This window comes from Phodopus roborovskii, unplaced genomic scaffold (assembly GCF_943737965.1).
Source record: "Phodopus roborovskii unplaced genomic scaffold, PHOROB, whole genome shotgun sequence".
Taxonomy (NCBI): Eukaryota; Metazoa; Chordata; class Mammalia; order Rodentia; family Cricetidae; genus Phodopus; species Phodopus roborovskii.
This window is the reverse complement of record NW_026125562.1, coordinates 3,313,834-3,574,950: the sequence shown is the minus strand read 5'-3', so window position 1 is coordinate 3,574,950 and position 261,117 is coordinate 3,313,834. Positions and strand designations below refer to the sequence as shown.

General features: G+C 46.4%; 9 protein-coding genes across 14 annotated transcripts; 5 read left to right on the top strand and 4 right to left on the bottom strand.

Annotated features, from left to right (window-relative positions):
* The first annotated feature begins 32,707 nt into the window (after positions 1-32,707).
* On the top strand, positions 32,708-37,982 carry Amigo1 (adhesion molecule with Ig like domain 1). Its single transcript, XM_051177733.1, has 2 exons — positions 32,708-32,851; positions 33,281-37,982. Exon 2 carries the CDS (start codon positions 33,380-33,382, stop codon positions 34,859-34,861), a length of 1,482 nt encoding a protein of 493 aa, XP_051033690.1. The 5' UTR covers positions 32,708-32,851; positions 33,281-33,379; the 3' UTR covers positions 34,862-37,982.
* Positions 37,983-41,823: 3,841 nt separating this feature from the next.
* LOC127216860 (probable transmembrane reductase CYB561D1) lies at positions 41,824-47,217 on the bottom strand. The gene is made up of 3 exons (XM_051177731.1): positions 46,836-47,217; positions 46,314-46,351; positions 41,824-45,925 (listed from the first exon to the last, which is right to left on the bottom strand). The coding sequence occupies exons 1-3, from the start codon at positions 47,179-47,181 to the stop codon at positions 45,422-45,424; spliced, it is 888 nt and encodes a 295-aa protein (XP_051033688.1). The 5' UTR covers positions 47,182-47,217; the 3' UTR covers positions 41,824-45,421.
* Positions 47,218-48,435: 1,218 nt separating this feature from the next.
* Positions 48,436-56,975, bottom strand: Atxn7l2 (ataxin 7 like 2). Of its 2 annotated transcripts, XM_051177730.1 has the most exons (12): positions 56,803-56,960; positions 55,373-55,551; positions 54,871-54,936; positions 54,388-54,492; positions 53,813-54,023; positions 53,228-53,514; positions 52,630-52,712; positions 51,864-52,114; positions 50,919-51,117; positions 50,690-50,811; positions 49,434-50,229; positions 48,436-48,592 (listed from the first exon to the last, which is right to left on the bottom strand). In XM_051177730.1, exons 3-12 carry the CDS (start codon positions 54,887-54,889, stop codon positions 48,578-48,580), a joined length of 2,088 nt encoding a protein of 695 aa, XP_051033687.1. In that variant the 5' UTR covers positions 54,890-54,936; positions 55,373-55,551; positions 56,803-56,960; the 3' UTR covers positions 48,436-48,577. The 2 variants fall into 2 exon arrangements, with proteins under 2 accessions (XP_051033687.1, XP_051033686.1); XM_051177729.1 differs by lacking the exon at positions 55,373-55,551 and having other exon boundaries at positions 56,803-56,975.
* A 3,734-nt stretch (positions 56,976-60,709) lies between these two features.
* On the bottom strand, positions 60,710-72,835 carry Sypl2 (synaptophysin like 2). Its single transcript, XM_051177728.1, has 6 exons — positions 72,748-72,835; positions 72,501-72,575; positions 65,376-65,500; positions 64,069-64,270; positions 63,112-63,303; positions 60,710-61,039 (listed from the first exon to the last, which is right to left on the bottom strand). The coding sequence occupies exons 1-6, from the start codon at positions 72,799-72,801 to the stop codon at positions 60,887-60,889; spliced, it is 801 nt and encodes a 266-aa protein (XP_051033685.1). The 5' UTR covers positions 72,802-72,835; the 3' UTR covers positions 60,710-60,886.
* Positions 72,836-99,324: 26,489 nt separating this feature from the next.
* Psma5 (proteasome 20S subunit alpha 5) lies at positions 99,325-128,064 on the top strand. The gene is made up of 9 exons (XM_051177727.1): positions 99,325-99,465; positions 102,582-102,648; positions 110,215-110,341; positions 114,450-114,517; positions 115,563-115,670; positions 115,808-115,866; positions 117,074-117,176; positions 122,176-122,262; positions 127,828-128,064. The coding sequence occupies exons 1-9, from the start codon at positions 99,437-99,439 to the stop codon at positions 127,903-127,905; spliced, it is 726 nt and encodes a 241-aa protein (XP_051033684.1). The 5' UTR covers positions 99,325-99,436; the 3' UTR covers positions 127,906-128,064.
* Positions 128,065-132,180: 4,116 nt separating this feature from the next.
* Positions 132,181-206,306, top strand: Sort1 (sortilin 1). 4 transcript variants are annotated; one of them, XM_051177724.1, is made up of 21 exons: positions 132,181-132,780; positions 156,824-156,883; positions 158,971-159,044; positions 172,124-172,226; positions 173,406-173,570; positions 174,250-174,323; positions 177,372-177,421; positions 180,801-180,928; positions 183,506-183,650; positions 184,482-184,637; positions 187,739-187,845; positions 192,411-192,513; positions 193,253-193,421; positions 194,113-194,303; positions 196,137-196,326; positions 199,808-199,924; positions 202,109-202,217; positions 203,714-203,812; positions 204,517-204,623; positions 204,827-204,938; positions 205,599-206,306. In XM_051177724.1, the coding sequence occupies exons 1-21, from the start codon at positions 132,310-132,312 to the stop codon at positions 205,611-205,613; spliced, it is 2,745 nt and encodes a 914-aa protein (XP_051033681.1). In that variant the 5' UTR covers positions 132,181-132,309; the 3' UTR covers positions 205,614-206,306. The 4 variants fall into 4 exon arrangements, with proteins under 4 accessions (XP_051033681.1, XP_051033680.1, XP_051033683.1 ...); XM_051177723.1 differs by having other exon boundaries at positions 132,182-132,780; positions 180,798-180,928; XM_051177726.1 differs by lacking the exon at positions 203,714-203,812 and having other exon boundaries at positions 132,184-132,780.
* Positions 206,307-212,526: 6,220 nt separating this feature from the next.
* Positions 212,527-225,473, top strand: Mybphl (myosin binding protein H like). The gene is made up of 8 exons (XM_051177781.1): positions 212,527-212,736; positions 221,369-221,457; positions 221,983-222,178; positions 222,368-222,507; positions 222,657-222,816; positions 222,921-223,057; positions 224,413-224,599; positions 225,429-225,473. The coding sequence occupies exons 1-8, from the start codon at positions 212,604-212,606 to the stop codon at positions 225,437-225,439; spliced, it is 1,053 nt and encodes a 350-aa protein (XP_051033738.1). The 5' UTR covers positions 212,527-212,603; the 3' UTR covers positions 225,440-225,473.
* Positions 225,474-229,891: 4,418 nt separating this feature from the next.
* Psrc1 (proline and serine rich coiled-coil 1) lies at positions 229,892-233,150 on the top strand. Its single transcript, XM_051177722.1, is given in 5 exon segments — positions 229,892-230,010; positions 230,090-230,147; positions 230,699-231,137; positions 231,857-232,304; positions 233,053-233,150. Coding segments are annotated over 5 exon segments (1,113 nt in total). The 5' UTR covers positions 229,892-229,940.
* Positions 233,151-238,067: 4,917 nt separating this feature from the next.
* Celsr2 (cadherin EGF LAG seven-pass G-type receptor 2) lies at positions 238,068-260,594 on the bottom strand. Of its 2 annotated transcripts, XM_051177720.1 has the most exons (33): positions 257,285-260,594; positions 251,728-252,375; positions 249,545-249,767; positions 249,088-249,203; positions 248,827-248,915; positions 248,367-248,524; positions 247,898-248,061; positions 247,613-247,738; positions 247,114-247,280; positions 246,562-246,846; positions 246,303-246,477; positions 245,947-246,088; positions 245,491-245,611; positions 244,887-245,070; positions 244,625-244,726; positions 243,880-243,974; positions 243,470-243,679; positions 242,792-242,975; positions 242,535-242,663; positions 242,254-242,434; positions 241,969-242,136; positions 241,743-241,869; positions 241,434-241,634; positions 240,944-241,118; positions 240,559-240,671; positions 240,346-240,425; positions 240,133-240,259; positions 239,922-240,044; positions 239,414-239,541; positions 239,120-239,208; positions 238,831-239,016; positions 238,522-238,692; positions 238,069-238,432 (listed from the first exon to the last, which is right to left on the bottom strand). In XM_051177720.1, the coding sequence occupies exons 1-33, from the start codon at positions 260,592-260,594 to the stop codon at positions 238,194-238,196; spliced, it is 8,736 nt and encodes a 2,911-aa protein (XP_051033677.1). In that variant the 3' UTR covers positions 238,069-238,193. The 2 variants fall into 2 exon arrangements, with proteins under 2 accessions (XP_051033678.1, XP_051033677.1); XM_051177721.1 differs by lacking the exon at positions 238,831-239,016 and having other exon boundaries at positions 238,068-238,432.
* Between the last annotated feature and the right edge of the window lie 523 nt (positions 260,595-261,117).

Below are 261,117 nucleotides of genomic sequence, written 5' to 3'. Positions count from 1 at the left end.
TTTCATCAGAATAGGGAGCAGGAGAATAAAATTCAGCTACTAGTTCCAGGTCTGGACATTGCTCACCCTGCAACTCTTCTGGACTCCAATTTCCTTAGAAGGCATCTGTGAAAGGAAGGAATGATACCTAGTTCATAACTGTTCACAGGGTCTGGTTTGGTTGCTTAATAGCAGTACTGACCACAGAGAATAGGTTTTATGTGGTGCTCTGCACATGCCAGGCCCTGTCCATGCACTCCATGCCCATCAACTCATTACCATCCTCACATGACCCTGTGAGACAGATGATATGGTCTCCATTTCTTCACAGATAGACCTGCAGCCCAGAGAAGTTAAAGAGAGTCCCCAAACTACATGACAAGAGAGACAAGGTAGTCTGACTCTAGGGACAGTTCGTTTGCCTACTGTGTCATTCTTTGCAGGGAAGTGGCCTCCATATTGACTAGAATCTAGGTGTTCTGCAAATCATTGTTGAATCTGAACAGACCCTAGCGTCTCTCACCACTATAATGCTATCACCTAAGAAAGGTCAAGTGTGCTTTAGTTCCCCCTGACATCATCGCTCCCCAAACAAAGAGTTGCCAGTTTGGGAATAATGAGAGAGCTGCATTGAAGACAGAATGCCCAGCTGCAAGGAACGCCAGATCATCTGCTCCTGGACTCCCAAGGCCAGAGGATGCATTCCGTTTGAAAGCTGTCCTTCCCTACTTAGTCTTTCCTTTCCTTTGTTTTGTTTTGTTTTTGAGACAGGGTTTCTCTGTGTAGCCCTGGCTGTCCTGGAACTCGCTCTGTATACCAGGCTGGCCTTGTACTCAGAGATCCCCCTTCATCTGTCCTCTTGAGTACTGGGATGAAAGGTGAGTGCCACCACCACCTAGCTCGGCTGCCTGCTCTTCAGCTTCTCAGGATGGTTACTGCGATGTCCTGGCTGGTGGAAGAAAAGCAGTTCACCCCAAAGCCCTCTGGGTTCTGGTCTCCTCCCACGGTCACAAGGGTGAAAGTGAATGATGATGTGAAAAGGGTGAAGGTGCTTCGGGGCAAGGTAGAGGACTTTGATTATAGAATTAGGTACACATAAAGCAGAGAAACCAGATGAAGCCAGCACCTCCCATAGCTGTGGCAGGTAGCATCTGTTTTATGTGTCATTATTCACATTGCACATAATAGAAATAGGATGGCCCCAGTGTAAAGTGTGTGTGTGTGTGTGTGTGTTTATGTTTACACCTATAATACAGTTTGCTGAGTTACACAGCTTAGAGACAAGCCACAGACTTGTTAAGTCTGGGCCATTCTATAAACAAGCTAAAAGTTTTCTGGGCCACACTTTCTGCAACTGTGACTTGGGAGAATTGGACTAGAAAATCATCAAGCATCAGTTTCCTGGGCTGGGGCACCTGGTGGTTGCTCCACTTAAAACAAACAATGACAACAAAAAAACAAATGAACAAACAAAACGTCATTTCTCAACTGCAGTGAAGAGAACCACATAGCCTGCCAGAGCATCAGTTCTCTCAAAGTTACTTTACAATCACCATAGGTTTGGGGTGTTGCCATAAACCTTTCACTAATCCAATTTCTTACATGACATGCAGGCATTAGGTGTTCAGTGCAATTCTTGCGAATTGAATCAGACTCAAATTGACTAATTGAATCCTGGCCCCAGAGTACAAACTCCCAAAATATTCAGTCATCCGTGTGCCAGCCAGGGGATTCGCTTATGAAGAGGATAGCCCAGGCTCCTGGATTTGCGGCTTCCCTAACTTTGGACAACTGCCTAGAGACTTGCCTCTCTCCAGGGAGATGTCAGATTCTCATAAGACAGTCTACCAGGGAAAAAATGCCTGAAAGAAATCCTTTACCCTTTACTCTCCATATCCATTCTACCTGGGAGTAAAGCCTAAAAGGAGAAAGAGTTCACTATGTGCAGATGAATAGCAGGAGACCAATCCAGCAAGACCTAGCTACAATCCCTGAGTGAGAACAGCGGCCATGGTTCTCATGTGGACACATGGACACATAGGGTCCTATGCAGCCATGATGGAGCCTTGGGCAAGAAAGCACTGGGCATTTTTCTTTCTTATACCCCCACCACTCCAGTCTTGTCAAAATTTATACAGTGACTTCAAATTCCAGGATTCTAATTTGCCTCATAGCAGACAGACCAATATACTGAGCTACTTGGTACTCTTGCATTGATGGAAGGTTATGGAGGGGAGGGCCGTGGTGTAATGGCTTCATAGGGGAAATCCAAGGAGTCTGACTCCACTCCTAGCTCATGTCATCATGCCTTCTACCTCAGTAGACACTCGCATCCTCCCACTGCTTTGTTCAATACCACCTCCAGGACCTTTCAGTACCTGGAAGGCTTTGCCACCATAGGGTCTGAGGTCTGCACTCTGGCAGGGCCGTGATCAAGTGACAGATATCCTCGTTTCGGGATGTAGGATGTGCACATGTGCCTAGTCCGAGGCCACATAGGTGTTGTTGGGATTCACATGTACCTGTTTCTCACATCCAGAGCTTCTATACCAAGGATCAGACCTGGGCCTGCCTTCAGGCAAGAATATGGCCCTCTTAGGCCAGGGCAGATTTCCAGGGACCTTCAACACCTCTCCTTAGCAGAGCTGCCCACGCCCAGGACTCAGATGCCCATCATCCCGGAATGCCGAAGGGCCTATTCCTAGGCTGTGGGGACCTATCTCTATGACACAGAGCAAGGCAGACAGAGAATGCTTGCAGGATGTAGTTACTCTTGTCAGCAGGAGATGATCAACCTCCCATTTCTAGGCTTTAGAGATGCCCACATCCCAATACTACCTTTGGGACACCTGGGAGCCCATCCTCTGACAGAACTGCCCACCATCCCATCCCACAGGGTGGGCTGCCCCTTGGAATGCCACCCTTCTGTAAGGTGAGGCAGCACTCACCACCAGACCCTGGTCTGGCCCCCATTCCTGGCCTAGTCGGCAACTCCTACCTTTGCTGAGCAGCTCCCAGGTCCTATGTGATAGCTGCTCTCAGCTGATGCTTCTCCGAGGCTGCTGAAGCCTGAACCACTGCAGTGAGCGGAGAGAGGCAGCCAGCAGAGCAGGATGCTCAGAGAGCTTCTGGGTCCTAGTGGCCTCCTGCTTACCTCGAGCCCCTTGGAGCCACTTCTGGAGCAAACAGCTGGGCCTCGAGGCTCCCAGGCAGAGTGCTCTGGAAGCTTCGTCCCTCATATTTCTCTCAGGCTTCTAAACTGCATCTCAAAAGCTTCCAGGAGCCAGCTCATGGCAAGCAGGCAGGGGAAACCCTCCCAATCAGTCTGATAAACAAAAAGCCCTAGGCACTTAATAGCTAAGTTACCTTGGGCAAGTAATTTCCATTTAGCCTTTGTTTCTTATCTGTTCAATAGGATTATGGGATAGATGATCCCCGAGGTTTCTGACAGCCTTGTTGTTTATTGCATGGTTCTGTATGATACCAGAACCAAAGTGCTTTTGTAGCAGGCAGATCAGTGCACAGCCAGAACCCCAAGACTATACCTTCAGAAAAGCTGAGGCTCCTGAGGAGGGTTCATGGTTTGACTCCTTCAGAAAGTGACAAATTCATATAGCAGACAGATTAAGGGGTAGCAGTGGGATTTGAAGAGGAACCAAAGGCCCTGCACTTGTCCCCATCCAAAGCACATCACTATTATTTTCTTGAACTGTATGAAGCTGTGAGGGCTTGTGGAGTCAGGGGAATCTGATGTCTCCTGAACTACCACACCTTTGCCCCATGAAGGTGGTGTAGAAGCCAGATTCTCAAGAAGACTCAGCTTGGTCCATATTTGCAGGGCTGGACAGAGCTGGGAGCATCACTCACAATGTCACCACTGTGTGATAAACCCGAAGGAGGGAGAGAAGGAGTCTGGCATCCTGCTAGCTAAGAAGGACATTGTCAGTGACAGATACCAACCAAGAGTAGGTGCCTAACACAGCATTTTACGATTCCCACAGAATATGCACTCAGTAGTTCCTCTCTTCTAGGTTTGTTTTATGTGCACGGGTATTTTGCCTGTGTCCATGTATGTGCACCACCTGTGTGCTGCCCGTGGAGGTCATAAGAGGATGTTGAATCCTCTGAAGCTGGAGTTATGGATGGTTGTGAGCTATCATGTAGATGATGAGAACCAAGCCTGGGTCCTCTGTAAGAGCATCAAGTGCTCTTAACTACTGCACCAACTCTCCTGCCCCAGGCACCCATACTCTGGAGGTGAAGATATTGTCCCAAGTCTACACCCCACATAGCAGAGTCACAAGCTTCAACAGGGAATCAGATCAGATCTGGAGCTGCCCCCAGAGCCTCATGGAGGGAACACCTGTATATTGAACACTTTCTTCTGGCTAAGGAATTCTAGAGTTGTTTACTGTATCTTACCCAGGGGGGCTCAAAAGGAAAGGCTGGATTATTATTGTTGTTACTATTATTATTATGTTTTTTTAAAGACAGGATTTCTCTGTGTAACATACTGGAACTTGCTTTGTAGTCCAGGCTGACCTCGAACCCAGGGATCTGCCTGCCTCTTTCTCCCAGGTGCTGGAATTAAAGGTGTGTGCCACCACCCAGCCAGGTTGGCCAAGAGAACTGACTCCCTAAAGCTGGTAAGTGAACTGGGCTACCACCAGTCACTATCTCTGGATTCTTAAAGAGTGGCAGACTCATGACCTGTGACATCTTTCAGTCCTCATGCCAATGTTTAAGGTAGCAATTACCTCCGAGGAAAAGAGGGCACAAGGTGAAGTGATTTTCTCCAGATCAAATACAGCCAGAACCAATATTTGAATCCCAGCCTGTCTGAAGATAAAGTGTTTTCTCAGTCTTTCCTGTTCGAATGGTCTCCCTGATGTGACACTAAGACAAAAGCACAGATTGATACAGGACCTAGAAGCCCTTCCAGGGATTCAGAGAGAGAGGGAGGGAGAGAGAGCAAGCTAGAACAGACAGCATCTTTGTAATAGGGATACAGACAAAAATACCAGACAGGCCAGGAAACCATGGTGCATCTTTGGGTGTACTCTGGTTAGAAGTAAGGCTTCTGAATTGGCTGTGCATTAGTTTTTCCATACGTGAAAAGGGCAAACTCCTCACTCCCAGTGCCTCTAGTGGGGTACAGAGGCAATAATACAGATGGTGTATGCTTCCCAGGAAGTTAGTACAGTTATTATGGCTGGCTAATAAGCTGGTGAGGGGCCAAGAGCCGGGTCATGAGCCCTCTGTTAAAAAACTACTGGGGAGAGAGGTAGGAAGGAGATGGTGGGAGCTACTGCTTCTTCCCAGATGCTGGAAGCCATCTTGGATCAGGGGGCAGAGAAAAGGAACCCTAAGCAGGGGAGGAAATGGCCTAAGGCTGGAGCAACAGATAATAGCAATGCTACTGAGAGTAAGGGGGCTGCTGTTACCCCTTAAGGTCTATTCAGTGAGGGTTCAGAGTACCTTCACTCTAACTTACTTCCTATTCCCCTTCTCTCCCTCCCTCCTCCCCTCCCTCCCTTTCTCCCTTCTTCCTTTCTTGCGCTTTCTTTCTTTCTGAGAAAATGTCTGGCACTGTAGCTTAAGCTAACCTTGTGTGATCCTCCTGCCTCAGCCTTCTGGATGTTGATGAGGAGGCAAGAAGACCAAAGAAGAGAAACTAGATGTGGTCTCCCAAATCCCACCAGTGCCTCTGCGTCCACTGTGGACTCCTAGGCCCCTTGTCCCAGGATGGGGGGAAGACCCCCTCTGTACAGTCTCTTTTGAGGGACAGGTGGAGCCTTGGGAACAGAGCCCTATGCCATCTTTGCCCACTGACACCGCTTGGTTGGCTTTGTCCATCCCATTCTTGCGTTTCTGCCCAGGATGTAACCTTCAAGCTGAGGGTGTTTACCGGCTGCCTGTGCATCCTTCCCTCTGTAAATGTGAGTGGCTTTCTGGATGCACCTCCCCACCTCCCGGAAGTGCCTCCCCTGCTTAGTGGTACCCTCCCTTCCTTCCCCGCCCCTCTGCTTTCTGCCAAAATCTTCTCTTAGGAAAGAGCTTCATCAATCCGCTCACACAGAGATCAGCTTCACGTGCTCTCTCTCCCAGGAATATTAACAATTTAACGGGAAGCAAAGGGAAGGAGGGAACGTTAGGATGACAGCAAGGACCAGGGGTGTCCCTGAGATCTCTTTATTATATACAGAGTGCCTATTGAGTCACCTATTCTCTGCCAGGCCTCACCCCAGCATGCCAGCACTGTTCCTCTCTGTATCCATCTCCATCCACCGGACACCCAATCATTCCACCCCAATACAGAGCCCAAAGAGCAGGCTGTCTCTCTGCTGGGCCTCTCCACTGTGGCTCAGGCCCTAGCCGTCCAGGATACCTGCTCCCTAGGCATCCATCTCCCCTGCCCCCATTTGAGAGCTGAGGTGAGAGCCTTTCCATTCCTTTTGTTCCCCCACAGTCTGGCCCACACCCCCTGCCAGGAGCTGAGATTCAACAGTATATTCAGCCTGCAGCTGCCACTGGTCATGTGAGCCCATTGCTAGGTTACAGGGACCCAAAAATAAATCCTTCCCAACCAGATTAGAAACTGGGGGCCTCGGATGAACCAGACTCAAAAGAGTGGCAGGGACATCCACAGTGAATGAACAGCCCTGGCTGTGCTGTCTGCTTCCTAGCCGGCAGCCAGCCTCAGCCCCGGACCCCCAAAGAAAAGCTGCTGACAGCTTCTGCGTCCATAACAACACAATAACAGGTTTATGGGCAGAAAGGTCATCTCAGCGGCAATCAAGATCAGCTCGAGCCTCCCTTCTCTATCAGGAGCTCCCATCCAACACCCTCGGCAGCCTGTCCCTCCAATAGGCCTCATCCCACACTAGAGCCCCGTGCAAAGTGCTATGACCATTCGCCTGGAACCTGGGGGACAATGAGTACCAGCTGTTCTTTTTCAGCCAGAAAGCAGGCACGATGCTGGACCTTTCACACAAGCAGATTCATCACCCAGTCTTCTGGTGGAAATGGAGGCTCAGAGAGGTTACTTGACGTTCTAAGCAACATAGCTGAGTTACTAGGGTTCAGTACCACTTGACGGGGAATGGAAGAGGACAAGAATCCCAAAAGAGGAAAGGGGAGAGGGTCCCTCGAAAACTCTCCCCCGGGGCCTGTCTAATTGCCCCTACTGGCTCTGAAGCAGGGTGCTGTCCCCACCTGCATTACTTCTGCCTCCTCCAAGTGAGATCACAGCTTAGGGTGGGCACACAACACACACAGAGCCTCACCTCTGCCCCTGTGGCTTCAAGCTCTGATTCTTTAGGGGAGACCAGCTCTGTGTTGAGGCCTGGGGAGCAAGCTGACAGAGTGAGAGTACCAGAGCTGAAAGAGTTTAGGAATCTAGTGCCAATCTTACAGATGAATAGACCAGGAGGGGACATATTTGCCTCAAGATGCACAGCTAGAGAGTGGAGGAGAACCAGACTCGGAGCTTCTAGACTCTATCCCCCCACCCACCCCCTGCTTTGGTCTATCACTAGGAATGTGCGGATCTGTCTCAGGGCAACCTAGAGCCCTTCCCAATACCCTTACACCCTACCTCAACCTAGCTCATTTCCAAGACCCTCCTGATGGCTGTCCTCTTCAACAAAGGGCTCCCTTACCCTCACTGCAGGGGCCCAGGCTCCCCATCCCGCACATTCCTACCGCTTCCTGGCATTGCATAGGACCCCTTCCTCACCCCTCTTCTGCTTCCAACAGTCCAGCTGACTCCGTGAAAGTGTGCTGTGTGTGCCCCTGCTCTATGGGGAGTGGGATTCAAAGGTGAAGCTGCAAAAGGGGCAGGCTATAACCGGAAGGAAGAGTCAAAGTGCTATGCAGCTCCAAAGGAGGGGGTGAGGGAGAACTACCCCATGAGGAGACAGGAGGCTTTCGTGAATGCCACGAGCTCTAAAGGAGGAAAAGGATAGGATCGGATGTGATTCTTTTCTAAAAATTGAAAAGCTGTCGTTATTGGACTAGAGATGTTTTCAACAGGAAGAGTGCTCGCCTAGCATGCACAAAGGCCTGGGTTTGATCCCTTGAACAGAGTAACAAACGCCTGGGATCCCAGTGCTGGGGAGTTAGAGGCAAGAGAATCAGAAGTTCAAGGTCATCCTTGACTGCATAGCAAGTTCTAGGCCCCTGTATCCCAAATTTTAAATTATTAATTTATATATCTATTGTATATATATGTGTAGGCATGTGTGCATGTTCGGATGTGTGCACATACGTGTGAGGTCAGAAGTCAGCCTTGGGTGTCTTCCTCCACTTTGTTTGTTTGTTTTAAATTGTGTGTGTGTGTGTGTATGTGTGTGTGTGTGTGTGTGTGTGTGTGTAAGAGACAGAAACAGAGAGAGACAGAGAGAGACAGAGAGAGAGGTATGTGGGCACTTGTATGCTACACTGCACATGTGGAGATTAGAAGACCGTTTGTGGAGTCGGTTCTCTCCATCTTCTTCACATGGGTTCCAGGGATCAAACTGAAGTCGTCGGGTTTGTGTGGCAAGTGCTTTACCCACCGAGCCGTCTGACTGGCGCCATTTTGTTTTTAATTTTTTTCAACACTTACTTATTCTCTTTGTGTTTGTATATTGAGAAATGAAGGGGGGAGGGAAGGAGAGAGAGATAAATCACTTTGGAGTGGCTCTCTCTCCACTATGTGGGTCCCAGGGATCAGTCTGAGTTCAGTCCCACTTTGTCCATTGGGGGTTTTGTTGTTGTCTTCAGACTTAGCCTTTCACTGGGAGCTGGGGCTGTGCTAGACCATAAACCCCAGGAATCTACCTGTCTCTACTTTCCAAGTGCTGAAATTACAAGCACACAGGATCAGCCTGAATATTTCTGTCTGTTTTTGGGTTTTGAGCTTGATCTGTAGCCCACACTGGCCTTGGACCCACAGAGGACCACCTACCTCTGCCTACCAAGTGTTGTGATTAAAGGTGTGCTCTAATATGCCCAGTTTAGCCTGGCTTTTTTCTTTTTTTAAAAAAACAAAAATTCTAGGAACCAACTCAGCCCCTTGTACACAGCTTTTTACCACCTGAGCTATCTCCCCAGGCTCAATTCACACAGCAGCACATAGAAATTGTATGGTTTACAAGGCACTCCCTGACATTTTGACAATTGTACACAATGTGTTAATAGTTAGATCAAGGTAATTAACATCACTACGGACATTTATGTTTTCTTTCTTTTAATGATTTACTTTTTTTTTTCTTTTTTTTTTGCTCATGAGTGTTTTTGTTTGTTTGTTTGTTTGTTCAAGCCCTGGCTGTCCTGCCTTTGAACTCAGAGATCTGCCTGCCTCTGCCTCGGTAGTGCTGGGGTGAAAGGCAGGCTGCTACCACCACCCACATGCATATGAGTGTTTTGCCTATGTTTACATATGTGTCTACATGTACTATGCCTGGTGCCTATGGAAGCCTGAAGAGAGCATCTGATCACCTAGAAATGGAGTAAAGGACAGTTGTGAGCCACCATGGGGGTACCCGGAGCTCTCTGCAAGAATGGTCAGTGCTCTTAACCGCTGAGCCTTTGCTATAGTCCCCCTCCCCCCCTTTTTTTTCTTTCTTTCTTTCTTTTTTTTTTAAAGACTTATTTATTTATTATGTACACAGTTTTCTGACTGCATGTACCTGCACGTATGCCTGCCAGCCAGAAGAGGGCACCAGATCTCATTATAGATGGTTGTGAGTCACCACGTGGTTGCTGGGAATTGAACTCAGGTCCTCTGGAAGAGCAAGCAGTGCTCTTAAGTTCTGAGTCATCTCTCCAGCCCTCCAAGCCCTTTTTAAAATTTTATGTGTGTGGGTGTTTGCCTGAATGTGCATGCAGTCCCATCAGAGAGCAGAACAAGGCATCAGATCCACTGGGACTGGAGTTACAGACAGTTAGTTGTTAGCTGCCCAGTGGGGGTTAGCAATTGAACTCAGTCCTCTGATAGAACAGCCCTTGCTCTTACCCTCTGAACTACCCTTTCAGCCCCCTCCCATTTATCATTTATGTATGCTGAAACATTCAACCTACTTTCTGGGAGCTATTGTGTGTGTGTGTGTGTGTGTGTGTGTGTGTGTGTGTGTGTGTGTGTGTTTGTTTGTTTGGTTTGTATTTGAGACAGGTTCTTACACAGCTCAGGCTGACTTTGAACTCCCAATCCTCAGACCTCAGCTTCCCATGTGCTGGGAATACAGACATGCACCTCTCTGATCGACTCTAGGAGTTATTTTGAAAGAGTCTGTTACCTGCTGACCACAGTTAGCTTGCTGTGCTACAGGATATTAGAAGCTACTTGTGGGTGGGATATTAACTGTGAGTGATGGAAGGAAGCTGAGAAGCAGTGGTTCATGAGGAGGGCACAGGCTTAGCAAATCATGGAGAATAGAGAGTGAAAAATAATTGGGACCTGTGTATGCTGCCTCATTCTGCATGAGTTCCTGTATGCTTCCATCCTGTTGTGTCTAGAGGAGCTTGATGTCTCCCATCCCCTCTGGCTCATACATTCTTTCTTCCTCCTCTTTCTGAAGGTTCCCAGAGCCCTGAGAGGAGGGATTTGATGGAGACATCCTGTTTAGGGCTGAGTATCTTTAGGTCCCTTCCTCTCTGCATATATTGTCTAGTTGTGGCCTTTGTATTTGTTCCCATCAGCTTCTCTGATGGTGGCTGAGCAAGGCACCAGTCTATGAGTACAGAAGAATGCCATTAGGAGCCATAAATTCCTTTAATAAAACAGTAGTATTTGGTTTTACCCTAAGTCACTGGGCTTTCTAGTCTAGGGTTCATGGTTACCCAAGCAGTGTCAGGTTTGGGTTAGCTCTCTCCAATTGATAATCAATTGCAAATACACATTTAGTTTTTTCACTAAAGGGAGTCTCACTGGGGAAACAAACTACAGTGAAGGGTAGAGTCCATGCCCAGCAATAGATGCCAACAGAAGGTGGACTTGGCAGTGTCTTTGGAGGCTCCTTGTCTCGTAATGTTGTGTCAGAGCTTTTTTCTTTTTTAATCTTTTCCTTTTTTGCTCTCCCACACTCACAGGTCCTTTGTGTTATGGGATTTCTGTGAGAACAAGTGGGTTCTGCCTCTATATCTGTTTATATGTCTATATCTACTTTTGTTTGTTTGTTTTGTCCTATTCCGATGTTTGTTTTCATTTTATCTTATATTATTTTTATTTATTTGTTTTATAATGAGAGACAGAAAGGGGGTGGATCCAGATGAGGGGAGGATGAACTGGGAGGAAGTATTATATGAAAAAAACTATTTTCAATAAAAAAAAATCAAGATCCCTGCATGGAGGTGCACCCTTGTAATACTAGCACTGGGAAGGCTGAGGCAGGAGGATCATGAATTCAAGGTTAGCTTAAGCTTTATAGTGAGAGTGTCTGAAAAGAAAGAAACTATCAGAGAAGGTAGCTTGGATGTTAAAGTGCTAGTGGTGAAACATGAGGGTCTGAGCGTGGTCCCCAGAACTCACATAAAAACCACAGGAGTGTATTACGAGTATGTTTCCCACCAGCCTGGTCCCAGAGCTGTGCCAGAGCTAGATATAGAGCTGTTGGCCTGTTACTGGCATTACTTATCGGCTAGCTCTGTCTTAAATATTAACCCATTTCTATCAATCTAAGTATTTTCACATGGTCTTATCTTACCAGAGAGAGGGTCCCGTGTTCTGCTCTCTCAGTCCTATATGTTGAATCCTCACCTACATTTCCCAGAATCCTCCTTGTCTCCCAGATCTGCCTATCCTGCCTTCCCATAGGCCAACAGTGTTTTATTCATTAACCAATATGAGAAACATATTTATAGAATGCCATCTCCCATCTGGAGTGGTAGCAGGTGTATGTAACTCAAGTGCTGGGTTCTGGGGAGGCAGAGGCAGAAGCGCCCTGAGGACTTTTGGAACAGTCTCAAGGGTGAACTCCTAGCGAATGAGAGACCCTGTCTCAAAAGAGATGAAAGACATTTCTGAGAACAACACCATTCTTATATTGCTCCCTATTGCCCCCCCCCATGCATGTACATGCACTCATCATACAAAACCACTCACACATACAGGGACATGTGTACACACATATGCATACACACATACACAAAGAAAGAGAGAGGAAAGGGAGAGAAGAAGGAAGGCAGATGAAAAAGAAGAAAGGAACTATCAGGACATCTTCAGTTGCTCACTTGATGGGAAAGTAATTTGCACATAGGAAACAAATGAAAATAGAGAGGTAGCTCTACAGGGTTGCAGGTGACCTTGTAAGTCAGTCTGAGAGGGCAGACTTGGAAATCAACACAGCAAAGTGTTGTGAGCAAGGAAATGTGAAGTTATCACCACTGATTTTTGTGACTCGATGCTTAAGCATTGATGAACACACAAGTTCCAGAGAAAAGGGGACTAAACTAGACTCTTGGAATTTTCCTTGTGTTTTGGGACCAGAGAGAGGAGCATAAAGTGCCTATGTCATGAAGGAGCCTGGGAACCAAAGGCAAAGGAAGGGCAGAGTGAACACAGAGAAAAGGACAGGTCAGAGGGGAGGAGAGTGGAGATGGTGATCCTCAGGTTTCCAGTGGGGCCTTTAGCTTTGGCTGAGGTAAGTGTGAGCAAGGTGCATATCCATTCTTGGGGGAGGAGATGAAAAGGAACAGAACAGCAATCTGAGTCCTTGGAAATCACCCCTCTAGATTCCTGATGCTGTAAGGAGCTGCCCAGCCAGATCTGCACACAATGTGGTACCCTAGGCCACTCAGATGCACATCTCAGCTTGGGATGCCCAACTCAAGACTAACTTCTTCAGCTTTGGCCTAAGAACAAGGAGCTGGGCTAGGTTTCCCACTGGAGGGAACCAAAGCATTCCCAAGTGTCTGGCCTTGTACTCTTGGGGTCATACCTGCTCTATGCCTCTGGGGCAACTGCCCCAAGTGTTAGCAGAACTAAACCAGGCCTTACTAGGAGGCCCCTGGGGAAACCTAACTCTTCCTCTCCAGACTGGCCAACCACCTTGTGGTCTTTTTCCCAGCAACTCTCCTTCCCTCATCGTTCTCTCCCTGTACTTCTGAACTACTGAAAAACAGAAGCACACCTTACTGGGCTCTCATTCCTGTTTGGTCGCAAGTCCTAGAACTCTCAAATGCTCCTTATAGAGAGATAGCTTGTGACTGCCCCCTCAGAGATGGGTGATGACGAGTGGAAAGTGGCATGTAGAATCTGTCCCTCTTACAATCTAACCCTCAGGAATAATCTTAAAAGAGTCTAAATCTGCCTCACACTGAGGTAGGGGTCCCTGGATGGGAAGGATCTAGATGAGAAAAAGAATACAGGTGCGATATTTCAGGGCCTCAGCCAGCACTGGTAGATTTTAGACACAAGAGGGCAGTGTTGGCCACCGAGCTCTGAAGAGTTACCGCAGTGTCTCCGCACACAGCGCTCCTCGACCAAACCCACAACTGCTTTCATTATCCTGGGGCCCTGTGGTCCTGCCTGCACCCTTTCACAGTTCTGCAGTCTCAGAAATGAAGGCTGGACAGAAGGGACAAAGATCCCAAGAAGTCCCAAAAGGCTGTACGGTGGATTGGTTAACTGAGGTGCCTGCAGCAGCTCTGTGTGACAGAGCAGAGGACCCACTACACTTGGGGACCCTCTCCCTGCTCCTCTAAGCTCCAGCTTCTAATGAATAGTTGAACTAGAATGCTAGTCCAACTCTAGTTCAACCTACGAGGGTCATTTATTGTATGTCTTTTGAGTCCGAGCCAGCAGCTACGGTTCTTGGGTGGCTCCTCTTAGTGGCTCACAGCTTCGGTGGCTTACTGCTTGGGCAGGTGGGGTGGAAAAGTGGATGGCAGTAATCACTTTTGACCTCTCCAAATGGGTCGTCCTTTTCAGAATCACAGCCGGGTAGAAAGTGCCCAAGAACTACGAATGAGTCAAGAAAGGGATAGCCATATTCAACTGGGTCTGACTGGTTTATATGTGAAGGTGCAAAAATGGTTCAAGGGCTGGGGCCTGGCTAAAGAATGCACCCTTTCAACCCTGGCCACCTCTAAACTCTATGGGGCCATAATGAGCTGCCCGGAATCAGAAGCCATAAAAGCCTAGAGCCCCGCCCCCAGCCTCCTTCTAGAACCCTGCATCAACTCCTCCTCTATTCTAACTTTTGCTCCCTGCTCCCCTGTGAACCCTCATCCTACAGGGCACGCGGCTCACTGGCTTGCCTGTCCCTCAAGCCAGCCCCTCCCACACACCCATGGTTCTCGCCTTGTGCCCTTCTGACCCCAACCATTCTCTCCCCGGTCCTGAAATTACACACCAGGCCCCTGGATAGTCTCTGCGGCACCTCAGCTTCCCTGGTGGGGCATCTGATCCGGCACTTGGGGCTTGACTCTGCAAGCACAAGGTGTGCCCTCGTTCTATACTCTGAGCTCCCATTTCTTCCTCAATGCCCCCTTGTCTCACTTTCTGCCTCTCTGTTTGGTTTTTGGTTTCCCTCCTTTGACAGTCCCTGTCTGTCTGTCTGTCTGTCTCTATCCTGTTTGCCATCTCCCAAGCTCTGGGTCAAGGTCCTGGGCTCCCCACTCTACTCGTGTCTTTGCCTGAATGTACACCTTTCACTTGCCGTCTCTCTCACTTCCTCTTCTGCAGTGAGTATGCGGGAGAAGCTGATCTGTGCCTCCCTCCCAGCATGAGGGTATAAATAGCAGAGGGAGGCTGGGCCAGCAGCCAGACTTGCCTTTAGCCCCTGGCTTGGGCATCTGGGCCCTGTGTAAGGCAGAGTCCTGGACAGGGCTTCAGGCTTACGGAGCTGGAGGAGCTCAGGGTTGAAGACTCACTGCACAGACCTCATTCTGTAGCCCCAACTTCTGCCTCTGGAGAAGGAACTCAGCCAGAAACCCTCCCATCGGCCACTGGAGGGCCCTGCCTATTCCTCCAGGGCGCAGATGCAGGGGCCCAGGTGGCTGCCAGCAGACTGCAGCTGGGAACTGGAGTAGAAGCTGCGCCCTCAGGAAACAGGCCACACTTTCACCCCAGCCAGTTCCCGGCCTAATTAGAGACCAGAACGGCATTGATCGTCCCTGAGCTCATTATGTCACAGCTGGGGAACAGCTGGCCAGTCTTTTCCAGGCCATTAGCTGCGCCATGAAGTGGAGAAGAGGCTGGGGGGGGGGGGGTTGTGTGTGAGGGAGCGGGGATCAATACCCTGTCTGTGTGTGTGGGAAGCAGCTTGGTGGCTGCCTCCCCTGGCACACTCCCGACTGCGTTTCTCTCAAAGGCTGCCTCCTGCCCACAAGCTTTGACTTCACATGTGGGAACTGAGCCCTAAACATCCGGGAGCCTGGAGAAATAGACTTACTTGGGGGCCAATGCTGGCCTGGTTCTGGGGACCTTTCCAACCTCCTCCCAGGGCATTGGGAGGGGAAAGGCTCATATTACCTACCCAGTCTCAAAGGGGACCTTAAAAGTCCAGGTCCTCACCACTGTGCAGGAAGATGACACCCAAGGCAGCTGTTTCTCTTGGCCCCGCTGCTTCAGTGTGCCTCTGGGCCCAGTCGGGTTTGGTTTCCTGTGGGATGGGAAAATGACAGGAGTGATTCCGATCCCTGGGGAGTAGGGAGGGAAGAGGCGATAGCTCTCTGTAGGTCCCTACCCTGGCATGAGGTTTAGCTGGGTGGCACCTGAGGCAGGTTTGTATGTTGCCTGACCCCAGGAGCCTCAGGGAGCCAGCATTGCTTAGTAAACTGGCTCTTTACTGTCAGAGTTTAAAAGTATCCTCCAAGGTCAAAGGACACTCCGGGATCTCACAGGCTTCCTTCTCATTTGATTGAGGGAGATGGCTAGCCTGAGCTTTGAGTTCCACTGTGCTTCTCTGATTCTTCTACCAAGTGGTCCTTTCCAGTCTTTCCCACCTCTTGCAAGCACCCCATACTGAGTTTTTTTGTAGCCCGGAGGCCTCCAGGACACATGCCCTTGAGTTTCTGGCACAGGGCAGGAGAAGAGTGGATCTGCTGGCCTCTGTCCATCCTGCTCAGCACCACCATGAGAAAAAGCAGCAGTTCCTGGGCCTCTCACAGCCCTAGCTGCATTGCAAGACTGTGATCCCATCCCACCGCACAGAGGCCAGGCTACACATAACACCCTCTGCACCCTGTATTCCTATGATGATCCCCACAGACTCAGCAGTGAATGAAGCTTGGGCAGTGGTCTGAATTCTACACCAGGCCCAGCTCTAGCCCTTAGAAACCAGCACTTGGCTCCAAGCAGAAGCATATGAAAGGAAAAGGTGCTCGGAATGAGAAGGCACAGATGAGGAGGCTGTGCCTCAGTGAACAGGCTTTGCTCGAGGACATCCATAGGGTGACTCGAGACTCGTTTTCCCAGTTCCAACTGAGTCAGTGTTGGTAGGTTTCTTTACATGGCCTGTCTCTGAGATCTTCTCCAGCAAACCAGCCGATCAACCCTCAAGCCCCCAATCCCAGCCCCTTGCTCATGTACCCACCCTCACACTTACCCCCCATCCTTGCTCGGGGCTCTTAGAACAGTGAGGAGCTCCCGCCATTGCCAGAGCCATCTATCAGATGAGCATCAGTAAAAAGAAGCTTCCACCCAAGAGGTGTAGCAGAGACCTCTGGACTCCGCTCCGTCTGGTGTGGAGCTAGGCAGTGCTCAGGGCAGACAGAACTGGTGATGAGTTAGCCTCAGCTGAACTCCCTCCAGCCAGGTTGAGGGACTAGAAGCCAGGGTTGCTCTTCCTTCTGATATTGGAAGGGAAGGGGACATCTTCAGGAGCTGGAAGATGACATAGCAACAGGACGAGGAAGCAGGGAGAGCATGCAAGTGAGCTCTGGGCCAGCTTCCTGGAGCCATTGGCAGGCATCCTCATCTTCATTGTCTTCTCTTGGCTCTAGAACAGGGCGTGAGTGACAGCCTCAGCAGCAGAGACTAAGATGCTAACCCCTGTGGGCCCAGCTGGAATGTGGGCACTGGGGGAAGGGATGGCTGGACCAGCTGGAGCAGGGGCAGGAGTAAGGTATTTCAGGGTGTATGTCTTGTGATTGGAAAGGAGCGTACTGAGACAACAAAGGCATCAGAAAGAGAACCCCCTCTCCAGGTAAGGGGAAGGGGCCCAGGAAAGGGAACAGAGGGTGATAAAATGTCTGTGGGGAGAAGCACTGCTAAAGTCCCAACTTCATTCCCTTGGGTGCCATTTATTAGCACTGTGGTCTATGGCAAATCCCAGACCTGATCGGGACAAGTTCTGATATGTAAGAAATACACCCAGCAGTTCTTGCCACCCAGGTTGCTGTGGCTTTGAGGCTTACATGAAGGAATGTGGGTGAAAGGCCTTGGGAAGTGTTCAGGCCTCAGCAATGATTTCGTTAGCCCATTCTGCCATCTACCAGCGGGTGGGCAGCATGAGGACCCTGATTCCTACGCTGTCAGAGTAGCTGGCATCATAACATTGTGTGCACAATTATTTCTGTCACTCGTGACCAAAGCAGAGGGCTTTCCTTCTAGAAACCACTGCCCAGGCCGTTTGAGCAGATGTTTATGAATCTGTAACAACATGTAACACCCCCCACAGCATCTCTGCATACACAGAGGAGGCTGGAAACCAAGGCTTCCAAGACATGTGCACTCACACACCTGCACATATGAACACAAACACACACACCACTGCCAAGCCCTGGTGTCTGTGTCAGCCTGTTTCTGGAAGCGGATGTCCTTAGTTCTCAGTCCACTGAGAGTCATCTCTTGGAAAGTCACCACACTGAGAGCCATGGGGGCTCAGGGGCAGCTCAGCATTCATTGGCTATAGTTTCCCCAAAGAATATACATATTACAGTGACATACCTGCTGCCACATTTTATAACTTACAAAGTCTATCACATATATTATTTTATTAATATTTAAAGTGACATGATACTCTTGCAGGGGCTCAGTCCTATCAGATGAAGCTCTACAGGGTGAAATGGCTTCTTGCAGAGCCTCTCTGACAGGAGACGAGATCATAACCTAATCCAGTACACTGATCCCAAATCCAGTCAGTCTCTCTGACACTAACTACTACCTCTTTCTCACACTCTACCTCTTACATGTCTCTCCTGCCAGACTCCAAAAGCATTCTGTTCACTCTACGTGCTTTTTTATTATTTACTTTACCATTTTATTTATTTTTATGTGTATGAGTGTTTTGCCTGCATGTATGTCTGTATACTACATGCATGCAATTCTCAGGTGGCCAGAAGATGGCATCGAATCCTCTGGAACTGGAGTTGCAGAAGGTCATTAGCCTCCATGTGGGCACTAGAAATGGAACCTGGGTCCTCTAGAAGAGTAGCAGCATTCTTAACCACTGAGCCACCTCTCCAGCTCCAACCTTTTATTTTGAAATAGTTTTGAATTTATAGAAAAGTTTCAAAGAACCCTTACATATCTTTCATTCCATTTCCTCAGTTTGTTTTACATTTCAATTTTCCCATTCTCCCTCTGCTTCTGCCTCCCTCCCTCTCCCTCTCTCTTTTTTCTCTCTCTCTCATGCTCAAGAGAGAGCACATGTGTGTGTTGTGTGTACATGAGTGTGTTGTGTTTGTGCATGCTTGTGCATGCATTACACACTCACACATCTGATACATTGGACATAATGTCCTTTTACCACTTAATAGTTCAGTATATACTTCATTGAAAAAAAAAAAGACATTCTCCTACATGATCACAGTACAACATTGCAGTTGTTGTAACTGTGTAAAGTGGGCAACATTGCACACAATAATATTCAATTCAGATGTCACCCACTGTCCTAATGACACTGCTTACAGATCTAGGTTTCAATCCAGATCCACAATCAGGTGTGTTGCATTTAGAGTTGTCTTTTAGTCTCTTTCAATCTGGAACAATATAATCCCATGTATTTCCCCCCACACCCATTTCCTTAGGAATATCTCTCCTGGTTACCTTGTAGAATGTCTCTCGTATGGGTTGGACTGATGTTGCCCTAGTGCGTGGATTCAGGTTCTATAGTTCTGATGGGAATGACAGAAGCAATGGTGTTCATTGTTGTTTTTAGTTCATTTCACCCAGAGATGCTCCCAGTTGATGTCCTGCTCCCTGGAACATTAGCTTTTGTCACTTGGTTAGGTTGAGGTCAGCCAAGTTGTCCCACAATAAGTCAATAAGTTTTGTGTATTTATCAATTAGTAAGTATTTGTGGGGAAACATTTTGAGGTTGTGTAAACATCTTATTTCTCATCAAAATTTCACCCAGTGGTTTTAACATCCACAGATGAATCTTGCTTAAATTATTTATTACTATGATGATTGTTGCCAAGTGGTGATTTTTCTAACTTTATTTTTTTATATTTATCAATTGGCATTCTATTGTATGATGAACACTTCCCTTTCCCCTTTATTTATTAATGTATGTACGAATCCATTCATAGTTTACTCAATGGGTTATAGCCTAATATCAAAATGGCTTGTCCTACTGTGTAACTGGTCTCAGGTTTGACCTGTGAGCACACATTTAAGCTGAATTTTCTATCCTTTTGACAAGTTTACATTATTCTTTGATAGTCCTTCCTTTCTACTGAAGATATTCCAGGTTTACTAGTAATGTCTAGGCTGATCTGCTATGAGTACGTGTGTGTGTGTGTGTGTGTGTGTGTGTAAAACAATAGTTAGAAACCAAGATGTGGGTGGTTGGGGTGCTTGCTGCTTTTGCTTTTCATATCTTTCAGGACACACGAATGAGCTCTTAGATTACAATAGAGAAATAATTATACAAGTGCTGAGGAAGTGGCTTAGCCAGTAAACTTTGCCACACAAGCCCGAGAACCTCAGTTTGGATGCCCAGAACCCATGTAAAAGTCAGGCTTGGTAGTGTGTACCTGTGATCCCTAAACTGAGAAGTCAGAGATTGGACTTCACTGCTGGGCCAGCACAGCTGAATTAGTGAGCTTCAGGCTCAGTGAAGACCCTGTCTCAAAAAGTAAGGTGATGAGCAATTAAAGAAGACACATGGTGTTTTCCTCTGGCCTCCACAAGCACATGAACAGATACACATATACCAAACCTACACCATACACAAAAAGAGATTACTTGTATACCCCCACACACACACACCTACACCTATTTATATTGCAAACACGAAGGTGGAATTAATTACCTACTTCTTACCAATGCGCATATATATATATATATATATATATATGCCCTTTTGCACAGATAACTCCAAGATTACTAACCAGGAAAGAACACTGCTCTCATCCTCAATACATCATTTGTTTATTCTATCTCTTTGATCAGAATCAACCTACTGACCACACAGGCTACCATCTTGGTCATGGGTGGCTCCAGTATGCAGGCTGGGGCAGTCAAATAATGATTCCAGCCATACTGGCCACACCAGCTGGGCCTCCAGGAGTCCTCCAACCAAAACAAAGGTGAGAGGAGAGGAAGGACAAGTTCTACCATTTTATGGGTTGAACGTATTAAAGAGTTCGTTTTTAGCATGCCATCAAACCAGCTCCTCCATCATTCCAACACTTGTCATGTTTTTCAAATGAATTTATTCCAACTACCGAGAGCTTTAGTGGTTCTAATAAAGCCAGCAATTTTAAAGTTATTGCTAGATTAATTTAGAGAAAAAAATCTTTGGGACAGGGTCTCACCATGTAGCCCTAACTGGCCTGGCACTTATTATGTACACTAGGGTTTAGACTCGTTAATTATATGTTAATCTGAGAAGCACATGCTTGTTTATGCACTTTGCATTTGTGAAGCACTTTGTCCTACTTCATATCATGCCCACTCAGATGACAAAATAGAGGCTCTTTGCCACACAGGAACAGAAGTTCAAGCAATGTATATTAGAGATCGACTAGTTGTTTACCAAACTTTCCTTTTTTACCTCCTGTGTACATAGCTTGACTACATTTCCCAAGGTTCCCTGCCGTCAGATGTGTTCATATGACCAAGTCTTGGTCAGGGGAATAAGGGAGAAATGATGAATGCCAGTTGCAGACTTGACCTGTAAAACCTTCCATATAATTAGGCATGTTCCCTGTTTCCTCCTGCATCTGCCAACTGGATGGAGAGAGTCAGCAGAGAATTCTAAAGCTCATGCAGTGACTGAACCTTTAATGGATAGTGCTGCTTCCCAGAATCACTACGCTGCACTTTCAACTGAGATAAGGCAGAGATGTCAGGGATTGTGACTAGCTCACCCTACTCAATACAGAAAGTAAATAATTTATCCAAATACAATATAAAAGTGCTAACGTTTAATATTCCCATCAGACCAAACCAGGTAATACAGACTTGGTACCTGGGGAGGCCCCAAGCCTATCTTTGACTATCCACAAACAACATTTTTCTTCTTGGTCCAAGTATAACATTAGTCCTACCCCTTTCTCTGGGTTTGTGACCCAGATGTTATTCTTCACCCTTTTCCCAGGTTTGCTTTTCTACATTTTTCTTTTAGCAGATGAAAACATCTGGTTTGTCTAACATCTGCACTCCAGTAGAGGTGGGCTTAACTCCTGCAATAGAGTCTGTTGAGGAGAAAGGGATGGCCCTTCAATTTCCTACAAGTGGCTCTTGCAATTGGTGTGAAGGTACTAATAGGCCCTATGCCAGGGATGGGATGGTCCAAAATGCCTGGCAGGCAAACTTACTTCTTCCTTTGTCCACAGTTGGCTGGGAGTAGTTCTGCTCAGGTGGAAGGCATCTCCACATCCTGTGTTTTTGCAAGTTCTAACTACTTGCTCTGCAAAGTTAGCACAGCCCAGGCTGCTGGAATTGTTCTGGGGCTGGAGAGATGGTTTAGCAGTTAAGAGCATGAACTGAACTGCTTTTGTAGAGCAGCTGAGCTCCATTCTCAGCATCCACCTTCTCAGCATCCACATCTGGAGGTTCACAACTACCTGTAACTGCAGCTGCAGAGTATCCGATACTTTCCTCTGGACTCATGTGCAATACCCTCGGCACGCACATATTTACATGCAATTAAAAAATAATAAAAACAAACAAAAAAAGCAGAGAACAGAAACTCTTCCTAAGGCAGGTGTTGTTCGCCCTTTGTTTGCAAGACCCAGTGAGAGGAGGGGCAGTGTGGTAGCTGCAGAAGGAGAAATGCATTCTGGAGATGTGGACAATAAGAGACACAAGCAGCTTCTTTAGCATGGGATTCTAAGACAACACCAATCAGATTTCAGACTTCCGGTCACAAAAAATTTCAAAGTCATTATACCTCATTTGAGAAGAGAAAAGAGGGACCAGAGTGATTAAGGAGCATGTCCAAGGTCACAGAGGTAGTCAGGTCTGACCACAGTCCAGGAGAACATTCTTCTTTGCCCCTTTCTTCTTTTATCCACTAGCCCAATGGGAACCATTCAGCTTTAGCAGTCAGAGTAGCAGATGTAATTAGGATACTAAGTACTGGAGTATGCGGTCCCTGAGGACCCATCCTTCCATGCCCTTGGCCAACCTCTAGCCTCCCTCTGAAAGCCTCTGCCTGCTTCTTTGAGAAGCAGGCTCCAGCGCCCACTGGGGAATGACATAAACAGTCTGTCTGGGGTGAGTCTCTCAATTCCAAGGTGAAGCAGAAGAGTGAACATTTCCACTTAGAGCTCCAGGGAGAGCATCTGGGAAGGGAGAGCACCAACAGACTGGAAAGGCATGGAAATTTCCCTGAGCCCAGAAGCATGCTTGGAATAGTATCAACTGCCGCATCACCACTCCAGCCCAGCCTTGTTAGTGAGGCAAGCCGCAATCAGGGAGATAATTAGCTTGCTGTTATTTATTCCCTGCGCTAATCAGCAGCCCACTGCTTGCACAGTGGAAAGGGCTCCCGCCCCCAGAACTATGGGGGTTCTTGGGGACCTCTAGCTACCAGCCAGAAAACAAGCAGCAGAAGACAAAGAGCCAAGGAAGGGGACAGAGGGAGGAGGAAACCTGGACCCCAGACCCAGGCTCCTCTGCAAGGCTTTCTGCTCAGTACACAGGTCCCCCGGGAGAGCCAGTCCTAACATCACCGGGAGCTCAGGGCCGCTCCGCACTTTTCATTTTGTACTTGGGCTGGGCTCTGGTCGATAAAGGGCGGCTGGTGTTCAGCTCCCTGTTCTGCCTCACTGCAGTCAAATTGCCTTTTTCCAAGGCGACTTTCAAAAAAAGATGACATTTATCAAAGCCTGCTGAGTGGTGACCTTGGTGGGAGGGAGAAAGGGCGGGTGTACTGTCTGTGGAAGCAGGCACAGACAAATGAAGAAAACCTACAGGGAAGGAAACGCTTTCAAACCTGAGTTGTTGGGACAACTATGGGGAGATGGGCCGTGTTTGGGCATAGCCAATCTGTGCTCAGTACACTACCCTCTGTCCACCTCAGCATCCTCACCAGCTGGCTCTCACAGGTAGTCTCTGGCTTCCACCTCAACAGCACAACGAAGATGCTCCATCCCAATACTACACCAGGATGGGGTCAGACGTAGGACCAGTGGCAGTTCCAGAGCATCCACATAGAACAGGCTAAGAGGTTGCCAACTGGTTGAAAACAGGAGCTGGGGGGGTGGAGGGTTAGATGATTTGTCCCGAAGTTTGTTTGTACAGAAAGCTCACTGTTGTTTTACTTTAACAATACATCTGTCTGGAAGGACATAGTGGAAGCCCTTTCTTCCTACCCCAATTACCCTTTGACCCTGCTTCTGCACTAGGCATCAGTGTTAGGAGATTAGAGGTCATCGGTCACTTTCTGGTGCTATGTGGGACCCATCTGTAGATTAATTTCTTTCTCTTCTCTGGCTTTCTGAGCCTTTTATACATGAGATTTCACTGTCACCATGACCAATGACCACCCATGTCTTGGTTTCCTTTATTTAATTGTAACATTGAGACAAGAGATAGTTTCTCTTGTGTGTATCTTTATATTCCACTAGTGTACTCCTAAACACTCAAAAGAGTCCTTGCCATGTGTGTATGAAAGAATGAATGAAAAAAATAATGAATGGACATCTGTGCAAAGTGGAAGTGCACATGATCACTTCCTATGATGGGAAGCCCACTCCCTCAAGATGGAGACAATTCATCACTGAAATGTCAGAGGGTATTTCTGAACATGGAGTAGAAATCTGTTTGTCTGACTCTTTTACTATCCAGTTTTAGAGTAACATCACTTAAAAGCCAAGAAGAATAGATGTTCTCAATCTAGCAATTTATGAAGTCTATGCTTCTAAAAACGTGAATGTAAAATTGCATGTATGTCTGCCCATGTGCTTAGTAGGAGGCAATCTGCTAGTATTACCAAATTTCTGAAACACACTTCACTTCTTTCTCATAAGCATCTACACTAGATGAACAAAGGGCTTGCTCTTTTGTTTGTTTTTCAGATTTTATTGTTTAATTTTAATTATGTGTATGGGGTGGGAAGTTGTGCACTTGAGTGTCGTGTCCATAGAGGCAGAAGAGGGCGTCAAACCCCCTGGAGCTGGAGTTACAGGTGGTTGTGAGCCACCTGATATGGGTGCTGGGAACTGAAGGAAGAACTTTGGAAAGAGCAGAATTTGCTCTTAACTGCTGAACCATCTTATCAGTCCTATGCTTACTTTCAAAGATTTTTCCTTGCTAACTTTTATGAAAAGAAAGCAGACCCCAGGAATTAGACACCCTGAACAAGACTGCTCTACTAATTACAGTAATTAGACAGAGATTGGTCAACACACTAAAATTAACCATGAATGGACGGGGCACACAGAAGTCAAAGGAAAGTAAAAGTTCTACCCAAAGCATTCCCCACATTGGATGACAGCAATTTGATTCATTCAAGACCTTTTATTGGAGGTGAAGTGTGTCCTTGTGGAAACCAAAAAAGTAAGTGACCTTTGGATTGCCAAGTCTCTCTCTCCCTCTCTTTCTTTTAACATTTTTTAGATTTTTAAAAATCTTATTCATATGAATGCTTTGCCTGCACATATGTATGTGCACCACATGCATGCCCGGTACCTGAGGAAAGTGGTGCTGGGAATCAAACCTGGGTCCTTTAGAAGAATAAGGGCCCTTTAGGATCCTACAGCAAATCTCTCTTCCCAAAGACTGCTATGTAAGATCGTTGTGGTGATGATGGTGATGGTGATGGTGATGATGAACATGATGATGATAAGACAGGGTCTCACTATGTATCTCTGGCTGGCCTGGAGCTCACTGTGTAGACCCTATTGGCCCAGGATTCACATTGATCAGCCTGCCTCTGCACCCCACGAGCTGGGATTAAAGGTGTGTGTCACCACATCCGGGCTGTCTAGGACTCTTCTTTGCAGCTCTGAAGATTCCAAAAGATGCACCAATCTACATCATTCAGAAGTGCTTACCATGCTCCATCATCCCTTGTGCATGAGCTATCAAAGTTCCCCCAATGTCTTCATCTAACCCTGCCCAAATTATATGATAATGACTCTTAAATCTAAGGGTGCAAAGAACCACTTAGAATCACATTAAGTTACAATTTACAGGCCTCACACTCCAAAATTCTAAGTAAATCTGGTACCTCCTCTCCAGGTTCCTCTGACGTTCTGTATGAAGCCCACATCTAGAAAACATTACCCTAAAGGGTGGCATTCCCCATCTTCCCTGGTCCAAGTGCCTCCCATGATCTTAATAAGAAGATCCTCATTCAGTACTTTTTCAAGATATATTTTTTTATTTATCTGGGCATTTTGCCTGAATGTAAGGATATGCACCACATGTATACAGTGCCCACAGAGGCCAGAAGATGACACTGGAACTGGAGTTACAGATAGTTATGAACCTCTCTATATTAATGCAAGGGCAGCCCATTTTCTTAACCACTGAGCCATCCCTCCAGCCCCAGTTTAAGCTGTTAATAAAGAAGGTCTTATAACTTCTACTTTCTGTGTGAGAAAACTGAGACTCCCGAGTCTTAATAGTCTCACAGCTCGCTGACAGTCCAGCTGCCTTGGAGTAAATCCAGTGATCTTCTGACTAGACCTAAAAGACCATAGCACCTACGGGGAATTTGAACTTAGCATGCAGTTGACTGGTACTTGCCAAATTGAATACAACCTGTGTATCATACTTTCTTGGTCCCAGACAGAGGAAGGACTATTGCTGAAGCATATTTAAACCCCCCTTTTCCCAGCCTCACCCTGAGGCCTGTAACACAGTGCTCTGCCCCAGGGACTCAGCAGATGTTTGTGAGCAAATGCATATGATATGATTACTGGACTGTGCACAGCTCCATCAGCGACCTCTGGCTGTGCTCCAGGCTGTAAACGAGCTTCCCAGAACTCATCCGGATGCTGCAGCTATAGTCTGACCCAAACTGAGTATAGCAGAGATCCCTTAGTCTTAAAGGTACTGCTCTCTGTGCTGGGGGCTGGACCTGTCGGAACACCAAGAGCCCTCTTAGGAGCCGGCAGGGTGGCTGACTGCAGACTCCAGGTCCTGCTTGCTTGTTCTGCCTCTATTGTGGCTTCCTCATTACTTCCTAATCCTTCTTAAGTTTTCTTCATTTTGTGTGTGTGGGTGTTTTCCTTGCATGTATGTCTGTGCACCACATGTGTACATTGTCTGTGGAAGGCAGAAGGTGTCAGATCTCCTGGGACTGGAGGTACAGAGGGTTTTGAGACTCTATGTTTGTTCTGAGAATCAAATCTGGGTCCTCTGGAAGAGCATCCAGTGCTCTTGATCCCCTGAGCCATCTCTCCAGTCCCTAGCTTCCCATTCTTTAATACCTAGAACTCTGTCCATAAGCTCCACTGCACTCTGGGACACAGGACTCTGTAGAGCACAGACCACAGTCCACAGCTTTCCCCTCTTCTGTGTGTTGTTCCTAACAGGGTTGTAGTACATTGACACTCAGTGAAGCTGTGATTACCTGCATATCAGACCCACCAACATTCCATCATGACAGGGAAAGATCTCATGAGGCCCCACCCTTCTCTGAGGGACTATTGACAGCTAATTGTGGCTGAGGTAATAGGTATGGCTTTCTTCAGTGCTGTGGCCATTTATAAACTGCCCATACTCCAATAATCTCTCTCTCTCTCTCTCTCTCTCTCTCTCTCTCTCTCTCTCTCTCTCTCACACACACACACACACACACACACACACGATGGAGGTAACCTGCTGTGAAGAAGTATTTCAGTGGGAGGAGTGGTGATAAAGAGAGTAATGGGGTGTGTGAAAATGACTACAGTTCATTATGTACATGTATGCACATAACGCATAAGAATAAAAATACATTTAAAAGGATCCCAACCAAAGACACAAGGACAGCCCACTCCTCCTTCCTGATGTGTGTAGTGCTTACTGCCTGCTAAGAGTCTCTATTGGGATGTAGGAGCTTGTTAAAGTCTCAGGACCCTATTAGGCAGGTCTTCTTACTGTCTCAATAGTATAGCCTAAGTAACACAGTGAGGGGCAGAGCAAGCACAGGAAGCCTGGCTGCTGAGACTGCACTCTAAACCACAAAATGACACTTCTCCCTCCTGGCTCTTAGTGCTTGGCCAGCTAGCTTGTGAACTTGACTGTTAACATCTCTTATAACCTGGGCAGCTGAAGTTCTCTTTACCATAGGTAAGGGCCAGACCAGACAAAATTACAGTGAACGTGATAATCAGTTAAGAATAGTAAAATGGCTGAAATTCCTTAAGCATGATTGAATTGAACTCAGAAAGTATATTAGACCTGGGCATGGTGATACACAACTTTAATTCTAGCACTTGGGAGGGAGAAGTGGGTAGATTTCTGTGAGTTTGAAGACAGCCTGATCTATATAGTGAGTTCCAGGATAGCCAGGGCCATGTAGAAAGACACTGTCTCAAAATACAAAACAAATAAACCAAAAAGAAAAGAAATTAAGGAAGATAGAAGGAAATGTTAGTGGAGAAAGATCTATTTGCATAAAGAGTTAATTAAATAAATGGCCACAGGTGAGGGAGAGAAATCCTTAGCTGTTTATATAACAATTATCTCACCCCAAGTTGAAAAGCCCCAACTTCCTAAACTGGAATATCAAACTCTCCAGACATAATACAAACTAGTCAAGAATTTGTATAATATGAAAATTAGCTGAGAAGTCTCAACAATAGCTAGGATTTAATTTTAGACTTAGAAGCCTTTTAAAAAAATCAAAAGAAGGGGTTGCATGAACAAGAGAAGAAAATATTTTCAGGTTCATGACAAAACTCCTTAATTAAGAAAAAGAAAAGCCAAATCCCCTTTAAAATACAATAGTACCTCAAGAGATCTAGGGGCTTCTTGTTTGTAACCATGCCTTGGAACCCATCGTCCACTTTGGGATGCCTGGTCAGGAGCAGGGAGACTGGTTGTAGAAACCTGTCCTTCACGGATGACATAACATTTCAAACCATGAAACTGTCAGATATATTTCCAAGAAACGTCTGTCTGATGACTCAGTTCAGGACTATTTTGAGATGTTCATATGTGAGTATCAGAAGTCAAGAAAACGTTCATAATCGAGCTACCTGGAACAATCACTTCCATGAAGGCAGGACAGCCCTGACCGAGAGCTATAAATTAAAACAAGTCCCATCATATAGGTTTGATAAATCTGAAGAGCCCAGAGCACTCAAAACTGTGGTACCCTCAGCCCACACCACTGATCCATCTTCAGCCTCCAGTCAACATGCTTGTCCTTGTGGTTTCTGCAGACTACCCAGAGCTTTCAGGAAGTTGCATGGTTGAAGAGACAAAGGCAAGGGGTGGCAAAGGGGGAGTGTGACATCAACTGTCTAAAAAGAGGGAACCCTTTGCCTATAGGATGGAAAAGACATCAGTGTATGAGCATGTTCAAGAACGGAATAAGTAAAAGAACAAAGAAAACGTGATAATTTATAAGGTGGGAAGTGGCCATAGAAATTCCCTCAGAAGAAGTGCCATCAGGGACAAAACAAAAAGGGAAACACAGGTGAGCCTCTTGATATAGGAAGAATGCAACCCAATGGTGATCTCTAAACCATTATCCCTTTAAGCAAATCTCAGGACAAAGTCTCTTTTGCTAACTTCTCCAAGGTAACCTCATTTCATAGGCTCCACTTCTGGAGATGCCACAAAGTTACTGTTACTACTAACACCCTGATGGTCTCCACAAAATGCTAGAACACTTAAAGAATTACAGTTTGGGGGCTGGACAGATACTCAGCAGTTAAGAACAATTGCTGCTGTTGCAGAGGAGCTAAGTTCCCAGCACCCACATCAGCGGCTCACAAACATCTGCAACTCTAGTTCCACATGATCTGACACTAGCTTCTAGCTTCTGCAAGTACCTACACATGGTACACACACATGCATACACACATGTGTACACTGTCATAACCCCCCCACATATGCACACATGAACAAATCATTTCAGATAGAGCTACCTTATGGATTCTTGTTTATTATTTAATTTTAATTTTAAAAATTATATATATATGTATATATATTATATACAAATCATGCTAGTCTTTATCAAACTCAGGGTTTCTTCAATGCTAGGCAAGCACTCTACCAACTAAGTACATCCTCAACCTCAATTTTTTGTGTTCTCCAGCCCCAAAAGTTAGCTTCTTAACAGGGTGTCTTCCCCCACCATCCTCTGCTTTGGTGTTATTCTGTCTTATTCTATTTATATCTATCTATCTATCTATCTACCTAACTACCTATGATCTACTTATTTATTTATTTATTTATTGGGACAGGGTTTCTCTGTGTAACAGGATTCGCTGTCCCAGAACTCACTTTGTATTGCCTACGCCTCCCAGGTGCTGGGAATAAACGTGTACACTACCACCCCTTCTGCTTTGAAGTCAGTATCAGTCAGCCCAACAGAAAAAACAAACAAACAAAAACAAAACAAAAAACACCTCTAGTGTAGAGGAAAGCAATCCATCCAGTCTCATAAGCTAATAGATATATGCAATCTCTTTTGTTCAAGTTCTGAACTAGCCAAATAACCTTTGAAATTGTATTGAGGAACACTGAATTGATCTATTCCAGTGAGAGGAAATAAACACACACTGTAAATAACCTGTTGCTATTTATCCTGCATGGGTTGTCTTTGTTGTGAATTAATGGATAGCTATTTGACCTAAAAAGCAGCTGTGACAGAGTTATATGAGTCAGTTCTCTATAGAGTGCCTCCCAAAGGACTTTCTGGGACAATGGCCTGCTCAGTGTGGCTAGGACAACTGAAAATGTGGTTTGTAAGGCTATTTGTTTGTAATTAATCCAGCTACATGTGCTGACTCATGGCTCCCTACTTGAGTGGCACACTTCTGGCCCCTTTCTACTCAACACGCCGTCTGTGGATCTGCAGCATTCATACCATGCTAGAAACACAGATGCTGGGCCCCTCTCCGGGCTAATGATTCAGAATCTCACTGTTGACAAGATTCCTCACTTGCTAGTACACACATATTTTAAAAATTTAAGTCCAGGGGGCTGGAGAGATGGCTCAGTGGTTCAGAGCACTCACTGCTCTTCCAGAGGACCAGGGTTCAATTCCAGGCACCCACATGGCAGCTCATAACTGCCTGTAACTCCAGTTCCAGAGGATCTGACACCTTCACACATAAAATAAAGTTAAATAAATTATTTAAAAAATCAAGTACACTCCAGATCAAAAGAGACTGAGGACATCTATCCAAATTATAGATATATAGGTTACACCTATTGTAAAACTGGCATCTTTTTTGCTACCCATGACTTCTCTCTTTCAAAGACAGTAAAAAGACGGGGTTAGGAAGAGAGAGCTTGGAATGGTAGAGTCTAAGGGAGAATAGGGAGGTCAGATTGAGATAGGATGATGCATCCCCCCCCCCCCGGGGGATATTTGCATAAAGTGAAATGACAGTATTTCCTTGCTAAAAAAAACAGACATGATTTCAGAGACCATGTGTGAGATAACACATGGCCCCCTACAATCCTCTTCTACTGGAATTCACGACTTTATGTGGTCTTTTTCCACGAGGATCTATCTATGTGATCAAAATGGAGATGATAGCAACCCCTTAAAGACCTGGGTCATTGTGACTCCTGTCTGTGTGTTTTTGAACCTCTTGCCCTGAAGGAAGCTGTCCTGTCCTGGCACTTAAGCAGTCTTGAGACCTGACCCTTCCTGGAGAGTCACTGAGTTCTTGCAAACAGCCAGCCATCTGAGGGATCCATGTGACTCTCTGAAAGTTGACCTTCTCACGCAGTCAACTTTTCTGATGACCAGCTTGCATGTGACATGTACCTGCAATGGAGAAACCTGCCAGCCAAGGCAGACTAGTGTAGTCAGGAATCTCTGGTTAACAGAATCTGTTCCACAGCAATTGCTTTCATGATTCCTCCTACCCTCTCCTCCACAAAGGATCACCCACCTTCCCTGACTTTTCACCCATGCCTGGATTAAATAGGGAAGGAGAAAAAAACCAAAAAAGATCTTTTCAAATCGTGCATAAGGTTAACATGCTAATATCCCTTGACGAGATAATACAGTCACTTAAATTCACAGTAAAACATATGGGACAGATATATGTTCTTTCTTTTTAAAACTCTTAGCAAGCTAATCTGTTGAGACATTAATCTCAGGCTTGGTCTTGCTACTGTAAGATACTAAGAAGAAAATTTGGTAATTTCTCCCTCAGTTTTCACTATCTCAAGAATGGTTCATTCTACACCCCGCCCCCAATCATCAATATCTTACATTAGCAGCTTTGTGTTTGGGCGGTTACCCTACAGAAATCACCTCAAACGCCCCCCCCCCCCCACTGGCCTTCAGTTTTGAGAATTAGGTTACTAGAGAAACTACAGGGCCCACCCCCACAGCCAGAAAGTGAGGGTCCTACGTTGGGAAGAAGACAAGTTGAGAGAGCATAGGATGGGAAGTGGGGCGAGCACAATCGGTTGTCAGTGGAAGGCCACACCTCCCATCCACACTGGTGCCCGGGCTGGCTTGCAGGCTGTGGAGCTGTGCTCTTCAGTGGTAATCCAAGGTGTGTAGACTAGTGGCATCAAGAATGGAGGGAAACAAAAATAAAGCTCTTCCCCCAGATTTTTGGGACTTCACAGCTCCACGGAGAAAGCAGGAGGAACATTAAAAAAAAAAAAAAAAAAAAAAAAAAAATGACTGATGAATTTCCCGCCAACACTGAAGGGCGGGAGTCGAGCCAGATGGCTTTAATTTGGAAAATTAAAAGACCCGTGTGACGCTTCTTGCCCCGGAGTCAATCCACTGGCTCCAGAGAACTCACTCCCGTTAGACTTACTTTTCCTGACAGTGGGTTTGAGCAGGAAGAGGTAGGTGCTGCGGCATGAGGAGGATGGAGAAAGGGGATCAAGGGAGGAGAGGCGCTTAAGGAGCTTCAGTCGCTAGCTTTGGGCCCGGCACAGGTTCGCAGAGGAAGTGACCCCTGACTCGAGCCAGCCACCCGCGTGTCCGCCGGGAGCCGGAGACAAACACACGCACGTGCGCCCCGCCCCCGCCGCGCGCACGCGCCCCAAGGCTCCGGCGGCGGCGGCGGGCGCGCGCGCGGTGCTCGCTGCCCCCACGCTGCTCCCTCGGCTGGGATCGCGGCGTCTCCCGCTCGCCGCACTGCTCCACGCCTGGCCCGTGGGTCCGGAGGCGGTAGTCGTGCGTGGGCTCGGGCGGACGGGCGCGGTGGTCGAGGCGAGGCGGCGGCGGCGCGGGAGGACAGCGCGGAACCCAGCAAGTTCCCCGCAGGCGATGTCGCCGGGCGCGGGCCCCTGCGTACGCCGGGCGCCGTGACAGGCCGGCCGGGGAGGCGCGGACGGGGGAGGCCGCGACGGAGCTCCCGGACTGGCCATGGGCTGAGACGCATCCTCGCAGAGCAGGTGCAGTGACCGGAGGTTCTGGGGAGGGAGCCCGCGTCACAGGCCCCGGAAACCTTCGGCCCTTCCTAGCCGGGTACCCTGTTGACCTTCCCTCGCCTCCTCGGGAAAGGCCCTGATGACCCCGCCTCCAGACCTCGAGTGTGCAATCCCTGTGACACCCCTCCACTACCGCCGCAGGTGACGCGCAGTGCATACCCTCACTGTACCCGGCGACCCCAGCCCACGGGGCCTTTGCGCCAATGCCTCGAATGCCCTAGTATTTTGAGCCCACAGTCTGCCTGCACTGTGCCTGGGAACTACCCGGGATCGCTTCCTCTTTCCACTCGACCAAGGAAGGGGGTGGGGGCAGCGGTGGGAGGGGAAAGTGGGAGTGGTGGTCCATCCCTCCTGAGTCCTTGGTGACTACAAACCCATCCTCTTTCTCTCAAGCCTATAGTGAAAGTGACCCTTCCATATTCCACCAGAACATGCCGGGGTGACTCCCTCCCAGATCTTCCAGTGGCCTTCCTCGCTCTCCTCAGTGACACTATGCAACCCCTGCGTGACCTGCGAGGCCTCTGGCTCCTGCTGCTCTCCTTCTTCCTGCTCCTCTTTGAGGTAGCCAGGGCTGGCCGATCTGTGGTTAGCTGTCCCGCCAACTGCCTGTGCGCCAGCAACATCCTCAGCTGCTCCAAGCAGCAGCTGCCCAGTGTGCCCCAATCTTTGCCCAGCTACACAGCACTTCTGGACCTCAGCCATAACAACTTGAGCCGGCTGCGGGCTGAGTGGACCCCCACCCGTCTCATTAACCTGCACTCCCTGCTGCTGAGCCACAACCACCTGAACTTCATCTCCTCCGAGGCCTTTGTCCCAGTACCCAACCTGCGGTACCTGGACCTCTCCTCCAACCATCTCCACACACTGGATGAGTTCCTGTTCAGCGATCTGCATGCGCTGGAAGTGCTGTTGCTCTACAATAACCGCATTGTGGTGGTGGACCGGTATGCCTTCGAGGACATGGCCCAGCTGCAGAAACTCTACTTGAGCCAGAATCAGATCTCTCGATTCCCTCTGGAACTGATCAAGGATGGAAACAAATTACCCAAACTAATGCTCTTGGATCTGTCTTCCAACAAGCTGAAGAAGTTGCCGCTCACTGACCTGCAGAAATTGCCAGCATGGGTCAAGAATGGGCTGTACCTGCACAACAACCCCCTGGAATGTGACTGCAAGCTCTACCAGCTCTTTTCACACTGGCAGTACCGGCAGCTGAGTTCCGTGATGGACTTCCAGGAGGATCTATACTGCATGCATTCCAAGAAGCTGCACAATGTCTTCAATCTGGATTTCTTTAATTGCAGCGAGTATAAGGAAAGCGCCTGGGAGGCTCACCTGGGAGATACCTTGACCATCACGTGTGATACCAAACAGCAAGGGATGACCAAAGTGTGGGTGACACCAAGCAATGAGCAGGTGCTAAATCAGGGGACTAATGGCACAGTGACTGTGTCTGAGGATGGCAGTCTTCGTTTTGAAAAGGTGCAGGTCGAGGATGGGGGTGTGTACACTTGCTATGCCATGGGGGAGACTTTCAACGAGACACTGTCTGTGGAGTTGAAAGTGTACAACTTTACCTTGCACGGACACCATGACACCCTCAACACAGCCTATACCACCCTGGTGGGCTGTATCCTCAGTGTGGTTCTGGTCCTCATATACTTGTACCTCACCCCTTGCCGCTGTTGGTGCCGGGGTGTGGAGAAGCCTTCCAGCCATCAAGGGGATAGCCTCAGTTCTTCTATGCTCAGTACCACACCCAATCATGATCCTATGGCTGGTGGGGACAAAGATGATGGTTTTGACCGGCGGGTGGCCTTCCTGGAACCTACTGGACCCGGGCAGGGTCAAAATGGCAAACTCAAGCCAGGCAACACTCTGCCGGTGCCCGAGGCAACAGGCAAGGGCCAACGGAGGATGTCAGATCCTGAGTCGGTCAGCTCGGTCTTCTCTGATACGCCCATTGTGGTGTGAGCAGGATAGGTTGGTGGGGAGGTTCTGCCCCAGGAGAGGTAGTGTACCCTGAGGGATAGGAGGGGATGGAAGAGAGGGCTGGCTGCCCAAGGGAGTGGGTTCTTCCTGACCACCAGGGAATTGGTCATGGGCACAAGAGCAGGCAAGACCCCAGCGACAGAGTGGATGCTGCAAGTTTCACATAAGGATATATTAATCCTCAGGCAGACACCACACCCCTACCCAAAGCCTTGGCTATTCTCAGTGTGGTAGAGGAGGAGGGACGCGACTGAGTTGGATGGGAATGAGGAAAGGGGTGAGGGGAAGAGCAGATTCCCAAAACTTTTTTGAGGTCATCCCTAGCTCCTTTAGAGAAAACCATTTGAAAAACAATTTTTTTCTGTCTCTGCCCACCCACACCTGTGAAGTTGTGTGTGTTGGGGGAGCCTCCACAGGAGCCATGCTGGGACGCTGCAGTGTCTTCTCTGGTCAGGAAGTCCCATCCAGAGCTAGGGGATTGAAAACCTTTGGAAAATGAGTCAGGGAAAGATGGAGGCTTAGATCTATAGTGCTGCCTAAAGCTGCTATGAGGCTTCTCCCCGGGAGTCCAGAGTAGTTGGATTTTTGCAGGAGTTTGGCCTCTTGCCTGTTAGTTATGGCAGCAATATAGGATGTGGTATCTGTGCCTCGTCCTGGGGCAAGTGGCACAGATAGGTACAGAATGAATTAAGGGGTTCCTGTCTTCACGTAAAATTTGTAGATAGGACATAAATTCCAGGTAGGCTAATTCCCTGGCTGAGGAAAAGCTTTGGTTAGTTTTTGACTCCCGGTGTATGTCTGTTGGGACCACAATAGGGGATGCTTAAGGCGGAACATTATGGATGACTGCCACTAATTGGCACAAGGGCCACTCTCCCTGAAAGCATGAGGAAAACCAGCCTCTTTGATGTAGCAGCCAGCTAGACCTACCTGATTTTCTGTGTGTGCCCTCTCTTCAGTCAACCCTCTAATCAACTCAGGTGGGGTTCTGAGCCTTCCATATTATGCTGCTCTGCAAAGGGAGGAGTCCAGTAAAGTCCGGTCCTGCTCAGCTAGACTAGGTCTGGAGATAGACAGGACTCAACATTTATCTTCTCTCTGCTAACAAGGCTGCCTCACTCCTGCTGCGAAGCCAAAGTGTGGGATTTTGTTGTCCAGGAGGATTGGAACCTAGTGGTCTCTGTCCCACAATAGTGCTACACAGTGTGGCTTAGAGTTCTGCTCTCCCCACCAGGCTCTAAGTCAGCCTTGCAACAGAGGCATAAGGGGCAGTAAACTTGAAAAGGAAGTTCCATCATACCATTCCTCTCAGTTGGAGGTCAGTGCAGTTGTACTTGTCAGAGCAGAGAGCCTTGAAAACAAACCCAGCCTTAGCTTCCATCCAGGCTTGTGAAATGCTTTGGGTACAGCGATGACTGTGCCCAGCACCCTTTGACCATGTGCAGGTCCAGGAGCTTTGGAAGGGGGTGAGCAGGGCAAAGGTGAAAGCGCTCCCCAGTGTTGGTCTTTTTCAGTGTCTTTTCTTTCCTTTGTTTCCTGTAGTTGGAAGTTGTCCAGGTCCTCCAGTTTCCTGACCTGCTTTTTAAGTTCTAAGAGGTGTTGTTTACCTATGGTGAGGGCTGCTTAGTGCTAGGAGGGCCTGTCAGGCTGCCTCTACGGACTGGGGAAGAGAAACTCAAGTAAACATTGTCCTCTGTTCCTGGGATCTCAAGGCTGCTGCTGTCCATCCTTTATTAATAACCTAGCTTTGTCAAGAGAGAGGTGCAGCGATTCCCCTTACCTAGTTGCATGCTCATAGGTATGCATGCCCGTAGGTATGCATGCACACCACACCAGCACCTTGACCTCTCCACTGGGACAGCGAATCTGTGGCCCCGTCTAGAATGGCCTCCACCCACGTGTACAACTTCTCACACACAATTTTCTCGTGCTGTAGGAGAGACAGTGACTATGCCAGGCTTCTCAAATGCACAATCTCTTGTACTTTAATTTCTGAACACCTTGAACTTTACCCATATCTCCATGGCTCTGAATAACTTCCCTGCAGAGGCCAAAGTCAGGGGGAGCACATGGTGGAGTCTTTGGGAGAAGGGGTGGTGAGGCACCAGCTGGTTCTACAGACTCCTCAGAAACCCTCCTTAAAGACAACACGTGCATAAGGTAGGAAGCTAGAACCAGAGCAGTCAAGGACCCCAAAGGATGCTAGTCGTGGCAAAGCAGCTCTGAGTTATTCTCCCTGTGTTATCTGTCCTGAGAGACAAGGGTTAGAGAAGAATGTTGTCTGGTTGTATTCCAAAGACTTCTGGGGACTTTGTCACCAGGTCTGAGAGCCATCAGACTCATCAGGAAATGGGGAAATCTCTTATGTGGCAGATTCCATCTAGGGCTGTGAAACTCTTTAAAATGGAGGCTGAATGAAGTTTGCCTTTAGGGGCATTCTAGCTGAGCTCCTAGGGACCAGGAGGGCCATTTTCTTTGTAAGTCCTACTCTGTAGCCCCAACTCTCCCCACTACATCCACTAACATGGGCCCTAGTTTGAGACACCTGGAGGATATGTCTGGACACCACTAGGGCATTTAACTGACTGGTCTCTTGTGGTTTCAGTTCTTATAACCCAATAGTAGCTCTCTCCGTGTGTATGTGTGTGTGTGTGTGTGTGTGTGTGTGTGTGTGTGTGTGTGTATGTGGGTGGTGCATGTGTATCTGTATCCCACATGTATGACCCATTAGACCTTGGAAAGAAAGCTGCCAGGTTGACCTTCATCTCATCTGCACCCATAAACTGTTTCCCAGGAAGGAGAAGCAGGTGTCTCTGGAGACAGGATGTGACAGGGCTCTATAGTCTGTGTAATTACCTGTGATCCTTTACTTTGCTGTATCTGTGGGGCTCCTCAAAGAGACCAGGAAAGGGTAGACCCATGTGGGAAGAAGAAAGCCAACTTTCCGGTTTTGTGTGTGTTCTTGCCTCTGTAACTCCCTTTTCCTGTGTCTAGGACTCTTCCACCCACTATGTATACCAGGCTGGAGAACCTTAGAGCCAATGGGCTCTATCAATACTAGACAATGACCATTAAACCTGGCTTGAGTTTCTGCTCTGGCACAGTTTGTGACGGTTTATTTATCTTAGCCTGTGGGTGGGTTCAGCATACTTCAAAAAGGTGTGGCATATCTAAAGAGAGACTCTCTTTTAAGTGTCATTACCTGTATTGTCTAGGAATTAAGTATGAAATATGTATCATCCAGGCATTGAGATTAGACAAGAGAATGGCAAACTTTTCCTTATAAGTCAGACAGTAAATATTTTAGGCTTCACCGTTTATTAACCCTCAACTGCACTGCTATAGTGATCAAATGTCCAGACAATATACAGATGAATGGCGGTGGTTCTGTCTCAATGCAGTACTCTGTTCACTACAGTAAAATGCCCAAGACAGGGTATTTTAGGAGGAAAAAAGGCTTACTTAGCTTACAGGAGGATGAAAGTCCAAGATCTGGTGGTCATATTTGTTGTGCATGTCATGAGGGCCTCGTGGTGTATGTCATCAGAATAATGGGAGGGCATGCAGAAGGGATCAAGTGATGAGACAGGAGGTAAGGGAGATCCACTGGTTTGGTTTGCTCTTTTTATGACAGCTACTTTTGTAAAAAGTAGCCAGGGTCCTATGAGAACTACATTAATGTCTTCTAAGGATGGTGCCCTTGATGACCTAATCATCTCTCACCAGACCCAGTGTCTCAAAAGATTTCACCTTTCAGCTAGTAGGGTCCGAGAGTCTAGGACATAAATCCTTTAGGTACTTAATTCAAATCATTGCCAAATATAGCATCCAATGAAACTTTACTTATGGGCATTAAAATGTTAATGTCTTTTGAATTTGTTTCAACCAGTTAAAATTGTAAAAGTTACCAAACTTACAGACCACACAAAATCAGGCAGGGGTTGGTCTGCTGAACAGACCATAGTTTACAGAGACTCAAAAGCAGCATCACAGTGCCTGAGCAAGCAAGAGTCTAGATACCCTGGGCTGAGGCTTGTACATAATGATGATTTTCTAGGTCCCTAAGGGGGAGGTTGCCTCCCTACAGGCTTCTCTTAAAGGCTAGATCAAGCTTTCTAATTGGTACAATGGGAAAATGCTTGGGTTGAGAGGTTGCTTTTTTTTTTTTTTTTTTTTTTTCTTAATGGTGGGAAACAGCTCACTTTCATAAAATTTTGATTATTACCAGGATATTTTCATCTTGGGCTAAAAGCATATTCATCTAATGGGTATGTTAACACTCAGTGACTGTTTCGTGTGCAGTCAGTATTTTGCAGAATAGGAAAAAATGGAATTTTCACTTTTTCTTACAGACATATCCTAACAGACATATCCTAACAGAAACTGGACTGGACTATACTCTGACTAGGCTCCTGGGGCTTCGGAAGGGACTGTCAATGGTAGATCCAAAGCGGATGAAGTCTAGGCCCACCCAACATGTGCCAGGTCTCAGCTGCTCTTAGAAGCTAAGTAGGATCAGTCCTGGTTTGTACTTGGATGGGAGACTAAAGAGAAAAAACGTACATAATTACCCTAACCTCTCATGTATATGAAATTGAGCTACTGCAGCCCACTTCTGTCTGGGAACGGTGGAGTCACCCCACCATCACTCATATCAAGTCAGTGAGGGAGATACAGATGTTGAGGTCAGAGCTCTCCATAGTCCACATCTGGGTATGTTCTCGTCTTTACAAAGTTGCTTCTGCTAGGGCTAATCCCCTGTTTGAGAGGATGGTGCTGGTAGAGAACAGGCTGGGAAGACTGCTTGGAGTTCTCCTTTTATGTTTTCGAGCTCAATTAACCTTCCAAACCTATATCTCTTCTGCTTTTTCTGCTCACTCCACTCCCAAGCCACAAGCTCCCTGGAACGTGGTCAGGACATGCAGTTTGTCTGTCAGGTCTTGCAGGACTTTCCCTCATTCCTCAGGCAGCACTTCAGGGGGGAACAGAGAAGTCCAGTGCATGGGCTAGCCTAGTCCTTCCACCTGGTCTCTCCTCCCCTTTCTGCATTTGTACCACTTATCTTGTCTCCTAGGCAACCAATGGTGATGCTGTACTTTCCCCACCCACATGGCCAAAAAAAAAAGCTCAGGCCCTGCAGTAAGGACAGTTGGCTTTCTTGGTCAGGCCACAGGGAGTCTGCTGGCTGCTTCCTCTCCCAGGGCTTTGAAAGAGAAGGCTAAAGCTGCTAGTCAGGCACTTTCATCCAGCTCAGACACTGCAGGGTAGAAGATATCAAATGACCAAAATCCTTAGAACTGCCCTGAGGCCTTCCCTTCCGGTGTGTGCCAGCCTGATTCCTGTCCCTGGAGCACAGAGGGCATAGAAGTATGGCCTGAGAGGCGTCTTGCAGTGGACCAGAACACGCAGTCCTACTAGGCGACTTCTGCACTGGCATAGACAAGGCGATGTGCACACAGGGTGGAGAGGGCTGGACTGAGGTGGTGCTTTGCACTTCTTCCCTCCCTTCCCAAAAGCTCCCTCCCTCACATGGTTTGGTTTACTGTAGGGGTGGGTCTAAGTATCACTGCTAGAACACACAGAGATAACTGAGAATAGGGTGCTAGCCACTCATGTCACCAGTGACACAAAATCCACCAGACACCATAGACTGACCTGAAATGGTTCCTTCGTTGACAGATTAAAATCCTCCTTGGGAAATTCTGACAATAGCTGGCTGGTTAATAATGGACTGCTGTTCTCTGACCACATCTGTGACTAGCCAAGCTTTCTGGGATAAGGTAGTCCCACCAGAGGTAATTTGTTTGCATTAACATTAAGCCCCACCCACTGCTGACCATCTATTCCCAACCCCCCTCCAGGACAGCTCTGGGGCACTGCCCTCCCACATTCAGCTTCTGACTTCTTTGTGCCATTCTGGTAAGAATGGCTGAGGCTAGACTAGTTTTATCATTCCTGGATCCCAGGGCAGAAAAAACAAGATAAAAAGACAAATGTTCAAGCCTGCCTGCTACTGTTGGTTCTGCTTGCCTTCATCTACTCTGGGCCAAATGCTGCCTGCCCTCAGACAGATGGAATGGAAAGTATCCCTCCTCTTAACTGAAAGTTTACTTTAAAACTGCTTTCATGTATGTGTGTGTGTGTGTGTATATACCAATGCTTGTGTGGTAATTCCAGCAAAGCATTTTCAGGAGGAGAGGAGACTATGGTCTTACTCCTAAAACAGAAAAGGGAACCTGGAGTTGAGGATCCCTGGAAGCTAAAAGATATGTACCTCACAGTATCACATCCCTAGAATTTAGAATATAGGCCCAAGGTTCCAGAGAGGAAGCAGAGTCAGAGTGGTGGTGCAGTCATCAGCACTGTTTTGTTTGTTTTTCTAGACAGGGTTTCTCTATGTAGCCCTGGCTGTCCTGGAACTAGCTTTGTAGATCAGGCTAGCCTTCAACTCATAGAGATCCACCTGCTTCTGCCTCCTGAGTGCTGGGATTAAAGGCTGGGATTTGCCACCACATCTGGCTGCAGTGATCACTACTATTGACCCTCCCTTCCTCCTATCCCACTCTTCCTTTAAAAGGGTAGAGTTGGGAAGGAGATATTTAGATAAGTTAGGAGCAAAGCTCCAGGCTGAGACCTTACCTTCTGATTAGACCTGGGGGGAAGCTGAGCCAATGGCAGATCTGTGATCAGCCCTGTGGCTTGACCACATTGGGTAAGCCACGGGCAAGACAACTCTCAGTAACCATGACCATGGTGGCCTCTCTTGCAGGGAGAGACAGGAGATGACCATGTCCCCAAAAGTAAGAAATGTGACTATTTGTACCCCCCAAAGCCCCTCTGAGACTTGGGTGCCTCCCGAGCATCATCTCCCACAGTTTATTGCCTCTTCAGGAAACATAAAGCCCAGGGCCAGGCTCAGGGAGAGAAAAGGACTGAACATCCCATGCTTTCCATTTGTTTAATGCTTTGAACCTTGTTCTCTTGTCTGACCCTCACAACATCCCTGTGAGGTAGGATGAGAAGCAAATAGTCTGCCTATGCCACCCAGACACTCATATAGCAGCTTTCTCAGTGTCCAAGCTGAAGAACATCTCAGTTCATGACACACAGTTGTTTTCTTGTTTTGATTTGTTTTGTGATAGTCGAAGACAAGGGTATGGGGGGTACTAACCCAGAAAATTTCTTGCTCTCAAAGCCTGCCTAAGGGCATTAAAGTGGAGTGCCTTGCCGAGACCCAGGCAAGTACATAGGAGTACTAGAAGTCTGGGGTTATCAGCTATCACAGCCATGGTGGTCTCTGCTGAGTATACTGTATTCCCTGTGTGTCTTGTCCTCACTGCTTACTCTCAGAGAAAATCCTCAGGCATGGTCAGGCAGCAAGGATCCTGATTCCCTCTCCCACAGTGCCTTCCCATGCTGTTATACTCCAAAGCCCAGGAAGAGGGGGAAGGCGAAGGCTGGCTGAGTCAGCCTGCAAGTGCTTAGAGATCTGGAGCTGAAAGGCTCCAGCACCATTCAACTAATGATTATTATTAACTCTGAACAGGCCTTGGCACAGCAGCCAGCTGGCTCAGGGGGGATGCCTGGATCTCCCACAGTGAGGTTTGAAAAACAAGACCCACAGCAGCCATGCATGGGGGTGGAAAGGTGGGGACAATGAGAGACAGGGTAGGCCAGTGTCATGGAGGAAGGGTGGCCTGCCTTAGGAGGGGGAGAGCAAGCACCGGCTGGCAAGTGATAGCAGCCTATCTCAGATGGGGATGACAGCCAGAGAAGGAAGCAAGAGTTCTCAGATGCCGAGCTCCTGTCAGTCATTCACTGCCACCCCCAACCCCAATGGGACTCACAGAAAAGGGAGGACACAGGAACAAAGGGGCTCCTGAGAGGACTCCAGACCTGAACAGTATGCCCATTACCATTTGGATTTGATACAAAACTCTTTCTAATTCCCTCAAGGTTGAGTCTGAGTATAATCAAGATTGGAACACAATCAAATATGGAATCAGGACTTAGCACGATATGGAAATTTGTGCAAATGATGGGCGACTTTTAAATCTTGAGCATCCTGAGTGTCATCCCCCGCCCCACTTTAAAAAGCAAAACAGGCTGACTGCTAGCAGCTTCCCCTAGCAAAGGATAGCCGTGTGTCCCCTCACCCCCACCCCACAGTCCCTGCCTCGATGCTGAGAAGCCCAGGTGGTATCCAGACACTGGAAGATACAAAGAGGAGGCAGACAGTGTGGGGAAGAGGGAGCACACAGCCAGGAGGCTTATGCAGCCACAGATCCCAGCTGGAGGAAGAATACCCTGGCACTAAGGTCTAATGGTTGTCCAGCTGCTGCCCCAGGATGTGAGGGCAGGTGGTGATGGAGAAGTGGAAAGGCAGGAGGGGAGGGAAGTCCCCCCCAAATCTGGCCTACCAGCAAGAAGGGCTCTTCCTGGTGACCTGCTCCCTATACTGCAGTCACATCCCTAAGTAGGAGACCACTGCTATCTGTGCCCTCCTCTCTGCTCTGCACCAATGCCCTCCAGGCCCACTGGTCAGAGGAAGCGACAGCTGGGTCCCTTCTTCCTGCAGAATATAAATGACTCCCCTTCCTCCCAGGGCTGGGAATAGACATCAGATGGCACAGCCCACGCAAACTGCCGGCTGTCAGCACGCCTGCCCGCCCGCCCAGCAGCCCCCGCACCACCTGGGAGGAGGCAACACCTCAGGCAGGCTCAGGCTTTCTGGCATTGCCTCTGTGCTCTGAGAACAAGCTGCTGAACCTTACCTGGCCCACCCTGGGGAGCACCCAACATTGGCCTTGATGAGGGAAGGAGCCAGAGCCCTGCATCAAAGTGACCCTAGTGAGAATCTCTTTCATGTGGCCCAGTAACCATTCCTTCCAAGCACACAGCACACTGGATAGCTTGACAGGGAGAGAGGGCATTGAGGGGGAAAAAAAAATGGTTCCCCTTTGCACTGTAGGAGCTTCTTTCTGTAAGCTGTAAAGCTGTATTTAGACAGCTGCTGATAAGAGTTGCTATCTCCCTAGAGAAAAGCATGGTGAGGTCCACGGAGAGAACACTTCTGCCCTACGGTCCCCATTCCTGTACTATTGAATCACACCCACCTTGTTTCTGAGCCACCCCGAGAAAAGGCCTTAAGTCTTCAGAGGATCTGAGATGAGCAACAGACACTTTTCCTTCGTCTCTGGACCTGGAGCTCCAGCCCCTGTACTGCAGGCCTCCCAGGGTTTCTGATGGGCTCTGTCTCCCAGGTAGAAAGCTGCATGGGTACTTTCCTAGATCAGCAATCCCCAGACCTTACTAGGATCTATAGAGGGCCCATCTCCTGGACTGACCCACACCACAGTTAACTAGTGTGACATCCAGTCCTCATCACCAGGGATGCTCTGGGGAACTCAGTTGGACCAAGGAGGTATCTTGGCAGGGAAGAGAGCCCAGTTGGTACCGAAATCATCCCACTCTTGAGCCATGGGGCTGGCAGGAGACAATAACTAAGGAAAACTTGAATGTCAAGAGAGAAGAGGAACCAGGGAGACACTGTTTTCCTTGGATCAAGAGGGTCCCACTGCCTGGTTTTTATTTTGTTCTGAAAGTTTCAGAATAGTTCCCTGGAGCAATGTGCTAAGTAAATACTCTAAGCCCTAAGGGCAAAGTGTAAGATGCCCAGAACTACTCTACCCTGAGAATGGATGTCAGGAGCATACCCAGACTCTGCAGTCTAGACCCAGAGGTAGCTGGAAGAAGTTCTTACTGAGCTAAGGAGTCCAAGAGTCCAGGGCTTGGTTAAGGCCAATTTCCTCCTGTTCCTCCAAAGAACTTTAAAGTGGCTTTAGTGCCTTTACTATCTTATTGTTCAGGGACCTCACCTCGGTCCCTGTCCATGATACATGGCCCATGTTCCTTGGTTCAGGAGTTAAGTCAGCACAGATTTCTGAAGGGCACAGGAATAGAGATGTCCCTCCAAGGGGGTAAAGGAAGAATAGATGAAAGAATTACATCCTGAGCTGTCTGCATGGTCCAGAGCTAAGAGAGTATTCAGTGATGTCAATCTGCCAGACACTGAATGTTAAAGGTAAGGGCCTTTCAGATGAGGAAACGGAGATCCTGAGATGGAACCTGTCTAAGTTTGGCCTACAATACAGACTGAGACCATGGGCTCTCCACAGTACTGCTTTTCCATAAGGGATCCCAATGTCTGTGGCTGTCATTCATAACCAACAGGAACACAACTCTTCATATCAGGCACATAAGCAAGTTATCACCATCACCACCACCACCACCTAATCCTTCTGTAGCCCACCAAGAGTGAGGCTCAGTTTCTCCAGAACCTTCCACTTGTACTCAGTAGTACATTTCCCCCATTAGAGCCCACCAGATCACCCCTCAGCAGTAGCAGCTGGGGTTTTTGCACCCTTTGGCTCAGCCATGAAGTGCAAAAATTTGTGTGCTTCTGAAGTGGGTCCTGTGAGGATCAAGGAACTGCTGAAGTCCAAGGCAAGAATCCCACCTCGGTTCAGAGTTCAGAGGCATTCACATTTCTACTTTCTTCCTTGGCAAGTAGGAGCTGGAGATCTGGTGCATGATCACCAGGGCCGGGTACATCGGTAAAGCCAGGCACAGATACCAGGCTGCACCTTTGATCTGGGCCTGGAACCACACTGAGTACATGCCCAAGAGCACCGTTACAGTAGCCATCAAGTAGACAACCAGGCCGCATGTCAGATGATAGAGCTTGAGGCGAGCCACCTTTGAGAGCCGGGCTGCCCTGGGACAGAGGAGGCGGAGCCCACACAGTGCTTGTCCCCCAGTGGCCAACAGTGTCAGAGCTCCTATCCAGCTGTGCCAGGACACCAGATGGGACAGCTCACTGCGGATCTTGCTGGAGATGATGAAGCCCAAGCCCGAGATAGCACAGAGGATGGCAATGGTCTGCCCTGCCCAGTGGAGTCGAATCCGGGTCTTTCGAGAGCAGAAGAAGAACAGGGAGTGCTCAGGTGAGAAGAGTAGAATAGCTTCAGCCATGCAGAGACAGAACTGTAAACACAGGAGAAGGCCAGTGAGCCTCTATTCTGCATGAAGCCTGAGAAAAAGGGGTTGTTCTCACACATCCAGAAAAACATGGAGAAGTTAAGGGACTTCCAGCTTCACACACGTCCTTTCTGGATCATAGAAAACATTGAACTTTTTCCTGATTTCCAGAAGGCAAGGCCTTAATAATATCCCTCTCACATCTTCCTTTCAGGTCCTAGAGGGGAAATATCCCCCTCCCCAACCTCAAGCCCTTGACAATTTACTCCATCTTCCCCAATCCTATAGGTTTCAGGGAAAGATGAAGTCCTCTATCCCCCATCTCTTTGATCCTTAGAAAGGCTGAAAACCTGAATGTTTCCCCAAGGATTAAGCTAAGTATATCCAAACTCACCGCCAAGGCCATGAACACAGGGTGCCAGGAGAAAAGACCTAAGTAAGAATCAAAGAGAACAGGCTGACGGCTGGGCATCACGGATATTGCAAAAAAAAAAAAAAACAAAACAAACAAACAAACCTGGCCACAAGGGAAAGGTCAGCATACTGTCTCAAGCCTAAGCAAGAATCAAGAACTCACCACAAAAGGGTGGCGGCCAAGGGGCCCTTACACCACCTTGTCCTGGATTCTGCATATGCTGCCAGCCCAGTCCTAGACTAGACCTTCCTTAGTTAGCCCTGACCCTCCTCACGCTTTTGTATAAGAGACCTCATTCTAAAGAAGTGTCAGTTCTGTCTTTTCAAGTCCCAGGCTCCCAGGACTTCCGGGGACCCGCCCACTAGGCCTTTATAACCACTCCTTGACCCGCCCCTCCTCGATTGAGGGTCTAGGTTTCTAGTTTCCCAGCGCGCTCAAAGCGGCCCCTCCAGCACCTAGGCCCCGCCCCTTCCATAGCCCCGCCCCTCCTCGCACACTCACTGGTTCCTGGCCGGGACAGCACAATCAGAAAGATGGTGAAGCCCAAAGCTATCAGGTGCGCCAAGATCCCACTGCCTCTTCGCAGCCAGCGGGTCAGTCTCGGCTCCCTCGCTGGAGCGGGAACCAGACCTACCTCCTCGGGCTGCATGGCAATGCCAAGCCGGCTGGTACAGTTCAGCAACCAGAGGCTTCTTCCGGGTTTGCGATCGCGGAGGCGGCTGCGGCTACAGGAGAGGCTCCTCCCCGGGGAGGCTGCGGGGCCGTGTGGCGGAAGCGCCCACAGCGCCCTCTGCAGACTGGGGGGGAAGCGCCTCGGCCTCAAAGGGCGGCTCCCGGAAACCTCCATTGACCTAAGCCGGCTCCCAACCCACCTTCATTTCTACGTTTGGGGTATCTCAAGCAGCCTGTGAAAATCACACCCATAGCAGCTGATATCAGCGAAACCCGAAAGCATACACTTGGTTCCCTGACCCTAGAGTGTGACCCAGTATTTTGAGTTTTCCAGAAGTACTGGATTCCCCAAGCTGCTCACTCTCTAGACTTGTCTGGCTTGTTCAGGAGACAAGATTCCTCCCTGCCTAAGCATAAACGAAAAGACAAAGCCAAAACATAATGACCCAAACCTGGTGGTTTCAAGAATGAGAACCAAAAGGTAATCCCATCCCTATTTACAGCTGTCCCCTATAAGATACTCCAAAGGCTTAGGGCACTTCAGTCTTTGTGAACTCCACAGCTCACAGCCCTGAGGAGCAAGGTGATCCAGAGGAACCAGGGTCTCCCACAAACCCAAGTTCTGCAACACTATTACTTCCAAAATGTTATGGCCCAGCCTATCTGCGATAAGCTTACCCCATTCTTCAGGGCAAACTCACAGAAGAGGCCACGACAAGCTAGCCAGGGAATGGGGAGATGGCCCAATGGTTAAGAACGTGTACTCTGACCACGCACACGGGGTGGGGGTGGGGTCACAGCTTACTGTAACTAGCTGGGGGGGGCTGATTTTAGGGCCTCTGAAGGCATCACATGATCACACACGTACATACCCACCATCAGACATACATACACAAATTTTAAAATGGAAAAAAAAAAAAAAAAAAAAAAAAGAGCTGTCCTGTCTAGGACCGCTAGAGCATCAATCACCAAGCTCAGTCTCTACATGGTTGAGAAACTAAGGCTGCTTTTAGAAGTGGGAAGGGCATGAACAGCCAAAGAGACTGAGGAAATAACTTGTAGAGGAATGGAAGCCCAGAGTTACTAGAAAAACAGAAAAGGGCCATAAGCTAACTCCCACAGACTCTTGGGTAGAGTCAAAAGTGTGACTCCCCTCCCCTGCTCATTTCCTTCCCCAATGGAACCAGAGTTGTCTCTCTTAAGACTTGGGGTCCTTGCTCACTCAGAGTCACATGCCTTCTCATCCTGCCCGGAAGGAGATGCCCAGTGACACCAGCTCCAGGTTTTGTGCACTGTGTATATGTACACAGCTTATCGTCTCAGCCATACACTGGGGCTGGGGAGAGTAAGGACACCATTGGGCTACATCATTTTTCATCCTTTTCTATGTTTCTGTTTTTATATTTTCTTAGCAGCAACAGAACAGGGAGACAGTCTTGAGGTATTTTAAAGTTTTTTTTTTTTCTTAAAAAAAATAATATAAAGTTATAAAAAGCGGCAGCAGCCTGGGGCCCGGATCTGGAGGGGAGGAGGTGCTCGCGGCTCCGTTGCAGTGGGCAGGCACTTTCTCATTAATGGGCTTTTGACTGCAGGAAGACAAGAGGTAAGAGACAGGATCAGGGAAGGGGCCTAGCTGCTATCCTTCCCAGTGAACATCTGGGCTAACCCTTGAATTCCTTCAGCTGGCCCTGACAAATACAAATGAGCAAGGGGAAAATAAATGCCAGCCTAACAGAGCTGGAGAACACACATGCACACAACTGTATACACAGGTAGCCCCTTCACCAACTATCTGATTTCCCTTATAGGAGCCAGGCCAGTGGGCATGCACCTAAGACATGCCTAAATCAGGAGACTATTACCCTGTCTCACCACCCCCCCAGAAGTCCCTCCTTACAGAGATCACAGACATAGATCACAGTAGGGTTAAACAGAAAAAGGTAAATAAACCCAGCTGCAAGCTTTACTAGAAACCTGGAGAAGCTGCTGTAATCTGAAATGACTTTGTGGACCTAAAGCTGAGCACTTGCTTTCTGATGTCCTAATACCAGAGGAAGACCCAAAGAACTAGAACAGCACACCCATCCACAAACTCAGCATGCTGGCACCCAAACTCCCTTTCCTTTAAGGAAAAGTAGTTCCCTAGAGGGAGGGTCACAGTCAGTTCAAAAAGAAGTATCCTCAGATTAAAGCAGGAGAAGACTGGGCATAGGAAACGTCCCTCAGGAAAAAGCTGGGGTCCATCCTGGAAAGAGCTGACCAACTTCTCCCTAAAGTAGATGGCCCAGGGGCTCTCTCAACTTCCCCTTTATCCCCTTTTTTGGAGTCATCTCCTTAGCTCGCTCTCCATGTCACATACCTACTATGTTCCCCAACCTCAGCCCTCTGACCCCTCTGCTCATGTTTTTCAGGAAGCTGGACTGGTACCTTCAGTGTAGAGCACTTCTCCTCAAAGGGCAGGGCTGGACCTGGCTTCTTTCGACGCACAGTGCAAGTCCCATCAGGAGGGACACTAGCCTGACAGTGCTTGGCCTTGACTGGCCGGCAGTAAGTGGCCAGGTTTTTCCGCTTCTTGGCTACCTCCTCCTCTGAGAGGCAGTTGGTTGGCAGGACCTTAGCTGGGTGGCCAGCCGTTCCCCGGTTCTCTAGCTGAGAAGCCTTGACTGGTATGGGGGATGAATGAGGGGAGCCCCGACAGTCCAGGGGACCTGCTCTTTTCATTCTTGGCCCCACTGTTCCATTAAGCCCCATGCTCAGGGTTGTCTTAGTCTTGGCTGAGAGACCCCGACAGCCAGAGGGTTTGCCTTTTCCAGCAGGCTCCAGGATACAGGTCCGTTTGAAAGTGGTAGGGCCAGGGGATAACTTCCGCTTTCGAGAAGGGGCCTCCATCTCCACCCCTTCCTTGCCTTTGGATGACTTGCTGGCCTTGGTAGGTGGCAGCTTGCTGAAGGATGGAGATGGAGTGTTGGCAGGCAGTGGTGAGGTAATAGCCTGGCTACCGCCCATGCACTCTGCCTGGCTGCAGGCAGCGGCTACACTGGGGGAGCCTGCAGGGTAGCTAGGGGCAAAGCTGTCCTTCATGGGGGGTATGGAAGCTGGGCAGGCAGGTCTTGGGGGTGGGCCTGGAAGTCGGGGGCAGCTGCCCATAGAGGATGGACTCAGGGGATCAGATAGGGAGGGGCTGACAAGATGGGATGGAGGTTCAGCGGCTGGTGGGATCTTCCTGTAGCAAAGAGAGAGTTTCACTGTGATATTGAGCAAACTCCAGGGCCTTGATAATATACACCAGTCTCTGCACCTTCGGAGCCAAAGCCCCAAAGCTGCTGCCCCCTCCTGGGAAACACTGGAACTAAGAGCCGAGGAAGGCACAAGAGAAGGAATGACCTATCAGTACAAGACATATGAACTGGCATGTAGACCCATCAACTACCTAATATTTGGTCTCAGTCTGGGCATTCCACCATCCTACAGTACCTAAAAGGTACTAGAAGTGATGGGTAAGAGTCTAGATTCATCCCCACCACTCATCCATGCCCTCCTCCAGGCTACCAAGTCTTACCCCTTCATGCCACACCCAATTTGGGTTCTTAACAATCAGCCAAATGCAGCATGCCAGACTGGGGCTTCTGAAGCCCAAGTAAACTAAAGCCTGAGAAAGGAAGTTCTGAGTCCACAAAACTCACTTCCACATGTGTGAGCTGAGGTGCCTTTCCAGCATGGAGCTGAGTGCTGAGCAAAACCGGTCCAGCCGGCGGCTAAACACATAGCATCCTGGGCTTACCAGCCGGCTTCCAAATGTGCAAAACTGGAGGCAGAGGAAAGAACATGGTTGGTAGGGCTTGAGATACAGGAAGGCATCTGCCTACAAGACTTAGCCACCCTCCATCCCAGCTCCCTGTCCTGTGTCCTTACCGCCTGTGGCCTAGGGGGCCGGGTTGTATAATGGCAGTCAGGGGGAAGGTGGAGGTCATCAGATGTTCCCTCCTCCTCACTCTCCTCGCTGGAAGCCTGGGCCCCACCCCGGGGCAGAGGGAAGGGGAATAGGCCTGGATCCCCATCGCCACCACAGGGACCTTCATCATCCACCTCACTCTCAGAGGAGGCCTGGGACCTGGAAGTGTTAGGGATATGGAGATGATGTGAATGACGGAGAGAGAGAGAGAGTGTGTGTGTGTGGGGGGGGGGGGGTGTCCAAGCTCAAATAGCTTGGGTACTCAGAGGACAAGCAAGGGGTCGGAAAAAAGAAAGTATAATATAGCTCACTAAGGTCCACAGCTTCCAAGGGATTCTCCCCCCCCCCCAGCCTCTTCCTAGCTAGGCTTTGCCTCTTGATGGAGAATAACTGCTTCGGACTCTCTTTCTGCATAAAATCTTCTCAGCTGAACTACACCTAGTCAACTCCCTCAGCTTCTTCTTCATCACACATGCCTGTGAGCCTGTCTGCGAGCTGAGCCTGTGTTTCACGTCTACCCCTCGTACTACAGGCAGAGATCACATGAGTTTCTTTCAGTAAGGCAGCCTCTGTACACAAGGGGGCCACTGGATGATTACACGGTGGCACCTGCTTCACTCAGAACCCCGACCCATTCAGCTCCCTGATGACAAGTGTTAACCCATGGGAGTAGCTGAATAAAAGTTCATATCCCAGTATGTGGCACACCTCACAGAGGCTGGAGTGCTTGGGCAGGAATAGGGCAGTCACCTGCCTCACACCACCGGTAGGGTTCAAGTTATCTTCCCATGCTCAGAAGAAGTGGGTACATCTTCAGGACATTCCCTGGGCCTGTCTCTAGGGCTTCCTGGTACCTTTGGGGCTGAGTATCCCTAAGCTAGGTAGGGTTAAGATTCTGTACATACCTGGGAAGTGCACAGTATGGGTAGGCCTGCTTAGAACGAGCAGTGGTGGTGTTGGGGGCAGTTGCTGCCACCACACCCTGGACAGCAGAGGGAGGCTCCTGGGAGGGGCGCTCAAGAGCTGGCTCTTTCCGTCCTGGGCTCTTCTCCTTGGGAGACTCTCCTTTGCGAGAGCTGGCTTTCAGTTCAGCCACTAGCACATCAAAGTCCTTGGTCCTGCCTGGGACCTCCCTGCGTTGGTGCACTGAGTGGATCTACAATACAGCAGGGTAGAGGAGTAGGGTAATCTGAGCAGGACTGAGGGGTATCGGTCCTCTCTGACTCAGAGAGGGTGTGGGTGTTTGTGTGTCCATTTTACTCTCTCATGGGGAAAAAACTCTCTGTTGGGTAAGGAGATCTGAAGGTACGTAGACATCTTGTGTCCACTATGGTAGCCTCTTCTCCCCTTCCCTGGTATATGCCAAGCCCCATCCTTGAACTGAGTTTCTTTCCTTTTGTTTTTAAATAATTTATTTATTTTTATGTGCACTGCTGTTGGTGTTTTGCCTACATGTATGTCTGTGTAAGGGTATCAGATCTTGGAGTTACACTTGTGAGTTCCTGGGAATTGAACCCAGGTCCTCTAAAGAGCAATCAGTGTACTCTTAACTGCTGAGCCATCTATCCAGCCACTTGAACTGAGTTTCTAATAACTTCTTAATTCTCCTTTCTAAGGGTCCATGTCTACGCTGACCCCCCCCCCCAATCACCATGCAGAGGGATGGGTTACCTTGCAGGTCAACAGGCGTGTGCAGATCTTCTTGGTCTCTGGATTTATGACCCCACACTGCCTGTTAAGGTCAAACTCTTTACCTGTGGGGAAAGAGTTTCCAATGAATCTCAAGTCCATTTTTTTTTTTTTTTTTCCTTTCAATCCAAGGAAGAATCTGGCCTTTTCCTGCCAGGGCCAAGAAACAGCAGGACTAAGGCAGAAGAGCTGCATCTTCAGGTCTTGCTACCTGCTGGGCATAAACTACCCCAGACCCATCCCTGGCCCAGGCACTCTTGGAAGACTAGAAGCCCAAAGAAGGGCAGCCCATACCAAGAAGCAAAAGCAGCCACAGGCATCTGAAATGCCAGGAAAACCAGCTGTGGGATGAGGAAGGAGATAATGGTCAATAGCCCAAGGTGAGAATGAGTGACTTTGTTGGCTTGGACACAGGGTCTCTCAGACTGGCTCAGAGACCTGGACCAGCAAAGCTTCCTGGGAACAGGTAGGACAGGAGGTAATGGGGCTTCTGTACCCTGTAAGCTGTAATGGCCAGACCTGGCCAGGTCCACTCCTTCCTGACCTCACACCTTTCTTAGCCATGTCTATAACTACTCACGAGCCATCTTTCGGTGGGTTTTAGGAGGCAGCCTGGCTCCACTGGGCTCCTTCTCCGGGGGGCTGCCTTCGGCCCTGTGACTGGAGCCCTCACCAGGAATTAACTCCATGTTCTCTCTGCCAGGAGGTTCTTTAGGAGAGGGGGCCGTGGGGACTTTTCCGGGGCAGTCCTTGGGGAGGCCTCCTGGCTGACTGAGGGAAGCAGAGGGTGGAACCACCCTGACTCCATGTCCATCAGGCTTCGGGAGACTGGACATCTTCTCCAGATTCACCACAGGCACGAAAAGGCTACACGTGAAGAGAGGGTATGGGCTGGGAGGTGGGGAGGCTGGGACTGGGGTCTGGACTCTAGCCCAGAGCCATCTCCTCCCTAGCTCTGGAACTTGGGTGGGCTCCAAGAGAGGCGTGGAAAAAGGGGGAGCCTATGTTCCCTGGAATATATGGAAAGGAGCTGGAGATGGGGTTAGCTATTTCTTCCTATGAGCAGTATCTTGCAATCCAGGGCTAAGTGTCAACCTTTTCCTGGGTCAGGGTTAGGGTAAGGGTCAGGGTCAGAGCTAGTCTTTGGGGTTTTCCAGACTCTTACCAGAGGTTGTCCTTCTGGGTCTTCTCAGGAGGCTGATGGCCACGGCTCCGGGACCCCTGGCCCTTCTCCCTGGAGGAGGTTTTGGTGGAACCTGGGGCTCTACAAGCTGGGCCCTGCCCATTCACTACATGGCATTTCTGAGAGCTGGCAGGGGCTGGAGGAGGGGGTGGGGCCCGGGCATAAAGCTTGCTGAGGGGCCCATGTCTTCTTTCTGTCACCAGGAGGTGGAGAGAGCAACTGAGGTGAGTGGTATTGACTGCCTCCTTCCCCAACCTCCTAACAAGCCCACCGATTCTTTTACAGAAGCTGAATTGCTAAAGCTTGGGTTGTGAGCTGGTCTCCTTCCCATCCAAAATTGAGCCTTCAAGATTCAAAATTGTAAACCACACCTCTTAAACCTCTTAACTCTGATGGATGCTAGAAGTTAGTTCCAACAATAATCCTGACACCTACAACACTCACGCTGTCCCCGGCACCACCTTCCTTTACCCCCGTGACCTCCCAACTGACAATGTCCTAAGAGTTCCATGTTCTACCTTCCTGTCCCCTTATCACATCCCTGGGGTGCCCCTCACCGCAATGCTTCTGGAAGGCTTGAGGCTTCACCACCTGGCTGCAGTGGTTACATACAACCAAATAGAAGTCATCATGGGCAGGGCAGTGCCCGAAGATGGACATGTCTGCAATGATAGAAGCCGTTATCACTGGGGTTAAGGACTCAGGACTTCTCTAGATCAAAGAGTACACTCACCCCACTACTTAGAAGGCACTCTGCCTTCCAACTGACATTCAGGCTTTTGTGGGGGATGCTCCCAGCTTCCAGTCCAGTCTAACCAGACCCAAAGTGTATGTATGGGCTTTCATGTGAATGGGCACCAACCACATGTGATGAGGATCTCCAACAATGGGCCATAGGAGCCAGGGCAACTGGCTGACTCAGACCTATCAAGATGAGGCTCCCCCAGCAGTCTTGCTGCTTCAAGCTATCTCCCCAAAGTGGAAGAGGGAAGTTGGACCACTCTTCCCTGAGTCTCAGTCCTGTGTGTGCTGACTCCCACCTTCTTTAATGAGGGTCATGGCGTCCAGCTTCTTCGTGTTTTTGTTACTCTCCTCCAGTTCAGCCCCTGGAGGAGAAGCACAGCTCAGGAGGCCCATCCCCTACCAAGAACCCAGCAGGGCCTGCAGCCCAGTGGTATGAAGCCCATACTCCCAGACAAGCACTCAGAGTTCCTGGAGATACTTTCAATGGGTCATTCACAAGTGCCCATTTTCCCTTCATGTGCCCCTCTGAGATGAGAAAACCCATTAGGAAGGATCATAAAGACCCTTCCCTCTCAGGTACACTGCAGGGCTCCACTGTTAACTAGGTGGGTAACTGTGGATAAATGTCTCTTTTCTGGGTCTTGCTTCCCCATTTGAAAGGGAAATGATTCTAAAATTTTTCTACAGGTCCCTTTTGAGACTGCTTACATGGGTCCTTTCTGCTACTCTGTGGCATCCCAGACAAGTACCCTCCCAGATTCCCACCCCCATAAGCTCATTTTGCTCCACCCAAGTTACCATAGTATCATCAAAGTTACACTCAGCTTCTCAGGTCCTGCACTGAGAGGATGGCCATAGAGTAGAGAAACTGCTGTCTTTGGACCCTTTGGCATCTTCAAAGTCTCCTTGATCAGCTACGCAAGCCCCTCCCCTTCTTAGGGGGGCTTTGTCCAGGGGCTGCCCTTGTACCTCAGTTTCTGGGTTAATGACAAAAACATCTTAGCTGTGCAAAGCAGCTCTTTCCCCATCCCCCTACCTCATTCCTCACCCCCCTCCTCTAAGCCCCCTCCCTGTCCCTTGGGGGGAAAAATCAATTCGGAGTCACCAAATTCATCTGACTCCATTTCCGGTTCTCAGTGCACCTAGACCCTGACTAGGGCCCCATGTCAGCCCACTCAGCATGTGGCAGTCCAAGGGTGGCCTGTACTCCCACTAGGTGGGCTCTCTAAAGCTCACTAAGGGGCTCTCCAAAGCCCCTTTCCAGGGTGAGAAGACTATTGGCAATCATAATACCCAGACGTAAGTGGTAGTGGGTTAGGCATGCAAAAGACAAGAGGCAGCTCCCACGCGTCTAAGTCCCTCAAATGCAAGTGTGGAGAATGATAGCACAGAGCTGGAAGTCAGTCGTCTCGAAAAGAGAACAAGTGTCATTAGAGACTGCTCCATGAGATCTCCTCCTCCACCTCTTCTCACTTGCAAACTTCTTCAGGGGTGTGATGCTTGCTGTCACCCCGAAAGGCCACCAGGCCAGGTGCTCCCTGGGGCCCAGAAGACAAAGATCAGAAGGGGCTGCAGGCCTGTTCACCAAAGGCACTCAAGGGCCTACAGAAAATAGGGGTCAAGGGAGAGAGCCAAGGGGCAGGGCAAGAGGCCCAGGAAAGGATGGAAGCTTGGAGGCATGGATGGATGGACTGAAGGAGGGCGGTAGGGAGGATAGATGGATGTATGGAGGATGGATGAACTGAAGCAGAGGGGGGCGGGGGTTCACGAATACTGCAGCAGGCAGAGAAATGTGGAAAAAAGCTAAGGTGTAGGGCAAAAGGCAAAGGATCAAGGGGACGGGGAGGGGGGCACAGAAGTGGGGTGCGTGGGAAACACGTGGAGAGGACTGTTGCAGATGGGTAGAGCCGGAGCAGGTGCAGGACGGATGGAAGCTGAAGGCCAGCGCACAAGAAGGAAGATAATGGCAAGTAAAGTGGGGGGCAGGTACTGTGCACCCGCAGAGGCAGAGGTGGGCAGGGTGGGCTGCAAGCGATGCGCCGGCGCTAGGACCCGGAGGCGCGAAGGAGGCTGAGCAGGCGGGCACTAGGACCCGGCGGGTCCTTTGTTTGGGGGGCCGGGGAGCCGGACGGCGGCTCTAGACGGCGGCTCCCCTTAGCTGGAGGGGGCCCTAAGGGGGGAGGGGAGGTAGTGATGGGGTCCCCGGACTCTAGTGTGGCTGTACTCACCATCTGCCGCAGGCAGGTCGGCCCGTTCCACCCACGAGCTCCAGCTCTGTCCCGCGAAGTCATCGAGACTCGGCACTCGCCGCTCCAGAGCGGCCATTGCTGCCACCGCGCGTTCACGCACCGCCATCACCGCCGCGGACGCGCGCCCGCCCCGGCGCCGCCGCCGCGCGGCCCCCTCCCCCACCCTCCCCCGACCGGGGGCACGCCTCCCTCCCCCTACCTTGCCAGTTCACTCTTTGCGCAAGCGCAGTTTGGGTGTCCTGCCACCACCTCCTCACTCCCGCACAGCTTTCTGGGAAGTGTAGTTGCGGAGTGGTGGCGATGCCTACGGAGCTAGCCGAGGGATCCCTTCCAAAACGCACAATCACACGCGGGCAAGGAGAGATCAAAACCTCGGGATACCCTCTTCCAACCCCTCTGCTCACATCCTTTGCGTCACCAGTCCACTCTTCCAAGCTTACTACGCACACCCGAGCCCCAAATCTCTCTCTGCCCAAGATACCCACTAAAGCCGTGCATCCGCCAGCTGGCTGGCGCCCCTTCCTGGGCTGGCGGCCACGAAGCGACTCTGCTCCCCTGTAGATCGAATAGGGTAGGTGCAGGGAGGTGGGCGCAGTGAATCAGAAGGGCAAGGGGAGGGAGTCTGCAGGACGTGCTGAAGGACACAGGGCTTGGAGTGGGGGAGGGCCCCAGCTCCTGTGCTGTTCCTCTGTGGAAAACCCACGCTGCCTTGATGCAGAACGGAGGGTTGGAGTGCTGTTGTCTAGGTTTAGGAGGACCTGGCTGAGCTTGCCAAGATCACCTGTCAGTATGACAGAAGACTATCTCCGAGCCAGAACCAGCCCCGGAACTAGGGTGGCCCCTAGGCTTCTGGTGTTTGCAGTGTCTCTGTTGTTGATCCATCTCTCTCCTCCTGAGAACTACGATCGATAACCTGCACCGCCTCTTCCCAAATCCTGGCTGAACCCTGACTCCATCCATCATTTTGGCTTCTTTTTCTAATGAATATTTTCACCGCTGGAAAAGCTACCACTGAAGCCTTGGCATAGGGAGGTTTCTCCTCATTTTTTTTTTTTTTTTTTTCTCTTTCCTGCTAAGACCCAGGAAGTACCTTAATCACCCACCTTCTCAGCTGATAATATTTTTTCCCTCACACCAGAGACAAAAGTCTGCCCCCACCTCCTATCCCATTCTCGTTGGAAATGAAATATTAATCCTCTTCCCTCCTCCCCCCCCCCCCCGCAATACCTCACATCTCACGCCATATTGCATCCCTTTGCCCAAAAGAAACCAAGTTTGGGAGCAAATAAGTCAAGGTCTGTGACTTTAAGACCGCAGATTTTCTTCTTTCCATATAAAGAGTAATATCTCAGCAGAAGTTGTAAGCCAAGACTCACCCATAGGTGATCCCTAAGAGACCCAGGAACCTGATGAGATTAAATGTAAAACTGTGTCCAAGTACATTTCTGTAGGGAATGTAAATGTAACACGTGACTCTCTATGGAGGTGCAAGTTCGTGCAGCGTGAACCCTATAGTAGAGAAGGAAGCATATGCTCCTCGATTCTTCCCTTGGGTCACAGATGGTAGAGAACAAATGGAGACAGCACTGTGGAAGCCACTATCTTTTGCCTTTTGAGTTTGATCCAGATTTGCTAATGAGTCTCAGTTTCTTTGGACTAATTGGGTGCCACCAAAAGAGTCGATGTCACCAGCCTGGGGCTTGCCAAGAACAATTGCTCAGCCAGCAGACTCTATTGCCTAGGGTGCCGAGTAGAGAGGAGTCGAGTGATGTCTTGGTAGAAATGCTGATATTTGTCCAAGAACATAGAACAAGGGGAACAGAGAGGAAAAAAAATTCCCGGCAGCCCTCCGGTCTTGGCTTTTTTGTGGCAAATGTTCGCAGCACTATTTATTCAAATGTGTAATGACAAGCACCAGAAAACAACATGCAACATTCTCCTCACCCTTGATCTGTAGTCCTAGAATTAGGAGACCCATGGTGAGGATGTTGAAGGGAACTCATGTCTAAGAAAGGTCCTGGATGGGCATCTCCACATGGTCAGAGTGGAGCAGGACAAAGGGCAAGTCCCGTGCTCCTTGGCCTCCTGCAACAGCTAGAGAAGCCAGAAACCTTCTCCTACTGCAGGCCTGACTAGGCAAAGTGGTGGTGCCAGCCCTGGTTGGAGAGGACATGAGTCCTATGAAGACAACCCTGCCCTTGGCATTTATCCTGCTCAGCCCCATGGAGGTAATGAGGTGAACTGGTCTTTCCTCTTAGGGTCACCATGGAGAGAGAGGTCATAGCCTGAATCAAGGCTCTTCTGGCCAAGAACCAGCCAGACTCTTGGTGAAGAAAGGCCTTCTCAGCCCTAGAGAGAGCTCTGGGCTGAGTGCCCAGTGGACGTGGACAGTTAGTTCCCTTTCTAAAGAAGTCTATGGGCCAGTTGCTAACTTAGGCCCCCAAATGAGAACACCTTATCCATCACATTTCAAATAATTATAAATATAGACGCAGAATCCAGAGTTCGAGTAGAAGCTGCTCACAGATCCCCACAGGGGCTTGCTTGAAGAAAAAAATGAAGGTCACCCCTTTGTTCTTTGTATCTCTAGATCTGTAGGCAAAACTGTCCCCCTTGTCCTTAACCACGGGGACAACTTAGGATAGACAGTTTCAGATTTAGGAATATCCTTGCCCTCATCAATTTCTTTTTTCATCCTTAAATTATTTCCCCAAAATTTAAAACAGAAAACAAAAATTCCAAGTTATTTTACTGAAGGGCTTGGGAGCATCTATAAGTGTGTAAAAATCATACTCCCCCTGTCAAGTGGGGAATTATAACCCAAAGAAGAAATGGATGGCCCAAAGTTATGGGTTCTAAGGCCTGGGGACCCAAGTAATACACATCTTGGTGTGGGTAGCATTGAGGAAGGTGAGGAGGTTGGAGAGGGTTGGCCCGGTCTTGAGGACAAGTTAGTACAGGACACATCCATCTTTGGGATACTAAGTGAGCCAATTGGTACTACATTGGGAAATGTCTGGATTCTTCCTTCTTCATCTTTCCCTGCGCATCCCTAGTGCCAGGGTAGACCAAGGGGTTTTGATCTGGGCAGGATGCAGATGGCATTTTCCCAGTTGGTACCCTCAGACCTTGGGGCCCAAGGAGAGATGGAAGGAGGTGTCAAGAAGAGGAGACACACTAGAGACAAATATGGAACTGGGTCCCAGAGTGAAGAAGCACCATTAGCATCGGGCTGCCCAGGACTGGAGGAGGGGTAGAGCCTGGCTACCATAAGGAGCAAGGGAGGACTTTGAGAGAACACCTCTTTGTAAAGATGAGGAAGGAAAGGTATAAAGACTAGAAAAGGTGCTGATTTGAGAAAATGGAGAAAAATGAGCAGACAGTAAGGGACTCCTGGGCACCTCTGCTTCGTGATGGTCCTTTAGGCCCTCCTAACACCCACAGGAATAAAAGGAAAGCCTGGACAGACATCAAAAAACAGATCTTAAATGCCTCATGCCCAAAAAGTTAGGGGAGGGAGATGGGCTGACAGGTGGGGGTGGAAGAATGAAGTAGAAATATTCCTAGCCTTCTCATCTTGTTTCCTAAGTGTGAGACAAAACCAAGTCCATGAAGGAGAGGGAAGTTAAGAGTTTCATGAGTAAGTAGAGTTTAGGGAGCTACTGAAAATATTCTAGCTAAGGGACAGAGAGAACTGAGGGGACAGAAAATGTATTCTGCCAGAAACTTTCCTGACATTCTTCCTAGAAGATGCAGCACAGTGGCTGCTCCCACTGAGTCCAGGCCTCATGTGGACCCTTAGAGGGCCCTCAGATAGGGTAATGGGTCTCCCTGAGTCCAGGCAGTAGACAAGAACTGCGCTGCCACCATTTGCAGTTCCAGCAGGATGAGGGATTAGGAAGCCAGTAGAGGGCTGCCCAGGTTACCAATAGCTGATGCCTACCCATCCATCATCTCAAATCTCAAAGCCCAGAATAGTGGGGGAAGGGAGTTGGAGGAGGAGGGTCCTGTGGAAGGCAGAGGAGATGAAGAGGTGCTGTCCAGTTCTGGAGTAGCCAGATGTTTACTGCTTCTCCACCGCCCCTTGTTCTGCAGCACTCTCCTGGCTGGGGCCCTGGCCCTGGCCCTGGTCCTGGCCCTGTCCATGCCATGGTGTCTCTTTGAACACAAACCAACAGTTTCCAGCCCACAGGAAGAAGTTGATAAAGCCGAAGAGCTAAAAGAGAAATCAGGAGAGTTTGTGAGAATAGTCGTGGAGGAGCCGCAGGAGAACTGGGAAGAGGAAGTGCACAGAGAATTAGGTAGGGGGCAGGGTTCACGGCCATTGTCTATTAAGGGATTCTCCAGTGAAAGTGTCTAAACTCTAGTCAGAGTACTCATTGGCAGTGTAGCTTGGTCACTAGCTGAATCTGACCCTAGTAATGCTAAATAAGTCAAGGAACACGTGCCAGCCTGCTTGAGGTGCACGAGGCTGGAGCTGTCCAAGGTACTCCCTTCGGGCTAGAGACTCAGTGAGAGAAGGCATTGTTCAAATGTCTGTTGTTTTTGCTGTTGTTGTTTGTTTTCTCTGTGTACCTTGACTGTTCTAGGACCTGTAATCCTCCTGCCTCTGCCTGACAGGCTGTTGGTATTACAGGTGTGTGCCACCACACTAGCCCTATTTAAATATTTATTTTAAGTGTTTTGAAAAACTAACAACATAGAGAGGGTTAGAGGCACACACCTTTAACTCTAGTACTCCAGAGAAAGAGGCATGAGGATCTCTGTGATTCTGAGGTCAGTCTGGTCTACATAAGATAGTTCCAAGTCGGCCATGACTATATTATAAGACACTGTCTCAACACCACACACACACCACACAACAACAATAACAACAACAAAATACCAAACCCAACAAAATCTAACAAATGGATAATTAGGGAGAAATGAACCTATGTTTACAATTCACTTTGAAAGGCATTTTAAAAATTGGATTGAGTTAGCCATGGTGGCTCTGTACAACAGAGACAGCAGTCCTCATGAGTTGGAGACCAGTCTGTTCTATATAGTGAGTTCCAGGCCAGCCAGGGCTATATAGTAAAACTTTGTCTCAAAATAATAATGATACTAATAAGATTGTGGTGGTTTACACCTGTGTAATCCTAGCACTTAGAAGATAAAGGAAGGAAGATTGTGAATTTGAGACTAGTCTCAAATTTCTGAGATAGTATCTCAAAACACAAACAAAAAGCCAAGTATAAAAGCACAAATAATAAATCCCAGTATTTAGAAGACAGAGGCAAGAGATTCATCAATTGAAAGGCAGCTTGGGCAGGGAAGTAGTGGCCCATGCCTTTAATCCCAGCACTCGGGAGGCAGAAACTGGCAGATCTCTGTGAGTTCAAGGCCAGGCTTGTCTACAGAGTGAGTTCCAGGACAGGAGCCAAAGCTCCAGAGAAACCCTAACTCAAAAAAAAAAAAAAACCCAAACAAACAAACAAACAAACAAAAAACAAAACATACACACACACACAAAACTAGCTCGAGCTATATACATTCAAGGACAACTTGGGATATGTAGCATGACCTTGTCTCAGAAATGGTAAATACATATAAAGCAGATACATTGAAATGCTACAGTTTAGGTGGTGACTATGTAGGCCTCTCCTGTAAATCTTTTTCAATTTTGCTGGATATGTGAAAATTTTTATATTTAAAAATTGGAAGAGAAACCTATGTGCATAGTTTCAGAGGGCTCCCTGGTGCAATGGCCATTAAATATTTCAATTGTGGCCTTGGGGAGGTCTGGGGCATTCTCTGAGTGGGTATGGGGTGGCTGAGATGATAAGGGGGCACTTGAGAAGGGCATTTGCTACGCGGGTGGGTATTTACCAGCTTATATAGATACAGATTTGTAACAACCAGGACGACCAAAACTTGGGTTGCCTGCCAGCTGAACCCACCACTGCCCCCTAAACCCTTTCCATTAGAAGGCTATGTGACAAGGGGCAGTTTCTCTCTCACAATGGTCCATTAACAACCCTGAGCTCCCTCTGTACATGCTCTCATGTGACATGTAGCCAAACAGTCAAGAAAGGGTAACCTCCAGAGCAGCTAAAGTGGGGGGGGGGGTGTTGGTAAAGAAGTGACTCAGATTCTCGTCCAAAAATATCTCCTCAGGTCAATGTCAGAGACAGGGTTACTAGTCTAGAGGCACAGCATATGGGCCCTGGGGACACCCCTATTCTTCTCAGAACCAGCCAGCTGGGACAGCTGGGCTGCTATGCCTTTCCCAGACCCAGGTCTCACCACAGAGATGTTAGCTAGCCCCATGGAGGGTGTGGCCCCGGCACTGCATACTGCATCCTCTCCATGACACACGGACATGGCTGCAGTCAGGCTGGATGGCCGTGTGGCCCCTTTGACATCAGTCAAGCCCTTGCCCCAGGCAGCTGCAGCAACCAGCCAGAAGAAGGTGAAGGAGACAGTCACACAGAAATCCTAGGATGAGCAGAGGGAAGAAGACATATTCAGGATAGCCCAGGGGTCACCAGAATCCCAAGGTCCCAAGACAGGTTCTTTTTCCATCCTACCTGAGGACTCTGTTCAGTGCCATCAAAGGAATGGTGCCACTCAGACCACCATACTCCTGCCCTTAGAATTATAGTCAGGCAATGAGCTGCCAAGGTATCTGCTGGTAATCCTCCCTCCTTGCAACCCAAGTAATTTAAACTCCCTACTCTCTCCTCCCAGCTTCCCTTGGATCCCCACTGTTCAAACTATAAGTAATGAAGAAAGCAGATTCAGAAGACAATTGAGGTCTCTAAAGCCCACTTTTCATCTTGAAAGTCTGAAAGACAGAGGAAGTAGCAGAAATAATGCTCATTGAGAATAGCTACGTGCTAGATGTTCTACAGTTATATTCGTTTTATCCTCATCAAATACTTGGCACAAGTATTCATTATTTCATCTTTATTTTCTAGCCAAGGAAATGAATGTGTAGAGAGGCTGAGTAACTCATCTAATGTCACACAGCTACTACGAGCAAGTGCTAGGATTTGAACCCAGTTAGGTTAGCTCTAGACCCTGCCTCCTCTGACTGCAAACAAAGCAAGAGAGGTTTGTAGGGCAGAGGTTCCATTCCACACATAGGTATCAAGGGCTCAGAGCCATCACTTTTGACCTCTCCTCCATCTCTGACTTCAGCCTTCTAACAAATGGCTCTTCCATTTTTTGACCTCATCCATCTGGGCTGTGCTCACTCACCACCAGTGGGAAGCGTTTGTTCTCTGTGTAGAGGTTGTGGAAGCGCAGGTAGAGGACGAGGGCAGCCATTGTGTAGAAGAAGGAAAAGATGCCCAGGGTCACAAAGAACTCCGCGGAGGCAGAGAAGTCTCCCATGAGGTGCATGGTTTTGGAGGTGGAGTCTTCATCACAGAGAGGCATCTCATACTGGACCCGGTGCAACCTGCAGGTGGCAATGGAAGCCAATGCTGAGTGAGGGCCAGCCTCTCTAGCCCTGCCCAGGAAGGGCCCCTGTGTTGGTTCTCACCCTGGGAAAAGAGTCATGTAAGTAGGAACTTCTGAGCAAATCTTGCAGTTAAGCCAGAAGCTACCGAAAGATTCTACTCATCCTTTTTTTTTTTTTTTTTTTTTTTTTTCTGGTAATATTGGAGGTTGAACATAGGGTCTCACACATGCTAGCCAAGCACTTTAACCACCAAGATACAGCTCTAGTCCAAGATTCCATCCAAGCCTTATATTCAGCAGCCATTCCATACCCATCCATCTGGCCAGAAATGGTCACCATGGATTTCTAAGTATCACTAGGAACCTTTAAGTCATAACATATATACAGTCCAACTATTTTTGTTAGCCCAACCACTAGACAAATCAGAATCATTCTGTTCTTAGAAACATGTAGGCCTGTATTAAGCAGTGGCCAAGTTAAGGTTTGATTTAGCCCTCCCTAATTAGGTCACATTGAATTTAAAAAAAAAAAAATAAGTGGAAAATACAGCTTGTGTGTAGAAGAGGTGTTTAATCTAACTTGGAGGCTGAAATGGTTTCAGACACTCTGAAAAGATGAACTCTGCCTCCGTGTCCCTCTGAACAGTCATCTCCCCTCCTCAGGCTCCCAAATACTCAGGGGTGAGTATCCTCTTCTATTTTCTGGCCAAGATGTACCTCCTTGTATTTGGGTGACATCAGGTGAGCATTTCACATTTACTGTTTAATATTTAAACTCTAACAAGCTTCCTTCGAGGCACAGAGGAATCTGCAGAGGAGCAGAGAGAGCTGTGATGAGCTGCCGTTGCTTGAGTTTGGACTGGGCCATCATAACAACGGTATATCCATGTTTCACTCTGGTCAGAGTGTCTGAAATGGCTAAAAGACAGAATGAGCCAGGTGTCGTTCTGTTTTGCTCTAGAGGAGTGCATAGTAAATGGTCTTTAGGTTGTGTGTCCTATGAGTAGACATAAATAATGTGAGGTTGGTAGGAACAGAGGAGGGAAAAAGCCCTGCTAACCTAGTAAAAGGAGGTCACTGGGTCAGAACCAATCCCTACTTACCTGAAGGGATAGCCGAACAAAACAATGATGGAGCTCACATCCTTGGCTTCGTTGTTGCACCGAACCATGGCTCCCGTCTCCCCGCTGTAAGAGCCGCAGGACCCGAAGGCGAAAATAGCAAAGAGCTGAGAGAGAGTGAAGTCGCTTTGAGAGTCAGAAGGCCTCACCTGTCCAAGGTTAAGAGCCACCCTGTGACTCCAGAGGGTGCAGATGCTTAGTGAGCAGGGAGGAAGGATTCCTTTTATCCAGTTGCTCCGTAGGGACCCTCAGCTGCCATTCTTCTTTCCTCTCCAAATATTGTATTTTCTGAACAAAGCATTGGACCAAGTAACCAAATGAAGAAGACTGACTTTGAGTGTGGTCTCAAGGAAGAGGAAGTGAGAGGAAACTGTTTCCAGACCTCTCTATTGCGCGTGGCACTCAGGACCACACATAGCTTCTTTAAGATAACAACTAACACAAAACCTCTGTAATTCTGGCTTTGGAAATAAATGTCTGTTTCAAAGCTAGACCCCCCCACCCCCAAACAAGAGAATAGAAATAAATCAAACCAGATCAGGCATGTCTGGAATGCTTTCCATTTATTTTAATCTCCATTCCTCCTTGACTAGTCATGGACTCTTGCCCTTACTTTATTTCTAACTTCCAGTAGTTTCTTGCCTCATTGGAGGTATGATGGAGGGGAGGCTTCTACCAAGCCTCTTAGTGGTACTGCCAGCCTGACTTTTCTTCCCTGAAAGCACATGCCCTTCCAGCAACAGCATCTGCTCTGTGAATGTCATCAGGCCTGGCTCAAGCCCAGGGAAAGCACCCTCCACTTTCCTTATCAGCCTCTATTATTTCCCACTGCGGTTCCTCTTTGTAATCTGCTGATGCTGCCATTTCCCAGTGGTAGAAAGCAGGGGTGTTTCAGACCACTGGAATTGTTTTCTGTTCCACCTTTCATCACAGCTGACCACACCTTCTGTCTTGATTGATATGAAATGTCCCCATCCTATGATACATTTCTTTCTGGGGAAACACATATTGATTAGAACGGAAAGTAAGAAACTTCAATCTCTTGCTCTCTCCAATTGTCTGTCTGTTCAGCTCATTTCCTGTGCATCTTCCTTTGACATGATAGGAACATTCTTAGTAAATGTTGAATGTATTGTTCATTGTTTGTCTTTATCTGCTTCTCTTAGTGTTTTTGGACATTAAGCAAGAAGACAGTAATCTGTACTTGGGACCTGCATCCAGTCAAGAATAGAGTTGTGCGTTTTTTCTAATGCTGATCAAAGTGAAAAGAGATCTAGATTAGGGATTAGGAAACCCAGGCCCTGTAACTCATTTGTTAGGAGGCTTGGCTTTCTGAGTCCCAGTCTCTTCGTTTTTTTTTTTTTAAAAAAAAGGACTTGGGGTTTATTTAAAGGCTGTTTCCAACTCTGGAATTTTTCCACCCTCTGAAGTTAATACTATCAACAGAGCATGCTCTTGGCTGGGTTTACCAACAGCTGTGCTCTGCCCCTGGGTGGTACCCAGTGCTACCACCACGCCTTGCATGGCCTGGCCCGGCAGAGCTCAGTGCTGGAGCCATTGACTGCTCTGCAAAGGTCATGTGTGCCCCTATTTTCAGCAGACTTGCTCCAAAGGAGTAAGAATTATCTGTATAGGTGACAATACCAGGGAAAGAGGACAGAGTACCTGCCTGCAGTGCCTACATAACACACACTAAGTCTGAACTAAGCTCTGAAAGCTGCAGTAGAGCATGTTGGCTCACCCTGACAGAGCCAGGGACAGAGAAAAGTCCCTAGATGCCTTCATACCATACCTTTAACATACTCAAAGCTGACCTCACAAGCAGCACAATGGACCCTCACTAGCTCATCCTCAGAGGGATGTTCTTAACTTCATCCACTCTGTGACTCTCTGACTCCTCATGGAAGTCCTAATTCCTCTCAGTTTCCAGTGCCTAGGACAGGACACATCATGGTGTCACATCTGAGCAAGGGCAGCAATGTTGGGTATATTTTTATTCACTGGCTGTTTGTCAGTGAGCATAAGGAAACATGTACAAACCCCTAACTTGGGGGAGTGAATACCAAGTATGGAACCTTTTCTTCCCTGGGCACTGTTGAACACCTGCCAAAAGATGGCATTTCTTGGTTGAACAAAACAAGGCTGATTTGCAAGACTGCCAATGTCATGATATCTCAGACTGTCATATTTGTCTCATCGGGAAATGACTGAGTACCTGATACCTTCTTCAACTTTTGTTTCAGAAAATAAAATAAGAACCTACGTTTTTAAACTGAAAAAAAAAAAAAGACTGTATTTCTCAAGTATGTACCTGTACCAGTCACTTTAGCAGAGAGAGACGCAGAGAGGCAGAGAGACAGAGGGGTTTCTGTCCTCATGGAGCTCATGCCTTAGAGTCATACTATTCAACGAGTAGTGTTCAGCCATGTATGGCTATTTAAATTGCTTCAAATAAAATGAAACAAAATCTAAGATTCAGTTACTCCGTCACACCAGCCACATAGCAAGTGCTTAATAGTCATTGCAACAAACCCCTACTCTACTATCAGCATGGATTACAGAACTTTCTCATCATTAATAAAAATTGTAAGTCTAAGCTATGAACCTACTCTGATTCTTTGAAAAGTGAACTATACTCATAACAACTTTGCTGTTAATTGTTTATTCTTTTCTATTTTGATTGAGAGGAATATCTAAACACTGTTTATAGTAGGGTTTTTTTTTTTAACTTGTCAGAGTGAATGTTATTTATTCATTTTGTGGTGTCTGGTGAACACAGGGCCTTAAGTATGCTAGACAAGTGCTCTACCATAAAATCTTATCTCCAAACACAGAACACCACAATCAGTGGTGCCAGATAGCAGAGTTAGTGGATAACAGGAAAATCTGAGCACCTCATAGGGACCAAAAAGACCTCAGACATTATCAGACCACTTCTGGACACAAGCTCTCCTTTCTCTGATTAAGTGATGTCTCAAAGTCATATTTAGCTAATGTGAGAGCTGGGTTTCAAATTCACAGCTCCTGGTTCCCTGTTCTGAGCACCTTCTATTTCATTCATTCATTTGAAACTCAGCATCTACCTTGTGCCCTGACACTTGAGATATTCAGATGAGTGAGACCCAAAGGCTGAAGAAGAGATCTCTTCTGTGTAGTGAATGCTACAAGGAGGGAGGCAGGCACTCTGCCCCGGGCTGCAGGAGCAGAGTCACCATCCCTGCCCATTCTCAGCTTCAAACCCTTTACTTTTCTGTACCAGATTGCTTGCTGCCATGACCACATAGGGAACTAAGCCCCTGGAACAAGAGGAGAAGACCTTGAAATCACGCCTCTCTTATACAAGGCTGTGAGATAACACACTGATCATAAAGAACAAAGATGGATTGCCTGAGAGCAGGATACTTTCAGGAGCTCTGGTGCTGGAAATGGTGATGGTTGCACTTTGCTCTCTACCTCCCCTTCTTCTTCCCCCTTCCTTTGCATCTCTTGCATCTCTTGGAAAAGATAGAATAACCCTCCAGGCTTAAGATCAGGGCTCCACTCTGATGTGGACTAATTCACTGGTTCTTTCCCAAGTCTTGCTCACAATCATCTATTGCTGTTGTAGACTCTGACAGTGTCCATTCAAAATCTCCAATAGAAAAAAGAAAGTACCAAACAAATAAAAATAAATTCCACCAATGAAATAACTTCTTTGCATTATAAATCCCAAAGCCTGCCTCCCCACTCCCAAATTATCAGTCCTCATCAGGAGAGCATACTAGGATAAAATTAATATGACCTATTATTATTGGTAAGGAAATGGAATCCCATATGATTGAGTCACCTGGACTATTTTGTACCTTACATTCTGACTGAAGGGTTGGCAATGGTATTTGAGCAACCTCACCAAAGGGTGACTTTGGTGGGACAGTATGCATAAAGAAGAAAGTTAGGGAAAGTATGGGAAAGGGAACACACATGTATGGAATCTGCTCACCGTGATCTTCAAGAATGTTCAATGCATTGCAGACATTACCTCACATAGTCCTCCCAGTAAACGTGAATGACATGGTTTAGCCTCAGTTGAGGCCATAAAGATTTCATTACTTAACCAAGCTTTAAGAGATGGAAAACAGAGAAGACTGACTTTAAGTCAAAATCCATCCAATCCTAGGTATTTTTTTCCTTTCTTTTCTTTTAAAGCTAATTTTGGGTGCCAGGGAGATGGCTTAAAGGCACTTGTCATGTAACCATGGTGACCTGGAGTTCCATCCCCAAGAATCTATGTAAAAATTAGAAGAGAAAACAAACTCCGTTGATCTCCATATGAAAGCTGGGCACTTGCACTTGTGAGCTGCACCCTCCCCCTCACACACACACACATGAATGCTAGTATAAAATAATATAAAAGTTAAAAAGAAAACAACAAAAACCTGTCTCAAAAAAAAAAAAAGGATGGATGGATGAATGGATGGATGGACAGACAAATGGATGGATAGAGTTGTCTGGCTGGCTTGATATAGACCTGATAATATTCTTGGATTGTAACTGAATTGAGATTAATTTCTGAGTCTTTTTGCTTATTTGGTTGGATAGGCTAGGCTGAGATCCGCCTATCTCTGCTCCTAATTGCTGGGTCTAAAGGTGTGTGTCACTAAGGCCAGCTTAATTTCCAAATCTTAAAGACACTCAAAGTCCCAACTCATAAAAGAATTAACTCACTTTCTTCTCACAAGGATTCCAGTAAAACCTTTGGGTAATAATAATAAAAAATTTTAATAGTCACTGTAATAATTATCTGTGTTCTTTTTCTCCTCCACTTCTCCTCCAGAAGTGTTTCTAACACTGGTTCCTATGTACTTTTCTGTCCATCTGCAAATATTTAAGCAAGCCAAACTCACACCCTGAATTTAAGTCTACCTGAAGTAGCACTAAAAGCAAATCATGGCTCTTTATGATGCCACTCTGTGAATAAAGGTCAGTTCCAAGTCTTTCCCGAGCCTAATTTAGCAGTATAAGAGAAAGGAGGTCCCTGTTTTGTACAATTCCTTCCCTATAATGTTCATAAAAATCAGAGAAGTCTTAATTCTTAGGAGAGTGGTTTTAACCTGTGAGTCATGACCCCCTTGGGTCGTGGTTCATAACTGTAGCAGAATTACAGTAATGAAGTAGCAACAAAATAATTTTTTGGTGGTGGTGAGGTTAACACAACAAAAGGAATTGTATCAAGGGGTTGCAGCATCAGGAAGGTTGGGAACCTAAGACTTAAGGTTAGAAGAACATTGGGTCATTGTGCTCGGGATTGCTGAGCACAGGAGTGTTGTAGGAGGTAGTGGCGAGAAAGATGGGCAAGGTCAAAGAAGGAAGCTTTTTTTGAATCTTTCTGGGGAAAACAAATCCCTGGTCTTTCCTCGTGGTTACCTCTGGCCCTTGGCAGTCTGTCTCAACTTTCTATTAGATCCACTTGTCTGGTTTAGACAGCAGTTCTGTCCCTTTCGTCTGGGTTGCTCACAATGCCTCCTTACTTATGAACTTACTTTTCCTACTCCCATCCCGTCTGGTTCTCAAGTCAGAACAAGAAAGGGCAAGAGGTGAAAGAGTTCAGTCAACACTGGCCCCACTCTTGAGGCATCAGAGAGAGTGGAAAGTCCCATAGTTTCTTTACACTTGGGACTCCCAGACTGGTCTGCAGCCAGTCAGGGTCTCAGATACCCAGAGACAATCCCAAATGCACTGTTGACCCTGAACTCCAAATTTGACTAGTCCCATCCAAACCACTAGTATTTAGGATTTGGTGACAGCGTGATAAATCCTGTCACTGGTGAATGCAAAGCTCTCACTCCTCCCAGGTATCAATGGCAAGTTGTTCCCCAGCTGAATCCACCGCTGAGGGCACATTAAAAACTTCACATAAGCCAGGCAGTGGTGGCACGGTCCTTTCAACCCAGCACTAGAGAGGCAGAGCCAGGTGAATCTGGTGTGTGTGTGTGTGTGTGTGTGTGTGTGTCTACAAAGGGAGTTCCAGGACAGCCAAGGCTACACAAAGAAACTGTCTAGAAAAACCACGGTGGTGAAAAAAGAAAAAAACCTTCATATATAGCAGTTGGCACATGGATTATCTAATAAAATCCTTTTTGCAAGAATGCATAAAATGCCCCCCCAAGTCTTTACGTTTTGAAAAACTGATCATATCTGTCCACGTTTCTAATATATGACGATCTTGGGCATTGGGTCTAAGAACAGAGAGCTTGCCAATGTCTCAAAGTACCAGTGAAACAAAGCAATATTCCTACTAGACCAAAGCAGGGGAAACGGAGGACCTAGCAGATGAACATTTCAAGGACACAGGGTAAAATTAATGTCGAGCTATAGTCTAGCATGCTGACAGGTTTGACTAATGCTGGAAACCGATGTCCAGAGAAGTGGCTTGCCCAAGGTCACAGAGCTGAGAAAGGTAAATCTAGGCCTGCAACCTACCACCTTACCTTCCCAGCTCAGTGCTCTGTTATCCTAGTTGCCATATTTTACTCATGCTGTGATTTTTTTCTTCTGTATCAATTGTTTTATTTAATCACAGGACTGGGAAACTATTCATTCATTCATCTACTTCTTTACTCGGTAACAGATGCCCAAATTACTCCAGTGACCTCAGCTGGGAGTCTGTCATCCAGGTCCTAGAGCGTTCTGGGTAGAATGGCTTCTGTAACCCTCTTCCTTCCCTCCTGTGCCCTCCGTGGCTTTGCTCTCACTGCAAAGCGGACCTTACCCCCCTGTCCTCCTCACCCCTCCCACCACTGCACAGTGGTATGTGCAGGATCAGAGTTCTGGAAAGGTTACACCCGGGTCCTCTCGCCCGAGTGAAATGTGAGCGCTCTGGGCAAAGGCGTCTTGCACATAGAAGGTCCGAATCCAGGACTCCGCAGGCCTGGCTCCTCTCCCTCCTTCCACCAAGTGCTGGAGAAGCAGCCCTGGCCATCCCCTCCCCCCGCCCACCTGTCGCTACCCGCCACCCTTCCGCTGTAGCCTGGGCCCGACGCATCTCCCCAGCCTCCTCGGGGCCACATTGCTTCGGGTCAGCGTCACAATCCAGGCTCCCGAAATAGCCCCGGACTAGGGCCGACTCACCCACTGGAGGACTTTGATGAAGCCCAGCGGCTCCTCCAGGCGCCGCCAGCGCAGCCCCACAAGCAGGCGGTCCACCTGCCGAGACAGAACCAGTAGACGGTCAAGGCGGCGGGCAGGGATGGGGGCTTGGGTCCCCAGCTACTCATACAGGGGGTGGGGAGGCGGGGAACGTGGAATCAGAGTCAGGCAGGACATCCAGGTGGACAGGGGCTGGTGAGAGTTCACGGGCCAGGCGCTTGGGGCGTACCTGCGGACGCTGGGACTTGTCCGACGTGCGGCCGGGGTTCTCCGTCGAGGACATGCTGGAGCTGCGGGGCGCAGTGCGGGGTTTCGGCTCCCTGGCCGGGGGGCTGCGGGGCGCTCGGGGGCGCTGGGGAAGGCGGGCTCGCGGCCGTGGGCAGGCCGGGCTCCAGGCTGGCTGGCGGGCTGGGTCGTGGGGGCGCTGCTGCTCGCGCTCTCGGAGGCTGTGTCCACCGCTGCCCCGCCGGCTGCAGAAAGCCCCCGAGTCCGATTCAAACTTCTGTCAAACTCTCTGGTCGAGTCTGCAGCGGAGTCACGTGGCGTGCGATCGCGAACCCTGCTCCCGCCCCCTGCGCTCCCCTTTTTCCGCGCGTAGGGTGCCTTAAAGGGACCTGTGGAGCCTGATAGCCGTCAGGCTGCCAGAAGGCTCCGGGTTTTTGCTAGAAGCTTTCAATGCGGGTCCAATACCTGAGCCAAGGTTAAAAAAAAAAAAAAAAAAAAAAAAAAACCCACCCGGGATGCGTGGGCTCCTAGTGCAACTTTCCCGGTTTTCCTGAGTTCTGTCAGAGGGTTCTTCTCCTTTTTCCATACTGTAATAACTACAGCACACAAGATTTTCCTAAGGCAAGTTCAATGCTCCTATAACAGAGTTCTCCCAGCCAGAACAACGGAGAAAGCTAATTGGACTGTAGACTTTTGCTTCACAGTAGACATGGTTTTACTTTTTAACAACAAACGGCATTTAGATGTTAATGAGCTTCAAAGTTATCACATTTTAAAATGTAAGAACTCGATCTCCTTTTAATATCCAACACTATTTAAATGAGAATGAAGTCTGCAGAACTGTGGGTGCAAAGATTGGGGCTTGTATTGAAAACTAAGGCAAAGTTGCATTTTGATTGACTTTGAATGAAACTCAGCTGTGGGAGCTGAGAGTGAGCAGTTGTGACTATTACACATTAGGTTTACAAGGAGTGGAGATCTAAGTAGTAAAAGATGACAGACGCCTTTAACCAATCTGAGTGAATCAGTGGACCGAGCTAGGAGGGAACCAGCCTCCCTCCTTTGTTCTTAATAGTTATTCATCAAAGTCATTCTTTGATGATGTATCTCTAATCCCTACTTCCATCATTTAAGGATCTCAAAGCCAACACTTTTCGATCAACCATTCTGTTGTTATTTACATAATTCAGCCACTGAATAAGAACCTTCCCAAACCTAGGCATGAGTGGGCGGGGCAAGCAGCTAAGGCAAGATTTAGAGGAAACGGCTGCATGCATTTACATGCAAATTTGGAATAAATAAGGTTTTGTTGAGTACACAGATATACCCTTAATAAATCATGGGGTCGGTGTAGTGAGAAGATGGTTCAGCAGTTAAAAACATTTCTTTCTCAGAGACCAGGGTTTGGTTCCTGGAACTCACATGGAGGCTTGGAAACATCTTCAATTCAGTTCTAAGCTATCTATTCCCTTAACTAGCTATCCATTGCCTTAACTGGCCTCTGGAACCAGGTATGCAATACACTCATTCATACACATAAAGTAAGAATAAATACAACTTTTTAAAAAGCATTCTGTTGTCCTAGGTTCCTGTTCTATGGTCATTTCTGTTCCATTTACTTCTATGAAGCCACCATGAAGAATGAGGTATAAATGTGCAAACCACACAGATATGAAATAAAACATATTATAGTGCCTGCTGGCCAGCCTTGACTCAAGTCCATTGTTTTATCCTGTGTTTACCACCACCCCCCCATTCTACTATATCCAAGAACAGTACATTGACATTACATCATAATATTTCAAATTGTTTGAAACTTTATTAATATCATAGTTCCTTGACTTGCTATTGTTTTGTGACAATCGTCTGACCTGATGCTTTAGTTTTGTTTTGTTTTTATTTTTGTTTTCATTTTAGCTGTAGAGAATTCCACCAAAAACATAGTGCAGAATATTTATTTTCCTACTCTCATATTTATGAGTTTTGGGGTTATTTCCAAAAGTCCACTTTTCAAACACACTGCTATTATATACATATCTATTTTACTTGTATAGGTTTCTTACACAGCACTGAGTTTTCAGTGTGTGTGTGTATGCTCAAGTGCATGAGCATGTGTGTGTGTACTCTTATGTACATGTGTGTGTGTCCAAACACATACCTTGCTTGTAAAATATTACAGCCTGACCCATTGTATAAACTGAGACAGGACTGACAAGATGATTCAAGAGGGTTCAAGATGATGACCTAAGTTCAATCCCTGAAACCCACAGACAAAGGAGACAACAGAGTGCCACAGTAGACCCACATACAATTTTATTTTATTTTAACATTTTACTCTACCTTATTTTAGAAACAGGATTTCTCTGTGTAACTGCCCTGGTTGTCCTGAAACTCATTTTCTAGACCAGGCTGATCTTGAATTAGAGAGATCTGCTTGTCTCTGCCTCATAAGTGCTGGAATTAAAAGCCCATCTTATAAATATAATTTTTAAAAGTAAACTGAAACAAAGATTTTGTGAAACTCATATTTTCTATTCCATTTCATTAAGAAATTCTGGCTACCTAGCAGCAGATTCAGGTTTAATGGAGCCTAAAGTTATTGCAATTTTTTCAAAATTGTATTATTGTAAAGGTATTTTTAAAAGGTGTTTACAGTCATTCATATGTGTTTTGCCATATCAAGTGATGGTAATCAGAAGACAACCTGCAGGGAGTTAGTTCTCTTCTTCTACTGTGTGGGTCCTAGGTATAAAACTTGGTCATCAGGCTCAGTAGCAAGTGCCTTTACCCACTAAACCATCTATCCAGCCCACAAAATTTTATACAAAACTAACTGAGCCATTGAGTAAGAACCCTGGGCCTCATTACCTTCCAGATAATGATTTAATGGCTTATTCATAGTGAGTCTATAGTAGCAGTTTGAGATACATTGCAATATACTTAAAAGTAATCTCACTAGATAATAAGACATGAACATTTTGAACTTCAATCTTCAACAAATGTATGCACCCATGACCATCATGATGGGTACTACTCATTTCAAAGAGTTTGCAGTCCATCTCCAGGCAGTCTTTATCCTGGTTTCTGTCATCAAAAAATGAAACCGGTGCCTTCTAACTTTTTCGGTGCACTTCCCTGGTTCTCTGTAGGAGCTTCAATAACTGTGCCAACAAAACAGAAGCCACAATGTGCCTCTGCGAAGCCACAATGTGCCTCTGCGAAGCCACAATGTGCCTCTGCGAAGAAAATCAAGGGATGGCTGGACAGACTTCTGCTGCTGGTGAGTGACATGGTGATAGACACCGTGAAGAGAGACAACCCAGCTGGAGATTGTGGCCACAGGCCTTTAATTCCAGCACTCAGAGGGTAGAGTGAATCTGAGGACAGCCTGGATTATGGAGTAAGTTCTAGAAAATTCAGGGTTACACAAAGAAACCCTGTCTCCAAAAAGTAAAGAAGGAAGGAAGAAAAGAATGACAAATCAGAGTTAAGAAAGAGGTTCATCCAACAGTGGTAACTCGACAAGGAAAGTCATATAGAAAAGATGGGGTGCTGCGGCTGGAGAGATGAGATGGTTCATTGGTTAAGAGCACTGGCTGCTCTTCCAAAGGTCCTGAGTTCAATTCCCAGCACCCACATGGTGGCTCACAATATAATGAGATCTTATGCCCTCTTCTAGCCTGCAGGCAAACATGCAGACAGAACACTCTATACATAATAAATAAATCAATCTTTGAAAAAATAAAGAAAGATGGGTGTTCATTTTGACGACACTGCCGGGGTCACTGTAGGCAATAAAGGCAAATAAAGACCTGCTACACAGGTTCAGTTGCAAAGAGTGTGGCCCAGACTTGCATCTAATGTAGACAGCATTGCATGATTCTTCAGTGTATTTGTGAAATATATTCACTAAAAATACATTTTAAATGATACAGTATTAGTCTTATCCTAATAAATTTCAAATAGAACTATAGAGTATGGCCCTTTTGTGTCTGGTTTCTTTCATTCAGCATGGTGTTTTTGTTGTTCATTCACACTGTCAAATGTACCAGCAGCGTGATCATTTTTGTTGCTGAACAGTATTCCATGATGTTTAATATGGTGCATATGGTTTTTTTATCCATTCACCAGCAGAGTGCATTTGGGTTGCTTCCATTTTCTGTGTTCTTTTTTGTAGAGCCTCTATAGACACTCATGTATTCTTGTGTGAGTGCAAATCTCTGTCTCTAAGGCATGGATTTCTAGGTCATATGTAGATGTAAGTTTAACTTTATGTTAAACAAGCAAACCCTTTCCATGGTGACTGCATTAATTCACACTGCTAGGTATGTATTCCCATTGCTTCCTTTGCTCCAGTACTTGGTAGGATTCATTACTTTAGGCTTTAACTATTTTTTAACCATAAAATACATGTGACTATTTAGTTGTTTCATTTGCATTTCCTAGAGCTAATACTGTTAAGCATCTTTTAATTAATTTATTTTGCATTTGACTATCTTCTTTTGATGAATTCTTTTGCTCAAGGCTTTTGCCTTTCTAAAAACTCAGGCTGTTGTTCTTTACTATAGAGCTATGAAAATTCTTTATATATTCTGGATGTAAGTTCTTTGAGACATGTTTAGATAGACATGTATAGCTGTATCTTATATGTATATGTACATATATACATGTATATGTATACATGTATATACATGTATATGTATATGTATATGTATATACATGTATATATATATATATATATATATATATATATATATATGAGATTTGTGCATATTTTCTCCCAGTCTTTAGTTTGCCTTTTGCGTTCTCTTAATGCTATGTAGGAAGAACAAAGGTTTTTAATTTTGTTCCAGCAACATGTAAAGTAACTATTACAACATGCAAAGTAACTAAGACACACTGTGGCCAAACCTACTACATATTAAAGGAAACATCATCCTGTCAGTGGTTTTGTTTGCTTGTTGAGACAGTCTGTCTATGCTGCCCAGGTTGGCCTTAAACTTCTAGGATGAAGTGATCTTCCTACCTCAGCCTTCTCAGTAGCTGGTAATTCAAGTACATGCCACCAAGCTGGTTTTCTTTCCATCAAACCTATGAAATTACTCCATAATAGATATTCCAGCATATAGTTCATGCCTGCCTGTTAGGAGTAGAGGCACAGATAACTACACACACACACACACACACACACACACACACACACACACAGAGAGAGAGAGAGAGAGAGAGAGAGAGAGAGAGAGAGAGAGCCCCTTGTCAAATTTCTGCCTATTAGTTTTTCTCTTTCTCTTTTTTAACTTAGGTAACCTGGAGACCATAAAGGCTTCTTGGGATGATCATAGTAACAAATACCTATAATTTTAGTGCTTGGGAAGTTAAGGCAAGAAAATAATGAATTTGAGGTCAGCCTATAACCCAGCATGTAACAGTTATGAGTGAGTCTGCAATGTTAATGTGGCTAGCTAAGCAAATGGCTTTCCTTCCTAGTTCAGAGCCAGAGCCTGCCAAGGTTGAGGCCAAGGATATTTCAGAAAGCAGAATCTGTTGGTGGACAGATGTGTCTCTGAAGTGAAATTAGGGAGATTCAGAGGCCACTCTGCCTGCGAGTCAGGGATGCAATCATGTTTGTGTGTCAGCATTTCTACATGTCTGCGTTCTGACACACTATGCTATTTTTAAGCACGGAGGTTTGGTTTTTTTGCGGTGTGATACCATTATTTTACACATCAGCCAGCAGCTTCCTTTACTCACGCTCTCTTCCCTCTCTCCCCTCCTTCTTACAAAACACCCTTACTATGAGCCCCATCACTCTCTCATAACTACCAGGCCCTACTAATAATTCTCCATCTCTTCCAAATTCACCACCCTCCACTACACACTCTCCTGGCAAAAAGGCCAGCAAGTTCCGGACACAAGGAGGCTCCAAAGGAAGAAATCTACCCACAGGGAATGGGAAAGAATCAGACAGTAGTTGTGACCCTCTGTCTTGGACTCAGGAGAGATCATTTCAGCCAGAGACAGTACTCCTGAAATCCCACAGAGAACTGGACTTGGAAGCAAGGTCTGGAAATTTTTCCAAACTGCTGTCAGAGATGAACATGGTGGGGAGTTTGAGGGAGAGAGCTGGCCTGGAAACGGTGACCATTCAGAAGGCAGCAGAGCTAGCAGTGGCCAGGGGACATCTTGTATTGTTTTTAAAGTTTGTTTTTGTTAATGTTTTGGATTTGGGTGGGGAACAGGATCTCATGTAACTGAGTGTCAATCCTCGTTCCTGTCTTTACTCTCAAGTGCAGGAATTATAGGCATATACCACCATGCCAGGCTCACAATGCTTGCTTTCAAATGTGTTAAGTAATATTTAGTTTTCAATTTTAAAACATAAATGCTGGACATGTAAAATATATCAGAATAAAGCCTGGTGCGTTTGTTTTTCAGGGAATTAAAACAGAGGCATCACTAATGGCATTCCAGCTACTCAGTGAGGGAGGAAACCGAAGATGGCATAGGAGAATGTTGAGGTCAGTTATAAAAATAGGAAATGTTATTAGGGTTAGAAACATTATCCTGGGGGCCAGAAAAACACTTGCTGAGCAAGCCTGCTGACCTGAGTTCAATCCCTGGAACCCACATAAATGTGGAAGGAGATGATTGACTCCCTAAGCTTGTCCTCTGAACTCCACATGTGTTCTGTGGTGTGTGCACACCCCACATCATATACATACAGAACAATAATAAATAGAAATTAAATTAAAAGAAACACTGTCCTACCCTGTAAGATATTGGCTTATAAGGTGTCATGGTTAAGAAAGCAAACTTCTCTTTTTCTTTTCTTTCTTGATTTGAAAGTGAGATTTTTGCCTTTAATTCCAGCACTTGGGAGGCAGAGCAGGCTGATCTCTGAGTTTGAGGCAAACCTGGTCTACAGATTGAGTTCCAGGACAACCAGAAGTGTTATACAGGAAAAACCCTGTCTCAAAAGCCAAAAAAAGAGAGAGAGATTTTGGGGTTTTCTCTTGCCTACTTTTGGCATTAGCTCTAAACAGCAAATTACTGCATTTTATTGAGTTAAATTTGTAACATTTCAAAAATCAGTGAACTTACTGCTGATTCACATTCCTCCATGCAAAAACTTTCTTTTACTGTCACTTCAAATCTGCTTGAACCAGAAAATCAGAATTCACCAAAATTCTATCAATACAGACTCTTCACTTAAATGAACTTCAGCAAAGAAAGCCATTGGTTGCCTTCTGTAACTAAAGAATCCAAGAGTTTTCATGATGGCTGTCTCTAAGGGCTCAGATCACACCATCAGTCCCAATTCTCTGTCTTTCTGAGCAACTCCATGCCTGTTTCTCTTCCTCTGTCTCTCTATTTTTATCTTTCTGCTTGGCTTTTCTGTGTGCTGGCCTCATTTCCCAGGATATCCTCCCCACAGTGGCACATATTATTCCCAGAATAATCTTACATCTCTACATGCTGCTCTCTGCCCTAATGTTGAGGGATAAACCCAGGACTAGTAATCTATCACTGAGCTACTGAGCTATATCCACAGCTCTGTTGTCCCCTTTGAATACACTCCACCTACCTGATATGCTAGGGATCAAACCTAGGGCCTTGTATATGCCAGCCAAACCATCTACCCCTGCTTACCTCTGACCCTAGCATGTCCATAAAAGCCTTAAACAAAGTTCTGGGTAGGGCTTTTTCCTAATTGCCCACTTTGAGCCATTGGCTCACTTCATAATCAATTACAGAGAGCAAGGGCTTGTCTCCATCCCTGGACCTTGTGGGTGACACTAGTCTCTTAATTCCCAGAAAACCGAATGTGAAAGAGAGCTAGTTTACAGAACACTGAGGTTCCTGTGAGGGAATTGGGCTCGGTAAACTGCAAGAGTGATGCACAGAACTAAGAAAAGCACTGCACTTGTGATTACAGATTATAAAGGATATAAATCAGGGCCAGTAAGAGATACACACAGTGAGCTCTGGATGGCCTTGAATGCAGTGTCCATGCTCCCTCCCTGTGGTGCGGGGATGTACTACTTTCCCAGTGGACTTCCTGCCAGGAAGGTAGCCTCAATGAAGCCTCAGTGCTCAGGGTTTTTACTTGGATGCTCACATAGGAATGATCAATTAACTCATTAGCCAGGTATTCTCTAGCTACGTTTCCTCCCTCTACTTCTGTATTGGTCTAAAGTCACTTGGACAAAAGCACTCAAATATTCTCTGTAGACCAGGCTGGCCCTGAACTCAGAGATCCTGTTGCCTTGTCCTCCTGAATGCTTGGATTAAAGGTGTATGCCACACACCCAGTTCAAACACTTTGACTCCTTATTTTTCTCTTACTCATGTCACATGTTCACCATTTTGGCCTCACTTGCCGGATTTCCTGCCTTGTTTAAACCTACATGAGATTGACTTTATTTGAAAGAGCAGGAGTTTTTTATTTGATCTGCAAAACCCAAAGATACTCTTGAAAGCCTCATTTTCTGAAACCAAGAATATGGTTAGGGGAGAAATGTAGGCTCTCCCTCCTTACTGCTCCCTCTATCTCTGTAGGAATCTCTGCTTTTTTGAGGTTTTTGTTGTTTATCCACTCAGCTCATCTCTCTTCCCAGTGCTGGCCTCTTCCAAACTATTGGCTTCTTTCCCCCATTCCCTGATAATCTTCAAGCACCCAGTGTCTAGCCTTTCCCTCATTCATCTGTCATTATTCTAGGGCATTTCAAAGTCCAATGGCCTTTCAGATTCTTGTTCACATTATCTCCAACCCAACGGTTCACTGGACATACTCTTCTCTTTAAAAACCCTGGGCTCTCCTGTCAACTCTTAGAGTTTTACAATTATTTTCTCTTCACAGACATCTCCTCTGAAACCTGCATTCCTATGGCCAATGTCTTTTTGTTATACTTCTTTACATTGAAGGTCTCACGTTGGAGCATCTGAAGTCTCAACTCTTAGTTGTTACTCTGAGTCTCACTCTGACAAATCCATTTCAGTAAGTGAATCCACTGGTCACTCAGTTGTGCAAATGCATCTCCCTCATCCTCTTTTATCTGTCTTATCCTTTCACCTTCAAGATGATACTGAATCCATTTGTTTCTTACCATCTTCAACTAAACCTCGCCCACCTTTACCTCTTACTGGACCTACTGCTGTAATGCCCTTCTGGGCTCTCCATTCATGCTTATACCCTTTGAATCCATTTTTACACGGTAGCCATTGTGATTTGGTGTGCGTTTAATTTTACATCTATTATTACTTACTTCTTTTTTTATTTGTGGGGATGTATATTGTGATGTGCATGTGTAAAGGTCAGAGAACAACTTTGTGGAGTTGGCTTTCTTCTTCCATCTTTAAGAGTTGAGCCACCTTGCTGGCCCTGTGTACAGGATGTTTTGAGACAGGGCCTTGCCTGGCTAGCCTAGAACTTGCTATGTGAAACATACCTCAGGCTCACAGCAATTCTCTCATCTCAGCCTCCCACCTGCTAGGATTTCCAGACATGAGTCACCAAACCCAGACCATCATGACCATCTGTTTTCTTTGTTTGAGACTGTCTCCTATGGCTCAGTTGGATAGGTAGCTGAAGATAACCTGAAAACATGATCTTCCTGCTTTTATTTACTGAGTGTGGGGATTACAGATGTATGCTGCTGCACCGAAACCATAGCATTAAAGAAAATGTGTGTGGGTATGTGGGTGTTTTGCCTGTATGCATGTCTGTGCATGTGTGCATCCTGCATGCCTGGTGACCATGCAGGCCAGAAGAGAGCATCACATTCCCTGGAGCTGAGATTACAGATGGTTGTGAGTCATCATATGTGCTGGGAACCCAACCAAGGTTATCTGGAAGAAAAGCCAGTGTTCTTAACTTCTGAGCCATCTCACTATCCCTGCTCATGAGTTGTTGTATCAGCTATTGACATTTCAAAGGAATTTTTAGCTTAATATTATCTTACCTAAAATATTCCAACCAGACTCCTGTGATTTCACCCAAGTCTGTCCAGCCATCTCCTGTTATTTTCCGTGAATTGCAGATGCACTGGATCTCTCTGTTTCCCCAACATGCCAACCTTTTATGCATCTGTGCCTCATAGTATCCGTATGTATAACTTCTTATTCTTTGAACACTTTCCACCGTACTTCTATTTCTACTTACTATGTGACAAGAGCCTTCTCCTCTTCAGGAATTCATGCATTTGTAACCTCTCACCTGAAAAAAAAACAAACAATTAAGTACAGTATTAAAAAATTAAATAGAAATGTCACCAGAGGGGGAACCATTTATCCCCCTGTGAGACAGGAAAGGACACCCCAGTGTGTCCCAGGATAGAGGCAAGAAACACAAATGATACAAGCCTTGAACACTCCTGGGAGAACAGAAGAAGGAAGAGGAGGGAGATGTGGTTGGAAATGATTTGCATGCTGTGGAAAAAAGCTTGTTTTTTTAATATGTAAAGATATGGTCCCTCACAAAATGGCTCTATGTAGAGAACAGATATCAACTGGAATGCTATCAGATTGTAGTGTGTGGGGGGGGGGGGAGTAGAAGACCAAAGTAGTCCAAGCAAGTGAATACAACTGAAATGGAGTGGAGATTGTGGATGGAGAGAAGATTAAAAAAAAAATTAAGAAAACTAAGAAGTTGATTACTGTGCAGCTCAATTCTAGTAGTCAAATTTTGCATCCATAAGTAAGTGCATATATGATATAATGCCTATTGTATTGTTATAAACTCAGAAAAATAGAGCAGAACATGCATGGATGTAAGGCAGGAGAATTGTGAGTTCAAAGCCAGACTGGGCTACTTGGCAAGTTCTAGGCCAGTCTGGGCTACATAATGTCTTGTCTCAAGAACAAAACAAAATATATAGAGCAAAGTATAGGCATAGCAAATGGAATAGTTATTTTAGATAGACTGGTTTCCCAAGAGAAGGTGACATCTCAGCAGAGGCCTGAATGAGGTGAGGAAATGAGCTGTGTAGGTATTAGGAGAAAAGACCCTTCCATCAGAGTGCAGAGTCTGTACAGAGATCCAGAGGCAGCAATGAGCCTGTCATATGGCTCAGAAACAATGAAACGATGGTAACTGAAGCCCAGAGAAAAGAAAGGGGAGAATAGGAGGAGGGAAAGTCATAACAAAGCAAGAGGCTGGGTCGTGGGGGCCCTGGGGTCATGGAAAGAACTTTGAAGTGTGTGCTGACTAGTTTTGTCTGTTTGCTTTTATATTTATAGTCTTGGACCATTTAAGAAGAGTGAACTTCAACTGAGAAAATAATGATTGATGTAGGAGAGCCCAGCCCACCAAGTATGGTGATATGCCTGTGCAGGTAGTCCTGGGTGGTATAAGAAAGCAGGTTCAGCAAACTTTGGAGAGAGCAAGCCAGGAAGCAACATTCCTGCATAGTTTCTGCTTTAGTTCTTGCCTTGACATCCCTGTGTGATAGACTATAACTATTGTTACAATAAGCCTCCCCATGTTGCTTTTGATCATGATATTTTATCACAGCAATAGGTACCCAAGGCAAAGTGTGATGCAAATCATTAGAACGTTTGGAACAGAGGAATAACACCTTGTGTACTGCAGACTCTACTGGATGAAGAATAGAAACAAGTTGTCAGTTAGAAAGAAGGGATATAGGAGCTGGGAGATGGCTCAGTGGGTAAAGGGCCTGCTGTAAAAGCACAAAGACTTTAGAATCTTAGAACCCATGTACAAGGCAGGTGCAGCGGTTCATGACTGTAACCCCAGACCTGAGGCCTGGCAGGAGACAGGAGAATCCCGAGGGCCCTCTGGCCAGCTAGTCCAAAAGAAATGGCAAGCTTCAGAGTCAGTGAGAGATGCTGTCTCAAAGAAAATGTGGAGAGAAATTAAAGAAGACAATCTGACTTTACACAGGCAAGGCAGGGCACCCACCTTCATACATGTGAACATTCCTTAAAAAAAATAAATAAATAAGAAATCTAACTGAAAGATGATGATGGCTTAGGTGAGGCTTATGGTAAAGGTAGTGTGAATTCATTAATCAGATTTGAAGTAGAAGACAGGGCTGGCAAAATATACTAAGGGATTCGGTGAAGATATTATGAAAATGAGAGAATTGGTAGTTCCCCAAAACTTCTGGTGTGAGTAACAAGACGAATGGAAAGACCATTACTATATCAGATTTCTCATTGCTGTGACAGAATGCCCAACGAAAGCAGCCTAAGAGAGGAAGTATTTACTTTAGTTGCAGCTTTAGGGTACTGCTCTTTATAGTAGGAAAGATATGGTGGCAAGAGTGGCTGTAGCTTGGTGGCTGCAGCATGAAGTGGCTGGTCACACTGTCTGTAGTCAGGAAGAAAAGACAGATGAATGTTGCTGTTCAGCTGGCTCCCTCCATTTTTCTCCTAACAAGGATAGCAGCCCAGGAGTCTTACCTTCTTCTAAAACAGTTATGGAAATGCCTGTATAGACATACCCAAAGGGTATCTCCTGTCTGGGCAGTTTGACAATGAATAGTGACTGTCACCATTACTAAAATAAGGACGAACAAGAGAATAGGGTCTGAGCAGCAGCAAGTCAGAACTCAGGATTTAAGAAGATATTACCATTTTACATATTTTGTGGGGGGTGTGCATGTGTGCAAGCCTGCATGTGGGCAGCTAAGGTAGCCATATGAGCAGTAGCATTCATCTACTTCTGCTTCCTAGGAGAGAAAAGGGCATTAGATCCCTGGAGCTAGAGTTATAGGAAGCTATGAGTCATCCAATGTGGACACTGGGTGCCTTTCCTCTGCAAAAGCAACAAGTGCTCATGGAGGTCCTTAGTTTATCATAGTCAGGACATCCACGTGAAAATGGGTGGCGTTTCAAAGGAAAGGTTAAGGTTGAAGACACATACTTTTAGAATCAATGACATAGGCTGGCCTCATATTCACAAAAATCCACCTGTCTCTGCCTTCTAAGTACTGGGATTAAAGCTATGTGCTGCCCTATCTTATCTTCATTTAATTTTGACACAGTGTCTTGATGCGTAGCCCTGGCTAGTCTAGAACTTTCTATGTATATCAGGCTGGCCTTGAACTTACAGAGATTTACCTGTCTCTGCCTTCCATGTACCAGGACTAAAGGCATGCTTTACCACTCCTGGTTTATTATTTTTAATTATATGTATGTGTATGTATCTGGGTGTAGCTATGTACATATGGGTGCAGGTAACCAAGGAGTCAAGAAGAGGACATTGCATTCCCTAGAGCTGGAGTTGCAGGACATTATAAGTCTCTCTGGACACGGATGCTGGAACCAGACTCAGGTCCTCTACAAGAGTGTAGTGTGTTCTTAACTACACACCATCTCTGAATCACCTATAAATGGTATCTTTTTCTAAGAAATGAGTATAAAAATTAAATATTGAGGCTGGAGAGATAGATGATTCATTGGTTAAAAGCACTGGGTGCTTTTGCAGAGAAGCCAGTTTCGGTTCCCAGAATCCAACTGGTGGCTTACAATCATCAGTAACTCCAGTTCCAGGGGATCTGATGCTGTCTTCTGACCTCACAGCTACCAAACTTGTGTTGTACACGTACACACATAGTAGGCAAAATCCTCACACACATAAATACAAATAAATAAGCCTTTAAAAATAAGTATTAGTCTAAGAGTGGAGAACTAGAATATTTCACTTTTTTTTTTTAAGTCAGTGTTTCACTAGGTAGCTCTGGCTATCCTGAAACTCACTCTGTAGACCAGGGTGGCCTCTAACTCACAGAGACCCGCCTACCTCTGCCTCCCAAGTGTTGGGATTAAAGGCGTACACCATCATTACCTGGCTCAAATTCTTAAAAGTTAAGAAAAATGGGGATCAAATGAAGAGTTTGGAAAGGGGAGCTAGTAAGGTGGGAAGAAAGTCAATAGACAGCGGAAGCCAAGGAAAAGGAGTGGTCAGCAGGCTAGACGTTGTTTATATGTCAAGTAAGTGAGAACTGGGTTAGACATCATGATGACAGTTTGTGACATGGATGAGAACAATCTCAGAAGAGTAATGGGGGTGAGAGTGTGATGGGGATAGAGTAGGAAAGAAAGGAACTATATGAAGGGAAGCAGAGAAATGTGTACAAACTGGAGGTCACAGGCAGGCCATCGAGGAAGGACTTTGTCCAAAAGGGAGGAAATACCGGTGATTTTAGGAGAGGGTGTGGAGGCAAAGTCCTCAAGTAGTTGTGGATCTTTAAGTGAAGAGCACTATACAGAGGTGGAGGTTGGAGACATGGGTTCTGGGATGCTTAACTTATATGTGACAGGGACAAGTGTGAGAAGGAATTAAATCATTTAGATAAAACATGGAAAATAGGGACAGAATTCTGAGGAAAGTTTTTGCTGTTTGTTTTCAAGAGTTAGGGAGTAAGGGATAAAGATTGGGGACAAAAAAGAAAAAACTTAAAAGAAACATCTATTTTCCAGATTTAAATGCCCATACCACAAGACATATTGTCATCCATTCTGTTCCTCCTCCACCCTGCAAAGCCTTCCCTTCCCTGGATTTCATCTCCATCTGTCATAGTGCTTTATACACATCTTTATTAGCACTTACTTCATCACATTTACTTTATGTATCTGCTTCTCCAAACAACATTGAAGTTCCTCCTCCCGTTCCCCCCAAACCCTCCTTTTCACCATTGTATCCAAGATATTAACATTATGCCCTGAACACAAATATGCTCAATAAATGTGCAAGGGGATGGGAGATGTGAAGACACAGATAGGAAAAGAAATACACATTAGAAAGTGTGAGTGCATCTTTTGTGCCTTTCTAAAAGCAGTGTATGTATATGTTGGAAAGAATTCATCAGTGAAGCCATCTGGAGTTTTCTTTGTAGGATGGTTTAAATTATAAATTCAATTACTTTAGAATATAAAATTTTATGTTTATTCTGGTGTCGGTCCTGATAAGATTTGTTTTGTAATGCATTACCCATTTCATGTGAATGTCAAATTGGCACAGAGTTATTATTTATAGTATCCTCTTATATTTTAATGTCTATAGGACCTATAGTGATGTCACTTTGTTTCTTGCTAAGATTAGTAATTTTTCCATTTTTTCTCAACAAGTCTTCACAGTATATTCTTATTCCTTACTATCTTAGAAGTTTCATTTTGTTGGTTTTCTCTCACATATTTAGTAAATGAGTGACTATAATACTTACGTAGTTTTGTTTCATTGTTTTCTGATTTTCTTTTGTTTTAAAATTTTTATTTATTATTATTGCTGTGTGTTTGTGTTGATATGTGGGAGTATGCTATAGAGTACATGTGAAGGTCAGGGAATGACTTTAGGGAGTTGGCTCTCTCTTTTTAAATTTACTTACTTTTATGCACATTAATGTTTTGCACCCACGTATGCTTTTGTGAGGGTGTCATATCTTGGAGTTACAAACAGTTGTGAGCTGCCATGAGGGTTCTGGGGCTTGAACCTGGGTCCTTTAGGAGTCAGTGCTTTTAGCCACTAAGCCATCTCTCCAGCCCCAGTCGTTGGTTCTCTTTATCCATTGTAGGTTCTGAGAAACAAACTCTGGTTGTCAGGCTTCTCTGGCAAGTGCTTTTATCCATGGAGCCATCTAGCTGACTCTATTTCTTTTATTTCATCTGCAGAAAATTTCTGCTCCTAGGAGGGAGGATGTGCCCATGAGTCCTCACCTTTAGCCAGGGAGCTATTGACAGTTGATGCTTCTGGGGTAGGGAGAGTCAGTTTTCTCTAATGGTATGGCCTCTGGTAGGTTGACCATGCTCCAATAGACACTCACACCTGTGAGTATACAAGCACCACAAATTGGACTAGGTAGGCTATTTTCAAAAAGAAAAAAGAAGACATGAGGTTGGAAGAGTGGGGAAAGAGGATGGTGGTGGACCTGGAAGGAGTTGGAGGAGGAGTAGGGTGAATATGATCAAAATACATTTTAGGAAATTCTCAAAGAAATAATAAAATCCATTAAAATAGAAAATAGCTATTACTTTCTTCAAATACCCCTCTGAAATCTAAATCTTATGTGCAGTTCCTAACCAAGTCAGACTAGTTGGGTCCTAAGTCCTGCAGGAATGAGCATGCTTTGGTACTCTACCATGTTGTCATTGGCTAGGAATAGCTCAATAGGAAGCAAATGCAAACACAGGGGCAGGTCCTGAAAGTCAGCATCTGGGTTAATCAATCACCTGTGATCCCACAATCTGAATGGACTATTTTCACCCACATCACAGTCACTACCTACAGCTCTACTCCATCATGTTCCCATAGATTTCTCTTTAGCGAAACTTCTAGAGCAAAGTTAGTGGTATTAACTATAATACTACTCAAATAACACAGCTGATACTGGTTTTCTCTCCTCTAGGATCCACTCTAAATTCCTCTCACTCTTAGTATCACCTTGTCAGGTCTCAGTTAGCTACGTGGTGATATGATCCAAATCTTAATTCATGACAGTTTCCATCTTCTCTGGTCATATTTATTCCATTAGCTCACCCAGTTGCAATAGGCCATAGGAATAATAGGAGACATCTAAATGAATTACCTGGGTGTTGAGCAGGTCTATGTTAAGTGCCAATCACCTCTGTTGTGACAATGACACCTCATTTTACTAACTGGTCTCTGGACTTAAGGTGGCTAGAGTGCCCCTGCAGCAGTCACCGTTTGTAGCTCAAATGGACATTTGCTGTGTCTCCTAACTAGAATGTAGTCCTATTGAGGCCAAGCCCAAATTTGGGATATTGGAAGTTGTAGTCACTGGTAGGAAAGGTAATTGGGGCTGTTCCAGTATTCAGTCCTTGGATAGTGGGCTTGTCTCTTTTTCTCACTTGAGTCATAATATGTATTACTCATTCTAATTGTCTCAGAGTTGCCTTTCCACAGCCCTTCACTTTCACCATAATAAAATCACTCTAGAGGCAAGACTCTTGCATGGTATAATATGACCAGTGGATTCCATGGGCTGACTCTTGCAACTCAGCTCCTGTATCCTCAAGCAGAAATCTGCTTCACAGCGTCCTGTGCTTGTGGACTGGGTATACCATAGGCTTCCTGTCAATGGGGGTTTTGTTAATAGTTCTACCTGAAGATTTGTGGTTAGAAAAGGAAAATCAATACCCAGCACAGGTGATTACCACTGTGAAAAGAGACCACTTTCCACTCCAGAATAGAAAGCAACCCAATGTAGACAACCTGTCACTAATTTGGTTAAGGGTAATATTGAGTAATAGTGCCATATTAGGGTCCAGAGTTTGTCTCCAGTTTTACTAAGTTTTTATTACTGTAACAAATGCCTGAGAAAGAGAGGTTAACCCAGAAGTCAGACCATCTTAAATGTTAAGGGAAGCATACATTAACCTTCCTAGAGCCTCTTTCTTGACTTTGTACCTACCAAGGATCTGACTGACTCCTAGCCCCTCAAGAGAGGGAGAGAGATTGAGTAAACAATTGGCTCATGTGACTATGGATGCTGATGAATCCTAAGATCTGTAGTCAACAAGATGAAGATCCAGAACAAGCAAAGTATAATTGATTCCAGTCTAAATGCACAAGAACTGGGAGGACCAATGGCTTAAGTCTGAGTCTGAAGGCTGGAAATCCTGAGAACTGAGAAGACCTGATGTAGCTAGCTTTCTTGTTGGAATATCTTTAGATTGCCAGTCCCCAAGTAAGGACATGGAGACTTAATTATGAAAGCTTGGCTATTTCCCAACTAGCTCTTATAACTCAAAATAACCTGTGTCTATCAATCTACATTCTGCCATGTAGCTTGGTTATCTCTCCTCTATACCGTATGCCCAACTTGCTCTGAATCTCGTTGGTGTTTCTGCCATGTCTAGATTCTTACCCTGAGTTTCTTTCTGCCCGGAAGTCCTGCCTATTCTCTCCTGCCTAGCTACTGGCCATTCAGCTCCTTATTAAACCAATCAGAATATGCTTCAGGCAGAGACACATCTTTACAGTGTACAAAAAGATTATCCTACAAGTGGATGTTTCAGTTTATGTCTAAAGGCCTGAAAGACAATCTTACCTTAAGCAGACAGGCAAGAGCTCCCTTTTATCCATCTGTTTGTTCTGTTCAGGTTTTCAACTGGTGGGCCAAGTCTCATGACAGAAGGAAGGCAAAGTGCTTTCTTCAATAGTCTACTGATTCAAATGTTAATCTTACTCAGAAACATCCTCACAGACTTGCCTAGAATAATAGTTTTGATCAGAGAACTTGAGAACTCAATGGCCCAGTCAAATTAACACATAAGTAGGCACCACAAGCTCCAAAGTACATCTTTTCACACCTCTGACACTTTCAATATAAAACTACTGGAAAATATGGCCAAAGTGGGGGTGATCATCTATAACAAACACCAAGATCACTTGGACATTTCTACTCTTGCCAAATATTATTGGTCTTTATGGTAATTGGACCTCATAGAATCTGGTGACTAAACAGCACCATCTGGCCTCCATTATATGGACAATGGAGTGATAACATCCCCATAGTATGAATGAATTCAAGCTCTATCAGGGATTCTCCAGTTGTCAGCCCCAGTGCAGCAGAGCCCTACGTGACACTGTTTCCCTATTACCAGGGCATTTTTAGTGGCCTTGGTAAATGGTGTTTCTTTTGGACTCTTCTGTGAAACAGTAAAGCACCAAGTCTTGCATGGCAAGTTTTCCTACAAGTTTTCTGTTTATTCCTCTGTGAGGTAGTGGGGCAACTCAAAACCATTTCTACTTTGTTCAGCATTGACCATAATTTCTCTAGGCTTCTATGACAACTGTAGCAGTAGCTTTCATTCCCTGGTCCATGTTAGGTTTTAAATTCTGTGTCTGAAGAAGTGCCCCCATGCCAATGAATCGTGTCAAGTTTTACATCCCAGCCTCTTTGGTCAAGCAACCTCAAGATGAAATTCTGGAACATTCCCTTGCTTTCTGCACATTAGTTAACTCATTTAGCTCTGTGACATTAAATCTCCTTTATCAGGTCCCAGTGGGGTTTTGCTTGAAGTAAATTCTGGCAGCCAGGAGAGGAGGTAGAGATAACTCCTGTGGGTTTTGTGGGAGAGTGACTCTTGGTACAGTTGTTCTAGTAAGGTAGACAATCTCAGCCATCTTTGAGAACACACAGAGATCTGCAGAGAAAATATCATTAAAGATGTCCACTTAGAGGTCCTACCCATTGTTTCAGTGTCTCTGGCTTTTTTGAATAGGGCTTTAATTTTGCAGCTCTGTGACTATCAAGCCTTGAGTGTGTGGCTCATCTGTATCAGCTCTTCAATTACAAGAACAAAATCTCTTGGTAAGTTACTAAAGAGACTCTCAGTCTTTCAGACTTGGTCATTCACCAAAGGAGACTCTGGCTTTTCCATTATCCCTCTTTGGAATGTTATCAGGAACCAGACACCCTACTGTCCTGAAATTACACTTACCATGGTTTTCCCAGGTCAACAATGATAGAGCCTTTAGCAAGTGGGTTACCACCTTGTGCTAGGAACTACTCATCTTCCTATACTACTTAGCATCCCACCCTCTTTAGCTAGCAGAAGTAAAAGTCATTAAACTTTTATCTTGTTCTTTCCTGGATTTTCTTCTGGGTGCACCCACAAGCAAATATCAAGTTGGAATCTCAACATGTGCGCTGATTTTCAAAAGCTGCCAAAACCAAGTAGTTCTGGGCATGTGGCTTAGACAACAGAAATTTGTTGTGGAGGCTAGATGTCCAAGGTCAAGGTAATGATGTGTTTGGTTTCTTCTGAGGCTTCTCTTTGTGGTGTGCAGATAGCTATCTTCCCAGTGTACACTCACACAGCCATTCCTCTGTGAGCATCTATTCCTGGTGAGTCTGTGCGTGTCCAAATTTCCTCTTTTTGTCAGGATGGCAGTCAGAGACTACAGGGGCCACCTAACTGGCTCCTTTGAAGGCTATCTACATCCAAATATAGTCACATTCTGAGGTACTGAGGACTAGGATTAAATTTTGAGAACTCAGTTCAGTTCACAAGTTCTAAGACATTCATATTGATAGAATATACCTGTATAAGATAAAAGGTCAGAGAACAGAAAATGCAAGCACCTGCAGCCTGTGATAGAAGCCTGACTCCTATGGCAGACAGAGCAAAGCACTGGGCAGCATATACATTGGTTATTTGTCCTCAAACAACAGCCTCAAAAGCAAGGAGCCCCAGGTTTGTAAGAGTTCTCTTGCTGTGCTCAGTCATGAGCCAGGACCATCAACAACTAATTCTCAAGACACTTGCAAGATAAAACTCCCACTATCCTTGCATTAAAAAGTTATTTTTAAATATTCCTACAAAATGATTGAGTTAAAAAAATCTCATATAGGGAAGCAGCCAAATCTAAAATGTCTTTTTATGTAAATAACAAATTGTAGCTGCTAGAGATAAATGTGGACAGATGGATTTGCAGAACATAATATTTAAGAAGAGCAAAGAGACTTCAACTGATTACCAATCACTTAAAAAATTCCACACATATTTCCTGCATTCTGCCCAGGAATGTCTGACACCAAGTAATCCTATGCTACTAACAAATAACTCTATTTCTCTAATATTTATTGAGCAATCGACTTTAGAAAAATTATTTGCTTCCAGTGGAATGACAAAGCTTCTAACCTATACTTGGGAAAGTATCATGCTTTATTATAACACTGTTTAGATCTTGTGCTGTATCTATAAAATAATTATTACAACCTGAGATTTCAATTTGCAACTTTCCTTGCAAAAATGTTCAAAAAAGCACCAAAATGTTTAAGAGCTCCCATTTTGTGAATGAATATAGAACTTTGTCTAAATGACATTTCCCCATGAAGCAACTGCACTCTCAGCTAGCAGCATTTCACTTACAAAGGTTGTACCTAACTGTCCTAGTTACCTTTCTGTTGCTATGTTAAAACACCTTGACCAAAAGCAACTTGGAGAGAAAAGGGTTTATTTCATGAAGAGAAGGCAGAGTAGGAACTCAAGGCAGGAACCCAGAGGCAGGAACAAAAGCAGATTCACGGTGAAGTACTGCTTTTTGGCTTGCTCAGTTTGCTTCTTTGTATACCCCAGGACCACTTGACCAGGGATAGCACTGAACTCCTATTGGACTGGGTCTTTCTGTGTCAATCATTAATCAAGAAAATGTCCCATAGACTTGCCAACAGGCCAGTCTGATGGATGCATTTTCTCAGTTGAGGTCTTCTCTTCTCAGATAGTCCTAACTTGTGTGAAGTTGGCAACAAACTAGCCAGGGCACTAACAAACTTGTCTGTTTTATTTAGAAAATACTTTAAAAAATAAAAGTGGCAATATGAAATACTGTATTTTCTCACTTCAAGTCAGGGCTAGGCGTGTAGCTTGGTGGTGGAAGACATGCTTCACATGCAGAGGGCCCTGGGTTTGATACCAGCATTGTCAAAACCAGCACAACAAAAGCCTTCTATTTCTCCAGGACACATGTTCATCTCTATGTGATTAGAATGTTTGGTTTTTGTTTGTTTGTTTGTTTGTTTTTTTCTCAATGAATCTATCTAGAGTCTCTGTGACACATTGGACAGTGCATTTTTTTATTAATTTATTTTTTACATTCCAATCTCAGTTCCCCCTCCCTTCTTTCTCCCCACTTCCTCCACTCCCCCCTCCTCCCCTCTGCTCCATGGAGAGGGTAAGGCCTCCCATAGGAAGTCTACTAAGTCTGTCCCATCATCTCGTTGAGGCAGGATCAAGGCACCTCTCTACCCCCACACCCCTGTGTCTAGGCTGGGCAAGGTATCTGTCCAGATAGAATGGGCTCCACTAAATCAGTTTGTGCATTAGAGTCGTGGTCTTGGACCCACTGCCAGTGACCTCATATATCGTCCTAGTCACACCATTGTCATTTATATTAAAGGAGTCTAGTCTGGTCTTATGCAGGTTCCCCATTTCTCAGACCTTAGTAATCTCTCACTAGTTCGGGCCAGCTGATTCTGTGGGTTTCCCTATCATGGTCTTGACTCCTTTGTTCATATTATCGCTCCTCCCTCACTTCAATTGTACTCCAGGAACTTGGCCCATGGGTTAATTGTGGATTTCTGCATCTGCTTCCATCTGTTTCTGGAAGAGGGTTCAAGCTTCTCTGGGGTTATGAATTGGGCTGATATCCACTTATGAGTGAGTACATACTATATTTGCCTTTCTGATTTTGGGTTACCTCACTTAAGATGGTTTTTTTCTAGTTCTGTCCATTTGCCTGTGAATTTTAGGATGTCATTGTTTCTTACCGCTGAGTAGTACTTCATTGTGTAAATGTGCCACATTTTCTTTATCCATTCTTCAGTTGAGTGGCATCTAGGCTGTTTCTAAGATCTGGCTATTACAAACAATGTTACTATGAACATAGCTGAGCAAATGTCCTTGTGATGTGAATGTGCCTCCTTCCGGTATACACCCAACAGAGGTATTGCAGGGTCTTGTGGTAGGTTGATCCCTAATTTTCAGATAAATCGCCATACTGATTTCTACAGTGGCTATATAAGTTTGCATTCCCACCAGCAACAGAGAAGTGTTCCTCTTTCTCCACATACTTTCTAGCATAAGCTGTCACTGGTGTTTTTTAATTTAGCCATTCTGATGGGTGTAAGATGGAATCTCTGAGCAGTTTTGATTTGCATTTCCCTGATGACTAAGGATGTTGAGCATTTCCTTAAGTGTCTTTCTGACATTTGAAAAGACTCACATTTCAATTGCTTCCTTTTTAACTTTAAACTGCATGTAAGATGGATTTTGTCCCCCAACAATTTTTAAACATATGTGTCAGCAGCATTAAGTACATTCATGTTATTGGATTACCATCACCACTGTCTATCTCTAGAACTTCTCCCCTAGAAAAAAACAAAACAAACAAACAAAAACCCATTAAATTATGACTTCATTTTTGTCTCCCTACCTCAGTAACCACTATTTCCTCTATGACCTTGACTACCTAGGTACCTCATATAGGTAGAATCATGTATTTGGCTTTTGGGGTCCCACACTTAGCACTTCTTTTTTCTTACCTCTTCCCAACTCTCTGTACAGTGTGGGGGATCAAACTCCAGGACTTTATGCATGCTAGGAAAGTGTCAACCAAGGAACAATACCCCCAGGCTTAGCATAAACATCCAAGTTGTAGCAAATATCAGTTTCATTTCTTTAAAAATGATTTATTTTATGTGCATTGGCGTGAAGGTGTCAAATCCTCTGGGACTGGAGTTACAGACAGTTGTGAGCTGCCATTAGAGTGCTGGGAAGTGAACCCAGGTCCTCTGGAAGAGCAGCCAGTGCTCTTAAACATTGAATCATCTCTCCAGACCCAGAGTTTCACTTTAAAAAGGCTATGTATATTTGTACATGTTATCTTCAACTAATTTTAGATAACTTTTTGTTTGATTTTTTATACCAAATCTCATACAGTTCTGATTTGCCTAGAACTATGTAGATCTGGCTGTCCTTGAACTTGTTGTGATCTTTCTTCCTCTGCCTTTCTAATGATAGGATTATAGGTGAGTACCCACAGCAGGTTTTAAAATTCCTTTTAAAAGTCAGTCTCTCTATCCTCCCACTATCTGCCCAGGTGCCCATTCTCTGCTCTTATTAAAACCATGCAAAGTCTGAGGAATTATTTGTGGTTAATTTTCAGAAACATTTGCCATATCCCTTTTCTTGTATGTCTTATCAAAAGCTATTGGAACATTAATACACTTTGCAAAAGCTATTTGAAAGTAAAAATTTTGCAGGTAATGGTGGTGCAAACCTTTAATCCCAGCACTCAGGAGATAAAGGAGGAGCTGAGGCCACTCTGGTCTACAGAGTGAGTTCCAGGATAGCCAGGACTACACAGTGAAATCTTGTCTCAAAATCAAAGCAAAACAGTAACAACAACAACAAAAGAAAGTAAAAATTTCTAGTTTTCATATAACCAGAAAGATTTGCAAGTTGGGTAATTACAGGTTTTTGAAAAAAAAAAAAAAAAAAAGAATCTAAACTAGGGATTCTTCTTAATGGCTTCTTTGGAGGCAGAGATGTGTACAGTACAGCTGGTCTGAACCAGTGTGCTGGGTAGGCCAGTATGCCTGGCTTACTGTTAAGAAAGTTGGTAGATTTTATTTTTCTTACATTTAAGTTATATTTTATTTATTTTGCATGAGTGTGGACACAAATGCCATGGAATGTGTTCTAGTTCACTCTCTGTTGTAGTGATAAAAACACGATGACCAAAAACAACTTGTGGGGGAAAGGGTTTATCTGTCTTATACTTCCAGGTCACAGTCTATCACTGAGAGAAATCACTTTATTTTTGAGACAGGGTCTCTCACTGTACTCTGAGACTGAGAGAAAATCAGCTTTCCCTTTTTACCCACAGCCAGCTACCCGTGAATCCCCTGTATTGCTGGTGTATATGCACAGGCATAGTGTTCTATGGAGGTACATTGTGCGAGACAGACATTTACCACTGCATTGCATATTAGGAGAGGCTGTAAGTGCCTTTCATCCCCACGTATTTTCTACAGTAAAAGTATGTCTAAACGGCAGGTATGGGGAATTTAGAACCAGCAGTTTTTCAATAGAAAGCTACTGATAATTTGAAAGAAAATCTTGTCAGAAAGTTGACAAGAAAACTAAAAGGTAAGCAGTCTCTTCAGTGATCTACAAAGACTGTTTCTTAGAATTTCTCCTTAGATTTATTAATGACAAACACCCAGCTGGCTAGAACTTCATAACTGAAATTCCCATGGAAGTGTGACCAGCTTATAAATGGTGGGGAAACAGATACTAACAACCAAACCAGGCATCTATTTCTACAACCCCCTTGCTGCTGAAATGCCTTGGTGATGTATGAACCTAATACAGGGCCAAATAGGAATTGTAAGTATGGCTGGGGCAGTTTAAGCTCTTGGCCAGTGGCACCTTAATGATAAACTGAAGCTGCATTTGGTATTGCATGCCTGCAATCCCAGAAGTGGGAGGCCAGGGCCAGGGCCAGGGCAGGGAGACTGCCTTGAGTTCTAGGACAACCTCAGTTACACAGTTAACTCCAGGCTAGTGTGGGCTAAAAGTCAGTACCTGTACTAAAAACAAACAAAACAAAGAAATACAGATTCTCTCTCGGGCAAATACAACCCATTACACAATTTCTTTCTTCTTCCTATGCCTTGCCCTTTATTAAGATATAACTAACAAACAGCAGCTGCTTCCATTTATAATATACAAAATGATGTTTAAAGTTTTGTTTTGTTTTGTTTTGTTTTTTGAGATAGGCTCTCTCTACATAGCTCTGGCTGGCCTGGAACTCACTATTTTACCAGGCTGACCTTGAACTCACAGAGATCATCCTGCCTCTGCCTCCCGAGTGCTGGGATTAGAGAGAGAGGTGTGTGGGTGCCAGCAGAGGCCAGAAAAAGACGATGGATTCCCTAGAGCTGGAATAAAAAGGTGGCTATGAGCAGCCTGACATGGAAGCTAAGAACCAAACTTGGGTCTTTGGAAGGGCACACGGTTTCTTAACTGCTAAGCTGTCTAGTCACCAGAATGTTTTGATATATGTATAACATCTTTTGGTAGAGTTTGAAATCCACCTTCTTAGAAATTTTCAAGTATAAGATGAAAACTCGCTCACTTACTGTACAACATATCTCCACTAGGTATTAGTCTTGCCTGAAACTTTGTACTCTGACCATTCCTTCCCCAGACACATCTAGGACACCTCCGCCCCCCCCCCCAGACTGGGGTTCAAACCAGGGGTTTATGCGTTCTAGGCAAGTATTCTGCCACGGAGTTACATTCCTAGAGAGCTATAACTTCTTAACCGCTTTTCTTTGATACATAATTCATTTACAATGTTTCTAAAAAAAACTCTCAAGTTGCTTTATTCTACCCTCGGGAAAAGGAAACAAGAAGCGCGCACACACAAAAAAGGGTACGCATTCTTCATGGAAGAGCAGTGATTAATTTAAATCTCGGGTCCTGAGCTCTGGGGATCTGAAACTTGAGTAGCTAGGGTGATGGTGATAGCATGTGTGTGAATTCGGGGAAGACCTGGTAAAATAACCTTACCTATGCAAGAATTTGAAAAACTTTTTCAACAAGCTAGGCTGGCAGAAGGGCCGGGCGCGCGAGGGCAGACTGTCCCGAGGCGCACACATCTCTGCCCAAGTCAAAGTCCTCAGGAAAGCCGGTTCCGGTTGTCACAGAGCCGGGAAGACCGCGAAGAGCAGGGCCCGCGGGCGCGAGGAGGAAGAGACCCGTGTCCCCCGGCTGCAGTCACGAGAGCTGAAGGGACTTACGTCCCGATCCCGACAACCTAACTATCAATCCAAGTCCCGCAGCTGTCCTCCTCACGGCGAGCTCACCGCTGAGGTTCACTCTCACCATTTGCCTCGAGCCCCAGCGCCCTTAGCAACCACCGGAGATGGAAAGCGGAAGGGCGCCATGGTCCCGCCCTCCCTGTGTTAAGCCAGGTCCGGCGAGGAAGCGTGTCAGCCCAATCACCGCGGCTAGAATCTCAATCAGCCAATAGAAAGAAGGCACGGGAGGCGGGATTAAAAGGTCGCGTGCGCACGCGCAGACGCGAGCAGGTTCCTTGGTGCTGTGGCGGTGTGGTTGGCCGGGGTGCTACTTGGAGTCGTGTGGCCCTTGAAAACCCCGCGTATCCACCGCTGCCTCCTCCTGTCCTCGCCATGTTCCTCACTCGGTCCGAGTACGACAGGTTCGTACGGTGGGAAGCAGCAGGGTCTAGATTTGGGTGGGCGGGCCCGGGGCCCGGGCGCGGCCTGGGTTCTGCAGTGTCATGGGGCGCCCCGGGAACCCGAGTCTGGCGGGACCCGGGGAATCTGGTTCCCGAGGCGCCAGGCGGGATTCCCCACGCTGGACTGGAGCGGATCCGGCTCACACGTCCCACCGCTGAGTCACCGCTAGTCCTGACTCCCCGAGAAAGCGAGAAGCTGGGGTTTATGCTTGGGGCAGGCATCTGGAGAGGGGATAGCTGATAATCTGGAGAATAGGGGGACAGCAGCTCTGCGGTCATCTTTTCAAGCAATTATGGCCGCTTTAATAATAATAAAAAAAAGTGAAATGAGCTGCCTTGAATAAAAAGCCACCAGGCACTATTGAATGAATTTGTTGGATCACATGCTGTGCTGTACGTTTTTGTCTTCAAAAACGCTAAGGCAGCTTCAGCAGTGCCCGATAAATTGCCAGCAGTCTGGTTTTTGTAGGAACTAGAATGTACAGTGGTGTTTCAGAAGAGTTGTATATGCTGATTCCATTTGACCAAGAAAAAAAAAGTTGAAAGCAAGTTATTTTAGTGCTCTGTTGAAAAGCCAACTGTTTTGTAAAGTCAAAGCTGATTGTGTTTATTAAAAAAGCAAAACAAAACTTTGAGGTCTTGGAAATGCTAATACTGTTATAAATGCTGTGGACATTTTAACTTTCAGTTTCTGTTTTGATTAGTCTTGCAAACTATGTTAACTTCCTTTAAAAGTTAGGGAAAGCAGACATTTTCTTTGTTCCAGGTTGTCTGAGAAATTACTGGCAAGTATATATTGATCCTGTCAAAATTGTAGCACCTGGTATGGCCTTTTTTCATACTTTTGCTGACTCATAGAAGATATATGTGAAGTTTTAAAAGTATTTCCTGCTGTCAAGTAAAATGATTGTTAACACTTAACTTCCAGAGCATTGAAGAGAATCGTCTTTAGGTGATAACATTTTGAGAAAATTGTGATCCTCATCCAAAAGACTTTATGAAGTTTTGCTTATTTCTTATATGTATTAGCTGCTCTTTGGACTTTGTGTGTGTGTGTGTGTGTGTGTGTGTGTGTGTGTGTTTCTTTTGTGTCTGCTCAAGACTAAGTACAGGCCTTTAGCCAATGTTGCCAAGCTTTTGCTCTGCTCAGGGAGGTTCTGATTTTACAGAAGTGAGCAAAATCAAGATCTTTACTCTCCTGTTTACAAGAGTAACTATAGTATGAGAGAGAAAATGCCATTGGAGGAATCTAAGTCAGCATTAGAAGCTCTGATGGGAGGCTGCATTCACAGAGAAGTCAAGACCATGAGAGCCAACAGCTTTGTTGGATAATAAAGGATGAACAAAGGAGGGCCAGTGGAAAGGCAAAGTGCACATTTGAAAAAGTCCAGCCCAATTACCACATATGTATGATGCATATTATGGGGCTGGTAATTGATATGGAAAACTGGGGTGGTGCTAAATACTGATGGCTTTAATAGAATTTAAGGATTTTGGTCTCTGTAGGTAACTGTGTGCTATTAATTTTTTTCTTTTTCATCTTTTTGAAAAACTAATTAAAATGGGGGGGGTGCATGATGTACAATACATGCCTGGTGTCCTTTGAGGCCAGAGAGGGTGTTGGATACCTCCTAGAACTGGAGTAACAAATGGTTTTTAACCACCATGTGAGTGCTGGGAATCAAATCAAACTCCTCTGGAAGCTCCTAGCACTCTTTAACTCTGAGCCATCTCTCCAGCTCCTCTTTTTGGTTTTTGTTTTTTAAAGACAAGGTATCATTTATAGCCCATGGTGAGGGAAAGCTAACTGGGGCTGGTCTTGAATTTCTGTCAATCCCTTCTGCCTAGGTGTTCTGAGTTCTGGAGTTATACTCATGTGCTACTGTGTCAGGCTTTAATGTTTTCTTTAAGTAGTTGCCTCATCACAATTGTTTTTATAAAGATTAATTGATTGGATTAGAAGAACAAGTCACCAGTTAGGAGGCTATTACAATAGTTAGGTAAAAGGTAACAAGGACATTGAGAGGAGAAGTTGATATGAGTTTATGACAGCGTGTGTTAGAAAGGAGAGGGGAGAGAGTAGTGAGTCAAAACTCTCAGAACGTTCAGTCTTAGATTTGTTGACGCCAAGTTTTCTTTCAGTGATTGTTTTTTACACTGTTCTTTAGAACCCTAGACTTCTAAATGGCTTTAGTGATATTGATTGAGGAACAAATGAACTGGATGGTGAGATTCTCTCCACTCCTCATTTACTGAGAATAACAGACAGAGTAGTAGAATAGTTGAAAGCTTGGCCTCTGTAAGTAAAGTTTCTTGAATCCTGGTTCCATTTCTGCTTCTTTTATACTGAGTAATTTTGAGCAATTTATTTGATCTATCTATCTATCTATCTCTATCTCTCGCCCACACACACATACTCACATACAAATTTCTTTTGAAGAAAGTTTTGGTTAAAATTTGAAAACACTGTTAAATGCATATTGTTGAGAAGTTTAGAATTCATAAACTCAGGCTTGCAGTCATTTGTAGTCATTCATTCAAAACATTTTTAAGTGGTGCAAACAAGAGAGCATATTACAGAGAAAAGTAGTCTGGTTTGTAATCAGCATGAGTATCTATTTAGTGATAAACTAGATAGACTTTAGTAATTATATGGATCTTAGTCTGTTGTTAATATAATAATAATATCTCATACAAATTGACATAGAAATGTTCTTGTAACTGACTCTTAAAAAAAAATAGCAATATCAAAAGAAAAGGGAAAAAAGTGACTTTTTTTGGAAATGGCCTGATAGGTTTGGGACATGAATTTATCAAAGAAATTGATAGTTTGGCTCAGAATTCATACGTGTTGATTCAAGTCATCTGCTTTCATTTGATCAGTTTAGTTAAGATTTTGGTTTGGCTTTGGAGTAGGGGAGAGGTATCACCAAAAGACTGAAAGGCTTGCTAGGGGCGGAGTGAGGAGCAACTTGCATATTTCCTGGTCATTTGAGCTAGTTGTTGAGGAACTTCATTCCAATGTCTGTGTACTTCTGATAATTTCTAATACTGGTTTGTTTGTTTTTTAATTACAGGGGTGTGAATACTTTTTCTCCTGAAGGAAGATTATTTCAAGTGGAATATGCCATTGAGGCGATCAAGGTATAGTAGCAAGTAATAAAGTTTTGGAAATTTCATAATAACCCTCACACTTTGCTAGAAGGACATTTGGGATAAGAGTGTTTTAGCTCTTCTTTTAGAAAATATTCTTACATTTCTTTATCCAGCTACTATTTTGAGGTCCATTTTGAGATAATTTTTTTTTTTTTTGAACTGTTTATTGCTTTGTAATTACATGAGTTTGTTCATTGGGTTTTGTTTCCGATCTTGACTTATAAAGAAAGGGGTATAGAAGTCCAGAGTTAGCTCCTGTGTTTGTTTTTGGTTGTGAGCCTAGCCTTTAATGGCTGAGCCATCTCTCCAGCCCATGTTCCTGTGTTTGTATTTGTGTATGAGCAGGCATGTCCTGGCCAAAGGTTGACATTGTATGTCCTCAGTTGCCCTCCACCTTATTTTTTGATGCAGGGTCTCTTACTGAACCTGGAATTCTCTGATTTGGCCAGACTAGCTAGGCAGACAACCTTAGATTGTCTGTCTCTACCTTCCCAGTGCTAAGATTACAGGGGTATGCTCCTGCACTGGTTCTGGGACTCAAATCCAGGTTCTTTGTGCTTGAGTGGCAACCACTTTGCCAACTAAGTCATCTCTTCAGGCCTTGTTGCTTTTTATATTTTGTTTTCTTGAGCAAAGCATATAACTGATCACCTCTGCAGTTTTGTTGGTAAAATTGTAAATTTGTATTAGATATTGGGACTAAAAGGAGGTGTACCCTGTAATCTAGAAACAAAAACAAATGCAAAAGGGCTGAGAATATAGCTTGGTAGAGTGCTTGCCTTGTGTGCAGTCTCTAGACAGACACACAACACAACCCAAACATGTATTCACACTAGTATTCTAAACATCAGAAGGCTACCTATACCTGAAGTCAGAACTATATATGCTGTATTATGAATAATTTAAATATTTTTATTTGGTAGATAGTTAAGAAGCCTGACAGAAAACCAGGGTTGTAAGAAGCATGCATATTTGCAATCTTTGAAGTATTGAAAAGGAATGCTTAGAAAAAAACAAAGAAAAAGATGTCCAGATCCCAAACTAAACATTTTTGTTTTGGTTTGTAGAGTCATCTTCACATATTAGGCCCAGTTACTCTAACAAGGACTGGGAACCTCATAAGTAGTAGTTTATCTCTTAACTGCATGCTTGTGTCATCTGCCTGTCTCCAGTGTCTGTCTAGTCACTTCTGTTTATATAGTTGTAATGGCATAATGCTTTCTCACAAAACTGCTCATCACTGGTAAAAGTGCTTGCCTCCAAGCCCCATCACCTGATTTCAGTCCCTAGGTCAAACATGGTATAAGGAAGGACCTGAGTTCCCGAAGTTGTCTTTTGACTTCTATAGTTCCCTGGCACACACATGTATTTACACGCAAACGTAGACACATAAGTATGATTAAAAACATTTTTTAAGAATAGCTCATTTTGGTCAGGCGATGGTGGCACACGCCTATATTCCCAGCACTGGGGAGGCAGAGGCAGATGGATCTCTGTGAGTTTGAGTTCAGAGCAAGTTCCAGGACAGGCTCCAAAGCAATACAGAGAAACCCTGTCTCAAAAAAACAAAACAAACAAACAAACAAACAAACCTCATTTTGTTGGAAATAGTTCATGATAAGAAACTGTTAACTCGAAAGTACAGCTTTCTGGAGTTTCCTTCCAGAAGCCCTGGTTTGCTCTTGAACCACATAGCTCATCTACAGCTGTCCCATGGAATAACTCCCCACATGACTTAAATGAACAATTGTACCTAAGTTTTAGGACGGTGCTGTGGGAAAGTAGCTGTGTAAGAATCTGGAGAGGCAGGGAAGAGTCTGGCTAGGTGAAGTCTTACAAGTGACAATGGAAAAATTTTAGTTGAGTAGAAATCAGTGGGTCACCTGCAAGTGCTTCTCTTTTAGATTATCTTATGCTCTGTATTGAAAACTCATTAGTATGAAGTGCTAAGCAGTCAGATTTCAAGCTGTAGTATAATTTAAGACAACAGTTCTGCTTAAAGTAAGAGGTGTCCTGCTTTGAAAGATCTTCAGGGCTAGTAAGCTTTAGATTATCTATTGATAATGAGTTAGTATTTGATCTCTGTAATCTTAGTTGGGCTAGATAGTAATGTAGCCCTTAATAGTAAGACTTGTAACCATTATGAAAAATTTGGGTGCTTTGGTGTTGCTGTGGTGTCTTGTGAGAAGCTGATAAGTAGGCAATTTGGTTACGGTAAGGTTTGGATAGCACGAGAAGACCCAGAGAGTGGGGTATGAGGATGGCTCACTCAGGATGTTTGCCATGTGAACATGAGGACCTGAGTCTGGATCTGCAACATCCACATAAGTAGTGTGTGCCTGTGATCCCAGCACTGGGGAGGCAGAGACAGGTGACCCCAGAGTTTTCTGGCTGGTAGCTGTCCTAGCTGCATCAATGAGGTAGGTACAAGTTCAGTGAGTGACCCCATCTTAAAAAATAAGGTGGAAAACAATGGAAGAAGATACCCCAACATTGCCCTCTGACCTTCACATGTAGATCCTTGTGTGTGTATACACCCTTTGCACATGCACTTCTGGAGAATGACTAAAAATCCTGGCTAGAAGTGATCAAGTGGAGGTGCTTTATAAATTATGCAGGTAAGATACAACCAGCAGCGGTAAAGATGTACCTTTAGAGTAGGTTTCTCAGTTCAGATGTGCCCAGGCTTCCCTACTTTTCTCAGTCTACAAAGGTGACTAAGAGGAGAAATTTAGGCTTGGTTAGAGTATAAAGATACATTGGAGAGTATAAGTGGAAAAGATCTTGAATTTTGGTTGTGTGTGTATATTTACACACGTATACACAATCTGGATGTATGAAGTTAGAGGACAACTTCCAGGGGCTTGGCTCTCCTTTCACCATGAGATGTAGGTTGTCAGGCTTCTGTAGTAGGGTCTTTTACTTGCTGAGTCATCCTGCAGGCCCTTGATATATTTTATAAAGTAGTCTGTCTCAGGAATATTGGCCTCATTATTATTATTAAATTGGGATCCTAATTAAGTAGACTGACAATATGTTTTTGTGCTGTGAAAGCAGGGCTTCTACATGATGGAACTGAATAGCTTTACTCTGTGGACCTTCTCGTGAGGGCCACTACCCCGTTAGGTGCCAGTAGCATTTACCTGCCAAATACTGTGGACTTTGTTGAGTGTTGGTGGGGTCAAGAGACCCCCATTTGAGAGTTGCTCTATTAGAAAAAATTGAAAGTAGATGTGAATTTGGTTCTGTCTTGTGCAGTTGATTTCAGATCCTCAGTAAACAATTACAAATGGGTAGCTGTGGATGTGGTACAGTGCTTGCCTAGCAAATGAGAGGCCTTGGGTTCAGTCTGTGCCCAAATTTAAAAATTATGGCACTTAGGGAACATATAAGTCTTTAATTTTCTGGGTAATGGTTTCACATTATTGTTATTATCTTAATTTTTAGGGCACGCACCTATGTAGTTTTAGAGTCAAAGATAAAATGGCTCTATAAATTATGTAATAAAAGCAGCAGTCCTCTTAGGCTTGTACCATCTATTTTCAGTTTCCCAGAGGCCGCACTTTTAAACTTTTTTTTTCTAAAGATTAATTTTATTTGTGTGTGTGTGTGTGTGTGTATGAGTGTTTACTTGTGTGTATTTGCACCATATGTGTATAGTGCCTTTAGAGTCCAGAAGAGGACGCCAGAACCCTTGGAATTGTAATTCTGGATGGCTTTGAGCCATCCACTGTGAGGGTGCTGCCAACTGAATCCAAGTCCTCTTTAAGAGCCACACGTGCGTTTAACTGCTGAGCCATCTCTAGAGCCCCACTTCAACTCTTTTATTTGACAATGTTCTTGCCATTCACTGTATATTTAGAACTTAGGCCGTCTTAGGCATTATTATCCACACAGTTTTCATGACGGAAGATAGACTTCTGCCATCTTCTGCATTTCTGTTCTCAGCCTATCCACAGTTGTCTAGAGGGTTGGGAGTAGGGAGTGCAACACTCACAATATATATCTTACACATAACCAGTTTTATAAAATTCAACAGTTGTGTTAGTAGAACTGTTCAATGGTTGAGCCTTTTTGTGTTCTGTGATTCTTTTTTCATTTCTGTGTGCCTTTACCCCTTCCTCCTCAGAAAAGGTTTTATGTATCCCAGGCTGTCCTCACACTCATTAGCCACCAACTTTAGTCTGCTTAAAGCAGACATTAAATTGTTTTACATCTTTTAGTTCTCCTTTTTTGTTCACATGCAGAGGTGCTGGTCACCAACATCCTCCCAGAAGTGCCCATGATAAAAATCAGGTTAATTATTACTTTCTTTTAAGCTTTAGAATTTAATTACTGTTTTTCCCACTCTCTCTTCCATTCTCTTTATCCTAGTGGGTTTATGTCTGTTTGTTTTAGAAGGCTCTTTATTATATTAACAGATTTGAGAAAAAGGTAGAGCTTACATGTGTTCAGTTTGCATCCTTAGTAAGAAGTTGGGTAATTCACTAGTTGCATATGAGCTTTTGGTAATCTGCTATAGTTTCACAGGCATCTTTGTTTAAACAAGACGGGGTTTGATGATGAAAGACTAAGGCAGGGGAAACATGATTTTGGGGCTAGCCCTGACAATCCTATCTCAAAACCAAAACGTAATTGGCCAAAATAAAATAAGAAGCTAGTGTACATACAGTAATACTTGTAGGTAAAGTTAGAGTTTTATGCCTTTGAGAGTGATATGTATGAGACTTGACATACTCATTAGTAATGATTGTCAACTTAACAGGATCTAGAACAGTGAAGAGGCAAGGCTCTGGGTTTCCATAGTAAGTTGACTGTGGATAAGTTACTTGTGGGAAGGCCTGCCCTAAGTGAGGGTACTCTGTGGTCGTTGGTCTTACACTTGGTAAAGAGGGCTTGCTGAGCACTAGAACTCCTTGCTCTCCTTCCTGGTGGAGTATGCAAAGTGACCAGCAGCTCCCATTCCTGGCAGCATGCTTTCTCCACTGCTATGGACTGTATCCCCTCCACCCATAAGCCAAAACAAACCCTCCCTAAAGTTGTGTCATGGTGAATGTTTTGTCAGAAATATTTTGACAATATTCAGTCTAGAGACTTGTTAAAACCTAAATGGTAGTGGTGATACACACCTTTAATCCCAGCTCTCGGGAGGCAGAAGCTGTCAGATCTCTGTGAGTTTGAGGTCAGCTTGGTGTGCAGAGCCAGTTCCAGGACAGCCAGAGCTGTTACATAGAGAATCCCTGTCTCCAGAAATAAACAAACAAAAAGACAGGTTAAACATGCTCTGTGTGTGGGTGGATTCATGGAGGAGCTGGAGAGATGGCTCAGTTCTTGCTGCTCCCCCAGAGTTCAGTTCACAGGACTCAAGTTGGGTGGTTTACAACTACCAGTAATTCTAGGTCTTGGGAATCTGATACCTTCTTATGGCCTCTGCAGGCACCCTCACACAGTGCACATACACACAGAGAAACACTTAAATAAAAACACATTTTATTTTAAAAATTCATGGAATTCTGGGTCTTTTTAAAATAACAGAATTAATCAAGTCTGATGCTCATGTTGGCGGATCATTGTTTTATAGAACTAAGTAGATACAGTGGGAATTCAGGGGATAAAGCATGGCCTTTGGAAGCTTTATGAGTGGTGGGTATAAGCATTTTGACGACTTGGATGGGATGGACAGAGACTCTGGCCCTCAGGAGCCAAGGAATACTACAGGTCACAGTAAGCATAGCACCTTACAGCCCTGCTTCAGGGAAAGGCTTCTCCAGAGTATCAGCTCTGCTCCAACAGGAGAGGATTTCCCCGGCGAAGTTGTTATAGTTTGGCTCAAGTCCCCGGGAGAGTGGAGTGTAACAACTTCACTTTGCCCGTTCCACTCAGTGTATCTGCTCCAGCAAAAGCAGCGAAAGAACCTCATTCAAGAGATTTTTTTTTTTTTTTTTTTTTTGGGGGAGGGAAGAATCCAGGAGAGTGGCTGCCCTCTTCCAACCCGAACAGCCACAGACTGAACAGACACAGAGTTTTTTATATAGGGCTTCTTAGAGGCTGGAGTTTTCCCAGGGAGGTTTTCAGGGTGGGGATTGGTCAGATTTCAATCCCTGAGCTCAGACTGGCTAGATCTTGTGCTCAGGGATTGGTTGGTTTTCTACACAGGGTTAGGGTCAGAATTGGATCTGGTTGCAGGGCCAAAGTGTGTTTCTTTCACTGGTCCTTTTTGGCCTTTTGGCTCTAATTTTAGGACCAGGCTGTGTTTCTTTCCCTGGCTCTGATTCCAGGGGCAAAGTGTCTTTCTTTGGCACTGGTTTCAGGGTCAGGGTACATTTCTTTAGTTCGGGTAGCAGGGCCAAAGTGTGTTTCTTTGGCTCAGCTCGGTGTTTCTTTAGTTGGCCCTTTTCCCTTACAGTGGGTATATTTGAAGAGGCAGAAGGAAGAGTATATTATGCTGGAGACAGCTTTAGGAAGGGCACTAGTGTTGCTGATAATATACCTTGGACAGTTGGGTTGAACTGTACTTGAGTAGTTTGCCAATAGTGAGTGATAAAGTTGGAGGTGAAAGATTATGATTATGTGAAGCTTATTTGTCTTTTTAACTTAGAGGTAATACAGAGAGTATCAGTTTCTGAGAAATACAGTGAAAATAGCATTTAAAAAAATTAGTATCAATAAAAGTTACATTTAGAACAAGGCACTTAAGATGAGACAAAGATGCCAGGCATAGCTCATGCCTTGGGAGGCAGAGGCAAGCCTGGTCTATATAACAAATTTCAGCCTGGCTAGAGTTCCATGAAGAGGCCCTGTCTCAAAGAAAAGGTTGGGGTGGGGGGGCATGTAACAGAAACAACACTTGTTTATGTGGTAGGCACCAATGTTGATGTAGGTATTATGATTGTCTTCACTTTGCAGACAGAGAATTGAAGCACATAGTGATGAAGGTGTGTGGGGTGACTGAGGTGGCATGGGGATGAAGAGGAGAATTTGCTGTATTGTGGGCTGCTAGTGACTTGGATTAAGTTAGTATTTTACTGTGCTAGTGAGGATGGTTCTCCTTTCTCTTCCCACTCCTTTTTCCTCTTTTCTTTTCCACGGATGACATGGGTTTGGGGAGCATGACCTATTGGACAAACCAATATGGGTAGCAAAAGTAAAATCCATGAATTCCAGGGGGGAACCCCCCAAAAAAAAACAACAAACTGATTAGAACGTTAAAATTCCTCCTCCCAGTATTAGTGTTAACACAGGACATTTTTCAGATGTGTTCAGCCCTTTTTGGATGCCCCAGCCCATTTTTGGCACTTGGGGGGGGGGTGAATCCAGAATCATAGATAAGCACTCTGCCACGGAGCTTCCTTTGTTCTCCTAAGTCCCAGACTTCCTCCTCACAGCACAGAATTCTATAAATGCCTTTGCTATTCATGGAACAATGAGGTGCTGTCTTCTTCCTGTATCCTTAGTATAGATAATTTAGCTTCTACTTATGAAGGTGTGCAGGGATTTCTTTGAGCTGTACAGTATAACTGCAACATGGTTTTTGTTTGCTTTGTTTTGTCTTAGCTTGGTTCTACGGCCATTGGCATTCAGACATCAGAGGGTGTGTGTCTAGCTGTGGAGAAGAGAATTACTTCCCCGCTAATGGAACCTAGCAGCATTGAGAAAATTGTAGAGATTGATGCTCATATAGGTAAGTAATAAGTGGAAGCTATTACTGGACCTGGCATGGGTTAATTAGTGTCCTATGATCCAAGGGAGGTCCACACAGTAAATGCCTGATCTTCTGATTCACTGTTATTTTCAAGGCAGGAGGCCAGTGTACATAAATTTAGGCAGTAAAGAGCAGTCTCAGGACTCGTTATGCTTAACTTACTACCAGAAGTTCTTTTCATCTTGACATTTGCTGTATTTTGCTCCTTGCAATGCTTGGAATTGAACCCAGACACTCAAATGCTAGGCAAGCATTCTGCCACAAAACTATAATCCATCCTTTGGTAAATACAATGATACTTAAGTACACAAAGAGTGGATTTTAGGCTAGTTCCTGTGATGGTCTGTTACCCTGGTAGTAAGCTAGCTGGAGCTGAAATAGTGTGGAAATTGTAAGGCCCACTGAGAAACAGTAATTCTCAAAGATCTTTGGCGTACTTAAACTTCAGAGCATTATGGGGACTCATACAAACTTTGACCAGATCAATCCTATTCCTGTGTATTTGTTTTCCTCCTGGTCCCCCTTACCCTTACCCACCTTTCTATGGTCTTTAGCATAATTTTCTTGCTCTGGCTCTTGACAATGTAGTATTAAAAGATGTATACTTTTATATTTTACTGCTTTTGTGTTGTAGTTGGCTCTTCAAATTTGCTTATCTTATTTACTCAATCCAATTAATATGACAGTCACAAAATAATTAATTGCTTAAGGGCCATAAGAACTAAATGCCATGGTAACTGTGGGAGCTTAGTACTCTCTTTCATAAGTAGAGAAGCAGATTTTAAAATTGCTGTATCTCAGGTCAACTGTCTTTTGGAGGTAGGTCAATGTCACTCATTCAAAGATAAAAAACATTATGCTAGACTCCATGGCTGTTGACAGGAAGGAGACATGGTATTTGTCTTCCAGGAACGGGTGGTCTTATTTGTGGTGGTGCACAGTGTGTGCTCAGGGTGTGAAAGAAGAAAGAGTTTTGTCTGTGTTCAGTGGTCATGGGTATTAGTTACTTTCTCTACACTATGACCAAATATCTGACAACTTAAGAGAAGGAGCCTTTCTTTTGACCTGTTCTCAGTTTCAGAGGGTATACTGTCATCGTGGTAAAAAGCATTATGAGCAGACATGTTCACATTTTAGTAGATCTAGAGAAAAGAGAGTGCTGGTGATGGTCCCTGGCTTTCTCCTTTTTTCATTTTATTCTACCTGTGGCCCCAACCCAGCTACCCACACTCTCAAGTGGGTCTTCCCCATTCAACCAATCCTTTGGAAACACCTCCAGACACACCAAGAGGCATTGCCCCAGTCTCCCTATGATTCTAAATCCTGTCAGTAGAAAGTCAAGATCATGGTTGTATCGCGGTTAAATACATTTTCAATGTTTTGAATCCTTGTTACTAAGTCTCCTATGGTTTGTACAAGTTCCTTATTGTTTGCTGTAATCTCAAACCATTTCTTTAAGAATATCATGTTAATGATGAAACCCATTGCTATTACAAAATAAAAGTACATATTGGTCCAGTCATAAGTTTCTTCTGCTAAAATCCCTTCTATATATGAAGTAAAATAATTCCTAAAGTCCTGCATTGTAAAATTATCTGCCATAGTTATGGAACAATTGATCTCAGATATTATATCAGCTTAAATTGTAAAGGATGTTACAATTACCTTAGGTGTGATTCTGCTTTCCTGGAACTTTGATGCTTTTAGTTGTAGATCTCAGCTTGTGGTAGTTACACCTGGAGGTGTACCACAAAATAGCGCCTAGCCGCCGAGGCCCGTCTGATCCCGGTTCTGCCTGGAAGTGTACCGCCAAATATCGCCCGGCAGCAGACGATCCTTCTGATTCCAGTCCCTGTAGAATAGCTCTTAACAAACTATGGCAAGCGAAATTTTGTTAAAAGGAGACTTGTGGAATTGCTGGGACCTCAGGATTACAGCGAGAAAACGCACAGGCAGGGCGGGTGCTGAGCGGCTCTGCGTGAATGCAAAGTGCCGTGCGGAAATGGGCAAAAAATGAGAAGCGGTGAGTGCCTTCTCAGGTCCCCTTTGGCGGCAAAGATCTCCTTTGCCGTAAGGAAGAGGCAAATGTCCCAAAGCTGTGGTGAGTCCACCTGGTTAGGCAAGGGACCCTGCCAGTTGGGGAAGGTGGGGGAGGGGAGCGGCGTCTGCCGCCTGGGTGAAACCCAGGTCCCCTGAAAATCCTAATCCCGCTTCTGACACCAGATTTCGCGGTTAAATAAGGATCAGGATAAACAAATAGGCCAAATAGATGTTTATTCATGGAGAAATTACTTACAACCTAGACAGATGAACACCAGGAAATTCCACCTGATGCTCTCCTGTACGAGTCCCACCAGCCAGAGAGCTTTTCCCAGCTCTTTCTCTGACCTCCCTCCACAGGTCACTTCCGCCCATGGCTCCACCCCCAATGGGCGTGGTCATTGCCACAGAAGGACTATCTCACTACATGGTTGAGCTTGCCTAGCCTGGCAGTTCAGATCTGTAATACTAGCTCTGGGAGGCTGAACAGCAAGACAACAGCTAGTCAGGATTTCAAAATAAGTTTAAGGCTAGTCTGGGCAATTTAGGGAAGACTATGTTACAAAATGAAAAATAGAAATAGGGCTAGAAATGGTTGTAGCTCAGTGGAGGAGCATGTGCTTAGCACGTATAAGGCCTTAGAAAATCAAAGCTATCTTACAAAACACCAGGAGTGTAAATATTTTAGCATGGTTGGGAAGTAAACTGTGTGCCAAGAGATGAGTCTGGAGGTCAGAGAATAGACAGCCCTCCCCCTGTACCCCATCCTGCTGAAGGATTTGACTTCACTTTTGCATTGCCAGGAAGGGATCTAAGCAGTGAGACTCTAAAATCCTAGTATGATTTTAGAATATTCTCATGACAGTTTTTGAAGGTAGGCTGATGGGGGCTACGAATGGAGACAGGGGAGTCAATATTTAAGAAATTTTTTAGTGTAGTCAGGCAGTGGTAGGTGGCTCACACCTTTAATCCCAGCACTTAGGAGGAAGAGGCAGGTGAATCTTGTGAGTTCAAGAGCAGCCTGACCTACAGAGTGAGTTCCAGGACAGCCAGGGCTACACAGAGAAACCCTGTCTCAAAAAAACTAATAAATAAATATGTGTAAGGATGACATATATAATTTGTGAAGTGTTCTACCAAAAAAGAAAATTTTTTAGTAGTTCAAATATTTAGCCATCTGTCAAATGAAGAGAACTTGTGTTCTGATTGGTTGTGAAGGTGAGGGAAGAAGAGGGGTTCCACAGGAAAAGTGGATTAGACAGTGGTATCCAAGTGGATGGATTGAAAGTCATTTGACTTTGTAGGTCTAAAACTGGAGAGAAACTCAGGTTGAAATTGAGATTTGAGTCATGGCAGCTAAGTAGCAATTATAGACATCTTGGCGCATTGAGTCTCCAGGTAACTTTCTAAAATAGCTTGTTGGTTTGTTGGGATAGTGAACTGAAAAGACTTTTGATGTTATGCTGAGGCCTTCTGCTGCAGTCCATCGTGAGATAGTTTTCTTCTGAGGTTTGGTTATAGTGTTTGTTTAGTTCAGAAAGGTATCATGAGGCCAGTAAGGTGGCTCAGTGGGTAAAGGCACTTGCTGAATAAACCTGGTGACTTGAGTTCCATCCCTGGAACTCATGTAAAAGGTGAAAGGAGAGAGCTGACTCTACCAGAGTTGTCCTGCCTCTACATGTGTACTGGGACATGTGCACTCACTCTCACACACACTGTACACATACACACAGATAACCAGTAATAATGAAAACACATGTTAAGTGCATCATGCTCTATTAAATTTTGCTAAGGGGATTCTTAGGCTGCGATATTTGGAAATTCCCGTTTGGCTTACTATCTGAACTTCACTGTCAACATGGTTGGTTTTCTATGTGTATCATTATTATACCTATACTTAGTGGTCATCATCTCCCATTTATCCTGTTGGGTTTATTGCTGTGAGATTGTTGCCATGGTTCCAGGCCAGATTTTCAGTATTTACTTAAGTGGATGAAAAGTTCTAGAAGGTTTTGGCCAATTGGTCACTGTTGATTTTACATTGCAGGTTGTGCCATGAGTGGGCTAATTGCTGATGCTAAAACTTTAATTGATAAAGCCAGAGTGGAGACACAGGTAAAATGAGCATCTTCTCTGCTCTTTGCTGGTATGCATGCACTCCTTGTTTAAAAATGATAGAGCTACCTGGGTTACATTACAGGTGTCTGTGTTACTATTAGACTCTTGGGAGTGTTGTGGGTCAGTTCCCCTGCCACAACCCTTGGGACTTAGGATTTAGCTCTCCAGCCATTGCAGCTTAAAGCAGGCCCTGGTCAGTAGAGCCTACAGTCTCTTGCTTCTTCCAGTTTACCTTACATAAAGCATGCACTGTATCCCCTGATTGGCTTTCTGTGGAGCATCATGGTAGGGTATGGTCATAGTAAAAGGCAACTGCCTTTTCTGCCAGGCTTATAAAATTGTTCTCATCTGGTAAGCAATGATTGATACCAGATAACATTTTAAGAATGTTGATTTTCTTTAATAAAGCAGCAAATAAATAAATAAATAAATAAATTGCAAGGTAGAAGTTTTTGTACTAATATGCATGCTTGTTCTCCATACTTATGCAGGAATAATGTAACTCTTAACAGGATGAGTATTTAAGGAAAATTGACACTTGGTTACTAGTATTGACTTTGTTATAAGCCTAAACTTGCTGCTTTGCATTTAGATGTTAACCCTCATTTTCCACAGCATATCTGTATGTGCATGCATGTGCTCTCTCACTCTATCTTCTTCCACCATCATTTTCCCTGGCTTCCTCTGAGACATGGTCTTTCTGTGAACAGCCCAGACTGGCCTTGAACTCATGATCCTCCAGATTGCATGAATCACAGGTGTATGCTGTAGCCTCTGGCAGTCTGAGCTGTTCCTCTCTGATATAATCCCAAGTATTGAGTGGCTAGTGTTAATCAAGAAGAAGGCATTGATTTAGGCCAATGACCTGTCTGTAATCCTAGCCCTTGGAAGGCTAGGTAGGGGGGACAGCAAGTTCTAAGTCTGTCTGTGATATATAGTAAGACCCTGTCTCAGAAACGGAAAGAGACATGTGAGAGAAGTGGTAGACTGTTTGAGTCTCCTTCTTCCCAGGAAGCAGTATCATTCTTTGCCCCTTTTCTAGAACCATTGGTTCACCTACAATGAGACAATGACAGTGGAGAGTGTGACCCAGGCTGTGTCCAATCTGGCTTTGCAGTTTGGAGAAGAAGATGCAGATCCAGGTGCTATGGTGAGTTAGTTCTGATACTTGTGTTGAGCCTGCTTGCTGTTCTGTAAGACTGAGGGAATTTGTCCCCTGTACATTTTTCCTGGACTCTCATTCTCATTATTGGTAGTCTTTTCTAAATTAATTCTTTTTGGTTCTAGTCTCGTCCCTTTGGAGTAGCATTGTTGTTTGGAGGAGTTGATGAGAAAGGACCTCAGCTGTAAGTATCATTTCCTCCCCCTGCTCCGTGGGTGGTGTGATAGTGGTGATTATTGTGATTTGCAGTGCAGTCTGATAGTTTAAATCAACTCACAAGTTTACTGAAGAGCTGGAAGGATCAGAGATGACGCTCAGTTGGTAGGGTGCTTGCCTAGTATACACAAAGCTCTGGGTTTCATCCCACTACCACATAAAACCAATGTGGTGGAGCTTATATTCCTGGTACTCTGAAGGTATATATGCAGAGGGACACATTTAAGCTTGTCCTTGCCTACGTAGTGAGTCCCAGAACAGTCGGAACCACTCTGTTTTAAAAAGTAAAGGCTGGTGGTGGTATATACCTTTAATCCCAGCACTCAGGAGGCAGGAGGATCTCTGAGTTTATGGGCCTCCTGGTCTACGGAGAAAGTTCCAGGACAGTCAGGGCTACATAGAAACCTTGCCTTGAAAAGCCAACCAACTAACAAATAAATAATTAAATTTTTAAAAAAGCAAAAAGAAGCCAGGAGTTGGTGGGGCACCCCTTTAATCCCAGCACTTAGGAGGCAGAGGCAGGCAGATCTCTGAGTTGGAAACAAGCCTGATCTGCAGAGCGTGTTCTAGGATAGGCTCCAATAGAGAGAAACCCTGTCTTGAAAAACCAAAAGTAAATAAATAAATAGAGAAAAGCAATCATTAGGAAACAGTAGGGCTTCTGAGTAGAACCTCTGTTGAACCAATGCTAATTCTCGGAAGAATTAGAAGTTACTTTATTGCTATACCCATCTGATCTTCATTCTCACATTGGTATATCAAAGATAATATTGACAGACATACATAAATACCATGGTCATTCTGTTAAAATCTTAGATGTGCATAAGTGCCATAGTTACGTGTACTCATTCTGTTATTCTCTCTGAAGGCCTTGAGGAAGTTAGTGGTTTTCTTAATCAACATTTTCTTTTTTAAAATACAATATTATTTTAATGAAATTTTTGGTTAGCACATGAAGTGGGTTTCATTGTGACATTCCCATGTGTACACAGATGTATATGTCATTAGTAAGGACCTTTTAAACGAACTATTTTCTCAAAACAAAAAGTCTTTAGGAACTGTGCATCGGTACTTTAGTGACATGTCCTGGCTGTAGGGTGAAACACTTAGACCTCTTTTAGTGTAACATTTGTGGCATAAAATCGTTCCCTCTTAAGCATCGTTGTGCTTTTCAGGTTTCATATGGACCCATCTGGGACCTTTGTACAGTGTGATGCTCGAGCAATTGGCTCTGCTTCAGAGGGTGCCCAGAGTTCCTTGCAAGAAGTTTACCACAAGGTAATCAACCATTCTCACAAAATTCAGCATCATTTTAAAGTCACTGTTTAGCTTCTGTGTAATTAAAATTTTAGACCTGAAGAGTTTTGTTCTAAAATTTGAAAGTTGTGTCACCTTGGAATCACAGCCTACAAGACATGAAACACTGTTTCTCCACCAAAATGATCTACTTACTAATTTTCCCTCATTTGCAACTGTATTTACCAGTATAGGTTTGTCTGTTCTTGTACTTTTCATGAATGAAATTAATTCAGCTTGTCATTTTGGTTGTTAGGAGTTTTTGCTGGAATTGAAGCCAGGGTTTTCCATAGTAACATGTTCTACCACTGAGCTTCTTTAGTTTTTGAGACAGAGCCTCTCCAAGTAGTCCTGGATGTTCTGGTATGTAGACCAGGCTGGCCTTTAACTCACTGAGATCCTCTTACCTGCCTCCCAGCTTCAGCTTTCATGTACCATGATAAGACTATAGCACAGTGTTTGTCCTCTATCCTCACAGCTTCACTTAGCGCTTGATAATGCCTAGTGGGGATATTGAGGCAAGTGAGCACCTGGTACTTCCTTTCTGGAATGGGCATGATTGAAGGCTGTCATGCATATCTCCTGAGTGGCTCGCATCAACACCTGATGTAGGCATGCTTAAGAGGTGTTTGGTGTTGGCATTGAAATGGAAATGTCTATACAAAAGGTAGGCTTCCGTTATACCATATTCTACTCACATGACTGTATTCCTTTTCTGTTGCTATGATAGAACGTCAGGATCAAGGCAATTGATAGAAGGAAAAATTTATTGGGGCTTATGGTTCCAAAGGGATAAGAGTCCATCATGGTGGAGAGGCATAGCAGCAGGTGGCAGGTGTAGCTGCATGAGCAGGAAGTTGAAAGCTCATACCCTCAATGCAAGCTTGAGGCAGAAAGAGGAAACTGGAAATAGGGTGAGGCTTTAAGCTCTCAAATACTGCCCCCAGTGGCTACTTGCTCTGGCAAATATTTACCTAAACTTCCCCAAATAGTACCACCAACTGAAGACCAAGTACTCAAATATCAAAGCCTGTGAGAACATTCTTCATTTAAACCACCACTGTGTGCAGTAGCATGATGTCTTTGAAAGACTTTCATAAACTACAATTTTTTTTATTACTAAAGATGATAATAATTGGCTGGGCATTGGTGGTGCACGCCTTTAATTCCAGCACTAGGGAGGCAGAAGCCGTCGGATCTTTGTGAGTTGGAGGCCAGCCTGGTCTACAGAGCGAGTTCCAGGACAAGCTCAAAAAAAAAAAAAAAAAAAAAAAAAAAAAGACTAATCATCAGAGCTTTAGCTAGTTTTAATTCTTTTCCTATGGAGCATCTTGCCTTCTTGTTTATGGCAGCTGAGACTGGGGTGGCTATAGAAGGGATACAAGAGAGCTTATGGTACCAATTAACTGTTGCTTTCATGAAAAATGTGGTTGTAGCAGAGGATGGTGTTTGATAATGTCTACCCACAGAAATTTTCTTTGCAAAATGTGATCAGTGCTCAGGCTGTTCTTGTGCTTTATTATTTATTAGCTAAACTTATGTAGTTTAAAACAGGAAAAGAGGACCAGGAATGTAACTCCCTGGAAAAACACTTGCACAGCATGTAAGAGACTGTATACTCAGTCTCTGATACTAGAAATGAAAGTGATACAGCCTGGATGTCACTTGTTTTATCTGCTGTTATGAGGATGGCTTTTTCTCCCCCCCCCCCCCTTTTTTTTTTTTCCTCTCAAAGACAGGGTTCCTCTGTATCCTGGCTGTCCTGAAGCCCACTCTGTAGATCAGGCTGGCCTTGAACTCACAGGGATCCATCTGTCTCTGCCTCCTGTGTGCTGGGATTAAAGGTGTGCGCCACCACCTCTGCTTGCTTCTACTGAGCCATCTCTCTAGCCCCCTTTTTTTTCTTCTGCAGCTTCCTTGCTTTCAGCTTCTGTTGAGTTGAAGAAGTCTGAGCCTTGCTGTGGGTTACCCTTTGGTTTAAAGGAGTGTTGCAACTATTTTGATCTGTTCAGAATGACGAAAACTTTCTCAGCTCTTAGAAAGCTGTTTTTACTTTTCTTTTTTCTTTTAAAGATTTATTTTTTTATTATGTATGCGGTGTTCTGTCTGCATATTTGCCTGCACACCAGAGAGGGCTTCAGATCTATCTCATTATAGATGATTGTGAGCCACCAGGTGGTTGCTGAGAATTGAACTCAGGACCCGGAAGAGCAGGCAGTGCTAACTATCTCTCCAGCGCCCCCCCCCTTTTTTTTTTAATTTATTTTGTGTGTATCAGTGTTTTACCTGTATACCATATACATGCAGTATCTGTGGTGACCTGAAGAGGGTGATATATCCTATAGAACTAGAGTAGTACATGATTGTAAGCCACCATGTGGGTGCTGGGAATTGAACCCAGATCCTCTGCAAGAGCAGTAAATGCTCTTAACCACTAAGCTGTCTCTCCAGCCCAACCTAATCCTTTTTTTTTTTTTTTTTTTTTTTTCCCCCTCTTCTTTGACAGGGTCTTACTATGTAACCATGGCTGATCTGGAACTTATGTAATTCATTATGGCCTCAAGCTCTGCAATGATCTGCCTGCCTCTGCCTCTTGGATGTCGGGGTTAATGGCGTGTACCACTCTACCCAGCCTGTTTTACTTTCTTACTAGTCACATAACTACTGGAGTAGCACTTTGAATTTCCATTAGAGGGTTTCCTCTTGGGCATAGAGAGATGGTTCAGCAATTAAGAGTACTTACTGCTCTATCAGAGGACTTGAGTTCAGATCCCAGCACCTATATTCAGTGACTCATAAATGCCAGTAACACCAGCCCCAAGGGATCTGACACCCTTTTCTGGCTTCCATGAGTACCTATACACACAAATAAAACTGTTTTTTAAAAAGAGCTTTTCCTTCCCCTTTACAGCTTGCTTAACTGTTTAGCATAAGAGGCCTAGCTCTCAGCCTAATTCAAATCTTGATAAACTATACAAAGCTTTACCATGTTTAAAGTTTTTTATTTAAAGTGAGAGACATGTGACTCTTCCTTACTGATTGACCTCATTTCAGTGTTACTGTGTCTGGAATGTAGAGAAGCCCTAGAATAGATGGGCTGTGGAGCATTCAAACAGCTGCTGCATTTATTGTGTTAGCCTCCAGAGCAACTGTGGAAGTGCCATCAAAGGTGACTTGCTATGTTTCGGGACCCATGGTAGTAAAGTGTTTCTTTTGTAAGCATGATCCCCAGAACCCACATTAAAAAGCCGCAGAGATGCCTTAGTGGTTAAGACACTGCTCTTACAGAGGACCGAAGTTCGGTTCTGAGCACCCATATCAGGTTACTACCTGTAACTCTGGCTCCAGAGGCCCTGACACCCTTTCTTTGGCTTCTGTGAGCCCCTGCACTTGTGTGTATACCCACACAGAGACACACATCATAATAAATAAACAGTCCTTAATAAAAGGGAAGGGTTGTTGGGTGGTGGTGGTTGCACGCCTTTAGTCCCAGCACTCAGGAGACAGAGAGAGGTGAGCCTCTATGAGTTCAAGGCCAGCCTGATCTACAGAGTGAGTTCCATGTCAGGCTCCAAAGCTACAGAGAAACCCTGTCTCAGAAAAAAGCAGGGGGGGGGAACAACCCCCCTCAAAAAGCCACAAAAGGGAGGGGCAGTCAGGCCTTGTAGCAAGCACAGGGTGTAATTCTAGCACTCCAAAGGCAAAGACAGGTAGATCACTGGGGCTCACTTGCTAGGCAGTCTAGCATACTTGGTGAATTCCAGCCCAGTGAGAGATTGCATTCAGCAGTTTTAAAGGTATCTGAGGAATAACATCTAAGGTTGTTATCTGACCTTCACATGCATACATATGTGCAACCCCACCCCCCCATGAATCTTCACACCCAAAAGAGAGTGGGGAAAGGTGATGATAATGTAGACATTAAGCTGGACAATGGAGGCACACATCTTTAATCCCAGCACTCAGAGGCAGGGACAGGTGGATCTCTGAGTTTGAGGCCAGCCTGGTCTACAGAGCTAGTAGTTTCAGGACAGCCAGGTCTAAACAGACAAACCCCATTTCAAACAAACAAACAAACGAAGTTTGAAACTATTGTGAGAATTAGTCAGAAATAACACAAAGACACAAAATTATCTTATACTTTTAGGAAAATGCTACCCGTAAGCTTGTTTCAGCACAGGGCTGCAGTATCTGCTAAATGTAGCAAAGCACACAGTGAAAAAACATTTACCTGTGATGTCCTAGTTGGTGCCTGTTACTCACCCGGGAAGCAGAATGTCAGCTGAGGGAATACCTTATCAGATTGGAATACTTTATCAGATTTCCTATAGGCCAGTCTGTAGGACATTTTCTTGACTAATGATTGGTGTGGGAGGGTTCAGCTCACTGTGGGTGGTGTCACTTCTGTGCAGGTGGTTCTAGGGTCTGTGTGAAAGCAAACTGAGCAAGCCCGAAGGAGTAAGCCAGTCATCAGCATTCCTCCACAGCCTCTGCATCATTGTCTGCCTCGACTTCCCTCAGGACTTGTGATCTCAGAGTTCTGAGGTGAAATAAACCAAGTTGCTTTTGGTCCTGGTGTTTATCACAACAGGAACCCCAGGACAAGCAAAATAGGATGAAAACTGGATTTTCTGAATCCAGTTGCCTAAAAAGGGTTGCCTTTTTAGGTCAGTTGGGCATTATTAAAATGTTACCGAGGATATGTTATCTTCTAAATAAAGGAATTTAGACAGACACAAGAGCTGTGCAACCTTTTCCTCTTAAAGTTATTTACTATAGGAAAGGTAGTGGCCCAAAGTAAGACATTTTTCTTCTGAATAAGTATGTTCTACTTGCCACTTGCTTGAATGTTTATATTGTTACAGAGTGTAGTACATTGTACAAATTAAAATGTAGTTAATGTTGGCTAAGCCGCTTCCTCAGGGAAGAGGGCTGAAGGAAGGGATTGTGTTCTCTAACGGCTCCTCTTGTTCTGTTCAAGTCTATGACCCTGAAAGAAGCCATCAAGTCTTCACTCATCATTCTCAAACAAGTAATGGAGGAGAAGCTGAATGCCACTAACATAGAGGTACTGTCCTGCTTTACTGTGACGATGTGGGTTATAGCTCCCACTGGGTAAAGACAGTAGATCATGAAAGCCATTCTGCATGCTGTTTTTAGGTCACTGATAGATAGCATTTGAGGGATAATCAGTGTTAGTGAGGTGGTAGGAGCAGTGAATCAAGGGGTGAAGGGAAACAGGATAGTCTTTCTGAAAGCAGCCCTCGAGAGACAAAAGGAGAAAATACTGTAGAAAGTTGTAAAAAGGTGAAGACGTACAAGCAACGGTGTTTTAAAGAGTAAAATTAATTCAGCATTGTTCTTGAGACCCCAGTAAGGGCCCTAGCTTTATTTCAGGTAGACTGCCGGATGTACAGAAAGAATACAGGAAATCCAATCTGTAGCTAAGCGGTATGCTGTGCAGTGTAAGGACACATGCGTAATTAGGGTGTGGGTGGAACTTCTGAATGCAGTAAGAACAGATTTGCATGAGGACATGTGACCAGAGTAGGACAGTAGGAAAGCATCCTGGAAGGGAGGATGTCTGGAGGAGGGAGGCAAAATATATCCCAGGAAACGGGGGTCAGATTCTGCATGTTCTTATCTAGGAGAAAAGAAGGTAATGGTGAGTACACGTGTAGGTTTGGAAGTAAACAGGGACAGATATCCTGTATTTGCCTGGGTATTGTTGTTTGTTGAGTACGTGAATACAATAAAATTAAGAAGAATTGGGACTATTGAAGTACAAGATAGGAAGAAGGAAGGATGAAGAAAATGATTGCTGAACTACACTTAAATACTAGGTCAGGCTAGAAGAGAAGTTATTTTGTGTGTGTGTGTTTCTATTGTTTGTTTTTTGTTTTTTCTAGACAGGGTTTCTCTGTGCAGCTTTGGAGGCTGTCCTGGAACTCAATCTGTAGACCAGGCTGGCTTAGAACTCATAGAGATCCACCTGCCTCTGCCTCCCAAGTGCTGGGACTAAAGGCATGAGCCACCAATGGCCAGCTTTGTATTTCTATTTTTATTTCTATTTTTAAAAGAAGGTTAAAAAGCATTGGCTAATGTAGCTGATGTTATAATCAGAAGTCATATTAAACCAAACTGGCACCAATCAGGATGTGTTGTTGGGTTGAGTGGTAGGATTAATCCCTGATGGAAGATTGGTTAGTTAAAGTCAAGCATGGAGAGTCCTGGAATCTTCTGGGTTTCATAGGCTGCCACAAAAGGGGCAAAGCTGGGGACTAAAACTGGAGTTGGAGGACTCTGAGGGGACTGGCTAATCTTTGAACAGAAGTAAAAGGAGCTTTAATATGATTCTGGGTGGAAAACACAAAAATTACATTCTAGAATTTCTTGTAAGCAGATTGTATGATGTGTGCTCCTTTGTGTTTTGATTTTGACTCAGCATAATTTTGGAGTTCACTTGATTGTATCGGTTGTCTCTTAGATTTTATTGGTGTGGGTATTCCTTGAACCTACTTGTATTGCAAAGTCTTTTTTCCAAACAGAAGCTATATTGGGTATCTTCTGTCTCCTTACTCATTCCTTCGTCATTACCATTTATTTCCGCTTTTTATTTCTCAAGACTCCCCCTTGCTGTGGTAACTGCTGCTTGTCAGTATTTCCTGACAGCCCTCATTTGACCATCTCATGCTGTCACACCCTGCTTGACAGTCCTAAATTAAAACCATTATCTTTCTAGAAAAACCACTTCCCCTTCCAATATTTCTAATCCTGGTTGAGTGTACTTGTCATTCGTAGCAGAAACCTAGTAGACTTTGACCTCCTCTCTTGTAACCAAATTCTAGTCTCTACTGCCTTATAGTGAACTGTGTTGATGGTTCTTCTCCATCCCAGGGTCTACTAAACCACTAGCTAGTGTTTGACTGAGTTGAGATTTGTACCCAGGTCTAATTTTTAAGTCCTAAGTTTTTTGTTTTGTTTTGTCCTTTTTCTAAAAAAAAAAAAAGAGAGAGAGAGAGAGAGAGAGAGAGAGAGAGAGAGAGAGAGAGAGAGAAAATCTTCCTCCCTCCCTCCTATACACAGTGTTCTGCCTGCACACATGCATGCCAGAAGAGCCACCAGATCTCATTATAGATGGCTTTGAGCCACTTTGTGGTTGCTGGGAATTGAACTCAGGTCCTCTGGAAGAATAGCTAGTTCTCTTAACCACTGATCCATCTCTCTAGCCCTTTGTTTTGTTCTTAATAGGCTCTTGTTAGGTGGGTCAGGCTGTCCTGGGATTCTGTGTGTAGCCCAGGCAATACTCAGTCACCAAGTGACCTGACTCAGTCTAGTGCTGAGTTACAGCTGTGTTCCACCACAGCTTTAATGTACTCTGTATGAGATGTGAGCCAGTATCCTCTTTGTCTCATGGTCCATTCACCTATCCTTAGGGGATTACCTTGTTTTCCAAATGTCATGTTCATGTTTGTGTGCATTTGCATATTCAGCCTGCACTGCCTTTCCTTTGCTGTCTGTCCAGTTAATACACAACTCAAAAGTGTCCTTTTCCTTAATCTTTGAGCCATCTCTCCAGTCCCATGTGTCCTCTTCTTGACTCCTCCCTGGACCTTTGAGCCTCTCCTTTATAAACACTCAGCACTATTAATCTAACACTCTGGTGACATTGAGAGCCTCTGGTGTCTTTAGTAAGTGAAGAGTGGGACTTTATCTGGAGCCCTACTTTTTAGCACTGTAACTAGTACACATGAATTATTGATAAGGAGAGAAAGCATCTATGGCCCTGTCTCATGGAGGTTTTGTAAAAGTGAAATAATAAATAGAAAAGTTTTATTCATTATGCAAATGTATATCATTATGCTGATGATACAGGCTGTTTTTACTTGCCTAGTGATGAGTAACTTCCTGAAGGCAGCGCAGGGTTAAAACCTGTTGTGTTCTTTACCTCCTGATTCTGCAGAATCTTTTTATTCAGGGTTTGCCCAGTTTTTGTTTTTAGACCCTGTAAGCTTTTGGGAGGATTATCCCTGGGACATGCGTGACCTCACAAAACAATCCTGTAATCTAGATTCCATTTATTGATAACTGCATCTCTGTCCTCACATTGCCCAAGTAAAGATATACCTTAAGAGAAGTGGGGATTCTATTTATATTTATAGTACCCTTATAATAGAACTCATAGGCTATATGGGCTAGAATACATTGCTTAATATGTATTTGTAAAATATATTTGAAATTCTTCAGGCATTTTCTGTCATTGGATGTATCCTTTAGAAGAATCTACTAGACAGGCTTTGTGATGAGGGTATTTATTTTAATCTTTTCCCAGACCAGATTGTTAGATGTCTTTCCCCCCCAAATTTTAGTTATTTAAAAAGAATAATTATAGAACTAGACTGTACTAATTTAGTCTCCTAACTTTCAAATTAATCCTATTTTGAAATGCTGCTGAGTGGGGTTAGGAGATGGCTTAGTCAGTACAGTGCTTACAGTGATCTGAGATGCTCATTTTCAGAGTCCATGCAAAAATGCCTGGCATGCTGGTATGTGCTGGTAATATCAGTGTTTAGGACCAGAGATGGGTGACTCCCCGTGACTCACCAGAACAGTCTATATCTGAACAAAAACAAGGTAGACAGTACCTGGGGAGCCAACAGCCAGGTTTGTCCTCTGGCTTCCATGTACACATGTACCTGTCTGTATGAACACACATGTTCACACATACAATATACATTGTGTACAGTTTTAAATTTTAAAAGGTCAGAATAGAAAAATTTGACATTTAAAGCAAGCCCAGGGGCCCGGAAAGATGGATAGTAGTTAAGATCACTTACTGGTCTTGCAGAGGACCCAGGCTTGTTTCCTAGAACCCATATGATGACTTAAAACTGCCTGGAACTCCAGTTTCCAGTGACCTTCCCCCTTCTGGCTTCCAGGAGCTCCAACACACATGCTGTGCCCATAAAATCATGCAGGTCCACACACAGTGTAAATTTTAAAAACAAATCTTCAACCGTTGGAGACAACTGTGAACTGACACATCCTTGTCGGGGTCACCCCCATCATGGGCTTTGTGCTGCACTGAGATGATGGTGTCACTTAAATCTTGAGTGTAGTGGCTTGGTGGTGCGGGTCTACACCGCCAGCTGCAGGTTATTACTGACACTCAGAATGATTTCCCAGTGAACAAAACCACCTTTGCCACAGAGACAGCTGTATAGAAGATGTCTAACAGGGATAACTAACAATTGTTTGGTTCCTTTTAACATCCTAAACACTTTGCACGGATTAACATTTAACCCTCACCGATCCTCTATTGCTATTTGGTATTCCCATTTTACAGGTGAGGAAATAGGGACACAGGTAATCCAGTGTCACACAGGTTCATCTTGGAAGTTTACAGATGTGCCTTAAGTGCATTTCTTTGGGGCTGGGAATATAGCTCAGTGTCAGGGCACTTGCCTAGAGCATGCTGGACACTAAGTTTGATTTCTGTATTCAAGTGTGTGTGTGTGTGTGTGTGTGTGTGTGTGTGTGTGTGTGTGTAATTTAAAGATTTATTTATTATGTATACAGTGTTCTGTCTGCATGTATCCCTGCAGGCCAGAAGAGGGCACCAGATTTCATTATGGATGTTTGTGAGCTATTGTATACAGTTGCTGGGAATGTAACTCAGGTCCTCTGGGAGAGCAGCCAGTGAGTGCTCTTAACTTCTGAGCCATCTCTCCAGCCCCCAAGAAAAACTTTTTTAAACTTCTATAGCAGGATCTGAGGATCTGATTCAGGCAGTCAGGCTTGGATGACAAGTGTCTTCACTTCCTGAGCTGTTTTGTGGGCTGGGCCCTACTTTTAATATACTCTTAGGGGCTAGAGAGATGGTTCAGCAGTGAAGAGCACTGGCTGCTCTTCCAAAGGTCCTAAGTTTATTCCCAGCACCCACATGGAAGTTCACAACCAATCATAATGGGATCTGATGTCCTCTTCTGGCTTGCCAGCATGCTTGCAGACAAAACATTCATCACATATAAGGGGTGTGTGTGTGTGTGTGTGTGTGTGTGTGTGTGTGTGTGTGTGCGTGAGTGAGTGTTTATTTCTAAAGGAATCTAGCTGAAAGCAAATGTACTAGCTCTGTGTACTTTTTTATTTATTTATTTATTTATTTATTTATTTATTTATTTATTTTGTGGTGGGGGGATATGTTTTGAGACAGTGTTTCTCTGAGTAGTCCTGACTGTCCTGGAACTCACCTGTAGACCAGGCTGGCCCTGAACTCACAGAGATCCCCCTGCCTTTGCTGAGATTAAAGACATTGCTGCCATACCACCATTAGGCCTGGCTCTGTGTACTTTGCTGCCACTTTTGTAACGCGTACTGAAGTAACTTTAAGAGGTAACAGTGATGTCAGTTTGTGTAACTGTTCCATGGTGGATTGACCTCAAAATAGAAAAACTAGCCACTAAGAAATTTTATTTCGGAGTCAGAGTTATTTTAAGGACTTGGTGCCTGCAAAGGATATCCCAGGACAGCAGATCCCTTAGTTCCTAATGGACTCACTAATACTTCTGACCAAGTTAGGGCCATCAGCAAGGAGCTCAGACCAACTTTCTAACCCTTTTCTGTTTCTCTGCAGCTAGCCACGGTGCAGCCCGGTCAAAATTTCCACATGTTCACCAAGGAAGAGCTGGAGGAGGTGATCAAGGACATTTGAGGAGGAGCCATCCTCAGACATCTGGGGACAGTTTCAGTTCTCCTAATTGTCCTTATTTCCAGCTCTTATGTCATGGAAAAATCTCCAGTATATGTGTGTTTTTTTTTTTATGATGTCTGTACATAACAGCAATTCTGAAATAAAAAAATTTAAAATATTTGTCTGTGCTCTTACAAGCTTAAATACTTGTGTTGGTAGTCAAAAGGATAGTGGTTCTGGGAGAACATCTGTTGTAAAATTATTGCAGTGGTTCTGTGCCATAGTCAGCACCTCCCAGTGGTTAGAAGATGTTAATACCGCTGTCTCTTAAGGAAACACAAACTTCTGTTGCTCCCTCTGTATGAAGACACTGCTCACTGACAATCAAAAGACTGTCCTGGGGCCACCCCCAAACATTGATGAGTTGGGACAAGTCATCCCTATGCCTATAACCCTTCTTTGTATCTTGATGGACAGTCTGGAAAGGGCACCCTTTTATGAAGTTAAGGACTATTAAAAAAACAACAAAGGAATGGCCTTGACCTCAGTAGCAATGAGAGTTATACACTTGTGCTGTATAAGTAAGAGAACTGTGAAATGCAAAAGTAGTTTCTGTTAGACTTTGGAGTGCACTCTGAACTTCCATCGCTGGAGCTGCTCTCATATGATTGGTTAAGATTAACAGGCATTCCATTCCAGCCTCAGAATGACCGTAGGAACACTACTAACAGATGGAGAACCAAAGCCCCTCTGTTGGGGCCTGGAGAGAAGGCTCAGTGGTTAATAGCACTCTTGCAGAGGACCCAGCTTTGGTTCCTGGCACCCACATGGCAGCTCACAATCATCCAATTCCAGGGCCACCAACACCCTTCTCTGGCTTCCTCAGACACCAGGCAAACACGTGGTATACAGACATGCAGACAAAGTATCCATACACACCAGGCCAAAGTGGTACACGCCTTAATCCCAGCACTCGGGAGGCAGACAGGTGGATCTCTTGTGAATTCAAGGCCAGCCTGGTCTAGAGTAAGTTCCAGGACAGCCAAGGCTACACAAAGAAACTTGGTCTCAAAAAAGCAAAAATAAATAATATTGTTTTAAATTAACAAAAAAAAAAAAAAAAAAACACCCTGTTGGGACTCGGTCTCAGGTTTTTAAGGTTTCAAATCACTAGGTCCTGAGTATCAGGAAGTTAGAACATGTGCATCTGAAGCTAGTACTTATTTGAGGGCTGTAGAGAAGCAATTGTAGTTCATTGGTAGCTTAAGAATTATTTGTATGGGTAGCACACACCTTTAGTCCCAGCACTCGGGAGGCAGAGGCAGGTGGATCTCTGTGAGTTCAAGGCCAGCCTGGTCTACAGATTGAGTTCAAGGACAGGCTCCAAAGCTACACAGAGAAACCCTGTCACAAAAAACAAAAAGAAATTATTTGCTGGGCTTTTCATTTAGAAGTTGTACTTTGATGTTAAATAGTAACTAACTATTTGGGTAGCTGAATTCATACAAAATTCATAGTGTAGTGAAAAGTAGCTTGTGCTGATGTACATTTGAAAACTGCAATTCACAGGAAGGAGGAAGTTTTGCCCTATGTAAATAGGGCAAAAATAGAGATCTCAGGCTTATTATCAACATTCCACAGGTTCCTAGTGTTATTAATCTTATTGTAAAGGGTGATGTGAGATTCATTTAGCCCCTAGTCACTATTAGATTGTAGTAGATGATACTATTAAAAATCCTCTATCAGAGGGGAGGTGTTGGGGGTGGGAGAAGAGGATGGAAGGGAAACTGCACTCTGGATGTAAAGTGAATACCTTCAATCAATAAAGAATATTCTTAAAAATCCTGTCTCAACCTACTTATTTAAGAAATGTATTGGGAAGCTGTCTACTATATGTTAAGTAATGCACTGGGGATATAGCTGTGAAAATGCCATCTGTGGTCTCCATACGGCCTATGAAAATGACACGTAGTGGGAAAAGAGGCGATAATACGTTTTCATTTGTGTTTGTGTGAGCCTGAGTGTATGTGAGGAACATGAGAAGGCCTGAAGAGGGCATTGGATCCCCTGGAACTTCGGGTGGGTGTGTGCTGAGATCTAAACCTGGGTCTTCTGCAAGAGCCACAAATGCTCCTAACTGCTGAGCCCCAGCTTTGGAGATGCAGCATTCCTTTTTAACGCTCTAGATTAATGCATAATAATGCAGAAGTGGAGACAAAAATACTGTTTTGATGAGGTGAGAGCTGAGGAAAAACTTAGTGTGGTTCTCCCAGATTACAGTTCTTCCTCCTGTTTCCAAGACAGGTGCCTGTACTTTATAACTGAGTAAACAGTAAATGGCATACTAGCTATAATTACAATGTGCATTGTTTAATGAGACACTTATTTTCTATAGAATGTTAAGGTTACTTGTGTCCAAGAAATGACCTTACTTAGACAATTTTACTTTGTGACAATTGCCTATTAACATTTTTGCTACAAATACATTTGGGGAAAGTTTTTAGTAACTAAACATGTTTGTAAAATTCACATACTTCTGGGCATAAAGTAAGATCTGGTGTAGTCTATCTCAAAGGTGGAACACTTGCCCAATATGGGTAAGATCCTGGGTTTAATCCCCTTTATTGCAAAAAAAAAAAAAAAAAAAAAAAAAGAAAAGAAAAGAAAAAATAAACCCGGATGCATGGGCAATTTACCACGTCAACAATTTGGGGAAATCTAGCATACAATTAAGTATATAACTAAAAACAACCTATTAAAAAGTGAAGGTTGATCCAGGAATGGTAGGTAGCACATGCCTGAAGTCCCAGAATTTGAGAAGTTGAGGAAGGAAGATCAAGGATTTGAAGCCACCCTGGACTTCAAGAAAAGACCACCAAACTTCACACACATACACACACACACACACGCACGCACGCACGCACGCACGCACGCGCGCGCGCACACACGCACACACAAACCTAAACAATTGTACCAATAGCTAAAAGATGTGTCTGGTAGTTTCTCCAGCTGGTGGCAGTGTTGAGTTAGCTTTCTTTTCCCCATAGTAAGACAATAGACCATTCATCTTTGTCACCCAAACAAAGAAATATTCCTTTGTAGCCCCTCTTCTCCTCTCTGTAACTGATCACATGCTACTGGAACTGACTGCCTTGTGATCTAATCCATAGCTGGCACGAATTAAAAATAGGCTGTACTTTTAAAAGTAATGTGATGTTTATATTTATGGAAAGAAACAGTCATCATTTTTCGTCTTTTTTTGGTGGCTCAGAACCTGGATCACTTTTTCTGTTGATTTGCTCAGCATTCAAAGGCTTACTGTGGTTTGGGGAGGAAGAAAAACCTAAATATGTAAATAGTTTTGTTTGCAAAGAACAAAACCAGTACTTCAAAGTACATGCTCTGGGGCTGGAGGTACCATTTCTCATTACTGCAAAACTCATTTGGAATTACTGTTCCTTTAACGTTAAAAGTAACTTCCAGTTTGCTTTCTTTCTGGTGCAGTATCTGGCATACTTTGTATCTCTTTATCTGGCTTTGTGTGTTCCTCCTGAAAAAAACTTAAAACGCTGGGAAGAGATGAAGCTAAGGATTTAGAACTGGTTTTACCAGCACTGCATGTTCTGGAAGTTGTGTGCACAGGTTCTGCGGTGTAGGGAGCCGTGGGGGGTTTATTTACTGGAGGTGGGGTACTAATTTGGGAGGCATAATCTGAGAAGAAACTGATGGGATGCGGGATTAAGGTTATTTTAGTTAACTAAAATCACAAAGTGCCTGTATTGAAAGGATGATATATAAAGTAGGTTTTAGGCAACTCTTCCCGTTTATCTACACTTGATGGCAAAGTTACCAACATTTCCAAATCCAGGGAAGCCAATAAGTAACTCTGCCTCTGGACTACCTGCCTCCAGACAGGAAGGTGGCTGAGGCCAAACGTGTTGGAAAGACTTCTGCGGCTTGCACGAGTCACGGGTGTAAGGATGTTCATTTGCCTCCATAGGATTTTCGCATTCACCTTCTTGCCTCCTTCAGCAGACAATGGGCGAGCCAGAGGGCCGGAATTAAAATCCTGCTGCACTGGTTTATGTCGGAGCCCCTTTTCCAGCTGAGAGTAGTTCAGGGATTCCCTGACTTTTCCAGGCGCAGTTCCCACCGGAGGAATTTTTAGGAGCATTTCAGGGGGCAGGAGCAGGGAAAGAAGGCAACCTGACCCACTCTTAACCCGAGGGTCTTGGGAGGCGCCGCGAACTTGGGGACTGAGCAGGGAGGTGGGGGAAGCCCCCAGGCCAACTCGGAGAACCCAGCCCGCAGACGCCGCGCAACGGTGGGGAATGACCTCAGCCGTCCCTGCCACGTTCCAGCCAATCAGTCCCGCATCTTGGCATCCGAATCCAGGACCCCCGAAGCCGGAGGCGACGCGAGCCAATGAGGAGTGGGCCGGGGAAGAAGGACAGGCGGCCAGCCTATGGGGGCGGAGAGGCCCGGCTGCGCGTATCCAAGGAGCGCCGGACTGGGCTCGGGGGTGTGGCGCAGCGCCGGCGGGGGTGGGCGGGCGCGCCGGGTGGCAGGTGTCAGCGGCGTCTGCATTCGGCGGCGATGGAGCGGCCCCGGGGAGCTGCGGACGGCCTCTCGCGCTGGCCCCTCGGCCTCCTCCTACTCCTTCAGCTGCTGCCGCCGGCCGCCGTCGGCCAGGACCGGTTGGACGCTCCGCCTCCGCCCGCGCCGCCTCTGCTGCGCTGGGCCGGGCCGGTCGGGGTGAGCTGGGGGCTGCGCGCCGCCGCGCCCGGGGGCCCCGTCCTCCGCGCTGGCCGTTGGCGCCGCGGCGCGCCCTCCGAGGACCAGGGCTGCGGCCGCCTCCCGGACTTCGTCGCCAAGCTGGCCAACAACACGCACCAGGTGAGCGAGCGGGGGCCCGGGATCCCCCCACAGTGGGGCACCCTTCCCGGCCCGCGGTCCCCGGCGGCCGCCCGGCTCCCGCTGCACGCTACGAGGCTGGCGCGAGACCCCGGCTGCGGAGGGCGGCGGGGCGCGGGGGCGGCGCGGGTCGGGGTGGCTGCGGCCCTCCGGGCTGTGTGTCGTCACAGCCGAGGCAATCTGAGACTTTCACTCGCCGCATTCTTTGCTTCTGAAGTTATCAGAATCTTCCGGTCATCCCCGTTTACCCCCAGCCCCCACCCCGAATCTAGAACCTCGGGTCCACCAAGGCTGTTACCTACCAGGAAGCTGGAGGCATAATTACCCCTTGAGTGATTGCAGGAGGAGTTGGGCTGCACAGAAGCAGAGGTGTGCCCTCTTCAGGGTCGGTACTTTCAGGGTGGTGAGGCTGGCGTCCCGAAATCCCACAGCAGTTGTTAGGTCAAGGCTTGTGTTTCCATAGTTAAAGGAACACGCATAGAAACGAAGATGACATTGAAACCCAGGCATAAAATGACGTCTGTGCTCCTCCAAAAAAACAAAAACAACAACAATTAAAGCCCCAAAACGGTTCAAGATGTCTTCTGGGGATGCAAGCACAGAACCCTCTGACCTGACCCAAAATGACCTTGAGAGGTTTCCCGAACCAAAACCTTGTGTGCAGAGCCCAGAGAACAGAGCAGGACCTCTTGGATCTAGACTGGAAGCAGTTGCAGAATAGACCAGAATTACCCAGAAGTTTCATCTGGATGGCCTCACAGAGTTGCCATCTGTCCCAAACATGAGTGGGGGTTATAACCTGTCACACACACCCCCTTTATAACCTGTCACACACCCTGGGCTCTTTAAATTCCTTTGCTCCAGACCCATTGTGATAATAGGCTCCAGGGTGCCATGTGTCTTTGTAGGTGAACCCACATGAGACTCTCTTTGCAGAGGTACTGGTGTTGGCTTCTGTGTGTGACCAGAGATTCTGTGATCTTATTCCTTCAATGCTGGCCTCTAACCTGGTGTTGAACTCTAATCAGGACCGCTCTACCCTGGCCTGATTCCTAATAACTACGAAACATATTACAGAGGTTTTGTCTCAAGCCTGCTCTTGGTCAAGACTTTACAAGTTGTGTTGCTTCTGTTTTTGGGCACAAGTATCCGAACCTTGACACATTGCTTGCGGCATTGAGAAACAGTTAGGAAAGCCTTGGTTTCAGCGTAACTAGAGCCTTTTCCTCCTCTATTTTGCTAAAATTAACAATTGTTGCAACCCACACATGGGGAAGGCACCTTCAGTTCAGTGTGTTTTCTCTGTTATGTCTTTTCCTTTTTTCTAAGAGAAATTGTACACCGAGGCAGAAGTGGGTGGCTGGTGCTCTGTACCTGTTCTTTGTTTACATTCCATCTCAGTGTCACTGGGACCTCAGTGTCCCCTTGGGCTTTCTTTTGAGATCTTTCCTTGCTAGTGTGCCATACTTCTCCAATCAGGGGACACAAGGAAAACGCTGATGAGCTGAAGCAGCAAGCTGTATGAGGGTGGCTAAGGGGTGCTGAAGGATGAGGCTGATTGGGCACAGACAGAGATACTGGGAAATTTTCCTATCCAATGAAAAAAAATAAAATTGTGTAGACTTCCCTTTCTCAGTAGGTTGTTGAGAAAGAGTTTACAACACCCATAGTTCATGCAAATTATGCCAGGCCCACAGCTTCTTTGCACCAGCCAGACCCAGCATTGTTACCCCATCCTAAAGATCCTTCTTTTGCTGCATGATCCATCTGCAACAATCTCTGGTTGAATATGTCATTAATAATACACCGATACCAAAGGAAGCGACAGAGAAACCTGGTTTAAGAGACTCGAACCTCCTTCTTTGGAGTTCATTATGCAGAGGGTTTTCTCCATTTCATTTTATTTAGTTAGTTACAGCTTGTTGGTTTTTTCCTTCAGTCTCCTCTATTAAAACGGCTCCATCCCTCACCCCCACCCCAGTTATTACCCTTCCATAATTATTCTTAATCGAGTTTATCCCTTTTGTAATTTGAATGCCTGGGTTTTTATTGTTGTTTGTTAAGTGGAGCCTTTATTAACTTGCCTTCACCTTAGACGTCAAGGTAGTTTTCAAAAGCTCAGCTTCTTCCAGAAATTACAAAGTAATTATGAAGTAATCGCTTGTGTTTTTCAATTCTGCGTTTTCTCAGATGTCATAATAACATCATGTTACACTGGACTGAAGAGGTCTTGTATTCGGGGACCCTTTATAACAGAGTGAAGTAAAAGTATCATCATAACAGACCAACTTATTTTATGAAATTTATTGGCAGAGACATTGTATGTTTTCAGACAATTTGAGTGGGAAGTTGTTCTTTGGAGTCTTTTTTTTTTTTTTTTTTTTTTTTTTTTTTTTTGTATAATATGAAAGGATCCAATCCCCTCCACTCCAAAAAAAAAAAAAAAAAAAAATCACAGAAGTTCTTACAACTTAGTGTTGTTTTCAAATCCTATCATGAGTGTGTGTGAATGCTTCCCAAAGGCCCAGAGTTGGGTAGGGGCTGGGCTGCCAAGTTACAAAGGTATTCAGACATGACAGTGCACAACAGCTAAAGGTTTTAGCAGGTCTCTAGACTGTCTTTATAGCCTCTAAGAATTTATACCGTGGAGTGGGGAGGGGGGACGGTGCTGGGGATTAAACCCCATGCTGTGCTCATACTATGAGAAAGTGCTTACTCTGCCACAGTATTCCAAGCCCCAGTATTCCATCTTAAGAAATTTACAGAGTAAAGTATTTTTTATAGTGTGGCTTTTCACCCTGTGCTGTGACTAGGATTTCTTAATGCATGAAACCCAGAAAGTTGTCCTCTTCCTCCCAGTCTCCCTGTTTCTCTCTAGGTTTCCTTTCATGGTCTTTTCGATCTTGGTTGTAAGTCTGTTTCAAGAGTGTTGTATTTATTTTGATGGCATATGTTGTTCACATAGGGGTCATAATGAGTCCATACTCTATGAGATTGAAGTAAGCAGAGAAAATACTTTTTTCCCCTTAGTTACAGTATTACCAATAAGTACATTAGACTCATAAGAAAGTGGAAATAAAAAATATTGGCTGTTACTGAAACAGCAAAAAGAATGGCAAGAAAACGAAGTCGCAAGATCGCCACTTAACATCTTACAAAAAACTATACTTCCTGATCTTGTTCTCAGGGTTTGGCATGCCATGGAAAGGCCCTTTAGCCCCCTGGGTCAGGCCCTGGGCCAGCCCTGCCTGCATTTGAGTTCTCACTATGTTATTATGTTATCTTCACTAAAGTTAGTTAAGCCTCTACATCTCCTTCCTGATCTTTAAAATGAAGCTAAGCATGCTTAGGAGAGGCAAACAAGCGTGTCTAAAGATGCGCTCTGCATTAGCAGACCCAAAGTCCCTGATACTTACAAGCATTGCTTTCGGCATCCACGGACTTTCTTAGCCTCAATCGTCTTCTATTGCTCTTAACCCCAAACTGTTGTCAGGCTTCAGTATTAAGCGACCGTTGCCTTTATGTGTTTGGAATGTTCACAGCACCTTTGTACATGGGAGAAATTGAGCAGGCTCGGAGGATTTTCTTAATCGTGGTTGCTAAGTTGGGTTGCTTCAAAACATTCCCCCATAAGCACCCCTTTGAGGGTAGGCATGAAAGTTTGTCTTAAAGAAACAGTAGGCATGCCTTTCTTGGCCAGAGTAACAGTGGTGGCTGACATAATTTCCTTGCTTCTCATTCCTGTGTACAGACCATTTGATAATTTCCTTAAAAGTTCTTAAACTTATGATTAACAGGGCTGGGAGCCATTGCTGGCTCCTCCCTCAGCTCCTGTCACTGGCTACTTTACTCATAACTTCCCAGCTTCTACACTGACATCAAAGCCTCTGGTTCCTTAAGCAAACAGGCCCTGTGGAGAGGCTGTTGTGCTGCCTCAGCCCTGAGAAGAATGCCTGTGTTTGTTTGCCACACTGGCAGGGCTGAGTCCCGGCAGATGGGGTTTGGTGTGCCTGTTGGTGCCTTCAGAGAGCTGCTGCTCCCAGCCTGTTGGGGATCACCAGACCTTTGTAACACCCAAAAAGTCTTAACTTTAACTGTCCCAGAACTTCCTGCCTCATTTATCCCAGCAATAGCCTGGCTATATTCTGCTCCCTGCCCCAACCCCCACCCTCCACTTCTCCACTTCCACACTCTCCTTTATCTCACTTCCAATCAGTTTTGGGTCAAGGCACAGCAATTCAGGAGGCTACCCCTCTTGGTCCTGGTTGAGCAGAGTGAGCCATGGCCTCTGCAAGAGCAGCCCTCTCCGATACAGACTGGCCTGTTGGTGATTTTTAAAATTACACACATGCTCCAGATTCCCATTCCAGGAACCATCTGCAGCTGTGATGAGTTAGCTAGTTCTCTTCCTCCTGGGGAAAGGTTGATCTCCGGAAGGGCTGAGCTTTGGTTGACATGAAGGTAAAAGGCGAGCCAGGTGTGACAAATGGCACAGAAGGGATAGGATATAATAGGTAAGTTCACTGCTGGCTCCGATATCTGCCTCTATGAATTGCAATTTTTAGTTAGAAGTTCTGGTGTGCTCCCTGCCAGATAGGTGATTGGAAGCAGCTCCTGTCTGGGCAGTTTCTAAAGGTTCTTCTCTCTCTGTAGTGATGTTAGCGACACTCTGCTCCGTCCACTCTTCTGCTCTGCTTTTTGTGTGTCAGGCTCATGAAGGGAGGCTCCTCACAAGCTCTTCTGAACTCGGTCATTTGCAAGCAGCTCTTGTCAGCAGGCATCATCTCCCAGTGGGTGACTGCCATGTCTGTACACCTCGGTTTCATCACTGGTGAGCTCTTACCCTGTGTGATTACCAGATGGCCTGCATGTGATGCTCAGCACCACTTGTGGGCATCATCGGGAGAACTTTACTCCTCCTCCTCAAGTCCTGTCCTATCTCCCACCGCCTCAATCTCTGCTATTCAGGAAATGATAGCTTCATTTGGAGGCAGGAGAAACGAGGCTCAGCTGTTTTGTATGATGAGGGACTAATGTTGAGCAGAAAAATCCAATTTGACTTGCAGCCCCTTATAGAAAGAGATGAGTATGTTGACTCTAGAAATATAGGAAATAACATCTGCATTTGTCAATTTCTACAGCTTTCCAGTCCTCTGCCCTGATAACCAGAATGTCTCTTGTGTCTTTTAATCCCCCCCCTTTTATTGCCTCAAATCTGTGTGTAGGTGGGTTTCAGGGATGCTTGAAGAACAAAGCTGTCTATGTGTGTCTGCTCTAGGTGTTTCCTTGTTTAATGGTGGCTCCATTCAGAAATGGATGTTTTGACTTAGTTTGGTTGAAAGCATTCAGGCAAGACTCTTCCTATCAGGAGACTGTTAGGTGAAAGCTAGGCACGTGGTTCTATTTAAATATTGAAGCTAATGCTTCTTCTCTACCCCCAATCTAGTCTCCAAAAACCCATTAAAAGCAGAACCTGTGGTGCTCTGCTGAGAAAGTGCTCTGTGATATAACTTATGATCTGTTTTGTGTTTCAACCTCTGCCCCTCAATTCCTCATCTATGATACTTAGAAATGTTTTGGATTAGCATAAAAGTGTTTTTAAATAATTCTGTGATCCACAGGGAAGAAAAGGCCACAGGCAGTGATCCCAAATGTTTATTGGTTGATTACAACTCTAGAAGCAAGCAAATTTTGGCTGTTCAGTCTGCTGGTTGAGCTTGTACATAGGGTGGATTTTATATCTGGAGGTGGTCCTTGCTTCAGTGAGATGCGAGCATTCCCAAAAGACAGTAGGATGCTTTCCAGGCAGGTACGGAGGACCTTTGCCTCTTGTTTATTGTCCCTCCTTGCCTGGAAATTTTACTAATATATAATTTTAACTAATAAAAGCTACTAGTTTGGATAGTTCAGATACGGATCCCTTAGCTGTGTAGCAGTAAACGTGAGGTTTGTTGTGGTCTGTTTTTTCTTTTTCCGAAACTGAAGCTTTTTGCTTTGTCTGTTTGTTCTCTTTCTAGCAACCCAAGCCTTTGAAAATATGTGGTAGTCTTACTTAAGCCTATGTACATGGGAAACCTCGATTGTGATTAACTCACTTGATTTGCTGTCATCAGAAGAAAATGTGCGTGGGTTCCTTTGTGTGTGTTGGGGGGGGAGGGCTGGCTACTAGCTATCCTTTGTTGGCTTTGATTAAGGTTTTGCCCTGTGTGTTAAGCTCTGGTGTTCTACTCCTGCCAGTTTTCAAGTCTGGTTCAACCCCTTAAGGACCAAGAGATTGAACTGGGAAAGGCAGTTCCACTTTAATTCTTCTCAGACAAGGTAGCTCCAATCAGATGCTTGTATGGCACTTGCTCTTTGCAGGAGGGATCCAAAGCAATTAGTTGCGTACAAAACACCCAAGACAAACCTTAATATGCAGCCTTGAGTCCTGCTCATGGCTCTGTGATCATGGAGAGTTATTTTACTTCTCTGACCTCATAGTTTTTTTGTTTTTGGTTTGGTTTTTGGTTTTTAAACTAGAGAGACACTCTCTCTGGTTGTTCAGAGAATCAAATAGGAGGTTTTATCAAAGTATTAAATGTAATGTACTTAGGTAGGTACCCAAATTCATGAGCCTCTTACTGTATGCTCAGGGGAGCCCAGGGGTGTGTTATAACAAAGCTAAACTATTGATGCCTTTGTGCAGATTTTGGTGTTCAGAAGTGGCTTCCTAGGAGCGTTCAGGAAGGCTGGACCTTGCAGAGCAGTGGTCTGGGAAGGCAATGTGGAGAGATCTGTAAAGGCATTGAAACAAGAAAATAGGTAATGGGTGGTGGAAATATTGTTTTGGAGAGTTATAATGATAAGACTAACTGATGTTTCCATGAAAGCACTTTGAGAAGTGAATTTGATAGCTGTTTAGGGAAGAGGAGAGGGCAGCAGGCAGTGTGGACAGAGGGTTTTGAAACATTATCAGTGAAAGTGTTTTACCAGAAAGTGCTAGACCTGAGGCTAGAGCTGGAGAAACCAGAAAGAACATTGCTTTCAGAGGCTGCCCATTGCTGTGGGCTGAAGGAATATGCCCTACGAGAGAGATGCATGGAGGACAGGGTGGTCCTGAGGTTCAAAAGCTCCAAGGAACATGTTCAGACTCTACACATTATTTTTTCTTAAGTGTGTGTGTGTGTGTGTGTGTGTGTGTGTGTGTGCAGGTACACACACACCACAGCAGGCATGTGAAGATGAAAGACTCTCAGGAGTCCTTCTTTCCTGCCATCTTGTAGGAAGGATCAAGCTCGGGTAGTCACGCCTGAGTGCAAGCCCTTCTCTACCCGCTGAGCCATTGCACCATCAACGCTGGATATTCTTAAAGGCAAATGGGAGCCACGGTGTGAGAAACCTGGATGTCCATGACTGCATTTCTTTTGTTTGAATATTTATGAGCTCCAGGACAAGGTTGAATGCTGGCTTCTCATGTGTTTAGTGGCTTGAATCAATTCTTAGGCTTGTTAATTTGTCACCACCCTTGCGTCTCCTGTTGAAGCTAGAGGACCTGTTGAGTCATACATTGTTAGGGCCTTAGCTGGTCACATGCTCTACTTTTACTGTTGAGACTAGATGATAGCTCATTGGCTAAGGCCTGGGAGTAAACCCAGATGTCCCAACACGATGCTGCATTTGGAAGTCCACAAACAGGTTTTAAATCAGTGCATCTGTCATGGATGGCTGTAGACTCCATTTCTAAGTCGTTGTAGCTGGGAACCTCTCTCTGCCCCTTGAGGTCACAGTGCCTTCAGCAGGGCCCAGTCTTTCTAAGCCTCCAGTCCCCCTTGTAGAAAACATAGTCATTACCACAAGGCTTTGAAGAGAAAGCATAAGTGGATCTTTTGGAAACTTTACATACCCTGTGAGTGTGACTAGTATCATTTCTTAATAAGCTTGTTGACCTGTGGAAGCCTCCACGGGGCCCAGTTGTCAGCCAAATGATCCTGGTAAATACAGCCTTTGAACCAAGTCCCAAGGAACATGTGCATAAGAGGGATGGATGAGGCAGAGATGCATTTCTCTTTTGGCAGCATTGGTTGACAGGCTTGGGTGGGGGTGGCAGGAAAGGGAGCAAGTCAAGATTGGCAGAAATGTAAGAAGCATATGCTATAGAGTTATTCTGTTTTGTTCTTGCCTTTGTGATTCCATCAAGTTCTAACTTGTTTGCATTAATGCTTGAAGGTGAGTGTGTACATAATCCCAGGTATTAGACTTGGATTTGAACTTCAGTGGTAACCATGGGCACATCAGTCTTTCTTAACCTCATTTTTTTTTTTTCATTGATAAAAAGGAAATCAAATATCTACCTCTTAGGGTCATTGTACAGTTATAAATTGAGATTTAGAATTAATCCATCTCTATTTTGGGAATCACACCATGTACCCGATCCCACTCATCTCCCTTTTACCCTCTACCATTGTAACCCCCCCCCATTTCTCAGTCCTTCCACAGCCGCCCTCCACGCTTGTAACCTCCCCCAAAAGGGGGGGGGGAATCTCACTGTAGAAGTTGCAGTGTGTCATACAGTACATCCTTTTGTACAAATGATCTTTGCAGTGGTCATTGGTCTGGTTCGAGGCCTCTGGCTTCTGCTGCACTATTGATGCTGGACCCTCACTGAGACTCCTATAGCTTTGAGTCTGCAGGACCAGCCCCTTCACCAGCTCCAGCAGCTCATAGGTAGGGTAGGTGTTGAGTTTGGTCAACTCAAAGCCCTGGGTCTGGGCCTGGGTGGTAGCTGAGTTGGTCAGCCCTCCTGCTTTTCTGTACCCGTGCCATTGAAACCAGCTCTCCCAAACTGCACAGGCAAAGGGCAGGCCCAGCTCTCCCCCTGCCACCAAGGCCAGCACTCCCCTCTTATTGAGGGTGTCTTACAGTTGTCTTTACAAACTTTTGATCTATTACCAGTTAGATGCATAAATATTATTCACACATTTTTATAGCCACAATATTCTTGGGGGAATTCAGGGTACCCATAGGAGCCAACTGTATTGGATTCTCAGTATCTGTGGGTTCCATATCTATGAATGAAAGTACTTTTTCAGATTGTATCTATGGGATGGGGAAATAGTTCATTCCATAGAATGCTTGCCAGGCAAGCACAGGGACCTGAGCTTGACCCCCAGAACTCACATGAAAAGCCAGGTATGATGACACTGGACAGGCCAGGAGAGGATCTCTGGGGCTTACTGGCCTGCAGTCTACTTGTATGAGCAAGCTCCTGGTTCAGTGACAACCCTGTCTAAAATAAGGTGGAGAGGATTGTGGAAGAGAGTGGATTTCAACCTTCCACATGCATGTGGACACGCGTGTACCTACTCAGCAAACACGCACACACATAACAACAAACACACATAGTACTCAGATTCTCTCACACACATACATTCTCTCTCTCTCACACTCACACACACACACACACACACAAATACTCTCATCCACATTCTATCTCTCTTACACACACATAAACACACATTATGTGTAGGGTAAACATGTATAGACTTTGTTTTGTACTAATTCTCTAGACAAAATCACAGCTGTATTGGCTACTACAGATGGAGCTGATTTACAGTATATTAGGTTGGAAGAAACAGGTAAATTGTATGTTACCACTCCATCATTTAATATAAAGAACTTGAGTTGGGTAGATTCTATTAACCAAAGGAGACAGGGGCAGTGCACTTGGAATAAGCCCTTTTGGAATACCAATGGGTGACCATGATAATTATATCCTTGGACTTGGTAAAGTGGAGGCGGGTAAAAGAAGGAATCAGTTGTTCCTCCCTCCCTCCCTCCCTTCTCTTTCCCTTCCCTCCCTCGAGATAGGGTTTCTCTATGTAGCCTTGGCTGGCCTGGAACTCACTTACAGACCAAGCTGGCCTCAAATTTCACAAGAAATGCACTTGTCTCCGCCTCCCCAGTCCTTTCAAACTGACTTTTGTTTGTAAAATAGTTTTTATTTATTCCTCAGCAATTTCATACATGTATACAGTGTGTCCTGATTGTACCCACCACTGCTGGACAGCCCGCTCAAACTGACTTTCTTGAAGCTATGGATGATGGAGGGGAAATAGTGATCAAGTTAATACTCAGGAAGAAAAAGTCACCAGCTACACATGTATTTGGTTAAGATAGTTTCAGGTGTATGGTGGGTTTGAATTAACTTACAACTATGTATAAAGTCTGTTTGAAGTGTAGTAACCCCTTTTCTATCCTTTGAGTTTCAGTTTATTGGAGTTAGTGACTATGGGGAATGGCACCTTGCACTTGTAGCACTTCAGCTGAGCAGCCGTGGTAGCTCTGTGCCCTACTGGTGTCAGTGAGTGGTGTCAGTGAGGCTAAAGAAATATTAGATGTGGTAGGTACTCCTTAGGGCATCAGCTTGGTAGGGTGTTAGAACAGAATGCTGAAGGAATTGGTTAAGTATGTACATGTTTCTTTAACCCACCCGGCCGCAGATTCTGGGCTTACGTTAATCCTCCATTCCAGTTAAAGTGACCTTCTGGACAGGTTCTTAAAACTCTGATGCTCGCCGTCTTGTCTAAATACCCTCCCAAGCCTAGCCACCCGTACCATGGAGCACAGAGCTTAGTGTTCTGTCTTGTGTTCAATTTGGTTTCTAAAAGCATTTTTCTCTGGATTGTAAACTCTTTAAAGGCTGTATCATGAGTTCATTTAGTCTCACAGAGTGTTGGAGCAAAAGGAGCATTTTGACGTTGTCTGGAGTTGGACAGATATGACTGTGAAGCCATATCTTGTCACTTACCAATTGTGTGACTTTGGTCCGATTATTTAGCTTCTCTGAGCAACTTTCTTCATTTATAAAGTAGCTCTGATGCTTTATAATAACGTAAATGCTGCATTTAAAATACATAAATAAAGGGGCTAGAGAGGTGGCTCAATGGTTAAGAGCACTGACTGCTCTTCCAGAGGACCTGAGTTCAATTCCCAGCACCCACATTCACAACCATCTGTAATGAGATCTGATGCCCTCTTCTGGTGTGCAGGTGCATGTGCCGAGCACTCATATATTAAAAAAAAAAAAAAAACCCACACACACACATATAAATAATATATAATAGTGGTGTAATAAATGTCTGTCAGGGCAGGGAATATTGGCTCAGCTGGTACAGTCTCACCTAACTTCATGGGTGAGGAGGCCCTGAGCTAGATCCTCAGCACACTCCTGTCATCCTAGAACTCCAGAGGTGGAGGCTGGAGGACCGGAAGCCCAAGGCTACCATAGGATACATAGGGAATTCAAGGCCAGCATTCAACACTGAGACCCTGTTTTTTTTCAACCCCCTCCCCAGTGTTTTAATGAGCACACATGTGTTAGGCACCCTACTGGATCCCAGATCCTGGAAGCTGACACAGAAAAAACAGATATCCCTCTGCCTTTCCATTTATACTTCATATCTGTTGCTTTATGAACCAAAGAGAAAATGGCCACCAATGTGCAACTATAAATAAGGTAAGGAAAGACGCCACCACAGGAGAATAGTTGGCAGAGGCCCTTTTATTTGGGACACTAAGGTCTTGTTGAGACATTTCTTAAACTGATACTGAAGATGAATGGGATTTTGCCAAGAGGAACACCCCAGGCAGAGAACAGCATGTTCATAAAACTGGGGCAAGGCAGAGCTTAGTGTACTCAAGATCCGGAAGGGAGCCAGTGTGGCTTAGGGAGTGAGGGACTAAGTCCCCACACCCAGTGAGTGAGCTGCCTGCCAGCATGGCCCCCAATCAGCATGTGTCTCTCCCTCATTGGTCTTGCTTTGAGTCAGGACTTGGATGTAAAAAAAAATGAACGGTAAACACTGTAAAATGTATCTCATTTGTTGAGAAATTAGATTTTTTTAAAAAAGCCTATTATTTGAAGTGCCTAAGACTCTTTTTTTTTTTTTTTTTTTTTGAGACAGAGTTTCTCTGGAGCCTGACCTGAAACTTACTCTGTAGACCAGGCCGGCCTCAAACTCACAGAGATCCACCTGCCTCTGTCTCCCGAGTGCTGGGGATTAAAAGTGTGTGCCCCTACCGCCCAGCAAAATTTTGTTCTTGTTAATGAAATTTTTTTTTTTTTTAATTGCTTGGCTTTTTTAGTCTATTGTATTGTATGGCCCTGGAGGATGAAGAAGCTGGATCAGGCTACCCCAGATCTCAAATTACCTTAATGTGGTGTGCTGTTTAAAGCCTGCAGTGTCCAGCAATAGGACTGTTTGCTCCAATATCCACTGACCTGTATTCTCAGGCTGAGCACTGAAGCCTGCTTGCTTAAGATTTTGTTTGTTTTATTCTGCAGAAACTATATTCTCCTTGCAATGTCCTGCCCCTTTCTGCTGCTGTCCCTGTCCGTCTAGGAGCACCATTCCCCACATTTAATTTGTTTCCTCCATAAGCTAATTAGACAGATTTTTGGTAAACTGAATTAGAATGATAGCATGCAGTTTTCTGATGAAGGTCTAATGCATAATTTCTTAATGCATAGCTCCGTAACACATGCATTATACTGTGGTACAGAAGTCTGTACCACTTTTCCCCAGCATGTCCTGCCCTGCTGTGCATCTAAATAATGTAGGGTTGCTCTTGTAACATGGGTATTGGGATCAGGGGGCTGGTTTGTTGATTTAAAAGCAAAATTCCCCAGCTCCTTAGCAGTAGGAGAGCAAGCAGAGGCGAAAGCATTGCTGAGTCACAGAGTTGCAATGCTTAGGGGGCGGAGGCTTTGCCACTGCGGTGCCCAAACCCCACTGTTGTGATGGTAGGCAGTAAGTTCACAGGGCTTCTGCTCAGCTGAAAATAAACCCCAGGCTGCCTGATTATTAGCCTTGTGTTCTCCCTGTCTTCCTGCCTCTCAGAGAACTCTGAATAATCGAATAGATTTTGAAAACGTGTATTTTTTTAAATGTTTAGTTTTTTTTTTTTTTTTTCGTTTCTAAGAATAGCTTCTATGAGAACTGGAACATTTGTGATCTTATTTTTGGCCTGTGTTTTCTGATTCTAGCAATGCCTCATTTAACAGAACTAAATTCTGTAAAGATTGTCTTCCTGCCTGCAAAAGTATTGCATTGCAGACCTTTCCTGCATGTCATGCATCCGGTCCCAGTGTCTCATGTTGGAATTTGGAAGCTTAACTCTGGATTCCCAGTCTTGGTAGGCTCACCCATGAAAGCTATGCCATAGGAATCTTAGCCCTGTGTGTGGAGGAGGATTCGTTTCCACTCTCAAGGAAATGGATTCCCAAGAGAGAAGATGATTTGTCTTCTTCCCTTACCCGTTGGTTACTGGCCTAGGCAGGATGTGAGTTTGTAGTTCCTGCTTTCCCAAGCACTATGACATCTTCTATTGATTGTCTGGCATGTTAAGCCCTGATGCTTACATGTCTGTAGAAGAGAAGTCTGTTTACAGAATTTGAGTGCACAAACCCAGAGCCTGTTTTATCCCTGCTTTTTCCCCAGGGGTTGGAATAGGTTCTAGTACATGATAGGTGCAGACGAACAGTCAGCCCTTTGCAGTTACAGGTTCTGCATTCACAGATTCAACTAATTTAGAATTTTCAGAAAAGCAAATTTTTTTACCACTATTGGACATATACAGATGTTTCTCTTGGCATTGTCTTCAGTAACCCAATGTGACTGTTGATTGTATTTAGCATTTACATCATAGAAGTAATCTAGAATTGATTTGGGGAACAGGGGATATCTGGAGTTATGTAGAAACACTATTTGTATTTAAGGAACTTGAGCATCATGGATGTGGTATCCACAGGGGTCCAGGAACCCATCCCCCACAGATACCGAGGGAGCATGGTTTGGAAGGCAAGTTTACGGTAGTCCACCATTGCATTCTCCTCTTTGCTTGCCAAGAGAGGCTGCTCCTGACTACAAGGTGGCGGAGCCATCTGCAAGGGCCTCAGCCTGCTGCCCACGCTGGTAAGCTGGTCTCATGCTCACCGGAGCCGGTGTTAATTCTCCCAGTAATTTAACTTTTAAACCAGGTATAACTAGATAGGCACACATTTCTCACAGATTTTTACAAAGCTTTGGACCAGCAGCAAGTTTTCTGAGCTTATAGTAACAATGACTTAATTAGGCTTCCAGTGTAAGTAGTTGTGAAGATGAAGGTATTTCTGTAAAGAATGTTGTGCTTTGTAATGTCTCTCTTCACGTCTGACAGAACCATGGATTATCCACATGACTGCAGAAGGGGACATTGTGTTACCCATGGTCTGAAGTGTGTGGGCCTCCCGAGCTAAGGCGGCAGGAAGTGGGTGGGTGAGGCTTGCATCATCAGCTCTCAGATGGACATCTTCAGAGACAGAGCAACAAGCTGTCCCCTAATTTCTAGCATGGTTAGGAAGGTTTCCTGAAAACCTGTTCCACAATCAGATGATAACTGTTGATGCCAACCCGTGACCTCCTGCTGCCCAGAGCTCCCCTAGTTCCCAGAATTCCAACGAGGTAAACAAAATGCTCAGGGTAAACAAAATGCTCAGAAAGTGACTAGGAAATGCTTCTGTGACTGACAGGTTAGGAAGTGAGTTAGCAATCTGCCTTCCATTGAGGCTGCCTGTATTCTTTGGACTCTGTGTGGCAAGGACTCTCTGACCCTGTCCTTAACTGCTTACGTCTTTAGCCAGGGTGACATAAATAAGAATAAACTAATATGGGGGATGGCTGGAGAAATGGCTCAGTGCTTAAGAGTACTTGCTGCTCTTACAGAGCATCCAAGTCGAGTTCCCAGCACTATGTCATAGGGTGGCTCACAAACCATATAGCACTGGAAGTGATAAAAGATGAATGTGTCCCACAAATTCTGTTGTTCATATTTTGCTTTATTATTTTATGCATATGTATATATGTCTGTGTACCATGTGTGTGCTTGGTGCCTGCAGAGGCCAGAAGAGAGTGTTTGGTACCCTGGAACTGGAGTTGCAGACATTTCAGAGCTGCCATGTGAGTGGTGGTCATGAAACCTGTGCTGTTCATATTTTAAATGGAACTCTTCCAGGGTGTTTTTGTTTGTTTGTTTTTTGTTTCTGTTTTTCAATAAGAAAGGATTGTGGAACAGATTTTCATGGGTAACACAATGTGCACTTCTACAGTCATATGGATAATACATGGTTCTGTCAGAGATGAAGAGACCCAGGATGATCTTGAACCCCCGACCTTACTGCCTCCGCCTTGCAAGTGCTGTGATTACAGGCCTGTCTCCCCACACCTGACTCTTGCTTTTTCTGGTTGATTTGAAAACTCTTAATCTAATAATATTTTGTCATAAGTGTCAATATTTTTTCCATGCTTTTTCAACCTTCTCTTTGGAATGTTAATATGTAATTTCAAAGAAATTACATATTTCTTTGAATGTCCTGGCTTGTATCACTTTTTGCCAAAGTCGTCATCTTTATTTTTCTTTAATAATTGTGTTTCATTTCTTTTTTAAAGGTTCATTTATTTTACGTGCATTAGTGATTTGCCTGCATGTATGTCTGTGTGAGGGTGTAGGATCCCCTGGACTGGAGTTTCAGACAGTTGTGAGCTGCCATGTGGGTGTTGGGAATCCTCTAGAAAAGCAGTTAGTGCTCTTAACCACTGAGCCATCTCTTCAGCCGGGCCAAAGTCTTCTTAAGGATTATAAATGTATTCACTCTGATCTAGCGTGCTTAAGCCCTTGCTCCATTTAGAGTGAGAGGGAAGTTAGGAATCAGCATTTTATTTATTCCCCAACTCCTTGGCCACTGAGCTTCCGGAAGTGCTAACCTTGTCATCTGCTAAGAGAACCCATCCACTCCTGCTCAACTTCTGTCTCTTGTCTTCTCCTAGGCCAGTAATTGAGACAGGAAACTAATACAACTTTCTGGAAGCTGCAGTCATTTCATGTTCATTTGCTCCTAAAGAGTCAAACTGATATTCCGGCTGAACTTGACTGGTGGGCCTCCTGCACTGCTATCTGAGTGATCTGTGTCACTGTCTGTTCGTGTGTCCTCTGGACACTGGTGTTGGCCTGTTAGTAGAGAAACAGCGTATTTACAGAGTTTTTATTTTATTTTATTTTATTTTATTTTAATTCTGGCCTTTTTCTAGAACACACAACACAGTTGGTTGACCAAACGGCTCATGTTATCTTTATGCTGAATTATTTACCTCTTTGGGATTCTAGGTTAGACTGATAACCTCTTGTCTACCAGAAACAGTGTATTTCAGTTCTCCCTGTGTTTCAGGGACTTGTGTCCATCTAACAAGTAACTTAAGCTAGAGTCTTGTTATGTGCCTGGCTTTGAACTCCTTCCCCAGCCTCCAGTTCTGCCCCAGATATGCTGCTTGAGATGGACGCTCATTCATCTTTCTGTTTGCTGGCCTTCCCACTCCTAAATGCCATTATGAAGTTTGGGGTTTTACTTCTAGAATATTTACTAGGAATACTAGTAGAGCTTTTGAGTTTTCCTAAAAGAAGTATTCTGTCTTTTGAGGTTTTTCTAGCCACAAAGCTTTATTCTCTGCTGTTACGTGTGTGTGTGTGTGTGTGTGTGTGTGTGTGTGTGTGTGTGTGTGTGTGTGTTTTGTTTTTTTTTTTAATTCTTTCTTTATTAGAATAAATGAGCCAGTGGATTGATTATTTCCTCACTGATAAATGATACATGGCCCATCTCTGCTTTCTTTGGGTCTTTCAAGCAGAAATACTGTTTCTCAAGCATCAGACATTTTCCTTTTTCTGTATTTTCTCTTTCTGGTTTAAATTTAATGTGGTTTTTCTGACCTTGAAATTATTTTAATGAGTGCTTATAAGCATTTACTGTATACTTGGTGATATTAATAACATTTTACGTGTTTCCTACATCAGTTACTTGTCTTATTGCTTACAAAACACCTGACCGAGCAACTTGGAGAAGGAGGGGTTGACCTTCCTCATAGTTTGAGGGTCTGTGCCCATCAGGATGGGGAAGTTGTGGGTGGCAGACACTTGATCACACTGCATCCCTATCAGGAAGCAGAGAGAGAGAGAGAGAGAGAGAGAGAGATATGCTGGTCTTCAGCTTGCTTTCTCCTTGTTATTCAGTCTTAGCCCTAAGTGCAGGAAATAGAACCACCCACATTAAGGCCATCTCTTCCCACCTCTATGGGCCTAATCTAGAATGTCTCACAGATAGATAGGGCCTGGAGATTTGCTGCCATGCCGATTCTAGATTCCATCAAGTCGGCAATCAAGGTTAACCCTTCCAATTACCCCTGGAAGGTTTTCAAAAGAGTTGCATCTGTGCAGCTGCATGTTGTACCTGTGTGTTCCATCTGGGTACCTGCCCTCCAGCATCCATTCCCACTTCTGTCTGTAAGGTTTTCGTCTTGTACACAGATCTTCTTCATTGTACCACATCGTGATGTCTGCCATTAACAATTCACAACATAGAGCAGAGGGTGTAGCTCTGTGCAGAGTAGTTGCCTAGCAGATACAAGGCCCTTTGTCCAATACCTAGCACTGGATTTTAATAAAGGGGTAAAATGTAATATGAAAAGTAGGCAAATATGTGAGTCTTAACACAAGAAATGACCACAAAAGCTACGAGAATGAAATATGGAAAGAGATCACATTGAGTGTTGGTAGTTATGGCCTAGAACAGCCATTATTTTCTTTTTTCCGAAACATTGGACTTCGCTACCTTCAGATCTTTCCCCGGTTCAGTGCCTTCCTTGTGGCTTCAAAAGGAGACATCCAAGCTGGACGAGCTAGTACATGCCTGTAATCCCACTATTGAGGAGGGCATGGTAGGAGATTTGTAGGTTCAAGGCCAGCTTGGACTATAGCGAGACCCTATCTTAAATATTTGTGTATTAGATAAGAGTATTTGAGGGGCTGCAGGCTTGGCTGTTATGCCTGCCACCCCCACTAGCTTTTGGGCTGTCTTGTTCTTTAGAAAAATCTCCTGCCATTCTTTACTCCTGTGTGCAGGCATCTTCTGAACACTTTCCAGATTCTCCTCTTCAGTGGCTTCAGACAGTTTGAGTATGATGAACCCTGATGTGGTTTTCGTCTTCTCTCCTGTGCTTAGGGTTCATGAGCTTGTCTAATCTCTGGTTTTATAGTTTTAATCAAACGAAGGAATTTGGTTGGTTTGCGAGATGGGGTCTTGCTATGTGTGTGACACTGGCTGGCCTGAAGCTCCTAGGCGCCTGCCTGCCTCAGCCTCCTGAATGATGGGATTAAATTGGGGGCTGTCTGTTTCTTTTTTCTGGTGCCTACATCCCAAACCACCTCTAGATGTCAAGTATGTTTGTGTAACTACCTGGGTGCCTGCTAGATTGTTTGGCGTTGCCATTCACTTGGTGCTGCTCTGCTCATTTTCCCTGCACTCTGTTTTCACCTCAGTTGGATTACATTGGTATTTCTTCACGTTCTCTAGCCTTGCCTGCAATGTCTAACCTCCTTTTGATCCTATCCCTGTTTATTTTTTCCTTGTAAACCTGGTAATTCTTATTTCTACAAACCCGGCCTGGGCATTTTCCTTTTCTGTTCTCGTCTCTCTTACTTTTCTCCTCTTTGCTTTGGTTAGACATTGGCTCTCTATGTAGTACAGTGACCTCAAAGTTGAGAGCCTACTGCCTCCATCTCCCAAGTGCTGGACTCACAGGCCTGTGCCACCACGGCTGACAGATTTGGGGTCTTTTTAAAATACATTTGTGTGTCTTTATTTAACACAGTCAACCTGCCCTCTGATTCTTAAGCATCTGGGATACAGTTACAACTGTTTTGGTGTCGTGTATACTAATTCTGTTACTTGTATTTCTGGATAATTTTGATTTTTTTTCCCCCATTACTACTGATTCTGTTTTCTTGTTCTTTATATGCCTGCATTTTTAATTGGCCTTTTTAAAGATTTATTTTTATAATTTTTAACTCTCTCTCTCTCTGTGTGTATGTGTGTGTGTATATGCATGTAGGTGGCCACAGAGGCCACAGAATCAAATCCCCCTCAAGTTGGAGTCACTGTGAATTTTATCTTGATGAGACTTAGGCATTTTGTATTATATTCTTTTTAATTAAAATTTTTATATTTAACATATACATGAGGAGAAATCAGAGGACCACTTGTGGGAGTACATTCTCCCCTTTTAGCATGTGGGTCCTAGGAATTGACCTTGGTCCTCGTGCCTGATGGTAAGAGCCTTTACCTACTGAGATACCATGCTGTCCTGTAAATATTCTTGAACATTATTCTGGGACACAGTTGTCTCTACATGCTACAGTAGTTTTCTAAGTGTTCAATCTCCTTGCCATGTGAAGTGTTTCTCTGTGGTTTGGGGGAACAAGATTTGTTGTTTATGGGGGCCCAGATACTGTCCTCTCTAGGCTTCACAGCCGACTCCCTGCTCCCAGGTATTAACCTCACACATATGTGTACTGGTTGGTCTTCATCCGAGACTTGGCTGGCTGGCTGACTAGCGCCTGTCAGTTTTCTGTTGTTATAACTCAACACCACAACCTAGATAATTCATAAAGAATAAATGTGTATTCCCCTCACAGTTGTGGATACTGGGAAACATAAGGGCATCTGGTGATTGCTTCTGGCTGCATCATGGTGTACAGAGGGCATCAGCTCATGATGAAACAGTGAGCATGCTCTTCCTGTTCTTGGGGAGCTATTAATGTCATCACAGGGCCTCTCCCAGTTCTTATTACCTTCCAGAACAGCTCTCTGGGGACGTAGTCAACCACCACAGCCCCTCCCGATTTCTCTTGCTGTGCATTTCTCCACTCTCTAATCTTCTACCCTGTGAACTCTGGCCTTTGGTTTCCCCACAATAACATGGCTTTGTTGTTGTTGTTGTTGTTGTTGTTGTTGTTGTCTTTCAAGACAGGGTTTCTCTGTGTAGGTCTGTCTGTCCTGGAACTCACTGTGTAGACTAGGCTGCCTTGAACTCACAGAGATCTGCCTGCCTCTGCCTCCTGATTAAAGGGTCTCACTGTGTAGCTTTGGCTGGTCTGGAACTCAATTTGTCAACCAAGATCTTGAATTTATAGAGACCTGCCTACATCGGCCTTTGTTGTCCTGGGATTAAGGGCATGTACCACCATACCAGGCCAATCCATTTTCTTTAAGAGCCTTTTAAGAAGTCCTAAAAAGGAGAAGAAGGGAAAACTAAAGCCAGGGCTATTTAATTTCCCCACACTGATTGTGAAGGTGGGATATACGATCCCTGCTCCCAGAGAGCGCTTTCTGCTGCTGTCCAGAGGGGGACAGGTACTTCACCCTCCCGAAGAAACAGACTGTGTGAACAAGTTTGCTAGCTACCGCACATCAGGTGAAGAATAAGGATCCACAAAAGGAGATAATCAGAGGGTCCCATAAAGGCCACAGCTTACTCCCCAGAATTTCCAGGTCACTGTGTTAGAAAGGGAACGCCTGCTGACCCCAGAGCGCTCCCAAATTGGTGAAGTGAAACTGGTAGTGTGTGGAAACCAGAAACCATGTTAGAAAAAAGAAAAATAGACTCTGTTTATCACTTCCCACACACTATGCTGTGTATGCCTGCTGTTAAAATGTTGCGATTCCGTCTCTGCACCAATTGAGCTGGAGACCCAGTGAAGGGACAGACAAGGCAGTGAGAGGAATAAGGTGGAGAGTGGTTGAGAAAGACTCCTAATGTCAAACTCCAGACTCCATACATGCATGTGCGCGCGCGCGCGTGCGCACACACACACACACATACACACACGCGCGCACACACACACCATGCGCGATAACTTATGAGATTAAAATCTGTGATCCTCTGCTAACAGCAGGGAATTGTTCCCTCTCCAGGACCAGGTTGTCCACTCTTTATGACCTTGTTTCTTCCCTGTGAAGGTGTGGGATTGAACCTGTACTTTTGGTGCCTGGCCTAGTTTGCTTTTCTGATGTTGTAATAAACACCACAACCAAAAGAAGCAATTTGAGAAGAGGGTTTATTATTTTACAGCTTACAGCCCATGGTGGAGAGAACCACGCAGGAAGCTGAGGCAGGAGCTTAAAGACAGGCACTGAAACACACCAGTCATTGACCTTTCTAATACAACCCAGGGGATGCCTGCTCCAGCGAGTAACCCTCCAGTGAGTTAAGCCCTCCTCCATCAACAAGCAGTCAAGAAGATGCCCCCACAGACCTGCCCGCTGGCCCATCTGATCTAGGAGCTCTCTGACAAGGGACCCTCTTCCCAGGCATTTCCAATCTGTGTTTTGTTGACAAAAGCCACCAGAGCCTGCAACCTCCCGGATCTGCCCCCTTTCCACGTGAACTTTTTTACCCCCGTTTGTGGCCTGGTCATTTCTCTTCTAATTTCAGAATGTAATAAGTATGTTAGAATATGGAATATGACAGATGAGTCACATTGTATGTAGGTAGATGAGTGTTTTGATGAGCTTGTACATTTTCAAAAGCAAATGTTAAATGGTTAATGGGAAGGGGTGGGACAGAAGGTCAAGGGTAATAGAAAACCACAATTACAGTTAATAAGTCTGGCCTGTATCATCAGGGGAGCTCTTAAAATAAGCTAGGTCAATTACTGTTCTAGTTGTTTAGATGAAGCTGAGGTTGCCAGGGGCATCCAACGCTGTTCCTAGATTGAGCAGTAAGAAGATGTGGGTAACATGTGTTCCCGGACTGAGTCCTGTGTGCAGAGTATTGTATAAAAAGTGCAAAGTGCTGGTCCTTATTGTCTCAAACTAACAATACTGTGGTCTGGCAAGGACAACCAAGAAGCCCAGTTCAGGGTTGATGTGAGTTTTCATTTATTCTAATTAGTTGTTGCCGCCAGACTCTCCCTGACCGATACAAGTGGTAGCCCTGGCTAGCCCAGTTTCTCTTTACTCATTGCAGTAATTTCAGCACTATCTTGTCTCCCAAGAGAACACATGGTCTTGCACTGGCGTGTCAGTCTGTAAGTTTCTGGTTCCAGGAGTCTCTAGCAGCCCTGCTTTCCCCCAGATGTTTGGCAAGTTGTGCATGAATAGCCCTTCTGTCCCTCAGTGGCTCCTAGCTCAGCCTGAGTATCCGAGAGTTAACCAGCATTTACTGTGCAAGCCCTGTGCGTGGCACTAGCACTATTTATGGAGCATGTTCTGCAGGGTCTTTTGACCTCAAAGGCGCTTTGCGTCCAGAGGGGAAATAACACAGACACTCAGAAGCCCAGCCGGGACCACAGAGAACATTAGGAGATAAGCAAAGCGGTTTGTGTTCAGAGTTCTTTCTCTCCTCGCTCGCTTCTTTGTGTTGGGATTGGTGGCTGGAGTGACCAAGTAGCTGGCATCAGACCGTTTATAGGCATGCTCTATTTTCAGATGGGGGTTGTGGTTTGGGAAGGATATGTTATAATCATTTTCAACAAATGCTTATTGAGTGTGAACAGAGAACACCAAGAAATATAAAATTCCCCCTCTGCTGGAAGTGGGCTCACATTTGGGAAGGCTGGACATGTAAATGCAAAGGGTGCATAGGTGGAATTGAATGCATCTTTCTAAGGAAAAGGCACAGTTGTCAACCTTTGTAGAAACACATACCGAATTACTATGAAGTGAAGCCTAGGCTAGTGGCGTGTGTCAGGAGACAAGGAAAGACCTTCATTTTTGTTGTGTGCACACACACACACACACTCACATCATGTAATTTCTGTATGCTTATCAGTCTTTTCAAATGTAACAGTGCCTTTGTGGAATTATTTTATTAGTTTAGTAAGTGATAAAGGCTTGAAGATTAAACATTAACCTAGACTATCTCTGTGGTGTATTATGAATGGCTTTATATCCTTTATTGTACTTCCTCATATTGTTTCTGTGATGAACATATATTATGTATAAATAGAAGATGGAAATATTTGGGTAAGCGATAACCCACATAGATGGATGGCTGCTGCTATCGTTTTACATGGTTTCTGTAGTTTAGATATAATACACTATCTTTCACTGTTTTGTCTCCCAATCCCCACCACAGCTTTTGTAAGGGTTAGTATTAATTTCTGTTATTGTTAACAGACAAAAGAAAGCCGTTTGCTTTTTGCTTCTGCCTCCTGCCATTTTAGCAGCTCAGTTTGGAAGCAGAAGGACTCTGACCCTAACTATTCAGTTGCACTGGGAAGACTGCTCAGCCAAACTTCAGTTTTGCTTATTGGGTTATAATTATGTCTGTCAGTGTGGGTTCTGATCTCCTGTTTTAATGCACCCTAAAAATACTTTGCTGTGTCTTTATATTTAGTTCTGTTGCAGAAGCAATTAGACTTCCCCATCTCCCCATCTGGTGCATGAAGATAACTCATCCACGTGGCTTACTTTGTATGAGAGATCTGAAGTTTCTAAGTCACATGCAGTTTGGATGACGTAGCTAAATCCTGTCTGTCTCTCCCAAATTTTATTCTGGGACTCTGTGTCCCCTTGTAATTACGAACTTAATTATGTTTAAGAGTAATAAAGGATTGGATAGCCTATCAGAGAGCTCATCCCTGGGGGAAGACTGATTCTGCCTGATTTAGCAGCCACCATTTGCCTGTAGCTCCTCCTCTAGTGATGGGGCCTTCTGCAACTTCTCACATCCACATTGAGATTTTAATCGGTGTTGTCACTATGGAGGTCTGTTTAGGTGGATATAATTGTTAAGATGGTACAACTCCTTGTCATATATAGAAGATGCTATCTCGTAGCAACTTTTCCTGTGATGTGCCCTAAGTCTTAAGTGTAGAGACTGTGTTGTAGATGTGTCAGTTGGGGTTGGGCACAACACTAAATGGATTCAGCAGGACACACACAGAGCGAGAGGTAGAGGGAGAGAGAGGAGGTTGTAAAGTTGAGAGGGAGTAGGGGAAACAGGAGGAGTTAGAGAGGGGAGAGTATGAAATGGAAATTATATAAATACAGTACTAATGAATGGCATTCTCAAAATAACAAATGTAAAAAATTAATAAAGGTCTGATTATTTGAGGAAAACAAGGGCTAAAGGGAGTGGATGACATTTCTGAATGAATTTCGTTTCCTTTTCTCTACTAGCATGTCTTTGATGATCTCAGTGGCTCAGTGTCTTTGTCCTGGGTTGGAGACAGCACTGGGGTAAGTAGTATTCTAAACTCTTTTAGTCTACCAAGATAAAGTCGTTTGGGGCAGGTGTACACTAAGTGTTTTCTGAACACATTGTCAACCTTAGTTACAGAAAATGTCTGTTTTCAGGCATACCTTCAGGAAATTACCGTTGGTTTGGCTTTGCTTTAGATCTGGGAACCAGTTGAAAGCAGTCTTAAGACTACTGTTATCTTGCTTGATAAGGGCAGTGGGGGGGGTAGGTATCAATTAATTAGTTAATTAATTAATGACGACATTAGTGGGTGGCACACGACGACAATATCAGAAAACTATGGAAGCACAGCTCTGGTTTTGGAAAGCAAGTTGTCAGGGTTAAGGAGATGCTCAAGGTGCATAGCAGAGAAACAGACATCTTTTGTCGGGCCCCTTACCGGCAAGATGAACAAGAAGAGGAAGCTGGGAGTGCTGTTGACTGAGAAGGGATCCTTTCAGGAAACCTCTATTTAGAAGCAGAAAGGAAGGCACTGTGCATCTTGGTATTTTCCCTCCAGTCTATGTTTTTCCTCTGTCCTTTCCCATAGTTGTATTGAAAGACTGTGGTATCTATGGGTCCATGCCAACTCTGCCTGTTGTCCCTGTTTAAAAATAAATAAATAAGTATAGTGTTGGTGTCCCTGCCTGTGACCCAGCACTTGGAAGGCTGAGGCAGGAGATCTTGAGTTCAAGGTAAGCCTGGGCTACATAGGTGACCGTATCTTAAAAATAAATAAATAAAATGTACAGCTGGAAGTGCAGCTCTGGTTCCGGAAGGCAAGTTGTCATGGCTGAAGAGATGCTCAGTGAGCAAAGTGCTGCTGTGCAAGCCTGAGGACCCACGTTTGGATACCCAGCACACATGGACAGAGCTGCACGTGGGTTGGAGAGATGGCTCAGCAGTTAGGAGCACACAGTGCTCTTGATGAAGACCTGTTCCCTGCCCCTAGCACCCACGCCAGCAGGCTCACAGCCCCCTGGGACTCCAGCTCCAGGAGGTCCAATGCCTCTGGTCTTTGAGGACATCTCATGCACACATAATTTAACATAAACACTGAAAACAAACAGCTGGATATGGTAGCATGCACCTATAATCCTACCAACCGAGAGGCAGAGGCAAGAGGACCCCAAGAACTTGCTGGCCAGGTCATGTTGTCTAGCTGGGCAGTGCCAGGTTCAGTGAGAAAACCGGTCCCACAAAATAACATGGGGAGCAACTGAAGAGGACACCCATGTTGACCTGTTGTCTCCACACAGTACATGTGTACACATACATGATCATGGACAGACACATAAAGCAAGTTGTTTCTTATAATTACCCTTTAAGCTTCCAGTAGAATTTCTGTGTCTGTTTTCCCCAATTTTGACTTATGTCCTAATTTCTATGATTTATTCATTTAGCTAAGAAAGTTGGTAACTGTTAAGTTTTTTGAGTTTCGGGGTTTTTTGTTGTTTTTATTTTGTTGAGGCACAGTCCCATGTAGCCCTGCTAGCCTTAATTTTACAACGTGGCTTAAGTTGGCCTTGAACTTCTGATCCTGCTGTTTCCACCCCCTAGTGCTGGGATTACAGGTGTGTGTACCACTGTGCCTTGCTAAGATTTCCTATTAAATGGATTCTTGAGACTCTCTGGATGCCTGCATTAATTTATCTAGAATTATTTTTGCATAGAAAAATAACTACATACAAAATGAATTCCATGGCAAACTAGCAACCTGGAGGAAAAGACACAGGGGCCTATGGAGATCACCCACGGTGTGCTAACCTCTGAGGGCAGAAAAGAGAGAGTAGTTTATGAGTATTTAGATACAAATTAGATAAATCCTTCCCTTACTATATGTATTTGAGTATCCCTGACTCATCTGCTTCAGTTGTATGCAATGGGATTTGATGGGGACCTTACAAGCCCTGTCCCTTGGTCCTTCCTGGTTTTCGGATGTGTTGCATTACATGCTTCTAGAAAGTGAAGCTATTGCCAGTCTTTGAACACCAGTCTTTGAAGTGCAGCTTAGCTTTGTCATCTCTCAGCATGTGGCTGCTGTGTCTTTCATTCTTACTGATAGAATGCCTTTGTCCCTCTCCAGGTTATTCTCGTCCTGACTACTTTCCAAGTGCCCCTGGTGATTGTGAGTTTTGGACAGTCCAAGTTATATCGAAGGTGAGATGGATAACACATCTTAGGGACATTGACCAAGTAGGGCACCGAGGTCGGAGGTCCCATCTTTTCTGGTCACAGTAGTTGCTCAACAGTTAACTTGGATCTTAACATTCCAGCAGACTGGGATGCTCAGCCCATTTTTGGATGACAATTTAGCAACCTAAAGAAAATGAAAAGAACTTAGTTAGAAGGAAATGGGGTTGACCTGACAGAGGAGTGGAAAAATGCAAGTTAAAGGGAGAGTGTACAGGCTTGTGTATCTGTCTTAATCTCATGGACGCTTACTATCAGCAAGGCATTGTGGAGTTTCTGCATCTGTGTGTTATGAATAGATTTTTTTTATGTATCTCTTCCAAGCAAGTCTTTATCTAATGTTTTGAGGTCTAAACATGTTGTTTCTATATAAGATGGTAGGCGATCATTTCTGCATAAGAAAGCACTGCTTACATCACCCTACCTCAGTCTTCCTCATTACTACAGTTCACATTAAACAAGGGTGGAAACCATGTCTGTGGCATCCGTATGTCTTCTGTAGCTTAAATAATAGGTCCTTTTCCTCAACAGAATCCAGAGTAGTTAATGTTCCAAAGTTATCATCTTTATCGTGTGTATCTATCCCACCTCCTCCTGAGGAGCCTAAATGATTCACAAAGTCCCAGCAGCCATTGGAAGAAACACCTGCAAAGCTGAAGGCCCCTGGGAGCCCTGCTAGGCTCTAAGCTTTCTTCACTGAATTGTTCCACAGCTGGTCTTGGCCCAGGTGCAGGGAGCTACTGGTGAAGAGCTTTGACTTCTGCCCAGGGGCCCGGAGCTTTCTATTCCGCATGGCATTGTTGGCTTAAAGTAAGCAAATACTCCTGTAGGCCAAGAAGGAGTCACATATTGAAAATGCCAAAAGCTCCATGAATGTTGGGCACTGCATTAACTGGAGATGCTAGCCTCTGGCCAAGTTACTAACAGGTAGTAAGCAGGCACTTTGGATGGATGGATGGATGGATGGATGGATGGATGGATGGATGCATGCATGCATGCATGCCTTGACTTCTGTGAAGTTTTTATACTGAGAATTTTTGTTTGTTTGCTGCTTATAGATTGTCTGCATCCTATAGAGTGTGGGTGTTAAAAAGGCCCACAGCAGGTGTCTTTGTTTCTACAATTAGGACAGTAGCTAAATAACTGCAGATAGTTGTTGGGGAGGAAAAGGTGTATTTAAATCTTTGTGCATTGATTTTAGTGGCCATCTCTAGCATTCAAGAATTGCTACAATGAAGTCTCCCACAGTACAGCTTTTCCTCCTCAGCTTATCTTTCATTGTAGTAGTGATGCCATCATAATCTATTTACAGTTTATTACCTCGATTTTCCCCTTCAGGGCTGTAACTATCGTGTTGCTGTATTGTCTTGGGAAGCAACATAGAAAAAGCAAAAGGCTGCCAAGTTTTAGTTGGCAAGCGGCCGGGGGGTTGAATCTTCACAATGTCATTGAAATAGAATAAACTTGAACAAGTCACATGACCTCCTCAAGACCCTTCTGGTATCTGTTAAAGGAGGATGGCAGTGCTTACCTCTGAGTCGCTGTGAGGACTCTGTAATGCTTGGCATGGAAGGAGAGAGCTTGGTCTAGTGACCACCGGTGGCACTGCTGCCCTGGTAGATGGAGTGAAAGTCTTCCATGATGCTCAGTAAAAAGCAAGTGTCTGCTCCCCGCCCCCCCCCCCAGTTTCTCCACTTCTGTTAATGCAGAAGCCCCTGTCAGCAAGCCAGTTCTGCTAAACTCCGACTTCACGAGCTCTGCCCATTCCTATTACTACCTGCCCATAGGTCTCCTATTCTAGCCACCCTCATCCTTTGTCAGACTGATAACTTATTTAATCATTACTCTGCTGGATAGCTAGTTAGAATGTAGCCAGTTTTTCCACTGAAATTGACATTCTGTGCTTCACCTCCCTATTTGTGTTACAGCAGTGTTCATTTCCAGGTCATTCTTTAGTAGCAAATGGAAACCTCTTCTCGATTATCGATGGCCTTGGATTTTGAAGGCTTTTTATCCAACTCCTCCCCTTCTATGCTGGGTTATCTTCCATACATAATGCTTCAGCCAGTTTTTCTTTTATGCCTTGAGGAATTGTTTTGTTCGTGTTTGTTTTGTTTACTGCTCTGTTGGTGAACCATGTGGCTGGAATGGGAGCTCGTGGGATCCAGCACCAAAACCGGTCCTTTTCCTTTTTCAGTAATCTGCCTGCAGGGCCACAGTCACTGTTTAAATGCACACCACAGGCTGACTCGAGCCTTTCACCTGATTGTCCCAAGAAACCCGTCTTTGCTAACACACCCCTTACTGGAGAGCAGTCCTGCTTGTTTGATCCGGTGTCATGTTACCAAGACTCGGTTCCTCCTGGGCACTGTCAGTATTGCTGCCAAGGTCTTTACCAGTCACTCTGAATATTCATTTTCTCTCCTTGCCGTGAAGTGAAATCCGATTCTGCCTGCTCTCCCTCCCAGAGTTTAGGAGGAAATAGTAAATACACCCTGTTGCCTCTCCCACTGGGCTGGCCTGGCCTGGCCTGAAATGACTCTTGTTGAGCACACCAGTCAAAGGGCACCTGTTGCTTCAGAAATGGAAAAGGGAGGGACCGTTTACTCAGATTATCGATCGCTCAGGAAAGTGTTGTTTGGTATGCAAATTACAGGTAACCGTGTGCCTCCTTCCTCATTTGGTATGCAAATTAAAGGACAGGTAAATGTGTGCCTCCTGCGGGATAGTTAGACATAAAGGCTCACTGAAACACAAGGAAGTTGCCTCTGCTGCCTCCATAGTGTTAAAGAAAGGATACCGGAGAAGGAATTCTTGAAGGAATAGGCAGATCATAAGTTATAAGAGCACGGGATCATCTCTCCAATCCTTGAGAATTCCATACATTGTATTTTAATCATATTCACTCCCTTACCCCTTCTCCTTCCAGATCCATGATTCCATTTCATACCCACCCAACTTTGTGTTCTCATTAAAAAAAAAAATCTAGTCCAACTGGAACATATTTGGCTTACCCTTAAAGAAAATTAGCTTCCTCCCTTTCAGCACACTCAGTTACCAATGGCTCCTCGGCTAGGGGTGGGGCTGCACCACCACCACCGCCCTCTATGCTAGGTCTTCTCTGGTTTGAACTTTTGCAGGTCTTGTGTGTGTCGTCACTACTACTGTGAGGTCTTATGAGCAACTGGTATTCTCCTTCACATCCATTGCTGCTCTGGTTACAATAGGCAGATAGGAGGGGGAAACAGCCTATACATCTGTCAGTAGATGTATAAAAGTGTGGTACATTTACATAATGGAATAGCATTCATCTGCTAGGAACAATAAAACTATTAAACATGAAGGTAAATGGATAGAGATGAAAACAATTATTCTGAGACAACCCAGACCCAGAAAAGCAAATGTTGCATGTTTTCTCTCATGTGTGACTGTTAGCTTTGAATCTTCAGGTAGGTTTGTTTCATTGGAAATATCCACAGAAGTCAGGAAATTAGTAAGGGCCTGGGGGTGGGGGTGGCTTTAAAGGGAGGGAGATAGAACACAGTGATATAAAAGGGAAAGTTGGGGCAGGGAGGATTAAATGGGGTGTGCATATATGAGGGGAGGTGGAAGAGGAAATACGAGAAAGGAAAACTAACACAAAAAACCTTTTGGAAAAGTCATGTGGGAACTACTGCCACAGAGGCTTCCTAAAAATATATAGGCCACCTAAAATGATAGCATATTGTCATTTCTCTTGGTTACCCTCCAAAAATTTATAGCAAGAGTCCATTGCTAAGGGTACCACATACCCGAGTATGTCGAGATCAGGCTGGTCTTGACCTGGAAGCTTCATCTCTACTAGGTAGCTTTTACAGTGCTGGAAAGTGCTATGCATTCTGCCAGAGGAGAAAAGTACTTATCAGGGTTATTCAGTGGTGAACCCTGCACACCACAGTAATGACCAGCCTTGTAAGATATGACCACTGGTGCAGTAGTCACAGTAATGTCATAGGCGTTACCAACAATTTCTAGTTGGATTTGAGGCCCACTCCTAAAGATGGAACCCACACCCACCTGCACTGTTATTGGAGCCCAGAACTTGCAGCAAGATAGGTTGTAGGCCCTAGGGGAGAACTTACTACTATTTCTCGTCTAAATGGACATAGAGTTAAACCAATTCCTAATGACTACTAAACCCATACATTAGAGCATCTCCCAGACTTCATCAGAAATGCTTCCTTTTGCAGTAAATGGCAATTAATACAGGGACCTACAAGTGGTCAAAGTGCAAAGAATAAGAGGTTGTGGAGAGCTCGGCCCTAAATGGAGCATCTGTGTCCTGCCTCCTCCCCACACTGTGCAGGGATCATTGTGGAAGAGGGGTGGAAAGACTGTAATGGCCAGAGGTGGTGGGTGACAAGGACGCTGTTTCCTGTACCAGCCATTGGATGACAGGCTCAGTTTAGCTTCCACCACAGTAGATGGTAAAAGACAGAAGGATCATGTGTTCATTGCCAACCTGGGCTACATAGCAGGCACTGTCACAAGCAACAAACATGTATATGTATATATATGTACACATATCAACATGTATGTATGGAAAGTTCATTGAAATATATAACGACATATTGCTTTTAACACAATTTCATTTTTATATAATTAAGAGTTTTCAACTGAAGCAAAATAAAGGTCCCAGATACTCAAATTCCTTTTATCTATGGTTTTATTTTCTGTGTCTTACTCCATTTTTGCAACCATATTTTTATGATTTCTGTAAAACATTTAAAAATAAAAACATAAAGTCAAATCAGTCAGAAAACAGGTTAGAATATGGGAATTAGGTTTAGTATGAATTCAGATTCTGCTATTTTTACCTGGCTTCTTTTTCAGGTCCATGATTTCTTTGGCACATTTTAATAAGCTGCATTCTCCTGTCATTTTAATGGAAAAATCTTAATGTAATTGGTTCAGGTTAGTTGTGACAGTTATGTTTCATAAAATTGTCACAGATGCTGAATCATCTGAGTGTAGTAGCAATCACCAGATTTCTGTGGGTTTGAGCCAAACCTGATCTACATAGCAAGGGTGAGGTCAGCCAGTGCTTGGTAGTGAGACCCCACCTCAAAGGGAAAAAAAAGGCAAAACCAAACAAAAACAAAGCTGACCCAGCATATGCTGAGTCATTGTTCCTACAGGAACTGCAATCAATATATCACCTTGCTTAATTATGTTTCTATTTAAAAATATCTAATTTAAGATGTGTTGTCGCTTCATTAAATTTGAATTTATGGCCAACAGTACTATAACTCTATCTCAAATGAAGTTTACTTAACACACATGTTGCCTGCACCAGACACAACTAGAGCAACAGCAAATTGTCAGCAAAAAGTACAAAAATGTAACACCCTGGCACTACAAAGGATCCTTGTTTATAGTGTGGAAGTGAGCAACACAAGGCAGGGCCTTATCTTGTTGGCATTTTGTTATTGTTGTTCAGGGTGGGGCTTACACATCTAGGCAAGCACTCTACCTCTGAGCTCTAATCTTAATCCAAACATCATTTGTTTAACTTTAGCTAGAAACAAATGACCAGGGTGGGGTTTTTTGTGTATTTTGTTTTGTTTTTTCTTATAAGTGTTTATAAATAGCCACAAAAGCACCAGGAATATTGATTTTGGAATTACAAATAAATTTAAGAACATAGGCGATTTGCAAATAAAGAATGTGTGAGAAATGAAAACCAACCATATAAACATTTCTGATTAGTGAAAACTATAAAACTGTGATTATTTTTTAATCAGTCAGCAGCCTCACTGTTAGGATCTGGTGTAGTGATTTAATCACAGGAAAATGAGTAAAAGAAACAGACTAGATAGCCTATATTGCTGTGGGAAAGCCTATATTGCTGTGAGTACAATTCTGTAAGTGATTCTATTGAAGACCCAGAAAGGAAATAAGGAGAGTTAATGTTGTAGAGTGCATCTATACTCACGACAGAAACTTGTTAAAACGTGGATAGAAGGCCACCACAGTCGGGTTTCAGAAATGAGACATGTGTTACTGGACAGTGGAAAAGGTAAGGCTATCTTCTACAGTTGTAAAGTCAAGGCTGAGTTGTGTTCATGAAGTATTGTTATACAAAAGATGAAAGTTACTAGTGGGAATGAGGTTGGAAATGCAGGCAAAGTTTTTGTTTTGTTTGTTTGTTTGTTTTTGCTTTTTGTTTGTTTGTTAGTTGGTTGGTTGGTTTGCTTTGGTTTTTCCAGAGTTTCTCTGTGTAGCTTTGGAGGCTGTCCTGGAACTTGCTTTGTAGCCTAAGTTGGTTTCTAACTCACATAGATCTGTCTGCCTTTGTCTCTCAAGTGCTGGGACTAAAGGCATGGACTACTACTGCCCGACCCAGGTGATGAAAAGAGAGAGAAATGACTTAAGACAGAATGTTAAGAAGAAAGGAAGCACAATTTAAGGATTAAGAATTTAAGTAGAAAATCCACAGCCCATCCATACTGTAGGGTAAAGGGCTAGCCAAAGAAACACACCCTGGCCCTGAAACTAGAACCAAAAGACTATAAAAAGAGGCAGTAAAAGAAACATACTTTGGCCCCGAATTTAGCACAAATACCAACCAATCCCTGAGTATGAAATCCAACCAATCTCTGAGTTTGTCCAAGCTCAGGGATTGAAATCTGACCAATTCCCACCCTGAAAATCTTCACCCTGGGAAAACTCTGCCCCCAAGAAATCCTGTATGCGCCCTGCACTTGTTCAGTTGAGAGCTGCCTTTTCCCACCCCAACAGAGACAGCCACTCTACTGGATTCCTCCCTCCCAACAAATCTCTTTAATGAGTTTTGAGTGAAAACCTTCTTTTGCCAAAGTGGGACAGGGCAGAGAAGTAACAACTTTGGCCAGAGCAGGAGCAGAATTGCTACAACGGGGGTGGGGGTGGGGGAGACCCTCAGCGGAGAGGACCAGAGAAGTATCAGCTATCTCTGCAGGGAAGCTCCCTTGGCCAAGTGGGGAAGAGCTGAGCAGTAATGGTCCTCTCTCATCTCTCAAGAGAAGATCAGAATTGCTACATTCCTGAGGGCAAACCCTCCCCCACCAGAACAGAGCTGTAGATATTGCAAGGTTATCTTTCCCTTCAGAGCTGTAACACACATACTCCAAAAATTGTAAACACGAAGAAGATAGTCAAGCGTCCATTTAGTGAAGGGGATTATTGTGCATGTGAAACACGAGTTTAATTAACCACTGAGCAGGAAAACTGACATGGGAAGGGATGAAGGGAGGGAGGCTGCTGGCCTTCTTGAATTTGATAGGCTAGGACTAGAGTTATTCAGCTAGTGCATACTACCCTATAAGACCAGGAACAATGAGCCCAGAAACAGTTGAGAGTTTTGCTGCCTGGGGAACCAGCCTCCAGCAACATGGGGCTCGAAGGGAAATCCAGAGTCAGCATATACTAGACTTTTTCTTTACCTGAGGGGCTTAGAGAGAAAAAAAGACACATTCTCTCTTGATGATTTTCTTCTTTATCCTCTATTCTTCTCTGTTCTTCTGTAATTTTTCTACTGTATATTTTTTCTACAGCTTATATACCCCAATATAGGAATTATAATGTGGTTACATTCTATTTTTTCAGTGAATGATTATAATGAATACAGGTAAAAATAATATTTTCCATCATCCTTATTTGATTAAATATTTTATATATTACAGGTGAAAAACAAATTATCCCAAGAATCCATATACATTCATACCCAAGCAGCTTGTTATAGATTAACTGTGTGGGCAAACAAAGTATTTTTCTCAGTTAGGTCTTATACTGGCAGGCTGCATTTTGTAGTTACAAAGAAAGAGCAATTGCTTTATTATTTATCTTGGAAGGTAATCTTATAAGGAATCTTAAAGGAATCACAAATATAAACTTTCTATATATGAAAAAAATCAGTCAGCTGTACTTTAAATCTTTAGGGTACACACCCACTCTTATATCAAGAGATTGACGGAAGAAATGGGTATAAGGAATTAATCATCACCTTTGGTCATAAACCAGTCCTAGCAAGAAAGGCTTGTCAGCCAACCATAATCGGGCTGCTTTGTTCTTGTTCCCTGACCTTAATGAGTTATTCATTTAGCTGTGTGCCTTCCTAAAACTTAAGATTCTCTTGGGCTTTTTGTTTCATTTTTGTTTTTTACCTCAAAGCTATTTGAGGAAAGCATCTTAGTCTAACTTTAAGTTATTTTCAAAGCCTTGTTTCAGCTACTATGCACTCCAAAATCTGTGAACACATCTCCCAGCGCTAAGGTTAAAAGACTTTAAGCTAGCTAGGCTACTGGGACTCAATTGTTTTTCTTAACCGTTAACTTAAACCACAGTCTGTAGAGCTTCTCAATAGAAACTCATGTGTTCTAGCTGCATGACACTTCCTTGTTTATATTTTGAATCATCAAAACTATTTAAAAGTAACATTATTATTATCAATCAGACAGTACATCTTAGGAAGGAATTATCTTCATAATAATCCACAGGTAATAATGTCCAGTAGAATGGGATGTTCCCATGAGATAAACACACTATATCACAGGCAGTAGGGCCCATTCACACCATGCCAGATACCAGAGAAAGACAACAGCAGCAGACATGTAAAGGCACAGCAGAAGCAAAAGGCATTCCTGAGTCTGTGGTCTCGGGCTTTGCCTATCCAAGCTTCACCCATCAGGGATTTGCCTCCTGGTGGGCTGACACCTTGAACTTAGTTGCTTCTTGCTGTTCCTCTGACATGGCCACCAGTATCAGAGATCATCAAGACTGCTTTCTCGGATTCAAAATTCGGGGGTGGGGGAATATCACAGGCTCGGTGAGCCAGGTGCCTTCCACCAGAAGCTGTGGGTGCAGGCAGTCAAGAGTCATCACACGGAAAGCACATGGCTTGTTTAATCTCTTGGCTAGAGAGAAGCTTGTTGGAGGATGCAGTGTACCTTGGGTCTCACTCTTATCTGATTCAGATGATATTTGTGATTGTTTTCAATGATCAACCTGATACAATACAATCATCCAACAAGAGACTCTATTTACTATGTAGCTCTACATCCTTTGTAGTTCCAGCTGGCCTAGAACTGGTTATGTAGAGCAGGGTGGCCTCATACTTGCAAAGGCTTGCCTGTCTCTGCCTCCTGAGTGCTAGAATAAAGATGTGCCAGCAAGGAGAAAATCTTAATTAAGAATTGACTAGACCAGGTGTAGTGGTGCAAGCCTTTAATCCCAGCACTCGGGAGGCAGAGGCAGGCATAGCTCTGTGAGTTCAAGGCCAGCCTGGTCTACAGAGTGAGTTCCAGGACAGGACAGAGAAACCCTGTCTTGAAAAACCAACCAAAAAGTTTTCTGAATCAGGATTGCCCTTGGCATGACTGTGGGGGATATTTGATGGCTAATTGATGTGAGAAGATCCAACCCACTGTGAGTGGCACCATTCCTTAAGCAAGAGCTTCTGAGGAGGGACCATGGGTAGGTAGGTGACTAGAACATGTTCTGCTTAGCCTTTCTGCCCTACAAAGTCATAATAATAAGATAGTGGTTTATAGCCAAGTATAATGGCATGTGCCTGTCATATCTGCTTGGTAGCCTGAGTCAGGAAGATCTGTTACATAGTGAGTTCAAGCCTGGCTAAATAAAAGACTCCAATTAAAAAACAAATAAAAATGATAGGAATTGGGCCTCATCTAACATGGAATCTCTCAGTGCCCTGATCTTGGGTTTCCTGATCTCCAGAATATGGTATACCATTATCAGCCAAGTGATGCGCACAAGTTCTGTTCCCACACATGTGTGCTTGGTGACATCTTGGGCTGAAACCATTCATGCCACGTTCACACCACAGATATAGACTAAAATAATCACTTACTAAAATAATCACTTACTTTTGGTAACCAGAAGATGTGGCTGGAATTGTTATTAAGAAGACTTATTTGAGGCTGGAGAGATAGCTCAGCAATTAAGCAGCACTGATTGCTCTTCAGAGGATCTGGATTCAATTCCCAGCACCCACATGGCAGCTCACAACTGTCTGTAACTCCAAGATCTGATAGCCTCACACAGAGATACATGCAGGCAAAATGCCAATGCACATAAAATAACTAAATTTTAAAAAATAATTATCTCAAAAAAAAAAAAAGATTTCTAAAGCAGATGGTTTTACAGGATTTTTATGGTTAGCACTCATTTGATTACTGTTTATAATTATATTGTCATATGGACTTTGAGAAATAGATTTCTTTTTCAGGATGTTTTATTGATTTCCAGTTCATACTGATGCATATAATACACTGACTGAACCACAGTTATCTCCCAATGGCAAGCTCTAGTCCATTTTCTCCACTTGCTTAACAAGCTGGAGTGGTGGAGGGTTGTCATGGGTGTTTTGTTGTTTCACTCATGTGGTCTTCTTTTTCTGGAGGGCAGGGATGTGTTCATTTTACCAAGTTCTTAAAAAGCAAGCAGCCATGCCAACAGGTTGGTGAAGGTTCCCTGGGATGTTATGAAGGAAGACTTGTGTTTTGTTCGTTTGTTTGTTTTTGTTTTTTGATTTTGATGTTTCGAGCAGGGTTTCTCTGTGTAGCTTTGGAGCCTGTCCTGGCATTCCCTCTGTAGATCAGGCTGGCCTTGAACTCACAGAGATCTTCCTGTGTCTGCCCCTGAGTGCTGGCATTAAAGGCATGTGCCACCACTGCCTGGCAGGAAGGCAGGATTGTAAACCAGGGATGATCAAGCTGCCCCAGCTCCTTGAACAATAGTCTGAGCTGTTGCTGGAGTACACCCTGCAGAGCTGGACATTGCTTATGCATGTCTCCGCTGGCTTTGTAGAAGATAAGAAAAGCCAGTGAGGGGTAGTGAAGGAAAGTCTGCTGGATAGTAGCCAGTCTCTGTTTTATTTATCTGGTTTGTGTGTGTGTGTGTGTGTGTGTGTGTGTGTGTGTGTGTGTGTGTGTGTTGGGGGATGGGGTGTAGAGGAGTTACCCTAGTAACTCTAAGATGTGGTTTTCTTTATCATCCTCAGAGCCTGCTCAAGCAGGCATAGGCATGCATTTGTTCCTCTAGCTTCTACTGCCAAGTAGAGACAGACAACAGAAATGTTAATTCCCAAGTTGTAAGAAAAATAAAGACTCCTCAAAAATAATGAGAACTTGTCTCTAGTTTGGGGCCAAGAATGAACAAAACTGGGCTATGGTTTCAGCTTGGTCTTTAATTGGTACTTGGTTTTGGATAAATTGCTTCCCCTTGCACATCCCCTTGTGAAACATAGGAGTTGCACACAATGGTCTCCCCAGACCTTTACCTCTCTCATGTTCCTCAATTTTTAATTATTTATTGTGGTTTCTCCCCAAATTTGTAATGTCTTATCAAATAGTAAATGTGAACATACTGCAGATTTCCTCTGGCTCTGATCAAAACACATGTGTGTGTGTATATTATTATTTCATATGTGTATATATAATGATCATATAAACCCCCCTACTAACTTGGTCTTGTTTGGTTTTTTTTTTTTTTTTTTTTTGAGTAAGTCAATATGGCCAACGATCGCTGCCCATATACACATGGGTGTGAGGCCACCCACTAGAATATTTACCAGTGGGCACACCAGCAAAGAAGCATGCTTTTCCCTTCCTGGGCAGCTACCAGCTACCAGTAGCTCCTCAGTAAAGGGTGGGGCCTGGAGAGCCTCTTCCCCATCAGTACGGGGATTTTGGCTCGCTTGATTTTGTGTGAGTAGCCATGGCTGGTACAACATGAGTGTGATTGCCATGTCACGTCCAGCATTTCACTCCGGTCCTCCCCATCCTCCAGCATTTACGCTCTTTCACTTCTGTGATGTTCCCCGAAGCTTGGCAAGGGTGGGGAGTTGATAGAGAAGATCCCATTTAGTGCTGAGCTCTGTCTCCCTTCAGCATTTTGGCCTCGTATGTGTGTCTGCACAAGCAAGCTGCTCCAACAAAGGCTGAAATCCCAGGTCCCTTTAAATTGAATCAATATTAAGTTTTAGCATTCTGTGTCACTTTAAGAGAGTTGAGCATAGTATTAGGCCTGTCAGACAGCTACTGATTCTGTTGTTGGTTCTCAAAACTCTACACGTGGATTCACATGCTTCCCAGAAGTTTTACTGTAATGGAATTTGGGGGAAACTTTGAGAAACCAAGAGTCAGAGTTGGTGTTTGCTTTCTCTAGTTGTAGTTTTCAAGCTACATGAATTAGTAGCTATGCTTGAGTTAGGGATGCTAAACTCTGACAGGAAAACATCAAGATCACCACTACTTACTTACCCACCAGCTTTACCATAAGTCATGTGGATTCGTAGGTTAGTTAGGAGCCCTTTGACTACAGTTAGCAGAGGCCCAGTTCAGACTAGCTTGAATAACATGGTTCACATAACTAAGTACAGAGAAATGGTACGCTCAGGGTCAGCGCCATCCCTGAGCTGTATGCTATGCTTTTCTGAGATTCTACTCACCTCAGCTGCCCTTTTATTATGAAAAAAATAGTTTTGTTTTTGATTTTTTTTTTTTTTTTTTTTTTTTTTTGCTTTGCATTCACATACCACATTGTGGGGGTTCCTCAACAATGATGCTTCAACATTTGGGGCCCCGATAATTTTCAGTTGTGAGACTGCCCTGTGCATTGCACCATGTTCAGCAACCTCATTGTCTAAATGGTATCTGGATTGTGATAATCAAAACTGTCCTCAGATATCCTGCAAGTAGGAGTAGGGAACAAATCCACCCCAGCTGAGAACCACTGCACTGAAAGGAGGCTAACCAGTTTTAGCAAGTGGCTTATCTGTAATGTGTTTCCTAGAAAATCTCAAGGGAAGGCCTTTTTCTCTTCTTGGCTCAACCTTCGGTTACTCCCCCATTCTGGATCCTATCACTGGCAAGAGAAGTACACATCCTTCAGACTAATCCCACCCTGACTGAGAAAGTCATGAAGAGGGGACTAAAGGCCAAGAAGTCTGGCAGGCCTGCTACACTACATTCTAAATATTCTTCTTTTTCCCTTCTCTCTCTCAGCGAGGATTATGGAAAAAACTTTAAGGATATTACAAATCTCATCAATAACACCTTCATTCGGACTGAATTTGGCATGGCTATTGGTCCTGAGAACTCCGGAAAGGTGAGACTTGTTCCTGCATGGGAATTAAGTACTCCTTGCCATTGGAAAGATGTTAGTGTTGGAAAGACACAGGGGTTCACAATATTATAATTCATTTTCATTGTCAACGTGACACAGTCTAGCGTCACTCAGGAGGAGCCTTGGTAGACAACTGTCTGTATCAAACTTGCCTGTGGGCCTGTCTGTTTGGGGTTGTCTTGATTGTATTACTAAGATGTGGGAAGACCTAGCCCAATGTGGCAGAGGAGCATAGACTGTACGTGTGGAAAGGGTGCTAAGCATCCATGTATTCACCCTGTGCTTTTGACTGTGGATGTCAGCTGCTTCGAGTTCTTGTCTTGGCCTCCACACAATGATGTACTGTAACCTGGGATTTTAAGCCAAATAAACCCTTTCTCCCCTAAGCTGTTTTCTGTCAGGGTATTTTAATCACAGTAACAGAAATGAAATTAGGATATTGCTATATTTTAAAATTAAACATTATTTGATACTGATTGTCTAGGGTTTCTTTTGCTGTGAAGAGACCATGACTAATGCACCTCTTATAACAGAAAAAAAAATGTTTAATTGGGGTGACTTGTTGGCATTTTGGAGGGTTAGTCTATCATTATCATGGTGGCTTGCAGCAGACCTGGTGCTGCAGCAGGGGCTGAGAGTCCTATATCTTGACTTGCAGGCTGCAGGTCTCACTGTTGCACAAAGGAGATCTCAAAGCCCACCCTCTCATCGACACACTTCCTCCAAAGCCACAGCTAATTCAACAAAGCCACACATCCTAGTAGCGCCGCTCCCTATGAGCTTACGGGGCCAATTACATTCAGACTGCCATACAGATCATAAGAATGGGGTTTATTGAAGAGGTTTTTTTTCTTTCTTTCTTTCTTTCCTCTGGTTCACATCCAAGATGCACCAAAACCCTCTGGCAGTTGTTCTGCATTGCAACATGTATTCCCTTTGACAACACTGTAGTCTTTGGGGAAACTACATTTCAAAACTAACCAGAGTTTTTAAAAAAAAAAAAAATCACAGGTAGGATGCATTGGCTCAATTGAAGCTATCTTTCTTATAAAACTCAAACTTGGAGACACACACACACACACACACACACACACTCTGCAGGGCCTTTCTCTGCTCTCACCATGCTCCTCTCTAACCCTGACCTCTCTTCTCCCTGGCCAGGTGATACTAACAGCAGAGGTATCTGGGGGAAGCCGAGGAGGGCGAGTGTTCAGGTCATCAGACTTCGCCAAGAACTTTGTGCAGACAGACCTGCCCTTTCATCCTCTGACTCAGATGATGTACAGCCCTCAGAACTCCAATTACCTGCTAGCTCTCAGCACTGAGGTGAGTCCAGCAGAACTCTCCTTGTTTACAGATCACGACATACTGACTCTAAAGGATCCTCTAACATATTACATTAGACTTTTTCCCAAGTTTACTTATGATGAAATGTGGGGTTTTACACTCTGTTCCTATCTGGGTACAGCTTCTGCTTGCCATCTCTTCCAGGCATGTATGATGTATCATTGTCATTATATGTTCTTTTGAATGAATGAATGTCTGCTGCTGCTGGAATAGTGGAGGACAATTTGCAGTCATCGTCCTTGAACTGCAAAGGACAAGTATAAGGCTGTTCCCGTTCCCAGAGGGGAGGAAGTTGAGGAGAATAGCACTGAAGACTGACCCCTGCCTAGACGAGGCCCAGTCAGTTTCTGCTGAGCCAGCATGTTTCTGTCCCACCCACACTGAGGCTGCTCAATGAGCTCGAGTTGTCAGAACAATTGACATTGACAGACATCATGTTCTTAATTCGCTACATTTCAAAGCAGTGGCCAATCCCACCTCCTGGGACCTCCTTTTGTGTGTGTGTGCATGAGTATGTGTGTGCATGAGCGTGTTGCTCAGACAGCTCTAGTATGTCTTTCTACTATGCTGACTGGTTGGATGTGGATTATTAAAGGTCATATAAAACAGCTGCACAAAATAAAGCTGGAATTTTGATAAGTCATTTATAATCTTTCAGAATGGCCTGTGGGTGTCCAAGAATTTTGGGGAAAAATGGGAAGAAATCCACAAAGCAGTCTGTTTGGCCAAATGGTGAGTAACCCAAGACTCCATCTGTGCAGAGCCCTGAACCCTTAGTGCTGCCAACAGTCACATGGATGAATAGCAAGCACTTGCTATGTGCCAAGTGCTCTTCAGGGTCCCATACGGGACAGTGAGAGGGCTGGGTCAGCGACCTGGCCTAGAAGAGCTTCTATTTGTGTTGGAAAAGATTTGTCTCAATGAATGTTATAAGGCATGTGACTGCTGCCTACAAAGACTTTTTCCCCATAGCTGGCGACATCAATTGGGACATGAAGTGGAGCTTTCATGTGGGGGTCTTTGGTACTTCTCTATAGCCAGGCTTACACTTCCTCGTCTAGCACTCCGTTTCAGTTGCATAAAAACATAGTGTGAACTCAGGAAGAGCTGAAAGGCTTCGAGACTGTGTAAGTGCCACCATTTGCAGCAAGAGAACTCTCTCTTTCACTGGCAGCCTGCCCTGCTCCTCCGTGCCTGCCCGTGTACCAGAGGCAGCTGTGACTTAGGAGTGGAGCTGCTGTGTCCCAATAGGCTCTGTTACTAGTCAGTGGCTTCCCCCTCTCTGGGCTTCAGTCTCCCCTTGGTGAAGGGAGGCTTCTTTGCAGAATTTGCAGGGTGGTGAAGCAGGAGTTGAATCAGCAGCCTCAGACCTCCCACATTCTGCCTGCTCCCGAGTCTCTTCTTTTCCACTGACTAATTGCAACAAATCTGGTAATCAGGTTTCCCAGTTCACAGCAGATCGCTGCCGGAGGTGAGCTACGGGGCTGCCAGCAGCAAGCACGTGACAGCCTTAGAATGACAGCCTGAAAGCTGGAAGCAGGCAGGAGAGCCATGGGGAAAAAAAAAAAATAATAACAGACAAAACTCAGGACCAAATTACTGCGCTAGATCAAGGAAGACACATCAGCAACATCTGGGAGAACATTGTATGATGGCTTGGTATGATTAATGTTCATGGCCATGACCCAGAATCCCAAGAGTGTAATGTGTTCTACTTAGGGAACCAGAAGAAATAAATCATACATATTTGAAATATATCCACCAAAATCAGTTAAAACGCTAGCTATGCTACTTAAATGAGGTGGGCCTATTCCAGAAGCACTCATTAAATGAGGATTTTAGAGTGCTACTGATCATGTTCAATCAGTGGTGTGCACATGCCACATCTCATTTTTTAGTCAGTGGTGCTGGTACTGGATAGGCCTTAACAGCAATCATCTTTATGGAAACTAAGTTAACAAATCACTTCTAACAGAACTAAAATATGCATACCATGTTTAAGATTTGGTAATCTTAGTCATTGAAATTCATCTTTACAACAAAAAGCTATTTTGAAATAATATTTTATTGCATATGAAAGGTTTCTTTGTTGTGCATATGTGGTGTTTATTGTTGTTATTTTTGTTGTTTTTGTTTTGTTTTGTTTTTTGAGAAAGGGTCTCTCTATGTAGCTCTGGCTGTCCTGGAACTTGCTATATAAACCAGGTTGGCCTCAAATTCACAGATATCTGCTTGCCTCTGTCTCCTGAGCGCTGAGATCAAAGGTATGTGCTACCACTGGCCAGCTTTACACAAGGTTTTTTTTACCTTAGAAATTGTTTTTCCTCATGATAGTTTTGCCTGTCTGTGTGTATGTGTGCCATGTGCATGAGGGGTCAGAAGAGGCATCAGACCCTCTCGCACAGAAGTTACAGATAGTCATGAGCCATCATGTGGGTGCTGGGAATCAAACCCAGGTCCTCTGCAAGAACAACAAATGCTCTTAAGTGCTGAGCCATCTCTCCAGCTCTGGTATTTTACTTTTTTACTACATTTAATTGCTTAGCTATAAACTCAAGGTAGGTAGGATACTGATGCTGTTAACTCACTTTTGAGATCGTTGATCTCTAGGAATTTACAACCTGAAGTTCTAAAACAGCATGCTCCAATGTGAGAGGGTAATCTGTAAATGTTATCAGGGGCAGGATCTCATTCCCTGCAAACTGCCTTTCCAAATTTCATTTAAAATAATTCAACCTCTGACCTAGTTGTCTATTTGAGATGAAAGGACTAAATTATTTAGCTCATAAGAAGCACTGAGCTAAATTCAGATGGGAAGCCACAAAGCCTAAAACCTAGCAAGTGACCCAAAAAAGCCAATCAATGTGGCAGAGGCAATAAAGTGCATATTGTGCAATTAAAACAACTGACTAGGTGACAAATAACGGCAGACAGTGCGTAGCAGGACACAGTGCTCTAGAACAGGGCTTCCTCAGATTGGCATTTCATCCATTGGGCTACATGGTTCTTTGGACAGGGATTTTTACCTTCATTACCAATGACATACTGGACTGGATGAGTCATTACTGAAGAAGCTGTCTGTCACTTTGAGATGTTGAAGTGTCCTGACCTGTACCCACTAGATGCCAGGAGTAACCTCTGCCTCCTCTTCTCCCTGCCTCAATGTGGCAACCAAAAACATCTTCAGATACTTCCATGTGTCTGAAGGGAGGCAGAACTTCCCACTTTTAGGAATCCACCACTCTAGAATTTTGTAGGAAGAAAGGCTTCCAGTTAGAGTGATAATTAAACCTCATGGGGGAACTAATTTTTAAGCTAGTGCTGAAAGACTGTGAGGTTCTGATTTAGTGACACAGGAGAGAAACATGGGAGGGAATGGTCTGAGCTCAGAGGCAGTTTGGAGAAAAAGTGTATCAATCAGTGTGACTGGAAGAGTTGTCACAATGAAGTGGATGCGTGTAGGAGACAAAGGAGTCCAGACCGTGGAGAGCTCCACCAGCGGACCATCCAAGCACAGCATCTCTACCAGCGGACCATCCTAGCACAGCATCTCCACCAGCACCATCCAAGCACAGCATCTCCACCAGCATCATCCGAACACAGCATCTCCACTTCCCCTTTTGAATTCTCACTGTGAACCTGACTAAACACAGTGAGCAGCCAGCTGTTGTCAGGAGCTAACCCGACTAAACACAGTGAGCAGCCAGCTGTTGTCAGGAGCTAACTTTGTCTCTTAGTAGCCTTAATCCATTTCTTATCTTTGTCTTTGCCTCTTTATAGGGGATCGGACAACATCATCTTCTTTACCACCTATGTGAATGGCTCCTGCAGTAAGTATATTGTTGTCCCAGAAAAGAGTGTCCTGGCTGCCCATTCATGGTAGAATATTCTGAGTTGTGTGTGGCAGAAACAAAAGATTTTCCCATACTCCTGCAAATTCAGTAGCTACAGAAAACTCAAAGGTGCTAATTACTTTAAGATCTTAAAAATATCACTAAATTTCTTCATATCATGCCCAGGCAATAAATATGAAACTAACTATACATGGAGATGATATAGTTCATCTTAACAATTGTATATGCCACTTTTCTCATTATTGTAACCAAATATCTGACAAAGGCAACCTAAGAGAGGAGAGAGAGGTTCCCTTGGCTCTCGGTTTAAAGGACACCAAAGACATGGTGGCTGAAACAGCTCTGTCCCTGGGAGTGGCATCTTGCTGTCTGACTTGCACACATCTTTGTGTGTCAGGAAGTAGGAAGCTTAGGTAAGAATGAGAAACAAAGATCATCCAGGCCACCTCTGAGCAACCCATTTCTGCTAACGAGACCACAGCCTTAAAGGTTTCACAACCTCTCAGAACAGTACCATCAACTGAGGTCCAAGTATTCAAACATCTGAGTCTATGGGGGACAGTTCACATTTAAATTTCACATTCCACTTCTCACCCCTGTTTGCACACTGTCATCATATAATGCAAAATAGATTCAGTCCAACATCAAGTTACTATTGTCTTTAATAGTTTCAACACTGGTTCAAAAATCCTGTCTCTTCTGAGACCCAAGGCAGTCTTTTAACTGTTAGCCCTTATAAAAATCTAAGCTTGAGTTGCATGTTTCCAGGGGCATATACTCCTAAGGGAGCACAGGAGGACAGCACAGGACCATGGGGGAAAAGAACCAAACTCATTAGCTAAGCTGACCATGAACCTCCATGCTCACATCTGGGTACCGTGGTGGCATCATTGGAACTTCAGTGATCTTGAGTGGTCCCTTCCTCTAAAGCTCTTGTTACCTGTGGCACATGTGGCTTCTTCTTAAGACAGCTCTGCTTGGGCCTCTGGCCATCTTCAGTGTTTGTCTGTATTCCCAGCATTTCCAACTTCTTGGGCTCTACATTTGCAGCTCATACTTTACCCTCACAGCTCCATACAGCGGCCCCTAAGTGTCTCCCTGCAGTTATCATTGCCTGCACTCAGGGGATCTTGATGACCCTTCACTCTTGTGTTCCGCTTACCTAAAAAGCTACCATATGGACAATGCCAAGAAATCTGCAGCTATCTAGAAAGAGAGAGCCACCCCTCCTACCTTGGACAAGAGCTGCAGTAGCCTGCCTATAAGTGCCTGCAGCTGGACCAGATGGCCCTATTTTTTTTTTTCCAGTGTGTCTTGGAGGCTCTTGCTCTCAGGCATACTCTTTTTGAAATAAATTTTGAAAATGGCTTTGTGGTTTCTGCCCTAGAGCCTTCGTTGGGCGGGGTCTTGCCCTCGCAGCATCTTTCCTATTGTCCTGGTACATCACTGTAATGGCACCACCGGTCTCTCTAGCTATTACATCCACTTTGTCTTGCCTGCCTTGCCTGCAGCTTTCAACTTGCTTGTGTTCCTTTCTTCAGCAAACTGAATATTTTTCACATCCTTTTTCACATCCCCGTTGAATTCTCACTGTAAACCTGACTACATACACGGGGAGCTGTAACCATAACATAGTCTGAATGTTAGCCGCCCGTAGATATCTGCCAGATTTAACTAGTCCATTAGGTTTCAATTGACCGCACTCAAAATTTCAAATCATTGGCAGACTACAGCCAGATTCTTTACCAGCGTATGACATGAATGTTCTGTGACCCAGTTCCCAATAGAGATGCTGTTCTCATCTTAAGTCTGGCCTTCACATCCACATTTCTCTCAGAATTCTGGTCTCCATGAGCTCCCACTAGAATGGCCCATCAAGCTGTGCATACAGTATTATGGTACTCATCTATCTCACAGCTCCAAATTCTTACACAGTCCTCGAACTAGCCAGTTCTGAAAGTCATGGTCAGGTCATCACCACAGTGCACTCTTTGCTACCAGATCTCTGTACTAATTACTTTCTCCTCACTGGTTGTCTTAGTCAGTGTTCTATTGCTATGAAGAGATACCATGACCATGGCTGCATTTAATTGGGGCTTAGTTTCAGAGGTTTAGTCCATTACCGTCATGGCACAGGGCATGGTGCCACACAGGCAGATGTGGCACCAGAGAAGTAGTTAAGAATTCTACATCCAGATCCACAGGCAGCAGGAAAAGACAGAGACTCCAGATCGGGCTTTGGCCCCCGAAACCTCCATCCAAGCCCACCCCTAAGTGACACACTTCCTCCAACAAGGCCACACCTCCTAACCCTTCTCACGGAGTGCGCCACTCCTTGATGACTAAGCATTCAAATATCTGAGCCCACGGGGCAGTTTTTCCTCAGATCATTACACTGACATAACACTGTCAGGAGCACCTTAAGGGAAGAGAGGGTCCTTTGGCTCCCAGTTTAGAGGACACAGTTCATCATGGTGGGGAGGATATGGTGGCCGAAGCAGCTCTGTCCCTGGCAGTGGGAGCATGCCGCATGACTTGGGTACAGTTTCTGGCTGGGGTGCAGTCCACAGCACGGTGGCAGGGGCAGCCCACATGGCAGTAAGATATCACAGCCATTGCATGTTCACATCTTAGTAGACCAAGGAGCAGAGAGCTTGTGCCAGAATCAGGAATAAATGTCACCGTCAAGTCCTCAGTGACCCACAGAGATTCCACAATTCCCCAGACGATACCGAGCGTTTAAACACGAGCCTGTGAGGGATAGTTCATATCCAAACCATATCAGCAGTGTAGATACAGCAAACACTTGGCCATAAACAACAGGAAACTCACAGGCCTAGTGATTCCTGTAGAAAATTTATCACTTTCATGTTGGCTGAACTATTGACCTTCCAATCCATGCTGCAATATCTAAGCAGAAAGAAAAATGTTTCTTTTTATACATGCAACAAATTCCTGAGTCCTTGGTGTGGGCTAAACACTAGTGCGACAAGAACAAATCATCCAGGGCCTGCTTTCATGGGACAATAATAAGGGGGTGTCAGATGATAACCAAAATCTCAAACAGAATAAGATCATTTTAAAGTGTGCCACGAAGAGAATACAAATTGTTACTGCTGTTGTTACACAGTCCTGTATTGGAGTCCTGAACACTCAGAAAACCTCACATAAATAAAACCCAAATGCAAAGTCTCTGTATATGAATCCATGTCACATCGATGTTGCCACTTGCTCAACACTGACTGGACTGAAAGTGCTTTTCCTCTATTAAAATCAGAGCAGTTCTAGGGCAGCTGTGTGAATGGGACTCACCTATAAATGAAATTGTAATCGACCGTTTGTCTTGTTTAAGAAGCTGACCTTGGTGCACTGGAATTATGGAGAACATCCGACTTGGGGAAAACGTTCAAAACCATTGGTGTGAAGATCTACTCGTTTGGCCTTGGGGGCCGTTTCCTTTTTGCTTCTGTGATGGCTGATAAGGTGAGCATTTGCTCTTCAGGCTCTGATGTCCCTCTGATGACCCACCATGTGGGTCTCTTTTACTATAGAGTCCTGACAACATCTCTTGTCTTCTTGCTTTTAAAAAGTGTTTACATTTATTTGTTTATTTGGTCTGTGTGTTGGGCACACACATGCCATGGCAAATGTGTGGAGATTAGAGGACAGTTTGTAGGAGTCCACTTTTTGCATACACCATGTAAACCAGAGTAATCAAACCCATTCATCAAGCTTGGTGGCAAACACTTTCACCCACTGAGCCATTTTACCAGCCTTGTGATTTTAAATATCATAGTAAAAGCTGAGTCAACAGAGGCTGACTTATGTCACTGTGACTAGTCTCGTTTTTTGGATTTGTAGGCCCAGCATTTGGCTTTACTCAGCTATGAACATCTAGGGGTGGGGAGAAAGAAATTCATTTGCACATTATTCTATAATCATCATAAAAATATAAAACGCTAATTGAGTGTCTATTGCTTACTGGGTACCAGTGTAAATCCCATGAGACAGCAGTAGATAAATAGGTACATTTCCTGCTCTCTGAGCTTGTATTCAAGAGGGGAAGCCCATGCTAAGCAAGTGTCTCAATCAGTGTTCCCTGGCAGTGAAGAGACACCATGACCCTGGCAACTCCTATAAAGAAAAGTACTAAACGGGGACTGGACCACAGTTCTAAGGGTTAGCCCATATTCATCATGGCGGGAAGCGTGGTGGCACACAAGCAGACATAGTACTGGAGGAGCTGAGAATTCAAGTCTTTGGCCTGAGCAACTGGATAAATGACAGTGCCATTTTCCGCCATAGCAAAGGTTATAGGAGGAGCAGGTTTGTGGAAGAGAAAACAAAAATTCAGTGTGTTGGATAGGAAATGCCTATTATATTGCTGAGAGGAAATGCCAAGTCAGCGTTCGTGTATACGAATCTCCCCTAAATTACATGGTATTTAAAGGTGTGATTGGATGCTTCCTTCTGAGGAGTGAGTAGGCGGGGAGGAGTAGGCGGGGAGGAGATGGGAGCACTAAGCAAGGCCTGAAGCACCTCTCCACTGAAGGCTGCAAAGGATAGAGGAACCCTAGCTGAGAAGCCTGGGTGGGAGGAAGGGGTGAGGCAGGGGAAGTCAGGACAGCATGTTGTTACAAAAGTCAAGCGAAGAAAGAGCTTCCAGAGGCAGCAGTGGTCAGTTTGGCAAACTCAAGTGAGATGTTGGGTTACATGAACTCTGAGAATGACCCCGTGGGCTGGAAGAGTGGTCCCTGCTGACCTTGATAGGATCTGTTTCATTGGAGTAGTGAGGTTAAAAGAGGCAGCTGGTGGTGGGAAGTAGACACAGCCCCTACCACAGAGCTACACAGAGGCAGCTGGTGGTGGGAAGTAGACACAGCCCCTACCACAGAGCTACACCTGCTGGTCTCTTAGAGCTGTTTTAAATAAATTAGCAGAGACCTGGACTTAATTGCTTTGTGAGCCAAATACTCGCTAACCAATATCCTTACAGGAATTTTGGACGCCTTGGCCCCTTCCTAGCCTGGGCATGTTCCCGTCATGGCTGTGGAGGCATGTTAGAGGCATGTCTCACCTTGATTCTCCTCTGATCTCCCAACATGGATTTCATCTTCATCTTTTTGACCATCAGTTAGCTAGTTCTTTGGATTAATTATCTAAAGCCAAGGTTATCTCAAAGAAAACAAACATTTAAGTGGGAATCATTTGAGAATTTCAAGCAAGCACGTGCAAAATTTTAATATATACATATTTATTATTTTTTCTTATTTTATATATCGATCCCAGTTCCCTCTTCCTCCCTCTCTCCCATGTGCAAGACCCCCCCTTCCCATCTCATCCCTCCCACTCCACAGGGAGGGTGATGCCTTCCAGGAGGGATCATCAAAATCCGTCAAGTCATTTGGAGTAGTCTCTCCCTCCTGCCTCTAGGCTAAGGGAGTATCCCTCCATGGGAAATGTGCTCCCAAAGTCCTTTCGTGCACCAGGGATACATCCTGGTTCAACTGTCAGAGGTCCCTTAGACTGCCCAGTCCTTCTAACTGAGACCCATGTTCAGGGGGTCTGAGTCGGTCCCATGCTAGATTCCCAGCTATCAGTCTGGGGGGGGGTCCATGAGCTCCCCCTTGTTCAGGTCAGCTATCTCTGTGGGTCTCTGCAGCCTGGTCTTGACCCCATTTTCTTATCACTTCTCCCTCTCTGCAACTGGATTCCAGGAGTCCAGCTCAGTGTTTAGCTGTGGGTGTCTGCTTCTGTTTCCATCAGCTGAATGTGCAATTTTATAAAGCCAACCTAGTCACACCCTTAGCTCTGTTGAAGGAGATGGGATGCCAGCTACTGGGAGGACTATAGCAGAAGGAAGGAGCCGGGGAAAGCCAACGTAGAATGGACCACTTCATTGCCTGGAGGAGAGTGAAACTGCTTTGAGATTTGGCACTGGACTGCTGTGCCAAATGATAAGGAAATGATTAATGTAACAGTTTCATGTTTCTAGTCATGTCCCTGACATACCTTGATGGAAGATTAAAAAACAGATATTGGTGTATGTATATATTCTAGGATACAACAAGAAGGATCCACGTATCAACAGACCAAGGGGACACGTGGAGCATGGCGCAGCTTCCTTCTGTGGGACAGGAGCAATTCTATTCTATTCTGGCAGCCAATGATGACATGGTATTCATGCATGTCGATGAACCTGGAGGTAAGAGCCATTTGAACACGTAGAGATTTAAGCTTTGGGCTCTATGAGATGCTTTCCTCTTACCCCAAGAAGTTTATTAATATCCCAGAGATAATGTGCGGCTGGCATCTTTAAAAGGTGCTTGTCCGTGAGGGTGGCCAAGTGCCGTAGAGCAATTCTAGAGGCCAGGATGGCTTCAAACTCACAACCCTCCCGCCTTCATCTCCTACAAATGTGTACCACTTTGCCCAGCCTAGAGACTCGTCACCATTTAATAAAGCAATTTCATATCTTTTGAACATAACGATAGAAAGTTGGAATTGACATTTTGTCACTTTTCAATTTCACTTTTCTAGTGATAACTCCTTATATAAAACTATCAGTTTATGATATATTAAAAAATTTAAATCCTTCATAAAAGAGTTTGAGCCCCTTACCTGCAGGAAGTAGTTTGGAAAGAAGGATGCCTAAATTCCCAAATATTGTCTATAAATGTTTGTTTTCATTTAAATGGACTTGGTTATAAAAAAAAAAAAGAGTTTGAGAAACATCCTAAAGCACAAAAATTTAGAAATATATGAAATATGTACCAGCACAGTATACCTGGGAAGAGCTTTTCTGATTATGTCATGCAGCAAATACAGCATCTCCTAGGTTCCAGTCTCTGCTGAGTGCCAGGATTAAAGATGAGCATGCAGACTTGAGTGTGAAACTATGATGAACGCTCAGGTCTGATCTTACTGTGAAGACAACAGATGTGCTGGGCTGGGCAGTCATGACTAGACTATGGTTTTGTGTTGTTTCTCTATTTCGTTTCAAGACTCAGCATTTTCGTTTGTTTGCTCATGTCAGATACCGGATTTGGCACAATCTTTACCTCTGACGATCGTGGCATCGTCTACTCTAAGTCTCTAGACCGACATCTCTACACCACCACAGGTGGTGAGACTGACTTTACCAACGTGACCTCCCTCCGTGGAGTCTACATAACAAGCATGCTTTCAGAAGGTGAGCTTGGCAATAGCTCGGCATAGCTCTGGATCCCTCTGCTGAATAGGTCAGGATCTGAGGTCTTCAGGGGAGACTGACAGCCATTTCCCAGGGATGGGCTTGCCTTGCCAGCAAGCCTACCCTTTTACACTGTGGCTTCCTCGTGTAAAGAAATTATTCAAGGAGAAGTAGGACAGAGCGGAGCGACAACAGTGAAGGAAGAGGGGTCTGTATGGGGGAGGGTATGTTATGAGTCTTCTGTGTTTGAGGTTTAGGCCTAGAGGAATGAGCCTGAACTAGAATCATGTCTGTTTTCATATGGAGAGTGTGGTATTAGGCCAAAGTTAGTTCAGTGTTCTGCCATAGAACTGCCAAGGCTCTATGCAAGGAAACACATTGCTTTCAAGGACAAAGACTCTTAAAGCGTTTTGTTTTGTTTTGTTTTTGAGACAGGGTTTCTTTGTATTGCTTTGGAGCCTGTCCTAGAACTAGCTCTTTAGACGAGGCTGGACTCACAGAAATCTGCCTGCCTCTGTATCCCAAGCCCTGGGACTAAAGGCGTGTGCACCACCCATGCTGAGCCCTTACAGCTTTTTTATGTGTCTATATTTTGGTAAATATCTTGTAATGGCCTATGAGGTCCTAAGTGACATTGACTCCTCTCCCTGTTCCCCCAACCACCACACCTCTAGCTCTTTTCTCATTCATTTGCTGTGTGGCATTCGACTATCCCCCTGCCAGTCCTCAAATGTCCTAATTGCACACACTCATTCATCACAGATCTGCCAGGCATCTTCAGATGTCTGCTAGGCAGAGTGCTTCTTCAAGTCTTTGCTCCAATGTTACTTTCTGAATGAGAGTTGCCTGGATTAGCCTATTTTAAATTCAAACACTCCCTTCCTCGAAGACATTTCCAATCTACCTTAGATGTCCAAATGGTTTTCCATAGCATTTATCCTATGAAATGCATGTATTCACTATCTCTAATGTTTATTTCATGCTGCTGGAATGTGCTTTTGCTACTGATAGTGGTGATGATATTGGTGTGTGTGTGTGTGTGTGTGTGTGTGTGTGTGTGTGTATGTGTGCACATTTTGTCACTTTTCAATTTCACTTTTCTGGTGATAACTTTTTATATAAAACTATCAGTTCTTCACTGTGGTTCTAGGGATCAAACTCCAACCCTCAGGTGTGCACAGAAGGAGCTTTTCCCTAAAGTGTCAATCTCACCAGAGTCCCAGCCAACCCCCAGGGTTTCTGTCTGTGTTGTTCACTGATGTATTTATTCCCAGAGGCCTACAGTAGTGTTTACACATTGGCCATTCGATAAATGCTTGTCGAATAAATGAATCTTCCTTCATCTCCCTTCCTGGTTGATGTTCCTTGAAACCTGCAGCAGTTTATGTCACTGATAATAGATCATAGGAAGGAGACATTAGGATAAAAAGAAAAGAGGGCTGGGAAGATGGCTCAGCAGGAGCAAGTGCTTGCTGCTGAGGCTGATGCTCTAGGTTTGAGCCCTAAGGCCCATATGGTAGGGAGACAACAAATTCACAAAAGTTGTCATTCAGCTACATGCACACTGTGGCACATGGCACACATAAGGAATTAAATAATGCATTGTAAAAATTTTAAAAAGAAAGGACACCAGAGGGATAGTGTGCTGGCTGGTTTTATGTCAGCTTGACACAAGCTGAAGTCATCTGAAAGGAGGGAACCTCAATTAAGAAAATGTCTCCAGGAGACTGAAGACATATCTCAGAGGTTAAGAGCACTGGGTCCAGAGGACCCAGGTTCAATTCCCAGCACCTACATGGCAGCTCCCAACTATCTCTAACTCCAGCTCCAGAGGGAGTCTGACACAAATATACATGCAGGCAAAACACCAATACATATTTTAAAAAAGATAGTTTTTTAAAAAGAAGAAAGTAAAAAAAAAATGCCTTCATAACATTGGGCTATAGCCTGTAGGACATTTTCTAAGTGATTGTTGGGGGAGGATCCAGTCTGTTGTAGGTGCTGCCATCCTTGGGGTCATGGTCCTGGGTGTATAAGAAAGCAGGCTGAGCAAGCAATGATGGTCAAGCCATTGAGCAGTACCCCTCCATGGCCTCTGCATCAGCTCCTGCCCTGCTTGAGTGTCTGTTCTGGCTTCCTTCAGTGATGGACTACATGTTTTTGGTCATGGCGTTTCATTGCAGCAATAATAACCCTAACTAGGACAGATAGGATATGGGATGGTGGGGAAAAAAAACAAAACTCTAATTAGAAATTTCAAATCCATGATTAAATGTAAATAATCTTGAGAATCCCTAAAATGAGCTTGGTGTCGTGTCTTTGAGTGAAACTTAGGATCCTTGCCTTTGGTAAATTTTCTTTGAAGGCATCAATCAGTGAAGGAGAGTGGACATTAGCACATACATACTGATCAGGAGTTAACATGTGTTGACTTTCAGTTACTAGTGCAGAATGCCTGAGACAGTCAGTTTATAAAGAGTGAAGGTTTATTTTGGCTCACAGTTTCAGAGGTGCCCGCCTGTGGCTGATTATCCCCACTGCTTTTGGCTCTGTGGTACCACGTCACGGTGGAAGTATATAGTAGCCAAAACCTATCACCTCTCAGACATAGGAAGGGAAGGAAACTAAGACCCTGATAGCCCTCCAAGGACTCAGCCAGTGACCTAGCTTCCTCTCATTGGCCTCATCTTGGTCTGGCAAGCAAGCTGTGGTTACCTAGGCAGCAGAGAAGAGGAAGGAATTTAAGATCCAAACTACAGCTTAAAAGAGTGCTTGGGGTTGCTCAGTGGTGTCAGTTCCAGCAGTTTCTGGAATTAGCTAGGATGTCCAGTTCAAGTGCCACACCTTCTTGGGGCATGCTATTCATCAGTGCTGAGCGGGGACACTGTGTAAGGTGTGCAGAGCTCATGGGAACCAGAGTCAAAGTAGAGTGGGGAAGAGAAGGGCAGGGGTCATGAAGGGAAACATGCTCAACATAGAATATGTGTTTATGCAAAATGTAAAAAAATAATCAAATGGTGTTTCTCTGCAAAGTTCCATTGTGGCGGGCTGACTCTGAGACCTCCAGTGTGTTGGGCTTACGTCACTCTTTCCCTATTCAGATAACTCTATTCAGAGCATGATCACTTTTGACCAGGGAGGACGGTGGGAGCACCTACAGAAGCCGGAGAACAGCAAGTGCGATGCTACCGCAAAGAACAAGAATGAGGTTTGTTGACACCAACCATCTCTGTGTGCAGAAAAGCAGTCAGTCTGTCCTGCTCTGAGCATTGCTAGGCTTTACATACTGAAATCTCACTCTCAGTCAGGGTCCAAAGTGAAGGCTTGAGGACAATGAACTCACTTAGGATCTGTGAAGTAGAAACTATATGGAGAGGCCAAGATACTACAGGTTGTCTAAAAAAAAAAAAAAAAAAAAAAAAAAAATCAAGATGGAGTACCAGCTGTTTGTTTTATTAAATTTCTGAGTGAAGACAGAACGGACAGATGTTGTGGTGGTTAGCTAGGGGTCTACATGTTGATGAAGAGGCCTTAGAAATCCTCCAGAAACCAAAGAGCAGCCATTAATAACATGGGTCAGCACATCCTGGGGAGAGCTTGATTCAGTAACAGCGAGCTGGTCGTTCCTGCGTTCCCTCAGGCCTCCGCACAGGGCCACTCTGCTTCTCTAGCCTGGAGTTTTCAGTGGAGCTCTCCCATGGCATGAGGTAAAGGGCACCTGCACCACCCCACCTCACGCTCTGCCTTTGTAGCCATGCTCCCTTCCTGTGTCTGCCTCCGTCTTCTTCACCCTTCCCTTTCCCTCTGCCTTGGGCTTGCCCTGCCCCTACTCACCTCAACATCACCCAAGGCAGGAGCTGTGGCTTCTTCATACCACAACACTTTCTGGTCCTCTTCCTCTCTCTTGCCAACCTTCTCTTGGTTCTGCTCTGCCTGGCCGAAGTCTGAGAATGAAGGCTCTGTCCTGCCTGGCTCTCTCCACCCTCTTCTCACTGACACACCCTCACTGCCCCCCTCTGTAGCTTCTTAGTGTCTTTTCTGGAGTCTTGTCTGTCTCCCAGAACCCTGATTAGTTACAAACTGTGGAACTCCTAGCCCTCCTTAGTGTCCATCCAGTTAGAACCAGTCATCAATCATCATTCTTCATTCCACCAATCGTTGGCTTAGCCTTTTAGCAAATACAAAAGCATAATGTTTACTAGTGTGACCATTTGAGGTTGTTTTCTTTTTTAAACAAGATCTCATATGTTGCTCTGGCTGGCCCTGTGTGGACCAGGCTGATGTTGAGCTCAGAGATTCACCTCCTGAGTGCTGGCATTACAAGCAGACCTTGCTCACTTGAACTTCTTGGAGGACACCTACTTTCTGACATTTATTTTTCCCCTCAGCTTTATTGACTTATAATTGATAAATTAAAATGGCACATATTTATAATGTACAGTATGACATTTTGCTGTGTGTATACATTGTAAAATGCATGACAACAGCTAATTAATGCACACATCCATTAGCTCAGTTACCTTTTTTTTGTGTGTGTGCGATAAGAGCATTTAGATCTATTAGCAAATTACACAGTGTATTGACGGTCCACTCCATGATGCTCACTAGCTCTCTAGAACTTACCTGTCCAATGTAACTGAAACTTTAGAACCTTTTGGCCAACATTGACTCTCCCCCTCTTGCCTGCTGATCCCTCACAGCCTCCTCTCCACTCCCTGCTTTTACGAGTTTAGTGTTTTATGAGAGTCCACATTTAAGTGGCATCTAATGGTTTTGTCTTTGTGCCTGGCTTATTTATTTAGCATACAATCTCCCCAGTTCATGCATGAGGTTGCAAACAGCAGAATCTCCTTTGTTGAGAATGACTAACATCCTGTTGGGCAGATACTGTGTTTCCTCTTTATCCATCTTCCATCAAAAGATAGACTGGGGATGGAGAGACGGTTCAGCCATTAAGAGCACTGCCTGCTCTTCCAGAGGACCCCAGGTTCAATTCCCAGCACCCACATGGCAGCTCACAACTGTCTATAACTCCTGCTCCAGGGGACCTGACACCTTCACATACACATACATGCAGGCAAAACATATAGAAGAAGCAAAGCATATAAAATATACCTTTTTTGGTTAAAAATACATCAGTTGGTTTTCTATCTGGAGTTGAAACACAGTAGATGTAGACTACAGATATATATATATCTCCTTGAGTTTCTAGCTTCATCTCTTTTAGTTAAATACTAAGAAGTAGACTCCTGGCAGTTGTATGAATTTTCAGGGAACACTACACTGTTTTATGTGGTGATGGCTTCAGTTACATTTCCCCAACAGAGCACAAGCATTCCTCTTTCTCTGTGACTTTAACCAATACTTGCTACTATTATATTTCCATTACTATAAATGATATTACCATCCTAACAAGTTTGAGGTGACTGTGGATTGTGGTTTTATGTGTATTTCCCCAGTGATTGGTAATGCTGAATATTCTTCAAATACCCGTTGGCTATTTGCTATCTTTGAAGAATGGCTGTACATTTCTCTGCTCATTTTGAAATTAGACATTTTGTTTCTTGCTGTACAACCCCTTGTGCTGTGTGTAGTTAGCAGATACTGTCTAGAGACAGCCATTTCACTCTTCTGGACATTTCCCTTTGCAGGAACCCTTTAGTTTAATGTGATTCCTCTTGAACACTTTTGCCTTTTGTTGTGTTTATTCCTAGGATCATTTCCAAAGTTATTGCCTAGGCTATGTTAAGAAGCAAGTGTGTGTGTGTGTGTGTGTGTGTGTGTGTGTGGTGTCAGATCTTGAAGTTACAGACAGTTGTGAGTGAGTAGGCATATTGGTGCTGGGGATTGAACCCTGATCCTCTGGAAGAATGGCTAATGCTCTTTCTCTCCAGCCCATCAAGAAGCTTTTTCCTGTGTTTTCTGCTAGCATTTTAGTTTGTAGTCTTACATTCAAGATCCTTTAGAGCAGTGGTTCTCAACCTTCCTCATATTGTGGTGACCACCAACCACAAAATTAATTCATTTGTACTTCATAACTATGATTTGTAAATATCTGATGTGCAGCTCCCATGGGGTCATGGCCCTTGGGTTGAGAACCACTGGTTTAGAGTGGTTTTGCAGATGATATGAAAGAATTCAGATCCTTCTGCACGTAGATATCAGGTTTCCCTAGCAACGTTTATTGACATTGCCCTTTTCTTATGTGTTCTTGATTCCATGTCAAATATTAATTGACCATGAATATATGACTTATGTCTGGAATGTTCTGTTCCATTGGCCTATATGTTTGTTTTTATGGCAATATCATGTTGTTTTGATGACTGTGGCATTATAGCATATTGTAAAGCCAGGAAGTGTGACCCTCTTCCCCTTTATTCTTCCTTACTCGGGATCGTTCTGGTGTTTCACAGTCTTTAAAGTTTCCATATAGATTTTAGGATTTTCTCACTATTTCCTAGAAAAATGATACCAGAATTTTTGTTCCTCCCCATTTTGTTTTGTTTTGTTTTGGAGGGTTTGTTTGTTTCAAGACATGGTTTTGCTGTGTAGCTCTTTTGAGGATTTTTGCATCTGTGCTCAGTGAAACTAACTGTACATCAGTTACAATTCTGGGTTCATATAAAAAATAAGTTTGGGCATAGTCTCACATGTCAGTCATCCCAACCACTAGAGAAGTTGAGTCAGGAGAATTTCTAGCCAGCCCAGGCAATCTAGTAAGACCTAATATCAAAATAAAAAATTTAAAAATAAGGATTAGGGGTGTATCTTAGTTATATTTACCTAATATGTGTAAAGCTTTTAGTTCAATCCCCAGCTTGGAAAAAAAAATGAGACTTTTGACAAAATAGTTGGACCAACTATGTATGTAACAACATTATTTACAATAGCCAAAGAAATGGAATTAACTCCAATAGTAGGTAGGATGAGTTAACAAAATAAAACATATATTCCTCCACTTCCACCCTCACACAAAATAATTATTATTTAGCCTTATAAAGGAAGGAAATTCTGACAAATGCTATAATATAGGTCAACCCTGAGGACATTGTGGTAAGTGAAATGAGCCCATTACATAAAGACCAATTCCATGTGATTTGGCTTATGTGAGGGACCCTAGTCAGCCCTATAGAGGCAGACAGCAGAATAGTGGTTTTTCAGACTACACGGAGACAAAAGTAGAGACTTGTTGCTTTAAAAGTGATGGTTTCAGTTGTACAAGATGAGAAGGTTCTGATGACTGGTTAAGTGAGAATATGCTTAAGTATATATACTTTAAAGCCACATAGTACGTTTTATGAAATGAATTTTACCACAGGTTTTTTTTTTTTTTTTTTTTTTTTTTGGTTTTGTTTTGTTTGGTTTGGTTTGGTTTTGTTTTGTAACATCACAGAGTTTGAGTTCAATTCAAAGTTTCATTGGGTGGCTCTGTGAAATGAGTAAGGACATTATGTTGTAATTTAAGAAAGGCAGTGCACAAGAGAAAGATGTCATGTGACAGGGTTCAAGCAGAGGGATTTTTTATTAGGAAAAGGGACCATAAAAAGGGGGAAGGGGAGGGGGGAGAATGGCCTCCAGGACAGGAGCAGCAGGAGGTGGGGGGGGGCAGACAGAGAGAGAGAGAGAGAGAGAGGAAGGAAGGAAGGAAGGACCCTTAAAAAAGGGAACGTAGCATGCACAGGTGGCTGCAGCTGAGGACAGGCCATTACAGATGTCTGAACACTAACACATTATGCCTTTGGTTTTAATGTGGACTTTGGTTTCTCTTCACAGTGCAGCCTTCATATTCATGCTTCTTACAGCATCTCTCAGAAGCTAAATGTTCCAATGGCCCCACTCTCAGAGCCCAATGCTGTGGGCATAGTCATCGCTCATGGTAAGGAGCCCTCCCTCACTCTCACCATTGTGGTTAAAGCTGCCAGGCACACGGAGACAGCACTGCCTTTGAGCACACCCTCAAAAAAAAAAAAATTAAAAAAAAAAATTAAAAAGCCACTGCAGGTGTCTTCTATGCTCTGTTCTAGTTTCCTTTCTGTTGCTTTGATAAACCACTCTTCAAATGCAACTTGAAGAGGAAAGTATTTATTTCATCATATGCTTCCAGGTCACAGTTCATCATTGAAGGAATGATGGCAGGAACTCAATGCAGGGACCATGGTGGAGCCTGTTTGTTGGTTTACATCCCCTGGCTCACTCTCTCAAGGCTCATGCTTAGCTTTCTTTCTTAACTTTCCTATACAACTCAACTACCTGCCTAGAGAATTGATGCTGCCCACAGTGGGCTGGGCCCTCCCACATCAGTCATTAATCAAAACAGTCACAAATGTGGGTATGGACCAATCTGACCTAGGCAGTCCCTCAGCTTAAGATACACTCAGACAACACAAGGCTGTGTCACATGGACATCTGATCATTGGATAGAATTTCCTGTATTAGAACAAGAATTTGGGTTTTTAATAGACTCTCATTGGCAATAGCAACACCGACGCTTGATGTTCTTCTCCCCTATAATACACCTGGTGAAAAACAGAGTGAATTCATTCAGAAGTTTTCTCTCATCAGTAAATCCTCTTTGCATCATTGCTAATGTATGCTGATGGTCACTTATTTTTCAGGTAGCGTGGGAGACGCCATCTCAGTGATGGTTCCAGACGTGTACATCTCAGATGATGGTGGTTACTCCTGGGCAAAGATGCTAGAAGGGCCCCACTATTATACCATCCTGGATTCCGGAGGCATCATCGTGGCCATTGAGCACAGCAACCGTCCTATCAATGTGATTAAGTATGCATGCTTTCAGCTCCCACACATATCAGCGTAGAGGGCAGTGATGGGGAAGCTCTTGGGCTTGTTGCACAGAGAGTCATGGACCCTGGTTGGCCTTATTAGATTCTGCAGAACTATAGGCTCTCACAGGGATTATGCTTAGAGCATCCCAGATTAGGTGACTGTTTTTTTCCTTCTCCTAGCTATGTATTTTGTCACTTGATAATTGTTTTTTCCCTTGGGTCAGAAAGTAAGGGTGTTTGCTGCAAAGCTTGTGGATCAGAGTTCAATACCTAGAACCCACATTCTAGTTGTCCTGTTATCCCATGCTCTGAGGCATTCACACACACACACCACTACTAATGAAAAAAAATCATCTTCCACCCCACCCCCAAAATACAGAAATGCCCAAGCACTTGGAGTTAGAAATGACTTAAGTACAAATGTCTACCCAAAAAAAAAAAAAAGTAATTCAAATCTGTTACTTTAGAAACTCATTCTTACCTAGGTCACTACTCTCTCCCTTTGAAAGAGATATTTTCTTCCATGTGTTCTATGCATGAATCTTTCCTCAGATCTTGTTCACTGTATTGTCATCCTCTAAACGCAAGGGCTTCCTTTGGTTGGGGACCTAACATCTAGAGTGCTTTCCTGACACCCCAGTGCATGCTGGTCCTCTGTCATGATCCTTCTCTAACTCTGGTTTCAGGTTCTCCACAGATGAGGGCCAGTGCTGGCAAAGCTATGTGTTCACACAGGAGCCCATCTACTTCACTGGCCTGGCTTCGGAGCCTGGAGCCCGCTCCATGAACATCAGCATCTGGGGGTTCACGGAGTCTTTCATAACCCGCCAGTGGGTCTCTTACACAGTAGATTTCAAAGATATCCTCGAACGGAACTGTGAGTGTCTCCTTCCGGATTTCCCAGTAGAAATTTGTAAACTCCTTTTCCCAAATAACCCATTCAGAGGAATCCCTTTCAACCAGGATAATCAAATGCATATGCATATGAAAGGCGATTGGAGATGGTCTGTGTGGGCAATCCAGCAATGGAATAGCAAAGCAGTCCGCCAGCCTAGCACTGTGCAAAAGAAATGCAAGGTATCTGTGTAACTTAAGTTATTCTATCAGCTACGCTATAACATAGAAGGGTGGTAGAATTATCTCTGAACATCCAAATCATCATCTCAACATGTAAGTGGTATGAAAGATTACTAAGACAGTTTGCTTTTTTCTTCTACCCCAGCTTCCCTAGCACATCTCAATTCAGACCAGCTGTATGTGGCAGGGGCTGCCGTGTAGGACAGTGTAGCTTTGCACACTGCATGAGGGATCTTTAGTACCTTTTGTGAGACATTCTGGCTTGTAAGAATAGTACATGTATGTGTTTGTCTAAAATCAGCTTGTGACATCAGGGCCCCGGGGGGTGCCCCTCTGTAGGCAGATGCAGCGGGGAGCATAGGAAGCCAGCTTTGGAGGGAGCTGTTCCAGGACCGCTCCTTGGTCATGTCACTCAGAACACTGAAGGGAGGGAGTTTTATGTGGAGTTTAGTTTGAATGTGAGTCCTAGCTGAGGCTCTAGAATGAGCACTGGGCAGGTGCAAAGGCCTTCAGGAAGAGAGTGACCAGCTCATGGTGCTCCCAAAGCGGCACAGTGAGAAACGTAGACTAAAAAAAAAACACTGTGTGTTTACATGCTGGCATCATATAATCAAGGGCTTAAAGTTTGAATTGTTTAACAGACAAGCGTTCAGTTAACCCTGCAGCTCCTGTGAGGCAGGGCTCTCAGCCTGAACTCACTGTTCTGTAAGACATTCAAGTGTGATTTGAAACCCGAGGGCCCTTGTCTTCTAAATGCAATAAAGGCGGAAGGGGCTGGCTTGTGTGTGAGTCTGTCCCTCAGCGGGGAATTCTACCTTAGCTCTCAGCTTAAGATCTTTAAAATTTTGTTAGGCACCTGCTCCATGTTGATCTTCAAGTCCCAAAAGGTAAAAATGCAGGCAACATTCTTTAGGTTCCAGCCTGTTGAGTGTTTTCCTAGGAGTAGATGATGTGGACTGTTAAAGCAGAAACAGATGTCAACAGTCGGCATCAGAGAGCTAGTGAACTCCAGCGACAAGCTGGAAAGAGGCGGTTTCCCTTCCGATTGAAGCCAACTGTATGTGCTCACATCGAGCCTGGACTCTTGCCTCGTTGGTGTCTCATACTAAGCAAAGGGCCAGCATGAGAAACATGACTGCTCGTCTCTGACAACTCCAGGGATGGAGTGCTCAGGCCATTGTGGCCAACAGCAGCCTCTTGGTTTGGAGTGGAGGCTCTAGCGCTCCCTATACAGCCTCACTTGAGACAAAGGCTGTGCCTGGTGTGGTGGCACACTCCTTTAATCACTGCACTCGGGAGGGAGAGGCAGGCCAATCTCTGTGAGTTCGAGGCCAGCCTGGTCTACAGAGTGAGTTCCAGAACAACCAAAGATACACAGAGAAATTCTGTCTCGAAAAACCAAACAAAGGTTGCTCCTAAGCCCCACAGAGAAGGCAAGATGGCCCTCCATCTTCTAGTCTTCTCTCTACTCTTGCCACGAGGGAGTGCAGCTGCTAGTAGATTCTAAAGTGACTTTGAATCAGATACTGCTCCTGCCCCCCCCCTTCCATTCCCCTCCTTCCCTTAGCCTGGCAGCTGCCTACAGGTGGGCCGTGCACTGTGCCGATTTCTGAACATTCTGTCTGTCCTTTAGGTGAAGAAGATGACTATACCACATGGCTGGCACACTCCACAGACCCTGGAGATTACAAAGATGGCTGCATTTTGGGCTATAAAGAACAGTTCCTTCGGCTACGAAAGTCATCCGTCTGTCAGAACGGTCGAGACTATGTTGCGGCCAAGCAGCCGTCCTTCTGTCCCTGTTCCCTGGAGGACTTCCTCTGGTATCAGCACTCCTCAGATCCCTCTGTCAGCCTCTGTCCCACATGTGGGGAGGTTGTTTTATCCAGCTAAAAACTACCGCCATTCCTTCTCTCCACATTGAACGACTCTTGCCTGTTGTCTGCTAAAGGGGAAGGCAGAGAAAGGGAACCAACCATCACTAACATTTAGACAGAGCATTTTATCACATTAGTCATTGGACACAGCCACTGGCCAACCTCAGAGATTCTGACCTAGGCATGATGGGAAGGACAAATTATATAAGAAGGAAGAAGGTCTTCGATGTAACTCAGTGGTTGAGTTTTTGCCTAGCTTTCATGAAACCTCAAGTTCAGTCCCCAGCATCAGATAAACTGTGTGTTGATTCATGCTATAGTGCCAGCACTTGACAGGCAGAGGCAGGAGGATCAAAAGTTCAAGGTCTCCCTCAGCTACGTAATGAGTTCAATAATAGCCTGGGATACATGAGAACCCTGTCTCTCTCAAAATAATTAAGTCTTAAAAAGGAAGAAGGGCCAGGCAGTGGCGGCGCACACCTTTAGTCCCAGCACTCAGGAGACAGAGGCAGGTGGATCTCTGTGAGTTCCAGGACAGCTAGGGCTATACAGAGAAACCCTGTCTTGAACCAAAAAAAAAAAAAAAAAAAAAAAAAAAGGATTTGGGTAAGGTAGGTGGGCAGCCTGCAGAATGACAACCCAAAAACAACAGGAAAAGTGGTTTGGGGCAGCGGCAGGGAGGAAATCGGGCTTTTCAGGCAGCCTGCTGGAAGGTGCTAGCTAGGTCTGGATCATTTGCACAACTGAGGGCTGCAAGTTGGTGGTTTGGTCCTGAGACTAGAGGTGACAGATACTGACAGGAAGACAAAGTGGTTCCTATGACAAAGAAAGAGGACATGTAGTAGTCTTGCCTCTCTTGTCATATCCCCCTGAACTGCAGTAACAGCAAAATGCAGATCTGAGGGAACTCAGATCCATCGACTGTGGCCCCTCCCGTCTCCATTCCCACAGAGGCGCATCATGGCTCTGCTCTCCTGACTTACAGTCAAGTCTGATGATGCTCCATGGGGTTGTCCTGCCCTTGACCTCCCATGTGTCCACCTCCTTCCCTGAGCTGCCACCATTTCCTAATGCACTGTGGCCATGCAGAGCAAATGCTTCCTGTGTGAGGGAACCATGGCCTCATTCACCGCTGGACCCTGCACCTGAAACTCCCGCTTTGGCCTTTACTGTCTAAGACAGATGGCACCACTTTGAAGCCTCTTCAGTCTCCTTCCCCAGACTCACACACAGTAAGTGGCAGGTGGAGAGAGGAGACTCCCCCTGTGGCAGGAAGGCGAAGGATTGCAGAAGGCCTTGTTTGAGTAGGTGGCATCAAGCTAAGTACTGATGAATGGTGGCATTTGCCTATGTGCACCCAGGAAGTAGTGGATCCTAGAAACCAGTGGACGGCCATGAGCTTCCGCACCCAACAGCACACCAAAGAAGTGTGAGAAGTCAGAGTAGTCATAACACTTGAAAGGTAGAGACAGACAGAGCCCCGAGAGCTCCAAGCTGGCCTGATCTACATAGGGTACCTAGGACCTGCTAGGGCTAGGATTTAAAAAAGAAGAAAGGGATGGATGAATGAATGAATGAATGAATGAATGAATGAATGTTCAGGTGTTGGACATGTGAGCTAAATTTCCCTTGCGGATGGTGGGAAGAGAAGTACTGTTGTACATAGATATGGAAATGATGAGGGACTAATACAGAGGAGGAAATAACTGGGTTTGATGACCAGTAAGCCTGTGGGGGTCTTAGACATTCATTTCCAAGGTTGCAGAGGGTGTTGAAGCCAAAATGCATGAAATAAAAAATAAATGAAGGGCTAGAGATGTATTTGGTTTAGCTAGAATGTTTGCCTGGCATGTATGAGGGTCTTGGTTAAGTTCCAAGCACGTGGGGTGAGGGGGGTGTGATGATCTAAATGAGCAAAATAATTAAAAGTATTCCCGCAAGGAATTTGGCTAGAGACTGGGGATAGAGCACATGTCAAACCCAGAGTTTAAACCCCAAAAAGAGATGGGGAAGGGAAGTGGGGAGTGGGGAGAGAGATTTACCCAATAAAAGATGATGAGGAGATGATTTCTAAGGTAGGCAGATGGAGGCTGAGGAAAAGACACTGGTGAGTGATAGAGATTGGCTGTCCTTTCTCATACTCTCTGTGATGAAAGGTGGGTGGGAAAAGCAGGACCAAAGCCATGGATGCTGTGTAAAGGCTCTGCCTTGGAGAGAAGGCAGGACCTTATTTCATGGAAGAAAACAGAAAGGAGGGTGGACGAGAGGTACTACCAAGAGATGGAATGGAGAGGGGAGGCTGAGGAGACAGGTGGAGTGGAGTGAGGAGGCTTGGGGATCTGGATCAGTGGCTTGAGTGCTTCCTGTACAAGAATAGGAACATGAATTCTGACCCCAAGCACACACACAAGAGCAAGGCTTAGTATAGCATACATCAGTAACTTCAGTGTTAGGCATGGAGGAGAGATGAGCAGATCTGGAGTTCACCAGCTTGCCTGTTAGCCAGCCTGCCTGTCTAGTCAGTGAGAGACCCTGTGTCAAATAAGGGGGAGAGAAATACAGGACACCTGACATTGGCCTCTGGTCTCCATATCCACGTGCACAGGTGTGGGCATACACACTCGTGTATACACACACAGTGCATCCGCACATACACAGAGGGGTGGAGGGCAGAGAGGAGTGTTCTTATTGGAGCCCAGGACTATCTCGGAAGCTAAGAGGGGCAGAAGAGAAACTATAAGAACATATTCCTAAGGGCAGTGGTTAACAGTGACATGCGGAGGTGAAGGAAGGAATCAGGTGTCTCTGAATTTAGATCTGTTTCTTATGCCACTGTGCCCCCCTTTATCTTGGCTGTTAGGGACTTTGCTCTGCTGTAAGCTGCCCTCCATCCCTTCCCTGAGCCTGGGCTGTTGTAGGTCTCCTACCCTGGAGATCTTGGCTGTTTGTACGTCTGCTGGGCCTGGTCCATCTTTCCTCTTCAGTAAGCCTCCTCTGTGGTTTTTCCTAACGGACTGTTTTCTTTCCATGACTTTAGTAAATACTCAGGATAGCTGACTTACAAAGGGAAAGGCTGTGTCTGAGAAAGTCCTGATTGGGTTCTGGTGTCGTGGGCCTGTGGTGAAGCAGCATTTGAGGACAGAAACATGGGGCAGAGCAAATTAGTCCCTGTGGCCAAAAAGTGACAGGCCCCACCCTAAAAGATGCTACCACCTCTCAGTAGCACCACACTGGGGAGCGAGTCCTTAACCCAGGCCTTTGGGGGTGGGGGCACTCATAATTCATGCCATGTCCCAGCCTGTTCCTAGCAACTGTTGGCAGCTCAGTTAGAGCACCCATACCAGGAATGTCAGCTTCCCACTTGACTACTGGTCATTTGCTGGCTAGCAGGCAACTTCAAACGTGTCCTCGTTGTTGATTCTTGCAGTGACTTCGGCTACTTCCGCCCAGAAAATGCCTCAGAGTGTGTGGAGCAGCCAGAACTGAAGGGACACGAATTAGAGTTCTGTCTGTATGGCAAGGAAGAGCACTTGACGACAAACGGGTAAGATGGCCTCTCCATGGCAGGGTCCCCCTGCTCCGGGAGCCAAAGCAGCTCACCTTTGCACAGTTCCGAATGAGCTGTATTCCAGGACATTCATAAAAGAACCATCTAGTAGACCTACTGTGATGACAAAATAGTTTGTCATCTGCCATGTCCAGCTGGCAGCCGTTGGCCTCATGAGGCTGTTGACGCCCGTGCGGCTGAGGGACCAAGTTTTCCATTTTAATTAATTTCATATCCCAGTGGCCTCCACAGGAGAAGGGGCAGCTCTAACAGAGCCTCAGCAACTCTCCCTGCTGATGGACTCCCCGCTCTCCCCTCTCCCTTTAATTTTTTATTTATGTATGTATGTACTTATTTATTGTGCTACTTGTTAATGAAACTTTCTCTCAGTTTTGGGTGTAATCCCAAGGACAGACAAGTGACTGACAGCAAGACACATAAACACTGAGTTTTTGCTGGCCCTGAAATGACACAGAGTATTCCCACAGACAGCGCTGCTGTCCACCTCCAGCCCTGGGCTCATGGTCTTTTTGCCTACCGCATAGCATTTCAATCAACAAAACAATGCATTTGCCAAACTTATAGAAACCTGAGAACAACTTTTAAGTCCACAGTCCTAAGGATAGGCGTAGCGACACTCATGGGATAAGGAATAGGATGAAACCTGATGGGACAGTAAACCCAGCGCTCGGGCCACCTGGGTGAGAGGGGCACCTTAAGTTCAACACCAGTCTGCTTTACATATCTAGCTCTCGGCTAGCCAGCATGCTTAGATAAATCCTGTCTGGAGAAAAGGGGGAAATGGCTTAAGTAGACATAAATAAATATGATGAGAGCTGAGACAATCCATGCTGTGCACACGCGTAGCTAATCCTCATAGCTTCTCCCGGAATAGGCACAAGCTCAAAAATGGAGTTCCCATAGTCTGAGGTTGGAGGTTTGGGGTCCTTTAATGCCAAAAGGTCATCCTTTGAATTGTGGCAGATCATTTAAAAGGCTACTTGCATAGTCACTTGAGTTGTGTTTTCAAGAAAAGTGGCCATTTAAGTCCCTGAAAATTGCAGGGTGTGAAAATTGGGCACACCTTTAATTCAGCACTTGGATGGCAGAGGCAGGTTGATCTCTGTGGGTTCAAGGCCAGCCTGGTCTACCTAGCGAGGTCCAGGACAGCCACGGCTACATAACATGAGACCCTGCCTTCAAACAAAAGTCCCTGGAAATGAACACAGGCAACTGTGACATCATGACCCATATATCGGAAGTGCTACAGCTAAGCCAGTGAGAAACAGCCGTATGGCCTCCAAAACTGGCGCTTCTTAAAAGTTGTTAAAGTAGAGCTAACAGCAAGGGGGGTTGTTTAGATTTCCTCAGTTTCTCAGAGACAACCTTCTGCAGTTTTCAGTTCTTATTTTCTGGAAAGAAACAAAACCCAAAAAAAAACATCCTTATGTTCTGCTTTAAAAAAAAAATTTCTCTTCTTAGCACACTCCTTGTTTCCCTTTCTCCCTTCTCTTCTGAGACATTTTAGTGTGTGTGTATGTGAGATGTGTGTATGTGTGCATGTGTGCGTGCATGTGTATGAGATGTGTGTGTGCACACGTGTGTGAGATTGTGTGTGTGTATGAGATGTGTGTATGTGTGCATGTGTGCGTGCATGTGTATGAGATGTGTGTGTGCACACGTGTGAGATTGTGTGTGTGTGTGTGTATGAGATGTGTGTATGTATGCACGTGTGTGTATGAGATGTGTGGTATGTATGGTGCAATGCTTCTTGCACATTAACTAATACACTTATTTATTGTGGCTTGGAGCAGCCACTTGGCTTCTTTGCTACTCTAGAAATCTTCCTCACTGAAGTGAATTTAGAGCCTAGTTTGAGGACAGGTCTCATTGTAGGCAGCTGGCCTACACCTAGTATTACTGCTACTTCCCATTTGTGGTTTTGGGTTCAAGCCCACCTCTGTCATAGCCATCACTGAAGACATATTTTGGGAGACTTTCACAAACGTGTTTCTTTGAAGCTCCTTATACCTCACAACCTGGTAGACAGATAACTGTAACTCCTGCAAAGCAGGGGTCAGGTGCAACCCAGCCAACAGGCCCTGGCCACTGACTCCATGCCTTACCCCAGAAAACAATACAGCCACTGCCATTCTCTGTGACCAACCTCCTGTCTTTCAGGTACCGGAAAATCCCAGGAGACAGATGTCAAGGGGGGATGAATCCAGCCCGAGAAGTAAAAGATTTGAAAAAGAAATGCACAAGCAATTTCTTGAACCCCAAGAAGCAGGTATGTTAAAAGCAGATCTAGTTTCTGGGTACAGGTGGGATTTCACGTTCTGCTAGGAAAAATCAAAGTTGCACTTTGGTACCAATATGAAATGGCCCACAGTGCTTCTGCAGAACTTTGCGCAGGAAGCTGTTAGGATGAAGGACCCACAGGAAGCTGTTAGGATGAAGGACCCATCACATACCCCAGTGACAAGGTCATCCTGCTGAGAGCTGGTGTGCGTTTGGTGGAAATGGTGCTATATAAAGTTATAAATGCTGTAAAAGCATGGAGTTGTAGAGTTTCTGAGGCCCAGAGTTCTTCAAAAGAAAATATTTGCTCAGTGAGCAAAGGATACACATACTGAATTGTCACAATGTCCCTGCTGATGTGTGCACTTAGATATTAGTCATAGTTTTTAAAATAAAAGGTTTATGGCTGGGTACTATAGCTCGGTGGATGGACCATTTGCCCAGCATACACGAAGCCCTGACTTCAGTCCCCAGCAGCACATAGCAAACCATGATGATGAGTACCTGTAACCTCAACACTTGGGCACTCAAGCCCAAAGATCAGAAGTTCAAGGTTATCCATGGCTACATAAATAGTTTGAAGTCATCCTGGGCTACATGAGACACTATCTCCAAAACAAACAAATGGGGCTAGATGCATGGCCCGGCAGTCAACAGTACATACTGCTCTTGCAGAGGACCCCAGGTTGGTCTCTAGCACCCATGTCAGCAGCTCACAAGTGCCTGTAACTCCAGCTCCAGGGAATTGGTTGCCCTCTTCTGGATTCTGTGGGCATTGCATTCACACAGGCCCATACATACACACTCACACACACCTCACAAATAAAAATAAATATTCAAAAACAAAGCTGGGTAGTGGTGGTGCATGCCGTTAATCCCAGCTCTTGAGAGGCAGAGGCAGACAGATCTCTGAGTTTGAGGTCAACCTGGTCTACAGAGAGTGTTTCAGGATAGCCAAGACTACACAGAGAAACCCTGCCACCCCCCAAAAAAAAAGTAACAAAAGAAAATACCATAAAGGACCATGGACTGGAGATTTGCCCACACAGTGGAGAGCCCTGTACAGTAGATAGGGATTGTTGAGCTAAGTCATGCATGTGTGTTAAGGGAAAGGCTAAAGTGTAGACATAATGGCCCACTTCAGATCAAGTCCTAGGAAGTATGGTACTGGTATGTCAGGGGGAGCTCTGGTGATAAGGTAACTAGGGAGGGCCACCTGGGAAAGCATGCGGGCACAGTGTGACAGGGAGATAAGCTGAGGACCCATCTCCCTAATCTGTAATAAGACAGGCTGACCCTGACAATCGCAGCGCCTCCTCCTTGCTGTTCTACGGGATGAGACTCTGACAGGGTGGGACTCCGAGACACTGAGGGAAGAGTGTGTGGGTGTGTGTATTTGTAAGGGGGCAAGTTCCTCCTTCTCTGCACCCCTGCCCGGGACTGCTGGTGGCTGTCCTCAGAGTGTTTGTGTGTGTGATTGCACAGGACTCCCGCCCACAGGGACACAGCTTGTCCCAGAATCCAGCTCCGCCTCCTCTTGGATACACTGAAAACACACACTTCCTATCTCCTACCCAGAAGCAGGTAGGTTACACGCAAACAATGATATGATAAGGCTTATCTGTAAAAACGTGCCAAACGTTAAGTAACAACAGAAGTCTTGGTGTCATATGATGGCCTTCCTGGAATAATAGCATTCAAAGTTGATGGCCTAGTTATAGTTTCACTCAGCCTCTATTCTCACAGTCTCCTTTTCTGTTCCATCCTTAAGCTCCAGGAGCTATAATCAAGGGACATGAACAGTCACAGTGACCATAATGATCTAGGTGTGTCCAACCCATGGCCCCAGAATAGCTATGAAGGAGACCTACCACAAAATGATAACCTTAATTAAAATGTGAATCCTTTATGCAATTGGGAGGGGATTAGCAGTTCTCTTGAGAACTGACTAAATTGAGCAGTTCTCAAGCATGAAGTTTATAAATGACATCATGTTGCAGTGTCAAAAGGTTGGACACCCCTGATTTGAGGCAGTTGCCAAGGCTCTCACTATAACATTGACACTGAAGACCCTGCACTATAGCTTCCAGGCGGTTGGAGTTCAGATTCGCTGTGCTGCTGTGCTAGCCTCCTGGTAACACTCAGACATACATCTGAGGGGGTGGAGAAGTACCTGAACTGAGTGCCTTGGACTACAGGTCCCTCTAAGAAATGAGCAGCCTCTTTGAACAAAGCTGTAGACTGTGCATGCCTAACTGTGCCACTGTTTATGTTTTTAATTTATGAAGAATTCCAAGTCGAATTCTGTTCCTATTATCCTGGCCATCGTGGGACTGATGCTGGTCACAGTTGTAGCAGGAGTACTCATCGTGAAGAAATATGTCTGTGGCGGAAGGTAAGAAATGTAGGGGCAGAGATCCTGCATCCTATCCTCTTGGCTGAAACTAGGTAGATGATAACCCTCAAGATTCAGGTCCAGATCTTGTATCTTACTATATCTGCACGCTGCGCAGCCATGAGTAGAAATCGGAGGAAACCCCATACTGTAAGAAATGCTCCCTGCTCAGCTTGTGAAACTGACCCCCGCCCCCTCCCCAGATTCCTGGTCCACCGATACTCTGTGCTGCAACAGCACGCGGAAGCCGATGGAGTGGATGCATTGGACACAGCCTCCCATGCTAAAAGTGGTTATCATGATGATTCAGATGAGGTGAGATGCTTTCTTCTTGAGGAATTATCAAAAAATTTAAGTCTTGAAAAATTATTTTTTGGGGCTGGAGAGATAGATAGTTCAGCAGTTAAGAGCACTGGCTGCTCTTCCAGAGGACCTGGGTTCAATTCCCAGCACCCACATGGCTGCTCACAGCTGTAACTTCTCTTCCAGGGGATCCAACACCCTCACAGACATACATGCAAGCAAAACACCAATGTATATAAAATACAAATAAATTACTTTAAAAACAAATTGTTTTTCTACTTGTGATCAAGACACTCTGGAAAAATGGCTCAAAGGTTAAGAGCACAGGCTCCTCTCCCAGAAAACCCAGGTTCCATTCTCTGCAAACATACGATGGCTCACAGCTGTCTATTACTCTAGTCCAGGGTATCCAATGCCCTCTCTGGGCCTCCAGAGGTACCAGGTGTGCTCATGGGGCATACATCCAGTCAAAACACTCATACATATAAAATGAAATCGATTTCTAAGGGTTTGTTTTTTTTTTTAACAAAGATACAATTGGGACCAAGTTGTGCATAAGCTAGAAGCCGAGCCTTACCAGCTACAAGATCTGACAAGCCAAGAAAGTAGGCGATTGCTTTCAAATAGACTTTTTTAATTCGTCAGTAACATGGCACGTGTCCTTCTTTTCAGGACCTCCTGGAATAGCTCTTCAGAGAAGCTGGGGCCGAGCGTGGAGGGAGCCACAGTACCTCCTACACTCCCAGCGGCTCTGACTTGGGGAAATAAATTTCCCATTGCGTCGGACCCAGCTCTGTTTCTGCTGCTTCCATCCAAGCCCAAAGGACCTACACTAAAGAATGCAGGGGGAGGGGACCCTAACTGATCTCACAGTTGGCTCTGAGAAGAGAGGGGAAATTTTAAATTCTTTAACTTTTTGTTTCAAGTTCTGTCTTTTGTAAAACGTGTGGGCTTTAGGTTTCTGTTGATTTGTTTGTGTGTTAAGGGAATGAAATGGGATTCGAAGGGATTGTTTCATTGACCCCACTCTCGTGACTTTTGTGTGGTGCCCACCCCAGGGCATCTGCCAACTCAACCCTCACGTCATACCTGGTGCTGTCCCTGGGCTCTGCTGGCCATGGGAGGCAGCCTCAGAGAAGGAAACAGAGGGTGCAGTGACTGGCACCGCCTGGACGGCTTCTCTCCATCTGTGAACAACCCTGTTCAAAGAACACTGCACACCAACCAGCCCTGCTATGTCTTCCCAGCCCTGCCCCATCCTGAACCGTGGCTATAGACCATGGTGATTTTTCTGTTCCCATTTAATTAGGCAATACCCTTGTTAATGGCCCTTTGGCAACTGACTTAACCAAGTGCTTCCAAGACATTAAATCAGGAAAATTTACAGGGCAATATTTTTAACTTGTGGCAAGGAGGAGGGAGCAAGGGAGAATTGACTAGCTCTAACTCCTATTAAAGATGAAATTGGCTAGCCAGGTGAGGGTGGCACGTGCATTTAATCTCAGCACTCGGGAGGCAGAGACAGGTGGATCTCTGTAAATTTAAGGCCAGCCTGGTCTACAGAGAGTTTCAGGACAGCCATGGCCACACAGAGAGACCCTGTCTCAAAAAGGAACAAAAAGAAGATGAAGAAACTGGCTGCTCCTGAACTCTTTCAAGCTGTGCTGTGTGAACAACAGTGAACCTACTCAAGGGCAGGATGCAGGCTTCGCCATCCCTTTCCTAGAGTTCATTGCTGAATGCCTTCCGTTTTCCCTGTCACCCATTGTAAAGGTTCAGTGTTGAACTTCTACCATGGGTGCTTACTGCTTCCTCCTACATTGCTACTGTTCACAGAACCAGAACGAGGGATATTTTCAGATTGATGGACTTTTAAAAATCAAAGTTCTATTACCAGACCATCCTGCTCGCCCTTCCCATAGTTCCACTGACTATTTGTCGGCCTTTGGCTAATCCCACGGAAGGCACGCTTCTAAGTGATGCCAAGTGTGATAAATCACTTTCATGTTTTAAGGGCATTTTTCTATCTGATATTTTTCCAAATTAAGTTAAGTTATGGAATATTATCAGTGGATTTGGGGTGGCCATCTGGTAATGGAAAGCTGTAACAATTCCTTTTAATGTAGCTTGACTGTTAGCTGCACAGGGCAATGGTGGGGTAGGGTAGCTCTTTGGTCTCCCTAACCCTGCTTTGCACATATAGACCCTCCCAATAATTACTATTGGGACATTGAGTAGATGCCATTTTGCTGCTACTTCATTTTGTGGTTAGAAAGTCAGTAAAAAAGTAAATGTGCCAAACTAACTTTTGTCAGAATGCTTGAGCAGATGGCCCACTCCTCCCCAGAATGAAGAGCAGAAGGAGAGAGGGAGCAAGTGGATAGAGAGCCCCAGAGATTCTGAATTGCAGCAAAATGAGTCAGGGAACTTCTGTTAGAAAATGAGGAGAGTTAATATTTGGTAGAGTCAGAATGTATGGTTTTGTATGACTCTAAACTTTACAATAATTCCAAAGATATACCAGTTCGTAATTTATCAGAGTTTCTGTCCACCCTCACCTCCTGCCAAAGGAGAAAGACCTACTTCCTCCACGTGCCATCCCTCCCAGCACAGCCCCAGGCTGATGCAGGTGGACAAGCAAATGTATGGCGATGTTCACTAGCTTTGAGATGGCGTTAACACTGGCCTCTGCCTCTGCTGGGATCTGGGATTTCTGTGGAACTTGTCTGTTTTCGGCTCACTGCACTTGCATTCTTTCTTGAACTGTCCATTGTTCTCGCCAGAGAGCTCAGGAGCCAAAATTGAGTCAGTCGCCCAGGGTCTTCAGAACTCTGAGATGTGGTTATGCAGGAAGGTGCCAAGTATTTGGAGTGGAGCTTCTTAGAGGTACTTGCTGGGTTCTTTCAGAGCATTATTTTGTCCCCTTTTTGTTTTCTCTTTAGGAAACACCACTTTATTCCCCTGCTTCATGGCTGAGACAAAAAGCTGTGGCACTCCAGAGTGCCCCTGTCCCTTGGTGGATGGTCCTTCACTGTTGGGAGCATAAGAAGTTGCGTCTCCACGGATGTGTCTTCCTCTCTACCTTCTCACTTCTACCCCTAAGCTAGCTATCTCTGTAGGCTCTTTCAAAAATCAGTCACACTCACAAATATGCAACCCCAGCCAGAGGTTTACAATTTTTAAAATCTTTATGGCTTAAAAAGAAAGATTTCTGGTTTAGTTTGTCCTGCTCAGCCTTGAAGCATCATCATTGGTAAGCATACCATTATTCTCAGCATTGTGGTGGCAGAGAGGATTGATTCTAGAGACTTGAGCAGTAGGATTTAGCATTGTTAGGTAGCTCAGACATATCAGAAAGTCCATAGTGGCCTGAGTTTTAAATCCAAAGCATCTTTTTTGCTTGAGACCCTAGGACTTTGGAGTTTTTCCTGAGACCAGAGACCAGGGCTGGATGTGCTTATGCTGTGAGTCAAGTGGAACATTGCTCAGAGGAGCAGAGGCCTTTGGAGAGATGGCAGCTTTGTCGGCCTTGGCAACTGAGCCTCTGAACCCACTGCCTCTGAACCAGCAGACCTGTGCTCTTGGGCTTACCTCTAGTCTCCTGCCTGCCGACACTAGCCTCTCCTCTCTGGCAGTGTATTATATTATGGACCAGCTCAGCTCCTTTGTTGACCAGGCGTATAAATCACGGCTGGACATACTATACTGAACCATCCCTTCCTCAGGATACCAGGATGCAGAGAGAAGCCCAGGGCCATTCCACTGAGCCCCAAAATGAGAGGGCTGCCATGACATTTCTCATTTTATTGTTCTACAAGTAAACTATATAGGTAGAGAGTCTTTCTTTCCTCCAGCACTCTGAAGAACCCTGCCCCTGTGCACACTGGCAAAGACTTCATCCACTTGTCAGCACAGCCCTCTCAACTCCACACTCAGCAGGGATGCACAAAGATTGCTAAAATAGGATGGGATGCAGCTTCTCAATTTTCTATTACCTTCCTACCAGAGGGAAAAGTAATGTGAACTTAAATGTCTTTTGGAACAAACCAAAGTTTAAGATTTGCCATATGATGGAGTGACAGGGAAGCCCAGAGTCGGCAAGCAGGCACCAGGCTTTCTGTCCTGTTGGCCAGTGCTTTGCCAGGTGCAGGATGCTGTGGAGTCACTAAAGCCACAGGTGCAGGTTGATTTCTTGGTTCCATGCATTGTAACAGTAAGAATTGGAGCACTAACTTGAAATTGTCTTCAAGGACTTGCTGCGTGCACTTTTCACACCAGTACATTCTTCTGCATCTGTTTATATGGAATAACAAGCTAATCTGTACCTTTATGTGTGTGTGTGTATGTGTGTGTGTGTGTGTATACATATATACATGTATAAACTGTATAGTGTACATGTTAATGATTTATCAGTGTGGCCCCAGTTTTAAGTGCCCTCAGCTGTGATCTGGTGACTTCCTGTCCCCTGGAGGTTCTGCCACTTCCTGGTGTTTTGAGCCTCCAGGGAGGAGGGTTTGGGCTGCATTATCCTTATCCTCGTGCACAGAAATGCTCAGGGTCCCCACGTGCCTGTTGTCTACCCCTGTTGTCCTTTGTTCCCTTTCTGAGCATGTGGCCCCTCCCCCTGGCTGTGAGGGGCAGCTGCCTTCCTGGGAAAGTGTAAAGCAGGATCGTGACCACCACTGCATGTACACTGAAAACTCCAGACTTCTGCCCGCTTGGGACAGAACATTGCATGTGAGGTGGGATTATCAAGTTTCAAAGACCTGTGTCAATTATACAGCAAAGCCAGACCCCATAATGAAATCCCACAAAATGGAAATAAAACGCAAAATTTCTTTAGCATTGTGTAAATAAATCTGGATGTGTTTAACTTTGTACTGGTAATTTTCTGTATATTTGCAATATTTGGGTTAGAAATAAAACAGCCTGGACTTTGGTACCTAACCTACTAAGATGAGTAAGCTACGGTTTCTTAGAGTTTTCTAGCTTTCTACCTTCAAAACTCCAGCAACCAGAGAAACATCGTTAGATGCTTCTAGCTTGAAGCTAGCTAGTGCACTTCTAGCTTGAAAGTAGTGGATACTTTAAGGAAATGACTTGCAAACGAATGGGTTGCTTGCCCAAAGTTTTCTAATTTTCTTGATCTTTCTGCTTATCAAGATCTGCCTCCCACTTGTGCATAGGGCCATCTCTCCTGTCACTTGCTGGGGAGCCCAACAGCCCACCACACACTTTCTCCAGTGTCTGTTTCTACACTTCTGGACACAACAACATATGGTTACACTCCCAAATAGTGTGTTCCCTGGGATGGCTTTGTCACGTGCACACTAGAAGGTCATCTGTGGCTGTTTCCCGTGTTCTGTCATCCCACGCTCCTCTCCGTCCTTCAGAGTTTCAGCATCCTCATTGCCAAACATTGCCTGAAAGGGCTTCTTGCTCTCCTGCCTTCAGCCACTAGCCATCCCCCTTACTGTGGGGTAGCATTTTGAGCCAATATTTCCACTCACTGCTCCCACATCTTGATCTGGATAGCCAGGGCACAGGCCTTGATTTGAAGGGGCCACCTTTGGGCAGGAGTTTGTGTAAAGATTAAATCTAGCCTGCACCAAAAAGCCCACCCTACCCTAAAATTGATGGTAATCCTTATACCTCTACCACCAGAGTACTGGGATTACAAGTGACAGCCACTGCCCAGGTGTGATTTGGACCTTGTGATGGGCAGACCGGAGGAGTCTCTATTTTTAAGTTTGATTCTTTATACATGCTTTACATATGAGGGACCAAAAACGGGGGGGGGGGGTCTAACGCTATAGAGTCTTAGATTACTTTTTCCATAAAAACATGGCTAAATATGGAATAAAGGGGGGCCTAAGCAGGGGAGGGCAGTCAGTAGCATGCTTTCCATACAAACACAGGACTTGTGCTAGGTCCTCAAGCCCATTTAACAATCTCATGCACAGACAGGAAGGTCCCTGAGGCTCACCAACCAGCCAGCCCCGCCTGGACAATGGGCCCCAGGTCACAGCAGATCTTCTCTCAACAAACTATGGGGCCATTGCAATGGCTCGGAGGGTAAATATGCCTGCCACCAAACCCAAGTTCAAGCCTGGGGACTCAAAAGATGGGAGGAGACAATTGGGTCCTGACAGTTGTGCTCTGACCCTCAAGTGTGGATGCAGATGACTCAGCAGAGAAGACCTGGGTCTGGTTCCCAGCACCCACATGGCAACTCACTTAGTCCCAGAAGATCTGGCCCCCTCTTTCTGGCCTTGAGAGGCACCAGGGATGCACATGTGAAGACCTACATGCAAAAACGCTGACACACACAAATAAAGGGAAAATGAAATGGATACAGGCCTGCTGGCCCGAGTTAGGAAAAGGGGGTGTGATAGGAAACCAAATAAAATGGCTGCAGCAGAATGGCAGGCTGCAACTGGAAACCAGCAGACTTTGGGTGTAGCCAGCACTGACCATGAGTTGGCCTTGACCCTGCATTTTTATCATATCCCAAGCACAGCCCTGGCATCAGCCTCTTGTTACACAGATCTGAGGTTCAGAGCCATCAGCTGGTGGCTAAACGGCACAGCCAGATGTCACATGTCCCTGTCCCTGGGAAGCTTTCCTCCCATTCCTCCCAGTACCAGGCTGCCTCTCACTTCATTTGTGCTTTATCTCATAGGAAGAAAGCCATTGACAGCTTTCAAAGGGGGAAATGCTGGTCTGACCTAAAAATAGCTTCCATTTATCCAGCACTTAGTCAGCTACACACTGCTAAACACTTTAGAGAGATTACCTCTTCTAATCCTCCTAACCCTATGGTTATTATTATCTCCATTTCAAGAATGAAACCCAACTTAGGAGAGGCTGGGGGTGGGGAGCTGGAGGAGGGCTTGCCTAGCAAGTGCAAGGCCCTGGGTTCAAGCCCCAACACACACACACACACACACACACACACGCACACACATACACGCACGCACATACACGCACGCACATACACGCATGCACATACACGCACGCATGCACGCATAGACACACGGGAGGGGAGGTAGGAGACAAGCCCCAATACACACATACACAGAGGGGCAGACAGACCATGGGGTGTCTTAAGTCACATAGTTAGCTGATGACAGAGCTCAAGTGTAACCAATGTAGTCTGGCTGCAGAGTACTGACTGTCCTCATCCTTGTCCTGCCCTGCCCTGCCCTTGGGGCAGGGACAGCAAAGGGAGGCCCCATGAAGGCCAAGGTGTGGAGACCTGCTGTTCAGTGAGTGTGGGACCAGCTAAAGGTGTGCCCGAGAGCTCACTGGCCTTGGGACCACACGTTCTGCTGAATTAGCTGGCGGTCAGGCGCAGAAGGGATCACTCAGGCCTCCCACCAAAGTCCCTCTCATATACTCGGTGCTCAAGCTCTCCCCTCCTAATGCTGTAGGGGTGTCATCTCACTCCCAAGATAACAGGGCCACCTCAGCCCCCCTCCTGTGGCTATTCTGGGCTGTTCTCTGATCCTCTTCCCCTGGCCCCTACTTCACCCTTCAGTGGGAGTAGGTGGGTGGGGAAAAGCCAGCCCACTTACATAAGCTTGTGGCTGCGGACCCCAGGGAGACCAGCCTAGATAGCAGGTGCTCGGCCCCTCCCTCACCAGCAACAAAGAAAATCTTCAGCTGGAGCCCAGCATGGAGACAGCCACCACACTGGAGATGGCCTCATGTTCCCAGCGGCAGGTAGAAGCAGCTGCTGACCCAGCGGATGCTGACGGACCCCGGGAGGTAGACAGCACCTCTCAGCAGCTCCTGCCTGCTATTGAAGGTGACCTATGGCAATCGGGGAAGGAGGGGATGCTGAGTAGTGTGGGAGGGAGAACTTCCTACTGCCCTGAAAAGACTGTAAGGGTCCACCCACCCTGTGTGCAGGCTTTAAGAACTTTAAGGAACTGCTACTTAGGGTAATACAGGAATATTCCTGGGAGCCCTCACACTCCTCCTCAAACTGTGACTTGCTAACTCGAACATCTCTGTTGTGGGCTTGCTCTTTAGCTGGAAAGTCAGTGGATGTTGTGGCACTTTACGGTGACTAGCAATGATCCGGTTATATTTTTACCATCAAAACCAGTTGCAGGGCCCGGGAAGACCCAGTGGACTAATAGCCAATTAGAAAGAGAACGGGGTGGGAGGGTGGGGGCGAGATAGCAGACATTGCTAGTGGAAGAAACCATGGCTCTGAGGAGGCTGAGTACCCTGGATGGTCTCTGCCTGGGTGGTCCTGAGACAGCATCAGGGTCTGCCTATCCTAGTATCCCACACTAGCTCATCTGGCCATGGCCTCTCAAAGTCAGAGCTCTGTGGAAGTAGAGTCTTTTAGGGAAAAGTTCTCCATTTCCACTTTGTACATGAGGTTATTTGGTGCCTGTTCCAGCCCCATTATCCTGCTCTTTGACCCAGTACCAACTGTTCTGGCTGAGCCCCTCCCCCAGCTCACCTGGGGAACTGCCGGGAGGCCAGTGAAAGTATGTCTCCATTGTGCCTGGGTTGGCAGACCCAGGACATGACAAATGGCTCTTCCCTTCTTCGTGATGGTCTTTAGCAGCCCTGTGGCTGTACTAAACATTTAGCCCAACAGACACCCTGTGTTATAGTCCCTTCAATTTGCAGAAGATTTGAAGACCATACACAAGGAATCTATGAACTCCCAGGAAGAGAAGAAGTAGAAGAAAAAAAGAAAAAGTTCTAGACTGGCAGGCAAAGTCCCAGGCTCCTTTCCCAGGGTAACCTCTAGCACTATAGTGACCTTGGACAAGTCAATTTAACTGCTCTGGTTCAGTTCTCTGCAAAATGACTTTAAAGATCCAAGCAAGACAGTTAGAGGGGTCGCCAAGGTGATCTGATTTGCATTGGAAGAGGCTAAACCAACGTGAGAACATTTCCAACGAAGAGATGACAACTTCTATCTCCAAATAGGGCCCGAAAGCAGAACTGCCCACTCTTTACCTTACAGAAGACCCTAATAGCAGCTGCCTGAATGTCTGCCAAGGGCAGAGAGTTGGAGTTTAATCTTATTAAAGAAGTAGGAGAGTTGCTGTGCACATACTAAGATGAGACAAGAACAGAAACCCAGTTTCTTCCCCTAAAAGGCCAAGAGAAAACTGGGGCAGAGGAGATGGAGAGCCAGAACACTGACTCCCTGACTCTGCTGGTCTCCACTCTGCAGGGCAGAGCACCCATCTCAACCAGGCTTCCCCTTCTGCTCAGGGGCACCGTGGGCAGCTCACTCTGGCAATCCCTGCCCTCCCCAACCCCAGATCCAGCCAGGAGCCCCATCCTCTTGTTGTATAGCAACTCTGTGTACTCATGTCTCTGGACCACAGCTAGTGCACTGCTCCACACAGAGGTGAGTGGCTTGAAGGATGCCCTTTGACACATTGCAAAGTCTATATGCATCTACTAGCTTCTTGAAAGATGACAACACAAGTTCAAGTCATAGCTCTATCCTGCCACCATGGAAGAGGCAGGGCATCTCTGAGCCTTCATTGTCTCCTCTGGAGATTGAGAAAGCTGAACTTGAGCGATATCCTATCCCCTTGATTGTTCCCCGCTCTCCCCCCCTACACACACACACACACACACACACACACACACACACACACACACACACACACCGGGAAGCCTGAAAAAAAAAAAAAAAAAAAAAAAAAAAGCCCTGGAAAGAGAAACCAAAAAAGTTCCTGAAGTTGACAGGGTCTCTGAAACCCATCCAGCAATCTTGAAGGATACCTGTGTATCCTTCATAGAGGGCACAGGGTCTGAGAGGTGCTGCAAAGAGCATATGACAGCAAGGCCAGCCAAGTGGGCAGAAATTCATTAGCACAATCAGGGCAGGCTACAACTGAGCAACCAATAAGGGACCTTCAGTCCAACTACATGGCCAAATCAACAGGATGACGCAGCTGGATCTATCACTGTTTATCCTCAGCGCCCAGAGGTAGTGTCCAGGAGATGAGCTAAAAGGAAAGCTAGAGAAGTGGATACACCCCTGAGTTGGAGGAGCTGGGCCCCGAGACAGAGGTCAGCTGCTAATTTCAACAGAGCTGCTCTACTCCGAGCGAGTGTGCACCTGCATCCCATCTGAACCTCCCAGTGTCTTCTAGGCATGGGAGCCGATCTCACACCCAGGAGTAGTCAGCCTGCCTACGTGTGCTTTTCTTCCTCTTCCTACAAATATTGACTTCCCTACCTGTTATATGCACAAAAATAAACACAACTAGTTAGAAAGACACCTTCAAGGTATATTCTAGTAGAAGGAAAAGAGAAAAACAAATAAAAGATAGTGTGGGTCAGATGGTGCCAGAAGTAACCCAGGGAAGGAGTCCCAGTGCTGGGGAGAAGAGGCAAGCAAATGTCATGTTCCCAATAGGGTGATGAGCAAAGCCTTACAAACAGGGTATGACTTGAGCAGCAACATAATAGATATCTAAGTGAAATATTTTTTTTTTATTTCAGCAGATAGAACAAATGCAAAGGTCCTAAGGCAGGAATGTACTTTATGGGTTAAGCAATGCTAGGACTGAGGGACAGAGAGTTATTGAGCCAAAGCACCATGAAGGATGGATTGATTCTGGGGTGATGGGCAGCATTTTGAATAGAACTGACATTTGACCAAGTGGTGGGTTTAGGGATTTTTTTTGAGGTACCGTGTTAAGAAAAGACAGTGGGTATTTCTTAGACACGAGGAAGAGCATCTGCTGACAAGAAAGACGGGCAACAGATGGAGTGCGCTGTGGATGTGGGATAGAACTATCAGAATCATCAAGAACAGCAGTGGTACAAGCCTTTAATACCAGTACTTGAATCTGAGTTCAAAACCAGCCTGTTCTACATAATGAGGCAGTGTCTCAAAAAAAAAAAAAAAAAAATTAAAGTCCATCTGGAGCAGCATCATTCCAGTCAAATCAGCGTTTTTTTTTAATTGCTTACATAACCAGAATCATTTACTTACTGCTATTCACACTTCACATTTGGATTTTCAGGGGCTGAGGGAATTCATGGAAGGAAAGGACTATCATGCCCCCTTTCGAATGTGTCAGGTCTCATACATACATCACTGTATTAATCTGTCAAGAATTTCATACACGTATACATTGTACTCTGATGGCAAGTCAGCAAAGATTGTTTTCCCCTACATGCTTGTCTGTGCATAGCCAGACATTGTGTGGGTGGCAGGGTTATTTAACTGGGTTAGGCACCGCCAAGAGGGTGTAACGACGCGAAAAACCACGGAAGGAGCTGGGTGGTTATGCAAGGAATTGGGTGTTATGACCTTGAACTCAGGCTGGTGGGGAAGAGCGTGATAGGCAATATGGGATGGGTGTAGGGTGGGACAACACGTCTCAGTAGTGAGACACAATTGCCGTATGACAGCATTCAGGATGAAAGGCATCAGTATAGTTGGGGGTAGGCAGCTGATGAAGCAAGTACACCTCAGGAAAAGTGTGAGCTTCTCATTGCCAGGACAAACTGAAAATAATGTCCCTATTAGGTAGATTGTTCTCCCAAAGCAATTCAGGGACAATGGCCTTTTCCCGATAGGGGCTTTGCTACTTGAGGAGCCCTATGATCAATGCCTACAGATAGAACTTGTGGGGGGGTAGGGTCACAGAACAGTCTTACAAGCAAGCCCTGGCACTGGAGTAATTCCCACCCTTTCTACTCACATTTCATTGGAGAGACTTATAGTGCCCAGTCTACAGCAACAGCACTGGAAACTGTCCTGACGGGGCAGGCACTGCTCAGATGTACTGTGACATCCATCAGGTAACATCAGAGTTGGTGGTCACGGAGCTAGCTATCTTTGTTAAAGAGGTGAGGAGAGAGCGCAACACTCTACAGATCATGGAAAGGTTGCGGTTTCAGGGGCTGGGGCTGAAGTGGGCATTGAATTGGTAAGTGTCAGGTCCAAAAGAAACTAAGATCAAATGGCTAACTGCAATTCCCATTAGCATACCTAGGAGGTACCATATCAGACATCCATGTCTGCTGGTCGCCAGGCTCTCTTAGTACCTGTGGCTCCTTCTCAGCTTTTCTCACCCAGCCCCCTGCCCTGCCCTCAACTTCTCTAGCTCATGGGCTTCCCATTCCTATATAACCCTGCCAATTCAGCCATGCTCTTTCTTGGTTCTCTTGGCCCCTCTCTCTCAGTCCTCCTCTCTCCTCTCATGGCCAGGTTCAGTCATGTTTAGCCCACTACTTTCTCTGCCCTGCTCTGCACTCTTCCAGATGCCTCTGGCTGTTCTCTTCAGATCTACAACAAAGACCTTCTCCTCAACCATACCTTGGAGCTGTCATGTCCTCACTCCATATATCTGGGGCTGTAACTCTCACTTTATAGAGTGAGCCAGGGTATGAGAGGATCTGCAGGGGCTGGAAGGGCAGACATTGACATCACTAGGACTTATGAGTGGAGCAATGTTGAAGACAGAAGCGGTGAGCAGGGGCCAAGGCCACCAACCATGACAGCAAGACAGACAAGGGATGAAGGGTCTATCACAGAGAACTGTTATTTCTGCTTCTCTATCCTTTTGGTTTTCATAATGTTGCTTTCATAGTCTTCAAGGAGGGGACACTGTTGTCCTTTACAAGGAGATTTTTTCCAAGGTCTACCCATCCTTCCTAACCACACTCTACCAAAAAGGTTTCTAAGGCTACACCTTGGGTAGCAATAAATGTTTCTCTAAGAGAGTCAGATACTTACTTCTCAAATCCCTGGAAATATTTACTTTCAAATTCACAGTTGCCTTTGAACTTTCTGCCCTTGTTTTGGTAACCACTTACTCACACAGGCATATGTTTATGTGTGTATGCGTGCACACTTGCAAATTTACACACTTACACACACACACACACACACACACACACACACACACACACACACCACTCTCCAATGTATCTGCTCTTTTCTCCTCTCTCCAGGCCATAGTTAGTAGCAATGTCTGAACCACACAATCTCAGGAGAGTGCTAGAGCAGTCTGACCACATGGAAGGAAATTATCAGAGGATATGGCCAATTATTTCCTATGAGGATAGAAAAAAAAAAGAGCATGAACTTCAGCAGATTAAAATTGGGGTAGATAGTAAGATAGCCAAGATCTTAGGACTCAAAATAAGCTACAATTTTGAGACTTAGACTATGTTCTATTGTAGAGAAAATGCTGAGAGAAGCCTAGCTCAGAAGTCAATGTTTCCCAAAGGAAATTTCAAAATGCCTTCCCCACAGGGATACCAAGAGAGAAAACCAAACTGCAGCCATTGGCCCTGGCCTAAGAACACTGAGACCGCCTTAAAGCACGCTGGCTTCTGAGTGAGTCAGTTGCTTCCTGACTTCTGAGGAGGAAAAGCCCTTGGGTGTGGTGGGGAAACCTCCCCAAGGTCAGTCCAATTTACACCTCCCTTGACTAGAGGTGTGAAGAGAGATACTTCCAAGGAGCCCTCAGTTAACACTCCTGAGCAACTGCTCAGGTTGCTGACCAGGTTGAATAAGGGAGGTGACAGAACTCAATGCTGACAGGGCACCCCTTGCTGCCAGACCCTCTCTACTAACCAGCATTCGGTTGCTCTCAAGGCCATTTGTGGCTTCTCCCTAGGGAGTTTCTTTATCTCTTCACCCTGAGAGTCAGGGACATCCTGGTGACTTCAATCCAGTCATCTTGCCAGGGACTCCTTATAAACCAAGAGCAGCAAGAAGCCCTCCAAGGGGGGTCAGCATCTCCACAGTGGCTTCCTGTGGCCTCTGTCCCCTTGCTGCCCCAGGGGGCTCCCCTTGAGACCTCAAAGTCTGCTCTGCAAATCCTCCCAGCTCTGCACACCTGAGCTTATGCTCCTTTCTCTCTCGAGTGTGGGTGAAAGAAAGCAAACATTTTCTGAGATATATCTGTAAGAAATAAGAAATGCCAGATAGAGGAGAGATGGCTCAATGGTTAAGAACACCGACTGCTCCTCTGGAAGACCTAGGTTCAATTCCAAGCAACCACATGGCAGCTCACAACTGTCTGTAATTCCAAGATCAGACACAGACGCACATTCAGGCAAAACACCAATGCACATAAAATAATTTTAATTTTTTTAAAAAAAGAAGAAAGAAATGCCAGGTAGAAACAGACATTAGTTTGCATCAATCAGTAGAAGTTCAGACCTGGTCATGAACAGAAACCTGGTAAAGTTCCCTCTGTTAAGTGTCTCTCAGCATGAAGGCTGGTTTCTACCCCCTCAACTCAACCCTTCTTGGTTCTTGAACCTACCTTCCCCGATTCCTCTGGGTTGCTGGAGATCATACCAGGCCCTGACTCTGGCATGTTGGCCTAGGGAGACACTGATGAGGGTGAGACACTGGATGATGAGCTATGCTTAGAAAATGGGTCCTTTGGACATCTGATCCCAGCTAGGGAGGCTGGAGTCCCGGCCAGGTGCCAGGCACAACTCCACAGCTAGCCTGGCGCTCAGCACATCAGTCTCTTCCAGCCTCCCCTTCTCCTGTTGCCTGTATTGCTGGGTCCTCACTAAGATCTTTTGTAACTCCCATACCCTGTAGACAGCACAGGCACAGAGGAGCCTGTTCCTTAGCAAGTATGAAAGGTTATTTCCTTGCCCAACAATGGAAACCAAGGCCAACAAGATGAGGATTTTTTTTTTAACCTTCCTTTTCAATTGCTTCCCTCCTTAAAATTCATGTCTGCCTTGGTTGCTTGCCAAGTTGGCCACAGGAAAGGAATGCATCATACAAATACAACACTTCTGTTGTTCCCACCCCAGCCCCTGGCACCAAAGGCAGCAGAGAGCACACAGAGCAAGGTCACTGGGCAGTCTGGGTGCCATGCCTGCCCTGTTCCTGCTGAGAACACTCATGTCCACTTAGCACACAATTTCCAAGGTACAGACCAAATCAGGTCCAACCCAGGGGAGAACAGCAAAACAAGGGAACTAGATAAACAAGATGGTCAACAAGTATTGCGTATTTATATTCACTTCTTTGTTTGCTTTGTTTTTTGAGACAGGGTTTCTCTGTGTAGCTCTGGCTGTCTTGGAACTCACTCTTTAGACCAGGCTGGCCTCGAACTCACAGAGATCCGCCTGCCTCTGCCTCCTGAGTGCTGGGATTAAAGGTGTGTGCTACCACTGCCTAGATTTATATTAAGTTCTAAAGACAAGTGGTTTGAGATCATAATTGAGGCATACAAAGAACACTGTAGGACCCCTGTCTATTTTCTCTTAGCTCTCCTTTAAAGGGTTGCTTTATACCATGTATGCATTTAAACTGGTCAATCTATAAGCAAACATACTTGTGTTGGGATGAATGCACAGGAATGTACTCTCAGGGAAATTTGTACTATCAGCAAACTTGGAAAGCCTTGTCAAGCTGCACTCATGCCACAGGAATGCACCAGAGGTGGAATTTCTTCAGCTACTAGGAATGAATTTTGGCAAGAAGTCTTGGGAACTGAGGCATTGTGGCATTCTACTTAAGGTAGAAGCAGCAGGGGACTGCGTTTGAGAAGTGGGAGACAGCAACCCTGGAAAGGTAGGAGGAAAAGATGGCCCTCATGTGAGCCAGGTGGGATGTCTACACTTTCTCAGCATCCTCCCGAGAACAGGACATCCAGGCTCCAAACCCTGCAGCCCCCTGAGCACTGCTTGCCTGCATCCTGAAAGGCAACCAAAGACCACTTACTGGAGCATGCCTGGAGAGCAAAGGCAAGTAAGGAATGCCCCCAATCTTCCCCAGAGTTTGCTGTCTGAAGTGATCCAACACTGATGGGAAGAATGCCACACAGTGTAGGGAGCAGGGTGGCCGTGAAGAGAAGGGACCCAGACTGCCTCTGTGGGAGGACGGGGCTTGGACTGGGAGATGATTCACTTTGACAGCAATGCTATTAAGGACCAAGCGAAAAATCACTGCAGAGACAAGCTGTGAAGACTGAAAGGAATAAAACTCACTCAATAGGTGGAAAGCCGGTGGTTGAGAGTTACAAATCAAAACAAGGATCAGATTCAGAGCCCAGGTTTTGGGGGAGGCGACGGTTCTCCAGTTGAGGCAAAGCCTCACCACGCTGTTCATCCTGCCTCACTTCCTAGGTGCTGAGATCATAGGTGGGCACCACCACATCCAGCTCCCAGGGGCCTCCAGAGACTTTAGCCTTTCCTGGGGCTCCTTCAGCCAACTGCTCCCCAAATCCCAGCACAACAATGGGAAGGGTGAGGGTGTATAGCTTAATGATAGAGCCCTACAGTGATGCGATTGCTGGCTTTGATTCCCAGCACAATGGAAGGGTCTAGGGGCATTCCCTATGATAGGGGCTTAAACTGATGTTCACTTGGACTACTACTCACAGAGTACTACTAGATGCAGCACCCACTTCCTCTAAGTATCCATTTCCTATTCTCTTTTTATCACTCAGAGTACCCCAAGATCTGGCTACCTCGGGCCCTGAGACAGACTTACATCCGGAAGGTTGGGGACACAGTGAATCTACTAATCCCAATCCAGGTGATCACATCAGCCCCATGCTGGGACCAGATCAGGATTTTGACTTGGAAGCAGAACTAGGACTCAGACAGTCTTTCTGGCCTTGAGTGAAAAGAACCCATGGTACTGGAGGTCTGAGGCCAGATCACCACCATTCCACACTCCCAGGGTTGGGTTTAGCTAAACAGATATGTCCCATGAGAGGAGGTAAGGCTAAGCCAGGCTCTGCAGTCTGCAGAGGTCTGGGCACCCTTGCTTTTAGAGAGTTCTTAGGAGTTTGAGCAGCTACTCAGCTACCTCGCTACCCTGAGTACCCATGAAAGACTCAAAGCTCCCTATTTCTTAATGAAAGGAGGGATTTCCCTGGAGGAGTCTACCAACACACGCACACACACATGCAAGAATGCACATGCTACCTTAAGGAATGCAGCTCCATATCAAGATACCCTGTGGGTCTGGGGTAGACAGCCTGCAGCAACAGGAGGAGTGTGTGTGTGCATATATGAGCCTCTTGAGGATGCTCAAGCCTTATCCCCCACTACTCAGGGCAAGCCCAAACCTCAAACCACCTGGACTCACAATGGCTCTGCCCTGGACCACAGTCGTGTGAGTGTGCGGAACGGGGAGCAGGACTCCATCCTTTTCATCAGAGAAGCCCAACGAGCTGATTCAGGATGCTACCAACTCTGTGTGCAGATAGGTGGGCTGCAGGCCACGGCCACCATCAATATCATGGTGATTGGTAAGTCTGGGCAATGGGAGAGGTGGTCTCTAGGATCTCTGGGATGAACAGAAGCCATCCCAGAGAGTTGCTGACCTGGTGGTAGGTGATGGGAGGGATCTGAACAGAGAAAGGAGCCAGGGTGTTCTCTAAGTGAGACCAACACATGCGGATTGCACGGTGCCCATTGCCATGGCTTTGCCCTTCCAGAGAAGCCAGGCCCTCCTCAGAGTATTAAGTTGGTGGATGTTTGGGGCTCCAATGCTACTCTGGAATGGACACCTCCACAAGACACGGGCAATGCAGCACTCCTGGGCTACACGGTGCAGAAGGCTGACAGAAAGTCTGGGGTGAGGCCCATCTGGGGAGAAGGGAGGGAGGCGTTCTAGAATGATCTTCTGGCAGCTCCACATGGGGTGAGGTTCAAAAAGAAAGAGAAAGAAAAGAAAACCCCAAAGCCTTGGTGTCTCACACATCACATCTCCCGGGGCCCCCACAGCTGTGGTTCACGGTACTGGAGCGCTATCGCCGCACTAGCTGCCTTGTCTCTGACCTCATCGTTGGCAACTCCTATGCCTTTCGTGTCTTTGCCGAGAACCAGTGTGGGCTCAGTGAAACAGCTCCTGTCACAACTGACCTTGCCTACATCCAGAAAGCAGGTAAGGAAGCTGAGATCACGGGCTGAGAAGACTTAGAAAAAACCAGAACTGAAGCTGGACGAGGTTCTCAGATGCCACGTCAGGGTAACTCTTGGTACCCACAGCTACTGCTTACAAGACCAAGGGGTTTGCCCAGCGGGACCTCTCGGAAGCCCCCAGGTTCACCCAGCCTCTGGTAGACTGCACTACAATCACTGGCTACGACGCCCAGCTCTTCTGCTGTGTGCGCGCCTCTCCCAGGGTGAGTGGGGAGCTTGGGGGATGGGGTGTCCTGAGCTGCCTCCTGCGGCTGTACCATCCTAACCTGCACTATGTCACAGGGCACTCTAACTAAACATCTGCTACCAGTGCCACCATCTGCCTCCCCCGACAGCAGGTTACTTAGGAACTGTCAGGGTGTCTGTAATCCAAGATGGATGGATGCAAATGATGTTTCCTTCGAGTGTGGGGTCCTTGTGCACAAAGACATCACTTACAGCTAGTTAACTGGCAGTAGTGTCCCACCGGCTTCTCTTTATTTACTCCTCATGCCTTGTCTGTGCAGGGTTACACACATGCACGCTGCCCTGCATGCAATCTGGTCTTTGGACTCCACACCCGTAGCAGCCTTTACCAAGTAACTTGGCTTATAGGGGCAGGTCAGACTGTGTGGAGATAACATCTTGGAGAGGAATTATAATAAAACCACTCTAGAAACCACTTCCCAAACAGAGGGGACAGAAACCACTCACTCACAAACAGTGTGGATAGGATATGAATGGATCACAATATGTACATAAAAAAATGGAGATCCTGAGCTGGCAAGTGAGCTCAGAAGGTAAAAGTGCTTGCTCCCAAGCCTGACAGTCTGAGTTCAATCTCTGGGACCCACATGGTGGAAAGAACTCACAGCTTTAAGTTTTACTCTGATCTCTATGGTACCAGTGCAGCCTCTTCACACACACATGCACACACACACACACACACACACACACACACACACACACACACACACACGTTATTTAAAAAAAAAAAATTGAGACAGGGTTTCTCTCTGTAGCCTTGGCTGTCCTGGAAGTTCTGTAGACCAGACTAGCCTCACAAAAATCTGTCTCTGCCTCTGCTGGGATTAAAGACATGCATCACCACTGTCCGAGATATGTGTGTGTGTGTGAACACACACACACTTTTAAGTGGAACAGCTAGGTGTGGTAAGTATACCTTTAGTTCCAGAACTACAGAGGCAGAGGTAAACTCTTGAGTTTAAGGCTGGCCTAGCCTAGACTACATAGGGAGAACAGCAAAGGTTATATAGTGAGACCCTGTCTCAAAAAAAAAAAAATCTTTTAAATTTAAAAAGTAGACTTTGATGCCCAGACATAACAAATGATAGCTCCTTGAGCAATTTCTTCCAAGTCAGGGACATTTGTTGGAGTGGACTAGGGTTCAGTCACTCTATTCAAACACAAGAAGGCGCTCCAGCCATTGTTGAAGGTACTGAGCAGGGAAACTTGTAGAAAGCCATCTATAAGCCTTGTAGGCAGAGTCCCAGACATGGAGCACAGAAAGGACGATTGGCTCTTACTCTGCTCTGTGCATCTCATCTTTATCTTCCAGCCCAAGATCATCTGGCTAAAGAACAAGATGGATCTCCAAGGCAACCCCAAGTACAGAGCCCTCAGTCACCTGGGGGTCTGCTCCCTGGAGATCCGCAAGCCCAGTCCCTTTGATGGAGGCATCTACACTTGCAAGGCCATCAATGCTCTGGGGGAGGCATCCGTAGACTGTCGGGTGGATGTTAAAGGTAAAGATAGGAGAATTTGTGCCTAGGGTGCCAATCATCTCCTCCTTCCACCCTTCAAGAGTGATACAAGCTGAGATGGAAAGGTCCTCCCTTTGTATCAGTTACCTGTAGCAGTGACCAGATACCTAACAAGAAGCAACTCGATAAAGGACTTATTTGGCTCATGGTTCAAGGACATAGTCTGTCATGGCAGGGGCGACCACAATAGGGAAGGGGTGGTAGCAGGAGGAGGAACTGAGACTTCTTCCTCACATCTGGACACATCAGGAGGCAGAGAAAGATGAACACTGATTCTCATCATCGGTGTTTGCTTACTGGCTTTATTTTGCTTTCCCCTCTCACTTGCTGAGATAGCACTGCACACTCCTTCCCTTCCGCTCTTAAGATCTTCATTTCTCCTTTCCTGCTACTTTGTTGGAATCACTAAACCTAGCACATTATTGGGTTTTGCTGGGGGGGTTATTTTTTAATTATTATCTCTCTTTAGTCTTCAGATTCTCATACCTATATACAGTAAATATGATCATGTCATCCCAGCACATTATTTTGTAATTATCTATTTATAGATCTGTCTTCCAATTAAACCATAAGCTCTGTGAGAGTTTGTCCCAGTACCCAGCCTAGTTGCTGACACATGGGAAGGCTGTAGCTAAATGTTTGTTGCATGAATTGTGAATGAGTGAGCCTTTATATATCTCTCCTATAGATTCCCCAGCTAGCATCATGGGCACCCCCAAAGCATAAGTAGGGCATCCATTCCCAATGCCCTGAGAGAAGGTTCCACAGAAATCTCTGCAATGCTAATGTTGAGAAATGTCTGTTTTTGTAGCTCCTCATTAAGGCTGCCCTAAGAAGACAGGAAATTCAAGGAAGGTAAGGAAGGAGGGAAATGATGCCTCCATGGCAAATGCTGTTGAGTTTGGAATGGATGTGAACCTCTCAATCATGTGTCCCTGGTGACTTTTTTTTTTCTTAATTCTAACACTATCTGCTCTTTGGAGGGAGCTGCTATAGATAAAGTCTACTTTTGTCATATCCTGTGCATTTCTACTCAGGTCAAGGGATGAAATCTAACAAACTTTGGAGAATATGAGCTTCTTCCTAATCAGGGATTCTGTGGGAAGGGCTGGGTGGGGACTGTAAGACAAAAAGAGACCAGTCTCCACCAGCACAGACCCACACTGTAGGTAGGGACACTTCTGCTAAGTGTTTCTACCTCACTATCATAAGCAGGGTAAGAAACAAAGTAGCTTGTCCATATTCTTTTAAACTTTATGCATTTCTTCCTGTTCAACAGAAGAAAATCATTTTTGTTAAATGTCAACAATAATTTAACATTTGGGTATGTGGTTTCCAAGCCACTCATCACTGGCAAAGGGCCACTTGGTTCATTATCTAGAATGTGGCAGCTGCTTCAAATTCCCCATAATTCACAGGGGAAATGTGTATAAACTGATGGGTAAGTTGAAAGAAAAAGCTCATGAGAGAAGGACAGAGACCTAGCTCCCAACATTCCCTCTGACTTTCAGCTCCTGGCTGAAGAAAACTGAGCATGAATTCGATCCCCCAAGCCATTTATTTAAGCCCATCAATGATACATAGCAAATGAAAACCCTACGGGCTGCATTAAAAGCACACACTCTCCTCAGGAGAGCTTTCTCTGCCAGCTGGCTTATAGACATTTTTCTCCTTCCCCGCCTTCTCTATCAATACCATGTTGTGTGGGTGTCGATCTTTCTTATCCTTGGTTCCCTTCTGTCTCCCTGCGGGTTCTCAAAAGCAAAGCACTGTGGGCAGTGAATTTTGAGCACTGGACCCAGGGACCATGAAGAGAGATCGTCTCAGCACGGATGTACTCAGGTGGTCTTCTGTGATGTCTATTAACACACCCTCTCTTTACAGGGCCTCCTAGGAGCATGATTCTGACAAGAATGTTCTCAAGGAGCCTTAGCTGACTTGGCCTAAATGAAATAAACATATAGATCCTCAGTTCTTGAAATGTCCTCTGAGTCCTTTCTACATAGAGAACTCAGGACTGGGGAGGTGGCTGAGCAGTTAGGAGCACTGGCTGCTCTTGAGAAGACCTGGGTTCAGTTCCCAGCACCTATGTAATGTCTCACAACCACCTGTAACTTCAGTTCCAGGAGGTCAAATGCCCTCTTCTGGTCTCTGCAGGAACTAGCACACGTGCAGTACACATATATCCATGCAGGCAATTACACATACACATAAAATAAAGATAAAACAATTTTAAAGGTCCTCAATTCAAGATTCTTTTACTTTGATCTCTCAAGCATACCCAGCTCCTAAACCATTACTTCCTGAAGTGGCCTGTTACATACTAGATAACTGAGACCAAAGTGTTACGTAACAGGTAATTGTAGCTCAGTGGTAGAGCACTGAACTTTAGCAAATGCCCTGGTTCCTTCAGCGTGAAGGCCATGCTCTAGTGAGCATCTTTCTGAGAGGCCCTGGAGAGTCTATCCAATCATGCCAATCTAAGACTGAAACGCGGATGGGTAACAGTGAGAGTCAGCTCTGCAGTTGTCAGCAAAGGACAGGGTTCTCATCAGCTCTCAGGACCCTATTGGTACCTGAAGCTGAAGCTGCCTTCTATCTCTGTGGTGCACTGAGTTCCCAAGAACCTCAATGAATAGCTAAAGGGAGCGAGAGAAAGCAAGAACAGGAGCGTGTGTGAGAACAAGCGCAGGAATAGCCTTCCTCGCATCGGGAACTGAATGAAGTGATATCACCACATCTTCATGTTACAAATGAGAAGGTTAAGTTCACCAATGCCCAAGTCATGATCCAAACTCAATGGCAGAGCTGGGCATCTGACTACAGGCCTTCCCATTTTCTCTCATCAACTCAGAGGGTTGAAAACATGGGCTTAAAAGAGAAAATATTTTTTTTGAGGGTGGACATTGGGCCACATTTTGTTTTGTTTTTCGAGAAAGGGTTTCTCTGTGAAACAGCTCAGCTGTCCTGGAACTTCCTTTGTAGATCAGGCTGGCCTTGAACTCACTGAGATCCATCTGCTTCTACCTCCCAAGTGCTGGGATTAAAGGTGTGTGCCACCAACGCCTGGTTGCACCACATTTTTGAGAAGGAAAGGGATATAGATTGGTTGAGAAGAATCCAAAAGGTTTCCCCACACACACACACAAAACCCAAGAGCTGTCCTTTAACTGGAAGCTGAGTCTATTCCTGCCCTTCTCTAGACTTCTGTGAGAATTAAGCTCCCACATGATGATTCCTACCCTAAGTCATAAATCGGCTTCTTACCCAACTAAAAAGTTACTACTTACCTTCCGGCCTTGGGAAAACTGAGAAAACAATGAGCAAATCTAATGTCCTTATGGAACCCCTGTTTAAGATTGTAGGTGGGAACCAGGAATGTGGCTGTTGCTAAAAGCTCTTCCCTGGGAGAGACATAAAGCAGTGTCTACCCCTTTTTCTAAGGTCCCAGTGACAGACAACAGTGGGAGTCCGCCAGAGTGTACCCAGAGGAGCCAGCGAGCTTACTTGCAGAGCAGTGGCTGAAGGTTCCAGGCAGGAGCACAGATGACCTTAAAGTAGACACCTCCCTTAAAGGTCTGAGTCCACAAGAGATGATGGCTCTCCGTGGCTGCTAAAGAAATGCCCTCCTCTTCCCTCTCCCCACTTATATCCTGTAGCCCCTCCCCCAAACCACGTGCAATTAGGACAGAATTGCGTACAAGTGGTTGAAAGGGGTGGATTGAACTCAGGTGAGGGCCCCACGATCTTCTGGCCCTACCTCTTCCTTCTCTGAGGCAAAGTAAACTGTCCACAGGCCCAGCTGTGGTGATCTTTCCAAGCAGGCACAACAGAACTCCTGAAGATGGTGAGTCGGCTTAGGGAATAGTCCTATAGCGTAGTGGCACTGGCCTTTAATCACAACACTTGGGAGGTACAGTCATCCTTGGCCACATGATGAATTTAAGGCCAGCATGAGATCCTGTCTGAGAAAACAACAAACAGAAAATAAAGGGGAAAGAGAGATGGTGTGTGTGTGTGTGTGTGTGTGTGTGTATTAATGGAGAAGAGAGGTCAGATCATAGCCAGGCAACAACGTGTACTCAACAGCAGAGGACTCCTTCCACCTGAAGCAGGCCTAGGACAGGTGGTGGGATCTCCACAGTGGCTGCGCCTTAAGGACCAGTCAGACCTCGGCCTCTACTGTTTGCTATATTAGTCACAGGCCCACCATTAAAGTTCACACATCCTGGCAAAGGAAATAAAATCCGCACAGGAGCAAGATCTCTAATCATGTGTAAACCTTCCGCACTGAAAGAGATCTGCCCTGAAATCCCTTTTTTACTATTATTTATGAATTTGACACAGAATACCTTCTTAGCAAATACTTAAACTGTGTGCCTGGACGTATAATTTTTTTCATTAATTCATTATTTATTTAAACTCTTAAATAGATGCCCACACACGGTGTTTTGGGGTTGAAGCAGGGAGAAGAAATATCAGATATCTCAGAGAAGTGGGCTATGCTAAGTGAAGAATTCTTGTGTCTCGGGGCTGGAGAGATAGTTTATTGGTGGTCTCAGCAAGCAAGTGAAGAAACCAGCCACTAGACCTAGTGGAGCCTGGAATGCCGGAGGTGTAGTGGGGAGGGGGGAGGCGGGGCTCCAAGCCCACATTGATTGGCCAGTTCGCCCCCTGTCGCCGCTGCACAGGTTCTGGCACACAGTCAGGAGGAGGCGCTCCCGGGCACGCGCACGCATTTGCGGCTCCGCCCGCCGTCCCTCCGAAGCCCACCGGATGGAATCTTTAGGTCCTCTCGACAACCTTCTTTGGCGGACAACCTTCCCGACGGCTCCCGCCTCAGCCCCGCCCCTATGGGCTCGCCAATCGCTGTGCGCTTACAGCAGGAGTGGGTGGAGCCTAGGAAATTCGAACGAAGCTCCGCCTCTCGGGAGCATATTCCCGGGAACTGGGAGGTTGTAGAAGAAAAGCATCCTGCGTGGACGGTGAGGCGGGGTGGGAAGTGGAAACGGAGTGTGCGCCGGAGGTGTGGCAGGGATGTGGTGCCGGGAAGTGGAAAGGTGGCGGGAGGCGGGGGAAGAAAATCCCGGATAATAACCAGGAGGGAGGTGGAGTGTGCAGCCTGCAGCCTGTGCAGATTGTCCATTAGGTATTGGGACACGAGTGCTCTGCACCTTTCCCGAAAATAACGGGCTGGTTTCAGGGGCACGTGCTGTTCCTGGGATCTTGCTGTACCACCATCACGCCTCCCCACCCCAGATAGATAATGCACTCTGAGTCTAGATGGGGGCCTAGGGCAGGATGATAGATACCTGAGGTAGGCATGTTGTCTTTCCTGCTCAGGTCTAAGCTGCCTCGCTTCTGCTGGCTGGGCATGGAGGATTTGAAAGAAGGTAAGGAAGCATGGAGGGAGGAATGCGACCCAGAGAGGTTGCAGGGACTGATGGCTGGCATTTATTCTCATCCCCTCAGATGTCAAATTCATTGTGGATGAGACCTTGGACTTTGGAGGGCTGTCCCCATCTGACAGGTACCAGCCACTTTATCGCATTTATTATTTTCCTCCAACAATACGTCTTTAGCAATAACCCTTTAGTGTTAACTTATTGGCCTCTAGAGCCGGGGTTGGTAATTTAGCAGGGTATAGTGCACTCTGATGCCAGCATTCTGGAGAAATTGGGCCTCCAGGACACAACTTGGATGCTGGTGAGAAGGGAGAAGATGGAGTGAAAACTAGGGGTTAATGTAAATGAAAGGTAAACATGCTTGGGCATGTTGAGGCATGCCCATGGAATGCATCAGGTGTGAAGACCACCCCTTCCCTCCCAGGATAGACCAGAGGAGGTAGAAGCAGAGAAGACTGTGAATTTGAGATCATTCTGGTCTACAGAATTGAGACCTTGTCTCCAAAAATGGGGAGCGGGGATGAAAAAGAAAATAGGAGATGCTAAGGGCTTGCAGGGCCCCAGTAGAACCAGGTATCTCCTTACCTAAAGGCAGGGTTTGGATTGTCCCTGGCTCTACTACAGGAGTGCCTTCTGCTATCTTTTGTGTGGCATGGTGCCATATTTGTTTTCTCAGTCATGAGGAAGAAGACATAACGGTATTGGTGAGTCCAGAGAAACCACTTCGACGGGGCCTCTCTCACCGCAGTAACCCGAACACAGTAGCTCCCACTCTCCAGGGTGTGAGGTTCAGTTTGGGCCCGCTCAGCCCAGAGAAGCTGGAGGAGATCCTTGATGAAGCCAACCGCCTGGCAGCTCAGCTAGAGGAGTGTGCTCTGCAAGACCAGGAGAGTGCAGGTGCAGGCCCTGGGAAGCCCAGCCCCAGAGGCAAGCCCAGCCCTCGGAGGGAGACCTTTGTCCTCAAGGACAGCCCTGTCCGAGATCTGCTGCCCACTGTGAGCTCTTGGAGCACACCATCCCCAAGCAGCCTAACTGGACTCCGAAACAGTGACAAAAAGGGGTCAGCCAGGGCTGTTCGAGTGACAGCTGGAAAGAAGCCTCCCAGCACAAAGAAGGTGAGTATGGAGAGTGGAATTGTGTGTGTCCCTAGACAAGATGCCTGAGACACTCACTGAACGTAGGCGTAGAAGTGGCTTCCTCACTGTTTAGAGGGAGAAAGTTATACTACCTCTGGAACTGTTGGGATTAAGCAAATTGGGTTGCAGACGGAACAGGGTGAATAGTGTTTGCCGAGAATAAATAAAGCCCTGGGTTTGAACCCCAGCATCATGTAAATGGATGTGGTAAACATAAATGTGTAAGTAGACACATAATCCCAAGACTCTGGAGGAAGAGCCTGGAAGATCAGGAGTTCAAGGTCATCCTTGAGGGACTATGTGCTGAGTGGGAGATCAGCCGGGGCCACAGGACTTCCTTGTTTCAAAAACTAATAGGCTGGTGAGATGGCTTAGTGAGTGATAGCACTTCCTACCAAACCGAATGAACGTAAATTCAAACCCTGGGACCTACATGATGAGAACTGACGCTCACCAGCTGTCTTCTGACCTCCACATGTGTGTTGTTATATATGTGTATGTCACACACAATATATAATACAAAATGACTTCAAAAAAAAGAGAAAGTACCTACCACAGATCGTGTTGGCAGCTAGTCTCTTCCTCGCTGGTCCCAGACAACGGCCTGCCTCCTACTTCTTTTCCTTAATGTCTTAAGCCAGCAGAGTGCATGCTGTCTCCATTTTAGTCCTTTTTTTTTATTCCTTGCTCTGTTTCAGGAATCGCCCACTTGCAATCTGTTCCCTGCACCCAGAAGCTCAGCGCTCTCTCCTCTTGCACAATCAAGTCTTTCCTCCCGGCGGAAAACTGGGCCCAGTGCACGAACAAAAGCAAGTAAGAGCCAGGAGCCAAGATGTGGGTGAAGCTGGTATGGGAGAGAGAAGGTGGGACTCACCCCAAAAATGTCTTTTCTCCTCTGCACAGGCCCACCAGTCCCTGTCAGACCGGTCCCAGCTCCACAGCCCTCAACTAGCAACTCTCAATGTTCATCCCGGCTACAGAGAGCAGCTGCCAAGTCTTCCAGTCAACTACTGGTCCCCTCAGCCATCCCCAGGCCTGCCACTCGAATGCCACTCACTGGCCGGAGTGTACCATCTGGCAAAAGTGCCCTACCTCCAGATTCTCTCTCAACTCGGAAAGGGCTTCCAAGTGCCACAGGTCACAGAGGTAAGGTAGAATGGATGTATGGTCAGACCAGGTATGGTGGCCATATCTGTAATCTTCCTTGGAAGGTAGAGGCTGGAGAATCAGAAGTTCAAGGCCAGCCTTACCTATATAAAACCATGTCTCAAAAAAAAGAAAGAAAGAAAAGAAAAGAAAATAGACCTGGGCATGATAGTGCACGCCTTTAATCCCAGCTTTTGGGAAGCATAGGCAGACAGATTTCTGAGTTCAAGGTCACCCTAGTCTAAATAGTAAATTCCAAGACAGTCTTTCTCTTTTTTTCTTTCTTTAAAGACTTTCCTTATTATTTATATATATATGTGTGTATGTATATATATATACATACACACATATATATGTATGTATATATGTGTGTATATATATATGTATGTATATATGTGTGTGTGTATATAGTGTTCTACCTGCATGTTTGATTGCATGCCAGAAGAGGGCACCAGATCTTATTATAGATAGTTGTGAGTTACCATGTGGTTGCTGGGAATTGAACTCAGGACCTCTGGAAGAGCAGCCAGTGTTCTTAATCTCTGAGCCATTCATCTTTCCAGCCCCAGAGAGACCCAGAAGAGAAAACATTAGGTAGAAGGACACCTGCTGTGATGCTGTCATTTTTGCCACCCCACTTGCAGACAGGAAAACTGGGTTCAGCAGGCACACACTTTCACGCAGTCTTTCCTTTGGAGAAGGCCAGCTGAACCGTGCACTGATTCATCTCTTGTTAATCCCCACCAAGCTCCTGTTTCCCAGAGAACCAATCTTCCAACCCCCAGTGCCCCTCGAGGCAGGATGCAGTCCCTCAAGAAAGCTGCAGTCCCTGGACCAACTAGGTAAGACTGGTCCCTCTGCCCTCATCAGCTTGGCTTCCAGCTGTGCACAGCATCCTTGAACTATGTGTGTGGGGGGGGGGGGAGGAGAGAGGGGAGGGAGGGCCTACCTTTTCCCATCCTGAGGGGCTTGAACTTGTCTGGGTTCCAGATGGGCATGAGAGAAAGGGCATGCTGAAGCAGTTCCCCTGTCTGTCTCCTCAGGTAAAAAAGTCAGGACAGCAAGCACATATTGAGTAGCAAACCACTACACTACCATCTTAGCCATTGAAGACTGGACACTCTCCAAGCAGTCCTTGACTCCAGCAGATTCTTGCCCAGAGATGGGAGGCAGAGTTGCCTCCAGAGTTCATCTCTGAAGTAGAGACCATGGAGGGTGAGGTGGGTTGAGCTTGAGGAGAGTAAAATCCCTCCCATCCCCTCCCCCACCTTGGCTGCAAGGAGAAGGAGAGGCCACTTGGTGGTAGAGAAATTCACAAACATGAGAAATGCAGGCAGAATGACTTGGCTCCTTCCATCCCCACTTGTGGCCAGCCCTAGAGAGCTTGACCTTCTTCCCAGACCATGCTTCACCGGCCATTCACAGGTGAGCAGCCTATGGAACCAGCCAGGCTCCCTGGCTCTAGGACAGGTCTTCCTGAATAGTTCCCTCTGCTGGATTCTGTTTGGAGAGGCCAGGCAGGTACCTGGCATGCAGGGCTTGCTTCCTGTGACTTCTCACAGGCCAACCAATGAGAAGCTTACTCATCAGTCTGCATTTTTTTCTTAAATAAAATGAATTTTTTAAACGTATTTTTCTGTATGTCTGAAAGTAGATCTTCGTAGTTTTGAAGTAAACCTCTGTGTAATTGTAACGAGAGCTGGGATGGACCACTAGGTGCTAGGGCTCATCCGGCTGTGACTAGTTCCTTGTTGCCATTCATTTGGAATCAGGCTGCCTTTCTGCAATTTCATGTTTTCGGACAGTCTACATCAAAGTCAACTGTAGTGTCTGAGGCTGTTATGATATGACCTAAGTCTATTGTTACTATCTTAAACTTGAATGTTATTTCTGACAAGACAGTGGAGTCCTTAAGGCAATAAAGAGGCCCTTTGGTAATGTTCATCTTCCCTGGTCACTTCAGCCAGAAGATACCAGAACTCCTAGTCATGACTACCTCACATCATAGAGCTGCTTGTCCTTCCCTGTCTGCTCCTCTGCTGGACTTGAGAACAGCATCAGAATTAAAAGATGGCGCCGTTGTGTTGGGATTCATACGTGGTAGAGTGCTGACCTCCTCCAGAGGTAGTCCACAGTGGTGGGCACTTTTGAAATGATAAGGCTCTAACAAACCCAGCTTCTGGGCTCCTGAGTCTTGTAGCCTTGACTCTTGCAATCAGAACTAAATTGATTCCTTATGAGGAAGAAACTTCCTCAAAGGCAACTGAGCAATGGAAAAGGGGACCGCTGGCGACTATCTCCACCCAGGCCTTCGTGTCCACAAGTGCCCTCCTTAGGCCTCAGTGCCCCTCCACCTCCCCACCCCCATATTCAGGAGCCCTCCATAGCTTTCCTCTTTCATGGCTGACCTTAAGGTTCATTCATTTTACACACCTTTAAGCACACAGGGCCCACACACAGCGGTGGCCACCTCTACCTTCTTTCCCTGAGTCTTGAGCACCAGCTCCTACAGTCACTGAGATCCCAAGAACTGATGTGCGGGAAGGAGACTACACAGAGGCCTTGTGTTTTGTCCTGGGGAACCTTGGCATGAGGCAACAAAGCCTCAGGTGTGTTTCCCAGCCTCCTGCCTACCTCATCTTCCTTCAGTCAGCCTGGCCCAGGGCTCTGTGCTAATGAGACTTTGGGAGAGTTCTGCTAGGTGGGCCATAGAGAGGGCAAGCTTACCAACCAGTCAGTAGCTAAGTCCCCTTGATCTCCTGGAGTCTTCGAGACTTTGCTTGTCCTGTTTTCCATTCTGGACCTCCATCCTCTGGATAGGTCAAGGCACAGACTCAGAACAGAAGCAGCTGGTGACTAAAAACACACATCTAGGCATGGCCAGCAGGTGGCAGGCTTTTTTGATCCAAGTCCCTATGGGTGGTGAGGAAGCCAAGCCAGCCGCAGACCCCTGTGCCGTTGCCACCTGGTGGCTGGAGCTGGCAAGGCGTGTTCCTCTCTCAGGCTGCCTCCACCCAGCATGGCTCCAAACCTGCTGAAGTGGCATTCATTTGGTAGTGCTTACTTGCCACAGCTGCTTTTCTTGTTCAGCTATCTGCCTGCCTCATTCCCTTTAGCCTGGATCTCTATTTTTCTGTCTGCATACTGTCTGCCCACCACCCCTCCCACTCCTTAAGCAACAACTGAGAAAGCAGGTGCTATTGGCCTCTTGCTATGCACTGTGAACAGTTTTAAGCACTTTGCATGTGTTAAGTTATTTAATCCTCATAAAAGCTCAATTAGGCAGATGCTGTTACCACTGGCCTCATTTTGTAGACCTAGGAACTAAGGCTCAGACAAATTAGGCCACCTCTGGTTCTGGGGTTTGTTTTTAACTTCACCCTATACTGCCCCCACTAATTTGTCGCATGGACCTTTGACCGACAAAAAAAAAAGGGGGGGGGGCTAGCAGCGATGTTAGCAAGCACATACTTACCCCGGAATGAGTATATGCTTCAATCCCCAACAGAACAAATAAAAAACGGCCCACGGATCCCCACCTGCCACCCATCCCTCCCTAGCTTCTGAATTCTGCCCCAGAAAAGTTTGTCCTGTCTGAGACACAGCCTGATCTGTAGAGTCACTTGGACCATGCCAGTTCTATATCCTGGGGAAAAATGATCCCCTCCTACCCACCCACCTTATCGTCCTTCAGGCAGCCAGGCTCAGGGCGCTGTGCTGACACAGCTTTAGTCTCATTGTCCTCCAAGGGAGTTTCAAGGCTTTACCTATCCTGCTTCCCAAAACCCTGGCCTCTACCCAGGTTGCAACACAGAAGCGACGATGATGACGACGACGACGATGACGACACAGCGCCTGCACAGGACTAGTTTATTCAGTAGTATTGGGGGGGGGGAACCAAGAACAAAAGCAAAACTCTACCATATTTACAGCAACAGTCAAACTGTACAATCTGATGGTTAGTGTCAAGTGAGCTTCCAGCATCTTTGTATTTAAGTCAAGTCATCAGTAGTTTAAAAAAAAATTCAGTTAAATTTTTAACCCTTTACAGGAATTGCTGAGGGGAGAGGGCAGAGGGCAGTTGAGAATCCTCGGCAGAAAAGCCAGAGGCCAAGTGAGGAACAGTAACATCTTTCCTGCCCGGAGCCTTGGTTCTAGCCACCTGCTTCAGAAGGGAAGTCAGTGACAAGTCTGGGGTACATGCTTAGAGAAAAAGGCGACTCAAATGAACAGCGGTTGTCAAAAACTGAGGGAAGTAGAGCAAGAGGAAGGGGGTAGGCCCCAAATCCAGGTCGCCAGACACTCACCCAGCCTGCAATGGCCGCATCAGACCCCCTGGGACTGGACACAACCCCATCCCAACACAAAAAGCAAATAAATAAAAATATATATTAACTCTCTCTTCACGGGGAGCTGGGGTCAAGTAGGAGGACAAGGAACAGGTTCTTTGAAGAAGAGAGCCAATTCCAGGAAGGGGTTAAAAATAGAACATGTCTCAGAGGCCACAGCAGCTCAGACAAAAGGGCATTCGTCTGATTTGGGAGGGAGGGGTGAGTGGGCACCAGAACCCAGACTGGAAACCCGCGCTTGAGGCCCCTTGGGGCCAGCAAGCGGGCTCTGTGCTTCTTCTTCCTCCTGGTACCACACACACAGCAAAGAAGCGCAACTTAACGGTGACTGGCCCTCCTGAAGGTCGGGCAGGAGAAACGAAGCACTTTGGGGTCAGCAAACTGAGCAAACACCTGGGCTGCAGCCCACGGCCATAGTCCAGGAAAAGGAGAGGGGCTGGGGTAGTCATTCCCCGTGTGGGGGTACAGGCTTCCCCTTAAAATGGTTCATGCAGCATTTGGGGGTCCAGGGGCGATGAGTCCTCCTGCCCCTGGCCGGACAGGGCTTTTCAGTTTCTGGGAGAGGCGAGGCGGAATTGGCGGGTGGGAAATGCCTTTTTTGTCCTGACCCCTCTCCAACTGAGGCCTGTCCGGTGCAGCCTTGTAGGGACTCATGCCCCTGGTGCGTGTGGCTTTGTCCTGTCCTTTTGGTGATGGCAAACGAGGGGCAGGCCCCCTCAGAGTCCCTCTCCTCCCAGAGGCACAGCAGATGGGAAACTGAAGAGAGGCTGGGACACGTCCTGGGAGGTCCTATCCTCTTTGGGAAGGGAAAGGGAGTCCAGTTCCAACGTATAAAAAAAAATTAATCCCTGAAGTCATGAAGAGTGGAGATCCTTTTTTTTTTTTTTTTAATTCTTTTTTTTTTTTTTTTCTGAAAAACTTTGTCTTGGAGATGTTGGCCCCAGGGGTCCAAAGTGCAGTGAGGGGGAGGTGGGGGAGGGACTTGGCACTAGATGGCCTCAGGTGCAAGGCCCGGGCTCCTCAGATGGACGTTTCATCGCTGCTTCGGCAGGCAGTGGGGAGCAGGGGCAGGGTAAAGCAGAAGACAGGAGCAGAGCATGAGCGCAGCAGGGGAAGGGAGGGAGCTTCGAGACAGACGAGGAACACCGAAGGAACACCGGCCCAGGGTTAATGCAGGAAGTTAAAGAAGAGAAATCTGGAGAGGCAGGAGAGGAGAGTGGCAGAGAAGGCAGACAGAGGGTTAGCTGGAGCAGCAGAGAAGACAGTGAGCAGCTTCCACCAGAGAAAGAGACAGAAAAGCAGCCCCAGCTCCCACCCTCTCGTGCTGCCCAGGACTGGGCTACAGCACTTAAAGTCCAGGGGGTCTGGTATATTCCCCCCAACAGAGCACCATGGTGTCAGGGAACACAAGGGAGCAGGACCCCACTTAGCCTGTCTGTCTTCCAACTGCCTGACAGAGTAGCTCAATGAAGCTCAGAGGCAGCTCTGCCCCAGCCAGGACCTCTGCACATAACACCCTGTACCTCCCACCCAACCCGACTCACTCGGAGCCAGATGAGTCCTCATCCACCGTGCCTGCCTTGATGCTCATGGCGATGGGCATGACCCCATTTAGCTGTTCCTGGAGACTCTGGCGTGGTGGTGGGCGGGGGGGAGGTCCATTCCGACTGCCATCACTGGCTGAGGAGCCCCGAGAAGACCCTGTGCCCTGCTCCAGGGGCAGCCTTAGGAGGCTGCTCTTTTCGCTGATGGTGGGAAGACACTTCTTCTTGAGGATGCCTAGGGACAAGGAGGTGCGTACCATGAGCTGCCAGTGGGAGGCGCTGGGGCATCCTAGAGAGCCCCAACAGGAGCTAGGAGAGACTCACCTTTGTGAGGTTGGGTAGTAGGGACTGGGAGAGGTCCCAGAGACCCTTCCCGAGATAGAGCATCTCCATTCTCCCGTGGCCGCTCTTCAAGGGGCCCACTACCACTCCTCTCCTTTGTTGTAGTCCCAAAGTCTCCTGGCCAAGGGACCTTCCCAGACCCTGGACCCACATCTGTCAAAGAAAGAAAGTCTGAGTCCCAGAGAGTGTAGGCAGCTAGGTCAGCCACCACCCCAGTTCTATTTTCCAAGAAGCCCTAGCCTCTTGAGCTTCCATTGCCCCCCAAAGGCTGCAGCCCTGGTGCTGGCCCACCCTTGGGGGTACTGTGCAGGGGCAGTCTCTCAGCTCCAGGACCCAGCAGGCTGTCCCAGCCCTGTTCGCCAGGGAAGGCGGCCTCCTCCTCCTCCTCTTCCTCGCTGTCTGATGAGTGGGTAGAAGCATAGGAACCACTCTGGTCATCTTCCAGGGACAGGTCACTGTCAGAGTCCGTGTCGGGATCTGGGAGGTCAGGGAGGGATCACAACTGTCCCACCTGCCCAGCCCACCCTCAGCAAAAGCTAGGCCCCTGCCCTGTTAGGCAGCCAGGGCCTTCTGTCCTCACCGTGTTGCTGGTCTTGACCTTCTAGGAATAGGCCACCTGGGTCCCCTAGGCCAGGAGGACCCTGGCCAGGGTTAAGCGTGGACTCCTCCCTAAAGAGACAAGACCATGCTGTAGGGGCCATTCTGGCCTCTCTAGCAAGATTCCCAGGTCCTACCTTGCACCTCACGGCTTCTAATCTAAGCTGTAACCTGTGTTGGCCAGTATGAGACACTCAGTTCCTAGCAGCTGGCTGGACTTGGTTTTAGCATGCATGGTCTTTCCCTCCTCCTCAGTGTTCCCACTTCCAGGGCTCACCTCAGCAAGAAGGGGATGTAGCTGGGCTGGCTCTTGCCTGAGCGGCTGGCACTGTGCAATGAGCCAGCTGAGTCTCCATAAGGCTGGTACAGCCTCCCGTCAGCATAGGGGCTGGGGCAGTTATAGGACTAGGCAGGAGACAGACAGGTCAATGAGAAGGGGAGTTGGAGGGATGGGCCCCAGGATGCCAGGAATTTGCCCTGGGTCCTACCTCCCATATGCCCATGTCTTAAAGTGGAAGGCTCCTTGTATGTTACCTTCACTTCAGGGCCTAGCAATAGTCACAGCTATGGCACAGCTGTGCAATACTGAACACCCCAAATGGCCCGGACTTCCTGTGACAGCATCTCCACCCGAGGCCACACTCATCACTTTACCCCTTCCTCCTAAGAGGAAGGGATGCGGAAGTAAGGGTGCCCAGGTAAAAAGCACACAGACAAAGAGATTCTACGGGCCTGCTCCCCCCTCCACTGAGACACTGCTTGTGCTAGGGCCCAGGCTCCCTCACCGAGGTCAGCGTGGACTTGGTGGTCAGAGCAGGGTCAGGGCTGGGCTTGCGGCTGCAGGCGAACTTCAGTGCTTTCCGGACCTCCTTGCTGAGCACCACATAGGAAAGGAAGATGAAGGGGCCCTGGCAGCAGAGACAGCAATGGTTGGCACACTCAGGTAACCCGCCCCCGGGCACGCTCCCTTCCACTCAATAAGGCGGGGCCAGGTACCTGGACACAATTGCAGGCAGCAAAGAGGTAGTGAAAGAGGAGAGTGTCGCTGTTGACAGAAAGCAGTGCCAGCAGCCACGTGGCACTCAGTAACAGAAGGACAGCAAAGGAGGGACGCAGGCCTGAGCTGGAAGGCAGGGAAGTACATGAGTTCTGCCATGAGGCCCTCCACACCAGTGCCCACCCGGTGCCCACCCACCTGCCGATACTCACACAGGGCCTTTCTTCTCAAAGCCCTGTCGCTGGGCAGCACAGGAGGCTCGAGCCGCCAGGATATACAGGAACACACTCATCTGGGCAGTGGAGAGGTACGTGAGAGGACCAGAGAGCACAGTTTCTGCCCTGCCCAGGAGCCTCAGCTCTTCCTAGAGAGGATCTGGAGGATACGCACATCCTGCTCACTCCAACTCGCTTTCTAACACTTACCGAAACAGCAAAGGCCACTGGGCCAGCAAAACTCCAGATGAGCGTATCGTAGATGGAGAGCCAGCAGAAGTCAGGGTTCCCATAGCCTTCAGGATCCAAGCCCACGGCTAGACCTGGAGCATAGACAGTAGCAAAGCGAGGTGTTCATGGAGGCAGAAACGAGGCTGCAGTCAACGGTTCACAGAGCCAGGTGTGGAGCATGGAGAAGGGCCAGCTAACCCGCTCCCTTCTCCAGGAAGAGGCCCAACCCCTACCACCCCATGTCAGGTTGTCCAAGTATAGCGGGAAGGGACTCTCAGGACCTGAGCTATGGGTTTGGGGTACATGGCATGGACACAGGGCCTAGGGACATGGAATCTCCAAGGCCGGAAAGGAGACAGGATACCTGTGATGAAAGCAGGAACGCCCCAGCCCAGCATGTAGTAGAAACGCATGGGGCTGGCATTGACGTCTCGCACCTCTGTGAGTGCCCGGTACAGGTGTAAGGCTTCCAGCAGGGCCCAGGCAAAGGTGCATAGGTACAGGAAGTGCAGCAGGATGGCAATGACTGTGCAAGCAAACTGGGGGCCAGGACACCGATCAGGAGCCAAGACGGCCAGTACAGGGAGAATACCCAGGGGAGGGAGGCAGTGGTGAGGCCTGGTGATGTGGGCTGCCTCGGGGGATGCCCAGGCTACAGGCAAGAACATCTGGGATGTTGGAACACTGAGAGAGAACTAAACAAGAGCAAGCTGTGGTCCGGGTACCGGACTGGGCCCTTCATCAACTCATCGTTGTGGGAGCAAGGATGCAAGAAGGCTAGAGAGAGAGGGGTCGCCAGGGAGCTTTGGTGGGGCTGGAGGTTGGGAAGGTCTCTGGGAGAGGAAGTATCTTACAGGGAGGTCAGCCTGGTTGATCCCCAGGAGAAAGACCAGCTGGGCCAGGCCCAGGGCAGCTGTGAGATTGCGTCGGATGCCATGTTGGTTGGAGCGTAGGGCACGAAGGAGAGTGAGGAAGAGGAAGGTGATCATCAGGGCAGCTAAGGTGACTCCAAGGGCCACATATGTCAGAGTCTTCAGTGGCAAGATTTCACCATTCTGAGGAATGAGTGTCAGGCGGGTAGGTCAAGGAAGGGCAGGGCCCGGGCACCCAGCCCCTCCACTCAGTTCCCACCCACAGCTCTAGGCTACTCCTTTGAGGCCAACCTCCCGTCGGGACACATCCATAAGCACAGCAAAGCTTGTCATGTGGTTGCACTGGCAGCTGACGTGGCTCTCATTCCGGAAGACGACTTCACAGCCTCGGGCAGACCAGCCACCAGTGCCACTGACCCTGCAAGAAGAAGGCAGAGTCAGGGAGGCATGAGGGTGGGCATCCAGGAGCCTGGACTATTGATCCAAAGCCATGGGAATAAGAGTGGTACAGGCTCACAAGATTGAGTGGTTCCAGAAGACACAGATGGGCTTGGTCCGCTCCTCAGTCTCCAGCAGCCGGAACTGCACTGTGACTGGCTTGTCCAGAGCGCGTGGCAGGAGCTCCTCATCGTCATGGACACTGATGCTTACCACAGGTGTGTTGATGACTGGGCGCTTGGGGACTCTGATGGTAGAAAGGTGCACAGTCTCCAGGGCAGCCATGACATACCTTTATCACTAGGAGATGCCTCCACATTCACCTGCTGAACCCCAACCTCCCAGGCCTTTCCTGGCCACTTACCTCAGGCTACGCTTATCTGGGTCATAGTTGTGGGGCAGTAGTCCTGCCAGGGTATGGTAGATGATGACACTGGCCACTGCCTCTCCCTGACTCAGCTCTGGGTGCCGCCGCTGCCGCCGTGCCAGCTCCTCCGTCTCCTGGGCTTCTCCGGGTCCTGCAGACCTCACCATGGGGGGCATCTCTGGAAGTAAGTGCTGCTACACTCAGCTGGGCCCACCCTCTGTATCATCCACATGGGTACCCCAGACCAAGCTGGTACCCAACCCATGTTCCCTGCTGACCTCTGAAGACAGACTCTGGCAAAATGACTGTGGTCTCAAGATCTGGAGGACGCTCCCCACGCAGTGCCTCATAACGGGGTAGCTTGGTCCCAGCAAAGTTCCCTTTATCCAGGCGCACTACAGAGATGACTAGAAAGGAATACGGTTGCACGTCAGACACCAAGTGAGACAGGCAGACCGCCCTCCATCGTGGTGGCCCTTTGGAACAGGGATGGGACTCTCTCCACAAACCCCTCCCCAGTCCAGCACCATCTCACCAATGTTGGGCGTGACGATGGTAAAGGGGCTTAGGTAGGTGTGCCGCATATTCTGGGCGAGGGCACTGGCGTAGGCCTCATAGTGCTGGAGCAGCCAGGCGGTGCCACCCTCTGTCTGCTGGATCAGTTCCCAGTGCCTCTTGTTGGCTGCATCCAGGAGGGCGCTGCCCACCCTCAGCAGATTCTGGAGATGGGCATGGTCATAGTGGCATGTGCTTGTGGTCAACCTCATACCAAGTTCCAGCCTGTGCCTGGCACAGACCCACCCACCCCTAGGAAGCCTTGTGTATCATGCTGCCCACTCCCATCATGGGTATTCTGCCTCTAACCCTTCCTCCATACACCAAATCAGAGCTACCCAGTGTGCCCTCCTATGCCTCCTTCTACTGCATGCCCTTCTGGTCCCCTGACAAGGCTGAGCTCTTCTTCTAATAGGCAGGGTCCTGCTTCAGGTCAGTCCACACCTCAACACAAGCAGCCTTTGTAGGCACTTGAGTCCTGATACTGTAGGAATAGATACTCTGAATCGCCTGTGTTGCACCATGGCTTACAGGCAGTCCTGGAGGCCTCACACCAGGGGTGGGGCTCCTATGGCAGGGGTGTATCCCCTTTTGTCCCCTAAGATCACCAGGAACAGGACCTCCCACTGGGCCCCACCATGCCTATTTCAAGCCCCACCTCAGTGAAATGCACATCCTGTGTGGCAGACAGTCCAAAGCCCCGCTGGGCACTCTCGTGAGCCAGCAGTCGTGTGGCCAGCTGGTAGGCCACCTTGACATCGCTGCCAAAGTAGCCGGCGGTGTGCTGGGTGGCATTGCGCAGAAGCAGGGCTAGCCGCTGGGAGCGTCCTGAGTCTAGGCCTGACTCATTCCGCTGCAGTCGCTCAGCCTGGATGGAAGGGCAGAAGGGCAGAGGTTCAGACCAGACAGGGTGGTTGGGACTGGGGTTCTGGAGTAAAAGGGAATCAAGAAGTTGGTGGGGAAGAAGTGGCCTCATGGCCAGGAGCCTAAGGAAAACAGGAGTGGGATTCAGAAGCTCCATTTCTAAAGACAGGGTGTGAAAAAGAGAAGATGAGGGGGCCCACTTACGAAGCCCTTTAGCTCTGAGAAGGTGACTGATGTGCAGTTGAAGAGGTTTGGGGGGAGCCATCCTCTGTGCTCATCACAGTGGCGCACAGCAGTCCCTGGGGGAGGTGAAGCAAGAGGGCGGGGTTTAGGGAGACACAGGAAACCCCGAGATCTACCTGGAGCACCTCATGAGCCAGACCGGAACTAGCAGTCCATAAGAAAGTAAGAAGACAGGTGTACAGAACTCTAGAGTCAAAAACCTCCAGTGCAAAGGTCATGACAACAGAGGTTTGTACCCTCCCCCACCACCCTCTTCCACTCAGCTACCACCTTGTACTCTGCTATTCCCTACCTATGAATTCTGCTCATTGCTAATCTAAGGGCCAGCATCAACCCCCATTCTGTGGCTGGAATAGTAACCATCACTCAGTATTCTTCAGGACTGACTCCCTTTAAAGTGGCAAAACCCCAGGACTAGGTAAGTAGCAGAAGGTAGGAGCCCCATGTGGTTCATCTTTGAGTTTAGTGCCCAACCCTGTTCCTGGTACATGAAGGGTTTTCCACTGTTCTGTTCAGTCTAGGATATAGGCATTCTTGGTCAGCCTAGGTTGAGGGGTGGGTGAAGGAAGGTGACACATGGAGTCTTGAGAAGCTGGAAACCAGAAAGTGGTACCCATGGATCTATAAGCTGGGGGCTTGCTGGCTTTATCCCACTGCCAGTAAAGATCAAGTCTTTGATAGCCCATCGCAGTCCTCTAAAACCTACCAAAGGAACCTTTGGGGCAAGGGGCAGCAGCAGGTAGCCCAAAGCGCGTCCGGGGCCACCAAATCCCAGCCTCTATGGCCCGTGGGCAGCTGTCATAATTCACTGCAGAGAAGAACACAAGGTCACCTATGAGCAACTCTGTCCAGGCTCCCCAACCTTATTTCAACATCCCCCATCCACTTGCAGCCTCACTTGTGGCCTCCTGGAAGACAAGCTCTTGGCATACAGTGAGGAGAGAACCTACCTGTCCCAAATGCCCTACCTTCACAGCCATTGGTGGTGACCTCAGCAAAAGGATTGTCACAGCGATCACATTGACGCCCAATGACACCAGGCTTGCAGGGACACTGGCCATCCTCAGGGTCACAGACTCGGGACAAAGAACCAGTGGGGTAACAGTCACACAAGAGGCAAGTGGGGCTGCCAGGGGGCCGGTAGTGATTCTCCTAGGAGGGGAAAAGGGAGTCACTGGATCAAGATGTCTTCCTGAATGCTACTGGATCCTTCAAGCCACGCCCTCCCCAGAGAGAGGCTCCCCCAACCCAGGTCCATGTGGAAATAGCATTCAACATTCTCAACAGCAGGAAATGACTTGGAGTTGAACTTATTACTGAGAAGCCAAGCATCCCAAACAGGCTGCAGACAGCCCATATAGCTGCTCTAGGGCTGGCTGATTCAATATTGGTCCTGTGTTCCCTGCACCCAGATAATGAGGACAGACAGACACTTGCCATGCCTACAGGGCAAAGACACAGGGCCCTCAGCTCTCTGTAGGAAGGCCCATCTCCACTGCTTTCCCTGTAGGGCCAGAAGTCTCAGGATAGAGGGCAGGGTGGCCACAAAAGGAGCTTATTTGGGACTGTCACCTTGCAGTGGCACTCGCCACTTGTCTTGTTGCAATCCGGGTCAAAGCCTTTGCTGACATCACAGTTGCATGGACCACATGTGGGGTGTCCCCACCAGCCACGGGGGCAAGGTTGGTCGATCCTGCAGAAAGAAACCCCAACAGGTGAGAGCCCTCTCTGCCACTACCTCTCCTGCTTGGTTCAACCACATGTGGTCTTTTCAACCTTGGCTGCAGTTTAGCCAGACTCTTTCTGTTTGTTTTGTTTTGCTTTTGTTTTTTGAGACAAAGCGTCTGTGTATTGCTTTGGAGTCTGTCCTGGAACTCACTCTGTAGATCAGGCTGGCATCGAACTCACAGAGATCCACCTGCCTCTGCCTCCTGAGTGCTGGGATTAAAGGCGTGCGCCACCACCACCAGGCTCAGCCAGACTCTTAAGGCTCATGGTGACACCAGTGATAAGCCCTGACCCACCTACCTGGTCTCACAGTATGGCCCAAGATAATTTGGTAAACACTCGCAGATGTAGCCAAGGGGTGCGCTGGGTTTTCGGGTACACACAGATTGGTGCTCACATGGATTCAGGTCACACACATTAGTGCAGTTGTCACCATAGTAACCTGGGACAAGAAGGACCAGAAAGGCTCAGTCCCTGTCCTCTACTGGCATTCTCCTCCCACTCATCTATTTCCTTATACCCCGGACATTGCACCAGATGGCTGTATCCTTGAAGTACAGAAGACGATGGCTTAGGCATGTGACTGGCTCCAGGTCACACGTTAGAGACAGAGTGTGACCCAGCACAGGCCCCGTTTCCTAGGACCCTTAGCGTACCTGGATTACAGCTGCAAGAGTAGCTATCCCAGTCATTGCTGCAGTAGCTGTTGGCAGGGCATGGGTTTGAGTCACAGGGATCTGGCCAGCTGCAGCCTGGCTCAACATTGATGCTCTCCCCACGGCTGGGATCCAGGCTGCTAATGCCCTCAGGTGTCTCACTTACCCGCACACCCTGCAGGGATCAGAGCAGTGTTGGCCCTTGGTGTTGCCAGGCTCCAGGTGGAGATGAGATGGGAAGTCAGAAGGGGAGACTCACCTGCAAACAGCCCCGGAAGCCTCGAGCCACACCGAGTGGCCCAGGCACTCCCCCGACTGTAATATTGCTCAGGTGCAGCCCATGCAGCCGAGGGCCCAGATTACCCTCTGCCCTCTGTTGCCCATAATCAAAGGATAGGATGGCGTGGCCAGGGCCCCCGCTAGCTCCCAGTGCCAGCTGTGCGTGGTGCCAGTCACCATCGTTGGCCCGGCCTGCCTCCAGACGCAGAGACGAAGCCTGGAGCCCTGTGCCCTCCACACTTAGCACAACATGGCCTCCCCGAAGCTGTACAAGGGAAGAAAAATCAGCTGATCACCTCGATAGACTCTTGCTCTAATCCACACAGCCGAAAGCCTCCTACTGCCTGGCTGTGGGCAGAGACTGCTTATTTCCCTTACGCCCAATAGATGGCAGTACTAACGCACCGAATGGGTCCAGCCAACATCTTTGCTTCCCCCAAACCCTGCCCAGCCACCTGGATCCTTCCCCCTGAAGGATCCTGCAACCCGAGCCGGGCCAGGGCTTGCCACACTCCCACGTGCCCTGCATCACCTGCAAGGTGATGGTGCTGCGCCCCCTGGTGACGGCCTGCAGCAAGACGCCATCTGCCTGGCGTGTGCGGAACATGAGGCTGAGGTGCCAGGGTTGAGAGATGGGCAGAGAGAGGCCGTGCCAGGCCACAAGGCCGCTGCCCAGGAAACGCTGGGGATTGGTCATTTCTGGGAAGGCAGATGAAAAGTGACTGAAGGGCAGAGCAGTGACTCAGGAATTGTGGTGGCTCCATGAGAGATAGGGCCTTGGCTTTCCAAACCCCTCACTGCCCCGCCCTCCGGAGCATTTACCTGTCCTGGGCCCGCCCTACATTGTGCCCAGGGCCTGCCTCTGACTAGGCCCTTTGTCTCCTGCCTACCTTCTCCTAACTCTGTTCAGACATGCTTTTCCACCCACAGCCCAGCTCCCAGAGCCCTGCCCAGAGCCTGCCCCAGCCCTGTCAGTGATGCCAGACACTGACAGCACCCAGGCCCCAGTCTCTGCCAGCTGCCACTCCTACCCTGGGCACAGCTCTTGCCCCCGAAGCCTAGAGGACACTCGCAGCTAAATGCATCCCACTGGTTCACGCAGGTGCCGCCGTTATGGCAAGTGTTGCTGTCACACACAATCTTCTTGGTGGGGCAGCCTGGAATGGAAAGAAAGGGACTCAAGGACCCCAGGGCAGGGCTCTGAAAACCAGCTACAGTGGCTGGAAGGCCACACAGGCTGGGGTTCCCAGGCCATGCACAGCCACTCCTCTTGGCACGCGGCTCCCGGCCTTGCCCCTACCCCTAGGTCTCCATACCAGGCACAGTGCCATTGTTGGCAATGAAGTCGGCCATGTCTATGTGGCGGCTATCCACCTGAAGGTCCTTCATACAGCCCACGAAGTGCCGCATTCGGACAGGGAAATTCTCGGGCAGATCTGGCACCCCGCCCAACAACAAGGGCCCTGTCAGGTCCAGAGACCTGGGGTGAACAATGTGAAGAGATACGGGTTCAGGTTTGCAGTTCTCCCTTTTCCCTCGTACCCTACCACTAGGCCCAAGAAAGGGTGAACTTGGGGCAAAGGCCTTGCAGAACAGTGCCCAGGAAGTGGAGGTACTTAAATAGACACCCACCCTCTCAGCTCACAGCCCACCAAGGCCTGACCCTAACTCCCCAACACTGACTAGTGTGAGGAGGGGCACATCTGATTGGCTCCCACTCCGGAGCCCTATTCCCTTGGACAGCACTACCCTCTCCCTAGCTACTGGCCCTCCCTCCCTGCTTACTTCTTACTGCCTCCTTGGGTGCCCTGGGCAGCACAGGAGTAGTTGCCTAGCATAGCTCCAAAGCGCAGAGCCACCCCTGTGTCACAGTCATCCACAGTCACCACAGCTACCTTCTGCTCGGATGGGCCTTGTGGAAGCCCTGTCTGGCCCAACAGTGGCTGTGGACAGAGAAGGGAGACAGTAGACAAAGAACCCAGCTCAGACACCAGCAGAGAGTTGCACCTCTCCATACACATACACCCACAATCAAGGACCCAGTGGGATGGACATGCCCCAGCAAGTGGCAATCCCCTCCCTCTTCCCAGGCACAAGAGCTATGGCCACTCACAATACCACCCAGGTCAGTCGGGCAGTGATGGCCCAGCACTCAGGAGGCAGAGGCAGGTGGATCTCTGAGTTCAAGGCCAGCCTGGTCTACAGGGCCCTCCCTCCTACTGCTCTGTCCCGTACCCACACCCACCTTATTGTAGTACTTCAGCTGCACTGTGTGCCACTGGCCATCGCTGACCCCTCCGGGCACGAACGGGGACACGGTGGTGGTTGATTCCCCTAGAGAAAGGGCCACACAAGCTGGGTCACAGGAAGAGAGTGGGGAGTGGCATGTCTAGGGATGGGGGCCAGGCCCAGGATTGACTGGGAGGGAAAGTATATGGCTTGAGGGCAGGGCCTGGGAGACGTAAGACCTTGGGAGATGGGCAAGAACATGAGGCGTTGGGCTGACCTGCGGAGAAGGTGAGCTGGACCTGCTCCTGGATCACCTCGAGAGCCACAAAGTCATGCTTCTCATTGAAGCGCCCATTGTACAGTAGTAGCCCATCACGCTCCTTGGTAGCAAACCTGAATAGGAGGTTGGCCGTGGGGGCAAGGAAAGGGGCACCCACCTGCACGCTAGTACCCCATCCACCCCAGCCAGCAGCACCCAAGCTGACACTTTGGCTAAGGCTATGGAGTCAGAATGCAGATGGTGAGCCCAAACAATAACCCTGGCATCCTGGCTCCCCATCCCCAAGGAACGGTGCCAGGCAGATCCTGAGAGTGAGGACAGCCTGCTGGCAAAGCATGCAGGTCACTCCAAGGGCTCTGTCAACAGCAGTTCTGTACTTCACTGCCTCGCCTGCTACCCCACCTACCGGGAGATACCCCACACTCTCTCGGCACCCCGGGGCCTTGCCACTCACGAGAGGGCCAGGGTGAAGTGGAAACGCTGGCGCAGGCCACGGAAGGTGATGAAGGAGCGAGCAGGGAAGCTTCGCGTGGTCACCTGGCAGAAGGGTTTCTCAAAGTCCCCAGATGGGCAGTCACATTTGAAACCTCCCACCAACAGGTTGACACAGGTGCCTCCATTCTTGCAGACACCTGGAGTGCAACGGCCTGAGTGGGCGCTCACTTCACAATGCTCGCCTGGGGAGAAAGGGCAGGCAGGGTGAGACCCCGAGGAGAAGGCAACGGGGGTCCCCTATGGTGGTGTGAATATGAAACCTCCCCCATAGCTCATACGGTAAAGGCCACTTTAGAAGGTACTGGGGACATGAGGAGGACTGTGGCTGGATGAAGGTCACTGGAGATGTGCTATAAACAGCTCTATCTCGTCCCCAGCTCCTCCCTGCTGGGTGAGCAGCTCTGCTCTGTGACACACTCCTACCACCTGATGCTCTGCCTCTCTGATCCTTATAGCAAAGGAACCAGCCACCAGAACTGAAGCTGCAGAGACCGTGAGACAAAACTGGACCTTCCTTGCCTTAAATCGTCTCTCTGGAGTATATCCAGTGACGGAAGTCTAACACGTCCCTGGTAATATCTCCTGCGACCCCTCCCGGATTCTCCCAAGCATTTCACTTCCCCTTGAGTGGTTTTCTTCTCTGAAATCTGTCATATACCAGCCCCCTGGGTGCTCTTCCTGGCCCACCACTCCCTTCCCACTGCTGCTCCACATGGAGCAAGCTCCTCCAAGCTCTTTGGCCCTTCCCCACACCTTCGGGGGCCCTGGCCCCTGCAGAGGCAAATGCCCCAAGGAAAGGAGCGCCTGGGGAACAGCCTGGAGGCCGTGACGGCCCCCATGCTTCCCCCTTCCCCACTAGTGCCTTTGTTCCTGTCAGGCATGGAGATCAGTTTTCTTCCCTAGAGATGTGACCAGGTTTCCACCTCTGTTTGCATTATGGGTTGGGGTAGATGGTGTGAAGTAGACTGGGGCTTTTCTAGGAACAGAACTTTGGGATCTTAACTAAGGATCCCTCTGCACCGGAATAATGCTGGGACTTGGGGCCTGAGCCTGAGGACAGATGAGGAATCGGAGGAGTGAAAAACCCAGACATCAGATGAGAAAATCCACTCCTTCTCTCCCTCCCCATTCTGATTCCAGAGATAGGTTCTCAGTTCCTGTGCCTAGTGACTGGCTCTTGTTTCCATGGAAACTGTTGTTCGCCTATTCTAAGCCCCCTTCCCCATCCTCCTGGACAAAGACTCCCCTCCCTTCTCCCAAACTCCCCTCCCTTCCCTCTCCACCACCCCCCCCCCAGCAACACAGAAGAGTCAAGTAAGTCTGGCAAGTTCTGGGCAGGAGGCTACCGCAGGAGGTATTGAGCCTGCCTACGCTACTGGCAGAAGCAGTGAATCTGATGGGGGAAGCCATGAGGCCCGGGAGTGTGGGAGGGAAGTGATGGAGGAGCAGCAGAGCCTACAGGGAGGGGCAGGGAGTGTGTGAAGAGAGACCTGCAGCCACAGGCCAACAGGAAGCCATCTGCTCAGGGCTGCACAGTACAGTGTCCTATGCCTTCCGTGCCTCCAAACCCAGGCTCCTCAGCGCCTTCCTCCAATTCCTGGGTGGGGAAGAGTCTGACTACAAGTTAATGAAGGGATTCACTCAGCAGTATGGAGTCCTGGTCCTAGGCCAGCAACACCTCTAACTGGATCGAGTCACCTCACCTCAGCATTTAAACAAAAGCCAACAATTTCCACAAGCCAGCTTTCTCTGCGTGTGCAATTATTTACATGAGTCCTCACAAGCAACTTTTGACCTAAATAAATTAGTTATCTCCATCTTAAATACTGTGGGAAGGGAAGCTAAGTAACTCGTTTTCACACAGCTATTAGTGGCAAAGCTGGGACACAAACCCAGATGCAAGACTGACCTCAGTCGAACGGTCTCAGTGGGTATGTGTGCGGGCGTGCATGGGCCCGTGTGGGTTGTGGGTGTGTAGGCTTGCACAGTGAGCAGAAGGCTCCCCATTCTGACTTCCTAAGCAGACAGATGTCAAATAGCAAGTAGCCCCATCATTAGCCTGATTTGTGCTTGGACCAGAGCGTCAGCCCTGCAGGGCTGCCCCCATGGTAGCTGCCCTCATGGTCCCCGTCCTAGGCTCACCGGTGTAGCCGTCGCCACAGAGGCAGGTGTAACCACCCTCTCGGCTGCGGCAGTGCCCGTGGGATCCACAAGGCCTTGAGTAACAGAGGTCCACTTCAGTCTCGCAGTAGTCGCCGGTGAAGCCAGGTGGGCAGCGACAGCGTAGGCCCCCGACGGGGTGAATGGGCCGGAAGAGCACCGAGGAGGAGGCGATGAAGGGTGCAGAGGAGTCAAAGCGCAGCACGGACACGCAGCGCATGTAATTCTCACACGGCTCGCGCAGGCAGATGTTGTCGTCGAAGGGCAGCACGCGTTGTGCCGAGATGGCAGTGAGCAGGCTGCGGTTGAGATACAGGCGCTCCTGCAGATCCTCTGAAGGCAGAAAGGGTGGCCCACCCCCGGGGCCTGGGGGCTGGCCCACTGACAGGCTCACATTGAGGATATGGCCCCCTGGGGCATCAGTATCTCTTTGCACATTAAAGACCACCACATGATCTGGAGGTGTGGCCAATGTGGCTGCCACAGCCTGGATGAAGAGTCCCAGCAGTGGGGACAGAAAGCGCTCTGGGGACATGTCTTCCAAGCGCAGTGTGATGCTGTGTGTGAGCATCTCATCTGTGATGATGGTGACACGTAGTGAGCATTGGGCTGTCACACTGTGGACACCATCTGAAGAGAAGCAACAAGGATAAGCATTAGGTTAGAGGTAGGTAGAGCAGATGTGCCAAGCAACAGAAGTGCCAAGCCACAGACCCTGGCTTTGAGCAGAGGAGGGGGTAGGTTTGTGAGATAGCGCCAGAGGAGGAGTCAAGAAAAGGGAGGAAGGAAGAGGGAGCTCCAGGAGGAGGGAGCTCCAGGAGAGGGGAGGACTAGAAGGAGGAGGGAGCAGCAGGAGGAGGGAGCTCCAGGAGGAGGGAGCACCAGGAGGGAGGACCAGAAGGAGGAGGGAGCATCAGTAGGGGAGCTCCAGGAGGAGGGAGCACCAGAAGGGAGGACCAGAAGGATGAGGGAGCATCAGGAGGGGGGAGCATCAGGAGGGGGGAGCAGCAGGAGGAGGGAGCACCAGGAGGAGGGAGCACCAGGAGGAGGGAGGACCAGGAGGAGGAGGGAGCACCAGGAGGAGGGAGCTCCAGGAGGAGGGAGCTCCAGGAGGAGGCAGCTCTAGGAGGAGGAGGGAGCACCAGGAGGAGGGAGCTCCAGGAGGAGGGAGCTCCAGGAGGAGGCAGCTCTAGGAGGAGGAGGGAGCACCAGGAGGAGGGAGGACCAGGTGGAGGAGGGAGCACCAGGTGGAGGAGGGAGCTCCAGGAGGAGGGAGCTCCAGGAGGAGGGAGCTCCAGGAGGAGGGAGCTCCAGGAGGAGGAAGGACCAGAAGGAGGGAGCATCAGGAGGGGGGAGCACCAGGAGGAGGGAGCACAAGGAGGAGGGTGCAAATAGGCCAACATCCAGCCCATATCCTACAATAGGCCAGTGAGATAAGTTGCTTGTGGGCGAGTCACTCCTCAAGGGGTCACACCACATGTGCTTAAGGAAATGAGGTTTTTCAGAAATTGTTCTTTGCTTATTTTCCCAATACTCTTGGGCATGATGCATGAGCTACCTTCCCGTGTTTATGCCTTTTACTCTACTCAGTATAAGCCCTATCCCCTGAGACCAGTCTCTGGGTTTTGCCCCCAAACTGTGTTTTGTCCCTTGCTTACTGTTCTAGAGGGTCCACAGTACCATGAGAGACTCCCACCCTTTCCCCGTCCATCTCAATTCCACTAGAACCCTGCCCCTCTCTCATAGTGGAAGGTGAACTGGGTCAGTGCTGCCATCAGGCCCCCCTCGCACTCAGCTCCCTGACTGACTGCTTCCATGCAAGCCTGTCATCCCCATGGCAACACCTCTCACACAAAGCCTTCTTCCCACCCAACTCTGGGCAGCCTGGGGGACCCCACCCCAGGAAATCCAGCTGAGCCACCTTAACCAGTGGCAACACCACCCACTGCTCCAAGCCAGAGAAAGAAAGGGTGGGTGGGGGTGGGGAATCTAAGCAGAAGTAGAAGAGAGCCTGGGCAGCTTCTACCCGGAGACCCACTGGGCTGGCCTCTCCTCTGGCACCAGGGCCTCTTAGTTACTCATCACCAAGTTGGCTCACCAAGTTGTAACCAAAGGTCTGCCTGCCATACCCCCAGGCACCACACTCACTTATAAACAGCTAAGTACGAACACATTCGCTGGTGTCTCACTCCGCCCACACACCCTGTGCTCAGAAGTACCACACACACCTGAATGTGCAACACATGTTTAGATGAGAAATGAAAACCGGGCTGCAGAGAAGGAGAAATGGTTGGAAGGGTTGCAGGGCCATTCCCACTGAATACAATGCCTTACACATAGTGAGGGTTCAGTAAAAGCTAAGATGCTGATGAGAATCATTTGGACACAGAAGTGTCATGAAAACACAGCAGCAAGCCATGCTTGATCCCAGCCCTCAGGAGGCAGAGGCAGACAGATCTCAGAGTTGGAGGTCAACCTGGTCTACAGAGTGAGTTCCAGGACACTCATGGCTACATACAGAAACCCTGTCTCAAAAAAAAAGAGAAAGAGGAGGAGGAAGAGAAGAGAAGGAAAAAGGAAAAAGGAAGGAAGGAAGGAAGGAAGGAAGGAAGGAAGGAAGGAAGGAAGGAAGGAAAACACAGTAGCAAACACTCCAATCAGATGGGATAGAGCTGGAGCCAGTGTTGCTGGGACAGAGGTAGGCCAGACATATGGAACTCTATTTTGTATACGTCACACTTACTTCAGGTGGCTGCTACTTGGGCAGTTGGTTGAGCCCTGGCAGACTGAAGGCAGACACCCATCTCAGATGTGCCCTGGGCCCACTGCTTCCCTGCCCTCTGGCCTCATTGCTGTGATCAGCTTGCTGTCCATAGCAAGGCCACCGTCATGACTGCTGCTCACCTCTGCCCTCCTGCTTTGCCCACAGCCCTCCAAGCCCTCCAGCCTGCCCATGGGTCCCTATGATGGTCAGATTCCTTTGTCTCCTCCTTGCAGAAGCCTGCAGTCACCTGGGCCCAGGGCTGAGCAGGAGCTGATGTCACAGCCCAGTGTTTTCTGGATGGGAAGTTCCTCCAGACAGAAAAGAGCACAGGACTCTATACAGTGCCCCTGGACCAATGAGCAAGAGAAGCTTTGCCATCCCCTAGCCCTGGGAACCACACTCCCTCCCACCGACCCAGGCCCTGTCTGTGCCCCTCTCTCAGCATGTTTCTGGTGCTTCCCATCTGGCCCACCATCTGTGGCCACCTGCCCCTCTGCTATTGTCCCCACCCCAGCACCAACCGATGCTCTTTCTCCTTTCTCTTTGTCCTTCCTCCCTGCCGTGACCTGGGTCTCCCCTCAGGTGCAAAGGCAGGTTGGGAATAGGAATGACTAGTGGATTGCCTGAGTTGTTTTCAACAGAAGAGCTGGGATAGTTTCTCACCCAGGAAATGCCACCTGGGTCTAGGTCTCAGCCAGCTGCACCCGGGGAAGATGCCAGAAGCAGACTCCCAGCTTCCCTCTTCTGACAGAGGCTCTGCTGTCTGGGAGGTGAGCAGGCCTTGGGCAGGTTCTCCTGTGTGTCTGAAGAAGGCTGCAGCCTGGACCATTTGGGCTGCAGGGAGCGAGCCACTGAGCCCAGGCTGGGTCAGCTGCAGCCACAGGGAAGAAGGGAACCCAGATCTATATGCAGAGACCAAGAGGGGAAAACAAAGACCCAGGAAAAGAGCCAGCAGTTGAGGAAAGAGATACAGGAGCAGGGGAGAAGGTGACAGACAGGCAGTGAAGGAGGGTCCCCATGGGCAGGGTGGGAGGGAAGGAGGGGACAAAGAACCAGAGGAGGAAGACAAAGGGGCAGTGGGCGTCAGTTCCCCTCACCCAGCCTCCTGAACTTTGGGGTTGCCTTGGTGACTGCCTCCAAGGGTCAGGGCTGATGGGGGAGGGAGGGCAAGGGCACAAAGGCCAGCCACAGTGGCACTAGGTGCTGCCCCAGCCTTTCCCACTAGCCAGGGGGTTGTGGACTGGGGCTGTGTGCCTTGTTAGGGAAGCAAAGGCTAAGTGCGGCCGGCCTCCACACTGGTGCTAGATGTCTAGCCAGAGTCACTACAGAAGGCTCTGGATGGAGGACAGGAGGGAGAGCCCTTCTTCTGCCTCTAGTCCAGGCACACATGAGGCTGCTCCTGGCCTCCTCCTCCTCCTCCTCCTGGAGGGGAACTGAAGCTTCAGGAGGCTCAAAACCTAACCCATAGCCTTTGAGAGCTCATTCTCCCTGGTCCTCCCAGCCACCTGAAGGGTGGGATCAGGAAGTATCTATCTGTCTGTCCAGTAAGGAGAATGAGCAGGAAGGAGCCATCTTCCCTTCCCTGATGTGGGAAGGCTGCCTGGAGTAGGATGTCCAGCCTCATCCCCGAGAAAATCGCTAACAGTCCCTCCCTCCTTCACCCCCAGGTCCCAACTCCCATACTCAGTAATGTGCTTGGCTACTGGGCCTGCCTCACCCCTACCCTGCTTCTCACCCCCAGAGCTGACAGAAAGGATAGAACACTGTCACCCAGTCCTGCTTTCTTTCCTTAAGTCCTGCTGTCTGGGGTGTCTGCAGGCTGAGCGCTTGGCCAAGCAGCAGGAATGCCCAGGCTGGGTTCGGGCCAGACTCCCATGCCCCTAGAATTCAGTTCTCTCCCCACCAAATCAGGACCCTAGAGTGTCTTCCCTCAATGCTCAGGAGTCCTGGTACATGGGAACTCCACGTCTCTTTTCCTGAGATCAGTAAGAAAGGCCTAGCACCCCAAGAGCAGCCCACGGAAGTCTAGGGGCCCAGAAGGTCCATCTGCCCTGACTTCACTGCAGCCCCTCCCCCAAGCCAGACCTCAACCAAGAACTCAGGACAGTGAGGTCTGTTTGGACAGAGACAATGAGCTCCGGCTTGCTTCCTGCCTGGAGCTCTGAAGGGGCAGCCAAGCCAGGCTCTTTCTGCCTGGAGGGAAAAGAATGCTCTAGACAAAGTCCATGTCAGCAGCTCTGCTGAGAGACAGAGGGAGAGAAGAGGTCAGCGGGGTCCTGACCCTTGGTGGAACCCCGTGTCCCTGTAGCCCTCCGACCTGCCAAAGGCTGTGTGGGAGATCACAGGACCATTCTAATGAGGGTGGCAGGGGTGCTGAGGGGCCAACTTGTCCTCCCCCTCCAATCCAAGAGTTTCCCTTCCCCTCCCCCAGCTCGGTTAGCCTTCCAGGCTTCCACGCGCCATTTTTTCACAATTCCTGGCATCCATAGTCAGGGCAGTCTCACAACACTTGCCCACCGCGCGTCACAGTCTGGTAGGCAGGGGGCAGCCAACCAAAGCAGCCCAGCCCAGCCTGGGGCAGCAGGCGGGGCCTGCGCCAGCGCCGAGATTCCTGGGGTTTCTTCTCAGACTAGTTCCTGATCCCTCAGCCTCTGGGCTATCCACCTGGTAGAGCTGGGTCATCAGCTCCTGCTTGGATGGCACTCTACCTCCAGTGGCTGCCCAGGCCTCTCCCAAACACTATCCCACCCCAACACCACCAGTCATCTTCCTTACCTGACACCAACACGCTCATGATGGCTTCCAGGGGCCGGTTGTTGTCCAGTGCCCGGCTCAGTCTCAGCTCTCCTGTGGTCGCATTGAGTAGGACCAGGCTGAGCTCATTTCCTCTCTCAAAGCTGTATGTCAGGCTGTCTGAGATGTCAGGGTCATGGGCAGGCACGCGGCCTATAGCACCCCCAGGGAAGCTGCTTGAGCGGTTTGTGACATAGTTGTTGAAAAGAATCTCAAAGTTGCCCAGCACTGGTGGGTTGTCATTGCGGTCAAGGAGGCGGACATGGACGGTAGCCCTGCTTACCAAGGGAGCGGATGTAGCCTGGATGACCAGGATATATTCAGGTCGGTCCTCATAGTCCAAATCCACCAGGGCAGTTAGCTCCCCTGAGAAGATGTCCAGCTGGAAGACCTCAGGGATGTTGCCCTCTACAATCTGGTACATGATCTGTGCATTAGTCCCTTCATCTGGGTCAGTAGCTGTGACGCGGGCCACGGCCAGCCCGATGGGGCTATTCTCTTCCACAAACACATCAAACTCATCCTGCTCAAAGACAGGGGGGTTGTCATTCACATCCAACACAGTGACGGTCACTTCCATGGGTGTGCGGGCTGGTGGCATCCCCTTGTCCACTGCATACGCGCGTAAGATGTACTGGGCCACGTTCTCACGATCCAGCCTCCTCAGCGTCCGCACAATGCCTGACGTGGACTCTACAATAAAGTCACCATCTCCATCATCCCCTCCTTGAAAGGTGTAGAAAACCCTGCCATTGAGACCGGAGTCACGGTCAGTGGCTGAGATCTGCAGGACACTGGTGAAGGGTGGCACATCCTCATAGACACTCCCCTGGTAGGAATCTCGCAGGAACTGGGGGGCGTTGTCATTTACATCATTCACCAGAATCTCCAGGTAGGTGGTGTCAGACTTCTGAGGAATGCCGTTGTCGCGAGCAGTGATGGCCAGGGTATAAGACACCTGGTCCTCATAGTCCAGCTCAGCCTGGGTGGTGACAGCCCCAGTGTCTGCATCAATTCGGAACTGGGGGATACTGTCCTCCATAAAGTAGGTGATTCGGGCATTCTCTCCGGTGTCCTCGTCCGTAGCACTGATCAGAACCACTGTGGTGCCTGCTGGTCGGTCTTCATTAACATTTACTGTGTAGTGGGAGCTCTGGAAGACGGGACGATGGGTGTTGGCATCGGTGACATTCACCACGATCTGAGCTGTGTCCTGCCTTGTGCCATCAGAGGCGGTCACTGCCAGCACATACTGCCGCTCGAGTTTGTAGTCCAGTGGTAAGGCCAGGGAGACCAGCCCCCCTCCACTTTGGCTGGTGATAGAGAATCGGTTGCGGGTGTTGCCACTGGTGATCTGGTAGGTGATGACACTGTGAGCATCACGATCCACAGCTGACACTGTCACCACGCTGGTGCCCACGGCTGCATCCTCGTTGAGCCGTACTGTGTACTCCGGTTGGGTAAAGGTTGGGTTGTTGTCATTGACGTCCAGGATGGTTACACTAACACTGGCTGAAGCAGTGAGCGCTGGGGTGCCATGGTCTCGGGCTTCTACACCAAAGCTGTAGAAATCAACCTCTTCCCGGTCCAACTCAGCAGCCACAGAGATCCAGCCCGTGCCATTGTTAATGGCGAAGGGGAAGTCATGCCCAACACCAGCCAGGCTATATTCCAGGCGGGCGTTGTCACCAGCATCAGCATCAATTGCCTGGACATGCAGAACCAGGTAGCCTAAAGGGACACTCTCTAGGACAGTGGCCTGGAAAGGGGTGCTGACAAAGATAGGGGCATTATCATTGATGTCCAGGACTTGCACTGTTACTAGACCAGAGACATTGGAAAGTGGAGGCCGGCCACCATCCTGAGCCCGTATCCGTAGTGTGTATTCTTTGGTTGTCTCATAGTCAAGTGGGCTTACCACATCCAGGGCCCCGGTCTGAGCGTCCAGGTAGAACTGTCCCCGAGCATTGCCACTCATGATGCTATAGTGCACCAGGGCATTGCTGCCCTTGTCTCTATCTGAGGCTGTGACTCGGAGAACTGGGGCTCCTGGGGTCACATCCTCCCGCACCTGAACCACGTAGCGCTTCTCACTGAACTGGGGCGCATTGTCATTATCATCTTCCACAGACAGGAAAACAGCAGCTGTGGAACTCCGTGGGCCAGGGTCCCGTCCCTGGTCACTAGCCTCCACTGTCAATTTGTAGGATTCCACCTCCTCCCGATCCACAGGGCCGCGGGTTCGGATCACCCCAGAGCGAGGATCAATCTCAAAGACTTCTGAGGGGCTGCCTCCAGAGCCCTCCAGCAGACGGTACAGAATGTTGGCATTAGGAGGGGCATCACCGTCGGTGGCCCTGACTGTAAGTACCTCATAGCCAACCTCCAGATTCTCCCTGAGGCTCTCCTTGTATTCTTGCTGCTCAAAAACAGGGTCATGATCATTGGTATCAGTCACTAAGATGGTAAGTGTGGCCAAGGCACTCCGTCGGGGCATACCATGATCCTGGGCAGTGACCCTGAAGACGTGGGTGCTCTTGGTCTCACGATCCAACTCCTCAGCTGTGGTGACAGTACCAGTGATTGGATCCAAGGAGAAGAAATGATTGGAGCGGCTATCGAAGAGGGCATCCATAGTATATTCAAGTCGACCTGCCTCACCCTCATCTGGATCAATGGCTCTTAAGGATGCAACAGAGGTACCAGCTGGCTGGTTCTCAGGCACTGTGGCCTGGTAGCTGGGAGGCTGGAACTGGGGAGCTGTGTTCACATTCCTTTTCCTGCGCCCACCCATAGATTCCTCTAGTGATCCTTCCGCGGCCCTGAGCCCTGGGGCCTGTGCCAGCATGCAAGACTGGCATCTGAGCCGTGGGGCCTTTAAGCAAGGGTGCTCTTGAGGCAGGGTCAGCTTGCCTTGTGGAGAAAGGTGTCCTCCAATACCCAGGAGACGACAGCTCCAGGGGCAGCTTTCAGGGGACGGTGGAAGAGGGATATGGGCCCCTGATTCAGGACACCAGACCCTTAGGCCATCGTGGTGGGGCACCAGGTGGCCAGTCAGCTCAATACCCGATTCTCTGCAGCGGCTGGTGTAGAGCCAGAGGTTCGAAGCGGAGGCTGGGCAGAGCCAGCCTACGGGGGCGCAGGCCCCAGAGGAGCCGCGTCCCCCGGACCCCAGGGAACGACAGGGCCCCACTTGATCTCCCTGTAGTGGCGACGGCGGCAGCAGCAGCAGCAGCAGTAGCAGCGGCAGCAGCGGCGTTGGGAGGGGGGCGCTGGCAGCCCGGCTCCGCATCTCTCCCTGCTCCCGGCCAGCCGGGTCAACAGCCGCGGCGGCTCTTCCTGCGGCTCCTGCCGGCCCCGCCGCGCCTCATGCCCGGGCCGGGGCGCCAGTCCCCGGGAGCCACCTGTGCGTCCCGCAGGGCCTGCACCTAGATGGCTCGGCGGGGCCGCGCGCTGAGCCCCCACGATGCGCCGAGCTACACCACTCTGGAAGCCCGGCCCGCTCCCGAGTCACCGCGACCACTGCGGGTTCACACTGAGCCTCCGCCTGCTCTCCGGGCGCTCTCCACCTGCGCCCGCCGGCCGCGAGGACCCCTGGCTCTGCCGGGTCCCCGGTTCCCGAGACCTACAGTGTCCCCTCTGCCCGCGTGAGATCGCCCACCTGCGCCTGCCGAGTCGCACGCTCCGGCCCGGGCCTGGCTGCCAACGATCGCCCTGCGCCACCCTCTTGCGCCCTGCGTCCTCGCCGCGGCTGCTGCCGGTCGCCGCGGTCCCGGGCCCAGACCCGCGTTCCCTCGCCTCCCCGGCGGGCGGGC

Excerpts from the sequence above, each read along its gene's own strand:
- Amigo1 (XM_051177733.1), top strand. The coding sequence starts at position 33,380 with ATGCAACCCCTGCGTGACCTGCGAGGCCTCTGGCTCCTGCTGCTCTCC.
- LOC127216860 (XM_051177731.1), bottom strand. The coding sequence starts at position 47,181 with ATGGAGGTTTCCGGGAGCCGCCCTTTGAGGCCGAGGCGCTTCCCCCCC. Across the intron at positions 46,352-46,835 it reads GCTGTCCCGGCCAGGAACCA|GTCTTTTCTCCTGGCACCCT; the intron begins GTGAGTGTGCGA and ends ATTCTTACTTAG. Across the intron at positions 45,926-46,313 it reads CTGTGTTCATGGCCTTGGCG|TTCTGTCTCTGCATGGCTGA; the intron begins GTGAGTTTGGAT and ends CTGTGTTTACAG.
- Atxn7l2 (XM_051177729.1), bottom strand. The coding sequence starts at position 56,929 with ATGGCGGTGCGTGAACGCGCGGTGGCAGCAATGGCCGCTCTGGAGCGG. Across the intron at positions 54,937-56,802 it reads CGACCTGCCTGCGGCAGATG|GGGCTGAACTGGAGGAGAGT; the intron begins GTGAGTACAGCC and ends CTTCTCCTCCAG. Across the intron at positions 54,493-54,870 it reads CATGACCCTCATTAAAGAAG|ACATGTCCATCTTCGGGCAC; the intron begins GTGGGAGTCAGC and ends CTATCATTGCAG.
- Sypl2 (XM_051177728.1), bottom strand. The coding sequence starts at position 72,801 with ATGTCCTCGACGGAGAACCCCGGCCGCACGTCGGACAAGTCCCAGCGT. Across the intron at positions 65,501-72,500 it reads TCATCAAAGTCCTCCAGTGG|CTCTTTGCTATTTTCGCCTT; the intron begins GTGAGTCGGCCC and ends ACTCTCTCTCAG. Across the intron at positions 64,271-65,375 it reads TTGTTCGGCTATCCCTTCAG|GTTGCACCGGGTCCAGTATG; the intron begins GTAAGTAGGGAT and ends TGCCACCTGCAG.
- Psma5 (XM_051177727.1), top strand. The coding sequence starts at position 99,437 with ATGTTCCTCACTCGGTCCGAGTACGACAG. Across the intron at positions 117,177-122,175 it reads TGCAAGAAGTTTACCACAAG|TCTATGACCCTGAAAGAAGC; the intron begins GTAATCAACCAT and ends GTTCTGTTCAAG. Across the intron at positions 122,263-127,827 it reads TGAATGCCACTAACATAGAG|CTAGCCACGGTGCAGCCCGG; the intron begins GTACTGTCCTGC and ends GTTTCTCTGCAG.
- Sort1 (XM_051177723.1), top strand. The coding sequence starts at position 132,310 with ATGAGGAGTGGGCCGGGGAAGAAGGACAGGCGGCCAGCCTATGGGGGC. Across the intron at positions 132,781-156,823 it reads TGGCCAACAACACGCACCAG|CATGTCTTTGATGATCTCAG; the intron begins GTGAGCGAGCGG and ends TTTCTCTACTAG. Across the intron at positions 156,884-158,970 it reads GGGTTGGAGACAGCACTGGG|GTTATTCTCGTCCTGACTAC; the intron begins GTAAGTAGTATT and ends GTCCCTCTCCAG.
- Mybphl (XM_051177781.1), top strand. The coding sequence starts at position 212,604 with ATGGAGACAGCCACCACACTGGAGATGGCCTCATGTTCCCAGCGGCAG. Across the intron at positions 212,737-221,368 it reads GCTCCTGCCTGCTATTGAAG|AGTACCCCAAGATCTGGCTA; the intron begins GTGACCTATGGC and ends TTTATCACTCAG. Across the intron at positions 222,508-222,656 it reads AGGCTGACAGAAAGTCTGGG|CTGTGGTTCACGGTACTGGA; the intron begins GTGAGGCCCATC and ends GGGCCCCCACAG.
- Celsr2 (XM_051177720.1), bottom strand. The coding sequence starts at position 260,594 with ATGCGGAGCCGGGCTGCCAGCGCCCCCCTCCCAACGCCGCTGCTGCCG. Across the intron at positions 240,260-240,345 it reads TTTGAGAAGAAAGGCCCTGT|CTCAGGCCTGCGTCCCTCCT; the intron begins GTGAGTATCGGC and ends CCTGCCTTCCAG. Across the intron at positions 239,209-239,413 it reads TACATCCCCTTCTTGCTGAG|GGAGGAGTCCACGCTTAACC; the intron begins GTGAGCCCTGGA and ends TTGTCTCTTTAG.